The following is a 251,378-nucleotide window of genomic DNA, read 5'->3' on the forward strand; positions in this document are numbered from 1 at the left end:
AAGAAATTACTATTACTTTTTATTTTTATAGTGTATTTAAATTGATGTTTTCTAACAGTGAGTCATTATTACAGAATTTAGATATTTTAAAAATAGAACAAAAATTATAGGAAGAGTATGATCTTAGCAATATTAAAAATACTTATGTTCAGCACCCATGAGTAATCTAATTCTTAACTGTGGTTACCTGTGAGTAGCAGGATTATGGATGATTTAAATTATGACATTCTAATTTTATATAATAAGTGATTTAAAAATATAAATAAGAATAAATTTTTAAAATATGATGACTATAAGCTTATTGCCCATATCTCTCTTTTTTTGTGGTACGCAGGCCTCTCACTGTTGTGGCCTCTCCCATTGCGGAGCACAGGCTCTGGACCCACAGGCTCAGCGGCCATGGCTCACGGGCCCAGCCACTCCATGGCATGTGGGATCTTCCCGGACCGGGACATGAACCCACGTCCCCTACATCGGCAGGCGGACTCCCAACCACTGCGCTACCAGAGAAGCCCCATATCTCTCTTTTTTTCTCCTCCCCAACATATCAGTCAGCATTTTAAAATGTAGTATTATCCATGGTTAATTAAAGAGCAGAAACTTCTTGCTAACAAGACAGTGCTGAAATCCCTATATCAACATGGATGAAACTAAGGAGGTATTAATATCCTTCAGCATGAAGGTCAGAGAGTAACTGTTAAACCCAAAGAATTAGCACAAGTTATCAAGGATGCACTGGTGAGAAAACAGTTTCCTTAAAAATAATAGTAACTTCAGGGCTTCCCTGGTGGCGCAGTGGTTGAGAGTCCGCCTGCCAATGCAGGTGACACGAGTTCGTGCCCCGGTCCGGGACGATCCCACATGCCGCAGAGCGGCTGGGCCCGTGAGCCATGGCCTCCGAGCGTGCGTGTCCAGAGCCTGTGCTCTGCAACGGGAGAGGCCACAACAGTGAGAGGCCCACGTACCACACACACACACACACACACACACACACACACACACACACAAATAATAATAATAATAGTAACTTCAATATACAAAAATGAGTTGTAGTTCTATATATAAGCAATAAACAATCTGAAAATAAAATTAAGAAAATAGGGCTTCCCTGGTGGTGCAGTGGTTGGGAGTCTGCCTGCCTATGCGGGGGAGACGGGTTCGTGTCCTGGTCTGGGAGGATCCCGCATGCCGCAGAGCGGCTGGGCCCGTGAGCCATGGCCACTGGGCCTGTGCTGTCTGGAGCCTGCGCTTCACAGCAGGCGAGGCCACAACAGTGAGAGGCCCACGTACCGCAAAAAATAAAATAAAATAAGAAAATAATTTCAATTATAATAGCATCAAAAAGAATAAAATATTTGGGAATAAATTTAACCAGGGAGATGCAAGACTTGTACACTAGAAACTATAAAACATGGTTGAAGGAAATTTAAAAATACCTAAATAAATGGAAAGACATCCCATGTTCATGGATTAGAAGACTTAATTTTGTTAACATGGCAGTACTCCACAAATCACAGATTCAATGCAATTCTTATCAAAATCCCAACTTCTAATTTTGCAGACATGGATAAACTGATCCTAAAACTCATATGGAATTGCAAAGGACCCCAAATAATTGAAACAATCTTGAAAAAGAAAAAAGTTGGAGGGATCACATGTCCCAATTTTATAGCTTGCTACAAAATTGCAGTAATCCAAACAGTGCAGTCTTGGCATAAGGACAGACATAAAGATCAATGAAATAGAAATTAAGAGTCCAGAAATAAACCCATACATCTCCGGTTAACTGATTTTCAACAAGGGTGCCAAGATCATTGAACAGGGAAAACAAAGTCTTTTCAACAAATTGTGGTTGGACAATTGGATATCCACATGCAACAGAATGAAATTGGACACTTGCCACACACCATATACAAAAAGTAACTCAGAATGGACCATAGACCTAAATGTAAGAGTTAAAAAACATAAAACTCTTAGAAGAAAAACACAGGCATAGATCTTCATGATTCTGGATGTGGCAGTGGATTCTTAGATACAACATCAAAAGCACAAGCACCTAAAGAAAAAAAATCAATAAATTGGACCCTATGAAAATGAAAACTTTTGTGCATAATAAGAGTATAATCAAGCAAGTAAAACGACAGTCTGGCAGTTACTCAAACTCTATGTCCTAGCAATTCCACTCCTAGGTATATACCCAAGAGAATTGAAATCAGGTGTTTAAACAAAACCTTGCAAATGAATGTTCATAGAAGTACTATTCACAACAGCCAAAAGTGAACACAAACAAGATATCCATCAACTGATTGAAAAATTGTGGTATATCTATAAAATGGAATATAATTAGGTCACAAAAAGGAATAAAGTCTTGAGAGCTACTATAAGGTTGAACCTTGAAAACATGCCAAGTGAAAGAAATCAGACACCAAAAGCCACATATTGTATGTTTCCAAACGTCCAAAATAGGCATATCCATGAGACAGAAAAGCAGATGGGTTCTTATGGACCGAGGAGAGGGAAAAAGGGGAGTGACTGGTTTCTTTTGGGGAGTGATGAAAATGTTCTGGAGTTACATAGTGGCAATGGTTGCACAACATTGTGAATGGAATGGAAGCCACAGAATTGTACACTTTAAAATAGTTAAAATGGTAAATTTTATGTTATGTGAATTTTACTTCAATCTTTTTTTAAAGTTAAGAATAAAAGTGACAAAAAGCTAAACACTAGGCAAAAACCCAATGAGCTAGATATTAGGTTGTTTCCAAATCCCAGTTTTCTGGTAAAGCAAACCAAGTTGCCATCAAACCTCTCTCTTACCAGGGCCAGCTCTCTCCAGTGCTTAAGAATCCCACACCTCACTCTGCTGAAATCAGTTAATAGAGTTCTTGATGTCTGCCCTAATCATCCTTTTCTCCCTCCCCAACACTGAAAAGTAAGATAAATAGAATCTATCTTCATAATTTTACTTAGTCATTTAGTTTGGTGGCATCTGTTTATCATGATTTACAGAAATCTGACTGGCAATGAGAGTTGCAGGCAGCATTTGCATGAAGGAATTTTATTTTCATATTTTTCTCCTCAAGCACTAGGTTACTCAAAATGGTCACGTCTTGGATATTCAGGCAAGCTCCAGTGGTCATTATTACTTTTCTAAAAGACATACTGGAGGGTCTTCAACAAGTGAGAAACATTTACAGCTATACAATTTAGAAGACAAACTTGAGGACCAGTCTATTAAAAAGTGTGTAACAAATTAAAATTAAAATTAAAAAAATTAAAAATTAAAAAAATTAAAATTAAACTGAAATACCAGTTCCTACTGATATGGCTGGCCTACTAAGCATGTGAGAAGAGAGAATTTGACTGTCTTAGCACGAGCTCACAGAAGAGTCTCTCCTTCAGTGTTTGAGTAGGGGAGAAAACCACTCTCTACAATATCTTTTTCTCTGAAACCTCAAGGCTTAGTTCCATGTTCATACACGTGAGTATAGTTCAGAATTCTTTGTATAATAAAATTAATCATGACTCTCTCCCATATGTAATTAAGTAAAACAGGCAAGATAAAGAAAAGTATGTAGTGAGTAGGATACTATCATTTATCTGAGAAGGCAAAAGGAGGGTACATATATATATACGTATTTGCTTATAGTTCTGAAAATCAGAGTATGAGTCATAAAAAATTTTAAGATGCTAACCTAGAAAGGGAGAGAAAGATCAGGGTGGAAGGATAGGAATAAAATTTAGACTTCACTAAAAACACCTTATTTTCTGAGCTTGACTTTGGAAACATGTAACTGTTTTACATCATTACAAGACAAAATTAAATCCTGATTTTTTGAAGAGCAGTCTTTAAAAGCAAAAGCAAAGTAACACAGGTAAACCTAACAATGTATCAAGTTGGTGGCTTAACCATATTAAGAGTTTACGGGTTTCCCTGGTGGCACAGTGGTTAAGAATCCGCCTGACAATGCAGGGCACAGGGGTTCGAGCCCTGGTCCGGGAAAATCCCACATGCTGCGGAGCAACTAAGCCCATGTGCCACAACTACTGAGCCTGCGCGCCTAGAGCCCGTGCTCTGCAACAAGAGAAGCCACTGCAAGGAGAAGCCCGCACACCGCAACGAAGAGTAGCCCCCGCTCGCCACAACTAGAGAAAGCCAGCATCGCAGCAACGAACACCCAATGCAGCCAAAAGTAAATTCATTAAAAAAAAAAAAAGTTTAAAATGACTTTTAAAACAGTAATATACGGGCTTCCCTGGTGGCGCAGTGGTTGAGAGTCCGCCTACCGATGCAGGGCACACGGGTTCGTGCCCCGGTCCGGGAAGATCCCGCATGCCGCGGAGTGGCTGGGCCCGTGAGCCATGGCCGCTGAGCTTGCGCGTCCGGAGCCTGTGCTCCACAACGGGAGAGGCCACAGCAGTGAGAGGCCCGTGAACCACAAAAAAAACAGTAATATGTACCAAAGGACTGACACCAAGGACGAAAACAGAAAACTACCTTCAACTGTTTTTCAGTAATAATGTTAATATATAAGTAAAATATTGGTATTATTATTCTGAAATAATAATACATAAACCATATATATATTTATATATAGTGATGTTACTAATATATTTATATATAATTGTTTATATAGGAGCACATTTACATAAGTTGTGTGTATATGTAATACATAGATAGATATGAAAGAAATGTGTTTTGAAAACAAAATACTTTGAAGGAATGGTTGATTTCTAGGTTTGGGGCAGAAAATGTGTAAGATAAGCCTGGAACATTTTGTCTTACCAGAAAACAAAGGAAACTATCAAAGACCACCGGGGTCATATCAGAAGGATGCAGGAGCCTATGACAAACCTCCCAATGGGCCAAAATTGGGCATCAATACGAATAATATCTGCTCTGGACTGAATCACATCAAATATTTGAAAAATCCAAGAGTTCATGTGATACTTAAACAAATAAACAAAAACCCTTGGTTGGCACCATTAGAAGATACTAGAGAACTAATTCTTGATTCTGAAGACTGGTTAACAAAAATAATCAAGTCCTTAATACACCTTTTATGTAATAAAAACTCTACCTTGTGTAATTAGATACTTGAGGGGAAGTTTCCAGTTGATTAATGAAGAAAGAGAGAATTTACAGAAAATGTTTATCAGTGGCCACTAACAGTACAGAAAGGGAGAGCACAGGATAGTAAGAGTCTGCTGATGTCAGTACACAATATAAAGTACTGTTGTTGCATCTGAATCACATCAAGCTTCTAGATAACAGAAAAGACAGAGGAACATATTAAATGACACCATGGGGTTGCAATTAGTAAAATGTGGGAAACTCTTTAGGAAAGATGACTTTTTTCAACAAATAAACAGCAAGGGGAATAAAGGGAGGGGACCCTAATAATTAAAAGAGACATTAAATATATAAATGAATAAGAGTTGAGTCCTGAATTCAAATAAACCAATTGTATAAATGGAAGGTGAGGGGTGGGATAGTGAAAATTTGAACACTGATTGGATATTTGACAGTAAGGAACTCTTGCTAACTTTAGGTAGGAATAATAATGATATTTTATTATGGTTCTAAAAAAAGTCATTATCTTTTAGAAGTACTGAAGTGTGTATGAATGTAATGTCTGGGCTTTTCTTCAAAATAATTCAGTGGACTGGGGATAGTAAAAGAGTATAGATGAAAGAGGAAGGACCATGCTTTGATCACTGCTGAAGTTAGTGATGGGCACACACAGTGGGGGAGGGTCTCTTCTCTTTAAAAAAAGTTTAAATTCTATGCACACAATTTTGCCACCAAAAGTTTTCCCCCAACAAATGGAGAACACTTCGAGCTACTGTATCTAAAATTATCTTTTTGTAGCTCATTTATAGCTCAATAATACAAATTCTTTACTCAGTAGAATAGAGATATTCTTTAAAGTTAGTATAATGAAGTAAAATGTATTTTTCCCATAAAAAATACGTTACTAGAAATACATGATTCTTAATGAATTGACCATTGCAGCTTCATAGAAAGCTAAGCATTATATCACAAAGAAAGGTTACAGCTCATAGGGGTTAATGCTGGGATTAACCAACTCTTCAATGTTGGGATCTATCCATTATTTCTCCTCCACCATGACTTTAGTTCTCTCCACCCACATCTCAGGAACTTTCCTGCCCAGAACCCTCAACTTATCTTTTGATAAATATTTAGTGAACTTTTTTTCTCTCTTTTTTTTTTTTGGCCACGTGGCTTACGGAATCTCAGTTCCCTGACCAGGGATTGAACCTGGGCCATGGCAGTGAAAGCCTGGAATCCTAACCACTAGACCAACAAGGCACTCCCTTAGTAAACATTTGTTGAGTACCTAGTACATGATAAGGGGATCCGGATCAAAGATGGTCTTGCTCTCAATGACTTCACAGCCTTAATGAGGGGAGAAACTGAAATAAACACGTAACTATGGGTGGCTGGTATTATATGTTATGATCAAGATATGTAGCCCTATCGAGTATGTAGCCTGGTCTATCAGAAGTCCTCAGAACAGTGTTTGGTTCTAGTATCTCTCTTCTCTGGCTAGAAAAGCAGGCATGGGCTCTTGAGTTTTCATAAGTTACTTAACCTCACTGAGTCTCCTCATCTCTAAAATACCTGCTATGGGGCTTCCCTGGTGGTGCAGTGATTGAGAGTCCGCCTGCCGATGCAGGGCACACGGGTTCGTGCCCCGGTCTGGGAAGATCCCACATGCCGCGGAGCGGCTGGGCCCGTGAGCCATGGCCGCTGAGCCTGCGCGTCCGGAGCCTGTGCTCCGCAGCGAGAGAGGCCACAACGGTGAGAGGCCCGCATACCGCAAAAAAAAAAAAAGTTAAAATAAAAAGAAAATACCTGCTATGAAAAGCTAACGTACATACTGTACTGAGCACTGTGTCTTGTACCCAGGAGGTGGCTCAACTAACTCTAGAGTCCCTCCTGTGGCAAATATTTATCAATATAATGTTGGACTGAGCATTGCTGCAATCATGTGTTATCAGCAGGTACTTTCATCTGACAATAAACACTCCCAACAAACCTTCAAGGCACAGGATTACATTAAAAAAAAAAAAAAGTTTCCTATTTGGCAGGCTACGCACATTTGCAATCCTACAGGTTGAGTTGACCTACAATGAGCCATGCCTCCCATTTTGGTGTCTAGCCAAGTAGCCTTCCTCCTCTCTCCCCACCCTTGGGCTATACCCGAGTTCACCTAGAACTCTGTGCTACAGTCTAGGGCTACAGACCAGCCCCACAGTCTCCAAAATTCTCAGCCTCCTACCCTTCTTCATCCTTGCAACTAAGAGTTACCACACTTTCTAGAAATCTATTTTAACCAAAGATTTGGGCATAACGATACTAACAATAGCATTACTCGCAATATCAAAAGATTGTTAACCACCAAGATACCCCAATTTTGGGAATTGTTTAAGTAAAATATGGACCATTCATATAAACAAATACTATTATATGGCCATTTTAAATGTTTTGACATTCTTAATGCTATAGAATTTGTATATAGAATACAAATGCTACCATATAAAACAAAATGCACAGAAGGTCAAAAAAAAAAAAACGTTAGTGACTTTTAACCTTAAGTGATGTCTCCTTTGTTTCTGGCTTTTTGCCTCAAACAAGTCTTTCATCACCTGGCTATTATGAATAAAGGTCTCTACCTGGAGCACACTAATTTCTCTACAGCTGAGTCCATACCTTATACATTCGAAAGCAAAGATCCCCAGCTCCCTCCCGCCATTCCAAGTTTAGTCCATCCTCCACTATCTCATAGCAATGCCTCCTTTGGAAGTTCTCACCCTCTTCTCCTTCCTCAACCTTGTAGTTAACTAAGGAGTCTTCTAACCACAGGACTTTAATGCCCTGCAGTTAAGAGCCTCACGAGTTTCTAACATCTATGCTGGATGAGCCAATACCTACCACAGTAAGCAGACCCTGTTTATCCGCAGTCTTGCTTTCCTCGGATTCAGTTACCCAAGGTCAACCTTGGTCCAAAAACACTAAATGGAAAATTCCAGAAACAAACAATTCAGAAGCTTTAAATTGTGTGCCATTCAGAGTAGCACAATGAAGTCTCATGCTGCCCTGCTCCATCCCACTGGGAGATCCCCAGCCATCCATATCGTCTGCTCCTGACATCCAGGGTCACGGGAAGGAGATGATCAACAGTAGCTTAATGCTCCGTCTCAATGCCCACTGCCATTCACCTCACTTCATCTCATCACGCAGGGCATTTCATCCTCTCACATGGCCATCAGAAGGGCGAGTGCAGTGCATTATAAAAGAGCGAGTGTGCACATTCACCTTATTACACCTTTGTTCTATTGTATTAGGTGTTGTTGTTCATCTCTAACTATGCCTAATTTATAAATTAAACTTTATCATAGGTATGTATGTATAGGAAAAAGTATAGTATATATAGGGTTTGGTACTATCTGTGGTTTTGGGCATCCACTGGGGGTCTTGGAACATATCCCCCAGGGATGAGAGGGGCCTACGGAATCCTACCCCCAACCCCTCCTGACCACAGAAGCCCTCAGCCCCTCCCAGCCCTCCTGTCTCCCCACCAACAGGGTTTCCACATAAGCCACCTCGGCCAGGACTGCCCCAGCACCCAAGACGCCCTTGTTCTCACTGCCACAACCTGATCCACAGCCCTTTCCTCTGCTTCTGACTCCTAAGGCTGCCCGAGTTCTGCTTAGTTACCAAAAAAAAAAGGCTTCTCCCCGAAATACTCTAGTCAAGCTCAGCCACTTTAGCTACGTGGCACTGCACACTTTTCTCAACTTCTCTGGATTTAGTTCACCCTTGAGCTACTACCCCACAAATGTGCAGTTAACATTAACACAAAAGTCACATATGCTCACCTTTCATTCCCCTCAGGACCTTTTGTCAGAACAAAAGGTACCACTTTCTTGTCAGAACCTAATCCTCTGCAGCCATGCTCTAAATCCCTGAACCCGTAATCCATCCCCTGGCATGCAAATAACTCAACTGTCTACGCGACCTTGAGCCATCAGGAGCTCCCTCTCACTTCTTTTCTGAAAGCAAGATAAAACACAAATAACCCTGTCCTGCACCACCTTCTAACTACTGCCTTTGCCCCTCCTATGAAACTACTAAAGTCTATTATAGTTGCTATTTCCTTCCTCAACCTCTTAGTAGGTGAAGATAAAGCTGGATACCACCTCTAACTCTGGGAACCCAGGATGGAGAAATACAAAGGCAATTCCTGAAGCATGAATACCCTCATACTACTTTTTCATCTAATTGTCCAAACTGGAGTTCTCGCAACTCTAAGGACCGTGTGTGGAGCTTTACAGTGGGGTGCATGGGAGAAAGTAGAGGTTCCCACAGACAAGGCTGAGACAGAGCAGCAGACCTGCCCATCAACGCTGTAAAACACCTGCTAGTGAGAAAACGCCAATTGCTTTTCCTCTCTTCGTTCCTACAGCACGTTACTTTTAGATTTTTGTCTTACTTCTTCCACTAGATTGTAAATCCTTTCAGGGTATAAGGCTTCAGCATCTACTGTTGCTAGCAATATTTTTAATGAAAACCACATAAGTGCCACTTCATAATTTTAAAACATGGTAACACCAAAAACGTTCCAAACGACGACCAATTTTGATTAACTCCAAAAATAGAAGCCTCCCAATTGCATCCCTAAAAGGGTTGGGTTATAATTGGGCTTCTTAAGATACTAAGAGTTTATGAAAAGAAATGTCAATTTCTTTTGGGCTTGTATAGAATACAGTTACAGTTGTGTAACTTCATTTATTTTGGTCTTCTCCCCAGATGTATGTGGTGTAAACGTGGTTTCTCAGATAAGTCTAGAGCAAGACTCAGCAAACTTACCATAAAGCATTTCAGGCTTTGTGGGCCACTATGTCACATGCTTTCTTTTTTTAAAAACCCTCTAAAAATGTAGAAGACCATACTTAGTTCATGTGTCGTATGAATACAGGCTGCAGCAGAATCTGGTCCCCAGGACGTAGCTTGCCAACCCTGGTCTAAAGAATCGGGTACGAGAACTTTTGAACCATGCTTTTTTTGTCTTTTGATTCTCTCGGTTCTGGAATAGGTCTCAAGGCACAGCGTACCTGCAATAAATATCCGAACGGTTGATAAAAACAAGCCAGGTATTGTGAAATCACTGTTGGTTCTTGGGTTGGCAAATGGTCAAAGAAAAGAAAACAACATTGTAAAACTTCAGGGGCCCGTATTTTCTATCTGGTGATGTAGCCGTCTTAGCTGATTCTGATTCACAGCTATCAGGCATTATCACCAAGCCAGGCCCTGTTCAAAAGAGCTGGCCCTTGACTGTCAGAAACTTAAGCCAAAGTGTGTGTGTGCAGGTGGGGGGGAAGGGGGAGGGGGCTCTCGAAAAGGCAGACATGGTCTTTTGTTTAAATAGGAGGAAAAAATTAGGACTCAGTGCGGTAAGATTGAGCATCAAAGATTTTTAAAAAAGCAGACAAGCTAGAACAAAATGTTTTATTATTAAAATAAAAAACTTTGTATAAAAGCATAACAGATCAAATGCTCTATTTACATTTATTGATTCAAGGTCCAATTATGCACCAAACACTGCACAGGCACAGCTACGGGCTGCAGACGCAAAGCAAAATGAACACACACACACTTAGATTCTACCTCTAGCAAACAATCTGATTCATGCCGAAACAGGCAGAGGGAGAGACGACACACGGACTCTGCCCAGAAACTAAACTGGCAGAGATGTCAAGTTAGCAAACTGTTGAAAGTCACCCTTCTCCAAAAAGGCACTTCTCAGTGTTATAAAAGTGCTTCAAACCTGAATGCGAACCCTGTGCCTGGTTTATAATTTCTTCAAGAAAGTAAAAACTGCAAAGAATTGTAGCTGAGTATAAGTATCAATTTTCCACGCAACATAAGCAAGAATTTATTTGAAATACCTTACGTTATGAACTGAAAACAACTTGGCAAACTACACTCATCCTGAAGTTTTATTCCATGAATTCAAATCGGCCTACTCCTGAAGGCTCCCCGTCCCAATTCCCCAGGATGGCTTTTCTACAATGATTTCAAGTATAGCACTGCCCGAGAACCTTTGGGTCGTGACCGTGTGGGCCAGATGCACTTGGTGGACGAAATCAGCAGCAACTAAGCCTCAACTGTGACAACTTGAATAATAAGCACAATACATGGAATATTCTCCTGAGAGGCCTCCACAGTCATATATTCCACTTGCCAACAATCACCTAATTTTTCCACATGGTTTTAAGACTCTTGTGCCTTGATTCTGTTAAAAATGTCAGCGAACACTAAATCAGACCCAGTGTTTTCACGTAAGCAAGTTAGAGGGCTAGTCTCTGGAAATCAAGAGATGTAGTTAGTTAACACTAGTACTGCGTTTCTAAGTGCTTGGTTTTATGGGTGGATTCCAGGGCTATTTCAACACCAATTAAATCAAACATGCTTTCAAAAATTGTCATTTAAAAAGGATTCTGAAACTAAATGGTGGAAGAGAACCACTGGAGATAAGAGGGGGATGGCATGGGATGAGGGGTGGAGGGAAATGCAAAGGACAAACTGCAGGAGGGCAGGGTACAGCTGGCACTACACCCCCGTGATGCCCAGACACGCGTGCATGTCTAATGAGGTTAACCTGATTTGCCTATAAGACAGACTGATCATCAGAATTCTTAAACTCGGGTTTCAATCACATGACAAAATTGAAAACTTTAAAACAAGGAAGATTTGTGAAGTGGAAGGCAGGTAGTGGATCTTCCAATTATTATGCTTGCATTTCAAACTCCTGTTTTAGACTGAAAGAGAAGAGGGAACATGTCAGGATATGGTTTTCGGCCTAACAATTCTCTTCTGAAAACTAATTCCAAGAGACACACGCACCCCAATGTTGATAGCAGCACTATTTACAACAGCCAAGACATAGAAGCAACTTAAGTGTCCATCGACAGAGGAATGGATAAAGAAGATGCGGTACATATATACAATGGAATATCACTCAGCCATTAAAAAGAATGAATTAATGCCATTTGCACCAACAGGGATGGACCTGGAGATTATCATACTAAGTGAAATAAGAGAGAGAAAGACAAATACCATATGATATCACTTATATGCAGAATCTAAAATATGATACAAATGAAAACTTATTTACAAAACAAAAACAGACTGACAGACATAGAAAACAAACTTATGGTTACCAAAGGGGAAGGGAGTTGAGGGGATGATAAAATCAGAAGTCTGGGATTAACAGATACAAACTACTATATATACAATAGATAACCAACAAGGTCCTACTGTATAGCACAGGGAACTAAACTCAGTATCTTATAAGAAACCATAATGGAAAAGAATATGAAAAATATATATATATATGTATAACTGAATTACTTTGCTGTATACCTGAAACACAACATTGTAAATCAACTATACTTCAATTTTTAAAAAGTTAAAAAAATAATAATCTTCTGAGAGCCTAATTCACTCTTTTAAACGTTTCTATCAAGTTATAACACATCTTAAGTGTACAGCTTGAATTTTACACACGCATGCCCACGAGGGTCACCACCACCCAGATGAAGATATAAAATGTTTCCAACCCTCCCCGACTCCCCATGTGCCCCTTTCTAGTTAATACCTGCACCCTCCTGCCCTCCATAAGACCACTCTTCTGACTTCGACCGTTTTATTAAGATACAAAAATGAATGTCAGATTTGGGTGTGGAAGAGGGAAAAATCAGCCCTACCTTTTCAAGTAAGCATGCACGTTCCCGAAGCCGTGGTACTTGGCTAAGTACACGAGCACCCCAGTTGCACACCGCCCGTCTCTCTGCCGACAGAAGCTGCAGTTGCAGATCCCGCGACACGGTGGGCAGTGCCAGCTCTGAATAAGCATGAAAAGTCACCATTAAGTTAAACCTCACGCCGCCGCTTACTTATTTACTCCTGTTTAACCTTTAAGATGGGCCTGATCAATTGCATTCAGATCTTTTTAATTATTAAAAACCTCGTAACATGGTTAACATCAGTTAGTCATGCATCACGTTCCCTTAGGAAATCCCACGGAAAAAGTTCCACAGCCACTAGCAGGGCTAAGTGGGGAACGGACTTCCCCGAATGGCCGGGTCGGGAGCACTCCAGAAGGGCTCACCACTATCCACCAACACTCTGAATGCATCTGTCTTCCCCGAAATGAATGTCCCACGACACTAAGGGCTCAATCTCTCTCTGGCCCTATCAGCTCACGGCAGACTCTCGAGCCCCCAGGACCACCCCTTCGAGGCACGTACTGGGTCTAGCAGAGCATCCCTGACTTCTTCACCGTAACGGTTTCGAAGGCAGGGCCCGCAGAACTGGCCTCGAACGCCCCAGCACTCTGGGTTTCTGCAGTTTGTCTTGGTATCCATAGTTTTCTGGCGGCACTGATGACAAGTCGTTCCCTGCAAATAATAAGCAAATAAGAACCAAAAACAAAAACACTGCTTTCTGTAGACAAAATACTTAAAGAATGTCCTTCTTTGGGAATTCCCTGGCGGTCCAGTGGTTAGGACTCCACGCTTTCACTGCGGAGGGCAAGCCGCACAGCCAAAAAAAGGAGGAATTTGACTACAAAAAAAATTTAAAGAGAAAAAAAAGAATGTCCTTCTTTGTGGGTAAAGTCTCATATTTTCTCTTTGAATCCTAGTTCACATCTATACACACATGTATACAAAAGGACATGAAAAGTATCTCAAGCATGGTGATTTCATTCAACTGGCAGACGCAATACCTTATGTTATCAAAACTACAACAAGAAAAGATCTGTTTGGGCTTCCCTGGTGGCGGCGCAGTGGTTGAGAGTCCGCCTGCCGATGCAGGGGACACAGGTTCGTGCCCTGGTCCGGGAGGATCCCACATGCCGCAGAGCGGCTGGGCCCGTGAGCCATGGCCGCTGAGCCTGTGCTCCGCAATGGGAGAGGCCGCAGCCTGCGTACCGCAAAAAAAAAAAGATCTGTTTATCTTTACCACACAACCATATCCCCAACACCTATCTATGTAGACACACGTTAACAGATACTTAGGTTGAATGAATCAATTTCTAAATTAAGAGAAAAGATTTTATGCTACTAAAGACTTACTAAGCAACTACTACTACTGCAAACTTACTAAGAAAGCTAAATCCCAAGGATGCTACAAAACTCTCTGTTCTTACATGAAAAAAACACACAGGCACACATCCCATATGCTAAGACTGTTAGAACATTAGCAAAATGTCTCTCTCACAGACGTGTACATTTCCAGACATCATTTAGAGGCTCTGACCAATGAACGGTTATAGATCTTCTCTCGAGAGTTGCTGCAGATGTTGTCCAATTCTTCCTCCGTGATTTCGTCCACTGGGCGAATTATATGGGGAAGGGCCATGGATCCGGGGCGACGACTTCGGGGCATGTCATCTTCCTGCATAATGAGAAACATGGAACAGAGTGGCCTTCCTGGCTCTTGCCAGCTCTGAATCTCAAGATACTCGCTTTGTCATTTCTTCAGAGAATTCAACCTGGAAATCATTCTTAGAGCTTACGGAGAAGGGGAGAATCCTAAGTTTACTAAGGATCATGGGACAACATCATGGAAATGACTCCTACGATTAAGAAAAGCCCAAGATAATTTTGATCCTCTTGCCTGCTAGCAAGAACCATCAAAATAAGCTGATATGGGGCTTCCCTGGTGGCGCAGGGGTTGAGAGTCCGCCTGCCGATGCAGGGGATGCGGGTTCGTGCCCCAGTCCGGGAAGATCCCACATGCCGCGGAGCGGCTGGGCCCGTGAGCCATGGCCGCTGAGCCTGCGCGTCTGGAGCCTGTGCTCCGCAACGGGAGAGGCCACAACAGTGAGAGGCTCCCGTACCGCAAAAAAAAAAAAAAAAAAAAAAAAAAAAAAAAGAAGCTGATGTGACTTTAACCGTTCCGGAGTGTTTGAGAAGAACATTTCATACGGATCATTGGTGTTGAGGGGGTGTGTGCTCCCGTGCTGTGTCCATGACCCTGGGCCCACAGAACATGACAAACAGAAGAGAAAGCATAAAAGCGGAGAACTCACGTTCACGTAGCCGGCCACGGGCTTCCTCTTTCTCACCAACATGTACTTATCCTCTTCCTCCTCGTCCTCCTCCTCATCCTCCGTGGGCGGGGCACTGTGCGACCCAAGGACCCGAGACCTCGACCTGGTGAGAGGACGAGCTCTCCGCTCAGGGTTTCTCCTGCGGGAGACACCTGGGAATGTGCGCCTTCGGGGTGTCTTTGGACGCTGAACAAAACACAGAGGATTGGACCCGTTTATTCCAGAATGAGAAGTGGCACCTTCTCCTGAACCAGGTTGTCCTTTAAGTAAAAGGAGTACTCCACTTCCCGATTTCCTTCAGCCTCTCTGTAATGCATGGAAAATGAGCCCAGAAATGATACAGCCATTGTAATTTGGCTTTTGTTAACACCAAACCTGGTTTCTGTCAAACTGAGGGATGATCTATTTATGCTTTACTCAATAAAGATGTAAGAAAGAATCTCGTTCTCCAAAAAAAAAACCTTTTCTACAACATCTCTTGAGCCCTGAAACATATTCACTGTTCCTATACTGCCCAAGAGAGAAATGTATGTATGCTTTTCCTTGTTCTAGTCCTGCTCACGGAGAGGCGGAAAAGGAAATCTTTCCTTTTGTACCACACCAGATACACCAGATTCCCCTGAGTTGCACCAGCTTAGTTTCCTCAGGATATAATCACATACATTAGGCCATGACTTGGTTAACAAATTGTTTTTGCTTTCTTTTTTTTCATTCTCAGATTTTAAAAACATCCATTACCATGTAGGAGGAATCTGCCAATGCTGGGGATACAGAAAAAACCATTTTCGATCTTTATTTCCTACCCCTGAGGGTCTTAGGTTTACTTGGGTGGGAGGAAAAGAAACAACCAATCAAAAGAGGTTTGAGGAACTTCCCTGGAGGTCCAGTGGTGGAGACTCCGTGCTTCCACTGCAGGGGGCGCGGGTTCGATCTCTGGTCCAGGAACTAGGACCCCACGTGCCACGTGGGTGGCCAAGGAAAACGGAGGGGCTTGGGGTTTGAGCCCCACAGGAGCTCGGCATCAGGGGACAGGGGCACCCCTGGCCCAGGGTGCAAGGAAGAGGTCCCAGAGATCTGTCAGAAGCTTTCCTCTATCACCTCTAAGTCTGTCTACAAGACCACATGAAATAACGAAATTGGACTTTAAAATCAGACCTGCCCATTTAAAATCAGACCTCCCCAAAACAGTACCATACAAACAAGGATTTGTACTTACTGAACTGGAGCCTGGCAGGGAACGACTTCCAGGGAAGGAGCCAGGAAAGCTTTCTAATTCTGACATTAGTTTTGCAAGCTAAAAAGGGAGGACAGTAAACAGAAGTTATTGGTTTAGAATAACTACTGAAAACAAGTAAATTCCGGAAATCACAGTAGCACGTTTCAAAGAGTTTCTGATTTCCCCTATACATCTACCAAGACTTTAATAGATTAAAAAAAGAAATGTTAGTTTAGGGAAAGAAACACATTTTAAAACATATGTTATGAAAATTTCAGAGCTACATGGAAAATAATTTTTATGACAAAGATATAAGCAACAAGTGGCTTAGAGAAAAGCTGGGAAGGAAGGGTGAGTTCTAATACATTCAAAGTCAGATACCTACCATTGCTTTGTTTTGCTGTATATTTAAAGCCCTTTTCTCCAAAAAATTCATGCCACTTTCATCTTCTGAATCAGAATTGCAATCGGTCACAGAATTCTCTGAGGGTTCGGAGGGCACTGCTCTCTCGTTGCCAGCTCCCCTGGTGTTTCGAGTTGGAAACTTCATGGCCACCCGGAGAGGTCCGGAACTTCTGCACTGACTGCGGGTCCGACAGCCCGCGTGGTCTGCCTGCAGCCTCTAGTCAATCAGAACAAGTGAGGCATTAATGACTTGCTGATTGTTGCACAGTCTGCAACAGTATGACTACAAAATATGCCTTTGGAACAAAAAGAGCTTGCAGCAAATACATTTGCACTGAACACTTTAATTGTCAAGTTTAATTGACAGCTCTGGGTAACAAAATCAAGAATTACAAATAAATACAACCACCTGAGTGTAGTTTAACTCGGGGAGCCTACCTGAGACACATTGTTATAAGCCACCTTCACAGTCCCTAGGCCAGTGGTTCCGAGCCACTTTTTTAATGTGAAAATCCCAGCTCCCTTTTTCATGTCTTTAAAAATAGAATCTTTATGCATTTTGAAAAGAATTCCCCTAGGAGTAAATATGTGTGCTCTCATAAATATGATTTCAATGCTTATGGCAATACTAAACTTTATTAAAAGATGTCTCAATGTTCTGTACTACTTTTTTAAAAAACTAGCAAAATATATAACATAACATAAAATTTTTCACTGGAACCATTTTTAAGTGTAGAGTTGAATGACATTAAATACATTCATTGTTCTGCAACCATCACCACCATCCATCTCCAGAACTTTTTCATCTTCACAAACTGAAACTCCATACTCATTAAACAGTTACTCCCCACTCGCCTCCCCCTCAACCCCTGGCAACCACATTCTACTTTCTGTCTCTATGAGATCTGACTACCTCCCTCTCTTATCCACTTTTTGGAAGCCTAAAATTCTTAAAATCTCAGATTCCAAAAGTAATATGTTTCCATCATTTAAAATGTATGAAAATTAGCCACTGGGGAAATGCAAATCAGAATCACAAGACATCACTTCCCACCCACTAGCAGAACCAAATCAATAAGTACAGCAAGGATGTGGAGAAACTGGAACCCACACACCCACTCTGGTAGGACTGTAAAATGGTGCCGCCACTTTGGAAGACAGTCTGGCGGTTCCTCAAAAGGTTAACCATACAGACTATATGACTCAGCAATTCTACTCCTACTGAAGAGTGTACATCCATACAAAAACCTGTATGCACATGTTCAGAGCAGCATCAGTCCTAACAAAAGGTGCCAACAGCCGAAACGTCCATCAACTAATGAGTGGATAGATAAAATGTGGTATATTCACACAATGGAATATTATTCAGCAATAAAAAGATATGAAGTAAAAAAAACAAAAAAAAAGATATGAAGTACTGACACATGGAAGACCTTTGAAAACATTATGCTAAGTGAAAGAACCCAGTCACAAAAGACCACATATTGTAGGGTTCCACTTCTAGGAAATGCCCAGGATAGGCAAATCTATGAGACAAAATAGATTAACGGTTGTCAGGAACTGAGGATACTGGGAAAGAATGCAAAGTGACTGCTGATGGGTACAGCATTTCTTTTTGGGGTGACAAAAATATTCTGAAAATGACTGTGGTGATGGCTGAAAACAAACAAAAAAAGAGAGGCAAAAAATACCACCCATAAAGTCCCAGAAACGGAACTCATTTTTTAACATTCCAAAATCCCCACCGCTTTTTGTACTATTCTTATACTTTTAGTGTGCATGGGTTGAAAGCTATAAAATGACAAAACTTTTATCAGTTCTTAAGCCTTTTAATCAATTGGCATTTTATCAATCGCAACAAATAGCATCTACAAAGAATTGAAACATTGCCCGGAAATGATTCAGGCTATAGACAATGTTGGGTGACATCCAGATTCGCAGATCAGCCCCTGCCAATAACTCCAATACATACTGATTCAGACCAACACCACTTCTTAGAGGAAATATTACATTATCGTGAAGTTAGACAGTGATAAACACTCGCTGGTCAGGCATCCTCACTTATGTCAGTGCCGCTCAAGTGCGGTCCCAGGCAGTGGACCCGTGTCAGAGCACAATGAGCTAGAGAGCACGCACCTGACTGCAAATCAACAGTCTGTCGAGAAAGTCTTGCTAACAGAAAAACGTGTGCAGAAGTAACCAGCATGCTCGGGGAGAGTGGGACCGAGGTGCGTCAGCGGCAGCAGTGTCCTGAGCAGGACAACAGAGGCTAAAGGTAACACAGCATGCACAGGAAAAGCCAACAGAGGAGCCAAAGTGGAAGCAGGCAGGGCCCTAATTTTCATTACCTGCACTTAAGCTCCTGCATGGGAGTTATCACAGGCTTTCCGGATGCAGGCACAGATCCACTACAGGAACCGACATTTACTGAAGGCCTACTCTATGTCAGGCCCTGGGCTGGGCACTTGAACTTAAATGTGAATGTAGCTCATCTTGAGGACACGTGTGCTTCCTCTGATTAGGCTGGATTTCTGTAGCAACAGAAATCTGCAGGCGGGCCAATTCTATCTTACCAGTTTCCAAGATTTTCAGAGACTACAAAAATGGTCAAGCTTTACAAGGAGAACTACATTAGCAAAAAACTGCTTTAAGACATGAAGAAAATACTCTTAAAACTTTTTAAAAGATCAACAAAATCTTCTGGCATGACTAAAACGAAAATCTTAAGGAAAAAAAAAAACTTTTTAGGCAAGTACGTCATGCCTCTAAAGGTACCTTATTTCTTGATATTGGTGAAATTCTCAAACTCACCATTCCATCTTGTATCTCACTCTCTGAGAAACCGCAAAACGATTCATCATCAGAGTCGGCATGAAAAATACTGGCCAGTTCGTTAGTGACATCTGGCCTTGGTTTCTGTAAAAATCCACAATGGTCTAACACATCTTGCACCTCACTTTCTGAAAAGCCGCAGAAAGATTCATTATCAGAGTCCTCATAAAAAACATTTGCCAGTTCTTCACTGATATCTGACCTGAATTTAGGTTTCTGTAAAATAAATAAATAAATGTGGTTGTGCATTTTTTTTCCTTTTTCAAGAACCAATTTTCCATAAACCGTGCAGAGAGCAAATCACATTTACAAGTGCACTACAAGAGAATAGCTTTTGTTACAAAGAAAAATGGTTCAGAGGTTTACAAATGATTTCTGAGTTGTTATGGCAAATCATCAGGCATGTTAGGTTAGGCGACATTTCAAAAGGATAGAATAAGTAGCTAATCTACCTCCAACAATTACTACCTAGAACCACAGCAAAAAGTGAAATGAAATTACAGTGCATACTGTATTTTCATAACGGCTGTATAGAAATGTAAGCAAAAAGCAAGCAGTTTTAATCACGCACAAAGCATTTGAGGCATTTTGAGCACGGCAGACTCCATTCTGTTTATTCTCAGGCAGCACTTACTGTGTTTGCAAAATTATCAGAAGCAAAGCTGTCACAACTGTCATCAGAGGATGACGAGGTTTCCATGGAAATCAACTTCACATATCTGAATTTCTTGAAGTTCTTCTTTGCTCTGCGATCCTTTTGCTGCAAACAGAAATGGCAACACTATTAAATGGGTTGCTTACCGCAGAATCTAACGAAAGATATCATTTTTGAGTTGAGTAGGTTCAAACAGCACAGAGGAGATGTGTCCACTTCTTATACCCTACGCAGAAAAAGGCGGGTTTGCAATTGCTACAAAAATTTTTTCAAAACCAGGTAATATCCTAAAAAGAGATCCCTGTGAAGGAACATTATAACGACAACTATCAATTTATTCAAATATCTGTAGAGCTACCCCTTTACCCACCTTAAGAGCCCCAAATCTTAACATTATTATACTGAGCTCCCAAGGCATTAAAAGCTAAACTCCTAAAAAAAAAAAAAAAAAAAAGCTAAACTCCTAAAATCTGCCCTTAAAAAAAAATTAAACTGTACTTCAAAAGTACAAAATGGTAGTGATTTCTCTCCCTCAGCCAAAATCAAGCTAATGAGATCTTTCTATGTAAGCTTTGGGCTCTGTACTGTGATGCTAATTTCCCAAACTGTAAAAACTGGGCAGCACCTCTACTTCGAGATGGCAGGCTTTCAAACAGGCCTGTGCCAATCAGGAGGGGTAGAGTGATTTCAGCACAAGTCCTTACAAATCAAATATATCAACCCAGTGAACAAATGTACAGGAGCCAAGTTAAAGGTCAAACAGTCCTCCAAACCCAGGTAGAATGCCTGATTCCACTTCAGGGCTCTATTAGGCTGGCCAGACATTCAGCTCTTTCTGCAGTCCCCTTGCTGCACAAGTCTTAAGTTTTTAGAAGTCCTTTCATAAGACACAAATGGCCTGTGGATATGAAAATGCAGCCTTCATTCATGAACACTGAATAGCCTGGCACTGCTCATCAGAACATGCAACTGGCATCAATCTCATGTAAAAAGATGGCCGTTTCTACCATTTCTTAATATTTAATGAGATTTCTTAAATGCTGTTATTAGTAGTTCCTATATTTTTCTCTTCTGAAGTATAGCCATGGAGTAACAGAAGTGACTCCTTACACTGAAAACTTTTGAAAAGGCAAGCTCTGCTAGGGGTCCCACAAAAATAATGCCAAGATGTGAGGTGTCGGGTGAACAGAACATTCTGACCTTCCTTCTATACTTAACATTATGCATTTCTCTTGCAAATAAAATTATTTTCATGATCATGGGACCCAACCACCCAGTACTCCTCAACAGACTCCATTCAATCATCTTAGGAAGTTTTAGTCTTTTGTCCTTTTAGAAAGGCAGGCAAATGTGATAATAGGTAGAGGTACTACCTATTAAAGGAGATCTCAGAAACTCCCCATTTTCCAGATGAGCAAATTAAAGGCTCCAAGGAGGTGAAACAGATTGCTCAAGATCACAGGGTTGCAAGGAGTCTGCAGTCTCCTAAAACAGCAAAGCTCCTTGCACTACTGCAGGAATTATCACCATTCACTCATCAGTATACCTGCCAGCAGTCAGACGCCCAAGACAGCCTCAAGGGAGGCATTCTGTTGGAAGCTCGCAGGGAAATTCCTGCTGAGCTTTAACTAGTCACCACATGCCAAGAGTTAGTTATCAGGCAAATGTATACCTGGAGGAAAAGACCTAGAAAGAAGCAAGGCAAATGATCATGGTTGAGATGGACTTTCTTGGCAGATAGGTAATAACTAACACCACTTAATAGGTGTTTTTTTGTGCCAGGCACTAAGTATGCTTTCACATTAATTCCTTGCAACAAAGGTGGAAACTGAGGCTCAGAGAGGTGAAAGGAACTATTCAAGTCCCACGATGGCCCAAATTTGAACCCAGGCACGTCAGAGTCCAAGTCCAGCTACACGTCTTTCTTCATGCCGAAAGCCAATGCCCAGGTCCATTCAGGAGAGCTGTCTCTGAAACCACGCCCCCAACACGCCCTCTCCCACCCACCCCCAGGGAATCCCAGCCTTCCCACGTGGGCCCCTTACCCATATTTATTTTAAGCGTGTCACTCTCTTCCTTTTCACCCAACCCCCACCCTCTAACTTCTTCTGGGGCAGACCCTCCGTTCCGGTTTCCGTTAGAGCAGAAAGTAACGTTCCATCAGGGCTACGTCCTGCTGCTGAGAGGATGGTTGGGGGGTGGGGAGGGGAGTGGGAAATGAGCAAACGGTCGGCGAACCGTTCAGACCAAGTCCTTCCGCTGCACTAAATCACCGCCTGGGACTAGAAATGCCCCCTCAAGTGTGCATAACCCAAGTTCTAAAGAGACCGATTTGCAAGACCTTTAAACTCCAAACCCTCAGTGGTTACAAGCGCCTGCCGGCATGGTTGATGCAAAAGCGGGCGGGAAGCGCGCGCAAGGACCCCCAGTACGCGCGGGGCTGCGCGCGGGAAAGGGCCTGGAGGCTGCAGGGCGGCGTTCCCCTCCGCGCCCCGCGGGCAGGTCTGCGTACAGCGGACACAATGGGCCCCCCCGGCCAGCCCCCAGCGCACGTGCACCTCGGGCGCACGTGGCCTCGAGCTCCCCGGGGCTGCCAACCATCCTGCAAAGCTCTCAAATCTCCGGACCGCCCGCGCGCCGGGTGCACACGCCCGTCGGGGGCAACCCCTAGTCCCCGAACTACCCGCAAGTGCACAACATCAGGGGCTTGGCTCAACGGGCGCCGCCCAGGACGGCCACCAGTTGATAAGGGCACTCCGCCGCGGAGATGGAGGGGGTCCGCCCGTGCCCAACACCCACCGCGCCCATCCCGCGCCTTCGCCCGTCCAGCCTCACCGGCACGCGGCGAGCGTCCATGCTGGCGGCTGGCGCTCTGAGCGCTGAGAGCTGAGAAGCCGCGCGCGCCTCCGTCCCACCACGCAGGAGCCGGAGCTCGAGCAGCGCGGGCCGGCGGGCGGGGCGCTCAGAGCCCGGGCCGGAGGGGCGGGGCGCGGCAGGCTTTCCCGCGTTGGGGCGCAGGTCCTGCCAGCTATGGTAACGGTCCACCCGCGAGAGAGACCCACTCGGCCCCGGAAAAAAAGCGGTCCCCCCAGATACCCTGAAGTCCTGTGATAGCCGTGCAGTCCCCTAAAATCCTCCTTGGAACTGTGATGCCTTGGGAGCTCCAGGACCACTCCTCTTTACGTAGCTGCACGGTCCCGAGCGAATGGCGCGAAAATGGGTCGTATTGCCCCGGGGTTAGCAGGCTGATTTGCATGAATTCCGGGGCTGGGAGAGGAAAGTGGAGATGGGAGTCGTGGAGAGCTGCGCCGGCCTCAGCATTTAGCACTTTCCCTGCGGTGTGCGGTTTACGTTATATAAAATAAAAATCAAAGAACCAACCACGAACTCCACCGTTTATCAGCCCAGGCACTGCCCCTAGATGTAGCACCTCTTATCTGGTAACCGCACCATTATCTGAAGCAATAAAATGAGTTAAATCCTGATCTTTCTTTCCAGAAAGCACGGGAAGTTATTTTATATAAGACTTGTGGTTTTGAAATGAGAAAGGGCTACTGTTAGTTAAGACTCATCTATGGGATAATAAAGTCTAGAAATTATAGAAGAATGGAAGCTAAAGACTGTATTAATGTGGTTTGGAGTTAACGTTCTTCGTCAAAATTTAGAATTACCTAAGTCAGAATGAGCCTGAGATTTTTCATTGCCCTTTGAAACGAACCTGACATTACGACGAAATACAGTGTGGGGCTTAAAAAAATTTTTTTTGTAGAGAACAGGGGGAAAAGTTGCTTTTAGAAGAAAAAGTAAAATAAATTGTGTTGCTTTAAAAGACCTTAATTATAATCTTACGTTTAAAACAAGTGCTTTAAATGAAGCATTCGCTTTCTCCTTCAAAACTTCTCTTGGGAATATTCCTTTGCAGGGAGAGAGCATGCGTGAACACACTGCGTTCCTCTCCGGTTATACTGAATACAAAAACTTGTGAATAATCGATGCACGAGAACGTGGATTGGAAGAATCGTTAAGGACTTGATCGGAGTTTTCGACCCTTTCTACTACACGCCTGATCCATGGTCACTCTGCCACAGAGCGAGGAACAAAGAACTCAGGGTCTGGAAGGTAGGCGCCAGGAGAGTTTGTTGGTCTGTCTGGCGAAATTGCTGGCAGTAGCGAGCCCTCAATAAATATTTGTTGAGTAAATAAACGACTGCATGAATGGTGAATGAACTAAAATTGTCGTTAGTACTGTGTCCTTGGGAATACAATCTTGTGCCACTAAAATTAAACATGTGAGAATTTGGAATTGTTAAACTACATAAAGTAGGGGAAGATTAACTCACTTTGCCTATTTCTTCTGATAAGAAAAGTATTAGTCTTGCTGGGGCACCAGAATATAGTTTACATATTTTTTAAGGTTAAGATCACTGGTCTATTAGTCTTTTCAGTAATCAGGAAAATGCAAATTAAAACAGAGATACAGTTTCACTCAGACTGGCCAAAAATTTAAAGCCTGTTAAGACCAGGTGTTGGTAAGGATATGAGGAAATCCCTGAAATTATGTTATTAGTGTAAATGTTTCACTTGGGAGTGCAATTCAGGAATATTTAGCAAAACCACTTCCAGATATATACCCTAAAACAAAGTTTTTCATGCTGCAAGTTAGAACCCATTGGCAAATTGTGAAATCAATTTAGTGGGTTGCAACTAGCGTATTTTCTTCTTTCTTTTTGAAATAGAATTTTAAAAATAAGAGTAGTGTGAGTATTGTTTCCTGAAGCGCTTGTGCCTGTCTGTGTGTATGCTGTATAAAACACGTACTTCTTATTGTGCTTCACCATCAACAAAGTTTCCAAGATACTGTCCTGGAGAAGGTACATTATGAGTCTTGTACTGATGCTCTCTCTCCTTTATTCGTTCAGCTGAGGCTTGCCAACACCCATGACACCAGGCACTATTCTGAGAACTGGGACATAAAGCCCATGAAGTTGACATTCTAGTGGAGGACTGGAAGTAAACAATAAGATAATTTCAGGTGTGATAACTTCCAAGAAGGAGGAGAGATGGATAGGAAATGAAAGAGGTACCAATTCAGAAAATAGAAACAGAAAACAAAAAAGAAAATAGAAACAGGAAAGGAGGTGTTATCTGATCAGGAACCTGAATAAAAATAAGGGAGGAAGCCATAGGAAGATGAAGGAAGTGCTGGTATCAGGCAGAGTGAACAGAAGCCCAGTAAAGGACCATACTGGACTACAGAAAGCTAGGGAAAGAGAGGGTGAGGGGACAGATCACATGGGGCTTCCCTGGCCATAGGAAGAGGTTTGGATTTTATATCAGGTATGATAGGAAGGATTCTGATGAAGACAAGACCCAATCAGACTCCATGGGCTGTGTGAACTATAAACTAAAGGGGGGCAAGAGTGAGACACTTACGAGCCCCTGGAGGAAAAAATGATGGCTTGGACTAGGGTGATCGTGGGATGGGGGGAAGTGGTCAGATTTTAAGATGTATTATTTTGAAGGTAGAGCTAACCAGACCAGAGGAGTGGATGGTTCATTCACAGGAGTATTTGTGTATCGTAGTAAAATATTGCCAACAACCTAAATGGCCCTCAGAAGGGAAATGGAGACATGAACAGTGGTGTATTCATACAATAGAATTTGAAGTGTTCAAAGGAACGGCATAGCTTGCTTGCATCAATGTAAGTAAATCTTAAAGTTGAATGGAAAAGCAGATTGCAAACACTTCTGTAAAGTACACCCCTTATGCAAATTTTAAACACAAAACATACATAAGTTGTGAAAGTATATAAAGACATGTGCAGTTGGAATAGGATACAGGTTAACTCTGAGGAGGGAAAGATGGAGGAAGGAGGGGAGGGTCAGGTCTTCAATGTATGAAGCAAATATGGCAAAATGTTAAATGTGAGTGGTAGATACATAAGTGTTTTTTATATTTTCACTTTCTGTGGGTTTTTTTGTATCTGAAACATTTTATGATAAAAAACTTTAATTTTGAAACATTCGTTATGTCAGTCGAGATATATATTGTAGTGTTAAATATGCGGTCCCTCTACAGGGTCCTATAAATTGGAATACGAGTTAGTCTTGTAATTTTAGCCATCTCATAAAGGTTTTATGTCACTATGTTAATCATATACAGGTAAATATGTTCATTTTGAACGAAAGACACAAAATGAGTAAGAATGGAAATTCAGTGTGCAGAGATGAGGGCGCAGGCCAGAGCAAAGGTAATAGGTACATACCTGACATTTCATAAGCACACACCTGACATACACAGACAGGATCTGGTACGAGGGCTATAAATACAGCACATACTCAGTAACTACTTATTACTAGCCAGAATGATTGTAGGAGGAATGTTAAATCTGTAAAACATTCTAAAATACCAGTCTCCTGTTAAAGAGCTTTGAACTCCTCAGGCTATTATGAACTTTCAGGATGGTTGTGTGCTGTCCCACAGCTTTTATTCACTTTGCACAAAGAATTCCATTTCTTATTATTAAGTATGATACTTGACCCTGAGGTTCTGAGCACTAATAACAAGGTGAGCTGAAGTCAACCTTGACCTCTAGATGTTTGGTTTTAGGACAAAGAATGCAACAATTACTAACATGTTATCACTTTTAGATGGATTTCAAAACAAAGCTAATGTCCCAGTAGGTGTGCTGCTCTAGTCCCACACACCTTTCCTTCTTTCAGGCAATGTAACTGGAACCCAAGCTGCTCTGTAAACAAGAGACCTTCAATAGCTGCCACACACCCAGGAACAAAGGACTGGGGAGAGTTGTCATTGTATTTGTGGATACAGGCAGGTTGCAGTCTGTCAGGTGACTTATTTTAAATAACCCCCTAATTATCGATCTACACGCCCCCCTCCCCCCACCCCCACTCCCACGCCCCACCCCACCGCACCCCACGCCTGCTTTCAGGATGCACAAAGGCAAGAAACCCAAAAGGTCTAAGTTACCCTTCTGCAGCCAGAAGCCACTCTGCAGGAGGGCCCAGCCCATGACCACCCTGGCTCAGTCAGATCCACAAATCCTACCCCTCCAAACCATATTGGTATGTTTGCTTTTAATCATACGTCAACACCATTTTAAGTAGGTCAGTTTGCTGACATCTGACACCTGATGCGAGAATGGAATATGGAACCATGAATACAAACCTGGCCATTTTTAGGGACAGGAAATATTTGTTTTCTCATGGATAAGCATTGTCCACTGTGAAATACTTGATTGCTAGTGTTAGAGCACCATTAAACACTGGATGAGATAAAGTCAAGTTTTAATTACTGAATCAGTCGGTTCCAACATTATGGACACTGAATTATAACTACAACCTAACTCTGCCTACATTTTTATGATCCAGACTCCCCTTTAACTTGCTCTCCTTCCATAATTTTTTTAAAAATTTGCACTTAGCAAGGTTTTTGTTTGTTTGTGCTCAAGAGTTTTGGGGTTGTTTTTAATTTGATCATCCCCCCACATACACTGGAAACAACTGGAGTGTACCAAAGAAAAAGGTGTGAAGATTTTCTAGTTTTTGCTACATAGACAACTTATTGTAAACTGTCCTAGGTGTGAATTTTCCAGATCATTGATTTCTTCTTCAGATCTGTTCCTCTTAAACAACTCTGTGGAAAAAGAATTGCTGTAGAGAGAGGAAGTTTAACTGTTAGCTTAAAGGAGACTTGAGGATTGACTATAGATTGGTTAAAAATTGAAGATATTGGTCAGGGCCCCAAGGAAGAGCCTAATCTGAACATTGATCCGTAGAGTTCAAAACCAGTCCACCAGCAGTCCTTAAAAACTTAAACAGAGAATTACGATATGATCCATCAGTTCCACTCCTAGGTATATACCCAAAAGAACTGATGCAGGGACTCAAAGAGAAACTTGTACACGCATGTTTGTAGCACTGTTATTAACAATAGCCAGGAGGTGTAAATCATACAAATGTCCATCACCAGATGAATGGATAGAAAAAAGATGTGGTATGTACCTACAATAGAATGTTAGCCTTAAAAGGAATGAAATTCTGATACATACTACAATATAGATGAACCTAAAGAGCATTATGTTAACTGAAATAAGCCAGACACAAAAGGACAAATATTATATGAAGTACCTAGAGTAGAAAAATTCAGAAACACGAAGTAGAATAGAGGTTACCAGGGACTGAAGGGAAAGAGGGAATTAACGTTTAATGCATGCAGAGTTTCTGTGTGGGAAGATGAAAAAGTTCTGGAAATGGCTAGTGCTAATGCTTGCACAACACTGTGAATGCACTTAATGCCACTGAATTGTACACTTTTAAATTGTTAAAATGGTAAATTTCATGTACATTTTACCACAATTTAAAAATAAAAAAATAGCAACAACAGCTCACCAAAAATCTGGATTCCACAAGGACTCATGGGGTCAGGTTAAAGGCGCGGGGAGTGAGGAGCAAAACCTCGTTCCCATCCCACCCTCTCCCAGATTTCTAGACAGAAAAAATTACCGTGGAAAATGTGATAGAATTATTAATAGTTCAAAAAGTCATCATAATTCACAGCTCCTTTTTGCTACAATAGTGTTTCAAGATTGCAATTTTGGGGGACTTTCCTGGCAGCCCATCGGTTAGGACTCGGCGCTTCCCCTGCAGGGGGCACAGGTTCGATCCCTGCTCGGGGAACTAAGATCCCACAAGCCGCACAGCGGGTGGCAGGGCGGGGGGCGGGGGGGGGAGATTGCAATTTTTTTAATAAAAATAATTTTCATGATCATGACACATAATACCCCTAACTCACAAACATGTCCTCTCTTCATGGGCCACCAGGAAGAAACAAGGAGAAAATACCCAGCACTGTCAGTCTGGCCGGGGTGTACAGAGATCCAGCCTTGGGAGAACCAGCACGCTTATCCCTTGGTGAGTGTCCCCCAGTGTTAAAGGAAATGACCCTGACAGATACTCAGGCTAGACTGGGAATCTCCGGGACCTATGGATTTGGGGCCCAAAGGGATGTTTTGGAGTAGGACACAATGATTCCACTCAAATGGTCTTTAAACAGGCTGATGAAACTTGTGCCTCCTGGGGTTGTAACTCAGAATGGACTGCTCCCTTTGGCGTTTATTGAAAGAACTGTAAAAGTGGGCGGTGGGAGAGGGGGTTCTTTTCCTGTCTCAGTAAGACCAGCATCTGCAACTACGAGTGCCACCAAACATCCTCATTAATGACTGAGGAGATGATGAGGTGGTGTGAGTAGTACTATAGCAAGGAGCTTTGCCGAGTATCACTACCAGGCAGTGGCGCAGACTACCAGGCACCAACAGGTGCAATACAGACGATTTAATGGCAACCAAGGCGATCACAGGAACCCGTTGGGCTAGAATTGCAAAGGCCTAAGGAGTTTAGGTTGTATCCTGAAAGCAATAGGGTTTTGAGCAAAGGAACAATATAGTAAAATTTGCATTTTAGAAAAATCACTCTGGAAGGGTAAAGAATGCACATGAAGGGGACAAGGAAGCTGGATGCTGGGGAAACGGGAAGCTATTCCAGCTATCTAGGACACAGAATGATGAGGGCCTAAATTAATATTGTTCTGGTGGGATTAGAGGGAGGGGTGAGCATAAAACAGGATGTAAGAGATATTTAGGAGGTCAGAGAGAACAAGAATATAACCAGTGGGAGAGGAGCATAAAATGGTAGGATTAAAAAGGAGATTTAGAGTGCTGTCGCTAAAAGAAAAAAAATCTCATTGATGTCCTCGAAAAACAAGCCAATGAACTACATTCATAATGCTCTGTAAATTTGGAGATATATTTTGAAAGCTATGTGAAAAATCAAAAACCATGATTATAATTCCAATAATCAAATAGCAGTTAGAAGTAGAAGTGCAACATTGGTCCTCCAGTTGAAATTATATAATTACTAGGGTTATAAAAAAGTATAAGACAGATCCCACATTAGTGTACTTTGCTCTGTCTATAGATATCCACTATGTACCCGGTGCTTTACTAACATATATTAACATAAGGCAGGAAAATAGGGGATCTGGTTTTCTTGGGGCAAGGCTCATGCTTAGCTGATCTCATCCCTATAATTACTTTAATTCCTAGAAATTTATTTTTTAAATTTCCTCATTAACTAATAGATACTTATATACTTAATATACTTACATACTTTCATACACTTTAAAAAGTAGTTAAATAATAAATATCTAAATAATATATCAGCAGTGTTGATGGTGGTTAAAGGTACCATTTATTCCATAGGTTGTAGAATGGTAAGAAAGAACTGTAGCAGAACTAGAGATGAGATGATAGTGCCAGGAGGTTGTGAATTTAGACTGAGAAGCACCTTTGATATTGCTCCATGATACTGTCTCTTGATACAGTAGTTATGATTTTAGGCACTTTATTTTAAAAGTTAGGAACAGGAATATAAGTTTCTGAGTAGAAAAGTGATATTTGAATCATGTTGGTCTGGAGTGTCTTTGAAACTACACAATGGAAAAAGTTATGGGCTTGGCAGGCTCAATGATAAGAGCTAAAATGTACTGAGCACTTACTCTATGCCAGACATGTACTCATTTAATCCTCACACCAATCCTATAAGGCAGGCTTGGTTCATTCTCTCTGTTTTATAGATAAAATACAAAAACTGAGAGAGATCAACTTGCTCAAGGTCCTAGAACGTGTGGTGAATGGCAGAGCTGCTATTTCAACCCCGACAGAGCCCACACTCTACTGTTATATTGTACCTGACAGCATCTGAATACCCAGCCCCACCTGCTTAAGCATCATGTTTGATACCAGGTGATAATGTTCCCCTGCTCCCAGCCACCACAGATTAGACACCTGAGATAGCGGCCACTGATCCATAATACCTTAGTGGTCCCAGATACATACATTCACATACACAGGTGAATTTAAGCCAGTCATTTTCTTTCTCTTAGCTTAGTTAATACCAAGAGATAACACTGGCCAATGGTGGGATTGAAGGCAAATAAATGATGCTCTGAGTCCACGGCAGACCAAAGATTACTATGAGCCAATGTTATGAGGGAGCAAAAGAGACCAAATGGCCAGTAAGAAAAGAGGGTTGCTTAGAGAAGCAAGAAGAATTATCCAAAACTCAAAAATTTAGAAACTGTACAAACTGCCTGTCTTAGTTCTAACAAAGATACCATAGACTGGGTGGCTTAAACAACATTTATTTCTCATAGTTCTGGAGGCTGGGAAGTTCACAATCAAGGTGTCAACAGATCTGGTGTCTGGCAAGAGTCTGCTTCCTGATTTGCAGGTGGCCCTCTTCTTATATCCTAACAGTGGAGAGCAGAGATAGAGAAGCAAGCTCTCTCATATCTCTTCTCATATCTTCTTCTTCTCCTATCTTTTCTTCTAATGGCACTAATCCCATTCATGAGGGCCCCATAACCTAATTCCCTCCCAGAGGCTCCACCTCTAAATACCATCTCACTGGGGATTAACAACATACGAATTTCAGGGGATGGGGGCCACAAACATTCAATCCATAACATTGGCTTCATAAATTCCTAATTGGAAATTGGTAAAGCCTGGTTTTTCTAGTTACTGTCTTTCAAAGTAAGAGTCTGAAAGATCTAGTCTACTTTGTAACCAGAGTTGTTATGGCAATCCCATCTCTAGGATAAGAGCTTGGTCAAGCTGGGTCTGTTTGGACTCCTCTTTTTCAGATTAGAGACTGGAAGGCTGGGTGTGGTGTTGTATGGGGATCCTGTGGCTGCTGTAAGAAATTACCACAAACTTTGTGTCTTAAACAACAGAAAGTTATTCTCTCAGTTTTGGAGACCAGAAGTCTGAAATCAAGGTCTCAGCAGGACTGTGCTCCCTCCAGAAGCTCTAGGGGAGATTCTGTTCCTTGCCTCTTGTAGCTTCTGATTGCTGTCCTCATTCCTTAGCTTACGGTTGCTCACACCAGTCTCTGCCTCCATCTTTGCATGATCTTCTTTGTGTCTGTGACTCCTCTTGTGTCTCTTATAAGGACACTTGTCATTGGGTTTAGGGCCTACTTGGGTAAACCAGGATGATCTCATCTCAAGATCCTTAACTTAATTTAATTACATCTGTAAAGACCCTTTTTCCAAATAAGGTAACATTTACAGTGTTTGGGTACTAGGACAAGGACATATCAATCTTTGGGGGGAGGGGAAGCACCACGTCTTTTCCTCCTTAGTTTTCTAATTTATGTTTGATGGTTGAAGAAAAAATTATAACATGTCTAATATGGGTCTAAATTTATATGGTGGAAATATTTAAAACAATTATCAAATGGGAGCGTAAAGGGATATAAAAAGAAATAAAGTTTCTATATACTTCACTTGAACTGTTGAAATGAAAACACAAGCAGATTGTGACAAATTAGGTATAATAATGTATACCTAGAGCATACAGTACTAAAGATATACAGAGAGATGCACTATAAAATATTGTAAATAAGCCAAAATGGAATTCTAAAAAATGTTCAAGTAACATGGGAAAGCAGAAAAAACAAAATGGCAGATTTAAGCCCTGATATATCATTACATTAAATGTAAATGGCTTAGGGGACTTCCCTGGTGGTCCAGTGGTAAAGAATCCGCCTTCCAATGCAGGGGACGCAGGTTGGAACCCCGGTCGGGGAACTAAGATCCCACATGCTGCGCACACCACAACCACTGAGCCCACGCACCTCAACTAAAGAGCCCACGTGCTGCAAACTATAGAGCCCATGCGCTCTGGAGCCCGCATGCCACAACTACAGAGCCCACGCACCACAATGAGAGAAAACCCACATGCCACAACTAGAGAGAAGCCCACACGCCGCAACTAGAGAAGCCCGCACGCTGCAACGAAGATCCCGCATGCCACAACTAAGACCTGAAGCAGCCAAAAATAATAAATAAATAAACGTAAATGTCTAAAATAAATCAATTAAAAGATCGGCAGAGTAGATTCTTGAAAAACAGCCTAACTCTATGCCGTCTATAAGAAACTTACTTATAATAAATTATCAGATGAAAAAAGATACAGCATGCAAACATTAATAAAAGTAGGAGGGGCTATATTCATATCAGATAAAGGAGACCTCAAAGTAAGTAAAATGAACAAAGATGGAGAAGGACATTGTATAACGATAAATAGGTTAATCCACCAAGAACAGTAATCCTAAATGTGGATGCACACAACAATAGAGCTACAAAATATGAGAAACAAAAGATGATAGAAATGGATGGAGAAATAAACCCATATTATAGTTGGAGATTTCAACACTCCTCACTCAATAAGTGATAAAACTAGACAGAAAATCAGCAAGGATATAGAAGAACTCAACACCACCAACCAACAGGACCTAATCAACATTTATATAACACTCCATCCAACAACGGCATAATACACTTTCTTTTAAAGTGTCCAGGGACTTCCCTAGTGGTGCAGTGGTTAAGAATCCGCCTGCCAATGCAGCCCTGGTCCGGGAAGATCCCACATGCCATGGAGTTCGAGCCCTGGTCTGGGAAGATCCCACATGCCACGGAGCAACTAAGCCCGTGTGCCACAACTACTGAGCCTGCGCTCTAGAGCCCACGGGCCACAACTACTGAGCCCACGGGCCACAACTACTGAAGCACGCACTCCTAGAGCCCGTGCTCCGCAACAAGAGAAGCCACCGCAATGAGAAGGCCGCGCACTACAACAGAGTAGCCCCTGCTCGCCACAACTAGAGAAAGCCCACACGCAGCAACAAAGACCCAGTGCAGCCCAATTAATTAATTAAAATAAAGTGTCCAGAGGAAGTATTCCAAGACTTCCTGGGTCATAAAATAAACCTTAAGAAATTAAAAAGAATGTAAATCACAGAAAGTGTGTTGTGTAACCTTGATGGGAGTCAAACTAGAATTAAATAACAGAAAGCTAAGAGGAAAATCTCCAAATTCTTGGAGACTAAACAACACACTTATAAATAAGTCATGTGTTAAAGAGGAAGTCTCAAAGAAAATCAGAAAATAGATGGAACTTAATGGAAATAGAACATATCAAATTTTGAGGGACACAGGTAAAGAAGTGTTGAGAGGGAAATACATAACACTAAATGCATACATTAGAAAAGAAGGAAAGTCTCAAATCAATATTTTATTAAGCTCCCACCTCAAGAAAGAAGAACAAATTAAACTCAAAGCAACCAGAAGGAAAGAAATAATAAAAATTAGAGCAAAAATTATGAAACTGAAAACAGAAAAGCAATAGGGAAAAATCAATGAGACAGAGATGGTTCTTTGAAAAGACCAATAAACTTGACAATTCTCTAATAAGACTGATGAAAAGAGGTTAAACAATTTCCAATGTCAGAAATAAAGCAGGGGATATCACTACAGACCCTGCAGACAAGAAAGAGATAATAAGGGAATACTATCAACAACTCTACATACATATATTTGACAACTTAGTTGAAATGACCAGTTTCTCAAAATACCATGACTTGCCCAATATGAAATAGATAATTTGAAGATCTTATAACTCAATGTAATTGAATGTGTAATTTTAAAACTCCCACAAAAGACACATCCAAGCCCACATGGTTTCACTGGAGATTCTACCAAACGTTTACAAAATTAAGACAAGCTACAGTTTGGGAGAAAATATTTCCAAACTGTGTATCTGGGAAAAGACTAGTATCTAAAGTATACAAACAACTCTCAAAACTCAACAGCAAAAAAGCAAACAATCCAATTTGTGTGTGTACAAAACACATGGTCATTTCATAGAAAATATATATATATATGATAAATAAGCACATGAAAATAGTTTGGTATCATAAGCTATTAGGGAAATGCAAACTAAAACCACAATGAGATTAACACTATATACCTATCAGAAAGGTTGAAATAAACAATGGTAATACCACCAAATGCTGGTGAGGATGGAGAGAAGCTGGATCATATATTCCTAGTGGGAATGTATAATGACATAGACACTCTGGAAAATAGTTTTGACAGTTTCTTAAGAAACAAAATATGCAGGGGGGGCGGGTGTGATGGATTGGGAGATTGGGATTGACATATATACACCAATATGTATAAAAAGGATAACTAATAAGAACCTGCTGTGGGCTTCCCTGGTGGCGCAGTGGTTGGGGGTCCGCCTGCCGATGCGGGGGACACGGGTTCGTGCCCCGGTCTGGGAAGATCCCACATGCCACGGAGCGGGTGGGCCCGTGAGCCGTGGCCACTGAGCCTGCACGTCCGGAGCCTGTGCTCTGCAACGGGAGAGGCCACAGCAGTGAGAGGCCCGCGTGCCGTGGGAAAAAAAAAAAAGAACCTGCTGTATAAAAAAATAAATTAAATAAAATTCAAAAAAAAGAAACAAAATATGCAACTACATAGGGCCCAGCAATTGCACTCTTGGGCATTTATTCCAGAGAAATCAAGACTTATGTTCACACAAAAACCTGCTCATGAATTTTCAGGAGCTCTATTCATAATAGTAAAAAACTGGAAAAAAAATTCAGGTGTCCTTCAGTGGGAAAAAGTTTATACAAACTATCGTATATCCATATCTTGTAATACTACTCATCAATAAAAAGGAACTACAGATTAATGACAATGTGGATTAATTATGAGAATTATGCTGGTGAAAAAAACCAGTCCTAAAAGGTTATAGACTGTATGATTCCATTTATATAACATTCTTGAAATAATAAAGTTATAGAAATGAAGAACAGATTAGTGGTTGCCAGGAGTTAAGGAGGAGGTGAGGGCAAAAAGGAAGTAGGCACAGGTATAAAAAGGCAACATGAGGAATCTCTGTGGTGGCAGAAATATTCTGTATCTTGACTGTATCAGTGCGAATCTCCTGGTTGTGACATTGTACTATAGTTTTGCAAGATGTTACCATTGGGGGAAACTGGGTAAAGGGTAGATGGCATCTCCGTTATTTTTTATGACTGCGTGTGAATCTACAGTTATCTCAAAATAAATAAAATGTTTAATTAAAAAATAAAACTGTTAAGCTTAACAAAATACTGAGTAGTTATCTGTAAAATAAAGGTCTAAAAAAAAAATACTGTCCCTAAAGCAGGCCAATTAACTTTTTTGCAAAAATACTGTCCCTAAAGCAGGCCAATTAACTTTTTTGCTCCAGTAATGGTGTAGAGCTCCTATAGGACCAACACTCTTGGACAAAAATATAAAAATCAGTTGCCCATTGTAGAGCAATTGTACCCCAATGGAGATGTTAAAAAAAAAAAAAAAAAAAATCAGTTGCCCAAAGGCACTAGAGAGTGACCGAAAGCAAACAGGAACTACAAAGATGTTTATAGTTGGAAAAAGGGAATAGCTGTGTGAATTTCCCATTTTTATGTCCTTTTACCTGAAGGTAGTCCTTAGTTGGCACAAGACAGGGTGGCTAAAACTCCAATAGAATCCTGCAGTCTTACTGGTTTGAAGAACCAGAGTTTGAAATGGAAACAGCAACTGGAAACTGAGGGGAAATCTCAAAAAGAAGAGTCATAAACGGGTTGCCTCAAATTCTGCATGTAAATTCTGCCCAAATCTTTGGCTGATTCCTAAACTACATGTGCATGAGAGATCCAAGAAGTTCGTCCATGGCTAAAAAAACTAAGCAGAGATTTCAGCTGCTACCAAGTGCAAGGGAGTCTGAGTGTAGAGTTTGAAGCAGGCCCAGTTAACCTCCTGTTAAAACAAATAATCAAGACTCTTTGGAAGAACAGAACAGAATCCAAAGTGTCTACAATGATTATTTATAATGTTTTGAATAAAACCCAAAATCACTAGACAAGGGGGAAAATACTCATGATTCAGGCAATCAATGCAGACTGACCTCAAGATTCCCCAGATGTTGAAGTTAGCAAAGAAAGATGATAAAACAGCTATTATAACTAAGCTCAAGGACATAAAGGAAAATATCTTGTAATAAATAAAAGCTATCAGGAGAGAAATCAAAGTATACAAATTGAACCAAATGGAACTTCTGGATTTGAAAAATAAAATAGGGAATTTCCTAGTGGCGCAGTGGTTAAGAATCCGCCTGCCAATGCAGGGGACACGGGTTCGAGCCCTGGTCCAGGAAGCTCCCACATGCCACGGAGCAACTAAGCTCGTGTGCCACAACTGCTGAGCCTGTGCTCTAGAGCCCACGTGCCACAACTACTGAAGCACGCACGCCTAGAGCCCTGCTCCATAACAAAAGAAGCCACTGCAATGAGAAGCCTGCGCACCACAACGAAGAGTAGCCCCTACTCGCCGCAACTAGAGAAAGCTCGCATGCAGCAACAAAGACCCAATGCAGCCAAAAATAAAAATAAATAAATTTATTTTAAAAAAGAAAGAAAAAGAAAATAACCTAAATAAAATATCTAATGGATAGACTTAAGATTGGAGATGATGTCAGAATAAGTGAGCATAAAGACAGGTGATTAGAAATTATCCACTATAAAGAACAAAGAGGAAAAAAGATTGGGGAGAAAAATGGAAAAAGAATAGAAAAGGGACTTAGTGACCTATAGAAACAATATAAAAAATTCTAATATATGTGTAATCAGAGCCCTAAAAGGAAAGCACAGAGAGAATGAGGCAGAAAAAAATAGTTGAAGGAATAATAGCTGAAAATTTCCCAAATTTATAGATTCAAGAAGCTCAGCGAACCCCAAGCAAGAAAAATACAAAGAAAACCACATCTGTGATGTCCTTTGTAAATTTTCTGAAAACCAAAGATGAAGAGAAAAATCTTAAAAGCTGTTAAAATATATATATTATATACAAGAGAATACAAATGACCACTGACTTCTCATCAAAAGTATTTGTATTTCCAAAGTCTGTGTTTTAGCATAATGCAATTTTAGCATAGTACCAGCTAGAAAAGACAGTATAAGGATCATGTCCATGACATGAGGCCCTTAACAGAATTATCAGGAAGTTTTTCTTCAGTCCACCCTTCAAAATAGATCAAAGAACCAGTTACTCCACAGTGAACTGACTAAAACCTACTTACTTAAGAAACTAAAACTGTGCCTTCATTATATAAATAAATAAATATTAACACCAGGTAGTCATACCAATCCTTAAAAAGCCAGGGTAAAAAGGACTGGTAGCAGAGAGTTTAGAAAAAGGAGAGCTGATTAAATTGGATTATCATCCTGATAGCCCCTTTTCTAATCTCTTTTCAATGCTGCCTCCCTGGGGGTTTATTTTCTTTATATTCTTGGATAACAAAAGTGTTACTTTCCAGGTGATATCGACCTGATCTAGGACTAGAGTCAGATGACTTAAAAGAAAATTTATAACCCTCCTCAGGATCAAGATCAATGTAGAAAAAAAAAAGAAAGGTAACAATAGACATTTCTGAAACTGAAGTTTCATCAGAGACATTCAAACAAATGAACTTATAGATGTATTTTAAAGCTACCTTCACAATGGTTGGAAATAGAAAGCAAACATCAAATAAAAAACATAAATCAGAAGTGGAATTGAACAGGTTATACTGACTCTTATAAAATTTAACAACCTATAAGGATAAAAACCAAAGATAGAACCTCTTAGAATGGCTGTATTCTCAACAACATTTTACATTAAAGTTATAAAACCTGATTCTTACAATGGCACTGGACTGAAGGTCTTAAGCCTTTGAATTCTCTAATCTCTATTTCCTGTCCTGACTTCTCTTCCTAACGCTAAACTTCCATTCACCAGTGTCTCATGGTCACAGGAAGTATGTTATCGAAGGGCATTTTCCTAACTTCAGTATTCCCAGCACTGTTGTCTTATGTTTTGCCATAACTGTATAATCCTTCTACTATTACTTATTAGTTTTCTTTACATTGACTCACACTTGTTTTACTTGTATAAAAATTAAAATTATAGCTACAACTGGAAAAACAGTATAATTGGCCATCAATAAAATGATAGATGGATAAAATATGAAACATGATTATTAAATTCTAACTAGATTTTATTGTCTTCTAAAGTCTGAGACATGATCTCTTGGACAAAACAAAAAGTGTGATGTTAAATAACAATATCAAACTGAGGCTTTCTCATTGATATAAGAAAGACTTTTAAAGGATTAAAAGAGAACTGAGAGTTATGGTGTTGATAATGGCAGAATAACCAGCACTAGAATAACTCTCCCACAGATAACAGTCATAAACTGTGGATAAAATGTAATTAACTATTTGAAGATACTGGAGAGGGGCTGAAGCCAGCAAAAACGGGAGGGGCCTTCAAGCCTTAAAAGAAGGGAACTATACTCACTGGATGAGATCCACTCATACAGAATGTTCCCATGTCTAGGGGAGCTAGAACTCAAGCAGAAATCTGCAGTCTTACTGGCTTGTGGTATCAGGCTAAAAAGCTAACAGAGAGGGGGCTGCCCTGGTGGCGCAGTGGTTGAGAGTCCGCCTGCCGATTCAGGGGACACGAGTTTGTGCCCCGGTCCAGGAAGATCCCACATGCCGCGGGGCGGCTAGGCCCGTGAGCCATGACCACTGAGCCTGCGCGTCCGGAGGCTGTGCTCCGCAACGGGAGAGGCCACAGCAGTGAGAGGCCCGCGTACTGCAAAAAAAAAAAAAAAATAGTGGAATTGAATTAATCACACCAATAATTACAGCAAATGTAAATGGACCTAACAAACCAACTAAAAGACTGGAATTGTCCAAATGAATAAAAAAGGAAGACCTAACTATGTGCTATCAATGAAAGACCCCCTTTATTTTATTTCATTTTTTTTTATTTTTGGCTATGCCACATGGCATGCGGGATCTTAGTTCCCCAACCAGGGATTGAACCCATGCCCCCTGCAATGGAAGTGCAGAGTCTTAACCACTGGACCTCCAGAGAAGTCCCCAAAAAGAGACCCACTTTTATACAGGACAAATTAGACTTCGAAACAAAATGTATTACCAGAGATAAAGAGGAATATTTTATAATGATAAAGGGATTGTTTCACCAGGAAGATATATCATTCCTAAATGTATATGAACCTAATAGCAGAACTTCAAAACACATTTAAAAAATCTGACAAAGCTAAAGGGAGAAATAAAGAAACAATTGTAGTTGAAGATTTTAACGTCCCATCTCAAAAACTGATAGAATTAGACCAACACACACCCACACACCAAAAAACTAGGATATGGAGAATTTGAAAAACACCATTAAGCAACTTTACCTAATTATATAATTAACATTTATAAAACATTTCATCCAGCAACTGTAGAGTAGCAGAATGCATGTTCTTTTCAAGTGCAAATGGAACATTCATCAAGATACACATTATTCCAGGTTATGAAATAAGTCTCAATAAACTTCAAAGGGAATTGCCATTGTACCTAGTCTATTCCCTGACCACAAGATAATTATATTAGAAATCAACATCAAGACATCTAGAAAAGTCTCACATATTTGGAAATTGAACAGAACAGCACACATCTAAATAATCCATGAGTCAAAGAAGAAATCACAAGGGAAAAAAGGTTTTGAACTGGATGATGAAGAAAGTACAATGCAGGTATCCCCCACTTTCCGAAAGTTTACTTTACAACCTCTTCGCTTTTACCTGTTTTCCACACTGGAAAGAAAGCCAAAGAGGATTTTCACTTTTACAAAAAAAAAAAGGTGAAAAATGAAAATAACGTACAGCACTTATTTTGCAGCCAGCCGCGAGCCACCATTATAGAGGTGGCACTGCCAACCTCCTTCCCCGGGAACTACACTCAGCATCTCAGCATCAACCCGCCACAGATTTGAACTGTGTCTGTGCTTTATCTCAATTTATTTTGTGCACCAGTTAGCAAGAAGGGCTAAGGTAATTGCTTTTTCACTTCACACCATTTCGGCTTGCCAAACGTTTCATAGAAGCGCTCTACTTTCAGATAGCGGAGGGGAAACCTGTATCAGAACAGGTGAAATGAAACAATGGCAATAGAAATCGGAATGGTGATTGCCTGTGGAACGTGGAGATTACCTAAAAGATGGCACTGAGGGATGACTAGGAAAGATGTGACTTTATCAGACTGTTTTTGAGGAACAGTGGTTCCATCATATCCTGTGACTCCCAGTGTTATATCTCCAGCCAAGACCTTTCTCTGAACTCCAAACTCGTTACAGGCACTCTTTTTAAATCAGCTACTTGATGTCATTTTGAATATAACATGTCATAATAGATCTCCAATTCCCTCCTCAAAAAGCCACTCATCTCCAGATCTTTCTACCTCAGTAAATAGCATCATCATCTACCCAGGTGATCAAGCTAAAAACCAAGTATTAGTCGATAGTCCTCTCTATCCCTTGTTTCTCCCTTCTAATGTGTCACCAAATACTCTTGCTTTACTTCCACAAATATATCACAAATCTATCCACTTTTCTCCATCGCCACTGCCATTGTTCTAGTGTATACAGGGGACACGGGTTCGTGCCCTGGTCCGGGAAGATCCCACATGCCGCGGAGCGGCTGAGCCTGCGCGTCCGGAGCCTGTGCTCCGCCCTGCCGAACTCCTCTATCTCATCCTATACCAACGGCCCCCCTTTGCTCAACGTGATTCAGCCACGGGAACCTCAGGCTCATAACCACCTAGAGTTCTTTGCACAGGCTATTCTGTCTGCTTGAAAGGACCTTTGTACTTTGATTCCTTCTCCCCCTTCAAGTCTAAGTTCAAATGTCACCTCCCCTAGGCCCTGTATTACATTCAGAAAGCCCTCCCCTCAACCCTATTACGTTCTATGCCAGGACCCTATTGTCTTCACAGCCCCTCTCAGAATCTGAAGTTTTCATGGTTGTTTACAATCTGTCTCACCCACTACTCCCAACATACACACACACATATCCAAAACCTACCCAGAATGTAAACTTTAGGAGAGCAAAGACCCGGTCTTTTTTTTTTTTAATCTTATTTTACTTATTAATTTTGTACAGCACGTTCTTATTAGTTATCTATTTTATACATATTAATGTATATATGTTAATTCTGATCTCCCAATTCATCCTACCACCCCCCGCTGCTTTCCCCCCTTGGTGTCTATACGTTTGTTCTCTACACTGTGTCTCTATTTCTCCCTTGAAAACCAGTTCTGGTCTGTCTGATTCATGGTCCTCATCTTAGTACCATGACTGATACAGGGGTTCAGAACATGTCACCCCAAAATATGCCACTCTGGCATTTATTTTTCATTAAAGGTACTGGAGAAACAGCCAGTGCAAGGACACTGACTCTCCTTTGTCCTCTGAAAGTAGAAGATAAATCTCCTGTGATTAAAAAAAGGACTAAAATAATGCCATTTGCAGCAACATGGATGAACCTAGAGATTATCATACTAAGCTAAGTAAGAAAAAGAAAGACAAATATCATATGATATCACTTATATATGGAATCTAAAATACAACACAAATGAACATATCTATGAAACAAACAGACTCACAGACATAGAGAACAGACTTGTGGTTGTCAAGGGGGAGGGGAAGGGAAGGATTGGGAGCTTGGGATTGTTAGCGCAAAAGTTTGTGTGCCCGACGCAGAGTGAGGCCAAACAAGCTGAAACGTCGGACTTTGGAACACAGAAAAAGGTTTATTGCAGGGCCCATGCAAGGAGACGAGTGGCTCAGCCCAAAAAAAACCCCCAAGCTCCCCAAACACTTTCACCAAAGCATTTTTAAAGGCCGGGTGAGGGAGGGGGGGTCGCAAGATATGTGATCAGCACATGAAAAAGTCTCTAACTGGTTGATGGTGAGGTAACAGGGCGGTGTCATAGGGGTTAACATTATCTATCCTTAGGCTCCAGGAGGCCTGGGGCTATGTGCTCAAGGTCATCAAGTAGTTAACATCTTCCATTTGGTGGGGGGGTTTTCACATCTGTAAAACAGCTCAGGAATGTGCATCAAATACTGTTATCCAGGTACTTCAGAGAGGAGCTAAAGCAGAGGTTATGGGGGAAGGCTATCCCATAGGGTCCTGCTCCGTTAGTGGATTAGCAGATGCAAACTAGTATATATAGGATGGATAAACAAGGTCCTACTGTATAGCACAGGGAACTATATTCAACATCCTGTGACAAATCAGAATGGAAAAGAATATATATATATGTACAACTAAGTCACTTTGCTGTACAGCAGAAATTAAAAAAAAAAAAAATCTCCCCTGTGAAAGGTACCTTCCCTGTACCTGGAGGGTAGAAGGCATCCTCACCACAAGATACAGGGAATCTAGGGCCAAAAAGACTAGATAAACAAATCTTGGTACTTCCTCACCATTTACTACTTCTAGCCCAAACCTGTTTGTCTCGTCAGTTCTTCACAAATTTATTGTTTCTTTGTCTAAAAGTTAGAAAAGCTTCCTGCTCTGGTCACGTCTTTCAGTCTCTTTGTGGGGCTTTTGTATATAGGAACAGAATTAAATTTTCCTCTTGTTAATCTGTCTTTTTATTACAGGGGAGTCTCATTCAAGAACCTAAGAAGGGTAGAGGCAAAATTATTTTTCCTCCTCTACAGTGATGTATAGTAAATGTTAAATAAATTAAGATAACACCTGGGGATGCCAGGACAGCTGAGAGTTTCTCGATTATAGTACTTATAACAAACCTATTTGGACAGTCTCCTTTTTGTTAAGACCTAGCAAGGCTTCTTTCCTTTCAGTGAAAAAGAGGTTACATTTGTCACTTTCATTTCTGACAACTGTAAAAAGGAGAAATCACCCAACACAGCCTGGGAGGAAAAATAAGTCTCTGGACTAGGATTTTGTAGGCTCCTATAGATAGGGAGGGGAAGAGCGAAAATAAAAGATGGACAAAGAATGAAGGAGATGTATGGAGCGGCTGAATCATCTCCCTGCCTGTGGTCCCACTGCCAACTGCCCACTCACCCACCCAGATTCCTCCCGGTCAGCGAGCGATTTTAACACACACACAACCACATAGTTCCCCTATTTGCAATACCTCAGGGGCTCTCCATCTGCTACTGAATAAAAATTCAAGAATTTCAGCCCACCTCAGTTACGTATTGGTTTTTGTTTGCCCTTCCCAATGACTGCCTGTTTTGCATTCCCTCTTAAAACTCCCACCATCCACCATCTACTCTATCACTTAGTGTTCCTTTTTCCCTTTTCCAAGACTTGGCTACATTTCCCCGGGAACCCATGTAGCCACCTTTACAGGCACTCTTTCTCACTTCCTCTGCCCAAGCTAAAGATGCCGGTGTACCTGGGGCTTCTTCTAGATTCCCTCCTCGATCCACACACTCTCCGTGACCACACCCAACACGCTTGCCTCTTTTCTCTCCTTTCCTCCTCTACTCACCCTTTTTTGGGCCAAGTCTTTAGAGTTAGGGTGTGTCTTTCTCTTTAAAAGAAAGGTGAGGGGCTTCCCTGGTGGCGCCGTGGTTGAGAGTCCGCCTGCCGATGCAGGGGACGCGGGTTCGTGCCCCGGTCCGGGAAGATCCCACATGCCGCGGAGTGGCTGGGCCCGTGAGCCATGGCCGCTGAGCCTGCGCGTCCGGAGCCTGTGCTCCGCAACGAGAGAGGCCACAACAGTGAGAAGCCCGCGTACCGCCAAAAAGAAAGGTGAACAATTTCACAGGCAGAGTGAGGGTGACACCCGAGAGCAGTATATTTGTCTATACCCTTTCTCCCTACAAGCTGGGCCGCCCTAGAATTGGCAAAGCCTCCCCAACCCAGCTACAAATATCTCCCTCTGCCGCCTAGTTTTTTCACCTGGCCCCAGGCTAACTCCTTTCCTCAGAAGGTGGGCCACAAATAGCAATGAGAAACAATAGGTATTCGTTTGTCTTAAGTGGTTTATTTGCATTTTGAAAAAACTTCCTTCCTACCTTCCTTCCTTCCTTCCTCTGTCTCAAAGAGCTTTTGTCTCACCAAGAAATGTCCTCTAAAAAAAAAAAAATGTCCTCTGAGAGGTCATTTTCTATCTCACTTTCTAGACTTAGGTGTTCCTTTTCTGAGCCCCCATCAAGACATGTTTTGTTTTCCACTCTCTCCTCCGCACCACAGCCATTAAGATCCTTGAGAACAGGGACTTAGTGTTCCAATGCCTAGCACAAGAATGGCAAGGGACTTTCATTTTTGAGTGCAAACTCTAAGAGATTGGTAGTGGTTGCCTGGAGCACTGAGAATGACCACGATCCTGGGGGGGCGGGGCGGGTAGAGAACAGCAGCCGCCCAACTCTAGAGCTTAATGGGAATTGTTGGAGCCCAGAGTAGGCTGCCCCCAAATGTGCCTCAGTGGCATATGCATTGTTTTGAATTAAAGTTACTTAAGAAATGGCCAGGGGGCTTCCCTGGTGGCACAGTGGTTGAGAGTCCGCCTGCCGATGCAGGGGACACGGGTTCGTGCCCCGGTCCGGGAAGATCCCACATGCCGCGGAGCGGCTGGGCCCGTGAGCCACGGTTGCTGAGCCTGCACGTCCGGAGCCTGTGCTCCGCAACGGGAGAGGCCACAACAGTGAGAGGCCCGCGTACCGCAAAAAAAAAAAAAAAAAAATTAAGAAAGAAAGAAATGGCCAACACAGAAGGGACACTGTGACCCTCCTTTCTTTCTCCCTGAAAGCAGGAAATAAATCTCTCACGTGAAAGGTATACTTCTGATAGGGATTGAGTAGGATAATCAAATAGCTTAGAAACCCCATTAGGGGATTGTAGCTAGAGAGGGAACTTTAGGGGGCTTTGGGAGACCACAGTAAGATTAATGGTCACTCAAGAAAGTAATGGGAAAATGCTGAAACAATGTGGGCTTGCTTGTCTCATGAAGCAGAACAAGTCGCTTAGCATCAAAGCCACATGGGTTTGCTTAACAACAAAATCAAGCTAACTTGATTACCAACAAAATCGTGCACCAGAAGCACGAGACAAGCCCCAAAACAATAAAACAATGGTGGCAGGCATGAGACCTACATCCTGCCCAGTGAGCTCAGTAAGTTAATGACCCTCAAAACATGCTCTTTGACCCCTAGGACATGCTCTTTGCACAATTCCCCAAAAACAATAAAACAATAGTGAAGAATAAGACTTACAACCTTCCCAGTGGTGTCATCAAGTTAATGATCCCCAGCACATGCTCTGTGCACACAAAAAACAATCATTTATAGAAAGGTGACGTTTCAAAATGAAAGACCCTCATGGTACTGAGACCTGAAATAATTTTTCCAATGTGCCATGACAGTCCTGACCTGACCACGTAGGGACAAAAAACCCAACCTGGAGGAGGAGCTGATGATGGAAACGTGATGTCTACTCAAGAAAGATAAAGAAGGTCTTCTCCCCGCACCTTCCTTTGATTATAAAACTGTAACCCACTGAGTATTCGGGGCAGCGCAAAGCTTGCCTGCCTGCCTGTAAGCCTCACAAGCGTCCTATTCTAATAAACCACGTCTTATCTATCACTTTGCCTCTCGCTGAAATCTTTCCATCCTGAGACATGAAGAACTGGGCTCCTTGGAGCCCAGAGAAATGACACCCAACGGTTTCACCCCACCTCTCCCTTCAATTCCACTATCCCCCCTTTGGGCTACTTATTTACCAACCTCCAGGTGACCAGGGATTTGTCATTACCCTCAGGAACTTTTTACGCCCATGCAAATGACCCATCTAACAGTTTACCTTCAGATTTCCTCAATCAGATTCTCTTGATCTCCAAATTCTTCTCACACCTCAGAACAGCTCCGCTCTCAGAATGGTCAGCTCTAACAGCATGACTCAAGGCCACTCGTGTCCTCTCTGCAGCTTTCTCGCTCCCTTACTTCCACAAGGCCTGCTTTATATTTTATCAAACTTGCCGTCATTTGACTCTTTCTTTTCTTGCCCTCTGGCAAGTTGGACAGAGCTTTCATCACTGGCCTAGACCTCACGGTCACTGCTTCCCTCTCTCTCACCCCTAGCCTGAGCGCCTCACCCCTTGGGCGGCTGCCCTTAAGGCCTCCTCTGGCAGCTGAGCGCTGTTGTAAAAGATCAAAGGATGATGAAACTAGTCATCATTTTAGATGTATGACGGCTAGTTTCAGCTAGATTTTCAATGCCCTCAGTTACTGCTTTATAGGGTTCCAAGTCAGCTCCTTCATTAAATGCCACCAAGGCGTACCCAAACCACTCACTCCTTTTATCACACCTTTTACTCTGCTCTTACCTTCTTTTCTGGCTGAAGATTCCACCTCCTACTTCAGGCAGAAAAAAGATGCAACTTCTCGCCTAGTTTCCACCAATAAACACTTCTGCGGTTTCATCTATTCTCAGTTAACCTCATCTTCTTTTGTTCGAGACTGTTTTTCTGTCTGTGGTTTAGATCAGTGTTCTCTGAGTGCGGCTCCCAACCTGCAGCTTTGGCCAAGGCCTTGGAACTTGCTAAAAATGCAAATTGTGATTGGCCCCGCCCCAGACTCGCTGAATCATTCGCTCTAGGGATAGGCCCAGCAGGCTGTTTTAACCAGCCCTCCAGGCTATTCTGAGGCAACTGAAGTTTGAGAATTACTTTTTTGTAAACTTGCTCTTTCATATATCTGCATTCTCTTTTTTCGTGTAATATTTCCTCTGGGAATTTATTCTGTTAAAAGAAAAAGAGACAACAGCCTCCAGATGGAGTCACTTGAGCTACGCTCCACATCAGCAAACCAAGACTCGGTACCTAACCTAATTGCAGTTTCTGCCTCTCCCAAGAACGTAACCTTTAACTAGCCAGTCCGGAATTGCCTGGTCAGTACTAATGAGGTAATCCACCGGGTAGACCCCTTCCATCCCCCAGGGGAAGGTGACCTTGCCTGAAGCACTGCGTCCTTTCCTTATCCCTGCCCCTTTCTACCCTTTTTTTTTTTTTTAAAGGTGAGGGGCAGTAAAGCTAATTTTTTTTTTTTTGGCGGTGTATGGGCCTCTCACTGCTGTGGCCTCTCCCGTTGCGGAGCACAGGCTCCGGACGCGCAGGCTCAGCGGCCATGGCTCATGGGCCCAGCCGCTCCGCGGCACGTGGGATCTTCCCGGACCGGAGCACGAACCCGTGTCCCCTGCCTCGGCAGGCGGACTCTCAACCACTGCGCCACCAGGGAAGCCCCCTTTCTACGCTTTTGTACAGCTCCTCGGAGTTCCTCTCTATCTACCTATCGGGATGCTGCCCCGATTCATGAACTGTTGAATAAAGCCAATTAGATCTTTACACTTACTCAGCTGAATTTTGTTTTTTAACAGTTCTAAGGAAATCAGCTAAAATCGGGTCATGGTTTTATACACATAGATGTTCATTACAGTATTATTCATAACGGGGAAAAATTAGGAACAAGCCCAATGTCCACGATGGTGAAATTCTTAAGAAAGGACAATGGCATATAAGCAGCAGTTAAATGATGTTTATCGAGTATTTTTTTAATTATACAGGGAAGTGATTATGCTATAATGTTAAATTTAAAAATTTTAAAGAAAATATGAAGTTGTATATAAAGGCTGGTTTACATGTTGCTTTAATACCAGCAATGATCCATGCTCCCTTCCCACACTCCACTAAACCCACAGTAACAGGGGTTGTTGTTTGCTGGTTTTTAAAAAGAGAAAATCAAAGAAATTGGGAGAGGAAACAAAAGCAACATTTTACAAACTGGAAAAGAATGGGTGGAATGGGAACCATCTTAAGAAAAAGGATTCCTACAGCAGAAACTAACACACCAAGCAGTTATACTCCAATAAAGATGTTTTAAAAAAGAGATTAAAGCAAACAAACAAACAAAACAAGAAAGTGGATTCATTTTACAGGGCAGAATTCCCAAAAGACTCAGAAATTGGCAGCATCATATACCTTTCTGAAGAGGGGTACAGGTGAGCTACAAAAAGGAGGAATGGTTGAAATTCAGTGTAAGGAGCCATTGGAGCCCCAGGCCCCTCCCCCACTGGAACCCCCAAGTGGCTGCCTCTTTCCCGAGACTGAGGTTCATCACCTGCAGAGGTTAATATAAAGGGCTTCTGAAGTGAGGGACTCTAACTTGAACAATTGGTGATTAATAACCATTCCCATGTTGAAGATCAAGGCCCCCAGCTTCTACCCCAACTTGGCTCCCAGACCCCTGGCCACCAGGCATGAACTGTTGTGAAAGGAAAACCAAAATGAAGTTGGAATCATTAAGAGAGCTCTCCAAAATGTAGCTGGGCAGCCACTAGGACGTGTGACCTATGCACATCTCCACCTGAATGGAATCTGACCTTTTGACCTGATGAAGGCATTCAGCACACCTGCCAGAAACTCAAAATACTGTACTTATCAGACCCTTGCCCTAAAATAACTCATGACAGTCTAGCTACTTATCAGACCCCTACCCTAAAACAATCTGTGATTCCTTAAAAGCAAATATATTCTGACTCAAGTCAGAGTCCATCACAGTTCTCACCAGGCAACTTTCAACAACGTCATGGCCTTTTGTCTGTATAAGCCCCTGACTCTTTCTCTTCCTCACAACACTCTTTTGGGGTTGCCTGAATCTGTGTGTCCTGGATTGCAATACTTAAAACCCCAAATAAACCATCCGATTTGCAGCTTGCTGTGTTTTGTTTTTTTTTTTTTTAGTTGACACTCTCCATGCAGGGAAAAAGAAAAGTTTCTTCTGGGTACTTGTCTAATAAGTCCAAGAGAGAAGGACTGACCAGGATTCCTCCAGAAAACAGCCCAGCTGGATCCTCTCTACTGGTGCTTTTCAACTTATGGTGATAATACTTTACTACATCATGAATTTATTATGGTAGGTTGTGTCCACAAAACAGAAAAGAAAAAATGAGACTGTATCACATATAATAAAGGAAAGTACTGTCAAAGTACTGTGAAGCTTTTAAGATCCACATACACAGGGTCATTATGTAAAATGCATTTCTTACTGTTCACTTGGTCAAAACATGTAGAAAACCACTGCACTACGGTGAGATCACAGCTGATAGGCTACACTCAAGTGTTCAGAGCTTCCTATCAGCTTTTCTTGCTCCAAAAGATGGTACTGGAGGAAAGCATGTAATAATGAAAGAGACAGAAAACAAACAGAAAAATAGAGAAAAAGCAACTTGGTGAAAACAGAGACTCTGGGGGGGGGGGGATAAACATTGGGGAAAAAAAGACTATATTAGTATCTGCAGATATGAGAAGATTTTAAACAAGAACAGATTGCTCTAAAGAGGGAATGTTCAGAGCACAACAAAAGGAAAGCTTTTCAAAACAAACAAAATTGCAGAAATGAAAACTTTACTATAAGTGTTGGATAGATTTGAGGCGACCTTGTTCACCTTTGCATCCCTTTCTAGCACCACGTTCTGCACAGATCAGATGATAATGAAAGATTTGTTAAATGACTGACTCACTGAACTAATCACTATAAGTTAAGAGAGGTTACATGATTTGCTTAAGGTCACGTGGGTAATTTGCAGAGCTGGTATTGTAAACCAGGTCACCTGGCTGAAAAACAACCTTTCTACCACACCAGAATAATGCAATGTATAGCTAAATACTTAAATATATTTTGTTTCATGAAGCATGTGTTTCGTTTGCCTTTTAACATGTGGTAGGAAACAGTAGGCTGAGCTGGTGTGACATTTGAACGTTGGTGTTTTTATCCTGAAAAACCATCACTTCAGTCAAGTTGATAGCATGAGCTGCTCTGTGCCTGTTATTTTTGTGGAGTTATTGGATGGTCAAAGGATATTATCAATGACCCTGAAGAGGAGAGAGCTACTGTCTAGTGAGAGAAGACCAACCTACAGAAACAATGAGATCATTTTAACACTTTATTATATATTCTGTAGTAAAATCAAGTGATTAAAAATATCAAGTGACACAATATAAATGTCAGACTGTAAGTGGTACAGAAATTTTTAGGAAGGAAAATCAAACTCTCTGTGGCCTGGGCACTCGGGGAAGGCCAGAAAGTCACTTGAGAGTTGTCACCTAGCCTGGTACCTCCTGCAGATGAGAGGCAGATGGACACTGGGGCTACCTCTGCAGTCTTTAGATAGAGCATTCTGCAACTTTGCAGCTGAGTCTAACGTTGGGCCTATACTCTTTTTTTCTTTTTTAAAAATTTTTTTCAATTTTTATTGAAATATAATTTATTTACAATGTTGTATTAGTTTCAAATATATAGTAAAGTGATTCAGTTATACATATATATGTATATATATATTCTGTTTTAGACTCTTTTCCATTATAGGTTATTACAAGATATTGAGTATAATTCCCTGTGCTATACAGTAGGTCCTTGTTGGTTATCTATTTTATATATAGTAGTGTGTAGATTTTAATCCCAAACTCCTAATTTATCCCTCCCCCTGCCCCGCCATCCCCTTTGGTAACTATAAATTCATTTTCTATGTCTGTGAGTCTATTTCTGTTTTGCAAATAAGTTCATTTGCCTTATTTTTTTAGATTCCACATATAAGCGATATCATATGATATTTGTCTTTCTCTGTCTGACTTACTTCACTTAGTATGATAATCTCTAGGTGCATCCATGTCGCTGCAAATGGCATTATTTCATTCTTTTTTGTAGCTGAGTATTCTCTTTTTCCATACCGGACGTTTACACATGGTTAAATATAATCTCCACATACTGTTATTAACTTTATACATATGAAACTCCTCCTCTATAACCCCCAACCTGTCACAACCAACAATGTGATTCTCAGAGTTCTGGAAGTTTATTAGTATAAAAAATTAGACAAAAATATTTCCACATTGCATGCAGCCCATCACAAAGTATTTCTGCTGATCTCATTTTTTTAAGGGTAGAGAGCATGGTTATTTTCTTCCAATTTATTGATATGAAATGGCAGGAGGTCTTTTTGGCTCAGGTTTTTTCCTCTTAATTTCCAAATAAAGCAACTTGTTTTTTCTGGCTGGGAGTAATAATAGTAATTAATAGTAATTAGGTCAGAGGGCATGTCACTATGGAAGTAAAAATTCAAATGAATATCTTTGAAGCACATCCTCAGTATCCTTTGGAGTCGGGTTCGTGGAAAACACAGGCTTAAAAGGCAAAGGTTTGATCCTCAGCGGTATCACTTACACCTGGCAACAGGATCATCCTAGGTGCCAGGCATAGAGGTCCAGGTTTTGAGTGATTAGCACGGGAGGCGGGGGAGCTGTTGAGGGAGGAGCAAAGAATGTCTGAGAAACTTTGTGCCCTTCCATCAGCTCAGCAAGTTTCTAGATAATGACCTTTTTTTATATATTTTTTTGGCTGTGTTGGGTCTTCGTTTCTGTGCGAGGGCTTTCTCTAGTTGCGGCGAGCGGGGCCACTCTTCATCGCGGGGCGCGGGCCTTTCACTTTCGCGGCCTCTCGTTGCAGAGCACGGGCTCTAGGCGCGCGGGCTTCAGTAGTTGTGGCTCGCGGGCTCTAGAGCGTAGGCTCAGTAGTTGTGGCACACGGGCTTAGTTGCTCTGCGGCATGTGGGATCTTCCTGGACCAGGGCTCGAACCCGTGTCCCCTGCATTGGCAGGCAGATTCTTAACCACTGCACCACCAGGGAAGTCCCCATATCTTCCTTTTTTTAATTAATTAATTTTTAAAAATTGAAGTATAGTTGATTTACAGTGTTGTGTTAGTTTCAGGTGTACAGCAAAGTGATTCAGTTATACAAATACGTGTATGTGTGTGTATGTTTTTTTCAGATTCTTTTCCTATATAGGTTATTACAAAATATTAAGTATAGTTCCCTGTGCTATACAGTAGGTCCTTGCTGTTTACCTATTTTATATATAGTAGTGTGTATGTTAAAGATATTAGATTATAATAAGTACATTTTTAACTAAAAAAATGATACAAGTAATTCACCCTCATTTTTGAGGTATTATACAAATAAGCAAAACAAAGATAAAATACAAAGCACCTGCTATCTAATCACCCAGAGACAAAATTAATATTTTATTGTATATCCTTCCAGACGTTGTCTTTTCTCTCTCTCTCTCTCTCTCTCTCTCTCTCACACACACACACACACACACACGTGGGTTTTTTTAGTTGTCTTTTTTAGGTAATAATATTAGATTGGAATAGTGGGGATCCATTAAAAATTTACAGAATTTTATTCAATGTACTGTCGACTAAAAAAATATTCACAACCTAAAAGTTGAGAGCTATGTTTTATTCAGCTGGAATTTTTAGGACTTCAAACCCGGGAGACAACCTCTTAAGCAACCCTGAGAGAACTGCTCCAAAGAGCCCAGGTGGGGAGCCAGGAAATATAGGAGTTTTGCAACAAAGGGCAGGTGGTCTGAGCATCAAACGATTACTGTTAATTAAAGAAAACCAGCTATGTCAAGTTAAGGAATTTAGCGCTTTTCTGTATATGGGAAGATGCAAGAGTCTGGGTTCACTGAAATCACTCCTTTGATGTACACCTCAGCCATCTGGGGCCAGTATCCTGTGTTTTCATATCCTGAGTTTCCTCAGAGCTCACCGTGGGGACTGGCTGCAGTCTAATGGCTGTTAGCTGGCAGGTATTCTTTTCCTTCCTGAGTTCCCTCAGGGCTCACCAGCTCACCACTGGCTGTGGCTGCAGTCGCTGATGAACTGTGACATCCTTAGCTTACTGATACAGCAGGCGATGTTCCACTTATCGGTACCAAGCCATCATGGTATGTAGTGTTTAGGAACATACAAACTTGTACAACCAAGTCCCAGATATACAACCCTTTAAAAATAGCCGAGGCCTGGAGGCAATAAGTATATTTATTTTGGGGTGGGCGGAAACTGACTGGATTACAAAATTTTAAGGAATTGAAAAATTGGCCCACTACTAACCCAGTCTCCTTAAAACAATATAAAAACAAAACAAAGAAAAAGGCTCGGGAGAATGGTTTAAACAAAGAAGATTAATAAAAAGACTAAAACAAGTAGCTGGAATATAGTTTTACTGCTTCTTTCTCAGGCCTGGCCATTTTAACTTGAGTTTTAAGATCTAATAAAATACTGCTAACCACAATGGTAACAGCTATAATCTACTGAGCCCTTGGCAGGAGCCAGCTACGAACTGAGCACTTTACATATAGGCCCTTTTGTCTTTTAAAGATACTTATCTCACTCCTATTATGGAGTAATCTTAGTGAAATAAGGGCTAAGCACTCTGCTTTCTAAGGTAACGTAGGGGAGGTAAAATAATTTTCCTCTACTCTTCCGAGTTCTTGGCTAAGACCCCTCGTCCTCATAATAAAGACAGATTAACAGGAGAAAAATAAAAACATTTTATTATGCACATTCATACTGGAACCTAAGATTTGAGACTCAAAAGGCAGCCAGACAGGTGAGACTTAAATGCCATCCTGATCTAAGGACGGAGATGGGAGCTGGGGCTTCAAAGGGGGAAGCAACTCAGGAAGGTAAGAAGAGGAAGGTTTGGTAAACAAAGGTTGCCCACCACTGCAGGTAAGCCTCTCAGCTGAAAAAGCAGGCCCCCTTTCTAATGTAAATTTCTTTATAAATGAAGATTTCCCTTTACCAAAGGGTAACTGCTACTGTTTTCAGAGCCTTCTTTGCACCTGCAGTTTCTTTAAAATAATCCCCTCAAAATAATTCTTATACCAAAGAGACAAATTTTGGGGTGGCACATTGAAGCTACCCTTCAGTAAGGAGAAGAAAAAATATTCCCAGAATGACCTCTTAAAAAAAATCGATATTCATTTTGTTTGGTTTTAGTCTTTACAGTTCTATTTACTTTGGTAAATGAGCCGGTACTTTCAGTGGTGGATCCAACAACCAGATGAGCGAAGCTGAGCTCCTCCTTAACCTCAAGCCAGCCTGACTTCGGCAAATTTACAAATTTGCCCAATGTTAAAGGTCAAATCCTGGAAGTGCAGAAAGTGGTGGAATTTATTTTCCACTCCCTAGCCTGTTAATGGTAATGTTTTGGTTTTCAAATGCTGCAATCAGCAAACTCGGGAACGATGATTTGAAAAAGAGAGTGTATTGATAATCATTGCGTTATTTTTTATGTTTTTGTGTTCTTAATCATTTGTTTTTAAACTAGAATCAATGTAAAGTCACTCTTTTCAATCTTGATATAGCATCAGTGCTAGGGAGCTATAGAACAAATATGTCTTTTAGATATGCCTAGATTTTTTTGAGTAAAATAACTTGTTAACAATTTGAGATACGCCACTCATAACAGAGTGAGTGACAGCGGGGATGGGGGAAATAGCTATCTTCTGAGAAATTCTCTTTTAAGATATGCATAAAATTAAACAGGGAATTTTCCCCGATACTATAAATTGTATGCTTTTCTCCTGTTAATCTGTCTTTGTTGGTTTAATTTTCAGACCCAGCCAGGGACCCTAAGAGGGTCGAGGGAAACTTTTTCCTCCCCTACAATATTCATTCTTTTTATTCTGTAGCTATGATGGCAGTCAGTCTTACAAAGACAGTGTTGTGAATGGGACCACAGTAATCTGAATTAAAGATTAAACTTAAGCTCCAATTTGGATAGCACTCTAGATTCTTCTAGATTTCTAGGGAAATCTTTTCACCTCTGTAGAACAGAGATAAGGGTGTTCAACGCACTGGTGTTGCCGGCTCTGGGGCCGGCCTTTGTGGCTTGGTTGTAAAGCATTGCATAAAGGGAAGGCATTGTTACATGTGATACTTTTCCTGTCTGTGTTTGAGAAACCTGTCTATGTAAAAATGATGGATTGAGAGGGGAAGAGGAAGGGTGTTTTCTTTCAAGGAACCTAAGGAAGGCAACTCACAGCAGAACACTCTAAAATACAAAGGTTTCCACCAGCATGGAAGCTGTCTTTTATTGAGAACGAAATCACCACAATCATATCCCAAGCAAAATGAACTGTCTCTCTTTAAGGACAACAAAAAGCTCTCGAGATAATGACTGGACAAGTATCATTAATTCATGATTCCTGTAATAGACACAATAGCCTGATTCAGGTTGAAAGCGTCACCCTTCGGGGACACTCAGCAGCCTTTCATCCTGAAAAGCTGCCCAGCTAAAGAAACGTATACAAGACAAAGACATGGGAAAGACAAAACAGTAAACAAAACAAAACTGAAGACAATTCAGGATTTGAGGAGTCTAATCGAACGTCGAACAAGATAATGTTTATAAAGCACTGGGCACATAGCAAGCTAGAGGAAAACTGTGGTTATAATTATTGCTACTACTGAGAATGGGAGAGAGAAAAAAGACAGGAAAAAGAAGCTGGAATACTATGGAAAACAATATGGAGGTTTCTAAAAAAAAATAGATTTACCATATAATCTAGCAATTCTACTTCTGAGCACAGACCCAAAGGAAATGGAAACAGGCTATTGAAAACATATATGCATTCCCATGTTTATTACAGCAGTATTCTCATAGCAAAGATATGGAAACAACCTAAGCGTCCATCAACAGCTGAACGGATAAAGAAGATGTGGGGGGTGTGTGTGTATGTGTGTGTATATATATATATATATACATATATATATATATACACACATACACACACACACACACACACACACCACATACACACACACACACACAATGGAAGAATATTATTCAGCCACGAGAAAGGAGGAAATCCTGCCATTTGCAGTAACCTTGGATGGACCTTGAGGACATCATGCTAAGTGAGATAAGTTAAGACAGAGATAGACAAATGCTGCATGATATCACTTATATGTGGATTCCAAAAAAGCCAAATTTGTAAAAACAAAAAATAAAATAGTGGTTAGCAGGGGCTGAAGAGTAGGGAGATATGAGAGTGTTGTTTAAGGGTATAAGCTTGTAACAAGTAGTAAACAAGTCCTACAGATCTAGTGCACAGTACAGTGAATATAGACAACAATATTCTATTATATTATAATCATCAAACTTACTGAGACTAGATCTCGATTATTCCAACTACTAAAGAGAAATGATAATTGTGTGACATGATAAAGGTGCTAATTGTTATCATAATGGCAATCATATTATAATATATAAATGTATCAAATCAACATGTTGTACACCTTACATTTACAATGTTATATGTCAAGTATATTTCAATTAAAAAAAGAAAAGAAAGTCACAGGTGATCCAGGTAAGCAATGAACTGACAAGCCGCTGAGGGCAGGGAATAGGAAAGAAGACAGGTGTAAAAATCTCATCCCGGGCTTCCCTGGTGGCGCAGTGGTTGAGAGTCCGCCTGCCGATGCAGGGGACACGGTTCGTGCCCCGGTCCGAGAAGATCCCACATGCCGCGGAGCAGCTGGGCCCGTGAGCCATGGCCGCTGAGCCTGCGCGTCCGGAGCCTGTGCTCCACAACGGGAGAGGCCACAACAGTGAGAGGCCCTCATACCGCAAAAAAAAAAATCTCATCCTGGCTCTGTCACCATCTTGCTGTGGTCTATTTTTTTTTAGTTCAGTTACAGATGACTAGGGATCTAAGTTCCGTGCACTCGGCATGAATAAGTCACTTCCTGTCTTAAGTAGCTCACAGATTTCTTTATATTTCAGTGCCTTGTACCTACCATCTGAAAATTAGTAGAGTTGACCTAAATCAGTGTTCCTCAAACTTGAGTAATGTATGGTATCCTCTTAAACAAAAAGAATTCTTAAATTCTGCCAGTATTACTAAATTATTTTGGTTAAATGTTACTTAAAAATAAACACCACCACCCAAAAAACCTCCTTACCTTATAGTTGTCATTCAACTAACTATACAACCCAAACAAATTTACAAGCTAAATATAAATAAAATCAAGATCCACAGACTTAGGAAATAAACTTATGTTTACTAAAGGGGAAAGGTGGGGAGAAGGGATAAATTAGGAGGTTGCGATGATCATATACACACTACTACATATAAAATAGATAACTAATAAGGACCTACTGTATAACACAGGGAACTCTACACAATACTCTGTAATGACCTTTATGGGAAAAGAATCTAAATAAGAGTAGATATATGTATAACTGAATCACTTTGCTATACACCTGAAACTAATGCAACATCATAAATCAACTATACTCCAAAAAAAAGACATTCTGGGGAATTCCCTGGTGGCCCAGTGGTTAGGACTCGGCACTTTCACTGCTGTGGCCCGGATTCAGTCCCTGGTCAGGGAACTAAGATCCTGCAGGCTGCACGGCATGGCCAAAAAAAAAAAAAAAGACATTCTATAAAAATAAATAAATAAAATAAAATAAACATTTCATTAGATATGAAGAATGATGTCTTTTGAAGTGAAGTTTCTGTCTCCCAAACGAGTACAGTGCCCTCAGCTACACAAATTCTGTCATCATCCTCCTCTGTTCAAACAACTGGAAAACCAAACTGTTAGGGGAACCACTGACCAAAGCCACTTGCCCTGGCCAGGCAAGATAGTAGCCACTTGCATGAGTTATCTTACAACAGGAGGTCCTGAAAAGGAACGCGGAACTAACAAGCTACCACCAACGGGAAGAATTGGGGAAAGGTCAAAAGGAGAGAGGAGACTCCAGTCCTTATGTCCTACCAATCTCCCAGAATCCTCCTCGCTGGAATCCATCTTGGCTGAGCGATGCACGTGCCACCAGGAAGGACCCTGAGTCAGAATGATTGGCCAGAGACCACCTGGAAACTAACCCCATTACCATAAAACCTGAGACTGCGAGCCACGTGGCAGAGCAGTTCTCCTGGGTTCCCCTGTCCTGCTGCCCTCCACCCCAGCACTCCTTCCCAATAAAGTCTCTTGCTGTGTCAGCACGTGTGTCTCCTCAGACAATTCATTTCTGAGTGTTAGACAAGCGGCCACTCTTGGGCCTTGGATTTCCACAACAAAACCACTGAATGCGGTGGTTTGGGCATAAATGCAGTTCATTTGTATTAGTAAGTTTTCCTTTTTTATCATTAGGCCACCAAAATTATGTTAATCTGATTTAGCATCAACAAAAACACAGACTCAAACCCTGAAATTGTACAGCAGTACATAGGTTTGAGGAGGCCGAACAGGTGATCCAAAATACACTCATATCTTTTTAGATTATTATTGGAATACAGACAGAAAACTTTAAAAAGATTTTTAAAGGATGTGTGACCTTTAGAACACATCTGACTCCAGTCCGAGGGACACTTAGGGATACTAAGTCATCCCTAAGTCCTTCCTAGCTCTCAAATTCTACAAACTCTATTTCAACTCTTAAGAAGTTTGTCCATGACGTTCCTCACAGTAGACGCTCAATTAGATACTGATTTAAATTGATTACCTTTTGGTATGTAGAGTTGTCCAGTCTGTAAAATAATAGAAATTATATACATTGGTCTCTGCCCCGGTTCCTGGCCCAGAGCTCTAAAACCCTTTCCTAAGTGATAAGGGCCTTAGGAGCATCTTTTGTTCTAATATTTGACCTTTGACTCTGGTTCCTGACACCAAGCTTCTAGATCCTTTGGCATTTCCTGGGTGATGGGAATGCCTTTTGCACTAATGAGATGATTCTCGGTAAGCACCTGGATGGGGCCGGTCACAAGAAAGACAAAGTCATGATTAGAAGTTTGGGATTTTCAGCCCCACCACTCGTTCTCCAGAGGGGAGATGGGCCGGAAAAGGAGTTAATAATTGATCACGTCTGTGTGATGAAGCCTTCATAAAAATCTCAATAGTATGGAGTCTGGAGAACTGGCTTGGTGAACACATGGAGGTGCTGGGAGAGTGGCACTTCTGGAAGGGCATGGAAGCTCCGAGCCCCTTCCCACTTGCCATGCCCTCTACAGCTCTTCCATCTGGATGTTCATCCGTAGCCTTCATATCATTTTGTAATTAGCTGGTAAACAATGAGTAGACTGTTTTCCTGAGTTCTGTGAGCTGCTCTAGCAAATTAATCAAACCCGAGGAGGGGATCATGGGAACCTCTGATTTATAACCCACTGGTCAGAAGCACAGGTGACAACGTGGACTTGCAATTGACATTCCAAGTTGAGGAGCGTGGCAGTCTTGTGGGACTGAGCCCTTAACCTGGGGATCTGACACTATCTCCAGGTAGACAGTGTCAGAATGGAGTTGAGTTGTAGGCCACCCCTGCTGGTGTGGCAGGACTACTTGGTGAGGGGGAAAAACCCCACCCATGTGATGTCAGAAGTGTTATGAGTGTGATAGTAATGTGAGAGTAAAGGAGAAACATAGGAGTGGTGTAGGTTTCCTACTCACAAGCCAATCTTTTCTTTTATAAATTTATTTATTTTATTTGTTTATTTTTGGCTGCATTGGGTCTTTGTTGCTGCGCGCGGGCATTCTCTAATTGTGGCGAGCAGGGGCTGCTCTTCGTTGCGGTGCGCAGGCTTCTCATTGCAGGGGCTTCTTTTGTTGCAGCGCACGGGCTCTAGGCAGGGGCTTTAGTAGTTGTGGCTCATGGGCTCAGTAGTTGTGGCTCACGGGCTCTAGAGCACAGGCTCAGTAGTTGTGGTGCATGGGCTTAGTTGCTCCGCGGCATGTGGGATCTTCCCAGACCAGGGCTTGAACCCGCGTCCCCTGCATTGGCAGGCGGATTCTCAACCACTGCACCACCAGGGAAGCCCCCAATCTTTTTTAAAAAGCAGACATTTCTATCCGTATAATTTTCTTGGTACAGTTCTTATAAATTACACATACAAAGACTTACTAAATCCAGCCAATGTGTTTGCATATGCCCTTCTAGCAAACAGTGTAGATTAGACATTAGAGAGTAAAAATGTGCCGGAAGAGTATGCCTATGCCCTGTTCTAAGAGACGTGATGGCAGCTGTCTACCCTTGCAGCCTACATGGCCATGCATTCTATTGTTTGCCATCCTCACACTTCTCTCGTCACAGGCCACAGGACCAGGGAGGGTACCTGCCCAGCCTAAGATCAACTGAGCAACCTGGGCCTTCTCTGGTCTGTCTCAGAAATATGATCTGGGCCAAGTCGATTCTCTTTTGGGACTTTGAGACAAGGACTATGGAAGGAATTTAACAGTTACAGATGGGAGTTGCAGCTGAAAGTTCAGGAAGTAGCATGAGGGATGGGAAGCCCCCTGTTGGTGCAGGCTGAAATATGGGGGAGCAGCAAACAGCCGGCGCTGGTGGCTTGGGAAGCAGCAGCGTGGGGAAGCTGAGTCATTGACGGTGGAGCATGGGGCAAGGAGCCAGCAGCCCACCCCAGGCCCTTGGAGCCACCTTCCCTCCAGTACCAGCCTTTGTGGGGTCCTGGCCTGGTACAGTGCCACTTCTTTGATTACCTTGGTCAGATAGCTGACTTCTATGCCTCAATTTTCTCAACTGTAAAGTGGAGATAATAATAGAATCGACCTCATAGGTTGAGGAGATTAAAAGCAGGAAGGGCTTAGAACTGGGCTTGGCACGTCATGCTCCGTCAATAATGTTAACTCTAATCAAAATTATTTCTTCCACGATATGTTTTATATTACATTACAATAAATTTGTGTTTGAACAAGCTAGCATGGGATGCCGTTTCTTATAGTGAAAACTCAGTAAAATAAGCAGGTGGTGCTATTATCCTTTGAGTCTCTTTGGAACTTCATCTGTGTGGGTAAGAAGTAGGGGATTTCTGAAAACTGACCATCTAGCATTGGATGGCTCATTTTCAGTAAACTCATTTTGATTCTTTGATAGAATAAGACAGTGATTTACTATAGTGGCTTAAATTTAAGGAATGGTCCTTATTGAGTGTGTTACATCAAATGGAAGAACTAGTAATTTTTCGACTTTTTTTAGACAAAGACAAGTAATTGGGTAAGCTAAGTCCTGAGAACTTCAAGTTCAGAGCCGCAGGTCCCCCCGGCAAGGATGAAACACATACAGTCAGAGGAAGGGGTGGTATACAGTAGGAGCCAAAGAACTGTCAAAGGAGCCGGGAAAGAATTATTCCTGTCTCACAAAATAGAAGCTTTCTCTTTTTCCATTTTATGTTTCGATCTCTTTCTTTCAAAATTTCTAATTTAGTCCATAGGGAAATAATTCCGCCTACTTCTGACACTTGTTTCTGAATTGACAATGGAAATCAGAGAGAACGCAGGGCCTGTGCCTAGCTCACGAGGACTCCAGCAAACTTTCGCCTGACCGAACTGAGCATTAAAATTCCATAAAACAAATGCTTTCTCTGAACTACCATAAAATCCAGAGGGAACTGACACAGGCCTGATAGAAGAAAGAGAAAATGTAATTGCCTGAATGTTTTGGTTTTAGAAGCATTTAGTCACACCTAGTCCATAATGACTCTTCCAATCTCTATGGAGACTTAAGAGGTCCAGCTATACCAAAATAAAATAAGTGTTAACTTACAGCTGCTGGACCTCACAAACACCAGTTTCACACATGATTAAACATATCACAAAGCACTGCTTCCATGAGAACAGGGTAGGGAAGAGCCTAGGCTGGGGACCTTGAGTGCTGCCTTGCCTGTAACTGGCTGAGTGACTGAGCAGACACTTCACCCTTACAAGCTTTGGTTTCTTCATCTGTAAAATGAGGACATTGAACTTTGGGAGATGGTCTTCAAGATGCCTTCCTGCTCTAACACTCCACTGAAATCTGCTCGGGTTCAACATTTAGGCTGGGAGAAAATATAAAACAAGCAGAAAAGGCAAAGCTCAGGAGAGGAGATATCAATTTATAATTAGGGAGTACAGAGATTTTAATGGTGCCTGTGGTAGCCAACCTGCAAGATGACCCTGTGATTCTCACCTCCTGGTATTCACACCCTTGTGTCATCCCTCCCGTATGGAATAGGGTGACCTGTCTAAACAGCAGGATATTACGGGACATGCCTTAGTGTGACGTCTGAGGCTACATCAGAAAAGACACTGTGGCTTTCACTTTACCCTCTTGGATCTTTCTCTCTGGGGGAATCCAGCCACCATGTCATGAGGGTACTTAAGCATGTGGAAAGGTCCACACGAGGAGCAACTGAGGTCCTGTGCCAACAACCAGCTGCATGTGAGAGAACCATCTTGCAAGCAGAACCTCCAGCCACAGTCAAGCCTCTAGATGAGTGCAGCTCCACTGAACATCTTGACTGATGCTTTATCAGAAGCCCAATCCAGAACCAGCCAGCTAAGCCATTCCTAAATTTCTGAACTACAGAAACTATGTGAGATAACAAATGTGTTTTCTTATTTCAAGCCACTAAATTTTGGGGTGATTTGTTACATAGCAGTACATAGCTCTTAGAACATCTATAAGAAAAATACAGTTGTTCTTGTAGAGTGTTTATATAACATGCACTGGCTAGCTCACCTTCATTTCTTAATTTATTCACTCATCAGAAAATTTATTCTGTTCCAGACACTGTGCAAGGTGGTAGAAATTCAGGAAAAAAATGAAGTTTCCTATCTTCAAGAAGCTCATAATTTGGAAAGCTGGGGATGGCAGGGGACGGTGGTAAATCGTAAGTGCTTATAACAGATGCCACTTTGATGTCTCTGCCTTAATATCGCATTTTCTGTTTGTGCCAGAGTTCTGAGCACATACACTTTGGCTGTGACTTCAGTGGTCGAAGAGAGTGCTCATCAGCTACTGCTGCATGACTGTTTCTGGTTTTAATAAAAGTGATCGATACCATCAACTCCCCCTTTAAATGCTAATGAATGCTTTAACACAGCAGATGCAGACATACGGTACACTGCAGATTAACATTAGGCACAAAATTAAATTGCTTACACATAGCAAAGGAACCAGTTTGGACATCTTGATAATCAGCCAGAGTCGGCTGACAAATCTTGAACTGTCCTTGCACTGAGGCTACGCCTTCCCTGTCTCAGCCAGGACAGGCATCATCTGGCGTCAGGAGTGCACCTGGAGCCCGTGGGGATGAGAAGGGAAAACTGCCAGGTCAGACTTTCAGTAAAACTTCGTGTACTTTTAGAAGCAGTCACAGCAGGACTAGAGAGGGCACTGGTTTTAGGAACAATTGATATTCATTTAAAAAAAAAAAAAAAGAAGAACTTTGTGGGGAGGTCCCTAGTGGTCTAGTGGTTGGATTCTGCATTTTCATTGCTGTGGCCTGGGTTCAATCCCTGGTCGGGGAACTGAGATCCTGCAAGCCTTGCAGTGCGGGCAAAAACAAAAAACAAAACAAAAAAAACCCCAGCAAATTTTGGGTCTCTGGAAAGGAAAGCCATATAGTGAGATTCTATAAATGTCTAAAAGGACAATGTCTGTGTGTGAATTTCTTGGATATATGTAATATTTCTATTCTTTTTTATTCCTGTGACATGCATTTCTTGAGATTTGGTGTTTATAGTGCTATACGAGATACAGAAATTCAAAATGGAAAATGAGCACAGTTTGGGCTTCCCTGGTGGCGCAGTGGTTAAGAATCCGCCTGCCAATGCAGGGGACACGGGTTCAAGCCCTGATCCGGGAAGATCCCACGTGCCACAGAGCAGCTAAGCCTGTGCGCCACAACTGCTGAGCCCGCATGCCACAACTACTGAGCCCATGTGCCACAACTACTGAAGCCCGTGCGCCTAGAGCCCGAGCTCCCAACAAGAAAAAGCCACTGCAGTGAGAAGCCCGCGCACCACAATGAAGAGTAGCCCCCACTCACCACAACTAGAGAAAGCCTGCACGCAGCAACAAAGACCCAACACAGCCATAAATAAATAAATAAATACATAATAAAAAAGAAAAGAAAATGAGCACAGTTCACTATGATCCAAGGGGCTACTTCTTGGGAAAAATAGGCTGGCCTTTCCCTTGGAGGCCTTGGCACACCCAGAATCTGCTCTCAGTGATAAGCCCCCCAATTTTTTTCTTTTTCTTTTTCTTTTGGCCACACTGCATGGCTTGCAGCATATTAGTTCCCAGACCAGGGGCTGAACCTGGGCCACAGCGGTGACAGCACTGAGTCCTAACCACTGGACTGCCAGGGAACTCCCAATAAACCCCCAGATTTAATCAGTGTCTCAGAGTTGTTCTCAGGGGCCAATTCATATTAGCAAAGCTCACAAGAGACTGATGTAAAAATCAGAATGGCAATTTTTTTTTAACACTAGAAATGTGACTCTAAAGTGGATTGGAGGGGACTTCCCTGGTGGCACAGTGGTTAAGATTCTGTGCTCCCAGTGCAGGGGGCCCAGGTTCCATTCCCGGTCAGGGAACTAGTTCCCACATGCATGCCCCAACTAAGAGTTCGCCTGCCACAGCTAAGAGTTCACCTGCCGCAACTAAGACCCGCTGCAACCAAATAAAAATAAATAAATAAATATTAGAAAAAATAAAGTGGACTGGAGATTCCTGTTAAGGTCACTTAATGAGCATGGGATTAGTACAAGAATTTAGATGATTTAATGGCTTGTTAGCCTGATTAATATATTAATCAATTAATGCATTCATTCAATAAACAGACTGAGTACCAACTATGTATTGGAGATACACTGATGATCAAGATAGGTGCAGTCCCTGCCTTCATAGGGCTGATGGTTCAGTGAGGAATACAGAGAAGCAGACTTGGGGACAATTTTAACAAAGGGAGATACATCTGATTAACTACAAGGTCCTATGTGAACACATGAAGAAGGGCCTGGGGATCAGGGAGGGCTTCCTGGAGGTAGTGAGGTCTTAGCAGAGAGCTAAATGATGACTTAGCTAGACAGTGCAGGGGAAGCTGGGTGGAGAGAGTAGAAGTTTTGAAGACAAGAGAAAACATGGCAGCGTTTCAGTTTGATTGCTGTGGGGAGAGGCAGACAGTGATGTGGAAAATGTAAGCAGAAGCCCAATCATATGACCGTCTCCACAACAGGTTTATATTTCCCTAACCAAGTGGATTCTCACATCTGTTTGGAAAGGGCTCTGCGGACAATATATTGTCCTGCTTACTGGTCTCCAAGACGATTGGGCAGATTATGCCCTGTGTGAAGGCCTGGTGTGGGTAGTATTGCTAACCTTTTCCTTTGTGGACCACCCTATTCTGGCCTTCTAAGGCTGACCGCCTCTGGCTGTCCCCAAACCCACCCTCTAACCCTCCCACTGCCTCTAGAAGACTCATGCTCTCTTTGGATGGCCTCATGCCTCCGGTCTGATTTTTAAACACGTTTTTCAGGTCTGGGAGGTATTGAGATGTTTGTGGCCCTTCCATTGATGAATTCTTGGAGGTTAGTTGTATTTTCCTACCGTCATGTTCTTGGGCAGCACTGCACTGTCCTCACAGAGCACCTTCAGGGGAGTGGGAACACAAGGGTTAAGCAATGGTGCAAGGGACTATGTGATAAAAGGCCCCCAAGAGGAGTCCAGAATGGGTCAAGTGGCTGGAACTGTGGACAGAGGCCTTTGGGGAAACAGGATGTCAGCTGGACCGTGAGGGCTGAGTGAGGTTCATCTAGGTGGTAGGGAAGGAATTTCTTTGGGAGAGCTGAGTAAACTGAACATTGGTTATGGAGAGTAAACCTTGATTTTAGTTTTGAATGAACTATGAGGTCACAAGTCTGCTTTAATCTTTAACTCTCTTGATTTGCTCATGCATTATTTGGCCAGCCAGTGAGTCAAAGGGATAGGAAAATTGAACGAGGGGTCACTGGTGCCTGCTAGGCTAAGGCCTTGACAATTCTGACCACGGATCTGTCATGTTTTTCCACCTCCGCAATCTCATATACCAGTTCCAGGAACAGCAAATAGACAGAGCTGGGTCCAGATCTTATGCTCTGACTTCCCCAGGCCACCCTGGCTTCACTGCAGCTTCTCAAATCCAAGTGATGGCAAGAGATTTTATAAGCCTCCTCACTACAGCGTCTCTAATTTAAAATTTCAATGATGTTGCATTCTGAACAAGCTGGCACAACCAAATCATGGTTGTAACTGAGCAGTTTCTGAGAGCCAGAGTTTCAGAAGCATGCCGTGTCTATAGCAACTTGTTGAGGTGAAATGCTAAATTACAGAGAACATACATAGAAGGCTTATAAAATATTTGGTATTTCTGAATTGGAATAGCTGCAGTTAAGTCAGAATGCTCTGAGCTGTGTGCAGGATGTTTTGACCCTGCCATTTTGAATTATAGGACATCCTGATCTTGATGTTTTGACCCTAGGACTTTTTTTTTTTTTTTCGGTACGCGGGCCTCTCACTGTTGTGGCCTCCCCCGCTGCGGAGCACAGGCTCCGGATGCGCAGGCCCAGCGGCCATGGCTCACGGGCCCAGCCGCTCCGCGGCATGTGCGATCTTCCCGGACCAGGGCACGAACCCGTGTCCCCTGCACTGGCAGGCGGACTCCCAACCACTGCACCACCAGGGAAGCCTGACCCTAGGACATTTTGACTCTATATTTATGAGTAAAATATTGTGATCAGAAATCTATAACTACTGAGAAATGTTTGTCAAGAAAGAATGTCATTATGCCAATTTAATTCCCTGATATTCTATCCAACATAATAAAATTTTCCCATTTTTATATTAATTTTTTATTGTATTGATCCTCCCCCATGGGATCAGTTCTTTTCAATGTAAGTTTTACAGTGAAGATTTTGTATATCAATTTTTCTGTTGTTCATACCAAATATTACCAGTTATCACTTGTGTCACTGTGAGTCTTCTTTTGTAGCGGTTGTTTCTTCATCCAATTATCCCATTTCAGATTTTACTATTCTAAATTTTACTGTGAATACTTTGAAACATGGCAATTTAGGGACTTCCCTGGCGGTCCAGTGGTTAAGACTCCGGGCTTCCAATGCAGGGGGCGTGGGTTCCATCCCTGGTCAGGGAATTAAGATCCCGCAGGCCACGCTGCGCAGCCGAAAAGTAAAACAAAAAAACAACAAAAAAATGGCTGTTTAATTTGTATTATTTTTATGAACTACATTCAGGAATTGGTTGAAAATAATTACCAGGTTACATTTATTTCTAAAGTATCCTTGATAAATAATCTCTAGTTCTCCTTTCCATATTTGGGATTATTCAATTATTCAGGTTAATTCTATAGAATTGCTAGTCTAGTGACCGTGCAAAGAGCAAAACATCCCGCTTTGTCTGGGCAATGCCTGGAGTGATGACTGCCTCTTTGGTAGCAACCAGTATAGACTCAGCTGTTCCAGACTTGATCAGAAGCCTACGAGGGTCGACCACATCACCCACACATAGAGGTGCCCAACTCAAAGAGATACTTTCTTAATTTATTCCTACTGTAATTTTTTCTCTTAAAATATCCCTGGTGCGTTTTTTTGGTGGTGTTTGTTGGTGGTTGTTGTTATAAACTCAGCCTCTTGCAACTGATTTAACTTGATGGAAAAAAAAAAGTCCCGTTCATCCTTGCTCTGTCCTTGACTTACATTCATCTTTCAACCTGGCAAGCAATTTGTGGTGAATAAGCATCATTAGGAAAAAACATAACATCCACTCTTATTATTTCTTTACAAGCAAGAAGCAGACTCCAGATGTTCTTAGTTTGGTTTTGGCTGGGAGCATTGAGGTGACAAGTATTTTTTCATGAGATCTTATGTAGTGGTCAGTTTTGTGCACTGTTGGAATAACCTCTTTGTGATCAGCTACTGCACTAACTAGGGATGAGGTCATTAAGTCATTTTACTACCAGGCTGGATTCTCTAACAAATAGCCTAAGAAAGCAAGAAAAGCGGAAACAGCATGAAACAAGCAATCACTGGCATAATACCTTTTAAACCAGAGTCTTAAATAATCCCCCAGAATGCGCATTTTGTTTAATAATTAGAGCCACACTTTGTGCTCCCATCAGAGTGACCCAGTTAAGAATACATTCAGCTACTTATCCAGAAATTCTTTTTTTTTTTAAAACAAATTTATTTATTTATTTTTGGCTGTGTTGGGTCTTTGTTGCTGCATGCAGGCTTTCTCTAGTTGCAGTGAGCAGGGACTACCCTTCATTGCGGTGCACAGGCTTCTCATTGTGGTGGTTTCTCTTGTTGCGGAGCACGGGCTCTAGGCGCACGGGCTTCAGTAGTTGTGGCTCGTGGGCTCTAGAGCGCAGGCTCAGTAGTTGTGGTGCACTGGCTTAGTTGCTCTGCAGCATGTGGGATCTTCCCGGACCAGGGCTCAAACCCATGTCCCCTGCATTGGCAGGCAGATTCTTAACCACTGCGCCACCAGGGAAGCCCTATCCAGAAATTCTAATCAAAGAAAATATTTTATTGTTTATTTGGAAGCAGCATGCTATGAAGATAGCATACTTTGTATTAGCTCACTTAAAAAAAAATTAAACATGAACAAAGGACAAAGGGAAAAAAATAATTGAAAACAGACTGTGGTTGATACAAGCTTCATGAGAAAGGATCACAGTGGAGCTTAAAACCTTAGAGAAGTTGGTTATCCATGGTGGAAAAGAGGACCTCGGTGTCTGATGTCACCATTTCCCATCGCTTTTGCTTGTAAATGCAGATGGCAAACAATAAGAGTTAGACAACTGAGTTGTTGGATTGATGTTTAGGTCACAGCTTCCCTTGCAAGTAAAGGTCATTTCCTATAACCTAGATTTTAATGCTGCCCAAATGCAGTTTGCACCTCCAGTCCCCAAGCACTGTATTAGAACAGGGCAGCTACTCTGGGAATATACGCATGTACTTGAAGACCGGTTTCTATTAAAAGAGACCTCCCCCCAAGCCCCCCGCCATCCCCAGAATTGCCAGTGTGTCATGTGGTTTTCTACAGAGCATTGAGAATCCTATCCAGGCCAAAGGACACTTGATATTCAGGGTTAGTGAATGTTGAACAGAATCTCAGAAGGTACTGAAAGTAACACTTATTCATTTGACATATAATATGTTCGTTGCCACCTGACCCTTTGATTTGTAAAAATATGAATTTCCCAAGCTGGATCCCACAATTCCTGTCCTAAACTGCAGGCAGTTTCCGCCCACCCGTACCATTCGCCTCTTTACCCCCAGCTGCTTACAGCTTTCTTGCTACAAGGATGGTATTTACTGTCTTGCTCTAACAGGCTGTTGGTAATTTTAAATTTCTCTGGCTTTTAGCTTGTGATGTTATCATCCCGTTCTGTGTCTGTTTTCTTTTAGATTTGAGAGTGCTGACATCCCAAGAGGACTTCATGGACCGTTTTTTTCCCCTCTTTGCTCCTCCTTTGGCAAAATATAGAAAATGATATTCAAGGGCAGTCCCTGGGAACTTTGGGAAAGAAATAACCACAAATCACCTAGGCAATTAAGATCTTTGGTTTCTGGTGAGTCTTAAGGTATGATATATGGCATCATAATCAACATTAAGTTCAATAACCTTTTTTATTGCCTAAAAATGACAAGTCAAATCAAGTTGGCTCTGACCGTGATAAAAACCCAAATATCTTACTAAAATAAATACTAACCAGCAGTGTGGAGATTGGGTAAGGCAAGTGAGGCACTTGCCTTGGGCACAAAATGTAAGGGGGCATTAAAAAAAAACACCTCAGTAATCGAGATAAATGATATTTTAATGCAATATTTTTAAAAGAGAAAATTAATGCAAAAATTACATGATGAAAAAATATCAAAATTCTAAATACAGGATCAGTAACAGTGCCTTGCCAAGCCATATGGGAGCCTTAGACAAAAGGAAAAATCAGTAATGCTTACTCTGTCTTTACGTAGAATTTCGATTCTTTATCACAGTTATTTCGCATTAATTTTCATTTATTTAAATAGTACACTAGAATATTATTTATCTTGATTACTGAGCTTTTTGATTCCTCCCTTAAATTTTGCACCCAAGATGAGTGCCCCATTTAAGATAAGTTTTTCCATTTAACCTCACCCTAGTCTAGGCCCTGCTAACTAGAACAGCAATGGCTAGGGTAATAAAATGGTATATTCCCTCCTCTAAAGATGTTAATTCAGGGAAATAAAATATGTTTGGTTATATTTAAGTCTAGTTACTTACACTGGACAACCAACACCCATAATCTGGCCCTGTTTTGGCTATAGTCTCACTTAGAAGGTATTTCCCAAATCCAAAAAATGGAAAGGTTGTCTTTTTGTTAATTCTTTTGGAAGGCAGCACATTAGCAAAATCCATTACATTAAAAAGAAACGTGCTAGGAAAAGCTCAACCAGTTCAGTTCATCAAAAGTTTCTCCTTCCGCGGAAGTTTCCTCTGGGTCTTTCTCTGTTGGTCTTGGCAGGAGAGGGCCTGTGGGGTTTTCTCCGGTATTCCACCCTTGTCCATCCCCCTTCGCTGACTTTGCTTTCCTCTTCATTGGCTCGTGAGTCGGTGTCTGTGCGCAAAGGCATCCCTGGGATGGTCCTGGGTTGATGGGAGGCATTTGGGCTTCTCTTAAAGTCAGGTGACTGATGAGTATTGAGTGCTGACTGAGAAACCCTGCAGAATTTGCCAGAGTATCTTTCTCTTGAAGGAGTGGAATGCTGACTTTTTCCACTGAATCTTCCTCTGAGAGAAGAATTGAGAGATAGGCTAGCATGATTGTGTTTGTTCCTGCTTCTATCTAAGTATCGACCCCTCTCTAAAGAGCTGTCAGTATTAAGACTGGAAAAGTCACTATCCCTGGAGTTGAGATGCAGAGAAAAGAAGTCTTTGGTCAGTCCATACTGAGTAGGAGAGGAGCTTCTGGACTGGTTTATAGGTGTTATCTGTTGGTACTTAATGGGCACCTGGGTCCGTCTCACAGCAGCAGCATAGGAGTCCTGGTCATTGAGATAGGGGAAGAATTGTGACCCCAGGATGCGGTTGCTCTGGGAGCGCTGTAAGGAGGTGTTGGATGCAATCTGCCGCATCCTCAGAGTATCCAGCCACTGGCAATCAGCACCTGTGGAAGAAATGGAAATGAACATCTTTGAAGCTACAGTAAATCTGCATGCCTAACTCATAAGCCTGTCTCAGGATACTTCAAGCCTATTTGGGAAGCTCAAAGTTTTACCATTCATAGACATTCTAGGCTAGTTATAAGGACATTTCCTTTATTATTATAAATACTTAAAAAAATAAGGACATTTATACTTACCGAATTTATGCTACATGCTTGGCAGTGTTCCAAAGGCTTTTTGTATAGTATCTCATTTAACCCTTCAAAAATCTTCTCAGGTCAACACTAATAATATCATTCTAGAATTGAGGAGACCGAAGCTTGAGAGGGGAAGTCACTGGACCCACGGTCACTCAGTTAATAATCTCAGGTCCTTCTGCATCTAAATCCCATCTTGTTCCCACTTAGCCATGTTGTCACTTCTAGAAATTGCTGTTTCAGTGTCTTTGGATGGCAGAGGTATGTTTAGTAAACAAAAGGCTTTTTGCCAACCAGCACTTTTAAATCCTCAAGACCCCTAAATGCAGATAAAATAAATTGGGTTCTAATAGTTGAAACAGCTAAACATTGTTTGGGAGAGAGACTGTTCATATCTCCAGAGGAGAGATTCCTGAGGTTCAGGGATAAGAAATGTTTTCTGCATGAAAAATGAAGCTTCATGGCAAACAGGAAGAAGTTATGGTAAAAGAAAATGGTTAATTAACAAGAGCCATTTAGTAAGCTATATTTCAGTGAATAAGCAAGTTCCTCACACTTAAGATCTCTGTCTTCCCAAGGGCCTGAGTTGCCCTCATTCTTGAGTTCCCTGGTGTCCTCACTGAGCTACTCTGGCCGTGCTTGTGCCGATGGAGCTTCTGGAGAGGAACAGAGCATGCTCACCTCCCTCTGCCAGCAAGCAGCCTCCCTCACTGCTCTGCACAGGTGACTCACGCCTCTCAGGTGAGGGACGCATCCAGATACAGGCGACCTCCTGTGTTCAGACACTCCTCACAGGCTTCATTCAACCACCACACGCCTTCTTCCCTTCATTTGGACTTCTCTGAAATCCTAGCTTCCAACAGAACCCTGATTTTGTTCAGTGTCCAACCCCCTCCATGGAGCCATGTGCATGGGGGAAGCTGACCACATCTGTCTCTAAGGCAGACTTTGATTAGTCCAAGCCAGACATAGCGATGCCATGGTCGGGAATGCACAAGGTGCTCAGCTCTGGCCATAGCAACCTGAAAGGTAGTCTGCAGGGGGTTTCTAAGCAAGTCTTTCTTACTCCAAAACATGAGAACAGGGAAGGGATTGACCTCTCATTTCCTGTGGGCCTTATCATATGTTTTTTGTGGGTTTTTTTTTTGACATCTTTATTGGAGTATAATTGCTTTACAATGGTGTGCTAGTTTCTGCTTTATAACAAAGTGAATCAGTTATACATATACACATATATCTCTTCCCTCTTGCATTTCCCTCCCTCCCACCCTCCCTATCCCACCCCTCTAGCTGGTCACAAAGCACCGAGCTGATCTCCCTGTGCTATGTGGCTGCTTCCCACTAGCTATCTATTTTACGTTTGGTAGTGTGTATATGTCCATGCCACTCTCTCGCTTGGTCACGGTTTACACTTCCCCCTCCCCATATCCTCAAGTCCATTCTCTAGTAAGTCTGTGTCTTTATTCCTGTCTTACCCCTAGGTTCTTCATGACATTTTTTTTCTTAAATTCCATATATATGTGTTAGCATATAGTATTTGTCTTTCTCTTTCTGACTTACTTCACTCTGTATGACAGACTATAGGTCCATCCACCTCATTACAAATAGCTCAATTTCATTTCTTTTTATGGCTGAGTAATATTCCATGTATATATGTGCCACATCTTCTTTATCCATTCATCCGATGATGGACATTTAGGTTGTTTCCATCTCCGGGCTACTGTACATAGAGCTGCAATAAACATTTTGGTACATGACTCTTTTTGAATTATGGTTTTCTCAGGGTATATGCCCAGTAGTGGGATTGCTGGGTCATATGGTAGTTCTATTTGTAGTTTTCTAAGGAACCTCCATACTGTTCTCCATAGTGGCTGTACCAATTCACATTCCCACCAGCAGTGCAAGGGGGTTCCCTTTTCTCCACACCCTCTCCAGCATTTATTGTTTCTAGATTTTTTGATGATGGCCATTCTGACTGGTGTGAGATGATATCTCATTGTAGTTTTGATTTGCATTTCTCTAATGATTAATGATGTTGAACATTCTTTCATGTGTTTGTTGGCAGTCTGTATATCTTCTTTGGAGAAATGTCTATTTAGGTCTTCTGCCCATTTTTGGATTGGGTTTTTTGTTGTTTTGTTATTGAGCTGCATGAGCTGCTTGTAAATTTTGGAGATTAATCCTTTGTCAGTTGCTTCATTGGCAAATATTTTCTCCCATTCTGAGGGTTGTCTTTTGGTCTTGTTTATGGTTTCCTTTGCTGTGCAAAAGCTTTGAAGTTTCATTAGGTCCCATTTGTTTATTTTTGTTTTTATTTCCATTTCTCTAGGAGGTGGGTCAGAAAGGATCTTGCTGTGATTTATGTCACAGAGTGCTCTGCCTATGTTTTCCTCTAAGAGTTTGATAGTTTATGGCCTTACATTTAGGTCTTTAATCCATTTTGAGCTTATTTTTGTGTATGGTGTTAGGGAGTGATCTAATCTCATACTTTTACATGTACCTGTCCAGTTTTCCCAGCACCACTTACTGAAGAGGATGTCCTTTCTCCACTGTACATTCCTGCCTCCTTTATCAAAGATAAGGTGTCCATATGTGCATGGGTTTATCTCTGGGCTTTCTATCCTGTTGCATTGATCTATCTTTCTGTTTTTGTGCCAGTACCATGCTGTCTTGATTACTGTAGCTTTGTAGTATAGTCTGAAGTCAGGGAGCCTGATTCCTCCAGCTCCGTTTTTCGTTCTCAAGATTGCTTTGGCTATTAGGGGTCTTTTGTGTTTGCATACAAATTGTGAAATTTTTTGTTCTAGTTCTGTGAAAAATGCCAATGGTAGTTTGATAGGGATTGCATTGAATCTGTAGATTGCTTTGGGTAGTAGATTCATTTTCACAATGTTGATTCTTCCAATCCAAGAACATGGTATATCTCTCCATCTATTTGTATCATCTTTAATTACTTTCATCAGTGTCTTATAATTTTCTGCATACAGGTCTTTTGTCTCCTTAGGTAGGTTTATTCCTAGATATTTTATTCTTTTTGTTGCAATGGTAAATGGGATTGTTTTCTTGATTTCACTTTCAGATATTTCATCATTAGTGTATAGGAATGCCAGAGATTTCTGTGCATTAATTTTGTATCCTGCTACTTTACCAAATTCATTGATTAGCTCTAGTAGTTTTCTGGTAGCATCTTTAGGCTTCTCTATGTATAGTATCAGGTCATCTGCAAACAGTGACAGCTTTACTTCTTTTCCGATTTGGATTCCTTTTATTTCCTTTTCTTCTCTGATTGCTGTGGCTAAAACTTCCAAAACTATGTTGAATAAGAGTGGTGAGAGTGGGCAACCTTGTCTTGTTCCTGATCTTAGTGGAAATGCTTTCAGTTTTTCACCATTGAGGACGATGTTGGCTGTGGGTTTGTCATATATGGCCTTTCTTATGTTGAGGAAAGTTCCCTCTATGCCTACTTTCTGCAGGGTTTTTATCAGAAATTGGTGTTGAATTTTGTCAAAAGCTTTCTCTGCATCTATTGAGATGATCATATGGTTTTTCTCCTTCAGTTTGTTATTATGGTGTATCACGTTGATTGATTTGCGTATATTGAAGAGTCCTTGCATTCCTGGAATAAACCCCGCTTGATCATGGTGTATGATCCTTTTAATGTGCTGTTGGATTCTGTTTGCTAGTATTTTGTTGAGGATTTTTGCATCTATGTTCATTAGTGATATTGGCCTGTAGTTTTCTTCCCTTGTGACATCCTTGTCTGGTTTTGGTATCAGGGTGATGGTGGCCTCGTAGAATGAGTTTGGGAGTGTTCCTCCCTCTGCTATATTTTGGAAGAGTTTGAGAAGGATAGGTGTTAGCTCTTCTCTAAATGTTTGATAGAATTCGCCTGTGAAACCATCTGGTCCTGGGCTTTTGTTTGTTGGAAGATTTTTTTTTTTTTTTTTTTTGCGGTACGCGGGCCTCTCACTGTTGTGGCCTCTCCCGTTGTGAAGCACAGGCTCCGGACGCACAGGCTCAGAGGCCATGACTCACGGGCCCAGCCGCTCTGTGGCATCTTCCTGGACCGGGGTGCGAACCCGCGTCCCTTGCATCGGCAGGCAGACTCTCAACCACTGCGCCACCAGGGAAGCCCTGTTGGAAGAATTTTAATTACAGTTTCAATTTCAGTGCTTGTGATTGGTCTGTTCATATTTTCTATTTCTTCCTGATTCAGTCTTCCAGGTTGTGCTGTTCTAAGAATTTGTCCATTTCTTCCAGGTTGTCCATTTTTTGGCATAGAGTTGCTTGTAGTAATCTCTCATGATCTTTTGTATTTCTGCAGTGTCAGTTGTTACTTCTCCTTTTTCATTTCTAATTCTATTGAGTTGAGTCTTCTCCCTTTTTTTCTTGATGAGTCTGGCTAATGGTTTATCAATTTTGTTTATCTTCTCAAAGAACCAGCTTTTAGTTTTATTGATCTTTGCTATCGTTTTCTTCATTTCTTTTTCATTTATTTCTGGTCTGATCTTTATGATTTCTTTCCTTCTGCTAACTTTGGAGTTTTTTTCTCTTCTTTCTCTAAGTGCTTTAGGTGCAAGGTTAAGGTGTTTATTCAAGATGTTTCCTGTTTCTTAAGGTAAGATTGTATTGCTATAAACTGCCCTTTTAGAACTGCTTTTGCTGCATCCCATAGGTTTTGGGTCGTCCTGTTTCCATTGTCATTTGTTTCTAGGTATTTTTTTATTTCCCCTTTGATTTCTTCAGTGATCACTTCATTATTAAGTAGTGTATTGTTTAGCCTCCATGTGTTTGTATTTTTTACAGATCTTTTCCTGTAATTGATATCTAGTCTCATAGCATTGTGGTTAGAAAAGATACATGATACAATTTCAATTTTCTTAAATTTACCAAGGCTTGATTTGTGACCCAAGATATGATCTATTCTGGAGAATGTTCCATGAGCACTTGAGAAAAATGTGTATTCTGTTGTTTTTGGATGGAATGTCCTATAAATATCAATTAAAAGTCCATCTTGTTTAATGTATCATTTAAAGGTTGTGTTTCCTTATTTATTTTCATTTTGGATGATCTGTCCATTGGTGAAAGTGGGGTGTTAAAGTCCCCTACTATGAATGTGTTACTGTCGATTTCCCCTTTTATGGCTGTTAGTATTTGCCTTATGTATTCAGGTGCTCCTATGTTGGGTGCATAAATATTTACAATTGTTATATCTTCTTCTTGGATCGATCCCTTGATCATTATGTAGTGTCCTTCTTTGTCTCTTGTAATAGTCTTTATTTTAAAGTCTATTTTGTCTGATATGAGAATTGCTACTCCAGCTTTCTTTTGGTTTCCATTTGCATGGAATATCTTTTTCCATCTTCTCACTTTCAGTCTGTATGTGTTTCTAGGTCTCAAGTGGGTTTCTTTTAGACAGCATATATATGGGTCTTGTATTTGTATCCATTCAGCCTTATCATATCTTTATGTGATGACTGTGAACACGAGAGGAGCTAGGCTGAGGGCAAAGGCAACATATTGAGGATGGCAGAGTGGAATGAAGGAAAGGTTCATTTCTCATCCTTAACATGGTTGAGCAGCTTATCTTACTGCACCTGGAGCCTGGCCTACCTCTGGACTTCTTGTTATGGAAGACAATAAATTTTATTATAGTTAAAACCTGTTGTTGGGTTTAGAGTACTGCTCAGGATCCTGGGCCCTGTGGCTGGTGGGCATTTAAAAACACCTAGTCTGGGACTTCCCTGGTGGTGCAGTGGTTAAGAATCTGCCTGCCAGTGCAGGGGACACGGGTTCGAGCCCTAGTCCAGGAGGATCCCACATGCTGCGGAGCAACTAAGGCTGTGCACCACAACTACTGAGCCTGCGCTCTAGAGCCCATAAGCCACAACTACTGAGCCTGCATGCCTAGAGCCTGTGCTCCGCAACAAAAGAAGCCACCGCAATGAGAAACCCGCACACCAAAATGAAGAGTAGCCCCTGCTCACCACAACTAGAGAAAGCCGGGGCGTAGCAACGAAGACCCAATGCAGCCAAAAATAAATAAAATAAATTAATTTAAAAACAACAACAAAAAAACACACCTAGTCTCCTTGGCAAGCGAGTCCTTATAGTGGAGGACACAGAAGCTAGGCTCTCATAACTCAGGGACACTAGCCATCAGGGTACTTTGTTTCCATGCCACCAAAGAACCTTCTGTTATGGCTTCTCAGGTATATTTTCTTATTGGGAAGAAGAGGCACTGATCAGAAAACGTGTGTTTCTGGTTTGTTGGGGAGGTGTGTTTCTCACGGTGAAAAGTGATTTGCATGGGGTTTTATGTATCCATCTCCTTCATGTTTGTTAGCCTGACTCTGGGTTGTATTAGAGTTTCTGGACCTGCAAAGGTGAAGGTCAGAACTTCTTCCCTGAAGCTAGCAAATAATGACCAGTTCAACAGCAAGTCAGCCTGCCTTCCTCTGTTATTTCTAAATGGTTTCTTTATAGTGTCTGTAATTACTGTCACCACTACCCAGCATATGTATTTCATGTTTTCTCTTTCTCTATCCTCCCTCTTTCCTTCCTTCCTTCCTTTTATTTTCCCCCTCGCTCCCTTCCCCTATCATTCTTTTTTTTTTTTTCTCATTTTTTGGCTGCACTGCACAGCACGTGGGATCTTAATTCCCTGACCAGGGATCAAACCTACATCCCCTGCAGTGGAAGCTCGAAGTCTTAACCATTGGACCGCCAGGAAAGTCCCACCCCTATCATTCTTATGCTTTGATGGATCCATGGTGCTCCCGACTCAAGAGGTCGCCCCAGTGATGGCAGTGATTCTACAGGAAGGTTTGCTGGACATGGAAGATGATTCTTATCTTTATCTACAATTTTGGAAACTAAATATATATGTGTATAAATATACATACATATTTTTATTTACCAATATAAAATAATCACTAATTTTCATCTTATATGGTAGTTATCCAAATATTATACTTTATTATAATATGTCCCTATTTCCAAGCCCATAAATACTACTTTCCATATAATTTGTGTATAAAACTCAATATTCCAAAAAAAGAAGAAGGAAGTATTATATTAGAAATCTATGTCAATTCACAGACTGGCGCTTATCCCTGGTCTGAGGATTTGACATTTCCGCTTTGGAACATGTCTAGTGCACAGCTGACTTACTTGAGTCAGACCTGCTTCCAGCGTTGCCCTCTGAGTTGGGGAATAACGTCTGGATGGCAAGCTGGACAGCTTTCACTTCATCCTGAGGTTTCGTTCTACTCCACTGAATTGAATGGACGTGCTTAGTGCTTTTTGGAGCTCTAACATCGCTCTGTAAAAAAAAAAAAAAAAGGGAGAGAAACCCACAACCAAATATACACACGTTTATAAAATAGGAAGGAAGGAAAACCAGGTTATCATATCCCTTCAGTGTAACTCCTTAGAACACTATCATAATGCATTAGGTAATATATTTGCACGGTTTGCCTGAATATGGTAATCTGATTAAAAGAAAAATTTTAACCACTTTATTCCTTAGTGGACTATAGTAGTTAAAAAGGTGGTTGTCTTCTCTAAGAATTTGTTAGTTGGCAAATCTCAACTTACCTCTTCGTTTAATAAGTAATGATAAACATAACAATGTCTTTTGTTTATAGTAGTTGAACTCAGATATTTTGTTGAATAAATAAAAATCTGACCACTATTTTGCCCAGGACTGCCTGTGATCATCCTGGGTAACTGGGTGAGTGTGGGTAGGTCGGTGGGACTAATTACCCCCATGGGAGGGTACAGGGTAACAAATGCAAAAGTGAGGCAGGATAGAGAATTAAGAATAAGGATTAGAAAAAGGAGAGGACGCCGGATCAAGACACACCACTTTCTTTGTCCTGTGCTCCCCTTCATCACCAGGTGTCACAAATCAGGCTAGATTGGAGAGCCTCAGGATTTGATACGGTTGTGAAAATATATATTTTTTAAAATCCTGAAGTGACTGTTACAGACACAAGTAGCGTATCATCATGGAGCCTGAGAAGGAGGAAGGAGAGGAGGAAGAGACAGGAGAGAAAGAGAAGGAAAAACTTGGTGAGGTGTATCTCCAGAACTAAGGCAGGTAGAGATGAAACTTGGCTGTCATGACTGTCCAGTTACTCAAAGAGGGCTTTTCCTTAGTGGGGGGGGGGAGGGGGGGGGCTGGTCAACAGGCTCTAGAATAATCCAGATTCCAAGTTCCTCAAGACCAGTCACCTTCTTTTATTTAGGTTCTGTGCCCTGCAGGCAACGCTTTGACAATGAATGCTCTTTCTCAGGTGCCTCATCCCTGACAGGCAGTGCACCCTGGGTGATGAGGATAAATCATTGCTGTTGTCCTAATTAGCTTCCAGCATCGGGTCACCCTGGATAAGCGGACTGTCCAGGGTTTGGATTTCTCACGTTAAAAAGCCACACCCTGGCAGCTCAGTGCAGCAGCGCACAAAGTCCCACTCCAGGCTGACTTCCCTCACCTTACTGCTAGGAAGGGAACAGATAGAACAGGAAGAGTGGAAACTGTATTCACAGTCAGAGGACCTGGGTGTGACTCCACCGACTCTCACTGACTACCCCAAACCTCGGGAGCGCCTTTCATCTCTCTGAGCCCGTTTTCCCTAGCTGCCAGGTGAAGACGATGCTCCCTGTTTTTGACTATTTGCACGAGGTTAATAACACAGGTGTAAGCTCCTCTTACAGTGCCCAGGTCATGGCAAATACTTATTAAATGTTTCTTGGGTGAATAAATGAGTGAATGAATGAGGGCATGTCCTATTAAGGGTAGCTGCATACTAATATCTCCATGGGTGCCAAGACTCTGCTATAACTGTTTCCCTCCACCCGGTTCCCCCAGGGTTTCTCTACCTCGTGAAGCAGATTTTCCCACCATCATGAAGACCTTGCTGATTTTTAAAACATAATTAGATCATTTAAAGCAGCAGACTACTTAAAACACCCACTGGCTTCCCAGGGAGCTTACAGTAAATCCAAACTCTTCACTGCGGCTCTGGAGGCTCTAGGCTCGGCCCCGCCCACCTCTCTAGCCTTGTCACGCCCTCTGTGCTTCAGAAACTTGCACTTGCCCTTCCTCTGCTGTTCCTTGTTGCCTCCCCCTCAGAGAAGGAGCCTTCCCTCACCATCCAATCTAACGCCCCATGTCTCACTATTTTCTGGTTCTCACTTATCACTCTGAGATTACTTATTTATCATCTATCTCCCCCCACTGGAGTACATATAAGCCTCGAGAGAGTAGAGATTTAGTCTATCCTAATCACGGAATGTTACTCGTTGGTAGGTATTTGCTCAATATATGAATTTTAATTTTAATAGCACATTTTTCTAAAGTATACGTTTTCTATTTTTCCATATATAAAATATGTGGAGTCTGATTTTGATAGTAGACCCCCCCCTTATGGTAGTAGAAGTTGCACTCTGTGAAGAATTGCTGATCTACCTTCACCCCTAGACTCTAAGCACCAAGAAGCAGAGCTCTGTTTTGGTCACTGTTCCGTATCCCCAGTACCTCACACATGCATACGTGGTATGCAGAAGGTGCTCAATCATTAACTGATGAATGAATGAATTACTACCTCAATCTCTAGGCAAGTGTATCCCATTCTCAATCCTTCCCAACACTTCATTAGAATAATTGTATTGATCTTCCCATACTCATGTTGGTTAAGTAGTTTCTCTTCCAATAAATTTTAAGAACTCTGAGGGAGCAAATAAATCCCTACGGAGAAACTGATGGTGAAGCCAACAGGTGCCCACCCCCTGCCCAGCTTACCTCATATGTGACTGTGCATTCTACAGTCTGATTTTCCATTATTCCTATAATCCACTTCTCCATTACAAACGGGGGCTGAAAAAAACAAAAGTTCGGATGGGTGTAGTGCCATCGTACAGCCTGCCCTGCTACAGCGCAGGTTTCTTGGAGGCCGGCTGTGACGTACACAGCTGGCGAATAGGGCGTGATTCAGGTTATCATGAAAGCCATGATGTCAGATTATTAGGAAACTCATGTTGGTTCACATGTGATTACTCACAACATGCTAATGTCTAATGTTTGGGGGTTTGGTTTCATAACATATCCTTTCCTATGTTTGTGAACAGCTAATCTTGTCTCCCACAATCTTCTCTTTTCCGATACATCACTCAATCCAATCATTAGGTCATTAACTCAAGCTAATGTCTGGAAGCCTCAGCGGAAAGTTTTCTCACCATTAAGAGAAAGCCTTAACAACCTTAGAAGACCCTAAAGTGACTTTTTTGGTTGCAAGCAGTGGCTGGTTTAGCGGCTTCATAACCACCCTGCTATCAGGCTACCCGGCAATGCTGCAGGTGCAAATAAAACTGGGAAGACATTTCTCCACTATATTAAAATAAATGAGTAATAAAGAAGCCTATGCCTTGGATCCTATTTTAAGTTTGATGAAAATGGTCTTTATTAGAAGTGAATCTCCACTCTCTTCCCACCCCCCAACCCATCATTCCAGGTTTAAGGCTGCAAATGACTGGCCATGAGATAGGCACAAAGCAAATGTGGTAGAGATTTAACTGGGCTTTTTTTTTTTTTATCAAGAGAAAACCAAAGAGATTTTTATTAACATGTATACCTCATGTATACACAGGAGATACCCAGGGAAAAATGAGTAACTCAAAGAATTCAGGATTAAATGCCATCTTTATAGAGAAAGGGGAAGAGGGGGATGTAGGCCTCTTGGAGGAGAGTAAATGATTTTTAGGAAAGATGAATGGGCCCTCAGAGGGACAGACGGAAGGTTTGTGACGAAGTTTGGGTATGGAGTCGACTTCTAGTCTCTCCTGTGACAAGAATCAATCTTCTCTGTTTTGTTTTTCTTCCTTAATTAGGATTTTTATTATTTCTGTTGATGTTAAAAAGTTCTACAGATTTTGAATGGCCCGCCCCAATCCTGTTTTTCCCATAAGCCCTGTTAATGTTGCTGCATGATTTTGCAGAAGATATGGTTCCTCTAGAATGTCTATATGGCCTTAGAGCAGAAGCACCTGTATTCAGTTTTATAACTCCACCCCGTTCTTTTTGCTCTGAGTGACTTCCTTCTGTTATCAGGCAATGACTTGCTTCTCAGTGACACTGAAGCCACTAACAACTGGCGGCAACCAGAGATGGCACAGGTGGGGAGGAAAGAGAAAGTGTGTGTCCAGTCTCCAAGATACCAAAACACAGTCTGTCCCAACAGAATAAGGGAAAGGTGAAAGCAGATCATAAACTTGGTGATAAATAACATAACTTCCAGTTACTCAGGGCAATCCAACAAGGAATATGCATATGCTTCTAAATTAAAAGGACTTGGGTGGTTAGCAACCTCATGCCTGGGAAGCGAACACATTCGCAAGTCTAATGCTGTGGCTTTGAAGACTCTTTGCACTTCCCCACTTGTGTTTGTACCACGGCTCTTTGCTGCCAGCCCCATTTTCCTCACTGAAACCAAATACACAGTCAAGAGTGTACTAGAGTTAATGGCTTATGTGACGTTTAGGGTGACTGTCCTATTGACATCATGGTTATTCACCTGAGTTGTTGACCTTCTACAATTGAAGTCTTATATGTATTTTTTCAGTATTGTTGACAGATTTGAATTTTTCCATGTTGAAGAGAAGCTAAGCATTTTTCTAAGACTGTCTTCAGTGTTTTAATGGGCGTGCTTGTACCATTGACCCCAAAGTAGTAAGATGCTCTCTGGCCACTCCGGGAATTCATAGGTGTGAACTCAAGGAAGCCATGAAGACTTCAACATGTGCTTCATGAATAATCTCATCTCAGTTCTTCAAGAAATTCAACACCACCAAGAAAGCCTTTCTCCTGACAAGTTTTTAAAAGTTGAAAATGACCCAAAATTCGAGGTAAACATTTACATCATTAGCATTTTCTTTCCTTTAATAAATGACGGAATACACATAAAGAAATGTAGAAGAAAGTTAAAAAAAATGAAACAACACTTTTTTGTAGTACTTTTTAGTTCACACAGCGTAAGTGGAATTTTAACAAAAAACTATTATGATCTCAATCTGCTAAATAAAATGTGCCTTTCAACAGCCAGCTTGAGGCTGAGCTGGTCTGAGCATCACAGGCACAAAAGCACGCTGCTGGGGTATTTTAATGTCTTTGTTTGATAGCTGTGAATTCAAAAAAGCTTTTAAGTAGTAAATAGAACTCTACCTTTGTCATCTTTAAAATCTCTGCATCAGGTAGGTTAGTGTTGAATGTCACATCTTTGATGTAGGTTATTGCAATTTCATCCCCATCCATTTCCATATACATTTTCCACTTACAATCCTGGAATTAAAAGAAAAATTATAGAATTTGAGAAAGTAAAACAATTTTTTTTTTTGTCTCAATGTTTTATAACACATGACGTATTCTAAATGAAGTATTACTGGAGTGTTTTTTTTTTTCTTTATCAATAAAAGGACATGAAATTAGATCTCTTTCTATATCTAAATAATCCCCAGGTGGGGCAGTCTTGAGACACCACTTATCAATCTAAATGTTCTATTATAGGAGTTGCAAACTCCACATCCTAAATGAGCAAGGTAGATAAAAATGAATAAAGCCAGGCAGTTTCATTACAGAGCCTTAAACTGTAATATTTCACAATGGACCCACTTAATTTACATATTAAATATGGTAGGGATATTTTTCCATTGACCCAAAGAAATGTGGTCTTCCCACTTTTTTTGAAATATAAGTCCCTCTGGATCTACCTTTCACTTTTCCAGTGTTGGTATGACATGGGTTCAAGAAATAGCTCCCTTTCTTCTTAACAGGAAACGTGAGGATGTACAGCAATGCATAACTGGCCCAAGCATTGGGGGTTGGGGGGGTCAGGGGAAGGGTTAGGGGACTCTTGGGATCTAAAGGGCAACTGCCCTAAAGGGACAGCCACCGCTCAGCTTCTGTTGATTGTTCCCATGTGGGAATATGAGTCTAGTCTTGCTAGGTCCTTTAATGATTTATGAAAAGTTGGATATCTGATTCTTGTATGAAACCTCTTGATTTTTTAAATGATGGTATGTTAATTAAATTTTCAGTAAAACCACGATGTAATGAAGGAGTGCTCTACACCATTAGTCACCAGGGGAATGTAAATGAAAACCACAATGAGATACCACTATATACATACCAGGTGGCTAAGACTGATAACATCAAATGTTGGCTGTGATTTGGAGCTACTGGGTTGTTGGCTGGAGTGTAAACGGTAAAATCACTTTGGGAAAAGTTTTGGCAATTTATTATAAAATTAAACATATATGTACTCTATGACACAGAAATTCTACTCCTAAGTATTTACCCAAGTAAAATGAAAAAAGACTTGTACAGTATTCCTCTGAGCAGCTTTGTCATAATAGATAAAAAAACTGGAAACAGGCCAAGTGTTGACCAACACTTTCATAGAATGGAATATACTCAGCAATACAAAGGAACTAATTATTGATGCATGCAACAACATGGGTAAATCGCAAAAGCATTATAGCCAGTGAAATTTCGTATAAAAAGAACAAACTAAGGCTTCCATTTACATGAATTTCTAGAACAGACAAAACCAATCTACGGTGGAAAATATTCAGAAAAGTGGTTGCTTCTGCAGATAGGGACTGACTGGGAAGGGGCATGAGGGGACTTTCTGGAGATGCTAATGCTCTATAGATAGTGGTCTGAGTTATATAGGTATATGCATTTGTTAAAACACAGCAAATGTACACTTCAGATATGTGCATTTCTTACTGAACTCTAGTATATTGAAGTATTTAGGAGGAAGTGTACTCGTATCTGCAAATTACTTTGAAATGCATCCAAAAATAAAGATTGATAGATGGTTAAGAAGATAGAGGGATGGACAGATATGTAATAAAGTAAGTAGATCCTGATGCTTGAATCTAGGAGTTGAGTATACAAGAATTCCTATAAAATTTTTTCAACTTTGCTGAAAAATTTAATAATAAAAATGTTGGGGTATAAACACTGTGTATGCAATTAAAAGGAAAAAGAGACCCAGGTCTGTGCACCAAATTTGACCCCTGGATCATAAATTCATCTTCTTTCTTATATTATTTGAAGAATGAAGGATTCTGAGAGCTTAAGGATAAAGCACTGACCACCTTACATGCTGAAACCAGAACATGCTCTCACACAAGCAGACCTGGAATGTTCCCTGAGCAAGCTCGGACACAATTATTATGGAAAAACGCTAACAAAGGGGCTGCTGAAAACCTGTTGGCTTCAATAGGAAGCTGGGGGCGCCCCATGTTTTAGGAAAGCTTCTGGACGAATTGCAGAACCAAGAAGGGCCCAGGCCTGAAGGGAGGGCCCCTCTTTGCCCAGCCACATTCACAAGATGGGCAGCCAATTAGTGAAGGAAAAGGTCTATTCAATAACGTGAAAAACTAGCTCCTGGCTAACACAAGTCAAATTAGTCGCTCAGAATTGACAAATCTCTCAGTATTTCCTTGTTTTGGAGCCACTGCTACCCTGGCAACGTGAGTCCTGAGATAACTGGGCAGGATAATCACTCTTTGGAGTCATGACTGCTCTTCTCTGAAATAGCAAGGACCTCCTCAAGGCGGTAGCTGGAATAAAAAGCCTTAGAAAAGACAAGTTGACTTAGTTCTGTTCCTTGTGCCTGGCAAGTTTTGGAATGAAGTTAGTCAAAAGCACAGTCAAAAGACCTTGAATTGTGGTGCGAATGCCCAATCCCCTCTGCTTCACCTCCGTGACCTCAGGCCCCAATCAGACCTTGCCGAGGACAGGCTCAGGGGAGCTCTGCGTGGAGAAGGGTCTGACTGGAGGGAACCCAGGCTGTGGAGTGCTTACTACGCTTTCGGCATCTTGCTGGGTACTTACACTGTGCTCTTTTATTTGATATCCATAATGACTCTGCAAGTTAGCTTTATTTTCCCATCAGGCAAGTGAGAAAAATGAGGCTTAGACAGATTAAGGAATTTTTCTAGGTTTTCCTAGCCAAGAAGTGGTGGAGGTGGGATTAGAAAAGCACAAGGCTGGGGACTTCCCTGGCGGTCCAGTGGTTAAGAATCTGCCTTCCAATGCAGCGGACGCGGGTTCGATCCCTGGTTGGGGAACTAAGATCCCACATGCCATGGGGCAACTAAGCCCGCGCACCACAATTAGAGAGAAGACCCAACACAACCAAAAATAAAATTAAAAAAAAAAAGGCACAAGGCTGCTTGGCTCCAAAGTTGGAGGAGATACTAATAGGGAAGGGCAACTGGGAGGGTGGCAGGACAAACTCATTGGATGGTTGACAGAGTTCCAGAATGGGACCAGCTATTAAAGGAGCAGGAGCAGAGAAGACTTTGCTAATACAACCAAAAAAGCAAGTGGTCACAGGTCCTCCCCTAAGCCCCAACTTCTTTGTTTCCTCAAAGTCCAATGTGGAGAAACAGGATCTAGATATAGGGTTACAGTCCTTTTATTTTTTTAATTCTTTTCCTCTTAGCTGAAAGAAAGCCTTTTACCTGAACCATAAAAGAAGCTATCTTCTACAGAAGCCATAAAGCTATAATCAGAGAAGTGATAAGAGGGGCATTATCCATTCATTAAAAAGTAGGCATTGATTGTTACACAGATGGGAGAGAAAGAAAGGAAATATGCAGTGTTCACCCAAATTATTAATTTAATATGTCAAGGCCCTGATGTAACTCCTGGGTATTTTCAGGGTATGTATGATTTTATTGTTGTCTAGTTAAGAAAAGTAATCTACAAATAAAGTAATGGAATTCTTTAAATTCTGCTCAATTTTAAATTACCCTAAGGTATTCCTGGTATTTCTGTTACTCGGTGATCCAAAGGTGTCCAAAAGCATTCTCCACAACTCCCAGGACTTAAACAACTTATTGAATTCCACAGGACCCCACTGCAGACGGGATGCCGCAGTGTACGGAGTTCTTAACCAACGGATCATTGGAAAGGTTTTCATATGAATAAGATGAATTAACTCATCAATAATATCGCTAAAAATAACAATTGTGCATACTTATGAGCCTAATATAGAATTTTACAAGCACAATTGCTAGCTTTTCAGTTTCTTGGTAGTGATACGGACCAGATAGTGGGAATAGACTCTGATTTAAAAACCATTCACTTTTACCAGGGTGAACTATCGATTTTGGCTTGATGTGAATGACAGAAATGTGGGTATTGATTTCTGAATGGGAAACATTCAAGAGTTACTTTGAACGTCTGCGAACAACTTGATCTTGACAGGCAGAAATCAAAAGCAGACAGCTCTGTATTCTGAGAGAGCCCTGAAGGACTCCTTTTCCGAAACGATTTCACCCCTGGCAGTCTGCAGTCGTTCTGTTATTCACCCATAAGGTGCTGAGAATTCCTATTCAAATGGAAACAATATAGGAAAGGATCATCATTGAGCCATTACCGGGGGAGCAAGACAGGGGTGAGGCGAAAGATCACAAGTTTAAAGGGCAACCACCTGAGCTGGAATCCCAGTTTTGCCACTTTCCCCACAACCTCAGGCAAGTTATAGAACCTGTCTGAATCTTAGTGTTCTTTAATGACGAGTGGGTGGTTGTATTTGGACTCAATGAGATAATGTAAATAAAGTACCCAGCACTGTGCTGAAGCCGAATTAGGAGCCCCCAAAGAAGTGATTACTGTTGTTACCAATACAGGTCCCCAACAGAGCTCCAATCTGTTATGACATCAGCCAGCCCGTCATCTAGCAGCCATCTAAGAGAATGGGCGAGAAGGTAAGTGAGGCAGGAAGGTTCAAAGAGTGTTTAGAATAGGGACCTGGCCAGAGTGGACAGGCTGGATCAAAGCATCTTCCTTGGGCAGGAGTTTGGGGATCCGGAGGGCACTGACTGACACTGGTGCCGGGGACTGATCAGTGTTGGAAAAAAGAAGGTACAGCCACGTGGCGACACAGCAAAGACTGCCTTTCTGAAATAAGTAGAAGGAAGAAACTTACATCTTCTTACATACGTGGATTAGATAACACCAATACTGCCCTTTCCTGTTTCAACAGATCCTGACGCAGCCCTACCAACAGAAACCAGCAGATGTCCGGAGGGACCATGGTTGTGAAATGTGACTGACAGCCAGAGAGCCTCATCTTGGATGAGGAAACTAAAGCCCAGAGGGATGAGGTCATTTGACCAAGATCACACAGAGAGCAAGTGGTGGGGTTCCGAACTAAACCAAGGGGGCCCACTGTGCTATGAAGAGCAGGTTTCCCCTCTGTCTTTTCTGAATCCTGAACTTGCCCTCTTACGGGTTAACAAGAGTAAGAATTATAGTACTTTCCACCTTCCGAAGTCAACGAGTAGTCCAAATTATCTTGGTGAGTTCCTTGATAGGACTCCACGGCAGAGACTGAAATACTGAGTCTCTCCAATAAGTCCAACACAGTCCATTTCCCCCTCCTTTATTGAAAAAGACCATTGTTAAAAGTGTATATGGTGCCATTCCACTGTTTGTAAGCTCCCTTCCTTGACTGATTGGGCCAGGACCTGGAATCACAAACACTTCCCTCCAGTCCTGGCTTAGGCTTTGTGGCTAGGCAGGACGGCCACTCCCCAAAGCAGAAACAACCTTCTCCCCTCTGTTTGCACAAGCAAAATCATGGGGCAGGTCCTGACTACCAAGGATTTTTTATTTCATAACTAGATTCCCACCCAAGAGGACATTCCCACTTTTCAAATTTGTACCTTGCACATCTCTAGGGAGTGCTAGTTACTAATCTCTAGGGAAAAGGCAGTGACACAGCAGCCTTTGGGGAAGTTCTTCACTGAGGCTGAATAGCAAAAAACAGCTATCCAAACCTTTCTACTAGCTAGATAATCTGCCCCTCAGTGCAAATCTATAAGAAACAGATGGGATTCTGTTGGGGAGAGGGGAATTTTTGCATTGGAAACTGATGAAAAAAATGACAATTCTGTTGAGTGCCCAGGATATGTACCATTTCAGCTGCTGAAATACCTGGATAATTTTAGGAGCAAGTGTGTGGTTAATGGAGGATGAGAAAGCATTCTGTTTGAACTGCTTCAGCATTGCCAATTACGTGAAAAAATTTTCTGAATTAAGATTACTGGCCAAGTAAAACAGAAACTCTTACACTGTGAAGTTAACATCCTAAACAACACTCAGTTAATGCTAAATTAAATATCTCTTTGTGAGAAATCACTATTACATTCTCTGCAAGCTGTTTAAAATTCTTTGGAGTTCCAGGCTAATACATGGGATGCCAAACATACACATCCCTTCTCCCTTCCATAAAAAGAAAAAAAAAAAAGGAGGAAGGAAGAAAAGAAATAAAAAAAGAACGAATCAAGATAGAGGTAAATTTTCTAAATAGAAAAAGTGATTGAAGTTAGCATAAAAATTATACTTAAATATTATTTTAAGTTCTGGGCAATTCAGAAACAACAACCTCTCTTTCTATTTATTTTTTCCTACCAAGATTTTATTGCAAACATGAACATTATAGATAAACCTTTAAAAATCTAGGGCCAAGATTATTTAGGACATTTGAGAAGGAAACAGACCTCCACATTCGGCTTTCAGACTCCTATAGATGACCATTACCTGAAGGTTACAGACATTAACATTTTTTAATGTATTTTTTATTGAGGTATAATTTGCACACAATAAAATGTACAGTTTTTTTTTTGTTTTTTGTTTTTTTTTTTTTTGTGGCCACACCACTCAGGCATGCGGAACTTCCCCAACCAGGGAGCAAACCCACGCCCCCAGCAGTGGAAGCACGGAGTCTTTAACCACTGCACCACCAGGGAAGTCCAGTGTACAGATTTTTAAGTGTACAGCTCAATTAATTTTAACAAATGTGTACACCAATGTAATTACCCAAACAGGTAAGATATTCCACTAGCCTAGAAAATTCCCTCATGCCCTTTCCCAGTTGATAACTCCTTCACAACCAGGGGCATCCACTGGTCCAATTTCTACCACCCTAGATTAATTTTGCCTGCTCTAGAACTTCATAAAATTGGGATTTTGTAGTATGCATGTGTACGTGTCTGGCTCTTTTCACTAGGCATAATGTTTTCGAGATTCTTACTTAATCCCCACAGGCTTACCCTGTTATAGATAGCACTGCCCCCACGTTACAGATGAGCAGACTGAGGGTCAGAAAGTGTAGAGATTTGCAGCAAGTTAACTTAGCTACACTGGGCATGCCCAGTCTAATGGAGGGGACACTGGTTTTTAAAATCTCCATCACCACCCTACCCGTTCCCCATGACCAGAGAAAAAGTAAGATCACCAGAGAATGCCCAGGATTCTAGCAAAGAGGCCCTTCCACCTTAAAAAAAAAAATGGCCTGTACTGGGGAAACATTTTAAAATCTAAAATACAGAGGTCAGAATAAACTTTTTAAGATTCAAGAGGGGGGAAAAAAGGGAAACAGTCTCATAGCAGGCGACTGACTATTTTGAAATGTAAGAAGTCATACAAGATGAAATAAAAATACGATAGAAATGTTGGTCATGCTGGTATTAAAAGTAGTAAGATGTTGATGATTTAGGCCTCCGAAGGCTCCTTTACACGCGTTGCTATTATCTCGCTCAGCTGCTGAAACCTGCTGTTTTAAAGGCAGGAGAGTGGAACATCCCGAGATAGCACCTGGGTTATTTATCATTATGTATAACCCTGGTACACTCTATTTTATTATGCTGCCTTTAAAAGGAAGATAATGCAAGTATGGTTAATTTGTTTCTCTTCTTTATCTATACGGTGTCGTGACCCATCACGGCTTTGTCCCACGAGATTCGTTTTTCAACCCAAAAGAAATCCACAAGAAACTCTCCCTAAAAATTCCATTAATAACCTCTTTCAGCGCATATAGGTTGCAGGGTCTGGAACTAAGAATGTTTTAATCTCTCCAGCAAAACAATGTCTCATAATGATGTACAGGACTATTGCTGTACTGATGAAGAATCATACATAATTCAGCACCTTTCACTTGGCACCACTGTGATGTCCTCATTAGCCGTGGCTCACAGTGTCTGTCAGATGGTGTCCATGTGAACGCAGGCATTATATTGTCTTTGAGATGTGCAGCTGCTTCCATGACACTGCCAGTATATAAAAACATGACGCCAGTTTGTTTTATTTAGTGCTAAACCTTCCAGTTTGTAAAAACAAGGCTGACACAGAGCCTGACATGAGGCAGTGAAAATAATTAGCTCTCATTTTCTCAGCCTCCTATTTCCTTCTCCCTGCTGTGTTCTCTTTCCACTAAACCACCACATGTCAGTCGAAATGGGAGGCAATTAGTGGGCTCATTTCAGTCCCCACAACTGTGCTGAAAAGAAAGTATTTATGATGGCACAATGAACAGCTGAAAGATTAAATAACATTTGCCTTTTGAAAAGAAAATGACTTCTAGCTAAATGGGCAATTTTTGATTATTCTCAAACAAGCTTAGAGTAGTTGGTTTTTAAAATACAAGAAAGGAAAATGAGTCATTTTTAGGTGAAAGAATCAAATAAAACTTGACACAGTAATGCAAATAACTCATGTTTTATTGCAAAATATGTAAATGCGTTATACCCTTAACAATGGCTTGTGTCTAAGGTCAGGGCAGACTGGTGCCAACCAGACACCAGTGGAGATAAGGTTGTTCTGTTGCCTTCTGGGGAGTTGTTATTTGAGTTATGCTTGAAAAAAGGACTTTAGGGATGATGTTAAAATAAAGTGAAACAAATCAAGTGAGATACACTTTCATACGATGCATCACACACTTGACTACCTGAAATGGTTCAGATGTTAGTTGACATGTCTGGAAAGGGCTTCTTTCTTTCTTCATTTTTAAACTGTATTTGAAATTGGGAGGTACAAGGTATTCATCTTGGAGAAAAAGAATAGTAGGTCTTCCTCTTGATTTTTGAATACATAAGAATCTATTCTATCTCAGACTGGGTTTCTTAACCAATATAGAAAGTGGTCTCGCTTACCTAATTACTGCTTAAATGTTTTTAATGCTGGGAAATGGGCTGCAAATAAACTTTCACCCAAGACCTTCAAAATACAAAAACAGCTCTTATACCTATTAGATTCTCCTCCTACCTCCCATGTCTCCAGAAATGACTCTAAGAAATACAATTTTTGTTTCTTTTTTTTAGAAATAGAGTTTTTGGGAAAAAAACCCTAAACTGTCCTAGTTAGCAGGCATTGTTTATTCTCAATCCAAATCCTAATGTTGATGTGGTTGTCACACATCTTTGCTTCCTAACATAGTGTTTTGTGTGTGTGTGTGTGTGTGTGTGTGTGTGTGTGTGTGTGGTACGTGGGCCTCTCACTGCTGCGGCCTCTCCGGTTGCGGAGCACAGGCTCCGGACGCGCAGGCTCAGCGGCCATGGCTCACGGGCCCAGCCACTCCGCGACATGTGGGATCTTCCCGGACCAGGGCACGAACCCGCGTGCCCTGCATCGGCAAGCGGACTCTCAACTACTGCGCCACCAGGGAAGCCCTAACATAGTGCTTTTAATTTCATTCCAAATAATCTGTTCTTTTACAGTTGATTATTTCCAAGATCTAATTTTTGGTTCAGAATACACAAGTCACTGTGAGTTATCAAGGCCTTCTCTCTGCAGAACTTACAGTGATTCCCAGAGACTTTTCAAAACCTGCTTCTAAAAGCAAAGATCTCTGTTATTATCAACAACTGCGCCTGTCATCATAAAGTTGCCAGTGATGGCTGTTACAACCGTTTTAAAAGGCAGTCACAAATTTAAGTTCTGTTTCTCTGTTTGTATAATTATATTCTTACTTCCTACAAACTCAAATCCTAACTTGTGATTCATACACTGTGGTCAGTGTAGCTGTATGAGCCAATAGCCACCCAAGGGGATCTAAGCCAACAAGGGGTTCATTGGGAGCCTGGAACACTCTCTGAGCTAACTATGCATTTTAATATAGCTGGAAACCAGCAATAATGTGTTTGCAATTTATTTAAACCTATGTTTCATCAGGTATACTTCCTTGCTACTCATGATTTTGAAAGGAATTCATAATCTTGATTAAGAAGACTAAGAGTGATCCAATCTGTGCTGGAGCCAGCCCTCATGAGCTGATTGCTTTCATCTCTTCCCAACTTCAAGTTCAGTGATGTCACATTGGCAATTTGAAATTGGCCACGGTAGGAGTATTGACGACATGGAAAGCTGCAAACACTACAAGTCAGGGCTGTTTCCCCAGTTATTAGACATTTTCTGGCAGGCCATTTCTACACATGACTATCAACCCATCAGCAAGGATGTACTGGACGCCTCTCCCAGTTTTGTTTTAGTTCTATAGGAGGCTGCCTGACCTGTTTGACGAAGCCCGTCGGCAACGCGAATTGGAAATCAGCAGCAAGTCATGTAGTCAAATTCTGAACTGCATTTGCTCCTTTGCTGTCAATTAAAATTTGTATTTCTTACAGAACCCTACCACTGCAAGCTTATATACTGAGGCACACAAACACACGTGTGTGTACATGTATCTTTCCCCCCAAAAATAGTTGGTCATGGGAAATAAACTTCCCTACACTGAATTTTTCATAAACGCAAGACATATCAAAGTAAGGCAAAGCAGGGGCTTCCCTGGTGGCGCAGTCGTTGGGAGTCTGCCTGCCAATGCAGGGGGCACGGGTTTGAGCCCTGGTCTGGGAAGATCCCACATGCCGCGGAGCAACTAAGCCCGTGAGCCACAACTCCTGAGCTTGCGCGTCTGCAGCCTGTGCTCCGCAATGGGAGACGCCACAACAGTGAGAGGCCCACGCACCGCGATGAAGAGGGGCCCCTACTCGCCGCAACTGGAGAAAGCCCTCGCACAGAAACGAAGACCCAACACAGCCAAAAATAAATAAATTAATAAAAAAAAAAAGTAAGGCAAAGCACTGCCTTTTAGTTCTTCCGAAATGTACAAAAGGTGTTGACTTTTTACTTCCTTACAAAATCCTTTGTGCCCTGTTATTTTATTCATGTTTATCTATCCATTTATAAAAACTCCACAATAGGAAAAAAAAGCCCTATTTGGCAGTTTTTAATATTTATAGTGCTTTGAGGAAGGGCCTGGAGATTCAATTAAGTTTATTAAATGCCACATTTTATAAGCAATCTAATAGAGACGTGAAAGCACCATAGTAAGTGGGAAGTATTTGTGAAAAGCAGCATTTGTAACCTATAGCTAAACAACTGGAGAAGCAGAACTATTGGCTGAATTTCTTCGGGTGGGGAGTGGGAGAAGGGGGCCAGGTACCAACAGTGACGGACGTAAGGAGGGAGGCGAGGGGGACGGAGAAGCCTTCTATTCCGATGGGGCCAGTTAGTGCTGCTTCCACCCCTTCCAAATGTCCCTCTTATTTTCTCTACCTGGTTCGCTTGCCCCTTCAAAATGCCTCTCGGAAGGAAATCAGAAGAGATGGTCATCTGGAGGGAGGTGGCTGGAGTGTGGAAGCCAGTCTCTAGTTAAGGGTCCACTGGAGCCAGGGTGTCGCTTCCCAGGCTTCTCCCCTAAGCTCATCTCTTCTCTACAGCGGGTGATCCACTTAGACCCAAGGGAGCCCAGCTTCAATCAGGTTTCCTTGCCTCACTGGGGAGAAAAGGGACTAAGGACCTGAGAGAAAAGTCTGTGACTGTCCAGCACACACAAGGAATGAACGGCTCCTCGGAGAGTTCCCTCCTAACTCTGCTTTTGAATTTTTATGACACAAAGTCTCAAAAGGAACTCGGTGAGAAAACTCCTGGGTGAGTTGATAGTTTATTCCTTGAGAATCAATGTTCCTGACTGGTGAGCTTATAAGAGATATAATAATAAACTCTATGCAGCTGAATATTTCAATAAAAAAGGGTGGGTCGCCACCCTGGGGAGTGCATGAAGCTGCCTGAGATTCCGGAAGCCGCTTTCCTTCTGTAGCAAGTCAAAGGCCTTAGATTACAAAATACAAGGCACTTTCCACATGAAACAAAAATAGTGGTGGTTTAGTATTAACTGACCAAAAAAGGTGTTTGCCTTTTTATTACCAATACACCTATTTGGGGGGATGACGATACTTTTCAAAAAGAAGCAGTATGACACCAGGGTCGAGCCCCTGGGCTGGACCTGCCCCTAACCAGGTAGGAACTCTGGGGGAGGAACTTTTCCTCTCTCCTCCTCAGTTTCCTCCTGGGCCTGCAGGGATACTGCTCCCTATGAGGGTGGATTGTAACAATTACACCAGAAAAATGTTTGCAAAGCACTTGCCACGATGTCTGGCTGAGGTATGAAATAATAATAATTACCATAAGCATTTCAAGCCCTTCGCCCAGGAAACGAGCTGAGAAAGACCCAATTTCTGCCAATACCACTGTCAACTTGGAGGCTGCCTCAATGTACATTGTTATTCAAATTAATAATTAACTTTACTCTTTAGAAATGGGTCAGGTAAATGGGTAAAACTCATTCTCAACTTCTTATTAATTTAAATTTTCAGGGAACCCTTTTGTCCAATTATTTCCCCTGCCAGGTTGTCTCAAAAAAGGAAAGGAAAAAGGATGTTTGTTTCATTTGTGGATGAATTCTTGAATTCCATACGGTGCTGGTGTCTGGTGAGGGCCTCGTCATCCCGAGGGGTTGGGGGCGGCAGCAGAGACTAAGTTCATGGGCAGGGGGTCACGCAGGTGCTCTGGGCTACTGGAGCAGGCACAGGCTCCCAGACGCGAAAGGCTTTCCTTGGTCTGGTGAATCACCCTCACTTATATGCCATAATCCATCTAGTTGTAAAATGAGGCTAAAAAAAGAATTTAATCTGAATTCTTTGACCATAAAGGTCGACAGGTCTTTCTTACAAGGAAAGGCTTTATTTTCTACATATATTTGTATATTTGTGGATAAGGTCACATTTCCATTGTTTCCTCTTAGTAGGCCAGTTACTGAAACAACAAACCAATTTTAAGTGGTAGCTAACTGGTGGTCCTTTTCAGAGGCAATGGGAAAACACAGCTACTATTTTCATGATAAAGTCACTGTCATACATTATTCCCAATGGCTGCCGTTAGAATATATCTTTCATTTTAATTGTAAAAGAAAAGGTGAAGTGGTCAAGCTAATCTCCCTGATACACAAACTCAGGTTTGGAGAGAACTTCCAAAACCCCAGTGTTCTCGTGTAACTTATTCTAGTCATGGAGACGGGGGAAAGGCTTCATCTTTTCTGTGAAGATGGGCTTATGGGAACTCAGTTAATTGGGATTTTGAGGATGACCTTTTTTCTTGGGTTCTACCTTGAAGGGTCAAGGTAACAAGGTTTTCATGTGGGGAATTTAAATTTCAATTTAAAGCACATTTGTGAGAAGATATTTCAAAATGTTAGGTTATAGTCTGACATAATTGGGTAGTTTAGACCTGGACAATAATTTACTCTAGGATTATTTTGTGGAAGTTTCCAGATGGCTTAAATATCTTGGGCCAGGTATTAGAGCTTAGCACATGTTTAATATACAGGTGATGATGAAGATGTAATTTCTGGTCTCAGCTCCGTCCTCTTACCCTAGGCTGGTAACACGCTTTCTCTAATCAAGGATGACAATACCATGTGCCTTATGTATCTCACAGAAATGCCAAGGGGGATAACTGAGATGACATGATGAAATAACTTGAGCTCTTCAGAAAGAAGGACTCTCTAAGCATAAGTTTTAAAACATTATATTCAGAAAATTATTTGCAAACGACCATGAGCCTCTTCGAGCTCATATTCTAAACTCATCCCTTCTAAAAAAAGCTTTTCCTGGGAATTCCCTGGTGGTCAGGACTCTACACTTTCACTGCTGAGGGCCCAGGTTCAATCCCTGGTTGGGGAACTAAGATCCTGCGAGCCGCGCGGCGTGGCCAAAAACTTTTTAAAAATTTAAAAGAAAGGAAAAAAAGCTTTTCCTGATTAACCTCAGCCATTCCCATCACTTCTTTATTCTTTTAGCAGCTTGGTGTTACATCCGCATTGTATATTTCATTCTCTCTTTTTTTTTTTTTTTTTTTTTTTTTGCGGTACGCGGGCCTCTCACTGCTGTGGCCTCTCCCGTTGCAGAGCACAGGCTCCGGACGCGCAGGCCCAGTGGCCATGGCTCACGGGCCCAGCCGCTCCGCGGCATGTGGGATCTTCCCGGACCGGGGCACGAACCCGTGTCCCCTGCATCAGCAGGTGGACTCTCAACCGCTGCGCCACCAGGGAAGCCCTATATTTCACTTTTGATCTATTGCATTATAATGTCATCTATCCAGCTGCTCACCTTAGAAACTGGGTGCCGTCCTGGCTTCTCTCTATCACCCCAACTCCAGCTAGTGACACAGTCTGATCAGTTCAGTCTGATCAGTTCCGTCTCAGTGTCCCTGGACACAGGGCACTTCCATGGCACTGCATAGCCTCAGCTCCTTGTTCCTTTTCACCTGGTTGTCTGCACTGCCCCACACAGGACTTTATCACTCTATCCCGAGCTCTTTCCAAATCATCCTTCTCTGTGCTTTTGAGAGATCTTTTTTAAACGCAAATAGAATCCTCTCTACTCCCTGCTTAAAACTCTTCAAACGCCTTAGCTCAGCACATAAAACAGTTCTTTTTCTGGTCTCCAGCCACCATTCTGGCCTTAACTCTCCCCACACTATTCCACCTGCTCCATGTTAAAGTCGCCCCAGAGGGAGCGATGCTTGAGTTGAGTTGTGAGGTCCTATAGAAATCAGTCCAAAGAAGAGCTGCCTGTGTTTTCCTGGCTTCTGAGCTTTTGAACATGATGTTCCTTTTGCCTTCAATGTCTTCTCCCTACCTAATAACTCCTGATGGTTTTCAAATTTTAGTTCAAGTATCACCTCTACCAAGAAGACGTCAAGATCCTCTTCTGACCCCTTTCTACATCACTTCAGTGTTCATCCACTGTGCTTTCATTGAATGATGTGCATGATGTTGTAAAAAATGCATCGTTCTGTATGAAAACCATTCACTGATCTTGTCTACTTCTTCCCATAAACTGTGGGTTCCTTGCAAGGCAGTACTAATCTTTTTTACTTTGCATTCTGAGCATCTAGCATTGAGCCAGACACACAGTATGTCCTCAGTAAATTTCTGCTGAGTGAATGGATGAAATTATTACCCTGCATGGGTGACCAAGGATCAGCAGACAATCGAAAGTTGCAGTGACTTTAGGCCTTGTGGATAACCAATGACTCAAGAAGTCTATACCATCATGGTCAAAACCAGACCACTATATTTGGTCTCCAATATCAGTTATAGCTTCTGATTTTTACTATGTATATATTCAGTTTTCCATATTAACAAGTCATTTCTTTGTTAATTGAAAATAATTTTCTTGGTTGAGATTACTCTTGACAAGTCTTTTTCAGGAAAATTCTTCCCTCTTCTTTTACCCCATCCAAGCCGTAAAAATGTTTAAACACACTGGGACTTCCCTAGTGGCGCAGTGGTTGAGAATCCGCCTGCCGATGCAGGGGACACGGGGTCGTGCCCCGGTCTGGGAGAATCCCACATGCTGCGGAGCGGCTGGGCCCGTGAGCCATGGCCGCTGAGCCTGCGCGTCTGGAACCTGTGCTCCGCAACAGTGAGAGGCCCGCGTACCACCAAAAAAAAAAAAAAAAAAAAAAAACTTTAAACACAGAGCACTCATAAATAAAGTACCATAGAGTTGAGCATCCCAAAGAAGGCAAATGAAAATGCGCTGTTTATTTGCCATCAGATGGACCTGGGGTGCCCACAGCTACAGAATCTCAGGATTGGAAGGGCCTTTGCTTATTGTTGGAGAGGAACTTACTCTCCTGCCCCCCTTTCTGGTAGCTGCTTCTAACAACAGGCATGAATAGACAGTGACCCGTTCACAGAGGGAAAAGAAAAGTGTTCCTATACCAGACACCTAGAGTCAGAGCAGCTTTCACTCAACCAAGTTCTGTGGCCCAAACAAGGGAGGTTAAGATTTCTATTCAGCAAGAGCACCAATATACCTGCAGTGGTGCAGGTAAAACACTCTGTCCAGTGTCTAGAAAGAGCATCTTTTTTTTTTTTAATAAATTTATTTATTTTATTATTTATTTATTTATTTATCTTGCCTGCGTTGGGTCTTTTGCCGCTGTGCACGGGCTTTCTCTAGTTGCGGTGAGTGGGGGCTACTCTTCGTTGCAGTGCACGGGCTTCTCATTGCGATGGCTTCTCTCGTTGCGGAGCACGGGCTCTAGGCACACGGGCTTCAGTAGTTGTGGCACGCGGGCTCTACAGCACAGGCTCAGTAGTTGTGGCGCACGGGCTTAGATGCTCCGCAGCATGTGGGATCTTCCCGGACCAGGGCTCGAACCCATGTCCCCTGCATTGGCAGGCGGATTCTTAACCACTGCGCCACCAGGGAAGCCCAAGAAAGAGCATCTTTTGAAGCCCCTGGTAAAACTAACCCCTTGCAACAATTTCCAATCATTCCCAAGTGCTGGTTCCAGGAATGACCTGGGGTAAGCATGGTTTAATTAGTGAGGGCCGGTGGGCCAGCTGAGCCCCACCAGCTCTCCCAGAGCAACGGGCTCATGTTGTGAGGAGTTGTTTTTACAAGGTCTCTTTGCAGCATCAAAGGAAAGGTACCAATAGTGCAGTAGTTAAGAGTTTGGTTCTGGGGTCAGAGAGGCCTGCGTCAGATCCGTCTTCTGCTACTTGCTAGCCATGTAACCCTTGGACAAGTTAATTGGCCTTTCAGAGCCGTAGTCTCCTTATTTGTAAAATGGGGGAAAATAGCACCTACATCTGAGTCTGTATGCCTGGAACACGAGTGGTCAATTAATAGACATGATCACTATTACTGGCTATTCATAGTAATCCAAAGTAACAAAAACCTATTATGATTCCAATTCATATGACACCTAGCCCACGTAATTAGCCCAGACTCTAAACATAACATAAAGTAGCAGCCTGACTGAATGAGATTTGGTCAAATGTCCTGCCACCCCATTTAGCGTTGATAATCTAGGTTTCCATTTTGCCTACAGTTCCATTCTTGCTGTTGTTCTACTCTCGATATTATAAAAGTGATTCCCCTTAAAAAACAAAGAAACTGGAATCAGGAAGCTGTGACGCCAAGAAGCATAAACAATTACTCTAGTGTCCGTGCCCCCGACCTTGACACTGCCCACTGCCCACCATGGTTTGCAGTGCGTTTCCTTGAGGGTTTGGGTGGCCTCACACAGGGCTCTTCAGCTGAATGAGAACGATTCCTAGATTGGCTTACAGAGGCAGCTGGCAGCCTTTCAATTAAATTCTATTTTATAAAGTCTATAAATTTACTCAGAATCATGCTACCAGCTGGTAGGGGGTATATAAAACCACACAGTTCCAGGAGAGAAAAAGAGTAAATTAGACTGAAATTGATCCAAAGGATTTAAAATATGATTTACCTGTAGGCCAGTCCCTGGTTTCAAGTGAAAACCAAAAACAAGTTCAAGGTTCACTATTTTTTCCTCATTTTCTTCAGGTTCACCTACTGAGTCCTGAAACAGAAAACTAAGCACTGTTTATACTACATAGTGTTTTTACTTTTACTTCTCATGTAAAGGAGATGATTTCCCAGCACTAGTTTTTCCATTCTAATCTATTGCTTAATTTTTGGTTATTTTGGAATACACTACAAATTCCAATTACTAAAAGCAAGAGGAATGACATATTAAGCCTTTGAGAACTTTGCCCAATGATTTGTCTCATGCACTGCAAACTGAATGACACCATCTTACATTTTTCACAATGCATCTTGCATTGTGCAATTTTACCCCAGAAATGCACTTCGTCCCTGGAGATGCACAGAGACTTCACCTTGAGAGTTTCACAACACTCAAGATATTTACACCCTAATCCCAAAGAAGAATTATGCAGTTCCTAGAGCATCTGTGGATAGATGGCCAAGCAGAGGAACAAATGAATCTTCGTGGGCTTAGAGATGGAAAACCAGAGTTGTTGGTGAATGAGAAGAGTTCTGTATATTGTTTGCAAGTATCTACTAATTTTATAACAAACTATGCTGTATACCTTTAGACTATATTCAAAATAGTATGTTAAATATACTAATATGTTATTCAAACAGTAAAACTTCTACCTCTCAATGCAAGTGGCAATCCAGAGCTTAGCGTGTGAATTCCTTCAGCGGCTTCCATGTCGGACAAAGGTCTCCCGAGCCAGGTGGGAGGCCAGAGGTCCTCACCTACAATGTTAGCACTTATATCCTCTAGCCACTGAGGTGACATGTGTTGTTCTTATCATGACTGTATTGTTAATATTTCAACTTGCAGGGAACAAGGTTGTTCCATTTATGCACATCCTCAGCTTCACTCAAAGGGCCTTTTGTTGGACAGATATGATTAAATTTCACTTCAAACAACGGTTTCCGACATTGGCAAATTTAGGTGTGGATGTGGCTGGTACATATGTCAATAAAAGTAGCATATTCTCAGTAAGAAAAACCTTCCTTACCTTAATGAGTGGTGGGAAGTGAAACAAGTTTAGGTAATCGTGGGTTAACTTCTCAATGGCTGACTGTAAAAAAAAAAACACAAGAAACCCACATGACTTTATTAATGATCCGATAATGCCAAGAAAGGATTAAAATTATTGTGCACATATAAAGGCATTCTTTATTTACGTAGTTCGCAAAATACCTTGGGGATGTTAATATCCAACATCTATTGAGAATAAACCTGGTTGTTCAAAGTATTATAGGTAGTTTATAATTATTTAATGGAACAGGAAGATATTTTAAAGATGTTTAATCTCAGAGGAAAAAATAAATAAGACTGTTCTTCAAATACTGGTAGAGTATAGTAGTGATAAGTTAATATTCTACTGTACAGAATGCAGTTGTCACCCTGAGTAATTGTGGGAAAAACAACAAAGAACATGAATATATCACCAGAGGCTCTCATTAGAGCTGAAATCTCACTAAAGGGTTTACTGCATTGAAAGGGCTTTTCTGTGGGTTTGTGTCCAAAGCTCCCTCCCCCAGTGGAGGACAAAGGACTCTTAAAGGAAAGGAGGACAATTTAAATTATGATTCTTGTTTATACTCATCAGGTATAATCCAGCTTTTCTGTGAACTGAGCATATCACATAGAGAGTAAAAAAGTACTGATGTAAGAAAAATTAGATGCATTTTTAAAAAAGTGAAATGAGGGCTTCCCTGGTGGCGCAGTGGTTGAGAGTCTGCCTGCCGATGCAGGGGACACGGGTTTGTGCCCCGGTCCGGGAGGATCCCGCGTGCCACGGAGCGGCTGGGCCCATGAGCCATGGCCGCAGAGCCTGCGCGTCCGGAGCCTGCGCGCCGCAACGGGAGAGGCCACAACAGTGAGAGGCCCGCGTACCGCAAAAACAAAACAAAACAAAAAGTGAAATGAAAGCTGTTGGCACATCATCCAATAATGAGCACTTATTGGATGTTAGGCTCTATTCCTTCTTCAAGGCTCCTCCACAGAGGGCTTCCAGGCTCGGGTGAGGAGGACGCCAAGACAGGCTGAAAGGAACAACCAAGTAGCAAAGGGCAGGTGGACAGACCGTCCACTTTGCAGTTGTATAATCGACCATCTGTAGGCTGAGAGACTCACTCGTTGAGAAGGTGTACAACAATGCCCTGCCTTCCTCAGTGAGACCGCAGAGAATGGAGGGCACTTTCTCACCCTCTGGATGGGTGTGTGTGTGCGCGTGGGAAGCACTGTCACAAGGACCAGGCGGGCTCTTCCAGTCTGGAGGTCCCCTTGCAGCGTCCCATCCCGAATGGCCCAGCTTGAAGGATTCTTTATCCTCGTTGCCCCGAGAGTATATGCAGGATGCTCCCAGACCTCCCATGGAAAGGTCTGTTTCCATGACCCTTTCCCCTCACTCTTTCCCTCTCATGTAAGCTTACTTGTCAGAAGTACCCAGGACCCAGCTGAGTTTAAGAGAGTGTCACCTGGGGGCCAAGCCCCCCACCCCTGCCCACCCCTGGGGCGGCCACTGTAATAGGGTCCTGGCTTTGGCAGAGGTGTAGGGCCCGCACGCCTGACTTTTGAGACCCACCCCCCCAGGGATTGACTGGCTTTCTGTGCACACACAGACTCTTCCAGGAGGGAGTCTGCGGTCCCCGCAGATGCTGGCTACGCCCCTCCTTTGGAGCTCAGGACAGACACTCCGCTCCCAAATGCCAAGACTCTGAATTAAGAGAAGTTGTATATACACGTTTTCTCTCTTTTCTGGGATGTAAATTCCTTAAGGGCAGGATTCTTTGTTTCTTCACAGGCCCAGGACTGTGATCAGTAGGCATCCACTGGATTTGCTGAACCATAATCCGTAAGTTTGGACATCACTTGCTCTAACGATACCAACCAGCACAGAGGGGCACTTAGACTGTCCTAGGCTGGGTCTGGGAATATTTAAATCACAGAGGCTGTTGAGGAGCTACCACAACTCGCCACCCCTTTTCCTCCTGACTGTTCCTTAAGGAACGAGTCCTATTTCAAAGGCAGGAGAGGGGAAGGGGAGTTGGGAGCACCTTTTTGGCATCTGCTAAATGGGACAAGATTGATCAAATCTTTCTCTTTGAACCCTGAAACTTCTCTGTACCAGAGAGAAGAATTTTTCCTACTGTAGCCCATCTAAGCCAGCGTTGCTTTTCAGGACGGATTTGCCCACAGCTGGAGGTTGAGATTAAATTATTTACCATCATTTAAGATGTATGTTTATGCATGAGGTTTCCTGCCCATCTTGTGAGAGGGAGCAGGTGGTAGGTTAAGGCTAAGCCATCATCTGAAGGGTGCTGAGGGGCTGTAAGGATGTTCCTTATGTGGCTTCAGGGCCCATAGGACAGAAGTGGATGTGTTCTCCTTGGACCTCAGGGAGGATTTCCCTGAAAAAGCCTGGTATCGGTAGCTCCAACTGAGGCAAAGGGGAAAGTTGTTGGCAAGTTGGTAGAGCCTTTGTCAAGATGTGGATTTGGATAAGAAGTTGCTTTTTCTACATTTCCTTCCCTTTAAAAAAAATATTTATTTTATTTATCTATTTATTTTTGCCATGTGGGGTCTTAGTTGCGGCCTGTGGACTCATAGTTGGTGGCATGCATGCGGGGTCTAGTTCCCCGACCAGGGATCGAACCCGGGCCCCCTGCATGGGGAGCGCAGAATCTTACCCACTGGACCCACCAGCGAAGTCCCTACATTTCCTTCTTTATTCTATTTCTCTTCTTTCTAACCTGTGTCCACCCTTCCATCTACCCACACTGGGGTTGAGGAGGTTTGGGGCGTAAACTCGATTTCATTGTAAGATCTCTCTTGAAACAGACCTCTGAATAATAACAAGGTGCACACAGATGCCAGCAAGTGTTATTTGGTTTGAGTAACTAAAAAGCAAAACAAAACAAAGAAACAAAAAAACAGAACTGGTTGCTAAACTACAAAAAAAGCAACAACAACAAAAACAGAGGTTTAGCTTTGAAAGTGTTTAAGGGACTTCCCTGGTGGTGCAGTGGTTAAGAATCTGCTTCCCAATGCAAGGGAGATGGGTTCGAGCCCTGGTCTGGGAAGATCCCACATGCCGCAGAGCAACTAAGCCCGTGTGCCACAACAACTGAGCCCATGTGCCACAACTACTGAAGCCCGTGTGCCTAGAGCCCGTGCTCCACAACAAGAGAAGCCACTGCAATGAGAAGCCCGTGCACCTCAAGGAAGAGTAGCCGCCGCTGGCCGCAACTAGAGAAAGCCTGCGCACAGCAACGAAGATCCAACACAGCCAAATAAATAAATAAATAAATAGATTTATTAAGGAAAAAAAGAAAGGAAAGCTTTCAAGACTGACGTTCTGGGGGGAAATGTTAGGATTTCCTGAGAAAATGAGGGATAAGAGTACACATAAGGTGGTGTCTGTTCTGGGTAAAATTTGGAAGATTGCAGACTTCACTCAGTCTGTGGACACGTTCTGGCATCGTTAGGGGTCCCTAATGGATATCCGGCCTCTCTGGCCTCAAAGCAAGTTGCCTCCTGCTATTGCCGGGTGGGCTGGCAGCTCTGCAGGCACACACGGCTTTAGTGCCGCACGACGCTTCTTCCCACACTGAGGCCCCTCCACAGGCAGAGCCCTGCCGCCAAAACACCTCCTCCCCACACCCTTCACCCACTTACACCTCCTGGCCCTTCAGCTCTCAACTCCATAACTTCTGCACAGAAGCCTCCCCTCAGCCCAACCTCAGCTCTCCTTTGTGGTACTTCTTACAACTGCCATGTTACCATTTTTGCATGATTAATGACTGTCTTCTCCACTAGACTAGAGACTTCCTGAGGGCACGGCGGCTCTATGCAGGTGTATCCAGGTGACTTCTGCTGGACCAGGTATTAACCCTCTGTTCTGGGATTATGAAGAGGGAGTAGGGGTCCCATGGGGGCAGCAGCTAACGATCAGCTGGTATGAAGTATTTCCACACTGTGACCACCAGCTCAGCCTCTAACGTGACACACGACCTACTCCACAGTAGGAGCTCAATAAAGGTTTGCTGACTGAATGTTCTCCCTTTCTGAGGTACCTTTAAATGGATGATATGCCCCTTGGAGACGATGCCCATGTCTTTCAAGTCTTCTTCCTCGAGAAGAAGCAGTCGCTTTCCTGTAATGTTGTTTTCCTTAAACAAGTTCGCATATAGGCTCATCTCCTCTGAAGTGTCACCTGAAGGGAGTGATTAGAAGACAGAATAAAATTAGACTCAATCACATCCCAAGCAAAGTTAACTCCATGAATTAAGAAGGTAAGCTTTTCCACTTGCCTTTTCTGACGAGCTGCTGAACCCAAAAATACTGTGGAAGAGAGGACATATATGGTTTTGAAGATTCATTCATGGTCAGTGGCCAGACTTAACAGTAAACCACATAGTTTTTCAATGGATTAAAATACCTTTAATTCTTGCTAAACCACAAAGGGAAAACAGAAGACTTTCTCTTTACTGTTTTAAAACTTCAAGGTTTCAAATTGGAGACATCCTCCCTTTGGGGGTCTTGGACCCTTGAAGGACCATTGGTTTTCCTCCTTATTTGAAAGATATTTAAAAATCCTTTCAAGAAGATTCTTACTTATAATGCTTTTTCCATTCATGTGCCAGTGGTCCCCTGGGTTGTTGAAGGGCACTGGTTTACCCAGGAATTGTCTGAGTGAGAGGGACCACACGGCAGTGGACAGAAAGATGGATAAAATACGTCCTCTGTTCTAGGCCTGGTCATGAAGTAGCTTTGTGGCCCGAGACAAGTTCAAGTGTGGAGCTTCCTACACAGAATGAGGTTGGACCCAGCAACCTCAGTCCTTGAATTTCCCTTGGCGTGTGTTTACCGTAGCCTCTCACACTATCCAGGTGAAGGGAGACAGAATGGGGGGCCACACCCAGGCCCACCCATTCTCTAGGGAGCCCTTGACCCTGGAATTTTATTTAAATGGTTTGAAAACCACTCAACCTCAGAGCAAAGACTAAAAATAGCTTTTAGAGCTCAGTGCCTTTTAAAACATTTCTTCTCAGATGAGAAGGGCCAACTTTGCAGCTGGGGATAAAGGGGTTCTATGGAGGCCTGTGAAGAGGCGAGCCTAAGTCCTCTGTCCTTGTTAAGCAGGGCTGGCAGGAAAGTTAGAATCACCAGGACTCAGGGAATGGGAAATAGAGGTAACTGGTGCTAGCGTACTTCCCCTGCAGAAGCCACAGAGATGAGCTTATCTGAAAGCAGGATTACTTCACCAGAAGACCAAGGGCTTGGGAGGATGTGCCCTGGCCCAGAAACCAGTTGAGTCTGGTAAACCTTCCAGAGACCTTCCCAAGAGTTTCTAATAATGAGTTTGACTTTGGGGTACCTAGTCTATTTCCTGGGGTGTGGGCCTGCTGAGGCTGGCATACAAACTTTTATTTTTTCCTTTTTCATTTAATGAAAGCTTGAACTTATAAAATGGACCTAGACAGGCAAAAACCCCTGAGGTCTCTGACCAAGAATTCTCGGACCTGTTTTTCACTTAAGGAAACAGATACAGAGATATAACAGGCTAAGCAGGATTGTTCCTCAGGGTCTCTACCCAGACTGTAGGGTGTGGGATTTCCTTTGGACTTAACTAGTCTGTTCACATCCTCCCCCAAACATGGGGCTTCTCCGGCTCCCACTTCAGAGAATGTCTGGGAGCTCGGGTCTATTCCTTCTTGGGAAGGCCAGAGTAAAGACGGTAAAATGAACAGGGCTAAGGCACTGCCTCTACCAGTTCTTTCCCCACCACGGTTCAAGTCCATCCCTGGTCTTTTGGGAAAACTTAAGATCAATTATTTTCCAAGTATGTTCATTTAGTATCCTGGATCCCCCGTTTAACTGGTATTCATTACTGTATCCTGGTATACCTTTCAGAGCAAATAGGGAGGTGGAATCCTCTTGTAAGATTTGAAGAGATACTTGCTTTGCTCGAGGCCTTATTTTAAATCATTACTGCATTAAAAATAGAAAGACATGGAATTTGTCAACTTCTCCTACTTAACACTTTCCTAAGGCCCAAACCCCTCTCCCTGTATTTTTTACTTGTGGACAAATTTATGAACTACCTGCCCAGGTTAAACGAGGCATTAAAAGAAGCTGCTTACCACGTCCTCTTCTGTCCACGCACCAATCTCAAAGGAAGGCAGCAGCTGCATGGGAAATATGAATGAAATGGAAAAAAAGAAGGAATGTTATCACTGTCTTTTTGGTTTATCCCCACACTTTTCAGTATTTTAGCTCTGGGCAGCTAAAACCGAGCAGCTCTGGCTTGGTTCCTCCTGCAGGTGGCATTGAATGGAAACCAGTTTTCCCAACCATTAAGGAATTTCTCAGGGTTCCAGAGATGTTGCCCACAGAAGCCAAACCACCTCTCAGTAACAATTCATTGTGCTTGGTGAGCCGTGACAATGGGACTCTGCACATCTTGGGATTTTCCACTCTTTGTACTTGGCACCCTGAGAGTAGTTTTACCTCCCATGAGAAGGCCTTGGCAGTCAAGGAATTTCTGACGTTTGTCAGATACCAGAGCCGTCTTCGGAATTCTCAGTCAACACGAAGATCGTTTGATCATTAATGAAAATTCCAAAGCAACCACTTGGTAACCAGATGTTTTACATGCTTATTTTTAGAGGGGAATTTCTAAGTGTTTAAATGTCTCAGTTGCACTATATTTTTAAAACAAAATATTAGAAGGACACGTAAAATTGGAGCCGTCCTAAGGAACCCAGGTTGCAGAGTTGCTCTAACTAAAACTAAACTAAACTAACCTCCCTCCCTGGCAAGTATACAAACATGAATGACAACTTTGCAAGAGGACTCCTGCCTGCCCATTTTCAGAGCCAAAGGACTACTTGCTTCAGTATATGCTCCATGGCCACAGACTAAATAAATACCTACGTAACGGGAAGAAAATCTGTGTCTTGTGACTTGAATTAGTTTGCTATAGCCATTAGTTTTAACCAGCTTAACTTGCCAACATGGTTGGATTGCTCATGAGGCAACATGGCAAAGTGTCTTTCAACACGTGTTACAAATAGTATTTTTTGTGCGAGTTGAAAAAAAAAGAAGTTGGATTTGGTTACTTTTACCATTAGTGTAAACATCAGAGGGTGGGTGAGTTAATCCTTCTAATCTGCAGGTATTTTAAATTCACATGCTCAAAACCTTGCTAGGAAAGGCATGCCCCTGCCTTCAAGGAGCTTTTAATTTAAGGGGGGGTAAAGTAGGTATGGACTATACCTTGGGAGGAGTTCAAGGCCACCTTTAGTTTCCTCAGTGCCCATCAGAGTGCCTGGCACACAACACCTGGTACATTTTTGTTGAACAGTTTGTTGAATGAGTAAAACTGAAGGGTGCATTTACTATGATGCTAAATTCTCTGGTATAGAGTTCAACGTCTATGGCTATACCACGGAAAAGGGAGGGTTTCATAGACTACCATGGGGGATGGAAGGCATAGTGGCTTGAGCTGGCACAGCAGGGCTAGAAGAGAGGTGACTCCTGGTGAGAAGCAACAAGGCAAGACACTGGCAGTGGTGGAGGCGGGACAGGAAGGAAGGACGGGCACGGCACGTTTGTTCAACGGGAGCTCCAGATACAGTGTGCACATGTCCAAGGATCAAGGGGAACTGCAGCCAACTCTAGGGGGCCAGGCAGGTTTACTTAAAAAACCCACTAGTTACAATAAATCTGAATGCATAGAGTTTGAGACGTACAGATAAGTTGCAAGGGTATAAATCGCTACCACTCTATATGTACTCCGCTACCCTCATGTGCTCCGATTCCCACAGGACTGCCCCTTCCCTCCTCTGAAATACCTGGTGTTTGTAGTCACATGCACTCACCTGCTTTAATAATGCAGAAACGAAAGTGACTTGAGAAACAGGATCTAAAACTGAACTTGATCAAAGAAAATACATGACAAGTTTTATTTCTTCACGGGGCAGCTGGATACAGCTGCAGAAGCGTCATTTGCTTTTCCCATCACAGACTCAAATGTGAAATAAGGAACTTGTTTGATTAGTTTAAGAAACAACAGACTGCTTTACTTTACAGAGCCGTTTAGGGCTGCATCAAGGCTGGCTTTTAGAAGAAGTGAGGGTGTATGGAATGTTTTGATTTGTATATAATTCCCAAATGTTGTGCTGAACAAAATTGATAAGTATTTCTTGCATAAAGGTTGTAAAGGAAACAACTAATCAAAGCCAACATCTTTGGTTTTCATGTCCGAAGGAGAGAAGAGTTGACTTGTGCTCTGAGGGTGGCTCACCAAGATGACGCCAAGGGAAAGGCGCTGGATTCAGTGTGAGACTTGCTCCGGCAGGATTCTTGCATGCTGCTGGCAAAGATTAGTGAGAGGAAGGCTGGAGCCAGGCATGCTTCAAGACGGTTTGAATTTGGCAGAACAGGGGAGAAGAGTTAATATCTCCAGCCACAGAGTGGCTTCCTATTTCCTCTATGTCTGCTGGACCTTGTTAACATTATCAGTGTATCTGCTATAGGGTGAGTTCTAAGCTTTTCTGTCTCTCTTTGGGGATTAAAAAAAAAAAAAAAATCCACCTTGTGACTGCCCCATCACTTTACAAATTCATTATTTACACTCCAATTGATTTCAGGAGAGAAGCTCACACTCACGGTCATGCGTGTGATAATGATTCCTTCAAAGGTTGTTGGGAATCCAATCTAACAAAGCTCTGATATACACAATAACACATAACAAAGGGATTTACTGTCAAAACGTTTATTGCAAAATGGAGTCTTAAAACAAAGGAAAGCAAAGAAAAGTTCACATCAAAATGAAATGTATGACACCAACTTGGATTTCTGAATACATTGTGGACTTTGTGTTGGAATATCAAATTCCAACAATGAAGTCAATAACTGAGTAGTCTTACCACACAAGAATAAAATTTAATCTTCCATACAAACATGATACACGATTTTGGCATAGGACTTGCTCAGAATAACATTGCGATAGAATAATTGAGAAAAACGTTTTGTTAAAAAAAAAACCAATAAGGTGATAATGCCATCTATTCAAAGCTCACACTCAAAGAATATAAATATTTTCTATCATTTAGTACAAAAATTTTAAAACAGTGCAAAAGCAATATGTGCAGTGTATTGTATCTGACATTAAAAGGTCTATTATTCTGCACACAATATAAAATAGTTAATGTACGTGCCTGAAACTCTAGCTCTGAAGTAAATAATCACATGCCAGAAAGCTCCTCACAGGTAATAGAGTGCAAACTAAGCTGGAGTCTGAGGAAACATAGCTAGTCCTCCAGATGGCCTGGTAGACGCTCATTTCTCATCAGGGAGGCTGCATCTACAGCTATCAGGCTATGTTACAATCAAAAGAACAGAACAGATTCTTCTCTCTGGAAATGCTTAACATCTAAACAGGAAAACAGTCTTACCCCAAAGCAGCAAAAGGTACCTGATTATAGAAAAATTATGCTCTATGATGTATGCGGTACAGTAGACTGCTAGTTTCAAAAGGCAGCAACAAGTCTAGTGTATCAAAAAAAAGGATCAAGATTTAACTCAGAGTAAGTTTTAAAATTATCTTTCATGAAATTCTTACCACTCCAATGAAACCTCTGAAAAGCAAAGTTGTGTACATCGTAGTGCCATGAGAAATCGTTTTAGATCTCTCCCAAACCTTCCCCCCCGACCCCAGTTCCTTGATTTTCATGGGGATCAAGTTTGAATTCCCCAGCTGGTGGTAAAGTCTAACAAATCTACTGCATATTAAAAATCACTGGCTAATAAAAAGAAACGAAATTGAGTTATTTGTAGTGAGGTGGATGGACCTAGAGTGTGTCATACAGAGTGAAGTAAGTCAGAAAGAGAAAGACAAATACCGTATGCTAACACGTATATATGGAATCTAAAAGAAAAGGTTCTGAAGAACCTGGGGGCAAGACAGGAATAAAGACGCAGACGTAGAGAACGGACTTGAGGACACAGGGAGGGGGAAGGATAAGCTGGAACAAAGTGAGAGAGTGGCATAGACATATATACACTACCAAATATAAAATAGATAGCTAGTGGGAAGCAGCTGCATAGCACAGGGAGATCAGCTCGGTGCTTTGTGTCCACCTAGAGGGGTGGGATAGGAAGGGTGGGAGGGAGACAGATGCAAGAGGGAGGGGATATGGGGATATATGTATATGTATAGTGATTCACTTTGTTATACAGCAGAAACTAACACACCATTGTAGAGCAATTATACTCCAATAAAGACGTTACAACACAAAAACAACAACAACAAAACTGATCTGAAAAGTGAATTAAAAGCTGTATAATTAACATCTTCATTAGAAATTCTGCCTATGGCTGATAAATATTTCTTTTTAAATTTAATAAGGCTAATAATAGAGTCTAAAGTCTTCTAAATCATCTTCATAGATCAAGGGAAACCACTTTAAGGTTCTGTTTATATGATGCAGATTTCAGGGATGTTCAAAACCCTAGAAAGACACTGATTTGGAACAGAAAGTAAAATAGCCGGTGCCCTATAGTAATTACCTATAGCCCGATTTTAGGTTAGAACACTGCAAGCGTATCACTGGGGTTATCAGTTCTGCTGTGTCCAAAATCTCTGCAGTTTCCTGATGGCAGAGTATTGAGCTATGACCATCTCTGGAATTTCTGTGAGGAAAATGGCAGCAGTCGAGAGATTAGAGAAATATTACCTGAATGATGGTAAACCGAGGTCTGGGTTGTTACCTTTCTCTTTTGGCCTTATTTGGCTGCTTTTATTAATGCACCAAAACCTTATGTATAATCCTAATAGATCTAATTATTATTATACATTTTTATTTAATGTAAATTTTTAAAAATGTCCATCCCATTCATTTCATACGTTCTAAATTTATTTCCGGTTATTCTCAAATGAGAGACAAGGTTTACACTCTTTTATTTTTTAAGGTTTACACTCTTACATAAGGTGCACAGATCCCAAAATCAGCCCACAGAGATTCCATTATGGGTAAGGCCTTTCCTGACCACACTTTAAAGTCCACAACACTCTGCTATGGGCCTCATCCTTCCCTGCTTCGTTTCCCAGCGTGCACTTATCAAATGTTTACTACATGATGCATTTGTTCTGTTTGTTGGCCATCTCCGCTTGCTGGCCTGTAAGCTCCGCAAGTGCAGATTTTCATCTAACTGTTCCCTAGAACGGTACCGGGCGCAAAGGAGGGGCTCAATGAATACTGGTGGGATGGATGACTTTACCTTGGCCTGGGAAGATGTGCAACAACAAGCTGTGAACTACCTGGTCTCTGGCTCTCCTTCAGGTTACATGGCACAGAGCCCCAGGGCATGCTGGGAAGTCAAGAGCTGAAAACCATCCCCTCTGCTCCACTCCAAGATCTTCTGCTTGAGTGGCTCGTCTTGAATCAAAGAGGCCTCCTCCATGTCTGAGTGCAGACAGGATGCCTATTTATGTTTGCACCTGTTTGTCCCCAGCAATATACTGTGGTGTGTGTGTATCTGTGTCTATATTTGCATAGACATAGGAAGTGTATCAGATTGGGTATGTGGGGAACCCATCTTCTAGGGGAAATGTTTACCTCTTCTTTCTGTGTTTGCCTGGTCTGTGGGTGGTAGCAAGGCCTGCAAACACCTCAGACTAGCTAAACCTTGCCATGTGCATGGTCTTCAAAGGGCGACAGAGTAGATCGGCTCGTGCAGCTTACGTTCCAAAGATGTTCTCTATCTTTCCTGAAAGCTATTCACTTTAACTTTCATCTCATCCTACTCAACAAATATCACTTGAAATTGATAGTTTCGTTTTCCAGGTTACAGAAACCACTTATTTTTCAGTGTCTTTTCACTGGCATAGTTAACAGTAGCTAACATTAACTGACCACTTACCATTGGCCTGGTACTGTGTTAAATGCTTTACATGTATCATCTTATTTAATCCTCACAACAATCCTTTAGGTAAGTACTATTACCATTCTCAAGTTAAAGGTGAGCAGACGTACAAGTTAAATAATTTGCCCAAGATTGCATAGCGATTTTGAATCACGATCTGACTCCAGATCCTTCTATTTATCACTATTCTATACAGACTGGTCTCTACATTTCACACCCAGAACATTTTATTAGTAATTTTTCTCTAAATAAAGCTGGCACAGAGTACTGATCATTTTGTGGTATTTTCCACCCTTAATGGGGATTGGAAGCATGTCATGCTTCAAATTCCAGGAGGCTTTTTATGATCAAATATACTTGGAAATAATATTAGACAATATCTATGATGATATCCTTTCTTAAATCTTCTATGGGCTTCCCTGGTGGCGCAGTGGTTAAGAATCCACCTGCTAATGCAGGGGACATAGGTTCGAGTCCTGGTCTGGGAAGATCCCACATGCCGCAGAGCAACTAAGCCCATGTGCCACAACTACTGAGCCCGCGTGCCACAGCTACTGAAACCCGTGTGCCTAGAGCCCGTGCTTCACAATGAGAGAAGCCACTGCAATGAGAAGCCTGCACACCGCAACGAAGAGTAGCCCCCGCTTGCCACAACTAGAGAAAGCCCGCGCGCAGCAACGAAGACCCAATGCAGCCAAAAATAAAATTTAAAAAAAAAAATCTTCCATAAAAAGAACCACCCAAAGTACTTTGGTTTAATAGTCAAATGAATGGCACTGCTTTCATATTTAGACTGAAAAAAAATCTTTCTTTGTTCTTTTGCCTTTCTGTATGTACATAACTACAAATGTTTTGTAGTTTTTTAATATTTTATAGTTTAAACAAGCTTTGACAATTCTGCGATAACATTCTGAGAATATCTCTCTGGCTAGCTAGGTTTTCAGAGCAGCACCTACATTTACTTCTCTTTAACACCAGCATGGCTGAGTCAGGGTTAAAAAAAAGAAATCTGGAAGGCTAGATCTGCTATAAAAAGGACCCTTCATTCTGCACTTTTGCCTAAGTAAGGACAGCTTATCTTTGCTATTCTTTTTATAATATTTAGTTCTGTCTTTAAAATATCTCTACATGTATTTAGAATCCAGGATTCTCATGCCCCTCTGGAAAACAAACACACACGCATACACTCCTGCCCCCGTATTAACGCTCACGCTGCCTGGAAGTGTGATCCCTTACTCTCTCTTTCTCTTTGTATAAAGTATAAGCTAAGACTTAGATGACAGTGTGCTGTTAAGAAGCTTCTGGGGTGAGCACTGGTGTGAAAGTGCCACAACACTGCTGTTTGGTTTCAAGTTAGAGTATTTCTCCTGCAAACGTACTACTGAAAACATCTCTTGGGTTTTACTTTCAGAAGTTGTGCTATTAAGTATGAAAAACCCTCAGCACTTAGGTATTTCTGGAGAAGTATTTGTTAGAACTTCCTTTCGTTTCAATTTTTTTATTGTTAGATTTTTTAGTCACTATCAATTATTTCTGACAGTATGGTGTATTGCCATAAGGGGAAAAAAAACATAGTATGTTACAAGAAAATCAAGTGTCAAAGAAGAATTAGGAGTTAAGAGTGCTTGTTGAAAATGTAAGTTTTTTAAAGCAACTGAATAAATCAAATCAAATCAAACTATAATGTATTCATTTTTAAAAAGCCAGAATGTCATTCGTTGAAAAATGCTATATTACATATAGAATCACAAGTTTCTATAATCAGGCACCACATTTGCTGATTCATTGAATAGACCTTTTTGGCTTAATCCCCTCCCCCCTTTTCTGTAAGCAAAGACAAATCAAAAGTAAAATCGTAAAGAAATGACTGTCATATAAATGTGATTGGCCTAAAAATGCAGTGCTTGGTTTTCTACCTCCTTACTGGTTTTTGTACAGACTGAGATAACAAGTTTCTTTTGTTTTTCCGGACATTTTCAATTTTAATACTTTGCTCTCTGCTTTCATTCACTATTGTTATCCATGTCATTATCTTCCTCATCACCGCCATCATCACCATCATCATCACCTTCTGACAAGTCAAAATCACTGAACCCCAGGGCCATGTTGACCTTCTTCCCCCTTCTCTTAGATGTAGTTTTGGAAGAATTCTGCTTGGCTTGCATGTTTATCTGCATCCCAGAATGCATCACAGCTCCTGCTTTGTTCATTGAGAAGATATCCCCAAAGCCCATCAGCATCATGGCCTGCAGACTTTGGTTCATGCCATGGCCCTCCCCGTTACTTGTTGCTGTGATCTGACATGACATCTCTGCACTGTTTGACTCCTCTGTCTTAGATTCAAAGTAAGACTCCTCAGACATTCTTGCAGCAAGAGGCAAGAGAAGCTATCATGAGGGAAGAAAGGACAGAAGTAAAAAGAGAAATTAGGACCAATTTATATCAAGGAAACAGATACCACAAAATTAGTGGGTGTTGCACAGAAGGTAAATGATTAGTGAAATAAATGAATGTAAGGGATTATTTGAGAATTTATTTAATGGCAGGTTTGGCTCCAGCGTGTTTACCATAATTTATAAATGACAGAGTAAATCACAACCAAAGGTTTGCAAAGCACCACAGCAAGCCGAATTTCCAATAGGAAGGAAGTTGTAAGTTTTAAGCCCTCCTTTTCCTTAAAACAAAGTAGTTTTTAGAATTTCTCTCAATTTTTCCCAATTTGACTTTCATATGGAAACATTTAGTTAATTATTATATTAAAAGAGAAATTAAGTAGAGATTAAATCTCGAGTTAAAAAAAATAAACAAGAAACCTTGGACCGAAGAAGAAAAGCTTAGAGGAAGCATAAAAACAGTTTAGCAGTCAATTGGGAGATCTGGGTCATTAGCTACCTTTTTAGCTAGATTAAGTATCTATAAACTATAAACAGTCTAGAATTCACTTGTCTCCCTTTATTATTTATTACAGCCAGATATAATTCTTGTTTTCCAATTTATGAAATCATTCACTTGTAAACAAATTCTAGATTGTCTCTAACATTTAAGTTATAAACAAGTATGTAAATACATGGGAAAACTGGGAGGAAAGGAAACTAGTATTAATTTAGATTGTTACCTTTGTCTCTATTCTCTACAAGTTTCCTTCTTTTAGCAGAATTTTTTTCTAGGAATTCTTCTCAGAGCAGATACAGACATTTATTTTCAATCTTACATAATTATTTTAAACAGCCAACCTATTTCCATAAATGTTGTTCATTTCAGGGGTAAAACTGTTAGGATCTCAAAGTGTTACTGCCTCTTCCTTTGAGAAAGAAGCAAATTAAGGCTTCTATTTTGATGCTGTTTAAATAAGGGTAAAAAAGTAATATAACTCTGGGATGACCTTCATATTCTGCATGTAAAGGTACTTTTTAGGACCAATTTCCTAATTTTTAAATTAAAGTTGGAATCAAGTTTTTTTTTAAAAAACTATCTTAACTCCACTAGGAAAAGACCTCTACAGTTATTAGTTCAATCAGAACTTCATATAATTCAACTAAAAAGCAGAAGTTACATGGAAGAAAGAAATTGTTTTAGATCCTTTAACACCGGAAACGGGCTATTACTTTCCTTGCAGTCAAATTTCCCAGCCTCTCAAATTTGTTTTCAATTGTTAGATACTCTCAGGATCTCTTTGCTGCTTATCTATTTTATTATTTCATATATTTCATAATTATTTCACATTATGTTAAGATCTCAACAAATGCCTCTCAAATAATCTATTATTTTTAAAAGAAGTAAAATTTCTACATCAAGCTACAACAATCATTAAAAATAAACATTGTTCATATTTGTGTATGGAAGATTCAGCTTCCCAAATATCTTTAACTAATGTTTTAATTTCAGGAAAGAAAGTAGTGTCCTTCCTTGAAATAAATGCAGTAATACAATTTTGTTATGACGTTACTTTAATATTAAACTTTTATAATTAAGATGAGGCTACACAGAGAAAACCTCAACCTCCAGTCGCTTCCTTTTAAAAGAGGTTTATTCTTATCAGTCTCTCAGAAACCTCATTTAAAGTCAACTAGAAACTGATGTGAGGATAAAAGAAAATATCTACTTATAAAATACCTGAGCACAAACCTTTCCTTCAGAAATACCAGCTCTATGAAGAAGAGACATTAAAAGCAAGTACTGTACAGAAAGAAAACTTAGCCTTCATAAGTAAAAAAAAGGAAGAAAATCTCATTGAGATCGTGCCGCATGCTGTCCATTGTTAGATGGTAGCCTTCAGAGCAGTTCCTTTACAGAGAGTTTTCTGCATTTAAAACGCAAGCATACAACCTACTGTGCACTCAGAGTTTTTCATCATTTATTATACAACTGCGTTACTAATAGCAATAATGTGTGCAAGGCAGCCCATAATTTCTTAGCAAAACTAATGCCAGTAAACTAAAGAAAGGTTCTAAAGCATACTTTAATGGGTCCTTTAAAGTTTTTTCTTAAAATGCTACATTTAGAAAGAGTCAAGCCATGCAGTGCTTTATAGCTTAAGATTTCAATGTACTTAAAAAATCCCCACAACTCTCAGACTTCAGAAGATGGCCATATTTTTGCCTCTCATCAGCTCTGGGAGAAGCAGTGTTCCCTTGAAGATCCTTAAGGTAATGCTTTCTGAGTCTGCCTGTTGGTACCAATTCAACCAGAACAGGAAACTTTCCTTAACTTCTTTTTTGAGAGCCAAGTTAAAATTCACTGAACTTATAAGTACTGTGGTACTTATAAGATGTGGTACCCATGACAGTCTTATGCATAGCAATTCAGTTCTTACTTTGGGATTCCCTGGATAACCAAAGTCATTTTTGAAAAAGTTAAATCTGATGATAAACATTTAACTTCACTGTATTTTCCTTTTTTGGAAATCAGGTTATTTCTCCACATAAATTGGAAAAGGAGGCAAACTATTTTATTCTTTAGACACTGGAAAGTACTTTGCAGTTGGGCATTGGCTGCTAAATGGAGATTAAGACTTTTAAAAATAGGAAAGTTTTTTTTTTTTTTTTTGCGTACGCGGGCCTCTCACTGCTGTGGCCTCTCCCTTTGCAGAGCACAGGCTCCGGACGCGCAGGCTCAGCGGCCATGGCTCACGGGCCCAGCCGCTCCGCGGCATGTGGGATCCTCCCGGACCGGGGCACGAACCCGTGTCCCCTGCATCGGCAGGCGGACTCTCAACCACTGCGCCACCAGGGAAGCCCAAGAAAGTTTTTTGAAGATCACAAAGTGAAGGGCATTTAAGAATTTTTTTGGTATAATCGCCATAGCAACTATCAAAAATGAATTTAAAGTACATAACAAGTGTACTTTTAGTCTTATTATTACTTGTGATCTTAAAGTGGACATATATTGCCCATTAAAAACCCTGGAAAAGCCAATGATAAATTTATACTTAATTCCTAAAATAATAAATTATTTAAAATAGGGAAGAATGCTGAAATTTGACTAGATTTTAATATATCATGTTAACATATAAGCTCATGGTAAGTATATAAATAGCAAAATCCTTACAAAGCATTTTTATCTTAGTCCAAATACAGGACTTGGAAAAAAAAAACCAGTATATTTTTTGGTGGAGTAAATACTGGAAGCTTGTCCTGAGAGAAGTCTTTTTCCAATCTTTTGCTGCCCATGATTGTGACCCTAAATTGAGCAAGGAATATTAATTCTCGTCATTTATAGATCATTAAGTTAGCTCTCTTTTAGAAGGAAAACTCGGTGAAGTTCTGACACATCAACGACTTTCTCAGACAGCTAGCTGCCTTGGTATAACATTTATTAATTACCGGCGGACTCTATAAAGAGTTAATCAGCCTTGAGGCACAGGCTCTGGGGATCTAGCAGATGGTGTGAAAATACACTGAATTTTATTTTTGTAATTCTAATACACAAACACACTGACAGAATAACAGTTCTCGGAGAAAGAGCCAGAAATAGGCTAAGCTTTCCTTCTAAATTTCTGGCATTTTGTTAATTGAAAAGAGATAGGAGCGCTACGGGAGTGTAAATGTGGATCCTTTAATGTAGAGGCACGAGGCAGGAAGTGAGGAGGCAGCAGGGGAGGGGGGAGGGGTGCCATGCTGCCATGCTCAGCCAGCCGCCTAAGTACGGGATCCGTGAACCCTGCAGGGAACACTCACCGGGGTGTTGGACTGTTCCGTCAGCTTTTGCTCCCACATCTTTAGCCGTCTTTCTCGTTCTTTGAGCTCCTGCTCTTTAAAGCTGAGGTCACGTTCTAGTTTCTTCAGCCTCTCAAGAGTTGCTTCAATTTCACACCTGCACAGGGATATAACTGGTTTAAGTCGCAACTTTGCTGAAGAGGTGTTACATGCTGAGGGGTCCATCACAATGCTTATCAAAGGAAAAGGCTAAACCTGTGCTTTGAAACCAAACAGTAAATGAGCAGAGAATAGGAAATCTTTCATATCTTTCAAAATCAACAGGTAGTTTCTAGCTTGGAAACATCAGCTCAGAATACTTTCTCAAAGCAGTGAAGAACCACTGGGTGGGGCCTGAGCTATGGAGCTGGTGTCTTGGTTTAGCCATTTAATAAATGCTTATGGTCAGGAGTTCCCTGGCAGTCCAGTGGTTAAGACTTGGGCTTTTGGGACTTCCCTGGTGGGCAGTGGTTAAAAATCCACCTGCCGGGCTTCCCTGGTGGCGCAGTGGTTGAGAATCTGCCTGCCAATGCAGGGGACACGGGTTCGTGCCCCGGTCCGGGAAGATCCCACATGCTGCGGAGCAACTAAGCCTGTGCGCCACAACTACTGAGCCTGCGCGTCTTGAGCTTGTGCTCCATGACAGAAGAGGCCGCGATAGTGAGAGGTCCACGCACCGCAATGAAGAGTGGCCCCCGCTCGCCGCAACTAGAGAAAGCCCTCGCACAGAAACGAAGACCCGACACAGCCAAAAATAAATAAATAAATAAATAAATAAATAAAGAATCCACCTGCCAATGCAGGGGACACGGGTTCGAGCCCTGGTCTGGGAAGATCCCACATGCCGTGGAGCAACTAAGCCTGTGAGCCACAACTACTGAGCCTGTGCTCTAGAGCCCATGAGCCACAACTACTGAAGCCCGCACGCCTTAGAGCCTGTGCTCCGCAACAAGAGAAGCCACTGCAACGAGAAGCCCACGCACAGCAACCAAGAGTAGCCCCCGCTCACCGCAACCAGAGAAAGCCCACGTGCAGCAACAAAGACCCAACGCAGCCACAAATATATAAGTAAGAATAAATTTATAAAAGAAAAAAGATTTGGGCTTTCCCTGCCGTGGACCCAGGTTTGATCCCTGGTCGGGGAACTAAGATCCCACAAGCCACACGGTGCAGCCAAAAAAAAAAAAATGCTTACGGTCATCTGGCTCTATTATATATTATCTCATCTTACTCTCATTACAGCCCCAAGAAACAGGTACTAATCTCACAAAGAGAGAGATGGGAAAATGACACTCCAGTTATATGATCACTGTCCTACCACTAGTAAGTTCACCTTAGCCTATTTGCTGAGTAGCTCAAGTAACTGACGGATTAACTGGAGTCAGTCTCCTCAGTTGTACGGGGTGGTAATTATCTTCTATCAGGGCTCCACAAGTTGCCTGATCCTAATAATTACATGGGCAAAACATACAACAAAACATAGATTCCTAGGACCCTTCCTCAGAGCTCAGGATTCAGTAGGGCTGGGTAGGGCTTAGGAATCTCCATTATCTGAAAGAAGAGCCAGGTCGTTTTTTGACAATCAGGCAAGTGTGGGAATCCTGGGCCAGATGAACTCTAAGGTTCCTTTTAACTCTAATCATTTTAAAAGCAAGTTAGTTCCCTCCTTAGTCTCTATGGGCTGACCAACCTCACCACCTGGAACAATATGGCCAGTTACAGAGACCTGTGCTTTATAGAAACTGAAATTGGTAAGATGGCTCAGGGCAGGTTTTTTTCTCCTTCAGGGCTGTCATCATGTTTAAGTCTAAATTTATGCTCTGAGAGTTGGAAGTTCTTCCCTTTCAGTTTCTGAAGAGCCTGTGAGAAAAGCAACGGTAATGAGAGACTGAGAGAAAGAAGGAGAGACCGAGAGGGAGGGAGGGAAGAAGAGAGAAAGGAGAGGAAGCAGAGCGAAGGGTGGAAGGAAGGGTTAGCGAAGGCGCAGAGGGAAGGACGCAGAACAAGGAAGGGACTGGAAAGAAAAGCCGGTTGGAGATTAGCTGCTGAGCCAACAGCTGCTCCCATGTGCCCCTGGGACACACCTACACGTCCGATTGTGCGATCCTGGTTGGGACTTTGACTACAGAAGGTAGATGCCCCCAGATCTAAGTTGATGACTGTATGTAGCCAAAGTCTGCCTTTTTATGTCCAGGGAAAATCAGAATAAGTGGACAGCTTATCCCAATGCCCTTGTAGATGAGAAGCAGATAAAGGAAAACAAAAAGGTTCTGGGTATTAATTGGCAAAACCCAACTCCGAGAACAGCTACTGAGGTGTTTCTGGACTTGGGCTCCACGTTTTACTTCCCTGGCTGTCTGCAAAGTACCTCAGAGCAAGGGAGGCAGGAAAGTAAGTGGAAAAGCCTCTGCTGTCAACCCCGTCCCTTTTATTGGTGTCATCTGAAAATGATAAAGCCAGGTAAGTCAAGTCACACTAGAGTCCCTAAGGAAAAGCAGTAAATCAGCCATCTTTCAAAATGATGACTGTATCATAAAATCCAAATTTTATCCCTGATATTTCAGACAAAGTATTATGCCCATTTATAAATAAGTGTTTTTATTTTTCAAATGGAGGATTAAGGGAAAAAACACAGTGTAGAAAACCTTAGGTTAAAACTTTTGTAACAAAAAGGAAAGAATGAGCCATCTTCAATCAATGAGAGGGTGAGAAAAGGAGGCAGCAGAGCTGGGCACACTCAGTGGGATACGGCAGGGCCCTGGGCTGCTGCCACGTGGTGCTTCCACCAAGCCCAGTCCCAACTCTTTTGCCAGGGAGACTGAGCTCACTGGTGTTCTTTTTGATCAGGGTAAATGGCCAACGCATGCAATTTCACTTGTCATTTAAGCCAAGGATTCATCTCAAGTTCCAGCTCTGGGAGCCCACTCTGATTTTAAGCCCTTCTGGAAAATACATCAACAGTTAAGTAAAGCTAAGTAAGCTGAGAGCTGTCGCAGAAAAACAAAAACTGACTGAGTAAATATGCTCCCCAACGAGGCTTTCCCAGACGCCCCGGGATATTGACAGCAGTGGTCCAGGTCCTACGCCACAAGAGATGTAACCCAAACCTGGATGGCAACACAAAGACAGTTGCTCCCCTGGCTGTTCCCTCTGTTTTTCTTGATGCACTGTTTCGCATCAAATGCATTGGCTGATGCCCTTATATAACCCTCCTGTTCTAAAAATATAGCTTAATATGTTTTAAGTTGATGAAAATTTTCCCTATGTCAAAAACAGGCAATGAACTACAATTATCTTCTTTTACTAGACAGAAACTTACTTTGAAATAAAAGATTAATTCATAAAAACAGTTATATATATATTACATGAGAAATAGATAATATATATATTACATTTAGTGTTATATATTAAATGATTTGTGCTAAAATCCAAATTGCAAAGATTAGTTTTTTAAATCTCTGTTTTTTTTTTGTTTTTTTGTTTTTTTTTTCGGTACGCGGGCCTCTCACTGCTGTGGCCTCTTCCGTTGCGGAGCACAGGCTCCGGACGCGCAGACTCAACGGCCATGGCTCACGGGCTCAGCTGCTCCGCGGCATGTGGGATCTTCCCGGACCGGGGCATGAACCCATGTCCCCTGCATCGGCAGGCGAACTCTCAACCACTGCGCCACCAGGGAAGCCCTCTGTGTTTTGTTTTTAAGAAGGCGTGCCAGAGTAAGAATATTTTGATCATCAAGGAAGAATGCAACCAGCAGAATGTCTTACCAAGAGACAGAGACCCTGAATGCACTGTCACAGCGACATGAGGCTCACTCAGTGCAGGTGACCACAGGGCTGCAGACAATCACAAAGGGCAACGAGAATTGAAAACACGACCAAGAGGATGACACATTTTCTGTCCTTAATGCTCGTGGCCACTATTGCTAATAAGTCAATAGGAGGAGAAACAAGGTGAAGATGTGATGAACAAGGAAAGGTCTGACACTAGATTTCTTGCCTATCACCTATTAGGTAAAAGGAAAGGACATAGTTCATGTGGTTTTTAATAACCTAGTTTTAAAAAGAATTTTCAGAATAATCATTTAAGTTTCTAAGACTAGATGTTCCATCTGGTTTATGTGTAGAGGAAGCTCCACCAGCAAACAAGCGTTTGTCAGAAACACCAGAGCAGGACGGGAGTCCGACTTCACTGATACTTGTTAACTTCCTACACACACTTTGGACCCTAGACGCATGGTTTCAGACACCAGATAAAAGTCAGGGGAAAGAGAGGAGTGGTCTGAACGTGCTGTCCTTTGAAATATCCAGAGGACCTGACAAAACATTTCCTTCTTTTGGACACTTGGCACGTTGAGTGGGATAGTTGTTTTGCCCTAATCATCACTGAAAACCATCATGCCCTTGGGCTTCCCTGGTGGCGCAGTGGTTGAGAGTCCGCCTGCCGATGCAGGGGACACGGGTTCGTGCCCCGGTCCGGGAAGATCCCACATGCCGCAGAGCAGCTGGGCCCGTGAGCCATGGCTGCTGAGCCTGCGCGTCCGGAGCCTGTGCTCCGCAACGGGAGAGGCCACAGCAGTGAGAAGCCGGCGTACCGCAAAACAAAAACAAAAACAAAAACAAAAAACCATCATGCCCTTGTGATGCTTCTCTTTGCTAAGAAGGAATCCAGTGGAGGGCATGACACTGGCCACAAATTCAGGGACAGCACCGCACAGCGTGTGTGCCACGGCAGGCCCGTGGGATCAGACCACCCGGGTGCCAGCGCTGGTTCTGTTTCACATGGTATAATCTTGAGCAGTTGTCCAACCTGTCCAGGTCTCGGCTCTTGCACCTGTGATGTACACACTAGGGTTGCTATGTGGATTAAAAAAGACAGTCCAAATAAACTACAAGCATCTGGTTAAGAATGTGATAAATGACAGCTGTGTTCGTTATTGTTACTCTAATTAATATGATTATTATTCCCCACGTTTTTAACCAATTACCAAGTTCAATTAAAACAGCTCTGCTGCCGCTCAAACTGTGGTTTAGTGCTTCAGGTAAAGATATATATTCTTTCTCCAGCTCTCAGGATTAACGAATTCCTGAAAGACAGCCAATGAGGAAGCCCCCTAGGCAACTGTTTGCCTTTTACTAAAATACATTAATGTATTACCAATTTTATTTCTCTCATCTTTTTAGCTTGAAGAATTAAAAAAAATAAATTTGTTATTCAACGAATCCAGGTTTATTATACAAAATAAAGATATACACATAGAAAACACTTTCCCATAATCTCATTACCCAATGATATGTAACATTGACCTTTTTATACTTTTCTCTATGTGCACATACATGTACACATAAATATGTGTTTATTTTAGAATAAATGGAATCATTCTGAACGTACTGGACCGTAGCATCCATTTTTTTTTTTTTTTTTTTTGCTGTATGCGAGCCTCTCACTGTTGTGGCCTCTCCCGTTGCCGAGCACAGGCTCCGGATGCGCAGGCTCAGCGGCCATGGCTCACGGGCCCAGCCGCTCCGCGGCATGTGGGATCTTCCCGGACCGGGGCACGAACCCGTGTCCCCTGCATCGGCAGGCGGACTCTCAACCACTGCGCCACCAGGGAAGCCCCGTAGCATCCATTTTTGAATCGTTTATCAGATCTGTAATATCATGAAAGGCTCCATACTATTTTGTGTGTGGGGATATCATAATTTTCTAAATCATAAAAACCACAAAAAAACCAAATCAATCTTTTAGTTTACTTTAAGCTCATTTCCAGTTTTATCATTCTAAAGGATGTGATAAACGAATGTCCATACATTCTTGCACAACCTTCCCGTTTATTTTCTTAGGAATGAAATGGCAGTGGGAGAGGTGTCTGATCTATACAGCCAAACTGTCCTCCAAAAGGCAGTATTTTCCCACCAGCGAAGTATGAGGAAGTTTATAACACTGGATATTTTCATGATATAAATTTTTGCCAATCTGATGAATAAATTATGTTCCCTTTGATTTGATTGCTAAATGAGGTTGAATACTTTTCACATGTTTATTGGTCATTTGACTTCTTTTTTTGTGAAATGCCATTTCAGGCCCTTTAATATGATATTTTAATTAAAATGTTATTTTAAAGACAGAAGTGGTGGTTTTAGAGTGTGATCTGGGGACTCATGAGAGCTTTTCAAAGGTTAAATTGGTTTTCAGTATAACATTAAGACATGATTTACCTTTTCTACTCTCATTCTCTCATAAGTGTACAGACTTTTCCACAGGTCTCATGACATGGGATAGTACCATAGGCTGAATGCAGAAGCAGGATTTATTACTGTCTTTTAAATGAATCAATAACTACGTATTTAAATTTTTTTCTCAGTTCTAATTTTGAATGTGGTAAATACTGACAGATGTAACTCATTTAAACAAAAGCCCTTTGGAGTCCTCAATAATTTTTCAGAGTGTAATGGAGTCCTGAGACTAGAAACTTCTAGAACAGATGATCTATCATACAGGAAAAAAGCTGTAACACTATGGCATTTGTCTTATAAATTTATTGATGGTGGGTATTGCTTTCGGTCTTATGGAGGTTTTACATTTTTATATAGAAAACTTACCAACTTTCCCCCTATTTTCTGATTTTGTTGACATACTTCAAAGACTCCCTATCTCATGGGTATTAATAGTAGTATTAAAATCCTACTAATCCTTTGGCCAACAGATCAAACAGCAGTTCCTCAGAGAATCCCTTTATTAAACCCTCAGACTAGATTAGATTTCATGGTTATATACACTCAGACGTCCAGTAATGTTCTGTCATAATACTTATCAAAATGGTAATGAAAGTTATTCGTATATTTGTGTTTAGTAATCCAGTACTGACACTCCATGTGCACTGGGGCTGTTCTGCTCATCACCACAGCCCAATACTAAAGGACACCTTTCCCCAGCAGAGGTTTAATGAATATCTGAATGAATGAGTGTAAGAAGCACATTTGTCAAAGCAAACAAATTAACTTACATATTTCTATTCTTTTGTGTAATATTGTGATGTCTTTTAATATTATTACCACCGTGGTATTTCCTTCTCCAAATATCTGTTGAGCAACTGCGGTCGGTATTCAAGATATGTTCTAGAGGCTCCAGTTACAGCAAGGAACAAAAGAGATGATCCGACTCTCTCACATTTTAGCCAGCGAGACACACATTATTAAACAACAGATTGCAGAACTACTTATTAATTTCAACTGCAGTAGAAGCTATGAAGGAGATGCTCTCAGGGCACATAAAGTGGAACCTCAGCTGGTCTGGGGTCAGGAAACACCTCCTTAAAGGAGTTTTTTTCAGCTACTATCTGAAGCAGTAGTAGTAGGAGCTAAGTTGGGTTTGGGCATCAGGGCTGGTGTGTCGCTGAAATGGGATGAATTTTATACAGAAGATACTGCATTTGCAAGGTATGAGGGAGAAATATGCATGTGTTGAGGGACCAACGTCAAAAATTAAGGGGTAGAATGATGCTCTTAAGATGAGGTGGCTGAGGCAAGAGCACAGAGGGTGTCATGAATCTTAAGTATTTTGGCCTTTGTCCTAGAGTAATGGGAGCCCCTTATACTGATTTAAAATGGGAGTGATCTGATTAGATTTGTGCTGATCTCTTACTGTAGGAAACAAATATTACTTACATGTTTTGTTTTGTTAATTATTTCAGCCCAGAACAAAGTCCCTCATACACACCTAGACTCCAGCAAACAGTATTACTTTTGTATCACTAAGTAAAAATTCATTTTAACTCACTGGTCCTAGAGATTCCCAAAGAATAAAAAATAAAGAAGGTTATTGTAAAACACCAAACAGAAAGCCCAAAGAAATGTGTCATCACAGGAGTAAACGATTGTCGTTTTCTAAGTGCCTGCAGTATTCATTTGGTATCGGCAGGTGGCGCCAGGCGTCACGTTACTGCCATAGCTAACAGGAGCAGAGATGAGTTACTTAAATCTCTGCTGAGTCAGGGAGGAATTATGTCAGCTTCCAAACATGCTATTTATATTCGTGCACCATGTGACCCGGCTCCAATGTCTCATCTCGGGCTTACTTCTTCCACTCACACAATACAATTCTCTCATTACTAAGTTTGTTTACACCTGAAAACATTTAATAGGATTTATAACATCAAAAACTTCCTTTTAAAAGTGTTTTTACAGTCTCCTTAACTCTTCCATCAACAGATACAGTGCTCTGCATATTTCCAAGCAGACAGTATTTTTATTTCTCACTGGACAGAGGACAAAGTTTCCTAACACAGAGTGTATACAGAGGAATGTCAGGTAACCGTCTTTTATCTCAGAAGATACTGTTTTAATATGCTTTCTAAATACTTAGACATATGATAAAGCAACAAGCTTAGAGGAACACTCTTTGCTTACATATGAGAGGGAGGGCTTATTCGATCTCCAAAATTTTCTAACACAAAAGCACACAAAAAAGCCCCAATTTCTGAGGAATCAGGACTGTCATCAAGTTTCCAGGTTCTGTTCCTGGCTGAAGCTACTCATGATCCCTTAAAGTCAGATGATGTGACTCGGATGCGAGGCACCTACCTCCACTCTGCCTTATTGTGCAGGAATGAGTTACACTGGTCAGGAAGGTTCGTGTCGTGCGACATGGACTCCAGGATTGAAATGATTTGCTTGAAAGACGGCCGTTTCTGAAGGAGAAAAAATAATCACTTGTTGGGATGCAAGAAAGTAGATCTTTAAGAGAAAATCCACAGGTATAGTAATAAGGTCAAGTCACCTTATTACTATATAAAACAAAATAAAATATGATGTAATGTCCCGATTTAGTTATTTTACAACTGTCAGACTGCTCAGGTTTAGGGAACCATAATTCTTATTTTCAACCAGTTATTCATAATAGACTCAGATGTCATTTTTCTATTGTGTGGCCTAAGGTTGGAATGATTATAGTATTTTTCCAGGTAAGGAAAGTACTAACTAATTCTCTCTTTTGGGTATGATTAAGGACTCCTAAAAGGAAAAAGTTAAGTCTTTTAAAAATCTATGTGATAGGACTTCCCTGGTGGCGCAGTGGTTAAGAATCCTCCTGCCAGTGCAGGGGATACGGGTTCGAGCCCTGGTCCGGGAAGATCCCACATGCCGCGGAGCAACTAAGCCTGTGCGCCACAACTACTGAGCCTGTGCTCTAGAGCCCGCAAGCCACAACTACTGAGCCTGCGTGTCACAACTACTGAAGCCCGCACGCCTAGAGCCTGTGCTCTGCAACAAGAGAAGCCACCACAATGAGAAGCTCGTGCATTGCAATGAAGAGTAGCCCTCACTCACCGCAACTAGAGAAAGCCCATGTGCAGCAACGAAGACCCAATGCAGCCAAGAAAAGAAAGCTATGTGATAGGAGCTTCCCTGGTGGTGCAGTGGTTAAGAATCCACCTGCCAATGCAGGAGACACGGGTTCGAAACCTGGTCCGGGGAGATCCCACATGTCACGGAGCAACTAAGCCCGTGTGCCACAACTACTGAGCCTGCGCTCTACAGCCCATGAGCCACAACTACTGAAGCCCACATGCTCAGAGCCCGTGCTCTGCAACAAGAGAAGCCACCACAATGAGAAGGCTGCACACCGCAAGTAGCCTCCCACTCACTTCAACTAGAGAAAACCCTCGTGCAGAAACGAAGACCCAACATAGCCAAAAATAAACAAATAAATAAATTTATTTTAAAAAATCTTTGTGATAAAGCAAGTATAGTAAAAGTTAACAGTAGAGTCTGGGCGATGGGTATACCAGTGTTTACTGTAAAATTCTTTCAACTTTTCCATATGTTTGAAAATTTTTATAATAAAATGTTGGGGGAAATCTACTTATTAATCTAGCAGAACTTATAAAATTTCCTAAACCAGTTGCTCAGAGAAAAATTCCCCAATTTTAAAGCCATCATAACTTCACTGTTCTCAATGTTTATTCCACATTAAAACTAGTTTTGATGCTGGGAAACTCTGAGGTACTGTTTACTAGAAATTGAAAAAGGAGTGGTTAGATGTATTTCTTTAGCTAGCAAAAACTACCCTAGTCTCTCTCTTTAGACTCTAGCCAAGATTGAGACAAAAGGTTTAAACAAAAATGGAGAAAGATAATAAAAGGATGATGTACATTCTCTCTTCATCACACCTCATAATTATACCATTTCTGAACAAATTACCATTGCAGCAATTAAAACATGCATTTTAATTTAGGAGCACAAAAACAAGAAGGAAGAATGTTGAGGTGGCTTGCTCGCAGGACTTGAGTGCTTCCTACATTAAGAAAAGCAATTTTTCTTAGGAATATAAAACTGGGATATTTATTCTGAGTTCTCCCATTATTGTTCTCTTTCAAGGGTGTGTGTGTGTGTATGTGTGTGTGTGTGTGTTTTAAAAGAGGGCGTAAGTAGCTAGATGTCACTGATTGTACATTAAGCCTTGAAATAAGCAAAGAGAAAAGTGCCTTAAGTAGGAAATTTGAAAAAATTCTGTTTGTCTTCTTTGAATTTGTTCCCATTTTAATTTCTCCCACCATGAGTCAAGGTTGCAAAAGGAAAAATGTTTTAATTGTTTGTACAGGAACTAATTATATAATAAATATAGGATTTCATTTTTCATGGAAAAGCAGCAGGAGGAGCTGACAAATTTTCAAAGAATAATATTGTTCCCTACACTTAATCATTCTTTTTTTTTTTTTTTTTTTGCGGTACGCGGGCATCTCACTGTTGTGGCCTCTCGCGTTGCGGAGCACAGGCTCTGGACGCGCAGGCTCAGCAGCTATGGCTCACGGGCCTAGCCACTCCGCGGCATGTGGGATCCTCCCGGACCAGGGCACAAACCCGTGTCCCCTGCATCGGCAGGCGGACTCTCAACCACTGCGCCACCAGGGAAGCCCCACTTAATCATTCTTGAGATAAGGTAAAACTTTTTGTAATTGGATGGCAAGTATCCCTGAAAAAATCTTAATTTTATAGTTAGAATATGCTCTCAGATGGAAATTATCAAAGTGAACATTTAGAAGGTAGCAACAATGTAGAATTTTGTGTTAATATTTAATGAGTATTCTGGTTACAGAATACGGCATTTGGTCTAGGATCTTCCTCCGAAGCGGTTTAGGTTCCTTTTATGTATTATGTAGGCTTTGCTTACTTAAAAAGGCACAACCAGAACAATTTATTAAGCATCTGTATACATTATTTGTTATTTTTGTTTTATAGATAAGGAAGATCAGTCTCAGAAAAGTATGAATTGCCCAGTATCACACAGGAAGCAAGTTACACAACCAGGGTCTATGCTCTTAAACACTTCAAAATGCTTTATCACATGACGGTAAGACATTACTTCCTATCAAACTCAGGGCTTTAACTATTATTTTTTTCTCCTTTAGAAATATCATTTTAGAACTTGAACCAATACCCACCTTTACTTCCTTCTTTTCTTCAAAAAAATTTTTTTGAACACCTGGTGGAAGCCACTGGAATGATCTAACATTTATTTACCTAATAGCAGCTTTCTCTTGTATACATTTCTACCTCCTCATTGCAAAAGAATATATTTCTATAGGTGAGCTGAATATTTTAATCTATGTGTTAATACTCTAGAGTCTAAGGACTGAAAAAAAAAGAAATAAAATATATTTTAACCAACTATTGCTCTATCTATGGGCATAGGACTGGCACCCACTCCTGGTTGAATTGCTATATACTTCTAGCCAGAGAACTAAAATGTGCCTCTCAGGAAATAAACCTTGCTCTGGCCACTTGAGTCAACAAAAAATTGTACATCTACTTACTAAATTTACGGAAGATGCTATAGGGAAACAAAGAAAAGCTAGCTCTATTCCCTCATGGAGCCTGTAATCCATTTAGGAAGAAAAGATATTTTTAAAAATGCAACAGCACAAGATGAGGCAGTAGCTCAGACTATGGTTTTGGAAAAGAAGTAGTTAGTATGGACAGGGGTAAACAGAATAACCAGGGAAGGCTTGATGATGAAGTAATCAGGGGAGAAAAGAAAAGAAGGAAAAGAACATGTTCAGGGAATAAAGGTGTGTAAGGTGTGTCTAGAGGAGAGAGCAATGAGAGAGTCAGAAATGTGAGCTGGATGCATAATCAAATCAAATATAGAGGGCATATATTATTTGTATCAGAATAAAATGCCATGAATTTAGGAACTAAAAATTGATCTCAAACATTCTTCATACTTCACGGGGCTAGAACACAAGATTCCTCTGACCCTAAAAAAGGGTCAGCTTACTACGTGTTCAATAGAGACATGCCAACTTCATGGCGTCAACTCTGGACCTAATGTCCTTGTTGTGTAGGTGTTTACACTATCATTTAATTAATACACCATAAATGTATATTCTTAGAATTTTAATTAACATAGTACAGAGTTTCTGATTAAGAAACTCAAAACCTGCTTTGCATACTGAAATATAATTAAAATTACAGAGATCTAGTGGCATTCATCTAATTCAGCACACATAACTTCAGGTGACATTTCTACTTGAGCATCAGAGAGAAAAATACTACAAAAATTACCAACTGGGCCACAACGGACATATAAGTGGTAGAGTATGAAAATGGTAGTATTTTAATAGTATAAAATAAATGTTCTACAGAAAGCTTGCAAATAGCCACTTATAGTTTCCACTGGATTAGTTGCAAAGTGCAGGCATTTCTCTTAATGCTTAAAAATCCCCATATTCTAAAAAATCACACACTAAAATAAGGCCTACACAGGGGCAGGACAGACCATTCAAAACCTATCAACTTTGTCATAAAAAAACTAATGAAACAATAATAAACCTAAATAAAAATACTAACAGTTTAAAAACTGTTAAATTCCTTAATAAAAAACAATACTAAGTAAATGTAGGACTCTTTAAAAAAGGGTGAGGGTAGTTTGATGAACGGGAGTGAAAGCAGATGGAGGCTGCTGGTTCACCAGGCCAAAGGTGAAACGCACAAGGCTGGGGAGAGCAACAAACTCTTCCAAGACAAAGCACCGCTCATCCCAGCCAACAGGGAGCACGTGGGGCAGAGGGGCCTCTCCGGTCCGTGTCCCTTGCTGTGCTACTGGCTGCACTACTGTGCTTGGTGTTCAGCTGTTCTCGCTTGTGGTGTGGAACAGTGTGCTGAAAACCACTACTCATGATTCAACATGAATTCTGCCTGATACTAACACAATCCCCATACTCACCAAGTGTTACGAGTTACTCCCACTAGACAAAACGCACGTTTCCGTATTGGTGAATTCAATCAACCCAAGTTCGAACAGGCTATTGAACCCGAGGATGGTCGGGGGGTTCCTGACTCAACTACGCCGTTTGATACATGGGACTTGAGCATCCGTGGATTCCCCTGGGGTCCTGGAACCAACTATCCCCCCCACCCCCCACCCCATACCGAGGAACTGCTGTATATGTTATCATCATTCATTCTTCTTGGGGGTCATACAGGAACTGCATTTAAATTAAGGGAGAAATTCCATTCTTAAATCTTTCTTTTTAGATCTCTATTTAAAAGGTCAGTTTGTAATACACCTATTTCCATGAAAAACCGGACAAATTTGAACTATAAAATTTTAGTTCCTTTCTTGAGAGTATCTCTTTTATTATTATTATTTTAATTAATTAATTATTTTTTGGCTGCGTTGGGTCTTTGTTGCTGCACACGGGTTTTCTCTAGATGCAGTGAGCGGGGGCTATGCTTCGTTGCGGTGCGTGGGATTCTCATTGCGGCTTCTCTCACTGCAGAGCATGGGCTCTAGGCACACGGGTTTCAGTAGTTGTGGCGCGTGGGCTCAGTAGTTGTGGCTCACAGGCTGTAGAGTGCAGCCTCGGTAGTTGTGGCGCAAGGGCTTAGCTGCTCCGCAGCATGTGGGATCTTCCTGGACCAGGGCTTGAACCTGTGTCCCCTGCATTTGCAGGCGGATTCTTAACCACTGCACCACCAGGGAAGCCCCCTATTATTATTATTTTTTAACTATTTATTTATTTATTTTTGGCTACACCGGGTCTTGGTGGTGGCATGAGGGATCTTCATTGCAGCACATAGGATCCTTAGTTGTGGCATGCGGACTCAGTTGCAGCACACATGCGGGATCTAGTTCCCCGACCAGGGATCAAACCCCGGCACCCTCCATTGGGCACGCAGTGTCTTACCCAATGGACTACCGGGGAAGTCCCTTGAGTGTATCTCTCTTATTCCAATATTTAATCTGTGAGGATCTTTTTAATTTTTATCTTTTTATTATGGAAAATTCCAAACATATGAGAAAGTACAGAGAACAATATAATGACCCTCTATATACCTATCACTTCAAAAATTATCATGGATGATGGTATTTAATCTATACCATCATCCATTTCTCTTCACTTTATTTTGAAGCAAATCCGAGACTCACCTATCATTTTACCTATAAACATTTCTGTATGTATGTAAGAGTCTTTTTTTTTTTTTTTTTTGCGGTACGCGGGCTTCTCACTGTTGTGGCCTCTCCCGTTGCGGAGCACAGGCTCCAGATGCGCAGGCTCAGCGGCCACGGCTCACGGGCCCAGCCGCTCCGCAGCACGTGGGATCTTCCCGGACCGGGGCACGAACTCATGTCCCTTGCATCGGCAGGTGGACTCTCAACCACTGCGCCACCAGGGAAGCCCTGTAAGAGTCTTTTAAACAGATCTTTGCGGGGAAAGGAAATGAGCCATTCATGCTCGAATGGGATAACCACATGAAAGCCTTAATTTTTGGAATTTCTCCAACTCTATTGTGATAGCTTAAAAAACATCACTGAAACTCCACAGGGAGTGTGTATCAAGATTCTCTAGAAGTGCTACCTTTGCCTGGTGTTTGGCTAGAAAGGCAATATGGTGTAGTGGTTAAGCACAGGGACTTATGTCAGCTGGTTTGGCTTCATCCTCCAGCTCCACCACTTACTAGCTGTGTAGTCTTGAGCTCACTAATTAACCTGTGTTCATGTGTAAAATGAGGATAATAACACTACCTAGTTCACAGAGATATTCTGAGGAATAAATGAGTTAACATACATAAAGTGCTTGGAACAGTTCCTGGCTTACAATAAGCACTGTGTGCTAGCATCTGTATAACATGAAGGTGCAACAGTTACTATTAAAGATTAAAAACAAGGTAACAAAATTCTTTTTTATTGACTCAAGAATGCCAGAGTGCTGTAAGAAAGACCCAGTAATGATTTCTAGGGATCAAGACAAGTAGATGTCAACAGAAAGCCTTCACAGTCAATCTGGGGCTCGGAAGAACAGCAACCCAGCTTTGCTTTGTAATGAATTTTATTACCCCAAGTTTTAAAAAGTCAAGGCCAAACAAACAAGTGAAATTTCAGAACAACAACAACAATATATATGTGTGTGTGTGTGTGCATGTGTGTGTGTGTACCTTGGCATCAGCTTCCCAACACTGATGTAACAGTTCAGCAAAACTCCTGGGGCAACTGCTTGGAATGGTTAATCTCTGTAACAGGGAAAGAAAAAATCAATCAAAACAAAACACAAGGATTTTCTCATTAAAGGAAGGAAATTCTAATTGAAAGGTATAAAAGAGTTAATTTAGTAGCATAAACAAGACATAAAATTTAAAACTTGCATTGATTAATATGTGACTGGCGAGAATTTACATTTAGGTTCATAGCATCTAATCTCTAAAGACACGTTACCGTTTTCCTCCAAAGAGGAACCACAATGGATGAAGAAATAGGGTTCAGCACAACAAGTGCAACAAAATATAGAATCAAGTCTAAAAGAAACCAGTACGAGAGGGGCAAGTTGGAATACTTAAATACTAACTTAAACACTAAATCTAAACCACACATCTATCACTGTAGTTTTATAGGCAACTATGAGATATGCAAACAGGCCAGGTAACTAGGAAAACAGTTCAGCTTTGGCAATAGGTGTACAACTTCTGAAAACATCTTGAGCACAGAGATAATTTTAAAGAAGTGTGCATTCTCTCAGCAGCAAATGAGACATTCTGAATGGATGACTCCTTATGGCTTAGTTTTGGTCAAATGCATAAACTGTAAGGACTCGATAGAACAAAGATTATAATGTGAGGATTAGTCTTGTTCTAACATTGTACAGCAGTGGTTCTCATAGGACATGTAATGCCCCCAGGGGCAGTATACAGATCTACAGAGACATTTTTGTTTGTTTGTTTTTTTGTCCCGTTGCGGAGCACAGGCTCCGGACGCGCAGGCTCAGCAGCCGTGGCTCACGGGCTTAGCTGCTCCGCGGCATGTGGGATCTTCCCGGACCGGGGCACGAACCCGTGTCCCCTGCATCGCCAGGCGGACTCTCAACCACTGCGCCACCAGGGAAGCCCTACAGAGACATTTTTGTTTTAAAGTCTGGAGGATTGCACCTGGAGCAGGTCAAGAATGCTGGCCATCTTTCGATATATAGTAAAGCCCTGATTAAAAATTCTCCTGCATTCCACCAAACTTCAAATGCCCCGGGTGCATTCATGTGAGTAAAACAAGAAAACAATGAGGCTTATAATTTTCTGAGCCTTAGAATCTGATTTATAAATCGAGTATTTTTGAAGATATTTTAAAAATACACTGAACATTCTATGAATGCAACTACTAAATAAAATAAATCAAGGGCAGATTGATTTTTGCATTATTCATAACCTTACCAAGATTTTGGGAAAATTTTGCCTACAACAGTGTTGCTCATGGTACTGGAATCATTAATACAACCCATTTCTACTCTGCATTTGTAGCTGTTGAATTCTATTTATCCATAGGTGGAAGCGTCTAAAACTTCCATCATCACCTCTACTGTTTTTATGCCTGAGCATTTATCCATTGCAATACATATTTACTTCTTCCTTATATTACATTTAGAGCAACATGTTGGCTTAAAATACAATGTTGTACTACCTCTGAATTTCATTTCAGGGAAGAAGACGAAGCATTAACATAGTTGTTATAAAGAGAGCATTGGATGTGATAGAGCTGAGAACCTCTGTACTAAGAAGATTTATTTTACAGTATTTTTTGCCAAGAAGTTTTGCAAATAAAAAACTGAAAACAATTTAGTTGGATTTGGGGGAGGCTACGTATAAAACTAGAAAAACAGTTGCCTTGGCAAGAAAACAGACAATCTATATTTGGAATTAAAATAAAAATAAACCAAAATAAATAAAACTTTAAAGCAAAGTGAAAAAACAACTCTCCAACTTAGAGGCTACACTAAGCATTTTTCAACTTCTGGTCTTGTGATTTCATAGAATAGAGCAAGATGTAGTAAATGGTACTATTATTTTACTGTAATGCAAACTGGAAACCTTTTGTTGAAGGTCAAAAGGAAAATCATGTGTTTACTTAAAAAAAAAAGTAAGATGGTTGGGGATGGCAACTAGTAAAAACAGTGACTGCAATTATGTGACTGAATGTACTCCATGTGTAATGAAAAATAAGTTTTCATAAAAGGTTAACATTTTCAACATAACTTTAGCACAACATTTTCCCAAGAACTGAAATGTGAACTGGCTGAATACGGATGTTGATCTTTTCTTACTGGCAAACTTTTTAGATACCACATGTAAGACATTATAAAAGGAGACATAATTATTTTAAATTATCTGAGATGGTCAAAGATCAGTTAAATCTAGACTCAGACACTTCATGTAACGGATTATTCTGGTACACTAAAAAGTATTTTAAAAGAGAATCTAAAATATTTAAGTCCTGATTAAGTAACTGTGGGCATTCCTAACTCATTAAAACATCCTGAAATAACCAGATATTAGCACCAGGTTTGCAACACTACTTAAAACTTAAATTTTTTTTTTTTTTCCACACACACTGTATTTTATTTTTATAAGAGATAAATAAACTGACACCAAGCATTGTAAATGGATGATCACAACAAAAGCAACAATGATTTCAATTACCAAACAAGAAACACACTCATACTATGTCATACACTTAAATATTTTAAAATAAAACAGTTTCAAATTTAAAATTAAAATATTTCCTAATCACTAAATTAGGCATGATATTTTTAAGAAGATCATATTCTTTTTTGCACCATTTTCAACATAAGATGCAATAATTATTTTTTAAGTCAAGTTCATTATCTTTTTTAAAAGTGTAGTCAAGAACAATGGATTAAGTTTTTGACGATTTCTGTTAACAAAGAATAGTAATTTTGCTACTTAGAATAAAACACATTTAAGCATTTATAAAGATAGGAATTATAATGCCAGAACACTCTGAATGACTACTAATTGAGTTTTATGGAAATTACAAGGGCAGATAGACACATCTGTAAGGTTTTTAAAATTTATTAGTAATACCCTCTTAATTTCATGCTTTCTATGAGTTCACTGTTTGCTTTGTAAAGTTTAACAGTGCTTTATGGATTCTAGTTTCAATAGGATTTAATAATAGGAAAAATGATTGTTTGAAGACCTTATTTCATTATTAAGGGTTTGGAATTAAAGGTCTTCAGATATAATTTTTAGAAAGTATCGATCTTCCTATAGATGCAAAAAGCAATCCTAAATGGTGAAACCAAATAAGGTCTAGAGTCTGGTTAACAGTAATGTATCAGTGTCAGTTTTCTGGTTTTCATACTATACCATGCCTATGTCTCACCAGTGGGGGAAGCAGGGTGAAGGGCACACAGAATTCTTTGTAATATTTTTACAGCTTCCTATGAGTCTAGGATGACTAGCATTCTAGTGTGACTAGCTCACATTTAAAATGTCTCTCTGAAAGTTTAAACATGTCATCCTTTATTTCAATGAGGCCTCTTAAAAAAAACTATAGCTTTCCCTTTTCAACTCAATAGCGCAAGGTATTCCAGAGTAAAAATAACTAAAATAAAATAACTGGAAGTTGAAGGGATTTTTACAAATGGTATTTAAGTCAAAGTCTCAATTTTATTGTAAAATAAAATAAATCCTTGGGAATTATTTTAATGCTACCTCAACAGAATTTGTTTTGGTAATAAGTGCCTCCATTTATGAGGTAGAATGAAGACATTTTCTTGAATGATGACAATGGAAACTACATTTGAACTTAATTTCCATATTCTGCTAAATGAAATAAATATGCAGAATGAGAACAGACAAACAAATACCCTTGTAATACCCAATTTTCATTAGGTTCGTTAGAAAGTTGAGAAAAATTACTTCACCACGTGGGTTTCTTTCAAATGACTATTTCATTTAATAAATATAGTATGCGAGGCATTTGAAGAGTCTCCATCTGTTATTAGCTGATCATGAGATCACACCACGGACACTCTACTTTAGGGGATTCCTGGGGAGAAAGGGGGCGATGGCCTCCTCATGTAGCCTGCTGAGGAGATTCTGAAGGTAATTTATGGGGGACTCTCAACCCTCAAGTCAGCTACTCAAAGGCAGCTTCTAAATTCATTTTTCTCTTTGTTTTTAAAGTGCTTTAGATTCACACCTTTTCTGTCCTCCTTTAAATGAAATATTAAAAATATTAATTACTCTGTCTTACACATATTTGGAGGGTCCAGTCAGCTTTAAAAAAAAATTTCCTCCTAGTTTATCTTGAAACGATACAGAGGGAAAAAATGACATTGAGTGTTCTGCTCCAAAGTCAACAGAAGGTCAATAATCTTCTTCACTCTATTTGTCAACCCAGAACTACACGTCTAATCATCTCACTGGCAAAAGAAACTGAACAGAATCAAGTGGGTTCTCATACCATGAGATAATCAGTTACCCTGTGTGTGAGGTCTGATTTAATAGCACACCAGGAATAACCATCCCATTTAATTAAAACAGAACAGCCTCTGTGAAACAATGAGTAAGACACATTCTTGAATATAACATCTTTTTATTTTTCTTAAATTGGCAGCTCTCTCCCATCAAGTTCAGCTATCATGAACATTTCATCCATTCTCAATGGCTCAGAAGGACAAATTAATAAGGTAACCATGAATTATGTGATCTAAAATATGGAAACTTGGTTTGTCTCAGTCAATAGCAGCTTTTTGATTGATCTAGTTTGCTCCTGCACTCACATGGGGAGCGGATCAATCTAATTCTTTTAAAGCGTTAAAAAGGGAATATTGCTACATATTCACCGTTTTGCAAATTATTTTACCCTAAGCCTGCACCCTTCCCTTTTGTGAAGGGCACAGATAAGATGTGGAAATGAAGAAGTTTTGTGAAATAAAGTTGTTTTACAGCGTTGCAAAGACAACTGCGTGCTTCCATTACTTGATCTAACTTCTCATAATACCTTGATAATGGATGCTTCATCCTTATGCTGAGAATTTCCATGGCTGTGCGTTTCAGTCACAATTTTAAACCTTTCAAAATGTATTTGCTGTCTTTGATATGAATGTACCATGTTCTCTGATGTTGGCTCATGGGTCCAACTAACGGAAAGCCTCAATTTGTGGGAAGAAGAAAAGCGAGGCTGGGGACACAGCACAAACGGTGTTTACGCCACTGAAGTTCTTTTGAAATGGAAAGGCTCTGCATGAAGAAGGGAACAGTTATGCCACTGCCTCGCCAATTCCAGTGAGGAGCTCATCTTCAATGTAGTGTTCAACGTAGGTGGCAAAACTGTAATTTTTCCCTTTTTTGAAACTATTTTTTCTTCTTTTATTTTTGAAATTCTCATCTAAGCGACAGTTTCTTGTACTATAGTGACTCCTGCTGGGAGAGGTAAGTTGAAGTAGCTGAAGGTCTCTTACAGATATACCAACTCCCGGACAGTAAAAAAGATGTCCTAAACGCAGGAGATGGAGTTAAAACTGTTCCCCTACCTTGGACGCAATGGCTTCTTTCATCACTAAGAACAAACCCCTAGGTTTTACAATTGAGACTGAGAAACTAGTACAGTACTTGTACAATTTTTGATCTACAGCATCACGACGTGAAGCTGCAACAATTAGATGTAAAGGGTCCATTCATGAGGAATAACATCACTTTGACCCTTTGTGTTAGCTCCTACTGCTAATCTTTCCATAAGCGTGAACTTACTTTCAATTTGAAGAAGATGAAAAAGTCTTTTGCAAAACCCCAATACTGTTTTCTGATCTATGTACCTGAATGGAGAATCGCAGACTTACCTCGTTTTTTTCCACTACAAGCCAAGCTACTTGTAATCCTTCCAGACCTTTAAAGGGGGCCTCCCTTGTTAGCATCTCCCAGAGAACCTGGAACAAAAAGAAAATGGAATTTTTATTCTTGTACTTCATATTTTTGGTATATTACTGAAACTTTAACATTTAACTGTATCCAGTTACCAGGCACAACCAACTCCATCTGTAGAAACTTGGGCAAAATGTATATATCCATGCAGAGGACTTCTTCCACATATTTTATATATATATATATTTTTTAGCTGTTGTTCTTGCTGTTCTTTTTTTATATTAAAAACAAAAAATCTGGTTTAGGAATTAGAATATCTAGAGCCAGGCTTAAAAGTTTATGAAACTAGTGGGCCTCCGTGATTTAACTGTATCTTGTAAATTAACAGCATTCTCATGTATCACCACAAACTAGATTTTATATTTTGTTGGTCAAAACTCTTTTGCACCTTCAATCTCTGATAAACTGCTCTATAAGATAATAACTGGGAATTCAACCATATTTTCAAAGGTTCGATAATGGTCTCATAAAAAAAAAAAAATCGAGGGCCAAATCCAAATCACTGGCTAAACCACTTCCTCCACAATGGTAGGTACTCGCCAAACTGTAACATTTAGATTTTGTGCTTTGGAGAAATCTCTCTCAAAATGAGTCAGTCTAAGGGATTCATGTTCCTCCACCTACCACATAATTTATTATACTATATTCTAAAATGTAATAAGCGTCTTATATATATACATATATATAGGCTGTGTATGCGTGTGTGTTCATGCGTGTGCAAATTTATGTTTGTGTTATCTCTCTGCCATCCTTGAGATTAGCAGGATTAATAAATTTGTACTGAAGCACACTGATGCTGGAAATGCTGAAAACAGCCAATGATTTGGTATTCTCTTTAAACTCTGAGTAATGGAGATTTTTACATTCAGTTTCTTTCTCTATTTATACACATGAGTATTAAGATTTGAATCTACCAACACTTTTGTGAAGTGCAAAAACAATTATAATTTTTTCAACGATAATCGTAATAATAACAACCACTATCATTTATTGAGTGATTATGTTCCAGTTACTCTGTTAAACCCTTTTGGTATGTTATCATGATTAATCTCAATCCCATCAGAGAGGTATCATTCTCATTGTATAGATGAGGAAACTAAGGCTTAAGGAAGTTAAATAAACTTGCCCAAAGGCACTGAGTTACCAGGTGGCAGAGCTAGAATATGAATTTGCTGTCTCACCCCTGAAGGTCAAGGTCTTGACCACATGTAATTGTAGAGAGGGAAGAGCTACAGTATAAGAGAGAATGCAGCGGGCCCTACTTTCGGTATGGAGCCATGGCAGAAGCGAATTCAGCACCTCTGATTTACACTTCTGTTGTTCTAAAAACAAAAACCCATTTCTAAATAAGAATGTAGATTGAGGATATATATTCAAGGGAATCCAATATGCACGATTTCCTCAGCCAGCGCTCTCGGTCTTATTGGAGCCATAACATGTTAAATGAATTCTGGCTAATACGAAGATAATTAGCAGCAAAATCAGGGAAACTGGCAGACGCTGCTCAAGCAGGAGGAAAAGAAATTCACTGAAACCTCTTTGGGCTTTTAATCAAGTGTGTCAGGTACTTCTTTAGAAGAGCTACTGAATAATTCTATTTGAGTCACAGAAGTGCTTAGGAAAAGGTAAGGGGCATCCCAGAAGGGGATGATTCCAGCAAACACTGAAAGTAAAGAAAGGGTGAGAACTAGAACAGGTGTGTGGTAACCTGACACAGGGCGGCACGGGGCTGGGGTGGGGGACAGAGGCAGCAAGAGGGCTGAGCAGGAAATGAAGCCCCTCAGTTTGTTGCAATTACCACCCTCCCGGTGGTGGGATTGGGGAGGGGAAGGCTTATGAAGGGCAAGTAAGTGAATGGATTTGGCATTCCTAAGGAGAATGGGAAGAATGACTGCCTCAAATAAATCTAATGCCCTGGACCCCAAAATGTCTGGATAAGCAGCCTTGCACCCCTCCTTCTGGAGTCTGGCCTGCCTGCACAATACACTGCACATGCGCACACATGTGCACAAAGGCGGCCTGGGTTTTGTGGGGTAAGATGCAGAACCAAGAGCCTGGGGAGTGACACCAGAAAAAGATTTATGTCATTCTTTATCCCAAAATATTCAGCTGGAGAGTGTCCAAAAATCTAATAAGACCCGAGTTATATTTCTCCGAGGGTTCTAATCCTGGAAAAAATAAGATAGTTTCATTCTACTCCCTCTCCGTGTCTCTAAAGAGCTACCACAGCTGAGGGAGCCACTTGATGGACGTGAAACTGGCAAGGATGGCGGGGATGGTGTCCTTAACCACGGGGTCCTGAAGCCCAGATGAGGTCTTTAGTTTAATTCCAGGATCAGCACATCTCAAGATTTCCTATTATTTATTCACCATTCAGAAATGTATCAAAAAAGTAGGTGGTATGAGATACGACAACAGCTTTTTCTACTGAACGAAATGACATGTGGCACAAAAAATGTAACTTTGTGGAGGAAGTCACTTAGAGGTCAAAAAGTATATTAAACTGTGACTGAAAATATCAGTTATGGAAAATGCAGGCCAAACGTTTTTGTGATCTTTCACCTTAAAAATATTTTCCAACTCATTTTATATTGAGACATCCCCATGTTTAAACTGGGTTCACAAGGGAAATTTCTATTTTCAGTTTACAGAAGAGAAACTTGGACAAGGCTGTGTACTTTTCCTGCCTTTTCTTTTACAAACAATGGAAAGCCATTACCTGAGCCGGGCTGGTTCTGGAACAGGGCTCAGAGACAAGTGAGGCAGTTATGCTCGCTCTTAAGCTACTCTATTTTCAAAGCTGGTTTTGGCTGAGAAGCTTCTGAGAAGGTAATCCTTTCTGCATTGTCCTCAGGAGAGCTTTGTTTTTAAAGAGTGGCTAGGTCTTCAGTTCTCAGAAGGCTAATTCTTCAATGATTTTGGCTCTCCTGAAGTCTTTTCTTTTTCGTGGATAATATCCTAAACACTCCTGGCTTAGTCCTTCAAGAGAAGTCACCAGAAGGGGATAGAAAAAACCTACTGCCTTATAAAACAGAAACAATTGCCTGCCTAGCGAATACCAGCGCAGAAGCAAGGATCACAAGATCCATTTCTGGCATTTCACCAGCACGTTTATTTCAGGGCTATACAAGGCTGGCTAGTCTCCTCATGTGTTAAGAAGAAACAGAGGTTAATTAAACTGGGGAGGGCTAGGGACTTTGAGACTATGAAGGGCTAAATTCTTACAGCAAGTCTGAGAAAGAAAAATAAAAAGCAAACATATATTGGGGTTTGGGGGATGGGTTTCAAAAAAGGGACAACTGTTTTTTATGTTCTTATTCATCTGCATGTGACTGCTCTGTGGGTGGGAGCTCAATTAATGGAACAGGCTTTTTAATGAACCCTGGTATGTTTTCTGCAAACAGATGCACCTACTGACAAAGGAGTTCTGGTTACTCACCTGTTTTGAAAGGACATCAAAAATTCTAAATGCCCGCATTGCTCTCCTAGATAGATATAATTTTCAAGGTTTATGCACTATAAACTTCTACAGCTAACATGGCCCCTACCTTAATAACTGTCCTCTACTGTTCTTTTAGGGACATGTAATGCTATTTTCATTTAAAAAAAAAAACTGATTGTTTAAACAAAAAGGCTCAGTAAAGCATGCCTTGTACTTTTTCTTCCACTAATGGTGTTAATTGACAGTACTATGGGAAGGGGTCAGAATTAAATAAAATCCTGATTTGTCATTTATAATTAAATGAGCACATGTTCACTTTTCTGAATGGAATTCTGCTGATGCAGCTATGGGGTAAGAATAACCAGCATTCCGAGTAAACCCCTCTCTGTAAGATAGCAAAAGAGTAGCCCCTGTTTTAAAACTAACATGCAATGGGAAAGAGTGAGAATTGTGGTCCCTTATCAAAATACTAGGAACCGTTCTTCAGCCATGTGGCTTGTCTTCCTATCTTGAATAAGAGGGTTCCACAGGGGTCTCAAATGTCAGTCTGCTACAGATGGCAGAGTGGTTTTACCGGTTTTAAAGAGTTGTAAAAAACAAAAGAATATGCAACAGAGATTGTAAGTGGCCCTCGTAGTCTAAAATATTTACTGTCTGGCCTTTACAGAAAAAGTTTGCTGGCTCCTGTTTCCACAGGATAAAATGAGACACTGGTCCCAAGGAGCAGGCAAAGTAAAATGTAAATTGCCCTAAGTTGGTGTCTAGCACAGTGCCTGACACAATAAATAGATTTTTGCTTAAAAATGAGGAACATAGGGCTTCCCTGGTGGCGCAGTGGTTGAGAGTCTGCCTGCCAATGCAGGGGACACGGGTTCGTGCCCCAGTCCGGGAGGATCCCACGTGCCGCGGAGCGGCTGGGCCCGTGAGCCATGGCCGCTGAGCCTGCACGTCTGGATCCTGTGCTCCGCAACAGGAGAGGCCACAACAGTGAGAGGCCCGCATACCGCAAAAAAAAAAAAAAAAAAATGAGGAACATAACTTCATTAAGAGGAAATAATCTCACAAACAGTCTTAAATCGCAACAAATTTCCCCATTTTCAGACTCCCCAGCAGATGATTTGTAGAATGGTTAGAACGTAGTAACTTTTGACATATGGGACCAGCTTTAGAATATATTTCTTCAGGAACTTTTGGTTTTTTCCCTTCTTTTGATAAGAATTATTTTATCACTGTCTAAAATAGGTTATAGCCTTCATTCTTAGAAGCACACAGAATTAAGGAAAATTAGGTATTTAACCTGATGCTACTACTGTCTTCCAACTTTTACAATTCTAGCCTTTCATCAAAAACATATATTTCATTCATGAAATGATTTTTTTCAATAGCCAACAAAACTGCTATTATATTAATTTGGTATACATAAGATGTAGTAATGATTTAGAAAAAGCTAGCTAACTGAAACCAGCCCAGAACTTACTGAGGCTAGCAGTAATTACCTAGAGACTGATGAACTCTAAAGAAAAAGGAATGGGTTTGACAGTGTTGGTCTCCTGTGCTATCAGCTGTCACCTTCAGTTGAAAACACAGAAGTTCAGGAAGAAGAGGTATGTTGATCTGGTCTACAGTTAGACTGCTTTTTCCCCATTATTATGAAAGTCTCCTTTTAAGAAGTTATAAAATAGAGAGGCAATATGATCAGGAGATGAGAGGCGAAGACAGGGGGTTCCAAACACTATTTTGGACTTTTTAAAGGAAATGCAGCATTTTTAGGGATAAAAAACTTATCCTCAAAAAAGGGCAACACATTCCTTCGTCCACCAAGGAAACTCCCTGCCCACTTTCCCTCCCTGCCTCTCCTCCCCCATTGCCCCCATTTCCTTCTCTCTGCTAATTCAGATACAACTTATTCCTCAAGAATGATCCATCTCAAAACTCCTCTAGCAGCTTCTGCTCCTTCACTTCATTCCTGTGGCCTCTCTTCCTTGAGCATCCCACCTCCCGACCCACCGGCACATTATTCTGTTCTTGTAACTATGTTGCTCTGCTGGTATTCTTATGTGAGACCTTAGATTCATGCTTCAGACAGCCATTGCAGCAGACATGGGCAAGGCTATGTGCTAGATGATAAGCACATTTTCTTCTGTATTCTCCAGAAATTCACTAATCAGTTTAATGGTTGACATTTCCTGTTAATTAACTCAGTTGGCAGATCCATTGGTGGTTTCTGAGCAACACATGACAACGAAGTCCTGTTCCACATTGTATCCACTGACTTGCAGAGATATTCTACAGACATATGTCCACCCAGGAAGGCACTCTCCACAGGAGGGCATCAGGCCCAACACTGTTTTAGGTTCCATCTAAATTTGCTTCTTGCGATGGCACTGGCTTCTTCTCAACACAGGACAAAATAACTCAGATGCATAAAAATGATCAAAGTAAACTTTCTAGTAATTAGAAAATATTCTCTCTGCTGCCACTGCTCTGGGCATTCCACCAGAAACAGCATCATTGTTTTAAAACTGGGTTAAATTGTCATACCCCGCTTCTGCAAGTTGTTTGCTTTTTGCACGTCCTTTAGCAACAAAAAATAAGAAATGAACTCACCACACCATAGGAATATGTGTCACAAGTTTCAGACACAGGGAGACTCTGGATAACTTCTGGAGCCATCCACGGGAAAGTTCCAACCAAGGACATGTGCGTTGTGTGGTTGTGGAAGCGAGAGGCACCAAAATCGCAGATCTGAGAAAAGAGAAACGAGTATCAACTTTTTACTCACTGACTAATACAAGAATTACCAGTCACAAAACCTACATCTGAAATTAACGAAATTTTTAAAAATTAAAATAAAGAGTCCTACCTTCAACACCCCATCAGCAGCAATAACAACTAAAAGGAAAAAAAAAAGATAAATTATGAAACTCATCTAATTTGAGTTATACTGAAAAATATTATAAACTTCTATTTCTATCTTCCATATGGCATTATGAAAGGTAAAATTAAAGTATTTACTGCACTGAAGATTTTGTAAAAAGGAGCTGACATTAAAATAAAAATAAAAAACTAATTCTATGAGGTGCTGATTAAAAAAGGCTTCAAAACACTGGTTTAAATTAAATGCAGTAGTGTCCAGCAAAAAAGGCATAGATTAGGAGTAGTCAAGAGAACCAAATTTTTACTTGGGTTCTGCCACTAGACTGTCAACATGATACTGAGGAATAATTAGCATTATTACTTCATGGTATATATGGTTTTTCCTCCCAGTTGAAAAGTAATTTTTCTTGAAGGCAGAGATAATACTCATTTATTTACTTATTCATACATTCATTCATTTAACAAATATTTGTTGAGCATATACTATGGGCAAGTCCATGTACTATGTTCTAGCAGAGGAAGGTGAGCAAGACTGACATTGTCTCAGCTCTGGTAGAGATTACAGTCTAATGGTAAAGACAGTTAAACATCTATAATAAAGTGGGATAAGTTCCATGATGAGAGGCATGGAGACTGCCATAGGACCAAAGAGCAGTCTAAGAAGTCAAAGTGTAAGGAGGTTGAAGTTTCCTGGAAGAAATGATGCTATGCTAACCAGAAAGAGGAGACCTGGGGGAGGAAAGCAGTTTTCTAAGCAGAAGAGTGAGCTTGTGCAAAAGGTCAGGAGCAGAGGAAAAGGCACAGGCCAGGTCCAGACGAGCCTTTGTGAGAAATGGAAAGGCAATGAATGATTTTAAGTGGAGGAATGAAACGGTCAAATGTGCAGAGGGGAACAGAATACAGGTAAGTAGATCACTGTGTGCACCAGTGTTGTAGTCCAAGAGAGATGAGGATGCCTGCACTAAGGCTGTGGCAAAGGACAGGAGAGAAGTGGACCGAGTCAAGAAACAGGAAGCAGAATCAACTGGGCTTGGATTATTGGCTATGGGGGAGGAGGAGGAGAACTCAAAGAGGAAATAAAATAGAGGCAATACAGCATAATGGTTAGAACAGGAACTCTGCAATCGAACTGTAATTCCTTTTTATTTGATTACTGGATTAGGCAACTGGTATTGTCACTCACTGAGAAGGGAATGAAGGAATAATTTTTTTGGGGGTAGGCAGAAGATGAAAAGATCAACTTGGACACAGTACATTTTAGTACACAGATTTATAATGTTAGACTTTTTTAATGAACACTTATTAATCTTATGATAAAAAAGTAGTAGTATTTTTTAAATAACTGAATATAGTATTAACAATATTTATATTTTTATTTGAAAAAATGTATAGCTTATTATATATAGTATCAAATTTACCCTTAGGCTATTTCTGTGTACTGGATCATGCAAAGGTTATTTTCTCCACTTATCAAGGTCATTAGTAACAGCTAATAAGTATTGCTAAACTACCATGTTCAAGGCACTGTGTGGCTTACAAAGGAAAGGCTAGAAACATTTCTTCAGGATTCTGCCCTTGGCCTTCTCCCTTCTTATGCTCTTATTCGCCCACTCCCATAAAAGCCCCAACTACATCTTAACACTCTCAAATAGATCTCAGCCTCAAAACTATATATCTATCTGCTTATTGAACATATTCACATACGTATCTTGTGAGTCACTGCAATGGGAAGCCTGTGCACCGCAACGATGAGTAGCCCCTGCTCACTGCAACTAGAGAAAGCCCATGCACAGCAACGAAGACCCAACGCAGCCAAATATAAATTTACAGTTTGTGTAGTTACTTGATGTGAAAACACATACACATTGAAACAATATAGATGAAACTTTTAACAGTTTTGGGGTGGGGGTGGAGACAGAATATAGGACTTTCATTTTCTAAGTTATATAGATTTATTTATTTATTTTAAATTTATTTATTATATTTATTTATTTTTGGCTGTGTTGGGTCTTCGTTGCTGTGCACGGGCTTTCTCTAGTTGTGGCGAGCAGCGACTACTCCTCTTTGTGGTGCGTGGGCTTCTCATTGCAGTGGCTTCTCTTGTTGCGGAGCATGGGCCCTAGAGCACAGGCTCAGCAGTTGCCGCGCGTGGGCTTAGTTGCTCCGTGGCATGTGGGATCTTCCCGGACCAGGGCTCATACCCGTGTCCCCTGCACTGGCAGGCGGATTCTCAACCACTGTGCCACCGGGGAAGCCCTCAAACTGTAATTTCTAAAAATGGGAACATTCTCCATTGTTAGTCTTCATAATGACATCTTGGATAATTTAACCATTCTCCTCTCATGGGATATACAGGATATACTGGTAAACTAGATTAAAAGGAGAGATGTTAAACAACTTATTTAGATTGAAACTCTGAGCAAGAACTGAAAATGTACAAAGTCATAAAACTCTGATACTTCCTACTAGATTCTGTATTATTTCCTAATGATCTCCTGCTAGCCAATATATATTAAAAGTATTTTTGTTCTAGACCAGTCTAGGTGCCTGTTCTAGACCAGTCTAGGTGCAAGGAATGTGGTATGGAACAGATAGCCAAGGTTTTGCTCTCCTGGAACTCACAGGAGAGACACAATAAACAATATATATAAGAAAAAAAAAAAAAAAAGTATTTAGCTCCAGGAAGCTTATGTCTAAGAAAAGCCAAAGGATAAGTGATGAAACCTAGAAAAGGGCAAGAACAATCAGCCAGAGTGAACTGTCAGGGTCAGGGTGCTGGTCCAACCTGGACTGCTGAGGAGTGGCAGCTGCCGACAACTTCCCCTTCTCCACCCCTGCAAGCATCAAGGTCCTGGGCAGCTGGTTGGATTCCCGAGTTCTCTTCCTCAGCTGGCCACGACTACCCATTCTAAGGACCACACTATTAGCAGTTACCCATTTTAACTGCAGCGATTTAAAGATTTTCTAAAAATAAATTGTTTTCCTCCTCCTCCATACTTGGAAGAATCACTTAGAAAGCAAGTAAAAAATTAAAGCATGTGAATGAATTGATAGCAAGATTTTTTGTTTTTAAGTAGCAAACTCTGAGGCAAACTCTGAGTGCTGGCTAGCTAGATAATCCCACTGCCTTTTTCCATGAATTTTCAAGTGATGTAATGGACAAAGCATTCTATTACCACTCCTACTTGAAGGTAACATCTAAATCCTGCCATTTAAAAGTGCTCACTCTCCGAATTGTAAAATCCAGGATCATAAATAAATTTTAGGAAGTAGAGAAGAAGAAAAAGCAAACTCTTACTTTCCAAACCTGTGCTGATCATTTTTGGGCACTCCTTCGGGTAATGTGAGTGACATAAAAAATTTACACCAAATAACTCAGGAGTAACAAGAACAAAACTCCAAACTGCTAGTACAGAGAGCCATCTAAAAATAGAAGAACTAGAAATACACAACTATGTGCTTTGACCAGCAATACCTGTTTTAGAAAATGATTCTAGAGAAATAATTAGGGATGTGTTGAAAATTTCTACTGAGAAGTATTAACTTCAACATTTCTTATCATAGAAAAAATAATGTAAACAACCCAAATGTCCATATTCTGTGCTACTTATACAGTGGAATACTATGCAGCCTCTTGAAATAATGTGGAGGATTTTAACATTTATTAATAGAGGAAAGATTTTCACAGTATCAGCAGTGAGTCAAAACAGCAGGTTACAAAAGAGATGGAAAGCATGATGCCTATTTCTATACAACGGTGCATGTATTTTATAATAAAATAGGTAAAATAAAAACATATGACTACGTTACCATTTCTTGACTTGAGATCTCTGTGAATCACCTTGACAGGAGCCTCCATATGTAAATAGTGCATTCCTTTTTTGTACAAAAAGGAAGAAAGGCCTATTAATATAATTTTTCAACACTGCATCAGTATTACCTTTCTATTTTAAACATCAGTGTTACTTTCCATATTTTTGCAAAGGATTTAATAGCAAAAACTAAATTCATGTGCTCTGTTCTTCCATGATGGATAAAATAGGGACAGGATATGCCCACATTAAGAAAATTTATATGCTAAGAAAAATTTATGTGCTTTAACCTCTTAGAAGTTGGAATTTGATTGTGGATAAAGCTAGCTTCTTATAATACCCAATAAGGACACCTTAATTTTCTGGAGTCTGCATGAAAATAGCACAGATACCACTGGAAGAAATGCTCCAATGACTAAGGTATTCTATACTACCAACTGCCTTCTAAATCAGCCAAAGTTCTGACCAAAAATTTCAGTTTTCATTTGCATGTCTGCAGTTACCCAGTGAAGCTTGGTTTCTCAGTACTCATTCCAGTAAGACCCTGGGAGTGGAGGTGGGGTAGGGGTGGGGAGAACTGGTTGGATTCATTAGTTGTGGTTGGTAAAGGATTTGGGGATCCTCAGATAGAAAAATATACAGTAGCTACAAAATATTTTATTCTTCTTACAAGGATAAATCTTCGACATAATATATATTTAAATGTACTCCAAAATTCTCTACAACATATTGAAAATCAGGTTACTTCAGTAAACTGGATGTATATAGAGTTTCATTATTTTGAATTAAAAAATGACTCTTTCCCAGTATTTATACAGTCTATCCCCTTAGAATAAAGAACAAGAGCATTTTCTACTGAAACATTTCCTCTCTTTATTTCTCAAGTTGTCTTTTCTAAACAATGGAATAGCCCCTCACCCCAATCAAACAGGTTCCTTTGGTTAATGAACTACCTTTTTTTTTTTTTTTTTTTTTTTTGCGGTACGCGGCCCTCTCACTGCTGTGGCCTCTCCCATTGTGGAGCACAGGCTCTGGAAGCGCGGGCTCAGCGGCCATGGCTCACGGGCCCAGCCGCTCCGCGGCATGTGGAATCCTCCCGGACCGGTGTCCCCTGCATCGGCAGGCGGACTCTCAACCACTGCGCCACCAGGGAAGCCCTAATGAACTATCTATTGAAAAATAATTTAATAACTAGGCCTTGGTTCTTTTTTTCAGTATATAGAAAATTTCAGTTTTATAAAGGCTAATTTTAAAAATAATCTATTATTTTCTACATTCTGATTATTATATAGTGAAGAATCATGAAAGAACAAAGAAAAGTTTCAAAAAATTTAAACTCTTTCCATATAAAGATATTACTGAAGAGTCAACAAAAGTATTAGTAATTCAAATGATCTTAAACAAGATATAACTGGAATAAAAGAAATATTTCTTCTAATATTAAGTTCTACATATTCGAAGCTGTGAAAATTCAAAAGCTATAACTCAGGTAACTTTTAATAATTTTTATGACAGAATTTCATAGTTATTTCTCTTTGTCTTTAAGAATCAAATTCCTGAATAATTTTTCAGGTAGAAACTATTTAATTAACTATTAGAGGTAGACCTAGATCATTTCTACATTTGCTGACAATAAAGAATTTCAAAAAACGCTCAAGCACAGAAGCTTTAAATACAGGCACTTTTCTTCCTCATGGCAGCTATTACGAGAAAAAGTGTTGTAAATTATTTGTGTATAACATATAGTATACATTTATAGAATATTTAGTGTACATAAAAAGTTGTAATCAAAATCACATAAAATTCTATTTAATGTGTTTATATAGAGCTATCTACAATTCTGTCTGCCTTATGTTTATTGCAAAAAAATAGGAATGCTGAAAAATATTTTCATCAATTTTAAGATTCAGAGTTTCCTAAAAAAAGATTTCACAGGAGTCACTGGGAAGATTTGGAATCAATGATGACCATTTGGAGATTGGATCCTGGTTTATGTGCTTTAATTGTTCCTTTTACCCATTGTTGACTGACCTGTAGCAATTTCAGATATACTGGCTGGTCTGCCCTCTATCCCTCTTCCCACCCAGAAAGAAGAGAATCTTTTTTTTTTTGCCTTTTAGGAGGTTTTCTCTTTTCAGTGATGTTAAGCAATGCCTATTTCAAAATGCACGAATCCACTCTTATTTGAAATGAATTATTCATCCTTTGATTTCTCAACATCTTGTTGCTTCAGTGGCTTCAGTCATGGTCAAACTGAAGGGCACAGCTGAATTCAAAATGGAATCAACAAAAATCAAGCCTTCCTATTTCATCTCCAAGTTCTACACATAGCTTTATCAGAGAGGGTAGAAGTCATTCTGAAAGCACTGATTTCTTCTTCCTTTCGCAGGCATTTCAAGTATTAAGTATTACTTGTGACTACACATAAACAAGTCTCTTCTTTGCTTTACGCTCTCACCTGAGTCCAAACACATTAGAACTTGCCTTTCAGATTAATTCATCAGCCACCAAAAAGTGATTTTATTACCGTGTGGTTCTGGACACTCCCATTTTCTCCATCCCTATTTTTTACCTCTAGTTCCAGTGTGCTATTTAGTCCTGTCCCTTTTCTTCCTTGTACTTCTGATACAGAGTGCCAGGGCTCTTGAGAAACCACAGGAATGACTGAGCTGATCTGGAGCCAAAGGACTTGCCCTACAGACAGGGACTGTTGCAGGGGAAGGGACCAGGAGGGATGAGGTTTACAAGCTGGGGGCCAGAGAAGCTTAAGTGGAGGGTGTACAGCTGGAAGCTGAGTGACTGGTGTCGGTTGATTTGTTTGCTGTCTATCCATCTTAAGTGCCATTAAGTAATAAGATGGGTGTAATTGGCTGAGCACCCTAAATGCAAATGTCTGTAAGGTGAAGTGTTTTAAGTCAAGAACTGCTTGTATATGTATTTACATTTCTGTAAGTGTATTTCCACAAGGCTTCAGGCAGTTTCCAATAATAGCACATTACCCTGCTTACAAACAGGTGGCCTACTGATATGCAGAGAAGTGGCTATGATGTTACATGAAAATGTCTTGAAGAATGTGAAATTTTAAGGCTGATTTGAGACGTCTGATGCATGAATACACAATTAAGTTAATTAACACAGCCAAAGCCTTAGGTATACCATCCTAAACATAGAGCTTATTATTCTTATAAGGTAATGAAGTATCATTCAAGCAGCAGCATTTAGCATGAAACTTTTGTTTTTTAATTTTCACTTTCTCCATTTGAAGAATTTGGCAGGTGTTGATGAAACTTAAAGCAGACAAGATAATTCCCCAAAGGAAAGGCTATTGCTTTTGGAAGTCCCTGTGTAACTTCCCAGTGAAAGCAAAGTATGAGTTGCTTTCCTTATTGGATGCTAAATATCCCTTTATTTGCTTTGTAAAGAGATGTTGGTAGAGATTGGAGCAGCAAAATGCAAAGGAGTTAATTGCTCCAGTAAAATTTGGAAAGACTTGCTTTCTAGGGGTTGCTAGAATACAAACGTAACCATCAGCATTCATTAGATTAAGTTGTTTCCAAAGCAACTTTGACAGTTATAAATAAAACTCAGAAACATTCAGTTAGGAAAATGGAAAATAAAAAGATAAAAATAAATGGAATTTAAATTGCTTTAGAAAGCATTTGTCTATGCAGGAATTTATGAGGGAAAAAGAACTAGGCACCTTGTTTAGGCATATTGTGTATTAAAAATATTTCATTTCCAAGGGTGATTTCCAAGTTTACATTAAATATAAAATAAAATCTGAATTGCTTTTGCATGGCAGGATAAATAAAAAAATTTTTTCCAAGTGGTTACTATTTTTAGCATATTATTATGTATCCGAAATGAGTAGAACTAATCCTACAGTAAGTCATGTTTTCTGGATACTGCATCTCAGTAGAGACTTGCAGCACAGCAGAATTATAATCTTTCCATTTAATGTATCGAACAAGCTGGTCAATTACAATGTCACAAAATAGGGCAGAAATGCTGCCTTGGAGCCACTGATTTTGTTGGAACTTGGTTTTTGGTAAAAAAGAAAGGAAGAAGAGAAAAGGAATGCAGGAGTAGAAAGGCAATGATCTAAAATATTATGTGCACAGTAAGCTGCAGAATTCTTTCTACTTTTGGTCTGAAAAAAGAACATCTTAAGATACAGAATAAGAAATTCCTCCGACTAAAGTCACCATGTCAGGATGCTCTCCATCAATTCTGTAAGAATACATGAAGCATTACCTTTGGCTACATCAGTGGCCCAGGTCATAATGTGTTCCATGTCCATCTCTTCACTTCTGTTACTGTTAATGTAATCATAGAGTGACCCCAGAGAAGCATATTCTATTTTCAAAGGAAACATAAGCATATAATTAAAACCAAGGCACATTTCAGAAATAAGACTTCATAGTTTCATTGGGAAAATGTGTTAAATTAACAAAAGGCATTAAAAGTTTATAAAAACTGTTCCATGCTGTTTCTAAAATTTTCTAAAAGTGAATATCATCCTGGTAAGAAATCTGTCAAAGACAAGACCACTAACAGAATGAATAATAAAACTTGAGCTGACAATGAAATCCAAATACATTCAGATGGAATTCAGAAACACAAGGATGTTGCAAGAATGTATTTGAAACAAAGGTAGGCATGAATATAGGTATTTCTTCAAAAATTTGTTATTCTTATGAGATAAGATGAAACACATAAGTCAGAGGGTTTATGTGACAATGCAAACAAATCAGTATTTGTTGCATCAGGATTTAGAAGAGCCCTCAAATTTGAAGCACAAAAGGCCAAGAAAGTGAGAACATTCCTTTAAAAATGGCTTTGAGATATAAATTCTCTATCTTAAAATTCACATACTGTAAGTGTACAATTTGATAATTTCTATGATCCATTTTCAGTTTACTTTTGTGTATGGTTTGAGGTGAGGGTCTAAGATTTTTTTTTGTTGTTGTTGCATGTGGATTTCTAATTTTCCCAGCACAGTTTGTTGAAAAGACTATCCTTTACCCATTTAATAGTCTTGACACTTTTGTTGAAAATCAATTGACCATCAATGCAAGGTTTTTTCCCCTAAATTCTTAATTTTGCTCCATTGCTCTATATGCCTGTCCTTGTGTCAATACTGCACCATGCCAATTACTACAGATCTGTAATAAGTTTTTTTTTTTTTTAACATTTTTATATAATAAGTTTTGAAATGCGGCAAAGACCTTAAACTTAGATCTTTCTTAAAACTGGTTTGGCTATTCCAGTCTTTTATATTTCTATGTGAATTTTAGGATCACCTTGTCAATTTCTTACAAAAAATGTCTGCTGAGATTTAGACGGGAATTGTTTTGAATTTGTAGATCAATTTGGGAGAACTGCCGTCATAACAATATTGAGTCTTCCAAGCCACGAACATATAATCTTTCCATTTATTTAGATCTTTATTTTCTCTCAGCAATGTTTTGTACTTTTCATTGCACAAGTCTTAACACTTCTTATGTTAAATTTATACCCCAATACTATTAAATTTATACCAAAGTACTATTCTTTTTGATAGTACTGTGAATGGAATGGTTTTTAAATTTCATTTTTAGACTGTTCATTCCCAGTATATAGAAATACAATTAATTTTTTTTTTTTTTTTTTTTTGTGGTTCGCGGGCCTCTCACTGTTGCGGCTTCTCCTGTTGTGGAGCACAAGCTCCGGACGCGCAGGCTCAGTGGCCATGGCTCACGGGTCCAGCCGCTCCGCGGCATGTGGGATCTTCCCGGACCAGGGCACGAACCCGTGTCCCCTGCATCGTTAGGCGGACTCCCAACCACTGTGCCACCAGGGAAGCGCCCTACAATTAATTTTTGTATATTAATCTTGGATCCTGGTGACCTTGCTTATCCTGTTTATTAGTTTTGGTAGTTTTTTGTGGATTCCTGGGGTGTCCTGAGTCTTAGAGAATCATGTCACATAAGACAGTTTTACCTCTCCCTTTCTAACCTGGATGCCTTTTATTTTCTTTTTCTTGCCTGATTAAACTGACTAGAACCTCCAGTACAATGGTGACTAGATGTGACAAGAGCAGAACCTCATTTCCTTGTTCCCAACCTTAAGGGAAAAACATTCAATTTTTCACCTTTAAGTAAGATCTTAGCTGTGGGTTTTAATAGATGCTATTTATCAGGCTGAGAAAATTGACTTCTATTTTTAGCCTGTTGAGATTTCTTAGCGTGAATGGGTGTTGTAGAATGCCAAACGGTTTTTGTCTTTTATTCTATTATCTATTACGATGCTTTATATTAATTGATTTCAGAAGTTAAATCAACCTTACATTTCTGGGATAAATTCCACTTGGTTGTGGTGTATAGTCCTTTTTATTGGTGGCTGTATTCAGTTTGCTGATACGTAGTCAAGGATTTTTGCATCTATGTTCAGGAGGGACAGTGGTCTGCAGTTTTCTTATTATGTTTTATCTGGCTTTGATATTAGGATAATACTGGCCTTCTAGAATGAGTTGGTAAGTGTTCCTTCTTCTATTTTCAGAAAGAGTATGGGAAGGACTGGTGTTATTTTTTCTATAAACATTTGATAGTATCCACCAGTGAAATCATCTGGGTCTGGCGTTTCATTATGAAGATATTTTAAATTATAAATTTAAATTCCTTTACTTATAGTTCTGGGCAGATTTTCTGTTTCTTCTTGAGTCAGTTTTGAAATTTTTTATCGTTTCAGGGACTTGTTCATTGCAACTAAATTGTCTAATTTGTTGGCATAAAGTTGGTCATAACATTCTCTTATAATCCTTTTAAATTTCTGTAGGGACTGTAGTGCTATCCTCTCCCTCATTCCTGGTTTTGCTAATTTGTATTTTCTTGTTTGTTGGTCAGTCCAGCTAAAGGTTTGTCAGTTTTACTGATCTTTGCAAAGACCAAACTTTTAGTTTCATGGATTTTCTCTATTATTTTTCTGTTTTCTATGTTATTGCATTCTGCTCTAATCCTTATTATTTCCTTTCATTGGGCTTGCTTTGGGTTTATTCTGTTATTTTTGCAATTTGTTAAGGTTGGAGCTTAATGATCAATTTCAGACCTTTTTTTTTTTTTTTTTGCGGTACACGGGCCTCTCACTGCTGTGGCATCTCCCGTTGCAGAGTACAGGCTCCGGAAGCGCAGGCCCAGCGGCCATGGCTCACGGGCCCAGCCGCTCTGTGGCACGCGGGATCTTCCCGGACCGGGGCACGAACCCGTGCCACCTCCATCGGCAGGCGGACTCCCAACCACTGCACCACCAGGGAAGCCCAGACCTTTTTCTTTTTTTTACCATAGATGTTTAAAGCTATAAATCCCCCCCCCCAAGTACTACTTTATCTGCCACCTATAATTTTGATATGCTACGTTTTCCTTTTCTCTCTGTCCAAAGTATTTAAAAATCCATTGTAGTTTCTTGACTCACTGGGTATTTAGAAATATGTTGTTTAATTTCCAAATATTTGGGAATTTTCCAGGTTTCTTTCTTGCATTAATTTCTAACTTAATTCTATTGTAGTTGGAGAACTTTTCAGTCCTTTTGGATATATTGAGATTTACTTCACGGCCTAACTTATGTATGCTAAAGAATGTTCCATGTGCCCTTGAAAAGAATATATATTCTTTGTTGGGTGGTGTATTCTATGTATGTGAGTTAGGTAGAGTTGGTTGAGAGCGTTTGTCAAGCCTTCTATATCCTTGCTGATTTTCTATCTAGTTGTTCTCTCAGTTACTGAGAGTGGGGTAATGAAATCCATTATTGTTGAACTGACTATTTATCCTTTAAAGTCTGTCAATTTTTGCTTCATGTACTTTGAGGACCTATTGTTAGCTGTATATACATTTACAATTGCTGTATCTTCCTGATATGCTGATCCTTTTATCATTATGAAATGACCCAATTTATCTCTAGTAATATTTCTTTTCTTAAGCCCATTTTGTCTGAAATTATGATAGTTACTCCAGTTCATGGTTATTGCTTGCATGGTAGTACAGAATTAAGGTTTCCAAAGATCAAAGCAAAGGTGGTCCACTATTGTATCTTTTCTTTTGACTTTGGAGATTGAGATTCTAGTCACCCCATTTCTTTGCAGATCTGGGAGAAAGATGTTCACTTCCCTTCCAAGGGAAATAAAATGGCAGCTGCCTCTTGGACTCTGTTCCAGGTCTTATAAGCAGATTTTAGAAAATCTCTGTGATGAGAAGTTTCAGCAAACACACATGCACAGGTGCACACATACACATACACACTCTCACCCAGAAATCATCAATTCTAGTCCCTTCCTTCACGTATGAGAAAACTGACACATAGATCATCAGTGACCCACCTCTGCAGCTTTGGCAGAATCAAGACAAGATTTCATCTCTCAATTCCTATTCTGGTGTTCATTCCATTCCATCACTCTGATAAATTATTCTTTCAAGTCCTCAGTATGAGTGACAACAGCTGCCTGCTGTAATAACCTTTTCTATTAACAAGTACACTCAGGTTGGAATAGATTCAAGCCATTCAAGATTCCCCCCTCAGAACCCCAACATCTGAGAAAGACAATGAGTTTCTAAAGGGGGGGAGCTAGCTAGGTGGGGTGATCAAGGTGTGTGTGCCTGTCTCTTTCTGCCTTAACCTTCCCGTACTAAGACTTATTTGTGTTCATTTCAAGAGGCAGGGCAAGTGCTATCATCCCCTACCCATTTGATCTTCCACACTTGACTCAGTTCGTGTATGTACGTCATCCCTCAGCATCTGTGGGGGGTTGGTACCAGGACCCCTTGCAGATACCAAAATCCACAGATACTCAAGTCCCTTATATAAAATGGAGCAGTACAGTCGGCCCTCCACAGCCGTTGGATCTAGTGTGCTCACAGGCTTCTTGCATACAAGAAGAGGAGATTCTGTATAATCAAATTGAGAAATGTACACCACTGTGGTTCTACCACTGGCTGGGTAACCTTGGGAAAGTACTTAAGTTAGAGTTTTAGTTTCTTATGTGAAATAAAATTACTTTATCTATTTCATAGGGTTATTCTAACTATTAGATGAGATAATTTATAAGGAAGTACCTAATCCAGCCCTTTTTACTGAGGGTGTTTTGTTATTTTATATAAAGACAATCCAAGTCCTTAACACTACAGTAAAAAAAGAGGGCTAATCTTTTAAGGTTTTCTTGTTTGCTTTGTTTTGATCAAAGAACTGCCGTGATAAAGAACCTGGTCAAAGTTACGTATTGTAAAATTGAGCACTATACTTATCATAGACCTGAAGTTGCTCATTGGATTATACAAATATGAGTATAAAGTGTTAAAAATATGTGCCTTTCTGTGTTTTTATAAGGCAAAATTTTCTGTGTGCTCCTTTTTGGAAAGGGTAATTCCATCAGTTATAAACTGCTGCTCCAAATTATGTGATAATTTAGATCAAGGTCATTATCAACGCAGATGACCAAATCTGAAAAATATTCTCATGTCAGAGGCCTTGAAGAAAGAATGCTCTAACGGGATTAAAATGCCTTGCAAAGAATTATAACATGAATAGCTCAAGAAATCTTAATTTGTAAAAGGTCACAGAGTTACAAAAAACATCGCTCATTTCAACTAATTAAATGAAATTTTAGTTAAATGGCACCTTTAAATATTGGTACTGCAGCTGCGAGTGCATTTAAATAGCATTTACGCAGATATAATTAGCACAATTAAACATGGGTAGAAGTGGAAACACCATTCTTAATTATATTGATATAATCAGTTTTATTAATGCTTTATAGCAACAAAAGTGACATCTGACAGTAGCACACAATTCATGACAGAACCTAATATTAAGCATTTTAGCATATTAAAGAATCTAAAGCTAGGTAATTGGGGAAAGAAAAAAGTCAAATAGAGTTCTTACCTGTGACGATACCATAGTTGGGAGGTTCAAGAATTACTCCGTAAAACTGGATGATGTTTCTGTGACTGAGGACACTGAGTATTTCTGCCTATACAAAAATCAAATACAAAATTGCATAAAATTTCACATTTATAAAAGTCTCATAAAATAAGTTTCCTACTCAATTTTCTTTTACATACATTTACAAAGATGTATATGTGCCCAACAAGTATGTGATGCTGATAAAACTGTCTTTGGCAGCACTCTTGACAGATTAAGAATTTATATATTGAAGCTTTCTGAAAAATTTAAAGAAGAAGTGGGGTTGAACTGGCGGCAGAAGAGGTGCTTACTAGCAAGCTGGCATGACTGACAGTGGAATGGGATGACTAAAGAGGGGAGATACCACATTTATTTACAGTAAAAGCCCTCTTCCTAAAAGTCAAATACATTTTTTCCTGCATAATATTTCTTTTGGGAGACTGCAATAAGACTGAGCTTCTGTCGGTTGGATGAGTAGTCATGACAAAATTACGGCAGGGTTTCTTAACTATTACTGGAATAGATTCAGGTAATACCTATTTATATTATTTATCTAACCATTTATTTAAAATATATTATTGCTCTCGTACCATATGCAAAGTACTGTAAAGGACAGACACGTGGATTCTTGACCTTCAGTGGTGATTTGATAGGGAAGCCAGACTTTACACTGTGAAATGTGTTAATTATTAGAAAACTGTACTGCAGAGTGTCATGGTAAAAAATACTGTTTATTAAACTTAATTGTTTTTAATTAATTAATTTATTTATTTATTTTGGGCTGCATTGGGTCTTCATTGCTGTGCATGGGTTTTCTCTAGTTGCTGCAAGCAGGGGCTACTCTTTCGTTGGGGTGCACAGGCTTCTCGTTGCGGTGGCTTCTGTTGTTGTGGAGCACGGGCTCTAGGCCCACGGGCTTCAGTAGTTGTGGAATGTGGGCTCAGCAGTTGTGGCTCACGGGCTCTAAAGTGCAGGCTCAGTAGTTGTAGCACACGGGCTTAGTTGCTCCGTGGCACGTGGGATCTTCCCGGACCAGGGCTCGAACCCGTGTCCCCTGCATTGGCAGGTGGATTCTTAACCATTGTGCCACCAGAGAAGCCCTAAACTTAATTTTTAAAATGAAAAATAAAAGAGGTGGGCTTCCCTGGTGGCGCAGTGGTTGAGAGTCCGCCTGCCAATGCAGGGGATGCGGGTTCGTGCCCCAGTTTGGGAAGATCCCACATGCCGCGGAGCGGCTGGGCCTGTGAGCCATGGCCGCTGAGCCTGCGCGTCCGGAGCCTGTGCTCCGCGGCGGGAGAGGCCACAACAGTGAGAGGCCCGCATACCGCAAAAAAAAAAAAAAAAAAAAAAGAGGTACCACAGTGTATATCTGCTAATGTCTACAGGAGGATGTTCTCTAGATTAAGTAAATTACATGTAGTCATTAAAATTTTATTGCTTTTGTGGAGTTAAAATATGGCTAATCAAGAATTAAAAGTACAATTAAAGTCAGCAATGAATAAAAATGGAGAAGCCTTGGTCATAAAGGAGACTCCCCTTTGGGAATTTGCACATTTGTTATACATTTTTCTTTTCATAGTAGGAGTTGAGTTTTCATTTAAAATGCTGTGAAACTTGTTTTGAAGGTGGTGTGACTAGATAGAAAACAGAAGGTTGAGGGTTGGCAAGGGGTCAATGTGGGAACAAGAGAAAGGAACATTATTCGTGATTGGATGAGACATTTATCAAGGTTGATTTGACAGTTTTTTCTTTTAGTAATATAGGTGTTGAAGGGAGCCATCAAAACCATTCCTTAACATTCACTGAGCGTCCACTGTGTGTAGAGGTTCTGTATTCATCAAACAACCTTCTCATAGTTTAGTTTTCCAAGTAGAAAGAAAATGCATTAATTGAGTAATAAATACAATTATTCATCCATATGACAATTCTACTTCTCATTAAATAATCATAAATGACGTTGGTTGTAAAAATTGAGTTCATGTGAAGCTTGGAAATCATAAGCCCTCTATTTTTTTAAAATTAATTTATTTTATTTATTTATTTTTGGCTGCATTGGGTCTTCATTGCTGCACACGGGATTTCTCTAGTTGCGGCGAATGGGGGCTACTCTTTGCTGCGGTGCGCGGGCTTCTCATTGCAGTGGCTTCTCTTGTTGTGGAGCACAGGCTCTAGGCACGCGGGCTTCAGTAGTTGTGGCTTGCGGGCTCTAGAGCGCAGGCTCAGCAGTTGCGGTGCACGGGTTTCGTTGCTCCGCGGCGTGTGGGATCTTCCCGGACCAGGGCTCGAACCCGTGTCCCCTGCATTGGCAGGCAGATTCTTAACCACTGCGCCACCAGGGAAGCCCTGAACGACCATTTTATAATTATGCACGACATGGGATTTTCAGTGTTCCAGCTAGTTTTCATGCTTACGTTTAAGATATTGACAAATTATACCCTGGAGAGAGAATTTATCTTTTCAGGTATTGGTAAGCATGTCTAACAGCTCTTGAGTAGACATATGCTAATGACAAAACAACAACTATTGTGTCCCTTTGTTGTGCTCGTATTTTAATTTTTTTACAGTTATAAAAAACTCTTGCAGTATGATTTGTAAGTAAAAGACATTTTTATGGAATAAGACTTTAGGTTCCAATTTAATAAACTAAGAATTTGATTGAACATCTTGAAAACAACATGCTATTTTAGAGTGCTGTAGCAGTTTCATGGAAATGGGCTAATAATAAGCAGAGGTAGATTAAATAAATAAGTGGTATTTGCAATAGATGAAGGTCAAGTGACACCATGTTAGCAATTCAAACAAACTCCAACAGAAATACCTGGGATTAACTGAATTACTAAAACCTGTACTTGTAGCAGCCAGTAACTGACAGCAAGCGTATGTATTATGTAGATTTGCCTTTATAGGCACCTGCTTGCCAACAGTTCATTAATGGAAATTGCTGAAGTAAATATGCAGCAAATAATTTTTCCTTACATTGTTGTTTTCCAGATTTAAATTCTGGGATACTCTAGCAAATGGCCTGCACATCAAAATAATGGATTAGTGGTTTTAAAAAGTTCACTATTAAAAAGGAAACATAACAATGACGAAGGCTAAAATAATGCTCCATTGTACTGAAAACTGTAAATATCTTTTTACACTATTAAAACTAACAAAAGAATTATTTTTAGTACATATAATTTGATGAAAGTTGTTTATTTCTGTTGTATTGATTTTATAGTTGCATTTTTATTTAACTGAAAAATTGATTTTGATTTTATGAGCTATACACAATAAAGAGTTAATTCTTAGGCTTATGTTTACTCAAGTTACACTGAAATAACAATTTTAGTCAACACTGGAAGTCCAGATGACTTCATTTTTCTACACAATGTATTTACATTCCTGTTTGCAAAATGCTATTGTAAGAACTCTAACAGATACTTGTATGCGGACTCACAGCAGCATTATTCACAACAGCCAAAAGGCAGAAACCACCCAAGCATTCGTCAAGTGATGAGCAGATAAATAAAACGTAGTAGATAAATACAATGAGTATTATTTGGCCGTAAAAGGGAATTAAGTTCTGATACTTGCCACAACATGGATGAACTTTGAAAGCATTAGGCTAAGTGAATAAGCCGGGCACAAAAGGGCAAACATTGGATGATTCCACTTATATGACATATCTTGAAGCTGGCAAATTCACAGGTTAGAAAGAATGTAGATTAGAGGTTACCAGGGACTGGAAGAGGAAGAAATGGGGAGTTATCACTTAACATGTAGAATTTCTGTTTGGAGTGATGAAAAATTTTGGAAATAGATAGTGGCGATGGTTGATTTCAACACTGTGATTATAGTTAATGCCACTGAACCATACACTTAAATATGGTTAAAATGACAGATATTATGCTGTATGTATTTTACTACAATAAACATTTTAAAGGTTTTAAAAATGTTATTCTAGACTTTTGCAGAGATGAATGACCATAATCTATTTACTAATCATCCAAGAGTTACACAACCCAAGGTCTAAAGATCTTTGGGGTAAATAAGTAGTTTTCCAGATTAGGACGTGAGGATTTAAGGAAAGACCAGGACAGACTACAGCAATTTAAACTCATGCTCAAAGATTCTCCATAAAATAAAGGATCCCAATGTGACAGACAAGTGGAGTAACCACAGGTCTATTCATAAAAATGTCTAGTAGTAATGTCCTTATCAGAGCACACAGATGTCTATACAGCTATTGTGTTTGCAGTAAGATATGTGACTGCTCCCGTGGTCTCCAGTTGGGGCTGGTTTCTTCTTCCCTCCCTCCCTCCTTCTTTCTTCATAGGAAAACTTATCAGGGATTTGGGGAGGAGGTGGGCACTCTGTTAATTTTCTTTCAACTGGCATTTCTAAGCATTTATGTGGGGAGATGACCCATTAGCTCAGTTGGCCATGGTTCCAGAACTCAACCAGCAGGTTCCAAATGGCTGATCCGATCAGAGAGAATAAGAGAAACTAAATATCATAATTTAACTAAATTTACTAAGTATCATAATTTAACTAAATTTAAGTTTAGGGGGTGGTTAAGTTTTAACATCCTTCCTTTAAAGTACTTTCAACAGCTTTATAATAAGGTTTTAAGTTAATCAGTATCTTCATCTTCAGAGCAATCCCTTTCCCTCTATTCAAAACTGTTTTCAACCTAATCCCAAATTTTAATTTGTCTCTTTAATTTTGGAGAGCTACCATAGAACCCTTAAAGATTCTATGAGTTTTTTTCTTTTAGTTGAAGTATAGCTGATTTACAATATTGTGTTAGTTTCAGGTGTACAACAAAGTGATTCAGTTATATATATATTTTTCAGATTATTTTCCATTATAGATTATAAAATATTGAATATAGTTCCCTGTGCTGTACAGTAAATCCTTGTTGCTTATCTATTTTATGTATAGTAGTTTGCATCTGTTAATCCAATACTCCTAATTTATCTCTTCCCCTCTCGTTCCCCTTTGGTAACCATAAGTTTGTTTTCTTTGTAAGTCTGTTTCTGTTTTGTATATAGATGCATTTGTATTAGTTTTTAGATTCCACATATAAGTGATACTATATAATATCTATCTTTCTCTGTCTGAATTACTTCACTTAGTATAATATTCTCTAGGTACATCCATGTTGCTGCAAATGGCAATATTTCATTCTTTTTTATGGCTGAGTAATATTCCACTGTATATACGCGCACGCAAGTGTGTGTATATATATGTATGTATGTATATGTATATATATATGTATGTATGTGTGTATATATATATATATATATATATATATATATGCGCCTCATCTTCTTAAACCAGTGGGCACTTGGGGGTTGTTTCCATGTATTGGTTATTGTGAATAGTGCTGCTATGAACATTGGGGTGAAAGATGTTTTTGGTTTTTTTTTTGGTTTTTTTTTTTGCGGTACGCAGGCCTCTCACTGTTGTGGCCTCTCCCGCTGCGGAGCACAGGCTCCGGATGCGCAGGCTCAGTGGCCATGGTTCACGGGCCTAGCCGCTCCACGGCATGTGGGATCTTCCCAGACCGGGGCATGAACCTGTGTCCCCTGCATCGGCAGGCGGACTCTCAACCACTGCGCCACCAGGGAAGCCCAGATTTTGTGTTTTTAAAGCTTGTTTTACATTTAGAAATATTCCATTGATACAGTCTGTATGTATTTATGTGATAACTTATTAAAAATAAAGTTGGGTTCACTTCTTTTTGTGAAAGAAAGGTACCAATGGCACTCTACTTATCACTATAAAATCAAAGCAGTCGTTTATGAAGACCCATATCATGAGGCTGGCAGGCTCTATTTACATCTTATATTAGGAACAAGCTTTTCTCCCTGGTTGTCAACAGCTCTTAGCCGCTACATAGCAGCAGGACTGTGTCTCACAGGGTCCATCTTTCTGCCTGTGATGTGGTACCGACCACAAAGACAGTAGGTGTAAAAAAAATCCAAGGTACACTTCTACTGTCCACGAGTGTCAGCTGCTCCTCCTTGCCCTCTGGTGTGTGGTATTTAAAACATTCCTGATTTCTGGAGGACCTTGATTTCTGAGGTCCTCACCAATTCCAAGAGTCTATGATTCCATCAGAGTATGACAGTAAAAGGAAGAAAAGTGGCTCATCCAATCCTTCAAAAGGAAGCAGTCTCCTTACTGCACTGTGCATTCAAGGTCAAAGGCTCTCTCCAAAGACAGCTCTGTCTCCAAAATATCAATCTGATCCAGGATCAGTATAGTCCCCCAAAGTTAAAGAAGATATGAGATGAACCCACATTTTTAAAAAACTTAAAATGACACATATAAGAAGAGAGATGGGGAAGAAATAAAATAACATATTGATTGTGGTTATCTGTAGGTAGCAAAAAGAATCATAAATGATTTTAAATTTTTATATATTTCCCAAATTCTTTACAATAAGTCTCTATAATTTTTGAATCAGAAAAAGTAATACAGGCATGTTATATGTAATATATATGACTAGAGCATATAAATATAAAACTATTGATTTGCATGGAAATTCTGATTTTTCCCTAGGATTGGGTCAGGAAGAGATAAAACTCTTTCCTTACCTCCCCAGAACTACCCTAGGTATATAAAAACTAGTTTAGTTAACCTCTGAGCTATGAGTTTCTCTTGATATGGCTCCAGAGCAAACTAGTGTTCACCTGGGTTATTCTTGAAGAAGGCCATGGACTCTGAGAGGCCATGAGACAAAGGTGCTGGGCACTGAGTGTACCTATTCAGAGTCTGGCTCAGTGCTTTATTAAATCATCATCCTTCCTCTCCCTTCTGACATTTGCTCCTGTGGCCCAGTGCTCTTGAGGGAAGCCTTCCCTACGTTGCTCATCTTGCACCACGTCTAGTATAATACCACATGAGAGAGAAAGGTTAGGTGCTTTATATACTGGAAGTACTCAATAATATCTGAAGGGTGGATGAACAAATAGTATTTGATGATAATGATATTAAATGTGTTTAAGTAATTGCCACGGTAAGAGTTCATGTTAGGTAAATGTTTACTCTGAACAGGACAGTAAGAAGATTAAAATGCCTGTGGGTGTGGCTTTGCTTTAATATTCATTCTGTTCTTTTACATGCATAAGGGTTACTTAAGGGTATTATTTTATAAGAATGACAATCAATTATACAACCATAGTAGAAGCCACATGGAAATTTATGTTCACCAGCTCATTGTTGATTTGAACTTTCAGAATGAAGACTTGGATGGCTACGAATTGCCTCTTGCAGGCTCTGCCATCCACAACAATCAAACAGGCAAAATTTCTTGACCGCCCTTCCCTGTTTGGCTATTCTCCAAGCATGCCCTCATTGCACTTTTTCAGATTCAGAATGCAGAGGCTTGCTTAGTCTTAAACCTTCCAGTTCCAGTTTTCTACCCAATGCATTTTACCATTTATATTTCCAAAAATCACCTCTGCAAGTAAGCCAGCTTCTTATCAAGTCCACACTTTCCATACCCACTGTGGCAGACACTCCTCTACGACACACTGAAAAATGGAGCCCTGATTCTCAGGAGTGGGGCTACATTTCACGAAGCCTTCTTTCTATAGACTGAATGTGTTCCCCTAAAATTCGTATGTTGAAACCTAACCCCCAATGTGATGGTATTTGAAGGAGGGGCCTGTGGGAGGTGATTAGGTCATGAGGGTGAAGCCCTCATGAATGAGATTAGTGCCCTTATAAAGGTGACCCCAGAGAATTCTCTCATCCCTTCCTTCTGCCCTGTGAGGGCACAGCGAGAAGATGGCCATCTGTGAACCAGGAAGCGGGTTCTCACCAGAAGCTGAATCTGCTAACAACTTGATCTCAGACTTCCCAGCCTCCAGAACTGTGATGAATAAATGTTTGTTGTTTATAAGCCATCCCACCTTTGGTATTCTGTTACAGTAGCCTGAATGGACTAAGACAGCCCTCTTCCTAGGCTTGGGCTAGTATCACAAAACTCTACAACTGAACCAGGCCTCTTATGAACAGGAGGGGTTCGAAAAGACAATGCCACTGGTCTTCTCAGAACAGCATACCTCTTATCATTATCCCCACAGAGCCCAGAACTATCGGACCTAGCAGTGGAATGTAAGGGAAAAGGGGAAATTCTTGATTTAAAAACTCCTAAAACAGTAGTGTGTTTACAAGTCTATAAGGTCAAAATACCTGGTTCTTTCAGCCAAGAAGTGGGTAGACCTTCCCTTCCCTTTGAACTCTTTCAGGCTCTGATTATAAAGATAACTGAGTCAGAATGTTCACTCTCAGTAATCAGAAGATTTACATATCAGATCACAAGAACCAGGGTCAAGAAAAAGTTGTTTAATTCATTGCATTTTTACTCCAAGAGTATCATGGCTAGAGGCATTTTCCTAAAATAAAAATTTGATTCTTACATGTACGGCAAGATGGAAAACCAGCCCCCATTCCTCCTAAAAACTCAGGGCTATAGAACAACTTTAAAAGTAGGCTTGGATGATTCTCAATCCTGTATTTAATCACCAGAGTCATACCCAGGTCATGCTCTTTGAGTCATTTTAGGCTTAATGAGACTCATTCAATAACATGACAAGCAGCAAACCTCTCAGTTCTGTACGTTCTCTTTCAAATGCTGCCCTTTAGGTATTCAGGGAAATAAAGAAGGATAAATGAACTGAATTCAGGTTCCATAATATAACACAGCCTATATTCCTCATGATATTTGATGTCATGAAAACTTTTCTTTGGAAGAAAAATGGCTAGAAATACTAAGAAGGAAAAATAAACAAGTCATTCTGCTCACTCTTCATGAACAGTCAAGATGGAGCCACGTGGGATGCATTACAAATGTCACCGGTACTGGGAAGTCTAAATCGCTCAAGGGTTTTCCTGGGGTTGCAGCAGACTCACCACATGCAGCTGCTTGGACAGCAGCCTAAGCTCCCCTCCAGGGATCAGGCTGCTCTCCAGTTAAGTACATACCCAACTAAGGGCAGACTAACCTGGCAGGATGGAAGGGTGGCTAAAACTGAATGAAATAAATAGTGAAGATTTAAGGATAGGGATTTAAGAGATATCTCCAAGGCATAAAAAGGCTAAGAGACTTTAGATTCTTCACGCTCACAACAGAATATCACTGTGATGACATGAAAAAGTAAAATATATTATAAACAACCTGTATTCAGTTTGGGTGACAAAAGCACATTCAAGCACCCAACTTTCCACTAAACAACTTATGTAACTTGGTCAAAGAGATCACTTGGGGCTAAAATTACACAGAAAACCTCCCCAAAGAAAGCCTTTGAATAAGACTTGAAGTATGAACTAACGAAGGATTAGGCTTTTTTTTTTTTTAAATGAAAAGCAATATAATTTAATCAAAATCTAGATTGGGCGAGTGGAAATTTAAATTCTAATTACAAAATAGATGGCCCTGGAGCCACCTGGTCACTCTGGACCTTGTTTTCTTCCTAGAAAACTACTTGGTTGGACGAAATTATCTTACAGATTCCTTCATGCTCTAAATTTCTTTCCATTTCTATATAAAAAAAAATTGATGCATTATTAACTACTTTATTCAGAGTGGGTGCTCAATAGATATTTGCTAAACTGAACTGAGGTAGTTAACTGTGGTGTGTTAGGACATCCTCTGGAGTCAAACAGGCTGAAGCATGAGTCTTGGCTATGCCACCAATAAGCTGGGTGATTTAAAGGAAGTTATTTAACCTCTCTGGGCCCGTCTCCTTAAGGGAGAACAGAAATCCTACCCCAGTGTCTAGCAAATACTAGGTGCTTATCCAATGCTAATTCCTTTCTCTGAAGGCTTTCCCCTTCCTTTTTAATCAGTTCATCATTCAGAGTCAAGTCAAGCTTACGAGCAAAGATCAGATCTCTTCCAGCAGTGGATTATACTTTCGTAATTGGTTTGTATTAGTTAGCTGCATGTATTTATTATATTTGACTTTATGTTTATCTGTGTTTTTACCTAAATATAGCACTTTAATATTTCCAAAGCACTTATGTTATTTGACTCTCACAAGTAAGTTAGATATTTTTATCATATTTAAGACTTAAGAAAACTGGGTCATTGATTTGATTTGTGCAGGCTCATTTTTTTCCCAGGAGCCTAGTAAACGTCAGTAATAAAGTTTGCAACTAGGTCTTCTACTTCTGCCTCTTTTTATAAATTTCCACCCCCCTTTAAAAAAAAGTGCAATAAAATATGAGTCCTCTCATCTAAATATATATATTTTTAAATCTATTTATTTATTTGTTTTTATTTTTGGCTGTGTTGGGTCTTTGCTGCTGTGTGTGGGCTTTCTCTAGTTGCGGCGAGCAGGGGCTACTCTTCACTGCGGTGCATGGGTTTCTCATTGTGGTGGCTTCTCTTGTTGCGGAGTACGGGCTCTAGGCGCATGGGCTCAGGAGTTGTGGCACGTGGGCTCTAGAGCACAGGCTTAGTAGTTATGGCGCATGGGCTTAGTTGCTCCGCGGCGTGTGGGATCTTCCTGGACCAGGGTCGAACCCGTGTCCCCTGCATTGGCAGGTGGATTCTTAACCACTGCGCCACCAGGAAAGCCCTCTAAATATTTTTTATTAAAAGTTGCCCTTGCTCAAAGAGATTCCAGTTTGCAGACTCCTGAATAATTAATAACAGCTAGGATGTACTAAGTGCCTAGTATGCCAAGTACTTTATGTAGACTGCTTTTGTTTTTTAATGTTTCCATTTTTTTAACATCTTTATTGGAGTATAATTGCTTTACAATGGTGTGTTAGTTTCTGCTTTATAACAAAGTGAATCAGCTATACACCTACATATATCCCCATATCTCCTTCCTCTTGTGTCTCCCACCCACCCTCCCTATCCCACCCCTCTAAGTGGTCACAAAGCACTGAGCTGATCTCCCCTTGCTATGCGGCTGCTTCCCACTAGCTATCTATTGTACATTTGGTAGTGTATATATGTCCATGCCACTCTCTCACTTCGTCCCAGCTTCCCCTTCCCCCTCCTCTTCCATTTGTTTTTATTTCAGTTGGCGATCTTCTTCTTTTATTTTGAAATGTTTTATATTTGCTGTGAATACATTTGCTAATGCTATTTAATGACTTAGATCAATCTAGAGAACTAAAACATAATATAAATGTAATTTTACAACGCATACTTTTTTTTGAGCAGAGGTACTTATTTATCTTTATTTTGAATGTATGTAGTATGAAGAAATTAAAAGAAGAAATGGAAGGGGTAGTTAAAGAACTTAATGACAATAATCATATTTTAGAAAGGTAAGTAATGCAAAAAATCATTCTGCCTGGTGATTGCATATGCAGTTGGTAGACTAACCTTTTAAATCCTCACAGCAAACCATGAGCGAGGGCCCTTCACTATCACCCTTCACTAGGCACAGAGAAATTTTAAAACTTGCCTAAGGGCACAGAAAATGGCAAAGCCAGGTTCTTAACACAGGTTGTCTTATGTCAGAGCTCTGCTTATAATCACTAAACCGTCCCACTTTACTTTACAAACCTAATCTGAATGCAGAATGGAACCTTAGTTTACAGAACATCCGAAAATTACAATAGGCCTAGAAAATTTAGAAGTGTGAGAAACAACTCCTCATCAACTCCCCCTTAGGGCCTTGGCCACTGCCCCCACTGCAAGATTTCCATACCTTCCTGACACTCAACTGTGCAGGATCAAGTAAAGAACCAAGATCTAAATCCCGTAGGCACTAGGCCGTCAGGCCAGCCAGGAACGACCATATTGATAGCTAATAAAACCAGTTAATTGCACAGCATGAAGCACCCTCTCTCTACGCAAAAATTACATGGTTAGGAATTTTGAGCGACTCTCGCAATCTGATTAGCTAAGTGCTTTATAATATTACTCTACAGTGCAACAGAGTTTGATTATTTACATCCCATAAGAGAAATGTTTGCTACATTTATTATGGAAATCTGAAAAATCATTTAGAAGAATTCAGGCAAATTTAATTTTTAAATAGACTTGAAAAGTCCTTTCACATCTTGTAGACTCCAGTTAGACAGTATCTTGAATACCTGGATTCTTCAGCTAAGTTAATGATTTCACTATTTCTGGGCTCTGTCAGCATAGTCAAACAATAACTAATGACAAAGGCATGTGTGTGATATCTCACAGACTATTGAGTGAAAAAAAAAGTACCAAATCCCAACAAATATATAGTAAAAATAATCTGGAATCATAGGCTCTTAAGATCATTTCTCCTCTAAAGGTCTGATGAAGAGATCGCCTCCACTTAAGCAAACCCTCCAATACTAATAACCATCACCACTTACCGTGACAATCTTTCCTTCCATTAACCTTCATGTTGAAATCTAAGTCTTTCTTTGTGTTCAATAGAGATGGTGAAAGATAACATCTGAAAGCTAATTTTTATATTATATTACATTATACATTTTCCCAAGCCTAAAAATTTTAATTCTTATCAATTTCTTGACATATCTTATTTTTCAATTTTGGGGGGTTATCTTTACCTAAGTTTATGCAAAGACATCAGTGATTCTGAAAACATATTTAAATAATTGGTATTAGGTACAGCCATCTGACTGAATGTATTCACTTTTCAGCCCAATATTGGGATATGTTGCAAACTTGGTTACCGTGGCTCTCCTCAAAACCATCTTTATATTCCTCCCATCTAAAAGAAAATTTTTGTTGTTCTTTTTAGTTCAATCATATAAAGTTATAATTTAAGTATAATGGTCTTAGTAAAAGGAATATTTGTGATTTTCCTGAACGGGTTTGTTTTTATCCCATTGCTCAACAATCTATCATGTTACATTTTTCAAGTTGATTGCTAAAAAGCTTAGACACAACTTTGTTGCCTACATCTAGAAAGTACAAAGAACCTCATGAGTGTGTTTTTATCATACTAACTTCATTCCTGTATTCATTTTGTTTTTCTACCATATTTTCCGTTTGCCCCATTTTCCTACTTTAATTTTTTTACATCTCACAATTTGTATTTTTATTAGCTGCCTTAAATCGTTTTGACAACAAGGTCATACAATAAAATAGTATTCTGCAGTGTATCTCAAATTGGAGTCCTCAAGATAAGATTCTGGGGTCCACAGATAGATCCTTGGCAGCCCATCAAGTGAAAACTCAAAGAAACACTGGTCTAGTCGAAGGGTTACCTCTTGGTTACCTATCTGTGCACACAGATACTATTTCCTTAGTTTTTTCTCCTCCAGCAGGCGTCACCAGCATTCTGCTTTAGCAATTTATGACAATCCCTTAGATCCTTCCATTACCCACCCATCGCAAACTTAGAAGCCCCTCCTTGACCTTAATCTTTTAGCCTTATTCCCCTTAAACCTGCTCTTCAGTTGGTCACATTGAGGTCTCTAGTCCCTTAATTCCGTTCAGTTTTTCCTTTCTAATCAACTGGGTTCTATTGAAAGAAACAGAGATCCAAAATAGCAGTAGTTTAAAGAAGTAGTTTATATTGTCTCAAAACATGAAGGCTGCACGAAGCCCAATATGGCAGCCCCACAATTACCTCCATCCCACCATCCTCCCTTAGCACTGGTTGGCATCCTCAACGTTACCTGATGGTCACAATACAACCCCTGAGGTTCCAAGCCATTATATTTACATTCCACGCAGCAGGAAGGAGGAAAGTGCATAAGGGCATCCTCTTAGGCCAGCCTCCTTTAAAGAGCTTTCTCAGCAATCTCATCCAATGAGTTCTGTTTACATCTCTAATTATTGAAAGCTAAAAAACTGTAGCAGTAATTTTGAGTATCTCCAGTGTGCTCCCTTTTTTCTGGCTGCACCAGGCAGCAGGCAGGATCTTCCCTAACCAGGGATCGAACCCGTGCCCCCTGCATTGGCAGTGTGGAGTCTTAACCACTGGACCACCAGGGACGTCCCAGCTCCCTTCTTCATTCTCTGTTCACCCAACAAATATTTACTGAGTGTCTATATGCCAGGCACCATTTTTTTGGTGCTGAGGATAGGGATGAACAAGACAGCAAAACCCTTGCCTTCATGGAGCTTACGGTCTAGTAGAGGAAGACAGACAATGATGATATCAAGTAGTAAACAAGACAAGCTTTATGAATCAGCTACAATAAACCTCGACTATTTTCATGTCCTTCAGCTACTCTTGCCTTTTTCAGTCTCAGGTTACTATGACTACTCTACACTGGGGAAACAGGCATAACTGCCTTCAGTATTCCTTCCTTATGCTTCCTGCCTTTCTATGTGCCTCTATCTATCCTTCCTCCCCCAGACCTTACCCTGACATCTGTGCTCTTTATATCTCCCCTTCTTCCCTCAGGACATTACGATCCATCAATTATATCCTTCCCGGAGCCTTTAATCTCTTTCTAGTTCTATCCTCTAGGCCGAAAAAATGCTTGAGTTTCATCTCTCCAAGAAACAAACAACTTTCCTTGACCCTCTCTCCTTCTCAAACTACTTTCCTAAACATCAAAATGTCTTGAAATAATACTTTACACTAAGTTCTGTTTCCTTGCTTTCTATTCATTTCTTAATCCAATTATATTTGGCTGGATTTTTATTCTATTGTTAAAGTTTCCCTAACTAACTCTGAATTCTGATCTTTTCTTTTAAATATACCCTTTATAGGTTCTGTTTTGAGTTTTTAAGTTAAATATAACCTCCCCTTAACAGTCTGGTACTGTCCTTAGCATCTATACCTGTGCTATATTCTGGTATGAATGAAAACAAGGATCAGACACAGGCATTGTAAGTTATATAAAAATAAAATAAACCCCTACCATCAAGACTTACACAATATCAGGGGAACAATAAAAGCGCGCAACAACAAGATGCAACACAACCACCGTATGAAGTACAAAGTGTTGTGGAGGACCCATGTGGAGATTAGGTGAAGCTGGGGGATAATGGAAAGCTTCTAGACAATGCAGAATGAATTCAGTTTTTTCTTTTTCTTTTTTTTTTTTTTTGCGGTACGCCGGCCTCTCACTGTTGTGGCCTCTCCCGTTGCGGAGCACAGGCTCCGGACGCGCAGGCTCAGCGGCCATGGCTCACGGGCCCAGCCGCTCCGCGGCATGTGGGATCTTCCCGGACCGGGGCACGAATCCGTGTCCCCTGCATCGGCAGGCGGACTTTCAACCACTGCGCCACCAGGGAAGCCCCTGAATTCAGTTTTGATTTATAGCTGGTGAAGGCTTGGCATTCCAAGCAAAGGGAAGAGCAAGAGCTTTGGTAGAGACACAGCATGGGGCAGCATATCTGAGAAACAGAAGCACTTTTGTTTGGTTGGAACATGGAGTATATGTAGAACACAGATAGGTATCGGACCTGCAAACGTACAGCAACATGACAATACATGCTAAGCTGATTTTCAGGTTGAATTTCAGTAGGAGAGACTCCTAAAAAGTAAGAAAACATATTAATGTTTAAACAGACCTTCCAGCCTGGCCTGCAGAGGTAAGAGAATTATTAATTTACCACTAGTTGGAATTTAAAGGTGATCTACTCCAACTGTCCTTCTAATGAAGTAGTTCCCTTAGTTTTATTTTAAGAAATAGGCATTCCACCTCTGATTGAACACTCCTAAGGACAAGTTAACACCAGGAAAGCAGTGATGTATTGCTGGGAATTTGGAAATGACTGACTTAAAACAGGTGAAAGCAGAGATATGCCAAGTCCCTCTAAAGTGAAAAGATCCTTTCAGGCCAGCAGCGTGGGAGATAACTTGATTGAAAGTATTGACATACTTAAAGTTCATGTGTGTGCATGTGTGTACACATGTATATATTTGTGTAGTTAGTGGTAGTTAGGGATGGTCAGCCATAATGGCCTAGAAAAAAGAGATAATAAGCACTGGCAGGGAAGTCTGTAAAGCATAATAACTTCTCCAATGGGGCGGGTCCTGTTGGAGGGCAGATAAATTAGATTATCAGCAGAATGCAGTAGTAGAACATATTCAAATCCCATTACTAACTCCTCTTGTTCTGAGTCCACACTCACAAAGCAATGTCTCACCTATGAATGGAAAATTTTAAAATTAGTAAGTTGACTTTATTCTTCAGTTGCAGTCAAATATGTTAGCATGATGTAGCACTGAGTCCACTCAACTCTGAAATTTCTGATCACATAAAGCAGAAGCTACCTGAGACTTCCCTGGTGGTCCAATGGTTAAGACTCCGTGCTTCCACTGCAGGGGTCGCTGTTCGATCCCTGGTCGGGGAACTAAGATCCCACATGCCGCGTGGTACAGCCAAAAAATGAAAAAAAAAAAAAAAAGGCAGAAGCCACCAGCTTTCCCTAGAAGTTGCCCTCCCTATATCCTTGGGAGCCTTCGATCCCATATAGTAGGAAACTACTTTTCTAGATAGCCTATTCTCAAGTTACTTGAGTTGACCTATGTAACTTCCTGTGTTCCTTGAACTTGCTTGCTCAGATTTTTATGTCATTTCCAGACACCATCACACCCCAAATTCTGATTTTTCTCTTTGCTTGAAGAGTCAGTTGGTGTCCTTAATCTGACTGTGGCTCTATTTAATACCTTAACATTGATACCTCTGAGCAGAAAGAAAAAGAGTCCCTTTTTCTTGGCATTTGATAATGGTACTTAATGATACTGTAACATTCTTCCCGCACCTGTTGACTTAAGCAGTGTTTGTGTAACAGGATTCCTTTTATTTCATGCAACAACGCTTAGAACCCTGGAGAGATCAGAGACAGGCCTCAGTTTATATTCTGAGTGCCCTAGGTGGAACTCTTCTCATGCAACAGACCATTATCATCACTAAAAGTCTCAGAGAAAATAATTCAAGATTTTCTGTATAATTATGCTTATCAATGGCATATGACCCTCAAAACACAAGAATCATTTTGCATGTAAACAAATATAAACCTGGAGATGGCGTATGTTATATATCAACAAGAGCAACACTTCTGGGAGCCCGAGACCTTTGTTAACAAAACACACAGAAAGTCATTGCTGAATATAGCCGGGACGGAATAGTGAGCCCAGAGATACAGGGTCTCCCTAAGTAGTGAGGTCCAACAGTGAACCCAGAGATAAAGAAGAAAATAAACCAGAACATTGGCATGTTTTCCGAAGGAGTTGGATAGAAGATTGTGGGTTATGAAGCATGAGAACATACACCTTGTTAAGGGCCTAAAGAAAGCTATACAATTTTCTTTAAGGCTGGGAGAAAGTGACTTGATACAGATGAACCAGCTCCCATAAATACTATCATTTTATAATTCTTTTGCAATCAATGAATGTAATAACTTTTGAGTTTCAGAAGTTGAAAGCTGAACACACCATCACTCACACACTACTCTAATACTCACGCAGGGCTTCCTGTGTATTAACACTGTCTCATCACTTTACAGACATCAATGCATTTAATCCACAAAGTAAATACTATTATTACCTCCAGTTTATCTCTAAGAAACTACAGAACCGGAGGCTATGTATCTTGCTCATGGTCAGAGAGCTGAGAAGCAGTGAAGCCAAGATTCAAACCAGGCAGTCTGGCTGTACAGCCTATGATTTAGACCATGACACAGTACTGCCTCTCTCACAAATGAATGTCGATAGATGAACATGCTCTATACATGTACACAGATGTGCATGGACACACATTTCTATATATTTCATATAAATGGACACACTCACCTGTGACAATACATATGCCTAATATAGTAAATACTCTAACATATTTATTTGATCTGGGTATGGAAAGAACTCTAGAATCAGAATCAAGAGACCCACGTTTATTCTTGGTTCTGACACTTGATGGCTATGTGATTTGGGGCCTCAGCTCACCTAATTATAAAATGTCAAAATGTGGAGGTAAAAAGGACAGAATGAATGATCTAAAGTCCCTTCAACTCTAACATTCTGACTCAAATCGGATTTAATTGGTATGGGGTGGGACCCAGGCATGGGTGTGTCTTAGAAGCTTCTTAGGTGAGTCTAATGTGCACTGGCCCGGAGAGTGGTTTCTGTGGCAAAGCTACACTGTAGCCTCATTACTTTGGAGTCGGAAACCCTGGGGCTGAATTTCAACTTTCTCACGTGTGAGCTGTGTGGCCTCGCGAGTCTCTTAATGTCACTGAGCTTGCTCTCCATCTGTAAAATAAGAAAACCAGTATCTACTTAAAGCAGCTGTGAGGGCCAAATACGCATGGAAAGTACATGCTAGGCACCTGGTTTTCCTCAATGAATCATTCCTAGAGTGAACGCAGACAAAATTTTTAGAAGATATACAGAACTGAACCCAGATACACAGAACATCAGTTAGAACTATGAAGTGCTGGAAAACAGATGCAAAGACTGACAGCAACAGCACAGTGAAACTCATAAAGGAGAGAATACCTGTCCTGCCACAGGTCTGGGCAGGAGAGTGACCACAAACCAGAGAGTCTAGTGAATACAGCACTGGAAGAGAGCGAAGGCACATGTCATCCTGCATACTCAGGTAACACCACAGCAGCTGAAAGAATCTAAATCCAAAGACCAAAATATACCAAGGAGACCAAAAGTTGTTAAGCCTAGTTCTTCTATTCTCTAAATAAATCTCTTAAAGTCCCCTACTATTTTAAAAATAAAGTGCCAAGCTGAAGGAAAGTGAACGTAACTTCTCTTTTCCACACACGGGGTAAGGAATCCAGCTTACCATCATTAGCCTCACAATTACTGCATTTGCAGAACGAATGTGAATTCGGTGGGGCAGGTCTTGTGTTTCTATCTTCTGCCTATTCTCAGATCTCTGTGTCAGAGGTCACAGAAGAGCACACAATATGCTATTATTTGTTTTCAAAACAGCTGCCTGTGGCCCTGGCTGTCATTCATCATCATGAGGTCTCTGTTGTGTTAGTTTAATCAAATGAGCCCAGTACGTGTAACTGTATTCTCCATTCAAATATGGAAGGACTATCGGCTCAAAGGCAATGGGGAAAATATTTTTCAGTTATTTTTCCAGGCGTGAACACGGATCACAATGATCTATTATCTGTAAAGTGAGGATATTATCTCTCCGCTCTCTAAAGGCTGTTGGGAGGACGGCCCAGAGAGCAGCGCATTCTTACTGCGGCAGCGGAGAGGAATACAGGTGCGGCATCAGGAAGGCAAGGACTTGGGTTTTCGGTTCTGGTTTTTCACTAAGTCCCCTGTGTGCCATACAGCAAGTTACTTGGCCTTTCAAACACTATACATCTGTGGAATGGGGGATAATAAAAACTTTAAACTTCTTCTTTTGGAATAATTTTTAGGTTCAGAGGAAAGCTGTGCTTCGGATTCCATTTAGAGTCATAGAAAAAAATAGAGGCCCTGTAGAGCCCTCGCCCAGTTAATATCGTCCATTACTATTAACCAAAACTCCAGACTTCGTTTGGATTTCACCTGTTTCTCCATGATGTCCTCTTTGTGGTCTAGGACCCACTCCAGAGTACCACATCACATTTAGCTGTTAGGTCACCCTAGTCTTCTCTGGCCTCCTATCACAGGCTTTTAAGAAGAATCAAATACATGTGAAAACACTTCATAAAATGAAAAGGAGTATCAGAATACATTTTACTACTGTTAGGCATTAGATGAGTCCATGCATATAAAGCACCAAGAAAACTGGGATGTATTAAGCTCCCAATATGGTTATTAGCGTTATCATTATAATAAATATTTATACATATCCTACAATGTGGCCAGTTCTACATGTCTTCAACAACTGCTTGGGGTTCAGAATTCCTCTACAATTCCAGATTTTTCTCCATAAGAAGCCAGCTTTATAGAGATAGCCCTTGACCACATCTTCAAAAACACCTTGCTCTAACCAAGTGAGTTAGCAAAAGCAGCTCAATCTAGCAGAGCAGGAAAGACAAGAGACAGAGTGAAGGCAGGGAGGCATCAGTGGAACCTCAGAAGCCACGCAGGTTTCACTTCATCATCAATCTTAGTCCTAGAGCTACACAGCCAAAGAAGCCATGAAGTTCAAGAGGGACCATTCCATAGAAATCAGCAAAGCAACCAACACTTATACATTTCCTGTTAAACAATCTGCACAGTTTCCAAGCACCATTAGGAAGTTAGAAAAGATGACCTGTGGTGAGGGGGAGGCAGGAGAGTAAAGCTTTCTTCACCCGTCAGTGCACTGAGCTTGCTAACTTGCCTGGGAGAAAGCCCAACCAGGGTCCATGTTACTCACATAACCCATCTCAACAATATCAGGAAATAGTGAATAAATTCCAAGTTGCTTTAGAAGAATAAAACAAAGGAAACGTTCTGGAGTTGAACATGTACTGAAAGCCACTAGACATCCTGCCTCTCACTGCATAACATATTACTAAGCAGTGTTCAGAAATTCTTACGACCCAAGAACCAGGGAGGTACTATGACCTGTTTTTTAGCAGAGAGGCCAACATGTCCTTAAGGATATGTTTGTCAAACGCATTAATATAATGTAATGTTAGCAGGCAAAAACTACACTGTGTGTGTGTGTGTGTGTGTGTGTGTGTGTGTGTGTGTGAGAGAGAGAGAGAGAGAGAGAGAAAGAGAGAGAGAGAGAGAGAGAGTGATGGTGGGCAAATAGTTGAGTGGAGGCATAAAGAAGAGTGAAATAAATACTTTAATTGTAATAAATAGCATTTCTTTTCAGCTTTCCACATTACCTTCTGGAAAACCATGTTAACAACTATAATCCAGGAAACTTTTTAGCCAATTTTTTTTTTTTTTTTTGCGATACATGGGCCTCTCACTGTTGTGGCCTCTCCTGTTGCGGAGCACAGGCTCCGGACGCGCAGGCTCAGAGGCCACGGCTCACGGGCCCAGCCGCTCCGCGGCATGTGGGATCTTCCTGGACCAGGGCACGAACCCGTGTCCTCTGCATCAGCAGGCAGACTCTCAACCACTGCGCCACCAGGGAAGCCCCAGGAAACTTTAAAGTCTTTTTTGAAGCCAGTTATAGAATGCCTCTTGATCAAATCCATAATTCAGAAAGATTAGGATAATTCTTCATGAAATTTGGTGGTACACTATTTTGGGTGAAAAGTAAAAACTGACAGCTGCTGCTGGTTGCATTCTATTTTGTTTAGGGTAGCAAGGTCCCCAACCAAAACTTTCATCCCACAACCCCCTTATAGCGAATGTGACCTCATAACAAAATTCTAAGAAGATGTAAGAAGATATTATTCACGCACACAAAAAAATGAAGTCGGACCCCTTCCTCACACCATACAGAAAGATTAACTCAAAATGGATCACAGACAAAAACGATGAGCTAAAACTATCAAGCTCTTAGAAGAAGATACAGGAGTAAATCTTCATGACTTTGGGTTAGGCAGAGCTGTCTTAGATATGATACCAAAAGTACAAGCAACAAAATAGATAAATTGGACTTTATCAAAATTAAAAACATTTCTGCTTCAACAGGCTTCATTAAGAAAATGAAGAGACAACTCATAGAATGGGAGAATGTATCCATAAATCATATATCTGATAAAGGGCTTATATCTAGATATATACAAACTCTTATTACTTAATAATAGAAAGACAACCCCGTTAAAATATGGGCAAAGAATCTAAATAGCAGTTCTCCAAAAAAGATATAAATGGTTAATAAGCATACAAAAAAATGTTCAACATCATTATTCATTAGAAAAATGCAAATCAAAACCACAATGAGGGACTTCTCTGGTGGCACAGTGGTTAAGAATCTGCCTGCCAATACAGGGGACACGGGTTCAATCCCTGGTCCGGAAAGATCCCACGTGCTGCAGAGCAACTAAGCCCATGCATCACAACTACTGAGCCTGCACTCTAGAACCCGTGAGCCACAACTACTGAGCCTGCACGCCACAACTACTGAAGTCGGCATGCCTAAAGCCTGTGCTCTGCAACAAGAGAAGCCACCTCAATGAGAAGCCCGCGTGCTGTAGAGTAGCCCTCACTCGCCACAACTAGAGAAAGCCCTCGCATAGCAACGACGACCACAGCCAAAAATAAATAAAATAAAATAAATAAATTTAGAAATAAATTAATTAATTAAATTAAATTTTAGAAAACACGATGAAATGCCATTTCATACCCACTAGGATGGCTATAATAAAAAAAGACAATAACAAGTACTGGTGAAAATGTAGAGAAATTAGAACCCTCATTCCCTTCTGGTGGGAATGTAAAATGGTACAGCCACTTTGGAAAACCATCTGACAGTTACTCAAATAAAAAACATATAGTTACCATCTGACTCAGCAACTAAAATTAAAGAAAATTAAAAACATATGTCCATACACAAACATTCATAACAGCATTATTCATAATAGGCAAAAAGCAGAAAAAAATCCACACGTCTATCAACTGATGAATGGATAAATAAAATGTGGTATATTCATACAATGGAATATTATTTGGCAATAAAAGGAATAAAGTATGTGATATTGTGATTTATAATAAGAAATATGTATTTGGTCTTAGTTCCCATTTCTGGCACAGAGCTCCTAAAACCCTTGGAATTCCCTAAATACTGAGAGCAACAAAGGTACCTTTTGTTATGTTAATGAGACGACTCTTGGAAAACACCTGAGGATGGCAGCTGGTTGCCAGGAGCAGCAGCCAGGTGATTAGAGGGGTTGGAACTTTCAGTCCCATCCCCCTGACCTCCAGGGAGGGCAGAGGGGCTGAAGGTTGAATCAATCGCCAAGGACCAATGCTTTAATCAATTGTGCCTATGTAACAGTCTCCACAGAAATCCAAAAGAACAGGGTTCAGAGGGCTTCCAGGTAGATGAACACATGGAGGTGCTGGGAGACTGGTATGCATGGACAGAGGATGGAAATTCCACATCCCTTCCCACATACTTTGCCCTTTGTTCTTATTTCCCTAGAGAGGGATGTTTAAAATTTACAAAGATAATGATGGATTTGTCTATTTCTGTCTTTAGTTCTGGTGGTTTTGTTTCATGTATTTTGAAGCTTAGTCATTATTTACATACTCAATTACGATTGTTATATCTTTTAAGGAATTGACCCTTTGGTCATTATTAAATCAATATCCTTATCTCTGGTAATATTCTTGGTTCCTGAACCACAGCACCTTTATTATGCTTTCCAGTTGTGTAAGATACCTTCATCTTTTCACTTTCAACAGATCTCTAATATTTAAAATACATTTCTTGAATATAGTTTATAGTTGGGTCTTGCTTTTTTTATCCACATTGACAATCTCTGACATTTAACTGGGGTGCTTAATCCTTTTATACATAATGTTATTATATATGTTGATTGCTTTAAGTTTACTACACTGTTATCTTTTCCATTTGTTCCATTTGTTTTTTGGTCCTCTTTTTCTCCTTCCCTGTCTTCATTGTGCTTAATAATTTTTTTTTTGGTATTTCATTTTCATTTCTCCATTGGGTTTTACACAATACCTTGTGTGTGTGTGTGTGTGTGTGTGTGTGTGTGTGTGGTTGCTCTAGGAATTCAATCTGTACCTTTATCACAGTCTACTAGATCTAATTTTGTGCTACACATAAACTGTAAGTAATTTTCTTATGCCCCCATCCTTTGTGTCATTTGCATTATGTAATTTAATGTACATACATTATAAAATCCATAATATGACAGAACAACTCTTCCTCTAAACAGCTGTCTTCTGAAGAAATTAAAATAAAAAGATTGTCTTTTATGTTTATCCTCATATTAAAAATTACCATTTCTTGTAGTGCAGATCTGCTGGCAACTAACTGTCTCAATTTTCATTTATCTAAAAATGTGTCTACTTCACCTTCAGTTTTAAAGAATACTTTAACTGGATATAGAAATTCTGTTGACAGTTCTTTTTTTCACCCAGCACTTTAAAAATGCCTCTGGCCTCCATTGTTTCCGAGGAGAAATTACCAGAAATTTGTATTATTTTTCTTCTTTATGTATGTGTCATCTTTCTCTGACTGTTTTTCCTAGTTTTCTTTTCCCTTTGATTTTTATCAGTTTAGCTATGATGTGACTAGGTGTAGTGTTTTTGGTTTTTAATTTTTGTCTTTAATTTATCCTGCTTGGGGTTTGCTGAGCTTTTTTTTTTTTTTAATAAATTTATTTATTTATTTTATTTATTTATTTTTGGCTGCATTGGGTCTTTGCTGCTGCACGTGGGCTTTCTCTAGCTGTGGTGAGTGGGGGCTACTCTTCGTTGTGGTGCGCAGGCTTCTCATTGTGGTGGCTTCTCTTGTTGCAGAGCACAGGCTCTAGGCATGCGGGCTTTAGTTGTGGCACGCAGGCTCTAGAGAGCAGTCTCAGTAGTTGTGGCGCACGGGCTTAGTTGCCCTGCGGCATGTGGGATCTTCCCAGACCAGGGCTCAAACCCATGTCCCCTGCACTGGCAGGAGGATTCTTAACCACTGCGCCACAAGGGAAGCCCTTGCTGAGCTTTTTGGAGCTATAAGTGTATGCTTTTTACCAAAGTTGGAGAACTTTAAGTCATCATTTCTTCCAATTTTTTTCTGTTCATCCTCCTTTTTTTTCCCCCGGAATTCCAATTACATGTCTATTAGATTGATTGATATTGTCTCATATTACTGAGTGTTCAATTTTTTCAGTCTTTTTTTCTTATGTTCTTCAGATTTGATAAACCCTATTAATCTGTTTTTACATATACTAACACTTCCTTTTCATTTACTAATCTACTGTTAAGCCCCATCTAGTAAAATTTACATTTCAGAAAATGCAGTTTTGCAGGTCTAGAATTTTTAGTTTCCATTTCTCTGCTGAATTTCCCACTCTATTCTCTCATTAGGGCCATGGTTTCCTCTAAGTTCTTGAACATGTTTATAAAAGCTGCTTTAAAGTCTTTGTTTGCTAATTACAACATCTGGGTCAGCTCACAGTTTGTTCCTTTTGAAACATTTTCATGTTTCTTCATATGTTTAGTAAATTTTTATTGTACATTGGCCAAGAATATAATTTAGTATAATAAAGAAAAGGTAAACAAATGAATACTATTTAAACACAAAGTATAAAGGTTATTAAAAGGAATGAGGTAGCTCTGTATAGAGTCACATGGTACCTCAATATACAAAGTTAAAAATTCAAGTTGCGGGCTTCCCTGGTGGCACAGTAGTTGAGAGTCCACCTGCCGATGCAGGGGATGCGGGTTCGTGCCCCGGTCCGGGAGGGTCCCACATGCCGCGGAACGGCTGGGCCCGTGGGCCATGGCCGCTGGGCCTGCGCGTCCGGAGCCTGTGCTCCGCAACGGGAGAGGTCACAGCGGTCAGAGGCCCGTGTACCGCGAAAAAAAAAAAAGAAATATGGTCAGTTAAGGTCTTTTCCAAAGCTGAGATTCTATCGTGGGTAAAGAGTATTGGATCCAGACCCAAAAAACCTAAGATTAAGCTCTGGTTTCTAAGGTATAATTTTGGGAGTCACACTAAACCTGTTTCATCATTTTGTAAATGGAATGATAATATAACAGTGCTTTGTAAATAGTAAAAGTACTATCTGAATAATATTATTTATAATCATTTGAGGATAATGCAAGGGATATTGAGTTAAAACCTTAACAGAAGTTGTTTAAGCCAGCCATTAAGCAGACTTCTGAATGGTAAGGATTACAGAACCCGTTTTCCAGAGAGGTGGTGGAATTTTAACATGACGTATAATTCTCAGTCTCTGGGATGGTTTAGATAATAGTCTTGATTGCGAACAAGAAGCTGAATTGTGATTCATGTGGCACTATTTCTTAGTTGTTAGAAATACTAGGAAGAAGAAGAGCAAAATGACCTTTTACTGCTCATGTTAAAGTGTTATCAAACACTTATCATGCAAGCATATTTAACCTTCTCTCTTATAACAAGCATAGTGTAGGCAGTTTAACGTCATTTGAAAAATAACAGATGCAGTAGGAACTTGACAGTGTGCTCCTGACAAGAGCTCCAAAGAGGCAAACCAAAGGCCTGGGCCCTACAGCTGAATTTATTGCTACCCAATATAACAGTTCTTAACTTCAAATTACTGATTTTTAAAATGGGGGTTTGGGATTGTTGAACTAAAATAGCTATTAAAATTTCAGTTTGAGGGACTTCCCTGGTGGCCCGGTGGTTAAGAATCCATCTTGCAATGCAGGGAACACCGGTTCGATCCCTGGTCGGGGAACTAAGATCTCACATGCTGCAGGGCAGCTAGGCCCGCATGGCAACTAAGCCTGCGTGCTGCAACTACTGAGCCCACGTGCCACAACTAGAGAGGCCGTGCACTGCAACTACCGAGCCCATGCACTCTGGAGCCCACGCACCACAACTAGAGAGAAGCCTGTGTGCCGCAACGAAAGATCCCACATGCTGCAACTAAGAGCCAACAGAGCCAATAAATAAATATTTTTTTAAAAATTTCATTTTGAATATTATATTAGGTTTCTAAGATAACAGACCTTTTCACAATTATGTGAAAACCTACCTATTAAGCAAAACCCCTACCACAATATCAATCCTTCGTCATCTTTCAAATCTCCTTTCTCTTATTATACTGATGAGACTATCTACAAAACAGCCAAATCTTTATCCATCCATAATTAGTTCACAACACACAAAAAAAGAAAAAAGTCCCATAGTTCAGTCATGCACACTCTCAGATTTTAAATATTCTCTCTAAAATGACAAATACTTATCAATCTATGTATCTTTTCAAATAAGCTATTTCTGTGAAATAAATGAGGATTGTTAAAGTACAAAGAAATTGCTATGTAATTGTTTAAATAGATTTTTGTAGGTTGGTTGGTTGAAGGGCACTTTTATTTTCCTTTACTTAAACCTCGCTGCCCAAGAGCCAACAGTCCTAGTGTCAGGACATTTTATCTGGGTTACAATTTAAGTCAGTACTTTATGGAAGAATTTTTTTTTAATTTATTTATTGTATTTAATTTTGGCTGCACTGGGTCTTCGTTGCTGCATGCGGGCTTTCGCTAGTTGTGGCGAGCGGGGGCCACTCTTCGTTGCAGTGCACGGGCTTCTCATTGCGGTGGCTTCTCTTGCTGTGTAGCACGAGCTCTAGGCACACAGGATTCAGTAGTTGTGGCTCGCAGGCTCTAGAGTGCAGGCTCAGTAGTTGTGGTGCACAGGCTCCGCGACATGTGTGATCTTCCCAGACCGGGGCTCAAACCCATGCCCCCTGCATTGGCAGGTGGATTCTTAACCACTGCACCACCAGGGAAGCTCTCAAGCTGACATTTTAATTAAGATGGATGCTTCTGTCTTCTGGTGCCTCCATACTGATGCTTGCCTCCCCAGAGAACTCAGGATATCTGAAATTCTCTTCTCTGCACACCTGTCCCACCCTTTATGCCTCAATAACAAGGTGACTATCAAAATACAAAAGATTTAATACAGCTATAATCACTATTCTTTAGGCCAAGTCTTTTGGCAGATTTCTAGATTCTGAGAGTAAATGGGGAAATTTACATATAAATTTTATGGTAAATGATTATATTTAAAGTATTAAAATACAATGAAGAGCTTAATAAAATCTAACACTTTAACACGACCCAGCAACCAACCCAGGAAATCATGTTTTCCCATGCAAAGTTCACAAACACAGCTATGAATCCATTTCAGGTTGAGAGAGAAATTGGGAAGACCAATCTTCTGAATATTTTCACAGCTACTGCTTCTGAAAAGTGGTGCTCCTTGTAAGAAAAGGATAGAACAAAGATCTTAATGTTGCAGGTCTGAAAGACATCCACATCAAAACCAGGTATAGTGGTCCCAACCCGAGCAGCTGGCAAACTGCAGGATGGATGTGGGCACTCTTCTGCCTAATAAAATCTGAATCAAACACTTTGCATCTGATTCTCCATGTGAGCTTTTTATGCAAACTTCTAAAGTGCAAGGAATCCTGGGGTGGAAGAGCTATTCTGAGAGATTTCACATAGTTCATGTAATTAGGGAAACCACTTCCTTTGATTTTAAGTGTTCAAAACAGCTGAATTTCTCCTATCAAAGGCACTCTGTGATTTGGGTCACCTCTTTTACTTTCTCTTTCATGTTTCTCAGGATAAGAGGTGAAGCTGGAGAGCACATTATTTAGGGGAAAAAAAGATCGTGCTTTTTGTTTTAGAGATTGAACTTACACTATTCAAAAGACTGTCATTTAGACTCTCCCTTTCTTTCTCACCCTCTGTCTCTTTCCTTCCCTATCGAGGCTCTCTGGTAGCTACAGAGAACACAAAACAAAATGTCAATGTAAGGTGGATGGAAAACTGTCATATTGTGTGTAAAAGGATTCTAATGTTCATGTTTGGGTTTAAAATATAATTAGAAAGAACTGCAATCTGCAGGCTCTTGATCACCATATTATGTATTTTTTGTTGTTCTAACAGTTGAAAGACAGAGAGACAGAGAGACAGAGAGACAGAGAAAGAATGGAGAAAAGGAGACCATTCCCGCCTCCCAAAAAAGCACAAGCCACCAGTAGCAAAGAGTGTAAAAGAAACTACCACCCTGTTCTTTTCCTATATTCCTGGAGTATTCTTTTCCCCGAAAAGTAGAACACTGGCTATGCAATGAGGTAGTTCATACTGCTTTTGCTATACCTAATCTTAGCCCTGGATGCTGTTGAGGTTTTCAGTACAACTTATTCTAAAATACCTTGGTCTGTTTAATGCACAGTTAGGTTTGCCAGTCAAAATACAAATTAAAAGAGGTAAAAAATAATTCACCATTTACCAACCACTTTGATGTCCATATTTCTACTGAATGCAAAGCAAGATGAACAATAAAGTATACGGCACAATCTCTAAGATTTTAGTTATTTAAATTTTAGTTAATTAAAATTCCAGATGGTTAATAAAACTAGTAATATTGTCAGTCATATCAAGGAAAGAGGGTTTTGAACCATATGAATAAAATGTGACAAAATTCTCTAAAGTGACAACAGTCCCACTTGTATTCATTATATTTTATCTTTACAATTCAAAAGAAATACAACTAGGCAGGAGTTATCCCCATACTATAGGTGAAGAAACTAAGTTCCAGGGAAGTTAGCTGACTTGCCTAACATCCCAGTTAATAAGAGCAAAGTAAGAACAGATCTAGAACTTTAAACAGAGAACAGGGCATGATCTTCAATTGTTCAGGATCCTAAATTTCTCTTATCACGGTTTGAAAATCACATTAACTTTTCTGGCAAATATATCACATTTTAACTCATAATAAACCAAATCTAAAATGTCCTTCCCTTAAGCCATATCTTCCTCACCTTCTGCCTACACTTAGCTCCTCACAGTCTATGTATAGGAGTTTTCATTTCCATCTGCTCTCATCCATTGAAATCTTTTCAGGTTCTTGTTCTTACCAAGCCTTTAAACATGTCAACTACTTTTCCTACTATCATATTAACTGAATCAGATGCTACCTAAATTATTAAAGTAAGTGTTAAGAAGGATGTGAGTAAATGTATTTAATTTAATTCCACAAGGATTAAATGCTCTTTATGTATGTGTAAAAGCATGTACAAATTCACCTAATTTGAACATGGAAACTTTAATTCAATATTTTTATTTCAGTACCAGATAAACTATGCCTTCCAAGTTGTAATCCATCCTCTTTGTTCCTATCACTATTATTGCCCTTAGCTTATTTTTTATCCAAAATGTATTGAACACTTACTGTATGCCAAGCATTGTACTGAAAACCTTTAATTCTCTCAAAGGTACTCTGCGACAGGTCATATTAGTATTCTCACCCTAGAATGAGGAAATCAGGACACAAAAAGCTTGTTGAAAGACCAAGCTAGTCAAGTGATTGCACTAGGGATTCCAAGAAGAGTCTGACTCCAGAACCCACACTTTACACCACTGCCTCTGTACTGAAGGTATCTATTTACAAGTTCATCTCTCCTAGTTCAAATGTAAGATCCCCATGGATTCTCCAACTTCCAGCACAGTTCTGGCATATACTAAGTCCTTAATATATGGCTATATGGCTTCTGAATTAAGTTGAAGCCATAGCACACTAAGGATGGAGAGGGCTCTATAGCCTAAATAAAAGAAGGTTTTTAAAAGGGCATCATAACTGTCTCCAAATATCTGAAGGCTGCAGATGGCGGAGGTGTCAAACCCAATTTATATGGCTCCAGCAGACAGTACTAGAACCAATGGGCAGAGTTAAAAGGTAGCAAATTTTAACTAAAACCAACAAAGGCCTTTAAAAGAGGGCAGTGCAAAAGAAGAAAGGGTGTCTTAGTGTAAGTTCCAATTACCAGAGGTATTTAAAGCGTCCAGATAACCAGATAATGGAGAAAATCATCCCATAATGAGAATCTCTGGTTAGGGGAGATCAGTGCTTCCTAAATGCCAATGTCAGTCCACTGACCTGTTACATCAGGGATAATTATTTAAACACACACACACACACACACATGCGCACGCCTAGGTTCTATTCTGGAACTACTAAATCAGAATTCTTGGAAGTAGGGTCAAGTTATGTGTATGTTAACAAGTCCACCAGGTCATTTTGATGTGCAGACAAAATTAGGAAAACGGGACTGTGAGATCCTTTTCAACTTTTAAGTTTCTATAATTTTATGAAGGTATGCTCTCAACTGTCTCTTCATTTTATGACCGTACTTAACATTCTCAAGCCCTACAGATGCTATAGTGCCCTCACTCTGCATCAAACTCTAACCTCGTCTCTCCTTCCACGAAGTCCTTTCTGTTACAGTTACTGTGAGAGAGCTTCTTCCAGGAAGTTAGCATCAATTTGGAGTTTCCAGATTGTGCATCATCTCTCTACATGTTACCCAATCTGTTTTCAGATCGTATCCACTTTTATTACTGTGGATAAAAGTAATGACATCAGCTCTATGGGTAAAGGACTTAAAAGTTTTCATTGCTTTACTACTATACAGTCTTCTAAAATTCAGGATTTACATGTAAATTATGTATACTTCACTAAACTTGCCCTCTTAAAATAGTCAGATATTTAGGTAAAGCATTTCAAAATATTGCTCCCTAAATTTTATATATCTCCATCACTTGCTTAATAGAGAAACACTTACTGAGGACTCTGTAGAAATGAGCCACGGTTTTGGAGGTTTCCCTGGTGACTCAGCGGTTGAGACTCCTCCTGCCAATGCAGGGGACACGGGTTCCAGCCCTGGTCCTGGAAGATCCCACATGCCACGGAGCAACTAAGCCCGTGTGCCACAACTACTGAGCCTGCGCTCTAGAGCCCGCGAGCCACAACTACTGAGTCCGGGTGCCACAACTACCAAAGCCTGCGTGCCTAGGGCCCATGCTCCACAACAACAGAAGACACCACAATGAGAAGCTCGTGCACCACAACAAAGAGTAGACCTCGATCGCCGCAACTAGAGAAAGCCCGTGTGCAGCAACGAAGACCCAACGCAGCCAAAAAAAAAAAAAGTAAAAAAAAAAAAACGAGCCACGGTTTTCAATCAATAAATATTTTTGAGTACCGACTATAAATAAAGTACCACTGGGAGACACAGTGTATATTTCTAACATTTGTTTAAGGCTTACTGTGTGCTAGGCACTGGGATAAATGCTTCTTGTGTTATCTAATTCCTTAAACGAGCCTATGAGAGAGCTACCAATGTTATCTACAGTTTCTAATAGAGTGAGATTTAGTGGTTAATTAACTTGCCCTGGGTCAAAAAGCTAATAAGTAGAACAGCTGAGATAGATTCAAACGCAGGACGACCACCTCCGAGCTGTACTTCCAGCCACTACAGGACGCTGAGCCTGTACTTCTAACCACTATGCTATACATCCTGATGGGGTAGAGGAAAGTCTTACAAAAGCAACCTAAGTGCTCAGTAGAGGTGTAAACAGACTTCTGTGAAAACAGAGGGACATTTTAACTCCCCTGGGAGGAGGGGAGGAGAGGAGGAAGAGCTTTGAAGGAGGGGTATTTTAAGGACAACAGGCCTCTGACAGGCTGGGAGCAGGTAGAAATGCATTTCAGCTGGAGGCAGGAAAGCGCATTGCCAATTTGGAGAACGTCCTGTCCTCTCATGAAGCTGAGATACAGCCTGCATGAGTGGGAAGTAGCATAAGAGGCTGAAGAGTTTTACTGGGGGTGAACTTTCTTAAAGCGGGCTAATGTTACATATTTTTTTAAATGTGCACTTTAAAAAAAAATCTTATTCCTTGTATTATTTACTTATTTATTTATTTAGGCTGAGGGGCTTGTGGGATCTTAGTTCCCCAACCACGGATCGAACCCGGGCCCCCTGCAGTGGAAGCTGGGAGTCCTAACCACTGGACTGCCAGGGAATTCCCCAATGTCATATTAAGGAGTTAGAATTTATTCTATAAGTAATGGAGAACTATCAAAAGTGTCTGGTGCAGAAATGACATGATCTGACCTGGTGAGTTTTTTGTCTGTTTGTTTGTTTTGGTATCCATATAGTAGCTGGATTAGAAAGGGAAAATAGATACTGGAAGGAGAGGGAATAATGACTTGTATTAAGGGAAGCAGAGATGGAATAAGGGAGCACCAATTCCAAAAAATCTTTCTATTGTCAACAAAATGTACATGGTTGAGAACACAGCTAGATGAACACCTATTTCCTTAGGAGCCCTGTCCTTCCATTCCAGGGACCTTGTTTTGGAATCTATTCGATTAGAGATGAGAATTCCACTGGGGAGTGTTGGGGGTGAGATCAGGGATACCTCCAGGAAACCGGAGAATTAGAATTAGTCCTGGTTGCAAACTGCTCTTAGACACAGGGGAGGACATGAAATCATATCAAACTAGTTAGCTGCCATCCTTACCACTGCTTCTGTTCCATCTTATTAATTCTTAAAACTTGTTCCTTTCCCAAATCTTTGCTTTGTAACCAATCCAAAGGCTACCTGAGGGTTCACAGTACTGAGTGTGTCTGAGCAGACCCTCAGAGAACTTCCCTCCTACTAGCCTCCTGCCACCTTTCTGTATTTCTACATTTGATTTTTTTGAGTTTTATTCTTTGATTAAAATATTTTCTCTTAAGAGTATCTATATGCCACACGATTTCCTAGCTGAAATGAAGAATTCTGCCTAGCTTTTTGGCTTACAAAACAACAGGCAATATAAATTAACTGTCATTAATTGATACTCATTTTGAAAGACTGATGATTTTGAAAACAAGTATTTGTATATATAAGCTGGTTTAATGGTTCCTATCTCTAAACAGTTTATTTTTCACTTCACCTCAAAATGAAATCATCGAATTACTAAGCAACTCTTTCCCTACCTCTATCACATTAGGTATCCATGGCAACCTGTCCTGAAAAATTGGTACACTGTGACATTTCATTGCTTAATGGAGCACCTAATGTCAATTACTATACATGCAACTTTACATGTGTATGTATTACTCAATCTCCTTTAGATTCTATAAGACATATACCATAGTCTCTGAATTCCCTGGAGACAATGCATTATCTCCTCTGGGGTAAAAGCCAGAGTAGAAAAACAAAATGAGTGTATGCACAAGGATGATTTGAGACCTTTGGGCTGCCGCTGGTTTTGCTATTTCCACCAAGTTAGAACACACAGCCAAGGATTTGATCTAGGCAGACAAAAACTCTGCACAAATGCCACTACCATGTGAAGTAATGATCATCCCTAAGAAACTGCATACACACTGTTTCCAAAGGTGCTGACAGACAAGTCAGATTCTGTTTCTGACAGTATCCTATTTGTTTTAGACATAGCCACATGTTTCAGTAGAGTTTTGGCAGGTTCTAAAATCTTGTCAAACTCCGAATCCCGGTGCACTTAAAATTTTTATTTTACCCTGATGTGATGATGCTCCAGCAGCAGTAACAATCATCAGCCTGACTTTTTCTCTCATTGACAATTTCATTTTCTCTCCTAGATAGGCGGTGGCAGTGAACAGAAATGCAAAGCCCGTTCCACGAGGACACTTGCCTAGCGATGTGCTCAGCACTGTCCTAGCCCCATCATACCTGAACTTGGCACCTCGGTTAACTAGCAGGCTCTGGATGGGGCCCAACAAATTCTTGTGTCGTATTTAATTCTCTTTAGTGAGTGTGCATTTAAATTTTAGAACTGGAAAGATTCAATAATTCTATGTTTTAACCCTCTCTTTTACAGAGGAGGGAACCAGAAAGGTGAAGGGACTCATTTTAGAGTCTAGGGTAAAAATATGAATTCCACTCTCTCCTTGACAGCATTAAAATATCGATGTAGCTTCATAACCCTTTTTTAGTGTGTGTGTGATAGTGATGGAAATTCAGTGGATAGCATCTCAAAGCAGTTCTTCATTAGGCAAATATATATTGTCTATAAGCTGCTTTATTTTTTCCATGTCAGTAATTATGGATTGAGATCATCATTTTCCATAGCAGCTTAATTTTCACTGAATGGGAAAACCAGAATTCGTTTACCCAGTTCTCTATTGTTGAACATTTAGATTGTTTCTAATTTTTCATGACTATAAAAACATCACTGTATATTTATCAGATGTACTTGTTTGCCCATAAGCTCAGCACATATTCTTAGTTGGGAAATGCCTGGGTCAAAAAGTATGCCCATTTTGATACAGAATAATACACAGATGCAATTTAGAAATATGTCAGCTTAAGCTTCTACCAATAATTTAAGAGTATCCATTTCCCCAGCCCCCTCAACAGTAGGGAAAATTTACATAGGTTTTTATCGTCATCAACAGTAAATAGTCTATTTTTGGTGAAACGTCTCTTTGTGTCCTTTTTATACTAGTGTGTTTGGCCCTGCTTTAGTTCTTTAGTTAGTTACATGGGTTTCAATTCTAATTTCTGATTATGTATAAATTTTGAAAAGGCAATTTCAACTTAATTTTAATAAGTCAAATATAGATAACTCATCCAGTAAAGTGGATCAGTCCCAGATCCCTTAATGAAAGCATTTGTGAGAGCACAAGTGTAACAGTTTGAACATAAAACATATAGTCAGAGCCCTGGGCTCTGATTCTAGCAGGCTACCTATAAACCAGATGACCTCAGGCAAGTTATTTAATTCTGTCTCAGTTTCCTCATATGTAAAACTGATACTGATATATTTCATGGATTCTAAGATGTACATTTATTTCTTCAGAGATCACTGAAATCAAGGTTGTATTGCAGCTAGTGGTCATCTTGCAGTTTGCATTGGCAGCATTCTTAGTGGTGCATAAAATAATGGCTCATTTTAAACTGAAGGCATTTTAGATTTGATGAGATGTGGTAGTGCCTACCTCACAGAGTTGTGGTGAGAATGAAATGAAATAACAAATGTATGAGCTTACTCTCCCCAGTAAACACTCCAGAAATGTTACTATTTATTGACATAGTGTTACCTATTTCTGTAATTCTGTTTTCAATGTTTAAGGTTTCTAAAATTGAGTTGAAGAATGTTTACAGTTCCCTGAAGCACATTATAAAACAGTTGAAAATTTTTCATTTTAAAATTATCACAGATAAAACAGGTTCTTGTTTAATGGAATTTAAAGGAAATTCTATTTGATCAGGAAATGATCTATCATTTTGAACTTTCAGGAAAGAATCAGCCTACTAAGATCCTAAAATCATGATCTTAAACACAGTCTCCAAATAGCTGTGGGAGAAATAATGCAAAGAACGGCATGAAAACTTTTAATTAAAGTCAATGTGGGCTCCCCTGGTGGCGCAGTAGTTAAGAATCCACCTGCCAATGCAGGGGACAAGGGTTCAAGCCCTGGTCCAGGAAGATCCCACATGCCGTGGAGCAACTAAGCCCATGTGCCACAACTACTGAGCCTGCACTCTAGAGCCCGCGAGCCACAACTACTGAGCCCGCGAGCCACAACTACTGAGCCCGCGAGCCACAACTACTGAGCCTGTGTGCCACAACTACTGAAGCCCACACGCCTAGAGCCTGTGCTCTGCAACAAGAGGAGCCACCGCAATGAGAAGCCCACGCACCGCAACGAATAGTAGCCCCCACTCACCGCAAACAGAGGAAGCCCACACACAGCAACGAAGACCCAACGCAGCCAAAAATAAAATTATAAATAAATAAAGTCAATGATCATACTGTTTTCCATCTGCTACTCTGTCAAAGGATCTTTTGCAGATGCATAAACCCAAACCAAGCTGCTTCTTGGGAGCTGCAATTAGAAAACTACCATGAGAAGAAACACTGTAGAGGGCATCAAGGAGGCGTGTGAGATAAACCTCGTATCAGAGGAAAAAATAAAACTTCCCCTTGTTATTTCAATAGTTTTCATAAAATTTTTGCCTCTAAATTAATTCATTATATTTCTCTTGTTAGAATCAAAAAGAAATTTGTAACTAGGTGTGGGAGGTCTTCAACTAGGTACGCTTCAGTTAAGAGAGGTCCAGTTGCGTGCGCGTATGGTGGAAGCCAGGAAGGTATGGATTCAAATTCGAGTTCTACCACTTACTATGTGACTTGGGGCATATAAATCCACTTCTCTCCATTGTTTCACCTGTGTATTGGTAGTAACCCCTAACTCACAGGGGTGTTACCTATGCACACAGAGTGCTGGTATACGGGAAGAGTTCAATAAAGGATTGTACATATTATTATTAGTTGCTCTGTATAAATTATGGGGTTTCTGACTTCATCTCTTGATGCCTTTGTCCTAATTTAGGATAAACTTTACTAACATTATATTCCAAACTAACATATACATTTCTGTATCCCTGTCCCCATGCCCACCTCATTTAGGAATTAGGCGTTTTTTTAAAAAAAGCTTCCCCAAGAAAGAAGGTCTGGTTTGTTACTAAAGATGTACATGTTAGCTTCTTCTCATATTCATACCAGTTCCCATCATCTTTCTTCCCCACGACTCTCCAAAATGTAAACATGCTTGTTTTTTGCTGGGATCCTAAATTTGAAAGATGCTGCTAATTCTTTTTTAAAGGTCACCTTTTTAACAGAATCCTCAGAAAAGCAAAATTTCTGTTTCCAAATAGTTATCAAAGTATTTTTCTTCTCTTTCCCCCATTGTGAATAGCAGAGCAAGTCTTAAGAAAAGGGGTGAGAGAGTAGCAAGTCATTATTTGAATTATGTAAATATCAACAGAATGTTTAAATGAGGGAGGAAATGGAATGAGGAAAAGGGAATCCAACCTCCGGAGAGTTTACTATCAGTGTAGATCCATCCATCCATCTCTTCCTTCTTTCTTAGACTCACTGAGGTAATTAGAAGGAAATGACCACTGGGTGGTCCTCTGCAGTGGAAATTTGCTTTCTTATTCCTTGTTTCATTCATTTCGTGATCAAAATCCTGATGTCTACTGAGTGGTCATACTGCTAATCCCTATTTCCTGGTGCATGTCCGAAGAAAACCACAAAACCAACCCAGATAGGATTGTGGTTTGACGAGAAAATAAATGTCCACTCCAAAACCACCGGGTTGTCACATAAGTGAAGGATCCTGGTAGGCTCTATTTCATTTTCTAAAATTCAGAAAGCACAAACCTCCTACTTGTTGCAGTGGCCACCACCAGAGTTGAACATGTGGATGCTGCCTATCAATATTTATCCTGTTTTTCTAAGCAAACCCTACTGCCCAAAATAGTGTGCGAGAGCACCTGCAATCCGAGCACTTCTCATTCTCCTTCCTTCTGGACTGACAGTAAGAACAGGAAATGAATACTCTCTTTGTAAAGAAGCTCGCTTTGTTACTTTGGACCATCACCACTGGAGTACCACAACATTATCTCTTTCTTGCCCATGCCCGTCATTCTTTTCCCTGCCCCAACTATAAAGTATGAAACCCCACATTCTATACCCTAATTTATATAAGCCCTATATAAGTGCCATGGCACAAGCATCACACAAAGCTCTTTTAAACAATATATATTTAGAGACAATGCCTCATTCTTTGGATTAAACATATTAAAATTCCATAAAGAAATGTAATTATACTGCTTCCAAGCATTTGCTTTTAATCATTCTTTGAGGTATAATTTTCTGTTCATTTATAATGTACAGATTACCGCAAAACAGAAAGGGAAAGCACACATCCCTCAATCTAGAAAATTAAAAGGAAATCAAGAAAAGAAAGCTTTCTGAGAAAACTCCTCTCTGGAATGAAATGCATCCTCTCTTCCACTCCCCAGTGTACTGACATTTTTAGTGTTAGGCAAGAAATACTAGTATATAAAGTTTTATTTTCAAAGAACATATCTGAAATTTAACTTTGTTTCCTATTCAAACTATGAGGTAAAAACTTCTAAGAAGAAAAACACAAGTAAGTGAGGTTGCTATCAAGGTAATCTGAGATCCTTGTATTGCTGTGATGAGAGCTCTCACCAAGCTAAAAAGCCAGAAAACAATCTATGTTCTTTAGTTGTGGTCTCAGGACTCATGGATGGAAGGCTGACATACACGGGCAAGAATTTATTGCCCTGAGAACGTTCTTTCTCTTAGGAGGTAATATACGAGAGATTCTACAAGGGATATATTTAAAGGTGGATTAAAATACACATCTTCCACAAAACATGTAAACTAAAGACTAGGCAGTTGATTTTCAATATAGGAAGAAAAAATGGTATCATTTCTTCTCAGACTGACCTGGTACTTACTTATAAATAGGTGCTAGTTACGAATTAATTGCCTCTCAATTAATTCTGCACCCACACTTTGCCCTCCTTTGTAACACTTGCGCTGACCCCCATAACCATTTCTCCTTAATCGGTGGGTGTGGTTTCAGGCTTTGTGAAGGGAGGCTCTGCAGGGTCAATGCAGGCACAGCAGAGGAAGGGGCATCTCTTTCTTGCTCCTCGGTGCTTCTTCTCCCCCTTTCAGCACGAATCCGGGGGCGCTCATCCTTCAGCAGGCTTCTCTGGCACCCCGGCAGCTGGCTTCTTGTAACAAGCTCTGGAAGCCATACCCTAATGGGCAGCTTGCTGCCTGCCAGCTCTGGCCCACAGATAACCCAGAGAGGGGCTGCGTGTGGAACGACTCCAACCCAGGGCGCTACATGCAACGTCACCAGCACCCCCGGAGGTGGCTTCTTGTGAACCAGCTCCAGCCCGTGGAACCACCACAAGCTCCCCTATCACCCATTCACAGCTACAGCCCCGCCCACGGGTCTCAACCACAGTGTGGTGGATGGGACCTCTTCCAAGTCTGCTCCTTCCTTGAAGACTCTCCCTCAGCTCCAGAGTTAGTGGCTGCTCCCCGTGTCCGTTATTTCTGTACTCCTGAGTTCGTTTTACCCCGCTGGGTGGTTAACCACCTTTTACTAGTCAATAATTCTCTATATTAACTTTTCTGACTGACAAAGAGCTGGTACTGCGTGTGGTCCCAGGTTACAGACCCTGAAAAATACGTTTTTAGGGTTAGCTTGGTCACGAACGTGGACTGCAGTGCAGTGCCAAGTTCCCTGTCAATGGGAAAGAGGATGTTCTAATCCATGGCATAAAGAGGCAGCAACATTAATCATGTTATCATCACCTGTGGTTAACTGAGGTGAAGCGCCAATTGAAACAAGGCCTGGAAGCCAAAGCATCTGCTGTCCTTGACCATCATGGCAGTAACGATGAACATAAGGGCTGTAGGGTAGGATGGGTTCTTTTGAGGGCAATGAGGTAGTTACCAAGAGAAAATGATGCGCCAGGTCCTTTAATCCCCAGCGCAAGTCATGGTCTAACAACCAAAGAGCTTCCATAGCAGCTCTAAAAGGATGTTTTATTTCCAGTAGCCACAGAACTACTATTTCCAGAAGTTAAAACCAAAGTCTATTGTGTATGTTGCTGAATTACAACATCAGTTGATTTCACAACCTCACCAAGTTCCTCATGTGAAAGTTAGAGTATTGATTGGGAAAGAACTGGACCTGAAGCCTGGAAAGGGGTACATCTGATTAGATTTCAGACAAAACTGACCATTTTAAACCCCAAAGGCACTCTGAGGCTCCCTTGCCCTCCTATGTCTCAAGAGAGAAGCCTTCTTTTGCTGGAAAACTTTTGCTGGAGAGCGTCACCTACAGTACGTGCCTTACAAGGGGATGCCCATTGTTCTCAAGATTGACCAAAACCACCCATTGTCCCCAAATCTCAACATGGCTCCAGGTGGCCAGGTACACAGGACCATCCACAAGTAAATATGTTACAGGCCAAAAAAACCTGCAAGATTTTTGTTAATATATATGGGAAAAGCCCAGGGAATGTGTGTAGGAGTAAATATCAAAGGTGTTAGACAGAGGAGGGTGGGAATATACAGATCAGGCTGATTTCAGAGATATGGATGCATTTACTAGAGATTCCAGATTTAATATGTTAGCCCATGAAGCTGGAAGTGTCTCTAATAGTTTACTTGATTGGTTGACTAAAACGTGAACCCCGTGGTAGCCTACGTGTAATGAGGTTGAGAGGCTAGAACTTCCCTGGTGTGATGTGGAAGAAGGGATCCAAATGTTGGAGTTGATTACTACAGGCAAACTGCATACACACCCACCCTAACCAGATCTCCTGAGGAGGGCCAGAGACGCTCCCTTCACTAACACGTTGAAAAATACATTGGTGAAAGGAGCACTGCATCGCTGAAAAACTCTGTGGCTACTCATCTGTAGACCAGGTATGACGGCAGGAGGTGTCACCACTGAGACAGGCTTTCTGATTTCCTTGGTGATGAAGAAATACAGGGGTTAGCAGAGGCCGAGCAGCAAGCACGTAATGCCGAAGACCAGACTGGTGCATTTACCATAAACGGCAGCAGGGATGTATTGATAACCAAAATGCTTAGGGATACTGGGTGTCCCTAGGAATGAAATCAGCGTGGAATCTACTAGAATATTACATGATCTATTAAACAGAAAAATCTCTAGGTCTGGCAACCACTAAGTCACCACCAGGGAGTCAAACATCACACCCAGTTTCTAGGCCTAGGCCGGTTTTCAGACCAGAGCCCTCTGATTGAAGGCAAGTCCAGGTGTCCTTGAGGAAGAGCCCTGCTGTATGGTCACAGGCATAGAAAATCCTCCTCTGAGCATTACCAAAGGGACATGTTGCCATTTACTACACGGCCAGTGCACTGGGGAAAAGGAAATGCCCAGTGGTTTCAGAGATTACGAAATACTAGCTCTGAATCAATACTAAGTTCCCTAGAGCAGGCTGACTGACAAAGAAAATACATGAGCTCAATTTATAAATGTTTCTGTGTGATAACGTTAGTACCGACTAAAAGTAGATGTCTGCAGCTCCAAGCAGGGATAATCCCCAATGAACAGCTTTTAAGGAAAATCCTCCTAGTGGGCAGAACCTGGGCGGTACATCTAGCGACCCACTTTGTCTGGAAAGAGAGATGGCCCGAAGTATGAATTTATACTAACCCATGGGTGACTGCTTACAGTTTGTCTGAATGATTAGGGACTTGAAAGGAACAGGATTAGAAGACTGATGACAAGGAATCTGGGGGGAAGAGGTAAGCTGATGGATGTCTCAGCGCGGGCACAGACTATGTCCCATATAAATGCTCACCAAAGGGCATCCACCGCAGATGGGGTGCTCAAGAATCAGATAAACAAAATTATATGCTCTGCAGATGTCATTCAGCCTCTTTCCCAGCCACTGCAATGCTAGCTCAATGGGTCCGTGAACAAAGTGACCGTGGTGGCAGGGATGGAGACTCAGCAACACGGACCTCCCCCTTGGCAAGGCTGAGCGAGCGGTCTGCTGCTGCTGTGGAGAAGCAGTAATGTTCCTGCCAGCATCCTCACCAGCTGCCTCCCAGCATGCCTTACTCACCATTATCGCACTCCCTTCGCTATACTGCGGGGCTCCTGACGAAGGAAACCAATTCACAACAAAGGAAGGGCAGCAACGGGCTCATCCCCATGGAAGTGACTCATCACACCATATACCCCTTCACTCAGAAGCAGCGGCTCCAACAGAAAGGTGGAAGTGGCTTACTGAAGTCTCAGCTATGTCACCCGTTGAGAGACAACGCCGTAAAAGTGTCTCTGACGTAGAGGATGAAGTACACGCTTTGGATCAGAGACCACTGTCTCCCCTGTGATGGAATACGTGGGTCTGGGAACGGAGAGTGACTCCTATCGCTCTTATACCTAATAATCCACTCGGAGGATTTGCGCTCCCCACCACAGCAGCTTTGAGCTCTGCTAGTTTGGAAGCCTTAGTCCCAGAGGGTGAAATTTTCCCACCGGGGGACACATAATAATGATTCCAGTGAATTGGAATATAAGAATGCCACGTGGCTATTTTAGGTTTTTTATGCCACTGAACCAAAACGTAGAAAAAGAAGTTCCTCTACTGATGGGAATGATTGATCCCAACTACCAAAGAAAAAACTTAGGCTGTTTCTCAACAGTGGGGGAAAGGAACTCTATGTTTGAAACCCAGGGGATTCTATGAGGTGACCCCTAATACGTCTATGATCAATAACAAGAGTTAATGAAACACAATGATAACCAGTAACAGGCAGGACTACTGAAGACTCAGAACCTTCAGAAATGAAAGTTCAGGTCACCCCACCAAGTAAAGAACCCTGAACAGCTGAGGTTTTGGCTGAGGGAAGAAGGAAATCTGGAACGAGCAGAAGAGGAAGGAAGCCAGAAATCATGACTAGTTACAGAAATGAGGATGGGAGGGGCTTTGTGTATTTTTCCCTTTGCTTGATATCTATATATCTATATCTGTATAATATATGTACACTTGTTTGTGTATATTAACTATTTCTTTCTTATTTTTTTCTTATCTCTTTTTCTTCTTATTTTTCCCTAGCTTATGGAGGTGCGATTGACAAATAAAAATTGTATATATTTAAGGTGTACAACATGATTTTTTTTTTTTTTTGGCTGCACCATGCGGCGTGTGGGATCTTAGTTCCCTGACCAGGGATCAAACCCATGCCCCCTGCACTAGGAGTGCGGAGTCTTAACCACTGGACCGCCAGGGAAGTCCCCAACATGATGTTTTGATATAAGTATACATTATAAAATGACTACCACAATCATGCTAATTAACATATTTATCAGCTCACATAGTTACCTTTTGTGTTGTATGATGAGAACACTTGAGAGATCTAATCTCCCAGCAAATTTCACATTAATAGTCACCATGCTGTACTTTAGGTCTCCAGGACCTAATTCATCTTATGACTGAAAGTTTGTACCTTACACACAACTCCTTTATCCATTCATCCATCAATGGACACTGGGGTTGCTTCCATATCTCAGCTTCTGTGAATGCTGCAGTGAACATGGGAGTGCAGATATCTCTTTGAGACAGTGATTTTATTTCCTTTGGATATATACCCAGAGGTAGGACAGCTGAATCATGGTAGTTCTATTTTTAACTTTTTGAGGATCCCTCCCCCATAACTGTTTTCCATAGTGGCTGTACGCATTTATATCCTCACCAACATTGTACGAGGGTTCCCTTTTCTCCACATCCTTGCCAGCACTTGTTATCTTTTGACTTTTTGCTATCAGCCATCCTAACAGGTGTGAGATTAGATATTTCACTGTGGTTTTGATTTGCATTTCCCCGATGATTAGTGATGATGAGCATCTTTTCATATACCTGCTGGCTATCTGTATGTCTTCTTAGAAAAATGTCTATTTCCCCCATGTTTTATATGCAAGTTGTGAGGGGTTAACTTTATGACTTAGTCTTTAGGTAACAGAGTATTCAGTGAGACTACGATGGAATTTGAGGAGAGATTAATAAGGTCAGCAATGGATACGGAGTGTGTGTATTTGGGAGTGTGTGTCTCCTTATTTTGGGGGAAGGGTGAAAACTTCTTCACTTGTACAAAGGACAGGTGCTCTTCATTGGTAAAAGCAGAGTTGTTTCATTATTATATGGAAGTTCAAATGTGCACAGAGGCTGTACACAGAAGCTGAGTAGCCAACGGGGTGAACTGGGCCAGTTACCAATCAGTTGCTTCTCAGCACCATATCTGTTGTTTTGTCCTGCCTCATGATACTGGAGACAGACCCTATAAACATTTTTCTTTTGCCAGCTGGCACGATGTTAGGCTGTCAATAATGGGCACTGGAGAGCCACTGCAAGACATGACAGAGGAGGGGCCTTCCCTTCCTGTTTCCTGTGTGATTTCTTTCCAGTGGCTATGGTTGCCAGCAGCATATGAGACACCCAGTGTTACTCACCCTCAAGTATTTTGTTGGCACCTCAGTCAACCAGCTTCAGCCTGCCAGCTCCCCAGCTGGTGGCTTCCTACACGCCAGCCGTGGTACCCCTGAGAACCATCACTGGAACCCCAGCGGATGGCTTCTTGTGAACCAGCTCCAGACTGTGACACCACAGCAAAACCCTCCACCACCCAGAAGCAGCTACATGCTCTCCAATGAGGTCTAAATTTCTCTCCCAAGTCTGTTCCTTCCTTTGGTGTTCTTCCTACGTTCAGAGGGAGCAGCTGCTCCCTACCTTTGCTATTCCGATATTCCTTAGAGACTTTTACTAGTTAATAGACTTTTAGTAGTTGACCTTGGGCTTCCCTAGTGGCACAGCGGTTGGGAGTCCGCCTGCCGATGCAGGGGACACGGGTTCGTGTCCCGGTCCAGGAAGATCCCACATGCCGCGGAGTGGCTGGGCCCGTGAGCCATGGCCGCTGAGCCTGCGCGTCCGGAGCCTGTGCTCCGCAACGGGAGAGGCCACAGCAGTGAGAGGCCCGCGTACTGCAAAAAAAAAATAGTAGTTGACCTTTTGCTAGTTAGTAATGTTAATATTGAGTTTTCACTGTTCAAATTACTGGTGTAGTTTCTGTTGCCTGATTGGACCCTGACTGATATAATCTGCTGTTTTGTACTGAGGCATCTCTTACATCATGGTATTACCCACTGGACAGGACCTACTAACCTTACAAACGGTACATTTTTCAAACTTAGTTACCATTATTTTGATAATATTTTAAGTAAATAACAGGAAGAAGCTGTAATTTCTTGAATAAAGAAGACAGTCTGAAATCAAGCCCTACATATATGATGATGTAGATGCAAAAAATGATGGTGAACAGACATAACTACCACCAACTTCTAAGTCAGGCCTTGCCATTAAGGACTTCCTCCATTTTAAGGAACCTAGTCTCTGTCAAACACAATCTCCATTCCCTGCTTTATACTGTAAAATCACTGATTCCACGAAAAGGTCTTGTGAAAACCTAAGGGAGAAAGTGTGTGGGTGTGTTCGTGTGGGCGTATGTTTGTGGCTCCTGAGTATTCACGGACACAGAGATCAAACTTAGACACACAGTCAACCCAAGGAACCAACACGTAAAATATTTATAGGTTACTTTTTCTACTTGCTGCTTTTATAAATTGCTTCTCCACCACAAGCCCATAACACGGAGCCAAGAATCTGGAAATAATTTCAAAAAACTAACAGGTCCATAAAACTCTGTGGTCTCCCCGAACCAGACTCATTAATGTTACTAACTAATATCAGATCTCATTCTTTTGGGCACATCTATTGAAAGAAAGATTTTTATCTCCTTAAATGTAAACAATTCAATAAACTAAGAAATATTCTGACTTGATTGGAAGAAAACAGAATTACAAAGAGAAAAGAGATGAAACAATTAATCTTAAGGTCTACTATTGTACATGGCTATATTTCTCCATCTGTAAAACAACGAGAGCAAAAATACTTGGCTTCAGATAATATGTTTTAAGGTCCCAAATTTTCTGATTCTAATTGTATAAAGAACAGAAAACCCCCTGGGGTGAGTCTCCTGCTGTACCAGAGATTTACTTTATTTAAAAAAAATTTTTTTTTTATTTTTTGGCTGCATTGGGTCTTCATTGCTGCACATGGGCTTTGTCTAGTTGCTTCTCTCATTGCGGAGCACGAGCTCTAGGTGCACGGGCTTCAGTAGCTGTGGCTCACAGGCTCTAGAGCGCAGGCTCAGTAGCTGTGGCGCAAGGGCTCAGTCGCTCTGCGGCATGTGGGATCTTCCTGGACCGGGGATCAAACCCATGTGCCCTGCACTGGCAGGCAGATTCTTAACCACTGCACCATAAGGGAAGTCCCCCTTACCAGAGATTTAGATACTTTTGTTACATCTCTCCATTGACCACTCCCTCAAGCATCCGCCACCCCATTCCCACCCTCTTTACCTTGACAAATGGCAGGTACTTCACTCTAATTGAACAGAGAAGGCCTTTATATATAACTTAGATGTTTTCCTAACATACCTCAGGGGAGAGTGTCTCTGGTATTAGATGCCACAAGAGATTAACAAAAATTTCCATAGCCAAAAATGATTTATGACTGTGGTCCCACTCAGAGACATTTTCTAGATGAGCACTCCTTTAAGCTACCCTAACATCTGTCCTATCCTGTATTGTGTAATCTTGGAAATTATTAACCAATTCTTGGTCAATTAAGGATATAGAGGTTACAATTTTATTGTAAAAAACAAAATTTTATTAAGTAAAAATTTTATTAAGAAAATAAATAGCAAAATAGTTGAGGCATATAAGAGCCTTGGTATTATTTTCATTTATGGGTAAATCATCAAGGAGCCAATTCATATAAAATTTTATCTTTATATTGCTACAGACTTCATCATTTTAAAAGAACTCTCTCATCAATGAAAGAAAAAATTAAATATATCAATGCACTTAACACTCCTCATATTTGCGGAAAAACTTCCAAAAAGAGGCAGAAGCCTTTAAATGGAATGGAAATGTCTGCAAATATAATATTTTACTATGCATAAAATGTTACATGTTTTATTTCACTATCATAGAAGCAAATCAGTAAAAACAAGAGTAATATGCACAGCCTGATCGTTCCAGAATCTTCAAAGGAAGATTTCGTTTTTCAGAGTAGCTTTCCTTACAGAGATAACTGAGGACAGGAGAGAGAGCTTCATGTGGAAAAAGAAAATGGAAAAGAGACAGTGATCTTTTCATTATCACTGTTCTTGGTTTTCATCTCATTCCTTTATTGCCACATAGGACAGAAACCAAAGAGTCACTCCATTAACACTTTGCCACATAAAAATATAATCCATGTCTATAGTTTGGGAAAATGAATGGAGATAAGGAAGGTACCACTATCAAATCAGAAATAATTCAGGAAATATGATATTTGTAGTTTGCAAAGCTGCTTCTTGCTTAAAGATACATTTCAGCTCATGACTTATACATTTTGTGTTTTTGTATTGGTACTTTACATTTCTGTGCTAAAAGTCCATTCCAAGAACAGAGTTCAGTATGTTTTATTAGGGAAAAAAATCAGTGAGGAAGTTTAAAAGTTTACCAAGAACATATCCCTTCTTCATAAGAGGCACTCTTGGCATTCTTAAGAGATTCAGCTTAACATTCCTTAGTCCTTCAGATATACTTCACAGATACATTTTTTATTTATTTATTTATTTATTTTTTTGCGGTACGCGGGCCTCTCACTGCTGTGGCCTCTCCCGTTGCGGAGCACAGGCTCCGGACGCACAGGCTCAGCGGCCATGGCTCACGGGCCCAGCCGCTCCGCGGCATGTGGGATCTTCCCGGACCGGGGCACGAACCCGTGTCCCCTGCATCGGCAGGCGGACTCTCAACCACTGCGCCACCAGGGAAGCCCACAGATAAATTTTTTAACAGACTAATACTTCTTTTTTTTTAAACTTTATTTATTTTTGGCTGTGTTGGGTCTTCGTTTCTGTGCGAGGGCTTTCTCTAGTTGCGGCAAGCAGGGGCCACTCTTTTTTTTTTTTTTTTTTTTTTGGCGGTACGCGGGCCTCTCAATGTTGTGGCCTCTCCCGTTGCGGAGCACAGGCTCCGGACGCGCAGGCTCAGCGGCCATGGCTCACGGGCCCAGCCGCTCCGTGGCATGTGGGATCTTCCCGGACCGGGGCACGAACCTGTGTCCCCTGCATCGGCAGGTGGACTCTCAACCACTGCGCCACCAGGGAAGCCCCAGGGGCCACTCTTCATCGCGGTCCGCGGGGCCTTTCACTGTCATGGCCTCTATTGTTGCGGGGCACAGGGTCCAGACGCGCAGGCTCAGTAGTTGTGGCTCACGGGCCTAGTTGCTCCGTGGCATGTGGGATCTTCCCGGACCAGGGCTCGAACCCATGTACCCTGCACTGGCAGGCAGATTCTCAACCACTGCGCCACCAGGGAAGCCCTAATTCTTCTTTTTATTTTATTGATTGCATTGTTAAATACTAATGAAAATTGCATCTTACTAAGTGAGGCATAATTATAAAATTATAGTACTGATCTTTACTAAATCTTTTAGAATTAATACTCCCAAATGAGCCTTGCCCTCATCAAAGAAGTCATCAGTGTCACCACTCAACAACAGGACCCAGTTTGCTTCTTTTTCAAGGAAGCTAGAAATCTGGATTTTCATATGAAATCATCTAAATTTTAAATGTCGACAATGAACTTTTTAAAATTAAAATACTGTGTGGACCAAACACAAAATACCTGTACGACAGAAATACCCATGAGCTACCCGTTGGTACCACATTTAACTGTGACAACCCTGATGGACTAGCACACAGCTGTACACAGTGGAGCTGCCCTCTCCACCTCCCCAGTTCCCTCCACTTCCCATTGTGCTGACTTTACTCCTTCAGATTACCGTATGTAGACTCTGCAGTTTGCAGCCCTGATTTAAAACTACAGGCCCTGCAATTCCATTAGCTGGGTTCCTGAGTGTTATAAACATTTGTCCTCTGATGGCAGGTTTAATTTTTGACACAGTCAAAAGTTATTACAACGAAACCTGTGAATACATATGTCAATGTCATTTGCCCATTAAGAAAATAGTGAACACGGAGCAAGGGGATGCACAGATGCACAAAGCCATTGTCTTTGTCTTCAAGGAATAGGTCAAGGAGATACGAACAAAGGGATTTAACAGGATTAAAGAGGTGAACACTGAAACAAGTGCACGGTGGGAAACCTGCAGGCCTGGAGGCAAATGAATCCAAAAGGGAGTGCTGAGGTTGGAGAATAAAGGCTAGATGCCGTGATAAGGATGAAGAAAAGCAGAGCTGCTGAAGACTGGGTAAAATAAATTATGGGCAGAGAAGGGAAGCTCAGGCTGGCTATTTTGAAGGCAGAGCAGTTCTAAGCTATGAGGTTTTACCCATAAGTGGCTGAAGGTAAGTGGAACTAAAAGCCATGCAAATGGTAGTGACAGAAGTCTGCAGTCGGCTCAAGGGTCCTTAAAGTGGATGCCAAATTCACTCAGGATGGTTGATGGTCAAAGACAGGACAGAAACAATAACTGAGGCAGGTACTGAAATCAAGGAAGACAGGAATGTGTGCAACATGAAGTGGTTTAAATAAGTTGCATGGAGAGAGAGTCCATGAAGAGGGGTGGTAGCAAATGAGAAAGCAGGCTGATTTTCTTATACGGCTTACGGACTGATTCAGTCAACAAGGACACCACTTATTTTGATTTATAAGTTGTATAAAAAAAAGGACTTTGTTTCTTTTTAAAGTTAAAAGGTTATTGGACTTCCCTGGTGGTGCAGTGGTTAAGAATCCACCTGGCAATGCAGGGGACCCGGGTTCAAGCCCTGGTCCGGGAAGATCCCACATGCTGCGGACCAACTAAGCCCGTGCGCCACACTACTGAGCCTGCACCCTAGAGCCCGCGAGCTACAACTGCTGAGCCCGTGCGCCTAGGGCCCGTGCTGTGCACCAAGAGAAGCCCCCGCAATGAGAAGCCCACGCACCTCAACGCAGAGCGGCCCCCGCTTACCGCAACTAGAGAAAGCCCGCGTGCAGCAACAAAGACCAGCCAAAAATAAATCAATAAATTTTTTTAAAAAAAGGTTATTAATTTTACTTATTATGCCTCACTTATTACTGAATCAAATTAATATCTTAAAAGGAAGAGGATACCAGACGTTCCTTTAGAGGAGACAAATATATCACACCCCACCTGCCCTACCCCACCCCACAACTAGATTTCCTAATATACGAGGATAAGAGAGACATTTTCTGTATCAAATGAGGACCAAAACTGAAAGGCAGTTTTCATTAAAGAAAAAAATTCTAAAGTGTATTTCTGAAAATGTATTCTAGAAGTATCTTATGAACATAGACAATTCAGCTAGGTGAGTTGAAAGAACTGTACAGAGGGGCTCAAAAAGAGAAATAAGAAACGTAGGAAAGGTTTTTGTTTGTAGGCACAAATGGCGGGCCCCTCCAGCTGGCTGTGAGTGTCCTTACTCAAGGCTGATAAGGTCACAGGCTGCTCTGTCTCTTTTCTAAACTCCTCTCTGAAGGGAAGAGTTAATGGAGAATCTGCCTCTCCTTTTCTGCAGGCCGTGCTAAGATAAACAGGTGTGAAATGTTTTTCTCTGTTTATATGCAGTTCTTAAAAAGGAAAATTTCTTCCTAACTCATCCTGACAAATGGCTGTGGGTAAACATTCCAGAACCTTTATGAAAAAAAGAAAAAAAAATCTACCATAATAAAGGAAAAAAAATCTACCATAATAACCTTTATGAAAAAAAAGAAAAACCTTTATGAAAAAACCTTTATGGTTTTTTCATAATAACATTTATGAAAAAAAAGAAAAAAAATCTACCATAATAAAGAAAAAAAATCTACCATAATAAAGGAAAAAACACATTTCAAATACCACCCAAGTACTGGTTATGTGTTCTTTACAAGTTTTCACCTACAGAACTAATACAGATTTCTCCCCCTTATAATTACCAAAATCTGGAGCCAGCTAGAAACAAAGGCAAAATTCTAAAGCCCTGTTGGTTAGTAATCAAATGTTCTATTTGTCTTCCTAAAGAATACTACAAGATTAAGATGTCAAACCCAAAGAAATGTACAATATTTTAACTTAAAATGCCTGCAGTGTTTCTTCAGCTATCAACTCATACCCGGAGAGACTCTTAAGTAGAATTCATGTTTACTTTATACCATGTGTATGCAGAACTTCATGACAGCAAAGAAATTAAGGGGAAAAAATTAAGATAAACAAGGAGATTAAAAGTAAGGGCCATGGGTAATTCCCTGGTGGTCTAGTGGTTAAGACTCTGCGCTTTCACTGCTGAGGGGCCGGTTTGATCCCTGGTCAGGAAACTAATCCCACAAACCGTGTGCCATGAAAAAAAAAAAAAAAAAAAAAAGGATGCCATCAATGATACTCTACGGGAATTGAAGCAGAAAATACCAAAAGCATATGAGTATATTTTCAAGGTACTTTCATGATTTAAAACTAAACAGGGGGTGAGTTGCCATTGTGTACAAAACTGACAAATCATAAAGATGTCTTTCCCGTCTCCATGCTATAAGATTCCATGCATTTGGTTAGCTTTTTTTTTTTCTGATTATAAAAGTAGCATATGCTCACTGTTTCCCATTTTTCATGGCCATACACAACTCTTAACACATACGCATGTGCCCTTTTCCAATTATTTCCTTAGAACAAGTTCTTAAAAGTTAGAGTGATGGATCAAATAGCATTTCATTTTAAGACTTCTGTCAGTCTCCAAAACTGCCCTCCAGCAGGCTATGCCATTTTACACTTCCGCCGAAAGTCTAAACTTCCCTAGACCTTCCCTCATCTTCTGACAGGAGCTAGCTCTCCTCTGCAGCTCTCCCGATGACAGCTAGTCTGTCTCTTTCAGCACTTGCTCCATGGGGCCTGGAGGGGAACAAGGTGTCCTCCTGGCTCCTCATAACCGTTTCCAGACAGCTCTCCCTCCCCTCCCTAAAAGCTGAATCTATGTCATTAGATTGCATCATCCATTATCCTTTACAGTTGCCAACATATACAAGTTCCAGAGAACTCCCTTTCATTGCTTGATGATTTCAGCTCCTAGCTTACTGCCATTTTCTCCCGATTACAATTCTTGTCACATAGTGTAGGAATGTTTACATGCACATAAATGAGCCTCGGACACTTGTCCTCTCAAGTCCTTGAACTCTGCTGCAACAATCTAATCCTTCAACACACCTCAGTAGCACATCCTTTTGGTCACACCCTAGAGCCTGCATGACCAGCAACTGCACCGTCCGTAATCCAATATCCACCCATCCCACTTCTTATATTTCCTGCTCCCTCCTTCTAGCACCTGGACTCCAGCAGCCCCTCACCCTACAATCACCAGTTCCTACATCTTTTCATGCCACTCCCTTCCCGGATGTCTTCCTTCCCCTCTTCCCCTCACTTAAATTCCATGGCAATTCATAGAGTCCTTCCCTTCAATCCATCCTCACCTCCTCTGTCCTGCTTTTACTTCACTTTACTCAGGAAAACCACAACCGTGAATAAATCCGATGTTCTTTCTACTCCACTCCTGCACCTGTTGAGCTGAATATGCCTGGAGAAAACACACACCCTTATCGGTACTCAGCAACCAACTACATTTCCCTATTCCAGTGGTTCTGAAATTTTTGGCGTATAGACACTAATTGTTCCAGCATCATTTATTGAAAATATGATCCTTTCTTCATCTTTTCATCCTCATCTCAACTGCCTGGGGACCTCTGTCAAAAATCTATTGACCAAATATGTGTGGGTCTACGTCTAGACTCTCTGTTCTGTTCCACTGTTCTATCCATACATCTTGACACCACACAATGTGGAAAACTGTAGCTTTATAGTAAGTACTGATATAAGGCAGTAGCGTAAGTTCTCCAACATTGCTCTCTTTTCCAAAATTCTTTTGGCTATTCCAGGTGCTTCGCATTTCCATATATGTTTTATGATCTGCTTATCAATATCTACCAAAAGCTGGCCGTAGGTTGTGATTGTATTGAATATATAAATCAATTTCAGGAGAACTGACATCTTGACATATATTCTGACCTATAAACATAGCATATCTCTCCATTTATTATGTCTTCTTTCATTTCTCTCAGCAATGTTTTATAGTTTTCAGTGTAAAGATACTGCACAATTCTTTCGTTAAATGTATCCCTGAGTATTTCATTTTTTTCTGAAATAGAACTTTATATTTTAGCTGTGCTACATAATACATAACTTACCATTTTAACCATTTTAAGTGTACAATGTATTAAATGCATTCACACTGTTGTGCAACCATCACCACTAGCCTATTTCCAGAATTTGTTCACCATCCCAAACAGAAACTTTATACCAATTAAACAATTCCCCACTCCCCACAGCCCCTAGTAATCACTATTCTACTTTCTGTACCTGAATTTGCCTATTTTAGGTATCTCATATAAGTAAAATCATACAATATTCGTCCTTTTGTATTTCACTTATTTCTCTAAGCGTAATGTTTTCACGATTCATCCACGTTGTAGCATGTATAAGAATTACACTCCTTTGGGCTTCCCTGGTGGCGCAGTGCTTGAGAGTCCGCCTGCCGATGCAGGGGACACGGGTTCGTGCCCCGGTCTGGGAAGATCCCACATGCCGCGGAGCGGCTGGGCCCGTGAGCCATGGCTGCTGAGCCTGCGCGTCCGGAGCCTGTGCTCCGCGACGGGAGAGGCCACAGCAGTGAGAGGCCCGCGTACCGCAAAAAAAAAAAAAAAAAAAAGAATTACACTCCTTTTAAAGGAATGAATACTATTTAACTGCATACATACACCACCATATTTTGTTTATCCATGCATCTGGTGATGGACATTTGGGTTATTTCCAATTATCTCATATTTTCGTTGCATTGTAGGTGGTAGTTTTTAGGTGGCTAATTCCTTCCTTGGTTCATTGCCTGTATCAAAAATGAACTCTTGATCTGCTCCCACAGACCTGCTCCACCCATGATTTCCCCCTCTCCCATGATGGCAGATGCATCCTTCCATGTCCTCAGTGCACAACCTTTGAGACTTCCTCGACTCTACTTTCACACAGCACGTCCAGTGAGCAAATCTGGTTAGATCTATCTTTAAAATATACCCCAAATTCAACCGCTTCTGACTGCCACCAGTGTAACCTTCCTGGGCCTGGCCACAAACATCTCTTTGTCTGGATTATAATTTAACTGGTCTTTCTGCCCCTGCCCCATATGGTCTTTTCTCAGCAGAGTAACCAGAGTAGTCATATTAAAACATAAGTCATTTCACTTCTCTACTCCAAAGCATTGAACTGCTCACCATTTCCTCCTGATTTAAATCAGAAGCTCTTACAATTGCCTACAGGCCCTATCCGATTTGGCCTTGTTACCTCTCTGGCCCCATTTCCTGTCTCTTCCCCCCCTCACTCACTCCGCTCCAGCCACAACGGCCTCCCTGCTCTTCCCCAACACACCAGGCGTGCTCCCACCTGGCATCTGTATGTTCCCTCTGCGTGGACTGTTTTATCCCCGTGTAAGCAGATGGCTTCATCGCTTACTCCAGGCATTCACTCAAATACCACCTTCTCAACGAGGCCTACCTGACCAGCCCATGTAAACTGGCAACACTAGCCCCATACTGGCGCTCCTGATGCCCCGTACTCTGCTCTATGTTTTTCCTCACTTTTTTAATATAAACTTTTTATTTTGGAATAATTTTAGATTTACAGAAAAGTTGGAAAGATAATGCAGATCATTCCTCTCACCCAGCTTCCCTTAATTTTAACATATTGCGTCACCAGGGTCCATGTATCAGAACTAAGAAACCATTACTGGTACATTACTATTAACTAAACTCCAGACTTTATCTAGATTTCACCATTTTTAACATGATGTCTTTTTTTTTTTTTCTGTTCTAGAATCCAGTGCAAGATACTACATTATGTTTGGTCATCATGCCTCAATCTCTTCTGGACTGTGACAGTTTCTCAGTCTTTCTTGGTTTCTTAAGACCTTAATAACCTTGAGGAGTACTGGCCAGGTATTTTGTAGAATGTCCATCATTTTGGGTTTATCTGATATTTTCCTCTCGACTAGAATGGGGTTATGGGTTTGGGGGGAAGAGGACCACAGAGGTGAAGTGGTTTTCTCATCACATCATATTGGGGTTATGGGCTAGCAGCATGCCTCAACACTAACGATATTAACCCATGTCACTTGGTTAAGGTAGTGTTTGGCACCTTTGTTGATTGTAAAGTTACTGATTTTTTCTTTTCTATACTCTAATTTTTGGAAGTGAGTCACTAAGTTCAGCCCATATTTAAGAGGCATAAGGGTCCTTATAATGTTTTAATATACCCTTCAGTTAGTTGTTTCATTTCCCACATTTGAAGGTAAAGCTCTATAAGGACATGAATTTTGTCTATTTTTTGTAAGTTTTTTGTCTATTTATTTTATTACTGATGTGGCTCCAGTATCTAGAACAGTGCCTGGCATGTAATAAATATCCAATATTTTTTGGATGACAGAATACAGAAAAGGAGATTTCCTACTAATCTGTGTAGGTCACAGTCTCCTACAGCATCAATTGTGCATCTGCCCACCTAGAAAGGTATGTCCCAGGAAGAAAAATCACATATGTCATTTACTCTGAGGTGTTACTAACATGTTCCTTTTCTCAGTGGTATTTGCAGTTTTATTAGGGTAAACAATCTTAAAGAATGAAATTACAATGCTAAAATTTGAGGCATCAGCAATAGGATTAAATAGAGAATATATGTAAACGGCTTGGAATAGAGGCTGTCAAAAACAGGAACTCAGGAAATGTTAATTTGCTTATATATCCTTACCCTACATTCAGGTCTGGGAGATTTGGGGGGTATAGAGGGTCTTCCTTGGAATCTCAAAAACATGCTTATTCTACCTGCTAATAATCTTAAATAGTTTTTGAAAAAAGGTAGAGTATAAATATTTAATGCTCCACACCCCCAAATCCAGTTAATATTAATGTCTTGATCTCTTACTAGATCTGTTCGTGGTCTGATCTGCACTTACAGTAAGTCTAACTGGAATCAGAATTTCCCACATATCCTCCCTGTTCTGAGACCAGTACCCTGGCCTTAGCCACAGTTCCCAAGTTTTTCCCAAAGAAGAATGTAGGTTACACTTAGAGGCCTTATTATGAGGTTAAGAAATTATCCTGAGTTTTTAAAAATTTATTTGGTTGCACCGGTCTTAGTGGCGGCAGGCGGGCTCCTTAGTTGCAGTTCACGGGCTCCTTAGTTGCAGCCAGTGGGCTCCTTAGTTGTGGCTCGCCAGCTCCTTAGTTGCAGCTTGCCGGCTCCCTAGTCATGGCATGTGAACGCTTAGTTGCAGCATGCTCGCGGGATCCAATTCCCCGAGCAGGGATTGAACCTGGGTCCCCCGCATTGGGAGCTCGGAATCTTAACCACTGTGTCACCAGGGAAGTCCCTATCCTGAGATTTTTAAGGGAAAAAAGTTCTCCACTTTCATAACTTTAAAGATTTGGTCAGCAGCTAATTAGTTTAGTAGAAGTTAGTTTAGATGTTAACCAAACTATGTATTATATTTTAAAATACCCACCCAATGATTAAAATAAAATGAATACATACTTGAGATAGGCTCTACGACTATAGTCCCAATAACAGAAACAATTGTTTCCCACTAAAGGATGCACTATTCTGCATGTTTTTAAAATGTAGTGAGTTAAATGGATTTTGTTCATTAATTACTTAATATAATCTGTCTTCAAAAGCAGATCGGCCATGTAGTCCCCTCCTTCTTGAGCAGAGCCTGCACAAACACTCACCAGACATTTCCATCCTTAACAGTGTATCTGCTGTAATGTAGCTAATTTTACCAAGTGCTATTCTCCTAAATGGTATCAGGGGTAGAAGTCATATTTTCAAGTCATTAAGACTCCAACGGTCTCATTTCATTTAGGACACCTTAATTTTTCTCAGGTCATGAATCATGAACATCAGATATTAACACTACTAAGAAAAAGCATCTTGGATTCCTTTCTTGGAAACATGTTAAAAAAAACAAACCAGGGCTTCCCTGGTGGTGCGGTGGTTGGGGGTCTGCCTGCCGGTGCAGGGGACGCGGGTTCGTGCCCCGGTCCGGGGGGATCCCATGTGCCACAGAGTGGCTGGGCCTGTGGGCCATGGCCGCTGGGCCTGTGTGTCTGGAGCCTGTGCTCTGCAGCGGGAGAGGCCACAGCAGTAAGAGGCCCGCGTACCCCAAAAACAACAAACAAACAAACAAAAAACAGATAAGAACCATGGCCAGGAAAATCCTGCCTAACAGCCACAGGACAGAACTTTTCATTCAAAGACAAACTAATTTGTTAAGAGCTCAAAAGATCAGTCAAACGTGGAGAAGAAAAGGCTAGGAATGAAGTAGACTAGAAATGCAGACTGTTCTGTTCTGTAGCTTCAGGAAGAGCAAAACCTTCCTGGAAAATCTTACAGAAGAAGAGAAAGTTGAGATATGATTACTAGGTTTATTATTTTATTTACTCCCTATGCATTTATTGATTGCTTATGGTGGGCTGGGTACAATGCAGAGCTTAGAAAAAAAGATCAATCAGATACAAATCTTAAGTTCAAGAAGTAGACATATGGAAGGAAGAGGGTAAGATTTGTTCTGTATGGCCCCAGAAAAAGAGACCAGTATCCACAGCTGGAAGTTACATTATAAAGAACTTTCTAAGAATTAAACTGTTGCAAAATTGAACAGCCTGCAACTCACATGTCATCGATGGCAGCCTTCAGACAGAAACTGGTTGTCCTAACCAGGAGCAGGAATCAAGCACCAGTGAAAAAAAAATTGATAAGATGGTCTCTGTCTTAAGTACTTCCGTGAGAGTGACTTCCTGTCTTCACTAGAAAGCAGAGAAGAAAATTCTACACAACTTTTTAATACCCAAGTGACATAATTCTATTCTGAAGACAGAGAATTAATCATATCTACTTGAAAACTATCTGAAACACTCCCAGGTAGCTCTTCCTCTCCTCCAATTTTTCAGTTTTTTAATTGTTCTCTCCGTATTAGGCTTTGTGTTTCTCAAAAATCCAATTCATGCTTCATACTATTTTTCTTCTAGCAGCAAGAGCCTAGCTTGTATAACACCAGTTAGTCAGGATATAACAGCCTTACTGGAATACATTCATTGGTTTGATTTCAGTACAATATTTAGAGGATGGCTGGAAAAATATTATTAACTAACTGAAATGTTTATTGCCTAATATACTGAGATCAATAATAACTTTAATGAAAAGCTGAAATAACTGTTGTAATATGTAATGTTACATATGGCAAATTGCAAAAACCTCCACATGCAAGTAAATATGTAATCTAACAAAGTTTTGAAAGGATTAAAAGATTTTTAAATGACTGAGAAGCAAAAATAAGAAGGATAGGGGCTTTTTCTTGAAAATAAAACACTATTACAGTCGCATAAGTGATCTGAAAATATCCTAGAATGATGTTTGTCTTAATGTAACTGCATTTCACATAACAGGATAAGAAAATTATTTATAATTCAGGTAATTTTCTAAATTCCTCTTGGTCCCAGGGGAAGCCATTCCTACAGCTTTTCCTCAGTGTAAGGTTACCTCTCCACAAGGTTCGTGTTACCTTCAGATATATCAGGAGTATACGCTTACTCGTGTAATTTACATATTTGTTCAACATGTGTCCAATTTTCTTTTTAAATTTATTTATTTATTTATTTTTGACTGCACTGGGTCTTCGTTGCTGCACGCAGGCTTTCTCTAGTTGCGGCAAGCACGGGCTACTCTTCATTGCAGTGTGCAGGCTTCTCATTGCAGTGGCTTCTCTTGGTGTGGAGCATGGGCTTTAGGCGTGCAGGCTTCAGTAGTTGTGGCACAGGCGCTCAGTAGTTGTGGTGCACGGGCGTGTGGGATCTTCCCGGACCAGGGATCAAACCCGTGTCCCCTGCACTGGCAGGCGGATTCTCAACCACTGCGTCACCAGGGAAGTCCCTGTCCAATTTTCTCTATCTCTTTATAGCAGTTCACTTTGGGGTGTCTTATAAGCTCCCAGTAACAGAAATGTCTCACAGAAAAGAGCTGAGTGATGGATAGCTGTTTTATATATATACCTTTGGAGTGGTGACTACATTAATGATCAGATAAAATGATCCATTATTTTAAACTGCTTATTCTCTAATTCAAAGTAATGATTTATGTATGTAGTAAAAAATCAAAGCATGGCATAGTGAAATGCTTAAAATTCCTTAAGTGGAAATGGCATGCCAGTCTAAAAAGGTACAAAAGCAAAGGAATTTATAAAAATCAAACCAATAACTAAGAGTACTATGTAGCTGTAGTATTTTTTAAAATTATTTTATTTATTTTTGGCTGCGTTGGGTCTTCTCTGCTGCATGAGGGCTTTCTCTAGCTGTGGTGAGTGGGGGCTACTCTTTGTTGCGGAGCAGGGGCTCTAGGCATGCGGGTTTCAGTAGTTGTGGCACACAGGCTCAGCAGTTACGGCTTGCGGGCTCTAGAACACAGGCTCAGTAGTTGTGGTGCACGGGCTTAGTTGCCCCGCGGCATGTGGGATCTTCCCGGACCAGGGCTCGAATCTGTGTCCCCTGCATTGGCAGGTGGATTCTTCACCACTTCGCCACCAGGGAAGCCACTATGTAGCTGAATGCGAGTGGTACAGTGACACAGTTGACACAGTGAAGACAGGTGTGCTCTATCCTCTTCATAGCTCAAAGAGAGTAAATGAAGAAAATGTAGATACGTCCATACAGGATATCTTTCCTGGATGAGAATGAGAGGGACATCTACAGCGATATGATCCCAAGAATAAATACTTGACTCTGAGCAAGGCACAGTGCTAGGTGCTGCGAGACAGGTAAGAAGGGTGCTGTTTATATTAGCCAGGTTACTTAACCTCTCTGAGCCTTAGTTTCTGAGCCATCAAATGGAGATTATAATCTTGTAACACAACTGTGAAGAGGAAGAGGGCAAGGATGGAAAGCCCCTAACCAAGTGATCAGCTCACAGTGGTAGCTGTACCTGGTACAGTGATGATGACCAGGATGGTGACAGCATCAGCAACAAAGGCAGTGGTTAATGGCTGTTTTTGCCCTCAGAGAGTTCTCACCAGGGATGCTGCATACACTTGCGTATACATGCTTGCCCTTCTGCATTCATGCTGAGCCTTGCCATGGATTTTTCCTGCAGACTGTAAACGTGGCCTCTGACCCCTTCTCAACATAGGTTCTAGGAACCAACAAATTGAAGTTTTCACAAAACATGACACTTATCTGCTATCCTGACTTTAGAGCATGGTTGTGAAGATATAACCGACAGTTAACAGTCACCCAAGTCTTCCTCTGTGTCAAGCACTCTTCTAGATATTTTATACGTGCTAAGTTCTCTAATCCTCTCGACAACCCTGTGATGGAGGTACTGTTATTAGCCCCACTTTTCGGATGAGAAGACGTGGCATGTTCATGTGAAAAGTTAAGTGCCCTCCCTTACAGTACTTCTAGAGCCACGAGGCAGTTTTAATCGCATGTCAAATTAGCTGCATGGGTGCTAACTGGTATAAATTCAAAAGAAAAAGAGAAAAATTACGTTTGTGTGATCTGAGAACGTTTCACAGTGAAGGAAGAAATTAAAGCTGAAGAATGAGTAGGACCTGCTCAGGCAGAGAACAAAGGTGTTACAGGTGAAGGAAAGAATGTGGACAAGGTTACAGAAATGGGAAAGCAGGATGGAAGCACAGCTGGACCCGGTTGGAGAGGGGGCGAGAAGGGAAGGTGGTTTCAGGTCAGAAAATGAAAGACAAAGCTGGAAAGTCAGGTGAGAACCCCAGTGGAAAAGGTTTGGAATCTCAGGGCATCTGCCTGAGGTTTCCCGTCTGTCGGCCATTCCTAAGTCTGCCTTGAGTTCATTATGCCCAGTGACATTGCCAAGCAGGGCCTGTGCACAGGTGGTCACCTGAGCACGGTGAATTTAAGGGTCTCGAAAGCCTCTACCAACAACCATCTCTCCACTACCAGTTTCACTAAGTACCTGCAATTCCAAACTGGAGTCAACATACTGATCGTCTGTATTTGACATGATTGGCTAGGTACAACCTAAAGCCCCAGTGAGCAATCAGAAACACCTGGGAAGCCTGTTGCAGCACAGATCGCCGAGCCCCACACCCCGGAGTTTCCGACTCAGTAGGGGTGGGGTGAGGCCCAAGAATTTGCATTTCTAACAAATTTCCAAGTGACGCTTGATGCTACTGGTCCAGGGGCCACACTTTGAGAACCACTGACCTAAAAGAATAGAATGCAGAATGCGTAAATTCTGATTGCGGACAGAAAAATTCTGCATGGGGTTATCTTAAATAATAACTCACATTCCTACAGTTAAAGCAAAGGTAATAACTCATGGATAAAAAGTCAGCTACAGAACTGCAAAGAAGAGGAAAAAGGGTCTCTCAAGAGTTAATAAAATGACAACAACATTAACTAGTCTTCTAGTGAAGCACTAATTGCTGACATGTTGATAAAGTCTGTATAATAAAAGCTCTCATTTTTAGTTTTGAGTTCTGTGTCAATTTCAAGATTGTATTTTCTGTCTCACACAGGTATCTCCCCCTTTATATAAAAAGTTACTGAGAGTTCCTGTTCTTATGATCAGTTTTGATAGTTTGATCTTCTCTCTTTACCTATAAATATTTATACTGTGGGAAAGTTTTGAAACTTGAATTTATCTGGCTTTCAACATTTCTACAACAATCAAATTTGGTAGGAAAATAGATTTTTTTAATAAAGGGAGTAGGGGGCTTCCCTGGTGATGCAGTGGTTGAGAGTCCGCCTGCCGATGCAGGGGACACAGGTTCGTGCCCCGGTCCAGGAGGATCCCACATGCCACGGAGCGGCTGGGCCCGTGAGCCATGGCCGCTGAGCCTGCGCGTCCGGAGCCTGTGCTCCGCAACGGGAGAGGCCACAACAGTGAGAGGCCCGCGTACCGCAAAAAAAAAAAAAAAAAAAAAGGGAGTGGGACCTTGCAGAAGTCAAGGCAATTGAAGAAGGAGCCTCATATTTCACCTTTTGAGGATTCTGCTTCCTTTTCATTCTTTTGGGGAAATAAAAAGGAATCATGTTTCCTTCATATCTCATACTTAAATCCGGTTTCCTACCATCAGTTAAATATCAACAGATTTCAAGTTAACACAAATGCTTGCAGGTTTCCATCTCTCCGACAGAAAAAAGTACCAGGTACAGACATGCCTGGTTCATGCTGTGAAGCTGATGAACCACTCGTGTGGGGACTGCTCTCCTCTGGGTATGTGGTTGGAAAGAGGACACTGGGATCCACAGTGTCTTCCTCTGCCCTCGCCACTCCCTGCTTCAATTTCTGCCTAAGCAGTTTGGTTTGATCTCAGCTCACCTGGAATTTACCAAAAAGATACAATAATGGCTTCTTTTCTTCCCTTTGGTATATGCCCTTAAGACCATATTATTTTTTTCCTGTTGAAAACTTCTTTTCGTAACAAAAATAAATAGTGCTCTGTAAGTAAATCTGCAACCAACAAAAACAAGCTAAATTACCACTGAAAAACCTGTAGCACTGCTATGAGAAAGCAATGTAGAAGTAAACATTAAACATTTTGAAAGCACATATTGAGACTGAAAAATGTGTGATTTGTGACAGACTAAAGAGGTTTATAAAACTTAATTCACTTGAACATCCTTAGAAAGTGACAAAGGTTGTCAGAGCTATGATTTTTTTGAGTTTTTTTCCTGTAAATATATGGGTTGCACTGTGTTTACATTTGTCAAAACTTAGTGATACGTGTATTTCATTGTATGTAAATTTTACCTTAAAAGAAAACAGAACTGCAAACACATAATGAACTCTGGTAACGATATGCATGCTGAAGTATTTAAGGGGAAACTATTGACACCTGCAGCTTATCTTGCAATGCATCAAAATGGATTGATGGATGGAAGCATACATAGACATACATGTGATAAAGCAAGTATTTATGTTAATAACAGATCCTAGATGGCAGACATACAGATGTTCATTTTTACCCTTTCAACTTTTCTTCATGTTTGAAAAATTTCATAATAAAAGTGTTATGTTCTTAAAAAAGAAATATGAGATCACCATAGAAAAATATGAAAAACAACAGAAAGTATAAGAAAAAGAAAAACACCACACAGACACCTGGGATGATATTATATACCTTATTTTGTAACTTTTTTACCACTTAGCAATATATTATGAGCATTTTCCTAGCTCTTTAAGTATTCTTCCAAATGCAATGGAATTCCATTATACAGATGTAGCATAATTTTTTTCATCTTTATTGACGTATAATTGACAAGTAGAATTGTAATATATTTAAAGTATACAACATGATGATGTCAATATACATACGTATATTGTGAAGGATTCCCAAGATCAAGTTAATTAACACAACCATCATCTTTCACATTTACTTTTTTGGGAGGGTGGTAAGATGTAGCATAATTTAAAAGATAATTTGTTGGAGGACACTTGAGTTGTTTCTAATTCTTCATTATTTATTTGAGATAAGCAACCTATTATAGCCTTCTTCCTGCATATCTCTGATTATTTCCTTAGGATAAAGTCCTAGAAGTAAGATTTCTGGCTCAAAGGAAGGAAACATTTTAATATTTTTGATATATTTTGCTAAACTCTTCTCCAAAACATGTATCAATTTACATTTCTAACAGGAGTGTATCACAGATCACAGCTATACAGATGTATATTAAAATTTTAATTAAATGCTCCCATAAATAAAATTTATCTATAACCATTCTTTCTCCCAGAAGAACAAAGGCTCTTTTTAAAAGAGTCTACAATAAGCAAACCTAGTACCCAAATCTTGGTTTCTAAATATCATACTCCCAAATCAGGTACCCTGAATCAGGGCTTCCTGAAGAAATACCTGACTCCAGGAATGGAACTAACTGAGACTGGAACATCTTTTTGTGCCAGGGAGTATGAAAAGGCTAAAAAAATGATGAAGAAGTATCAAAAAGACATAGGAGCCAAATTTAAGGGACTCCTACTTGCTAAATCGGGAACAATTTAAGCATGAAAGTGAAAAACGATAGTAATGAACTATAACATTTTGAATTTGAAAAAGAATCTGTAAGTCTACAATGAAGCAATAAATAAATGAATGAGTGAATAAGTGAAAAGTAAGGAAACAAGGAAGAAAGGCTCTCATTTATGCTAGAACCTTTTGCTTCCTACACAGTAACTGTCACAATATTTGATTCGAACAAGAATCGTCAATGGATGCTAAAAACATTGGGCAGTGTTTGTTGAGGGAAGATATTTACATAACCTCAAAGTATCTACCAATAGCTTAATTATTAATTACAAAGAGAAAACAGGTATTTTACTGGGGAGATATTGAGTGAGTCCCTCTTAATCAAGGGTTCAAAATTAATATCACCTACAATGGGACAAACTGACATCGGAGGTCTTCCATTAAGACACACCAGGGGCACATGTCCTATATAACATTCTTACCAAAACTACATAACTTTAAACTAGGCAAGAGGGAGGGAAAATCAGATGAAGTCCAAATGAGGGACATTCTACAAAACTTTCCAGCACACTTCAAAAATGTCAAAGTGTAAAAGACAAAGAAAGGCAGAAAAACTGTTACAGATTAAAACAGACTAAGTAGATATATCACTAAATGCAGTATGTCAGTGGTCCCCAACCTTTCTGGCACCAGGGACCAGTTTCGTGGAAGACAATTTTTCCACAGACTGGGGGTGGGGGGGAGTGGTGGGGGGTGGTTTCGGGATGATTCAAGCGCACTACATTTATTGTGCACTTTATTTCTATTATTATTATATCAGTTCCACCTCAGACCATCAGGCATTAGATCCTGGAGGCTGGGGATCCCCCTGAAGTATGTGATCCTGGACTGGAACCTGGGTTGGGGAAAAAAATGCCATAAAAAGCCTTTACTGGGACAATTGGCAAAATTTGAAAATAGACTCGTACAATAGGTAAAAGTTTTGATAGTTGTATTACAGTTGTGTTCTTGGGAGAAGCTAAAGTATTTAGGGATAAAGGAACATAGCATCTGCAATTTACTCTCATGTTCAGTAAAAACTAAAATATGTATGAATATATATAAATCAATAATATATAAAGAGAAAGCAAATGTTGCAAAATGTTAATTAGTTATGATTTTAGGGGAAGGATATGCTAGAGTTCATGGTACTATCCTTGTAGTTTTTCACTAGGTGTAAAAGTTTTTTAAAAATGAAGTTTTACAAGATATGGAAGCAACCTAAGTGTCCATCAACAGATGAATGGATAAAGAAGATGTGGTATATGTACACAATGGAATACTACTCAGCCATAAAAAAGAATGAAAATCTTGCCATTTGCAACAACATGGATGGTCCTAGAGGGTATTATGCTTAGTGAAATAAGTCAGAGAAATCAAATACTGTTGCTATCACTTATATGTGGAATCTAAAAAATAAAACAAATGGATGAATATCAAAAAAATTAAGTTTTAAAGAACTACCAAGATTTTAAGTAAATGCCATTTTTCTTTCTTTTTTTCTAAATCAGAAAAGTAACATATACTCACTAAACTAGAGGTCTACGAATAAAGCAAAAATAAATAGCATTCCTCTATACCCTCACATAAGCAGAGTTAGAGTTTTGAATATATTTTCTCCACCTTTCACAAAACATATATTTAATCAGATATTAGGTCATTCTTTTTTTTTTTTTTTTTTTTTTTTTTGCGGTACGCAGGCCTCTCACTGTTGTGGCCTCTCCCGTTGCAGAGCACAGGCTCTGGACATGCAGGCTCAGCGGCCATGGCTCACGGGCCCAGCCACTCCCGGCATGTGGGATCTTCCCAGACCGGGGCACGAACCTGTGTCCCCTGCATCGGCAGGCGGACTCTCAACCACTGCGTCACCAGGGAAGCCCTTAGGTCATTCTTAAAGAGTTCCATGAGCGAGCTACCAACATATTAGTAAATGTTCCATCACTTCTAAAATTCATTGGCAAAAATGACCAAGTGACACAGGACTGAATCTATAAATTGGAAAAAATCCAGAGCTTATTACCTTTATCTTTTCACTGAGAAAACATCTAGCCACCAAGGCAATACATAGTTCATACAGTATAACGAACTTTCACATAAGAAATGCATTTTCCTTTCCAATAACTGCCAACCCCTAGCCAAAATTATTTACATCTTAAACGCATGTCAAGTCAGTAAGTGTGGGGATGCTTTGCAATAACTTCCCATGTCTCTTTATCACGGACAGTCACTGATTAAATCAAGCTCCAAAGCTGACACTGAGTTTCTGTCTTTCCTACTTAGAAGTTTATGAGGTACGCTCCTGCGCTTTACTGTAATCAACTCCAATTCTGAACGATACTCAGGTTAAATATCTACACAAGAGCAGGATTTGGCAGTTTCCAGGTCCTGTTTTCACCCCTGTGCTTTCCTATGTCATTTTCCTGGCTTTGTCAAAGACAGTAAAAAAAGGTATTGGGTATGGATGGGGGTGGAGTGAATGGGTTGCAATTATTGTCTTCCTATCAAAATCTATTTCATGTCTCATAAAGTCTTTCTCACATCCAACAATCACACAAGAACATGTTCATGGTACTGAAGTTGCATGATGCTTAAAAATATTAGCATATTTATACGCTTCTTTGAATATAAATTTGATGGAACTAGTTTATTTTCTGTTCTTAGCTGGTCAGCTAGAGGTTTCAGAGTTAAAAACTGGAGAACAGGGGGTCTGACCTGAATTTCACCTACCCCTACTGGGGCAGCTTAACCTGTTTCTCAAAGCTGTATCTCCCAACCTACAGAATGGGTACAATAATGCTGGCCTGTAAAGGGCTTAAGAGTTCACTAGATAAAAAAACTAGGTTCAAGTCCAGAATAAGAAATGGTTTTATTATTTGGCTACTATTTTAAAAATTCGTTGATCAAGAAATGAGGTGAAGGAAACTTTTTCTACATAGTGCCCTTCGGTTTGGGGCACACATTGGCTTTAAAAGCTCTCACTTCTTAATGCTTTCCACAACCTACAGATACCCCAAGGCAGAGATATCTTAGTCTTTCTGACTTGGCTTCAACAATCGGAAACACAGATGGTGATTACACAGTCACACAGCAGTGCTGGGATGGAAGGCCACATAGTGCTTTCCACTTGGGTTTCCATCTCCAATCAATTGCTATCGTTCACTGGCAGCAGTCAATGAAAAAAATGAAATCATTCAGGGAGATTAAAAGATGTTTATGGAAAAGTTCACTTCAAAAAGATATTGAAAAGAACAATAAGAAGCCAAAACAGGACATAAGTAGAAATGACCAAAGCAAACTCCAGAGGGTAACTATTAAAAGTTATCAATGCCCTGAGCCCCTGCAGGTCAGCTCCACAACTAGCTTTACTGTGGAGTTTAGGTACCCAACGGAATGTGGGGATGATGTGTCACTTTCCTAAGAAAGATAAAGGGCCTGTGTATAAGTTTTGGGCTTGACTAGGACCAGCACAAACCCCAGACTCTGAAAGTTAAGACCTTTTTCCCATTTTACAACTAGGCCAGCTCTCTGTCTAGCATCTTTATTAAACAAAGTCCATCGCTTTGGGCTTCAAGTAGAGGTGAAATGCAAGAAGTTGGTATTGCTTATATTTCAGTAGAAAAATAATGCTTTTTGTTTTTCAAAAGACAACTCCTGAGGACCACAAATTAATGGACAGAAAACAGAAAGGGGATGAAAACTTTACACACTACTCTTTACTGACCCCTCTTGGCTGACCCAGGGAAAAGCCTGAAGCCTGGGAAGGCCTGAAAGCTCACCTCCCCTGGACGAGAGCTCAGGGAACATTCGGTCTGTCACGCCATGGAAAGAAATCCTCTCAGTTCAGATGACCCCTAGTAAAATTCAACCCCCAGCACACGTGGCATTGGTTGCTATTTATGGAGCTCCCAGAATGGAAACTGGGAAACGGCCTCACGGATCAACCCCAAAGGATCTGCTAGGTCCCTGGCGGCCTGAGACCTCTGACTCCAGGTTGAAAAGCTTACATAAGTGCTATCGTGCCCACTTCTGATAGCAGGAAAAGACCTTACCTCTTTCTCTATCTTGAGTAGCTTCTTTACAGCCACCTCCTTGTCCTGTGATATCCATTTGGCTCGATAGACACTCCCGAAACTTCCTCCACCGCAGTTTTCGAAAAACTGCAAGTCATCAAATTTAATTTGCACAAAGGAGGTACCGAGAGACGACATCTCATAATGACAAAGTATTATACTTCCACGAAATCTATAGAGGGAAAGGAAGAGAAAGTTGGATTAGAAACATATTAGAATGAAACCTCTGTATTCCACTTTAGCTAACGTATACCAAGTCCTGCAGCACTTCCAGAAAGGGCCTGATGACTTAGGAGGAAGAAAAGCAAGAGTATAAGCAAATCAACATGAAAACACTTACCCTGGCAGCCCATGCAAAATTCAACAGCAACTTGTCCAGACTCTGAAACACAGCTGTCCGCAGAGAAATGGCTCAGATTCCCACGCCCCCACCGACAAAGCCTGCAGCACCACTTCCTGCACATCCCAAGCAGCTCTGCCTAAAGGCTACTGTGTCACCAGGTCTCCTTCCCCAAAGCCCCAACAAACGGGAAGCATGCCCTCAGCAGCAGGCTTGCACAGCTCTTCTGGCATCTGAGGCACGCCATCTCCCCGTGTTGTACTCACTTCACACAAAATATACATAACCTAAGCATCTGAGCATGCTGGCACAGGAGGGCCCAGATGCTGCAAACTGAACGCGCATTCAGTGTTGGGATTTCAAAAGCAAGCGGTCAGCTTCGGGATGGAAGAAGAGCTGGCCAAGTGTTTTGCAGAAGTGGCTCCCTGGATTGTATCCTGGAGCAGAACTTAATTAAAGAGCAGAAAATTTGCCCTTGATTACAAAATATATTACGTCATCCAGAGAACTCTGCCAAGAATGTTTTTTAAAAAATATTATGCTTGTTTCCAGAGGAACTGATTACCTCTCCCAGAGATTATTACAGTGATATTTTCTGCAGTCTAAGGAGTTTTACTATTCTCCAGGTAAGGGGTCATTCTTCACACCCTATACCAAACCACAGATTAGCAGGAAAAACAAAACAAAAACATACAAACAAGAAAACGAGGGTCTAAAGTTTTGAACTTGCATGAAAAGCAGATGGATAAAAAAGTTTGTATACATATTCTTCCCAAACTGTAAATCAGAATCTTATAATGAGGGAGCAAAAAGACGAATCCATAGGTGCAGGACATTCTACAAAACAACTCCCCTGGGGTCCTCATAATTGTCAATGTCATGAAAGATTAAAAAAAAAAAAGCAGAGAAACTTACAGCACACAGAGGACTTAAATATGATGACTAAATGCAATGCATAATCACTGACTAGATTGTGGATCCCCCCCACCAAAACTACAGAAGTTATTAAGATTTTAGGGAAATCTGAATATTAACTATATATTAGATAATATTATTTTATCCGTGGCAAGTAATGGTATTTTGGTTTTGTAGAAGGATGTCCTTGCTCTTGAAAGATATACTGGGTGATGTATTAAAGTATGATATCTCCAAGTTAATTTAAAATAGTTCAATTCCCCCTCACCCTCCGAAAAAAGTGAATGGGTATAGAAAGGAAGGAGGCAAATGCAGCAAAATGTTAAGAACTGGTGAATCTAGGTGAAAGTTATATGGGCGTTTTACTACTCTTTCCATTTTTCTGTGGAGTTTGATTATTTTCCAAAGAAAAGGGTGGAGGGAGGCAGTTTGCACCTATACAGATTGACAACATTTCTTCTTAAACAACTTGCAGCTTTGCAGAGGGATGTACACAGTAAGCTCAGAGATCTTAACGTGCAGCCACCCCATTTTAGGAACATCAGGTCACTGAAGAATGCTGATTTCTTAACAGAAGCCAAACTCAGCTCTACTTTGGGAAGAAGGCAAGAGAGAGGATTGTTTATCCTCTGCACTTTAAAAGATAGCTTAGCGTCTACATAAATAAACATAGTATCCAGATACAGTCTGTACCTATCTGAGTCAACAACTTACCTTACTTTTGCTTAAATTCATATTTAGCTAATTACAGCAAAGAAGGCAAAAAAAAAAAAAGATAAAATTTAAGAATGTGCCAAAGGTAGGTACACAGAACATGCAAATTTGTTCTTATCCGCAAAAAGTTTGTTCAACAAACGTAGAGAACAAAATGTATGGATACCAAGGAGGAAGGGGGGGTAGGAGGAATTGGGAGATTGGGACTGACATATATACATTATTGATGTTATGTATAAAATAGATAACTAAACAGGGAACTCTACTTAATGCTCTGTGGTGACCTAAATGGGAAGGAAATCCAAAAAAGAGGGGACATATGTATACGTATAGCTGATTCACTTTGCTGTATAGTAGAAACTAACACAACATTGTAAAGCAACCATACTCCAATAAAAATTAATAAAAAAAGAAAATGTCATTAAAACTTAAAAATAAAGATGAAAAAAGAAGTTTGTTCAACAAAATGGAAAACACCACTTGCAAGAGTTCCTCAGTGTTAAGTATTATAGACACTATATTTTTATTATTCACTTTTATTTTTATCAAAAAAATAAAACTCTCCTTTCCCCTCCCTCCCCACACCCAATTCTCTCTTCAGAGGGAACTAATTTCAACTCGCTTAGGGTTTTATTCTGATATTTATATTTCATATGATATTTTTATATCTATATTTCTAAAAATGTCTTTATATTGCTAATTCCTGATTGTCCCATTTTAGTTATTACCTATTAACTTCTCCCTGTGGAAGATAAGGATTTAGTTCTCATATCCCATCCTTTACCCCCTTACATACAAATATGTCACACTTGCCCAATCCTCCCAGCATCCAATTCTACTGTAACGTTTGGTTAAGTCAATATTCACTGTTTACAGTAGTCTGACAAAGTAAACATTATTCCCAAGAGTGCTGAGCAGGACTTAATGAATTTTCCTTTCTTGGATAATTTTTTCTTTCTCCCAGAGTTACTAGTTGTTCTGTTTTTGTTTTCGTTGTTTGCTTAGACTTTTTTTTTTTTTTTCCTGTATGCGGGCCTCTCACTGTTGCGGCCTCTCCCGTTGCGGAGCACAGGCTCCGGACGTGCAGGCTCAGCGGCCATGGCTCACGGGCCCAGCCGTTCTGCGGCATGTGGGATCTTCCCGGACCGGGGCACGAACCCGTGTCCCCTGCATCGGCAGGTGGACTCTCAACCACTGCGCCACCAGGGAAGCCCTGCTTAGCTTTTTATACACCTAAAACGTACTCACCTCATCAAACTCTCCCAAGAACTGCAAAACTCCTCTCAATAAAGTAAAAACATCGGGTAATTTGGCAGGGGTGGGGGGTTCCATTTTCTCTTGGAGACATTCCTGCTATACCCTTCAACGTCAGGCAATCTAGCTGGAATAGCTGCTCTAGGCCAGACTTGACTGGGACTTCCCTTCCCCATCATCCTCAGCATTTCCTTCACCTTTTCCTCTGTGGGAACGCCTGTCCTTGGATCTCCTGGCTTCTCTTTCTTGGTTATTCCCTTACTTTGACAGTGTACCATCTCCCATTAGCTACCTGAACAGAGTGCCCAGGATGCAATTTTTTGGGAGAATCTGTATGTCTTAAAATGTCTTGATTGGTAGTACGGAATTACAGATAGGAAATAATCTCCTTATAATTTCCAAAGTACAATATTACCTCATACCCATCTAGTTTCTAACGTGTCTGTAGAGCAGCCTGAAGCTACTCTGGTTATTAATTCTTTTTACATTATTTTTTTCCTTTTTGAAAGCTTTTAGGACCTTGTAGTCATCCCTGGAATCGTGAAATTAATAGGATATGCTTAGAGGTGAGTCTTTTTCATTCACTGGTGGGATACTCAGTATACTCTCCGTCTGTGACTCATGTCTTTTAATTCCAGGAAATTTCCTTGTGAGCTTCCTTCACCACTTATAGCCACTTTTACTTCTTGTCTCTTCCCTCCCCAGACACGCAGGAGGACTGATTTGCAGTTGCCAGTACACGCTTTCACATCTCCACACCTCTGCACAGGCTAGTGTCTCTGCTTAGAATGCCTTTCCCTGCCCAGTGATGTCCCTGACCACCTCCTCTGGGCCTCACGAGCAGAGTTAATTCTCCTTCTGTACCACAGCCCCTCTTTTTATCCGTTCATCATTCCCACTTACTTCCCACCAGACTTCACATTCTTTAAAGGCAAGACACGTTTCTATTTACACCTGGGTCTTCAGCACCTACTACGCAGCTAGGTGCATCACACCTTTTCCATTAAAAAGTATGTATTGAATGAATGAATGAATAAACAAATGAATAAATAATTTCTGGCTATTCCTGTTATGCCTTTTGCAGCTGGAAAGATTCCAATCAGATTAAGTAAAATCTGAGAACTATAGTTTTCATAAGTGGCCCCCAGAGGAATCCGAAGCAAATCCTGATTTGGAAACAGCTGCCTGGGCTTCTTGGGAGACTGAGAACAGTATATTTGGGTCTTCAGGATTAGGTGTCTCTGAGTCTGGAGGAGGGGGAGAGGAGGAGGGGGAGGGAAGAAATCCTTCCAGAACAAACAGATCGGAACCAGGATGAGATCAATATGAATAAGTCTGAACCCTCTGGTGCGGAGCAAGTCCAGGGAATGTGGATGAACTGAGGCAGGATCAGTCCCACTTGAAACTGACCCAGGGGTGCCAGAGGGAGGCTGACCTCTGAGAAGCATAGTTCTCCAGGATCTTCACCCTGAGATGAGGCAACCAGTCAGCTCTTCCCAGAATCACTGTTACTCATCCTGCCTTTGGTGATACATCCTGCCTTTTGGAAACTGGCTATGTAGGAACGGAACTATATAATTACTTGAGGGTTTTACTGAGACCATAAAAAATTAGGTCCCATCTGATTACCAAAGAGACTAACAATTCTGGGGTGTATGAATACAGGTTCTAACTCCAGTGAGCTTGGCAAAGCGTCATGGACATAGCTGAAAAACCTGACTGAGATTCCCATTGCCATCTATGTGACTGTCTGACCACATATATTTACTTTTCCCTTTGAGCTTTCTCTCCTTTAAAATCAGTATTCTAAGAGGATCAACTTATGACCAGAAGAATGGATAAACTGAGTTGCTGATTAATCATACTTCGAGCATCTTGGGGAAGACTGCTACCTGATGAAATTATGTTCTAATTTTTCAGGTGTATTCTCCAATGAATAGACTAGAATTTAATAAGAGTCATCTATATAAATGTATTTACATAGTATACCCAATCAAATGATGTTTTCATCTCACCATGTTAAAACAATTGCTTTTACACAAGAAAGGCAATTTTTCTCCATGCAATAATTCCCAGTCCTAATTTTTTTTTTTTTGCGGTATGCGGGCCTCTCACTGTTGTGGCAGGCTCCGGACGCACAGGCTCAGCAGCCATGGCTCACAGGCCCAGCTGCTCCTCGGCATGTGGGATCTTCCCGGACCGGGGCACGAACCCGTGTCCCCTGCATAGGCAGGCGGACTCTCAATCACTGCACCACCAGGGAAGCCCCCAGTCCTAATTTTGCAGCATCCTAACTTTGGTTTCATAAACTCTCAAAGCTGTTTTAAATTTTAATGATAATTATCTATCACAGAGCACTGAAGGGTAAGTTAGAACAGGGATATCACAAAAATGTATAAGAGGGTGTCAGAACTCTGAAAATATTGAAAATCACTAACTCAGTGGTTAAGTCCAATCATTTGAGTACTTGAGTAGTAAGACTAATTTTTTTTTTAATTTTTAAAGATTTCCTTAGGAAACTGCCCGGCCGTCCAGTGGTTAGGACTCCACACTTTCACTGCCCGGGCCCTGGGTTCAATCCCTGGTCGGAGATCTAACATCTTGCAAGCCACAGGGCGTGGCCAAAAAAAAAAAATTTTCCTTACATTAAAATTTTAAAATATTTTTAAACTATTAATTGCTGAAAGCATATATAGTACTATCAGGTAATTATCAAAAGTAGAACTATAGGGAGGAAGAAAAAAAACCTTATAGGGAGTATTGTTTTACTTTTTAAAGTTTTCAGCTTTCCAATCCAAAAAATGGACTTTTGCCCTGGATTTTAAAAAAAGAAAAAAAACCCCCACAAATTTAGAATTAGATAGATGTGAGTTAGAACTCTGCCTCTACTTCTCAGTAACCTTGAATCAATCACTTTTCTCAGACCATGGCATTTCCAGACCCATTAAAGGAAATATCCATTCTGTTACCATGTGTCTCAAAATTGATAGTCCAAAAGCTATCAAGTTTGAACAGTATTATTTGACTTCTTTAAGTCTCACTTCCAAGTAACAGATATTTCAACACAGACACAGCATGATCCAGGGGAAAGACCCCAGTTCGATAGCTCTAGGAGCAAATCTGAACTGACTTGCTGCCAGGCCTTGGGCAGGGCACTGAGCCTCTCCGGCCTTAGCTTTCTCACTGGCAGTAATACCCATTCTGTGTAGTTGTTGAGAAGTGGGAGATGCTGTGAAAGGCCTTGCACAGTGCCCAGCACCCAGTATATAATACTCAATAAATGGAAACTATGGTTCTTTAATTATTTTAAGAAATCTTGATATCATATTTAACCATCTACTTTTTCAGCCTTTGTAGTTAGGTATGCTTTCCTCAACAGTTTTCCTCTCCTGTTTTCAGAATTGTTTTATATTATAGCTTCATTAGTTTTGCAGAACAACTATAAATAATGTATTGTTGATCCTTAAATCCCTATTTTGTGAGCTTCTTTGTGTACGTTTTATTTTTTTTTCCCTCACTCCTCTAGTTGCTGCTCTTGGTTTTGGCCATTTTTGCAAGATCCATCTTCTTAGTAATATAATTTTCTTTTAAACATTTTTTTTCATAAGGAGAATATTTAAGTTATTAAAAGACAATACTTTTATTTTTTGGCACTTTTTAGATACTAGAGTTTCTGGGACCTATTTAGTCAATTATAGCCCTCACTTTGGAAGGGTCTTAGAGTATACATTTCTGTGGTGGCCCTTATCTTCTTTCAGATCTTATCTACTGACTGCGTATCAAATAGACTCAAGATACTTGCAAATCTTAATTTAAAAAAAATTAAATCTACTTATAAAAGGATTAGTTTTATTAGAAAAGAACTTTGGACTTTTTCTGGATTTTTCTATCTTTTAGGTTTATACAGGGCTATTATTTCTCAACTCAGATCATTTTCTACCCCTAATTTACACTAGTCTTCTTCCTCTCTTCACAAAAGTTAAAAGTCTATTTTCTGGTACAATATAGAAGAAAAAAATCATTTGTTTTGTCATGACCTGAATATGACCAAAAAAACCCCCAAAACCCCTCAGTCAATTCTTTTGCCAAGCTCACTGCCCTAATATTTATTTATGCTAGTATTATTTCAGCCTCCTTAACACAGATTAGTAAATAAACTAATAAAAATGTGCTTCATCACCATGTACATAAAAACAATACCACTTGGATTGCAGGTCTGCAATTATTTATTTTTTCTTCAAGTCTTATCTTCAAGAAAATGGGGAAAGCTCTGGTTTGATGTATTGGTTTATAACACCAAGGTCAAAGATTCAAAGATTCTGTTTCTGAGCAGCACTGCTGTTCTGCTATGATAGATAAGATCTGTAAGACTAGCTAGAGACTGGGTATGAATAGAACTAACTAGTATTGTGTCCTTCCTTCCTCCAAGTCTGCTACCAGAAAGCAGACTGTCTTGTCTAGAATAGGTTGCTGGGCTCAGTGAAGAGGATCTTCAGTCATGGATATCTGAGGGAAGCCAACTTCAAGAGTCTAAAAAAACAGAAAAGCTATTGTTTCACTTTTTTTTTCCCCTCGCTCCTTTATCACATAAATAACATAGAACTCTCTAGTTAAAGCACAGGTTAAAATTAAAATGAACTAATTAAATGAGACATTATTTGTACTTTAATACTTCAGTTAATGAAAAGAGACTTCCATGACATACTTTTCTTGCCAGAAATGTTGTTATGAGAAGCAAAATAGAGGAGGAACAGGAATGTAGGGGGCAGGGGCACTTATGCCACAGAAATGCCGTGTGTAAATATGTCTGTGCTCAAACAGAAGCCCAACTAGGAAACTCGAAGCAGGTACAATCCAGGACATGGGTCACTGCAGGGCCTTCTCATGTCGAATGATTAGAAGCTTCTAGCGTTGAATGACTGGAGGCATGAGGAAGAGAATGGGGCCAGAGTCTGACTAAAACAAAGGAGCATGGAGAGGGCACATTTCTATGGGCTGGCTGGAAGAGGAACACACAGGTGTTTGGGGATACGGGTGAGGGTAGGGGAGAAAGCGTGGTGAGTAAACACGGCTTATTCAGTCAGCAGGCCCATGCATCCCTAGATCCTGCTGCCACTCAGCTTTTATTTCTACTCTAGAACAGTTTGCTGTCACACAGAAAGTATCTCACCTTCCCGGCTGCTAACAAACAGTACGATTTTGGACAAACCTAGAATGAAGGTTCCCTGAGAAAGGGAAATATGAGAGTTAAAAACTGGTAACCTTGATGTAACATGAAAAAAAAAAAATGGGGACATTAAAACTAGATAAGACCAAAGGAAGACTCTGTAGTATGTATCACCGAGCCAGAGGCAACGCTATCTGTGGACAAAAGTTACAGAAAGAATTCTGGGTTATTAGAGCTGCCTAACAAGGAAATACACCACCCTGTTTAGTAGTGCGTCCTCCATCACTGAGAGTGTTGAACCGGAATGTGGATAGGAGACGACGAAAGCAGAATGACTCGTTTCACAAAGATCCACTCCAACCCTACGAGTACACCATGACTGACCTCTCCCTTCCCTTCTTAGGGATACAGTCATGAACCTGACACTGAGAGCCCCCTCGCTTGTGGAGGAACACAGTGATCAATACCAGCAATGGGGATAATGGAGATGACTGGGCATCCTCCTAAATTTCTCCTCCCAAACTGGCTGAGAAGGTGAGAGCCATATTTCAGACTTCTATCCTACAACTGTCCTCCCCGCTCCTCTTGACTTCCAAAGCAAAGAGCTCTGCTGACCTCAAAAGCCACAGTATGACCACAGGAAAAAAAAAAAAAACTCTTTGGATGATGATCTACCCCCATTCTTTTCTCAGCATAATGGAATTGCATTACCCCACGTGGCAGGCTGGTCTATGAAGCAGAATGGTGCCGGTACCATTTACCAGAACCAGGACCATGCTCCTCAAATGTGGGTTAGCCCACAGGTGGAGTACCCAGTTCTGAGCAGAAGATGTACGAATAAACACACGTCTTACATCAGCGATTTTAAGATTTGGAGGAATAAACTTGCTTAATGTCTGTTTGTATTGGTTTGTTCAATAAAGTCAAACAGTACAGAAGACAACGCCAAAGTCACATGAATTTTTAAGATTAAATGCAAGATTCGGAAAAAAGTGCTTGCTTACACTAGGGGTATTTATGGCTATACTTACAGATCCCTGAAGGAATACGTTCTTCCCCACTTTTGGTAGAAAAGTTTAATAAGCAAAGATTTACTCCATGACCTTTAGGCAGTGATCTTTGCCTTCTCTTTTTGGTTTTCCTCTATGGAAGTCCAGAGATGAGTCCACAGAGAAGAATGTTGGTCCCTGAAGGCAATCTGTGCTCAAAATCGGCTGTAAGAATGGTCAATGTTGGTCTTCTAGGTCATAATCTTCCACCATTCCTACAGTTCCCAAACTGTTCAAATATAAATGCACTAATTTTCAGATTCTCCCCCCAAGAATATTACAAAGCTGTGTATAAACTCAGAGGTACGCACAGAGCTGCTTTAGAAATCCTTATGTGCAAAGCAGGAGGATAGCTATGAAAACCTCCTAGCCCTACATACACACGTAAGTATGATTTGGGAACAGGGCAGGCTACCAAGGGCAAGCCTTAGCTGGGAACAGGTGAGACAGGCAGCTTTCTCTGTGTATAAATTGAGAGTGTGGAAAACCCCTTCTCTACCACTCAGTGATGGTGGCTAAAGTTCCTGGCACTGGCTCAAGCATTTCCATGTGCTGTCTCATATCCTTCTGCTTATGAAGCAGGGATTACTGTCCTCAGTTTGCATGTGAGGAAACTGAGGATCAACCGTGTAAAAGTTGCCCAAGCCAACTACCTATCTTAAAGTGACACAACTGAAATTCAAATTCAGGTCTGACTTCAAAGTCATATCATTTTTTCCACCATATCATGTCTTTTTTCCACTATATCATTCTGCCTCCTCCTTCTAATTTGCCTTTTTTTCTTTAAACAATCTCTTTTCTTATTATAGTAATTACTAGATTGCTCACCATCCACCTAAAGTTCAATTTGAGGCTTTAATGGGATGCCGGGGACAGGGTGTCAAATGCGTGGCTGCTTTGTTCTCACAGAATCTTCTACTGTGTTGGGATTACTTAACTGCTATTAGGGCATAATCGATGGTTCAGCTGTCTGTAGGAGGGTCTGACACAGAAGCACCCAGGTATCAGTCAAACCAATCTAAGCTCTAGCATTTATAGCTCTCTTTCCTTAACAGGTACAGTTTTATGGTCACAGCTGGAAGTTTGCTTATTTGTGTGTAGTGGGGCAAGGTTAACAGCCACAAAAGTAGCCTAAATCTTCCCTGCAGTAAGACCAAAAGGTGCCTTCGCTGTTCCTATTACATGTAGATAGACAAGACACCCTCCCTGTCAATCTGTCCTGGGTAGAATAAAATGGAAAACAAATGATCCAAATTGATTTTTATTTCCAGCATCTCTGGATACAGATATAAGGCTATCTTATTCCAAGAAGGCCTATATCACCACAAACATCCTTTTCTGGTTTTAAAAAAAAATCATTGATTCTCTCCTTTCTTTTTTCTGAATCCATCAATTTCTAAAATCAACTGACCACTTTTCTCTTTCACTCCACACTAATAGTTTCACTCCATGTCTGACCCCTTTTCATGAAACATCACTGTAATTTCTCCAGTGTTTTCTCTGATGACTAGATTATTCACTTCACGCCCCTGTTAACTCCTGTTTATAATTTTGTAGCCCTATCAGTTTCACTGCTCATTCCGGATAGGCACTCAGCCAATATACTGCCAATAACACTCACTCTTGTGCTAACTTAAAATACACAGCTTAGCCTGCCAAGTTTCCTTATTTGGCAAGAAGGTCCCTGAGTTCCCAAGATCTTTGACCATCCATTTTTAGATCCAAATCCTCAGTGCTTAATATTTGGATATTTCTCTCTTTCTCTTTGATTTGTCCTTATGTGTTCCCCAAAAGAATAAGAAAAAGAGATCAATCATCTATTTGCTTTCCTAGACAAGAAAAAAATGTCCTTGCCATTATGGTCATTTACTCTGGAATTATTACCACTAAAACTTTTGATACAAACAATATTTTCCAGTTTAAAAAAATTCCCATAATAATCTCAAAGAAGTTATAATAAAAATTAAATTCTGAAAGATTAAAATAAACAGTACACATTGCTCTAAAAGACCATGTTTCTTTATCTTAATTCTCTCTTTCCAAACAAACTAAATTCGCATTCATTTACAATCTCCCAAATCTCTCACTATTGTAGCAGGAACATAAAACAAAGGCTCCACAAATGACTAAAACTATAATTAAAATGCAGTCATCCCATATTTTTTGAAAATCAAAAAACGACATGAAATTTCATTGTGGAGATGGGCCTACTACAAAGAAGACACTAACTGTCTTGGATTGCTTGTTTATTTTTTGTCTAAATGTGTCTGTAGGTTTGGTTCTACTGAATCCTAGCTGTTCACTTCAACGGAGGTCAGGAAAGCAAGAAGGCTCTCCTAAAACAGCTTTAAGGTTAAAATATGGATATACTTTAACAACCACCGTAGCTCAAAAATCATAGAATTAATTCTGTAAGTCCATTCTAATACACTATCATACATAAGAAGCTGTTTATTGTAATATCACTGGAATAGGACACTAAATGATGTTGCTTTCATTATTAAAGAAACTAACAAAAATAGTAATTAAGTTTCCCCATAAACACTGCTTATCCAAGACCCAGAGGCGCATCAGAAACATACATTTTCAACAATCTAACGATTGCCCCATTTTGTAGGAAATTCAATGTCCTCCGGCCAGTTTTGGATTAAAGTTTGTCTGCAAGCTGTCAGGAGCAAGCGAGGGGTGGCGGCCGCCTCAGCCTTCACCTCCGTCCTGGTGCAGGACCCCGAGCCCAGGAACCCGGGGACGCCACCCGGTCGGCAAAGCGGCCACCCCGACGCCCGCGGAAGGCACGAGCTCCACGCTGCCCGGGGCAGTGCAGGAGCCGCCGCTCTGGGCGGGAGGCGAGCACCCGGGACGGCCGGCAGGAAAGCAGAAGTTAGTGGCCTCTCCTCGCACGCAAGCACCTCTGCCGGGAAGCGGCCTGCACCCTGCGCTGATTTGGGAGATTCGCGCCTCGCCTCTCGAGAGACGCCCGGGTCACCCCGGCGAGGCCGGCGCTCCACGTCCGGGCAGGGGAGCGGCGGCCGGGAGGCGCCGCCCGCCGGGGCCGAGACCACCAGAGTCTCTCCGGCTGCGCCCTGCTCTTCCCGGCGCCAACTTCTGCCTGGGACCCGTGCGAACTTCCCGAGCCGCTTCCCGGCCGCGCAAGGGCGCGGGAACCGGGGACGCCAGCTCCGTGTCGGGCAGGGGTGCTCCGTGGAGGCCCTGACCCCGGCAGGGCCTGGGCCCGCGACGCCAGGACGAGTCGCGATCGCGGCGGGCCTGCTCCGCACCCTCACCCCCGCAGCCTCTGGCCTGGCCCCTTACCTGGCTCCCGGGCCGGGCGCGAGCAGCAGCCGGGGGCGCCGAGGCCCCGCGCGCGGCGAGGGCAGGGGCGGCGGTCGGGGTTCGAGAGGACTGCGGCCGGGTCGGCTCCCACGCTTTCCGCCCGAGTCAGGAGTTGAACATTCCGCGTCTCCGCCCGCGCCAATGAGGAAGACAGTCACGGCAACAGCACCACCTACCTCTGAGCGCGGAACGGCCGGGCCTCCCTGTCCGCGCCGCACACGCCAGCCGGCCCGGCCGCAGCGCAGAAGCTCCAGACAGCTAGGCGGGGGCGGGCGCTCGGGCTCCCAGGCTGCACCCCGAGGGCACCTTGCGCCGCGCGCCCTGGGACCCTCCCAGGCCGCCGCACCCCACAGACCGAACCCCATACCGCGGGGACGCGGATAGAGGGGGTATGCCTCTGCCTCCCTTTGTGCCTTCCCATCTTTTTAACAAGTTAGCACCACGTATTCCCTCAACTCATCCTTATCAACAAACATTTACTATGAAAAAGGCGCTGGGATACAAAGACACGGGAGGCTCCTTCGTGCCGTACAGATGTTAATTATCTGCTTGGGAAGGGGACCAACCGACGTGTACAGATATTTCGGGGGAGGTAGGGCTGAAGGCTGCCTCAGTGGAACCATCAGTAGATACCTATGGAATTTTGAGGAAGGTCTGCTGCCCTGGTTGATGACTTTAGCAAAGCAGAGTTCAGATGAGACTAGAATCCGCTCCAGGTGTGAGCAAAAGGTGGAATCAGTACTGGGGAGAGAAGTTATGGTCAGTGGGGAGGACGGTTCTGTGGAGGAAATGGGAGACGAGGTTCTAAAAGTATGGGAGGGGAAGGGTAAGCTGTGACAAAGTGAGAGAGTGGCATGGACATATAAACACTACCAAACGTAAAATAGATAGCTAGTGGGAAGCAGCCGCATAGCACAGGGAGATCAGCTCGGTGCTTTGTGACCAGCTAGAGGGGTGGGATAGGGAGGGTAGGAGGGAGGGAGTCGCAAGAGGTAAGAGATATGGGAACGTATGTATATGTATAACTGATTCACTTCGTTATAAAGCAGAAACTAACACACCATTGTAAAGCAATTATACTCCAATAAAGATGTTAAAAAAATAAAAATAAAAAAAATAAAAGTATGGGAGGCATGATCCAGGGCTCACTGATTTCGAATCTTATCATCTATGGACACTGGGGAACTGTGGAAAGTTAGAATCAAAGGGGTGAAGTAGGTGTCTGTGGTTTTTTGTTTGTTTGCGGTTCGCGGGCCTCTCACTGTTGTGGCCTCTCCCATTGCGGAGCACAGGCTCCGGACGCGCAGGCTCAGCGGCCACGGCTCACGGGCCCAGCCGCTCCACGGCATGTGGGATCTTCCCGGACCAGGGCACGAAGCCGTTTCCCCTGCATCGGCAGGCAGACTCTCAACCACTGCGCCACCAGGGAAGCCCTGTGGTTTTGTTTTTTAATGGTGATTTCGAGAGAGAGCAGTCCAGGGTGGTTGTAGAATGTGTTGCTAAGGTGAAACTGGGACGCAGCATATTGTCCAGCTGGTTATGCGAGTGTGAGGATGTGAGTTGGCATGTACAAAATAGAATTAGGAAAGAAGAAATGAACTTCAGAGACATGTTTCAGGAAGAGACCACAGGAATTGGTGATTCACTAGATGTGGAAAAGAAGAAAGAGAGATGACGCCACGATTTCAGACCTGGGTGACTAGAAGAATGATGGTGTCATTGACAGAAACAGATACCGGTGGAGTAGGAGCTGGCTTCCTGTTGCGTTTGAGGTCATGGGAGGAAAAACAGGTAGGGATGCAGCTGTTGAAATATGAAAATGATTCAGAAAAGAGGTCAGGAGGGAAATAAAAAATTTGGAAATCATTCATATGGTTAAAGATATGGAAGTGGAGAGATAAGTGAATAGAGGTTAAAAAACCCCACTTTCTGGTCTGTGATTCAGATTAATTATTTGAATTGTCCCTTTGATAAAGACTAGGAGCTTCAGCATTGATAGATTCTATTTGGGGAACTGAGAAATTAGGATTGATGAAAACTGTCATGCTAAAAAAAAAAATTCCTGCTGTGGGTAATCAAAGAATTCCAAAAGCCATCTAACCATTAAAGGGAAAACTAAGGCTCTTTAGCACAGACCTAGGGATAGGGTGACTCCAGTTATTTCACCTCAACTTCAAAGGCACTAGACTGTGATGGAAAGGACACTAGAATGGGAACAGAGAAGCCGGCTTCTGGTTTTAGGCCTGCCACTTCTCAGCTGGGGTATTTTGCTAGACAGGCCTTGGTTTCCTCCTCTGCAAAATAAGAAGGCCCAATTAAATGTTAGCTGAAGGTTCCAGCTTTAAAACTATGAATAATACTACTTTAAAGTTGGAGCATATGTCATAATACGTTTAGCCACGATCCCCTTCCTCTCCATCCATTCTTTTCTTCATTTTATTTTTCTTCACATAAATTAGGCTAAGAACATAATAACCAGCAGGAACAGTGAATGCTAAAAAGTAGTCTCACAAATATGCTTAAATGATAACCTCATAGGCACTCTCTTGTCTTCCCAATTAGGTTGCAAGCTCCTTGAGGTCATGTCTTCTATGTTATTGTATCTGAAATAAATACACAGTAATTGTGTGATAAACTGATTTCTTCAAGTCTTATTTTTCTCTGGTCAACCTGCCTGTTTCCTTGTGACTATACTGATCTCTTTAGGCCCCAGACTTAATAAATATACTCTGGTGCTTATTCCCGTGGTCGACTCTGCTTTGTCAGACTTTGAAATCTTTTTGAAAGCATATTGGTTAATTCTCACCAGGCAGAGTATAGGTTTACAAATGTAAATAGCAGTAACAAAAGAGACCTAGTCAAACCTCTCTTATCAAGCTTTCCTATTCCTTTACTTCACATGTCTCCATACTAAAAATAGATGTACTTTCAGCAGTAAGGTGACTTAGGAGTCCTTAGCACCCTCTTATATCCAAGAATACCCTCCAAAGTAAACATGCAATGTCAGTAAAAACAGTGTATTTGCTATGCAAATATAGCTTAAAGAAAAAGTCTCCTAGCCCCTTATTCAATCAGATTGCTGTCCCTAAGCTCCTCTAAAATAGAAATTCTGGAACTGCTATCAGTGGATCAGAGAAGTGCAGGCATAAATTCCATTAAGGGTGGAAGGAAAGGCAACTTAAAAGGAAGCAAAGTATTCTTCCCGCTCTTTATAGCAATAAGAGCTGTGATGCTGGTACCCAGAAGCATTTTTTCTAGCCATCTCAGTTCTCTATCTCAGATAGTGAGTGATCTGTGTCTGGATCATAACTAAGAATTAACCAGCTTTTATACAAAAGTTGATACTTTACCTTCTGCACAACTCTGGATCCCTGGGAAATGAATGCATACAATCAAACATCTTTTAAGATAAGTAGCCATTACCTTAAACTGACAAATGAAGCCCAGGTCACTTTTCAAGCTTAGATTTCACATCTAATTTGAGGACTGAAGAATTCACAAGAGTATTTCGGGTACCAAATTTGCTTAGGTGTTCCAGGATATGAAAGGAGCAATAGGGTGAGAAGAGAAATTGGGGACTTTTCCAAAGTTTATTCAACAAGCATTTACTGAACGGCAGGACTGTGCTGAGCTTTGCAATTATAGCAGTGACCCAGACGTGTTCCCCACCATCACAGAATTTTCAGAATGCAATAGAAAAGCCATTAAAGATACAAGAAGTGTGCTAAGTGGGCATATATGGGGACCTACAGCAGGACACCTTTTTGGAAAGCCATAAAAGACAAAGAAGCTTCCAAGACAAAGAAGCTCTAAGTCCATATGAGAAGAATAATGAGAATTTGCTGGACAGAAAGGTAGGAAAGCTATTCCAGGCAAAGGGAACAGCAAGTACAAAGGCCCAAGAGCATTTAACAAGTTCAAAGACTAAATCCCCTAGTAGCTAAGTAAAGACATTGCCAGGAGGGAATAATAATCCTCATAGTGGTAGTAATAGTAGTAGTGATAGCAGTACTAATAACAGTGTTGGCTAATATTTTCTGAGAACTCACGAGCCATGCACCGAGCTAAGAGTTTTACAAGCTCACTGTACCCAATCTTCAAAGTAACCCGACAAGGCAGTTTAAATCATCATCCTACGCTGTAGAGCTGGAAGAAGTCTTGGAAATCTTAGGCAACTTGTCTTCCCTCAGGGAGCAAGACATAAACTTTAGGGCTCGCTCATTTCCACTAAGCAGTTCTCCAACTTTCTGGTCTTAGGGTTCCTTTATACTCTAAAAAATCCTTGAGATAAAATAAATAAGCCATGGGGGTGACTTATTAATATACAGCATAAGGTATATGGTCAATAATATTGTAACAATTTTGTATGGGGACAGATAGTTACTAGACTTATTATGGTGATCCTTTCATAATGTATGCACATGCCAAATCACTATACCTGAAACTAACATAACGTTGCATGTCAACAATATTTCAAAATAAATAAAATTTTAAAATAAATAAATAAGTCCTTGAGAACATCAAATAGCTTTTGTTTATGTGAGTTATACCTGTCAATATTCATCATACAGGAAATTAAAACTAAAATCTTTTAATTCATTTAAAAATAACAAAGGCACATATATTAACGTAAATAACATATTTTAATGAAAAATAACTGTTGTCCAAAGTAAAAAAAGTTAGTGAGCAGTGTTATTGTTTTATATTTTTGCAAATATATCAGGCCTAATAGAAGACAGCTGATTCTCATATCTGCTTCTGCATTTAATCTATTCCAGTATCATATTACATTTACCCTGTGGAAGATTCCACTGTACACTCATAAGAGAGGACAGTCAAAATAACATCTTAGTATTCTTATGAGAAGAGTTTTTTTTTTTTGTTTGTTTGTTTTTGGTACGCTGGCCTCTCACTGTTGTGGCCTCTCTTGTTGCGGAGCACAGGCTCCGGATGCGCAGGCTCAGCGGCCATGGCTCACGGTCCCAGCCGCTCCACGGCATGTGGGATCTTCCCGGACTAGGGCACGAATCCTGTCCCCTGCATCGGCAGGCGGACTCTCAACCACTGCGCCACCAGGGAAGCCCCAGAAGGGGATTTTAACTGATGACAGTATAACATAAATTGCTGTTAGTCTGAAAACAGTATAGAAGCTATACCCCCAAAGTGTTGATGTCACTAAGGGTGCAGTGTTATCTTAAGAAGGGATGTTGTTGGGCTCTCTCTAGCCTGCCCTTGTTCAACATTTCTACAACTTGGATGAAGACCTAAGTGGCATGCCTATCTAACTAGGGAATAACATGTATCTGGAAGGAATAGCTAACATATTACATAGAAGAATCATATCAAAACTTAAACACTTATACTCACAAACCTTTATTGACACCTCACTGCCTACTAAAGTTCCAGATCCTTAGGGCATATTTAAAACCTTCCATTAGCTCACCCAAGTTTTCCTCCCCAACATTACCTCCCATCTTTGTGGGCTACATGCTGCCTCTCTCCCCCAGCACCTTTCACCTCCTTGGAATTTTCCTACATCAGTTCTCGTTCTTATCATCACATCTGGCCACCAAGAATACTGTGCTCTTCCTCCGTCACAGGTGTGGCAATGGCAGATTCTATTCAAAGAGAACATTACTGAAATCTAAGGGAAACATAAAATGTTATGATAGTAGTCCAATTTCTGAAACTGAGATTTGTCTTAGATCCAATACAGATAAGCTTTCATCCCCCAGATAACTGTATCTTAGACCCAGATGAGCTGGTATAACATTATAGATACATTACTTGGTTTCTTAGGGTCTCCAGAGCTTCCAGGAGACACATGATGCTGTTTTTTGGATAAACCAAATTCTCCGACTTAAACTTCCAGACATTCTAGGAAGACCAATAGTATCATCCCACATGACATTCAGAATAGCACCAATTTCTTGGATTTAGGCATATGTGATTAGGAAGGAGAACTCTTCTATTTGCTGGTATCTGGAAAAGCTAGAATTATATTTCATAAGGTAAGTATTAGTCTCATTTAATAACTGCTCATAAGCAATCAAGTGCCAACAACCACCTTCTATATAAAATTTTCAGGTACCTGTAGATTTTTCATGTCCCCTCTTTACCATAAACACCATTAGATGAAGCCAATACATAATCACGTGTCTTCACTAGCCATTTTTTTCTCTTCAAAATGCAATTTTTAAAAAACCGATATGCCTGGTCTCTGTTTTCTTCATTTCGCTTGCCTCCAAAAAGTCTACAACCAGGTGATATAGTTTTTCTGGTCTACCTAGAAAGGGGATAGAGGAAAGAGTGAAGGAATGACTACTTCCCAGCAGCTGGCTCAGGACCTCTCAAGAGCGGATTAACCAGTTTATTATAATCAGAAAATCCTGATCAAATTTCAAAGTCTCTTTTCCATCTACAATTCTTTTATATTATTGTTTTTCAAGTTGAAATTTTTCTAGCGAATATTTTTATAAGTTTTACTTGTTTTTTGTTTTTTGGGTATTTTTTGCCACCATTGGCTTTTCTCTAACTTTTTAATGTCCATTTGTATTAAGCCCCTGTCCTCATGGTTTGTAACACCTTCCAATTTACTATCATCTGCAAATTTCATTAACATGCTATTTACTCCCTCTTCCAGATCATTAATAAATGCTATTTTCTTATGTATTAAATTTTGCGGTCGAATAGATTTAATTTGCTGTTGTAATTTCAGTGCATGTTTTCTAAAGATACAATGCAGTTAAGAATGGTCTTAACATAGGCTTAAATCCATACCCGGTTTATAGTTATTTTACTATTATGCAATCCATTTGTGTTCTCTAATCAGCACTGTTGTGAGCTCCATTGAAGCAATAATCTATTGATTTTCTCCTCCTTCTTTTTCAATATAGTCATCATCTTGGCTTTAAATACACAGCAGTAGCAGAGTTAGAACTATTGTGTCGTTCTAACCCACCACTATTTATAAAAGGAAATTAAATCTTTTTTCTCAGTGGATATTCTTCCACTGATAAAAGGAATATTCTAACATTAAAAATTATTTTATAACCATAATATTTGATTTTCCTATGCATGGCATCAATGTTCTAAAAAGAAACAGATTCTAGATTTTTAAAGCAAGTAAATGTAATGAATATCACATTTATATATATTAAATAGATATTTTATATAAATAATATATAATATCTATATCTAGAGAGAGACATAGATACATTAGAAGTGTGTGTATATATTTTCTTTTATAATAAATCAGCTCACTGACTCCCTGACTCCTAGAGACTCTGGGGTGACTTTGTTTTTTATAAAAGACTTAGACATGCCACCTTCAAATCAGAGAATGAGATTCATTAAGCCTTTGCTTCACTTTGTGTCACACATCATCCTACTTATTAGGGCCCTCAATAGTGGCAGTTTTCATTTTCAATGAGATGAGGCTTCCCACATGTCACTTAATGTTCACGTATTGAAATTTTTTTTTTTTAATTTATTTTTGGCTGCGTTGGGTGTTTGTTGCTGTCCGCGGGCTCTCTCTAGTTGTGGCGAGCGGGGTCTATTCTTCCTTGCGGTGCACGGGCTTCTCATTGCGGTGGCTTCTCTTGTTGCGGAGCTCGGGATCTAGGCATGCGGTCTTCAGTAGTTGTGGCCCGTGGGCTTAGTTGCTCTGCAGCGTGTGGGATCTTCCTGAACCAGGGATTGAACCCGTGTCCCCTGCATTGGCAGGCAGATTCTTAACCACTGCGCCACCAGGGAAGTCCCACATATTGAAATTTTAAATAATTTTTCAGGCGGTTAGTCTTCATGTTTGTATACAATTCAATACATAATATTTCCAGGAAATATTTTCTCTTCCCTCACTCTCAACCTCTCTCTCTTTTTTCCCCGTATAAAGTCAACTGAGTACAATCCCATGGTAATCTTTTCTTTTCCACATTGAGAAATTTAACCTCTAGATCTCAGTTTCCCCATCTGTGATGTAACCGAGCAGGACCCTATGGGACCTTCCCGGGACAGACCCTTCCCCCATATTCTCTGCTTTAGCTCCTCTCTAAAGTGCCTAGATAAAAATATGTGATGCACGTTTCCTGAGTTGTTTTACAGATCCTAAAACCACCACCAAATGGAAGAAATTAACTACTTGATAATCGTGAGCATGTAGCCCCCAGAACTGCTGGCACCTGAGGATTGATAAAAACCCGCTGCGACACAGCCTATTACCTCACCATCAACCAATCAGAGTATTGTGGACGAGTTGGTTACACACCCTGTAACTCCCCTCCCTCACCTTGCCTCGAAAATGTGTCGACTTAAAACAAAATGCACAACATGAGAGTTGTGAGTTAAGATTTATTGGGGGCAAATTGAGGATTATAGCCCAGGAGACAGCATTTCAGATAGCTCTGAGAAACTGCTCCAAAGAGGCAGGGGGAAGGTCAGTATATGTGTGATTTTGGTGAAGGGGGAGTACCTGAAATTAAGCACATTTTTTTCAGAAGGTTGCTGCTAGTCATGAGGAGCAGACGTCATCATGAAGGATTTTAGCATTTTCCTAGATACGAGGAGATGCAAGAACTGGGCTCGTAAAATCTTCTCCTGAAAATATCTAATTATCTGAAGACCTGTTCTGCCAGTTTTTCCCAGAGCACAGAGTGCCTCATTCTTTTTTTTTTTTTTTTTTTTTTTT

The 251,378-nt window shown here is 40.8% G+C and overlaps 2 protein-coding genes across 6 annotated transcripts; both read right to left on the reverse strand.

Moving 5' to 3' along the window:
- Positions 1–10,523: 10,523 nt before the first annotated feature.
- Positions 10,524–23,209, reverse strand: CDCA7 (cell division cycle associated 7). 2 transcript variants are annotated; one of them, XM_027128155.1, is made up of 10 exons: positions 23,093–23,209; positions 20,237–20,362; positions 19,582–19,818; positions 16,751–16,987; positions 16,366–16,443; positions 15,129–15,335; positions 14,354–14,491; positions 13,342–13,491; positions 12,799–12,935; positions 10,524–11,850 (listed from the first exon to the last, which is right to left on the reverse strand). In XM_027128155.1, exons 1-10 carry the CDS (start codon positions 23,111–23,113, stop codon positions 11,820–11,822), a joined length of 1,362 nt encoding a protein of 453 aa, XP_026983956.1. In that variant the 5' UTR covers positions 23,114–23,209; the 3' UTR covers positions 10,524–11,819. The 2 variants fall into 2 exon arrangements, with proteins under 2 accessions (XP_026983956.1, XP_026983963.1); XM_027128162.1 differs by lacking the exon at positions 19,582–19,818.
- Positions 23,210–69,300: 46,091 nt separating this feature from the next.
- On the reverse strand, positions 69,301–242,958 carry MAP3K20 (mitogen-activated protein kinase kinase kinase 20). Of its 4 annotated transcripts, none has more exons than XM_027128169.1 (20): positions 242,672–242,958; positions 229,900–230,092; positions 162,008–162,095; positions 156,353–156,454; positions 152,097–152,162; positions 148,273–148,301; positions 148,017–148,154; positions 141,886–141,972; positions 136,193–136,267; positions 129,338–129,444; positions 120,741–120,876; positions 108,777–108,821; positions 106,944–106,974; positions 106,707–106,846; positions 102,641–102,703; positions 101,575–101,667; positions 84,346–84,462; positions 81,931–82,005; positions 79,299–79,449; positions 69,301–71,930 (listed from the first exon to the last, which is right to left on the reverse strand). In XM_027128169.1, the coding sequence occupies exons 2-20, from the start codon at positions 230,056–230,058 to the stop codon at positions 71,230–71,232; spliced, it is 2,403 nt and encodes an 800-aa protein (XP_026983970.1). In that variant the 5' UTR covers positions 230,059–230,092; positions 242,672–242,958; the 3' UTR covers positions 69,301–71,229. The 4 variants fall into 4 exon arrangements, with proteins under 4 accessions (XP_026983970.1, XP_026983973.1, XP_026983971.1 ...); XM_027128172.1 differs by lacking the exon at positions 242,672–242,958 and adding an exon at positions 230,261–230,632; XM_027128170.1 differs by lacking the exon at positions 101,575–101,667 and having other exon boundaries at positions 242,672–242,957.
- Positions 242,959–251,378: the final 8,420 nt, after the last annotated feature.

The sequence above is a fragment of the Aethalodelphis obliquidens genome, unplaced genomic scaffold (assembly GCF_003676395.1).
Source record: "Aethalodelphis obliquidens isolate GAN/ISIS:26980383/991018 unplaced genomic scaffold, ASM367639v1 scaffold2, whole genome shotgun sequence".
Taxonomy (NCBI): Eukaryota; Metazoa; Chordata; class Mammalia; order Artiodactyla; family Delphinidae; genus Aethalodelphis; species Aethalodelphis obliquidens.

Coding starts and splice junctions, on each gene's coding strand:
- CDCA7 (XM_027128155.1), bottom strand. CDS start 23,113: ATGGACGCTCGCCGCGTGCCG. Junction 16,988..19,581: donor GTGAGATACAAGATGGAATG/GTGAGTTTGAGA, acceptor CTGATTGACTAG/AGGCTGCAGGCAGACCACGC. Junction 14,492..15,128: donor CCGTGGCCGGCTACGTGAAC/GTGAGTTCTCCG, acceptor CTCATTATGCAG/GAAGATGACATGCCCCGAAG.
- MAP3K20 (XM_027128169.1), bottom strand. CDS start 230,058: ATGTCGTCTCTCGGTACCTCCTTTGTGCAAATTAAATTTGATGACTTG. Junction 141,973..148,016: donor ACACATATTCCTATGGTGTG/GTGAGTTCATTT, acceptor TTTTTGTTCCAG/GTTCTCTGGGAGATGCTAAC. Junction 84,463..101,574: donor AACCAGGGACTGGCCTACAG/GTAAATCATATT, acceptor TTTTAATTCCAG/GATTGTAAGTGGAAAATGTA.